The sequence below is a fragment of the Stylophora pistillata genome, chromosome 6, assembly GCF_964205215.1.
Source record: "Stylophora pistillata chromosome 6, jaStyPist1.2, whole genome shotgun sequence".
NCBI classification, from domain to species: Eukaryota; Metazoa; Cnidaria; class Anthozoa; order Scleractinia; family Pocilloporidae; genus Stylophora; species Stylophora pistillata.
Genome location: NC_142524.1, coordinates 9,580,085 through 9,820,666, shown reverse-complemented (window position 1 = coordinate 9,820,666; position 240,582 = coordinate 9,580,085). Strand labels below are relative to the sequence as shown.

General features: G+C 38.8%; 11 protein-coding genes, 5 long non-coding RNA genes and 6 pseudogenes across 36 annotated transcripts; 14 read left to right on the top strand and 8 right to left on the bottom strand.

Annotated features, from left to right (window-relative positions):
- Positions 1-5,329: 5,329 nt before the first annotated feature.
- On the top strand, positions 5,330-10,119 carry LOC148728157 (uncharacterized). Its single transcript, XM_088725854.1, has one exon. The coding sequence runs from the start codon at positions 5,469-5,471 to the stop codon at positions 9,249-9,251; it is 3,783 nt and encodes a 1,260-aa protein (XP_088581980.1). The 5' UTR covers positions 5,330-5,468; the 3' UTR covers positions 9,252-10,119.
- Positions 10,120-11,223: 1,104 nt separating this feature from the next.
- LOC148728156 (uncharacterized) lies at positions 11,224-14,966 on the bottom strand. Its single transcript, XR_015988996.1, has 4 exons — positions 14,780-14,966; positions 13,877-13,925; positions 12,869-13,005; positions 11,224-12,218 (listed from the first exon to the last, which is right to left on the bottom strand). It is a non-coding gene; the product is annotated as an uncharacterized LOC148728156 (long non-coding RNA).
- A 66-nt stretch (positions 14,967-15,032) lies between these two features.
- Positions 15,033-42,428, top strand: LOC148728154 (sec1 family domain-containing protein 1-like; annotated as a pseudogene). The gene is made up of 35 exons (XR_015988989.1): positions 15,033-15,068; positions 15,322-15,392; positions 16,449-16,537; positions 17,679-17,769; positions 18,715-18,837; positions 19,262-19,349; positions 19,638-19,727; positions 19,919-19,974; positions 20,429-20,511; positions 20,747-20,846; positions 21,850-22,001; positions 22,545-22,631; positions 23,283-23,359; positions 23,548-23,627; positions 23,777-23,838; positions 24,042-24,078; positions 24,213-24,280; positions 25,278-25,358; positions 32,189-32,362; positions 32,843-32,931; positions 34,033-34,123; positions 35,111-35,233; positions 35,655-35,742; positions 36,032-36,121; positions 36,313-36,368; positions 36,771-36,892; positions 37,102-37,201; positions 37,863-38,014; positions 38,441-38,531; positions 39,238-39,302; positions 39,479-39,562; positions 39,697-39,759; positions 39,952-40,552; positions 41,589-41,654; positions 42,385-42,428. The product of XR_015988989.1 is annotated as a sec1 family domain-containing protein 1-like (transcript).
- LOC148728155 (uncharacterized) lies at positions 26,633-32,189 on the bottom strand. The gene is made up of 2 exons (XR_015988994.1): positions 31,535-32,189; positions 26,633-28,681 (listed from the first exon to the last, which is right to left on the bottom strand). It is a non-coding gene; the product is annotated as an uncharacterized LOC148728155 (long non-coding RNA).
- Positions 42,429-42,650: 222 nt separating the features above from the next.
- LOC148728153 (cleavage and polyadenylation specificity factor subunit 1-like) lies at positions 42,651-50,571 on the top strand. Of its 8 annotated transcripts, XM_088725862.1 has the most exons (5): positions 42,651-42,661; positions 42,988-43,118; positions 44,047-44,185; positions 48,372-48,510; positions 50,238-50,571. In XM_088725862.1, exons 3-5 carry the CDS (start codon positions 44,100-44,102, stop codon positions 50,283-50,285), a joined length of 273 nt encoding a protein of 90 aa, XP_088581988.1. In that variant the 5' UTR covers positions 42,651-42,661; positions 42,988-43,118; positions 44,047-44,099; the 3' UTR covers positions 50,286-50,571. The 8 variants fall into 8 exon arrangements, 7 of the variants coding, with proteins under 7 accessions (XP_088581988.1, XP_088581987.1, XP_088581986.1 ...); XR_015988982.1 differs by lacking the exon at positions 42,651-42,661; XM_088725863.1 differs by lacking the exon at positions 42,651-42,661 and having other exon boundaries at positions 42,993-43,118; positions 44,089-44,185.
- Positions 50,572-53,279: 2,708 nt separating this feature from the next.
- LOC148728152 (uncharacterized) lies at positions 53,280-58,052 on the top strand. The gene has a single exon (XM_088725855.1). It carries the CDS (start codon positions 53,560-53,562, stop codon positions 57,181-57,183), a length of 3,624 nt encoding a protein of 1,207 aa, XP_088581981.1. The 5' UTR covers positions 53,280-53,559; the 3' UTR covers positions 57,184-58,052.
- A 1,102-nt stretch (positions 58,053-59,154) lies between these two features.
- LOC148728148 (uncharacterized) lies at positions 59,155-111,940 on the bottom strand. Of its 4 annotated transcripts, none has more exons than XR_015988985.1 (4): positions 111,728-111,940; positions 62,851-62,899; positions 61,774-61,979; positions 59,155-60,741 (listed from the first exon to the last, which is right to left on the bottom strand). It is a non-coding gene; the product is annotated as an uncharacterized LOC148728148 (long non-coding RNA). The 4 variants fall into 4 exon arrangements; XR_015988984.1 differs by lacking the exon at positions 111,728-111,940 and adding an exon at positions 63,751-63,969; XR_015988983.1 differs by lacking the exon at positions 111,728-111,940 and having other exon boundaries at positions 62,851-63,744.
- On the top strand, positions 63,997-77,903 carry LOC148728151 (sec1 family domain-containing protein 1-like; annotated as a pseudogene). The gene is made up of 19 exons (XR_015988988.1): positions 63,997-64,039; positions 64,293-64,363; positions 65,037-65,125; positions 66,266-66,356; positions 67,302-67,424; positions 67,841-67,928; positions 68,217-68,306; positions 68,498-68,553; positions 69,009-69,091; positions 69,328-69,427; positions 70,570-70,721; positions 71,845-71,935; positions 72,856-72,932; positions 73,121-73,200; positions 73,349-73,410; positions 73,614-73,650; positions 73,785-73,852; positions 74,857-74,937; positions 75,279-77,903. The product of XR_015988988.1 is annotated as a sec1 family domain-containing protein 1-like (transcript).
- Positions 97,877-105,248, top strand: LOC148728150 (uncharacterized; annotated as a pseudogene). Its single transcript, XR_015988980.1, has 2 exons — positions 97,877-103,302; positions 104,035-105,248. The product of XR_015988980.1 is annotated as an uncharacterized LOC148728150 (transcript).
- LOC148728149 (uncharacterized) lies at positions 105,369-111,197 on the top strand (annotated as a pseudogene). The gene is made up of 2 exons (XR_015988981.1): positions 105,369-109,252; positions 109,985-111,197. The product of XR_015988981.1 is annotated as an uncharacterized LOC148728149 (transcript).
- A 38-nt stretch (positions 111,941-111,978) lies between the features above and the next one.
- LOC148728147 (sec1 family domain-containing protein 1-like) lies at positions 111,979-120,828 on the top strand (annotated as a pseudogene). Its single transcript, XR_015988647.1, has 14 exons — positions 111,979-112,015; positions 112,269-112,339; positions 112,997-113,085; positions 114,206-114,296; positions 114,904-115,026; positions 115,448-115,535; positions 115,831-115,920; positions 116,112-116,167; positions 116,623-116,705; positions 116,947-117,046; positions 118,189-118,340; positions 119,525-119,615; positions 120,532-120,612; positions 120,801-120,828. The product of XR_015988647.1 is annotated as a sec1 family domain-containing protein 1-like (transcript).
- A 3,060-nt stretch (positions 120,829-123,888) lies between these two features.
- LOC148728146 (uncharacterized) lies at positions 123,889-128,223 on the bottom strand. The gene is made up of 3 exons (XM_088724925.1): positions 128,179-128,223; positions 127,869-128,103; positions 123,889-125,010 (listed from the first exon to the last, which is right to left on the bottom strand). Exons 1-3 carry the CDS (start codon positions 128,221-128,223, stop codon positions 124,904-124,906), a joined length of 387 nt encoding a protein of 128 aa, XP_088581051.1. The 3' UTR covers positions 123,889-124,903.
- On the top strand, positions 128,103-141,462 carry LOC148728145 (sec1 family domain-containing protein 1-like; annotated as a pseudogene). Its single transcript, XR_015988991.1, has 22 exons — positions 128,103-128,424; positions 128,523-128,696; positions 129,176-129,264; positions 130,372-130,462; positions 131,443-131,565; positions 131,987-132,074; positions 132,364-132,453; positions 132,645-132,700; positions 133,103-133,174; positions 133,424-133,533; positions 134,195-134,346; positions 134,773-134,863; positions 135,512-135,588; positions 135,765-135,848; positions 135,983-136,045; positions 136,238-136,322; positions 136,694-136,835; positions 138,046-138,111; positions 138,281-138,414; positions 138,741-138,870; positions 139,791-139,929; positions 140,812-141,462. The product of XR_015988991.1 is annotated as a sec1 family domain-containing protein 1-like (transcript).
- Positions 141,463-143,551: 2,089 nt separating this feature from the next.
- Positions 143,552-148,526, top strand: LOC148728144 (uncharacterized). Its single transcript, XM_088725852.1, has one exon. The coding sequence runs from the start codon at positions 143,807-143,809 to the stop codon at positions 147,662-147,664; it is 3,858 nt and encodes a 1,285-aa protein (XP_088581978.1). The 5' UTR covers positions 143,552-143,806; the 3' UTR covers positions 147,665-148,526.
- LOC148728143 (uncharacterized) lies at positions 147,672-155,003 on the bottom strand. The gene is made up of 4 exons (XR_015988987.1): positions 154,111-155,003; positions 153,436-153,543; positions 151,263-151,399; positions 147,672-150,617 (listed from the first exon to the last, which is right to left on the bottom strand). It is a non-coding gene; the product is annotated as an uncharacterized LOC148728143 (long non-coding RNA).
- Positions 155,004-155,220: 217 nt separating this feature from the next.
- Positions 155,221-172,647, top strand: LOC111327954 (sec1 family domain-containing protein 1). 3 transcript variants are annotated; one of them, XM_088725856.1, is made up of 26 exons: positions 155,222-155,301; positions 155,555-155,625; positions 156,316-156,404; positions 157,511-157,601; positions 158,576-158,698; positions 159,121-159,208; positions 159,498-159,587; positions 159,786-159,841; positions 160,303-160,385; positions 160,622-160,721; positions 162,487-162,638; positions 163,184-163,274; positions 164,845-164,921; positions 165,102-165,183; positions 165,318-165,377; positions 165,577-165,613; positions 165,749-165,816; positions 166,107-166,186; positions 166,660-166,722; positions 167,919-167,997; positions 168,190-168,243; positions 169,024-169,076; positions 170,018-170,054; positions 170,413-170,478; positions 171,155-171,226; positions 171,513-172,647. In XM_088725856.1, exons 1-26 carry the CDS (start codon positions 155,271-155,273, stop codon positions 171,540-171,542), a joined length of 1,923 nt encoding a protein of 640 aa, XP_088581982.1. In that variant the 5' UTR covers positions 155,222-155,270; the 3' UTR covers positions 171,543-172,647. The 3 variants fall into 3 exon arrangements, with proteins under 3 accessions (XP_088581983.1, XP_088581982.1, XP_088581984.1); XM_088725857.1 differs by lacking the exon at positions 160,622-160,721 and having other exon boundaries at positions 155,221-155,301; positions 160,303-160,413; XM_088725858.1 differs by lacking the exon at positions 159,498-159,587.
- Positions 172,648-173,201: 554 nt separating this feature from the next.
- Positions 173,202-201,274, bottom strand: LOC111327966 (rab3 GTPase-activating protein non-catalytic subunit). The gene is made up of 38 exons (XM_088725851.1): positions 201,112-201,274; positions 200,830-200,867; positions 200,258-200,381; positions 199,970-200,051; positions 199,041-199,088; positions 198,567-198,642; positions 197,707-197,808; positions 196,858-196,957; positions 196,340-196,441; positions 195,510-195,658; positions 193,995-194,083; positions 192,072-192,170; positions 191,479-191,618; positions 189,533-189,663; positions 188,706-188,764; positions 188,166-188,312; positions 187,328-187,410; positions 187,084-187,169; positions 186,163-186,253; positions 184,637-184,803; positions 183,770-184,049; positions 183,453-183,469; positions 183,181-183,261; positions 182,312-182,417; positions 181,171-181,346; positions 180,621-180,825; positions 180,134-180,325; positions 179,152-179,255; positions 178,694-178,760; positions 178,243-178,313; positions 178,095-178,130; positions 177,513-177,587; positions 176,733-176,797; positions 176,503-176,653; positions 175,850-175,939; positions 175,356-175,595; positions 174,834-174,995; positions 173,202-174,202 (listed from the first exon to the last, which is right to left on the bottom strand). The coding sequence occupies exons 1-38, from the start codon at positions 201,224-201,226 to the stop codon at positions 174,059-174,061; spliced, it is 4,290 nt and encodes a 1,429-aa protein (XP_088581977.1). The 5' UTR covers positions 201,227-201,274; the 3' UTR covers positions 173,202-174,058.
- Positions 201,275-205,777: 4,503 nt separating this feature from the next.
- On the bottom strand, positions 205,778-207,088 carry LOC148728142 (uncharacterized). The gene is made up of 2 exons (XR_016002250.1): positions 206,950-207,088; positions 205,778-205,896 (listed from the first exon to the last, which is right to left on the bottom strand). It is a non-coding gene; the product is annotated as an uncharacterized LOC148728142 (long non-coding RNA).
- Positions 207,089-207,661: 573 nt separating this feature from the next.
- On the bottom strand, positions 207,662-220,748 carry LOC111327998 (uncharacterized). 2 transcript variants are annotated; one of them, XM_022932335.2, is made up of 12 exons: positions 220,583-220,748; positions 220,266-220,452; positions 220,122-220,162; positions 217,773-218,084; positions 217,564-217,615; positions 216,870-217,190; positions 215,753-215,858; positions 215,037-215,229; positions 214,104-214,253; positions 213,113-213,305; positions 211,258-211,404; positions 207,662-210,084 (listed from the first exon to the last, which is right to left on the bottom strand). In XM_022932335.2, exons 1-12 carry the CDS (start codon positions 220,721-220,723, stop codon positions 208,103-208,105), a joined length of 3,825 nt encoding a protein of 1,274 aa, XP_022788070.2. In that variant the 5' UTR covers positions 220,724-220,748; the 3' UTR covers positions 207,662-208,102. The 2 variants fall into 2 exon arrangements, with proteins under 2 accessions (XP_022788070.2, XP_088618655.1); XM_088762529.1 differs by lacking the exon at positions 216,870-217,190 and having other exon boundaries at positions 207,959-210,084.
- Positions 220,749-220,822: 74 nt separating this feature from the next.
- LOC111327967 (protein phosphatase 1 regulatory subunit 36) lies at positions 220,823-233,398 on the top strand. Of its 2 annotated transcripts, none has more exons than XM_088762530.1 (16): positions 220,823-220,977; positions 221,131-221,201; positions 221,796-221,912; positions 222,754-222,993; positions 223,867-223,965; positions 225,685-225,825; positions 227,743-227,785; positions 228,072-228,154; positions 228,747-228,799; positions 228,894-228,969; positions 229,385-229,414; positions 229,930-230,025; positions 230,641-230,688; positions 232,001-232,108; positions 232,554-232,591; positions 233,220-233,398. In XM_088762530.1, exons 1-16 carry the CDS (start codon positions 220,957-220,959, stop codon positions 233,267-233,269), a joined length of 1,314 nt encoding a protein of 437 aa, XP_088618656.1. In that variant the 5' UTR covers positions 220,823-220,956; the 3' UTR covers positions 233,270-233,398. The 2 variants fall into 2 exon arrangements, with proteins under 2 accessions (XP_088618656.1, XP_088618657.1); XM_088762531.1 differs by having other exon boundaries at positions 220,867-220,977; positions 221,134-221,201.
- A 1,100-nt stretch (positions 233,399-234,498) lies between these two features.
- LOC111328000 (adenosine receptor A2a-like) lies at positions 234,499-235,683 on the top strand. Its single transcript, XM_022932337.2, has one exon. It carries the CDS (start codon positions 234,635-234,637, stop codon positions 235,571-235,573), a length of 939 nt encoding a protein of 312 aa, XP_022788072.2. The 5' UTR covers positions 234,499-234,634; the 3' UTR covers positions 235,574-235,683.
- A 1,222-nt stretch (positions 235,684-236,905) lies between these two features.
- Positions 236,906-238,191, top strand: LOC111327999 (beta-1 adrenergic receptor-like). The gene has a single exon (XM_022932336.2). The coding sequence runs from the start codon at positions 237,037-237,039 to the stop codon at positions 238,054-238,056; it is 1,020 nt and encodes a 339-aa protein (XP_022788071.2). The 5' UTR covers positions 236,906-237,036; the 3' UTR covers positions 238,057-238,191.
- Positions 238,192-240,582: the final 2,391 nt, after the last annotated feature.

Here is a 240,582-nt window from a genome sequence, read left to right as displayed (position 1 = left end):
AAGTTTTCTATCTATCTATCTGTCTGTCTGTCGGTCTGTCTGTCTATCTACCTATCTATCCATCTATCTATCTATCTATCTATCTATCTATCTATCTATCTGTCTATCTATTATCAGATTAGAACCACGCACTCAACTGAACTCTTCGCTTCAGGAAAATGGTGAATCATCCTGCTTAATGCTTGGGGTTAATTTCAACTTACCGGATTTCGATTGGCCAGAAGACATGTCAGCCCCTATAAACAACGGGTGTCGAGCGGACCACAACGTTTTCTGTGATTTAATGGGGGATAAATTTTTCCATCAGTTTATCTCTGGTCCCACTCATATCTCGGGCAATAAACTTGACCTATTGCTGTCCAAATGGCCCGAGGTTATTGCGAATGTTTCAACTTTTCACCCTCGAGATGGCCGTTTTCACTCGGACCATTACGTTATAACATTCACAGTTAAATTAAGATTCAAGAGATCTAAGGGATCCACACGGCAAGTGTTCGATTTAAAAAAACGAAACCTCGACGCTTTGCGGGAATCCCTGTCAAGAACACCTTCCCAAATTGTTGGTCTAATTGGAAGGATTTGTTTCTCTCAGCCGTAAATAATCATGTCCCAACAAAAACAGTTCGCCTGGTATAAACTTTCCGCCCTGGATTGATGGAGAAGTGCTGCACCTAATTAGAAAAAAGTACGCTGCTTTGAGGAAATTTCGCTAGCATAAGACGGAAGGACGCAAACAAAAACTACGCGCTCTCAGTAAAAACCTCATGTACGTTATAAGATGTAATCACCACCAATACCCAGCTAAAATTGAAATGTCATTTAAGGACAATCCTAAGATCTTTTGGAGCTATCATAAAGCTTTTCTCGGCAGCCAATAAGGCGCGAACTCAGTAATCTCTTACAATGGTGTAGCTACCGAAAAACCAGAACAGAAAGCGGAGCGGATATTACACCTCTTCGCAAGAAAGACTCAAAAGAACCCGCCGAAAACTACCGGCCCATATCACTCCTTACTATTACCAGCAAGATCTTGGAACGTTGTGTGGGCACCCGTTTTTATGATCATGTGAAACACTTAATCAACCATTTACAACACGGGTTATGAAGAACCGCTCGTGTGTCACCCAGCTACTGTCGGTGTTGCATGCCATTGGCGACGCTCTGGACAAGAACATTCAGTCAGACTTAATCTATCTGGATTTCGCCACTGCGTTCGACTCCGTAGATCACTTAATCCTCCTGGCCAAGGTGAAGGCGTACTGTTTTTTGGGACCACTTTTTGCATGGTTCACGGACTACTTAACTGGCCGCGCCCAAAGGGTGCTTGTGGAAGGTGCTGCATCAAAGTGGGCGCCGGTTACTTCCGCCGTCCCACAAAGGAGTCTGTTAGGGCCGCTACTGTTCACAATCTTTATTAATGATCTACCGGATGAAGTCGTAGGCGGGGTCAGGGCAGCGTTGTACGCTGACGACACCAAGCTGTACAAAGGCGTCACTTCTATTTGTGATTGTCAGTCTCTGCAAACTACTGTAGGCAACCTAAACAACTGATCGAGGCGTAATTGCATTAAATTTAACACCTCTAAATGTAAATCACTTACTGTCACCCGTAAAAAAATCCCCCCTGGTTCACGAGTACACCCTGGACAGTGCTCAACTTGAGCGCGTCTCCACCGAAAAAGATCTGGGTGTTCACATCACAAGTTCACTCTCTTGGAAACCCCACAACCACGCTAGTACTGCGAAAGCCAACAAGCTCCTTGAGCTTTTAAAGCGAACATGCCCCCTAATAATTTGAATTTATCAACAAAGTTGAAATGGTAAATTGGCCACCGTTACGATTATAAAAGCTGACGTTTTGAGCGTTAGCCCTTCGTCGAAGCGAATAGGGGAATTGTGGGTTGTGTGTGCTTTTAAAGGCAGAAAAAGGAGCCACGTGATTGGTGGGAGAAGTCTCTTACAAGGACAGATTAATCAAGCTTGACCTGCTCCCTTTATCCTATGACAGAGAACTGAAAGACTTGTTAATTTTTTACAAATGTCTATACAACTATATTGACTTTAATACTTTTAATGTGCACTGTTTTGTTGACTTTATCTCCCACGGCCGTACCAGACTTTGTAATTCTTTCAACCTAAAAAGACCTATTTTTAGAAACAGTACTTTTCAGGCCTCATACTCTAATCGCATTGTTAAACTCTGGAACCTTACTTGGTCTGTCTTACCATCCATCAGCTTTGACAACCCAGGTTCGTACCAGAAATCTGTCCGCAATGTAATGCTAGACCGCCTAAAAACTATATATGATATTGATTGGCCCTGCACGTGGACACCAGCCAGTAGGTGCTCGTGCCACTAAGTTGAAATTATTTATTTATTCTGTATTTTTGTAATTTTCTATTTTATAGTGTTTTTTAATTCATAATGGGCGGTGCCTCGCATGGGACTTTACGTCCCCTTCGCGCCTTCTCTTTTCGGTGCAGTTTTATCACAGTTTTTCTTCTGTTTTCTATTTGTTATTGTATTATTGTACTTTTGCCTTGTTCAAATATTTATCTGATATGCCCAATAAAGTCGTTTAACTGAAAAAAAAAAAAAAAAAAAAAAAAAAAAGATCTTCGAACGAGTAGGGCCAGATAGAAGAGAAACCGAAACCCAAATAGGAAAAACGAATAACGATATCGGATACCAAATCCGTTAACTTGTTGGTGTTTTTCACCGAAAAGCTGAAGAGTTTTGGCCCAAAAACCGATCTAAAAATAGTGAAAACCGAAAATCTCGACGGCCCCCTCTTATAAGATTTTTTTTTATAAGAAAGTTCAGACTGAGATTAACCGAAATTTTATGAACAAACTAAGAACACATAATCAGGCTGGGGGTTAGTTAAGAACGTCTTTATCTTTCTTATTTCATTTTTGTGAGAAGTATAAATAATGATAACAGAAACGTGCCACTGTGATTTAAGACAATGAACTCGCGTCCCCAATTATTTATTGGAATTGTATTCTATCGAGAACATCATAATAGTACTTGCACTAATGTTTGTGATATTACTGTAAGATTACTGAATGATTTGAAAGTACTGTTTTCAAGTAAGACTTTTGTACCAGCTTATAAGATACTTGATCAATGAATAAAGACAATATTGTAAGCAAACACTGCATGCAGCCCAAATGTAACAGAAAAAATGTACCCCAAAATAGGAAAAAAATATCCTACACAGCAGATTGCTTGAAAAAAAATTCTTGATCACCAGAAATCACCCACACCCTCCCCCCTGAAAAGTTAAATGGCTGGCCCCTAAACTGGCCTCATCACCAATGTCTCCCGGCGTTTCGCGTAAAAAACAGAGCACTTATGGTGGTACTTTTTCGGGATGGTTTTATTTTCTCGCGCAATAAAATCTATTGTTTAAGGAGATTTTTTTAAGTGGCCTCATTGCAAAAAATCGCCCCCTTTTACAATTACAAGCATAAAAGTTTCGTTTTGAGGGAGAAAGGCGGCAAATAGACATATGATCCTTATTTAACGGTGTTTACGGTCATGCGGTATTTCTTTTTGTTGACATTTCTGACACACCCATCTCACATCCATTTGATAATGAAATACGAAGCGCTTTCTGAACTTCCATTTTAACTGTTCGGTTTCGGTCTTTACTTAAATTTCGAACCGGGGAAGTCGTTTTCATAGGTTAAACCAGAAAATATTGAAGCGAAGTGCCTTTCATTGGTATACTTTTCTTTTATCACACTTATGACCGCTCACAGAATCGGAGGATGTTTGTCCGAGTCATGAGGGTCTGAATTTCAAGGTCATAAGCATCTCAATATTTGTCCTAAAGCTTTTTTTTCATCCTGCCAAGCATCGATCTGGTGCGATCTGGTGCCACATCTATCAGATATCACAATGTCCTCTTAACCTGTCGAACAACTGATCACGTTCAGTCCAAAGGGTTTGGCGCCCCGTGCTTCTCAAATGTCACGGAATTTTCGGCAACACCAAGTGAAGTGTGCTTGAGAGCTACAACAAAATAACACCACACAAATTCTAAATAGTTCGTTTTCTTCTTTATAGCAATCTAAGCAAATGAAAAACAAAGCAAACCAGTTTTCCGGGCTCATTCCTGAGGCAGGAATTTAACGATTCAAAGATCAGCCTAATATGGAAGTTCTTGCCATATCATCTTGTCATCAAACCTTAAATCTTTCTTTCATTTATTAGTCTGGCGTCAAAAGACGAAATACTTGACCTGCATCACACCCTGGTGTCTTAGCGTCTAAAAGTAAGATATAGAAATCTCTTTCGAAGTAGTTGCCACAGAAAAATGTTGAAAACTAGTGGCTTAGAATTTAACAGGCTTCAAGCGGCAAAATAACCTACATTAGCACTCGAGGCTTGACAGCTGAAGTTTAAGTCTACAGTACTCTACATACTCAGGGTGCCAGATGGTTTATTTTGTTAGCAGCGAAACCACTAACATTGTCGTCAACGATCGCGGCTTTGCCAGTTACTGTCAGTCGTTTCGCTGCTAAAAATAAAAAACCCTTTGGCACCCAGGGAACACTCTTCACGGGTTCTGCGGTGAATTTTAAAGAGAAAGGAGAAGGGTAATATGGTGTGGAAATGAACACGGAGGCGGGTGGAGAAAAAGAGGTCAAGTGTATTTTCTGAAACAACACAAATCTGTATCCGTTTTATTTATATGTCTGTTATATGTTTCTTATGCAAACAGGTAAACGATACTATTCTTAAGCCATGATCTTTTTGACAGTTCTTGAAAGTGAAACAAAAGTTCTGATCGAATTAGCAGTTGTGGCATGCGTGCAAACAAATAAAACTATCATGGTGAAAGCAATTATCCAAAGATAGTCAGCATACACACTCTTAAACTTATGAGTATCTGCCCGTTCCAGGTTATTTTTTTAGGCCGAGAGGAACTCAAGTTGTTACTCTATGGGGGAAGAAATCGCTTCCAGCAATTTAAAAGCTCGAGCAAGAGTATTATTAGTGTACTGCATTGTTTACAAATGAACTTTTACCTTAGTCAACTTTCTATTGTCTTGAGCGGTGTTTATCAGGGTATCAGTTGGCGTTTACACACGAGAAATATTTACCTAGGTAAGTTAACTCCAATACCTCGGTAGCACGCTCAAGTCTAAACACGGCCTTAACTGAGCCGCTTTGAGATTGGCTATGAAAACTCACGCTACTCGAATCAGCCAAGGGTTGCAATTTCCTTTCTAAACAATTACCCCCCAGATAGAATGTCCACACCTTAGTAACTCACAAATCAGTAATAGCAATCACAAATAATCCATTGTCTCTTTGACAGTTAAAAGTTTCCGAAAAGCCAATCAAATGAAAGTTCTATCATTCTGTGATAATATACACTAAGGTCGTATCGGCTGTTCATTCGAGCTCAAAAACTGCTCAGCATTCCTACGAAGAGAATAAGAAAACAGTTTCAATGGAAAAGGTCTTGGAATTGTTAGCGCCAAAGACTTTCGGAAAACTCCATTATGTGGTAGTGGTGTTTTGGATACTTATCGGTGGATCCTTCGTCGCCATATTCGCCACAAGCAGCGAGTCCAGGTTCGATTTTCGCTGTCACGGAGAGAAGAGTAAAGACACCGAACTCGTCCGAGAAAGATGTTTTGACCAATACCAAAAGCAACACAACAAATACGGTTTTCCTATCTATTGGTTTGTACTCATTAATTTCGTCGTTATTCTAGTTGTTTGTGCTATTTACTCCCAATTAGTGAGACATACAGTCAATCAACTGCCTCGAAGAAACCGGCAGAACGCTGATCCAGAGAGACAGCCGCTTGACCAAGAGAACCCATCACCAACTGGATACAAGCTATACATCGCTTATTGTTTTCAATTATCCTCGAGAATTATTTTAGGAGTTCTTTTCACCATCCTACAAACCCAATTGTTTTATCCTCTCAAGTTTTCTTCTAATTTTAACTGTTATTTAACCGGTGGAACCAATCAGCCAAAGAGTTCATTGGACGCCCCATCAAACTTTACTTTACACGAATGTCACGATCAACGAGCGACAAAGAAAAGATCCAGGATGGACGCTCTCCTTTGGGTGAATATAATTTTTGTTGCTGTTATGGTGATTGAAACAGTCTACCTTTTGTCACGGGCATGCATAGAAAGGGATTTCATGCAAAATTCAAAGTTTCGAAGAACTCATCTAAATGCTCCCCAGGATGAGTCGCCACAATCAGTCGGAAGGAACGGACAAGAAAATGTTCCTCTAGTGGAAAGCCAGCCTCAACAGCTCAACCAAGAATCAAAGTTTGAACTGTTCATTGCAGAAACAAAGAAAATAATCATAAAACACAAACCTCAACTGTTTGAACTCCAACCATTTAATGCACCTAATCCAGGCGAAGAAACAGCACTGAAACATTTAACTCTAGATCAGATTTACACAAACCTTCTGTTGATTCAGGACAGAGGTAAGCTCGAATCTCTTAAAAACCGAGAGGAGCAACTGAAAGTCTATCCAACTTCGCGCAAGGACACTTCACACCCAAAAAGCCTGGAAGACCTCCTGAATGAAGAAAATAAGAAAGTTTTAATCGTCGGTCGACCCGGAATCGGTAAGACATTCTATTGTACCAAAGTTCTCAGAGACTGGGCATCTGGTGCCATAATCCATTTTGATGCAGCTTTCTTCGTCAAATTCAGAAGTTTCAATGATTCGGCCGCCGACCTAAGCCTCAGAGAACTTCTGACGCAGTCCGAGCACTTTCCTAGTGGACAGCACCTGGATGACGAGATCTGGAATCACCTACTGGAAAACTCTGAAAAAGTTCTCATACTTTTTGACGGACTGGATGAGTTCAGATATAAGGAAAAGATGGCCGTGCCGCTCCATCCTTGCAGAGGCAATGAAGAGAAGAAGCCACTTCAAACTCTTTATCAGTGGCTTGTGACCGGCGAACTTCTTGAAAATGCCTCAGTGTTAACCACTACAAGACCTACGGCTGTGTCGAGCATCAAGCACCTTCCCTTTGACAAAACCTTTGAGGTTTTGGGCTTCTCATCGGAACAAATCAATGAATACGTCTATAAATTTGCCGGAGATGACAAGAAAGCAGGCGACATACTATGGCAACACATCAGCAGCAACATGAATTTGCTTTCGCTCTGTTATGTCCCGGTAAACAGCTTCATTGTGTGCTCAAGTCTGTTACAATCATTGCCAGCAGACAGAACCGCTGTTGTTACCCTGCCTTCCAAATTAACAACCATTTACGAGATCGCAGTGTCAGAGTTTTATTGGAAACACACGAGAGAAATCCGCGAGAAATATTTGACCCCCGAACACAATGGATCAGATGATTTGCCGGATGAAGTGGTGGACAATTTCAAGAAACTGGAAAGAGTGGCGTTTGATGGAATCAAAGAAGGAAAACTAATCCTTGGAGGAAAGGAAGTACAGGGAATTGAAGACAGCGCTTTATTTCATCGCTTACCCGACCGACAGGTTAAAGACGAACGGCCTAAACGCGAAAAACAATTCTGTTTCATACATCTCACGATGCAGGAGTTTTACGCCGCAAAGTATTTGATAAACAACATGAGTGAAACGAAATTAAGGAACTTTGTTTCCGAAAACATTAAAGACGGCAAGTGGCAGCTTGTGTTTCAATTCCTGGCAGGATTAATGAATGATAAAGAAAACCTACCGAGTGATATATTTACTGACCTTCTTCCCGTGAAAACTGAAGAGACACAAAGCAAACTCTACAACGAAGACTGGCAAGAGGATGAAAATGAAGAGAAAAGGAAAGTGACCTGCTGGCCGACTGGCGACGAACGAGAATTAGCAGTGACACTGTTAAAATGCATAAACGAAACCAGTAAAATGACCACAGTAGTGCAGAGTAAACTACAACAAAGTAACTTTAATTGTGTAAATTTTAATCGTTGTCACCTCACAGCTGTTGATTGTTCTTCGTTAGTAAATGTAATGGAGAATGTGCGAGGAATTTCACATATAGATTTGAGTGAAAATAACACAGAGCCATTAGGAGGCTTTGAGATTTGTAAATTGTTAAAATGTAGGAATTCTCAACTGAGCTGGTTAAACCTCACAAGAAATCAATTGAAAGATGAAGGAGCAAAGTATTTAGCTGACGCCATCACAAGCAACAACTCTCAGCTACGCTGGTTAAACCTCAGAAACAATAGCATCACAGCCACAGGAGCACAGCACTTGGCTAATGCCATTACAAACAACAACTGTCAGCTACGCACGTTAAACCTCACACGCAATAACATCACAGACACAGGAGCACAGCACTTGGCTAATGCCATTACAAACAACAACTGTCAGCTACGCACGTTAAACCTCACACGCAATAACATCACAGACACAGGAGCACAGCACTTGGCTAATGCCATTACAAACAACAACTGTCAGCTACGCACGTTAGACCTTGACAGCAATAACATCACAGGCACAGGAGCACAGCACTTGGCTAATGCCATTACAAACAACAACTGTCAGCTACGCACGTTAGAACTCACAAACAATAACATCACAGACACAGGAGCACAGCACTTGGCTAATGCCATTACAAACAACAACTGTCAGCTACGCACGTTAAACCTCACACACAATAACATCACAGGCACAGGAGCACAGCACTTGGCTAATGCAATTACAAACAACAACTGTCAGCTACGCACGTTATACCTCTCAGTCAATAACATCACAGAAACAGGAGTACAGCACTTGGCTAAAGCCATCACAAACAACAACTGTCAGCTACGCACGTTACACCTCACACGCAATAACATCACAGCCACAGGAGCACAGCACTTGGCTAATGCCATTACAAACAACAACTGTCAGCTACGCACGTTAGACCTTGACAGCAATAAGATCACAGACACAGGAGCACAGCACTTGGCTAATGCCATTACAAACAACAACTGTCAGCTACGCACGTTATACCTCACAGACAATAACATCACAGACACTGGAGCACAGCACTTGGCTAATGCCATTTCAAACAACAACTGTCAGCTACGCACGTTAAACCTCAACAACAATAACATCAGAGACACAGGAGCACAGCACTTGGCTAAAGCCATTACAAACAACAACTGTCAGCTACACACGTTAGACCTCTCATACAATAACATCACAGAAGCAGGTAAACAACAAGCATTAAATTTAGCGAGCAATAGTCAGCCTAAGTGTCAGCTCTATTTTTAAGCCTCAGCAATTCCAATTGTAAATTGTAAAAAAAAATTACGTCAGCCACTTACTATTCAAATAACTGTGAGGTAACCAGCTCAGTGACAAATTACGGCCCAACAACTCAAAGCATAAATGGAAGCAAACTATGTAAGCTGAGAAAACGCTAGCACCAGCAAGAACAGGATCGAAATGATAAAAAAAATGAACCAATGTACATGTTTATTGACAGCAAAGGATGTCAATCTTGTTTTTTTTGAGAAATGGACCAATAACATTAAAGTAAAAACACAAAGCTTACGGCAGAGAGAACAGACAAGTCTCGGACCTTTCATGATTGGTTAGTTTCGATCCTAAATTCATTGCATGCTCGTGTATGTTTTGATCACTTCTGTTTGTTGCGAGGAGTACTTTTCTGTTTAAGTTATTAAAGTTCTTTTGAAAATTATAAGCGGATCAGATGAGTTAATACGGTAGAGATTACATTGTACAATACCAAGATTTTCTTTTCATCCTCTTTTTTTTGATTGAAGCGAACCGGTTGAAGTTGTTTCACTCGCGTTGCAAAAACTAAGAAAAAATATGTAACGAGATTGTAAATCAGTATCTCGCATTGAAAGACAAAAGGCTTTTTTTGTAGGGTAGTGGTAGTAGTAATTGCAACAGTTTTTTGGAGGTTTCTATTTTGGTTGTAAATATTGTCCTTTTTTTACGCATTTATAGTGTGTCACTTGTATGATATAATAAAATAACAATTAGCTTTACTGCAAAATCAGAAGATGATGCATCAGACTTTATCAGAGCTAAAGTTTAACCTGCCAGTGCTTGTAAATAAAACCAGTCCCACATTTATCATTGTTGAATAAATATTGTAAAGTGAGTTAAACTTTGTGTTGTGATATATTTAGCCCCGATATTTAGACACAGCTTGAAAGCTATGGGAGATGGGTATGGCCTTTTCAAAATCAATCAAATTTATCAATTTAACAGAGAAACTGTCTCAAGGTGAGGGTATGAAGCCCCTCTTAAAAAAACCATTTCTCTATTTTAAATCAAAAATCCCTTCAGTAGGTTCCTGGCCACTTTAAGAAAACCTATTTGCATTTTTAAAGCAAGGTTTATGAGACCAATCGACCTCAGCACACACAAATTAAATAACAGAAAAATCAAAGAAAAGAGATGAGTCCCTATGACAAAAAGATGGGAGGTGGAGGCACCGGGGCCTCACAAAGATTTCCACTTATTGCGGCTTTGGAAAAACATAATCCTCGAGATCTCTTCTAATTTTGTTAAACACCTTTATTCCGTCTTCATGATTTTTACAGGACTTTAGTATTTAAATGTAACTTTCCAAATTTTTGAAAGAATACTAAACTCTCTATACAATTTGACTGAAGAAGGAAGTGAGTGCAATTTCTGTGTTCAAACATCTTTATCCTAATAATCTTTCAATCTGATCCAAAAGTATGTTACAGCATAGAATCAGGTGTGTTCTTTGAAGCTGGACATCATAGATTAATTCAGCTTCATTTTCTCCTCAGAATATTAACACTTTCACTCCCACAAATCATCGATGGGTAATTTCTCCTTGCAATACAATATTCTCAAAATCAGAAAGGTGACAAGAAGGAAGTGGATCAGCTATGGTATATTTGTTTTTGATTAGTTGTTAGATGCTTCTTGTTCAAGAAAAGCATCATCGTGAAAGTCAGGATACAAAAAGCAAAACACGTCAAATCCATTGTTTACAAAAAAAGGCCAACATGAACCTAAAAGCTGTGGCAAGGTTAAAGTGGTTAAATTTAAATTGAATTTTACTTATGTGTAAATTTTGATCTCATTTCAGTATTATCCCTCCCTGTATGGTTTTTACTCTGCTAGGACTGCTTTATATGTTTATCGGCTCAAAAGGATAAAACACAAACTCTATTCATCTATTTACTGCTGTACATATCTCTTTACAAAACAGTCAACATATTTAAAGACAAAATTATCAAAGAGAAGAGGCATGGAGATTTTTTTAATTTGTTTTTTAGCATCAATAAGATGTTTCTTCAGAACAGATTGCCTATATTTTCATGGCTATCAATGCATCAATAGGGACAAAAATGTGTTAAGAGGTATGAAGACATTTCTTTACCAACCTCCTTCACAAGAATGCCTGCATCTTCTAATTACTACATATACAACAAGAATTTTCCATTTACTTCAGTAAAACTTCATTTACCAGAATATTCATTTTCTGAATTATTTACATTATCAACCATTAGCAAATATATTTTGTTTCTTGAATCTGATATTTATAAAATCCGCTGAGTGTTGCAAACCAGTTTTCTTTTTTAAACAAAACTGTAGGATCATCCAAAGAAAAAATAAGTTATATTTTTCATTTTCAGTAAGATTTATTATTAAAAGCTACAGCTGTAAGTATTCAAAATATTTTCCACTAAATACAAAAAAATTCTCTTTTGGGGAAACAAGCAGAGTGTTAACATAGGAGGGTAAGCAGTTTCTTGGTTAATTTTCTTCTTAGCTGCAAGCTCATGGATTTTGAATCAAATCTCTTTTTTGACTGAGACTGATCATTTGTTAAAAATAGTCCACTTATAAAAAGGAGAAACCTCTATTCTTAGCACGACTAATGCCATGTGTTAGGTGGTAACAGTAAGGTATCAAGCCATCACCATTCATTGTATACCACTCTATATTAACCCTTAAAACCCTTAAAGTGACTATGCTGAATCATTCATTAACATCATGGGAATAAAGGAAACGATTGCCAACCTAGGAAACTTTGATTTTAAAACAAGTTCTCATTGTCATTCTCAAGGAATGCATGGAAAAGAGAATGGAAAATATGGATATCGATATTAGGTTGCAAAGAGTTAACTCTTCTCTGAATACACATGAACATCTGTTATTCTATTAATAGACTCAAGCTGTTGTGATATGAACTTCAGTGTATCCACTCCATTAAGCAGTTGCCTAAAAGCAAACAAATTAGCAGACATAAATGATTCACTGAAAGATAAATTAAACACTGGTCTACTCTACAAGTTTATAGAGATAGACTGTTCTTTCTCTGAACAGAAATGTTAGCACTTTATGTATGGTTTTAAATATGCTAACAGAGTTAAATATTGCAGTTGTTTTAAACAAATATGAAGAGGAACAACTTGGTAAAATTTCATGTCAGTATGAATTTTTAAACCACATTAATCCCTCTTTAAACATGAGGACATTTTTATTTACTATTTCAAATGTAAAGCTTGATGAATACAGAATGTGTTTAAATCGAAGTATTTTAACTCCTGCCACCAACATTACAAAACTGAATACAACTAGATGAATAAGAAAGACATAATTTGATAAAGAAGATGATGATTAATAAGTCACAAATATAATTAATTAATACTGAGAAAGGTGTTGTGGTATAAATTTATGACAAAAGGATTCATTACCAAGACCTGTTCAAAAACAAAGGGCCCTGATATCAAGATTGAAAACAAGTAATATTTTGCCACAACTATACAAGCTTGATTATACAAAATAAACACACATCTTACATCAAGATTGAAAGCAAGTAATGTCTTGTCACTAGTAGACAAGCTTCATTGTACAAGATAAGCACACACCTTACTGCTTGCTTGGCATCTTTTGCTGCTATGTTCATTTGATTAGCAGCAGCTTCCTATTTATCTTTGACAGCTGTCATTCTCTAATGATTGGCATGTAGCAGCTGGTTCTATGTTGCTATGGGAACAGACTCTGTCTGACAAAGGATAACAGAAAAGTGATTGTAAACTTTATGTGAAGGTAAATCAAACATAGTCTGACCGTTAGAGATTTTGATCCATATCTGACTGCTGACAATGCAGACATTGGCTCTTTTCAGTGCATTCTTACATTTGCTAATATTATATTCAAGGTAACATGCTGTTTTGGGTAATTAGCAATGATATTGGGTAACAGAAGGTTGCAAATGTTAAAAAATGACAGAGAAAACTTTTCAAGATTCCAAATCAATAATAGAAATGGCTTATTCCTTAATTTTAAGTACAATTTGAAATAACCGAGCACAAGTGGGTGTTCCAAAGACCAAAAAACAATTTCATGAGGTTAAAAGACATGTAATTACTAGTGGTCTAGTGATAGCTTAGTTTTATAACTGCATTTCCTCAAATAAGTGCTTAGCATTTATTAAAAAGTTTTAGCTGAAAGGTGTTGCGTTTAATGGAGAAGGGCGCTTAATTGAAGGGGGAGCTTATTATTCTGCTGTACCGATTCAGCTGTAGTTGAAACTTAAATAGCTATAAAGTGGTAATAGAAACAGGTTTTCATTGCATCCCTAAAAAAGTGAAAAGAGGAGGAGGGCTTATTTTAGGGGGGGGGGGTGGTTGTTTGACATTATGGTCTAGGGGGTGGGCATTTATTCAGAGGAGGACACTTCGTAGTACATGGGCACTCATTCAAGGAAATGCTGAGTGAAAAAATACCATGAAAAAATATCATGAAAAAATATCATGAAAAAAATTAATACCAGGGAAAAATATGTGATAGCAGTTAATAATTATGTATAAACAATGTGAATTGCCATCACTAGCTAGTGTAAAGCGCCAAAGTTAAGAAATCTTTAACCATACCTTTAATACATTCACTTCTTCTTTCCATTTTGCAACTGTAGCTTCAGCTCTGAGAGTTTTTTTGTCATAAAATAAAAATAAATAACGAGATTCAGTGAATTTTGAACTCAAACATGTTCATTAGGACTCCCTTGTTTAATATTGTTAAATGACAAGTGTAATATTCCTTGTCAATAATTAACAGAAACTTTTTTATGGTGTCTTTTTAACATTTATTAATTGGCAATTGTATTTTTTTTATCCTGAAGGTTGATATTAGGCTTTATCCACTTTATATAATTATCAATATGACTTTTAGCTATCTTCAGAATAGTAGGTGACTAAGTTTACAGATTTGCATCAAATGCCTTGGAAGCCTAGATGCTGTAATAGACTTGTTTCAAATCAATATCACTGCTATCAAAATATTCATAGCCTACACGCCTTTAAAAAACTATTCATTCTGACACAATCTGAGTCACCAAAGCACCCAAACCACCCCTGGATCCACTCCAGACCATTTGCACACTATTTTCTAAACATACTACAGAAAGGTAAGTGTCCTGCTTGGGGACAGAAATGCTCCGGATGTGGTAGCCGGAACCACTTCAGGAGCGTCTGCAAGAAGTCTTTACATTTAGTCATTATGAAATAAATGCATAATTAATGTATGGGGTTATATGGAAGTCTTTCCGAAAATTTAGGGGGGTTCGACCGATGCACCCCTGGATCTGCTCCAGAGCATTTGCAGAATATTTCCTAAAGCGACAGTTTCATCTGCCTCTCTTTTCTCAATCTTTGCAAGCTTTTTTCGCAATCTTTATTGATTCTGGTAAAGATAATAAACAGTACAAATGCGAATTTCACTCTCGGTTAAGTATAGATACATCATTGCACATCTTTATTTTAAGATAAAGATCTTACCAGATTTGAGTAAGTAACGGTAACTTTGCCACCATCTATCCGTCATCTTGATTTTGTGAACCAGTTCCAACGTTGGATGGCTTCCCTTTTTGGCTCATTTTCTAAGATCTTGGGTTTGCAAAAGGCACACAAAGCTGAACCATTTAGCTTTAACAAACACACTTTATGCGTGTCGCTACAACCTTCCTCGACATTACTGGGGAGAGTAGACGCGGAGGCATTCACGCTGCGCATGCGTTAAATTAAAGAAAATCCAAAATGGCGGTCGGCTTACAAGCGAGACAGATAGGTAATACCGAGTCTCATTTGGTTCTTTTTGTCGTTGACAGATCATTAAGCTGAACATATTTGTAACTAGCTGCCATATCTATAATCTCACTTTTGACGTTTAAATTGAAAAATGTAAGTTTTTCCGTTGAGAAGAAATCTTCTATAAACGACCCTCTTTCTGTCCTGGTAACAGGAAGACATTCCTTCCTCTTTACTGTCAAGTTTTTCTTTATGAAAAAGCAATGGCCACATATTTGTGCGTTTAATTTCAGAATTCTTGAAGCGGATTCTTAACTTAAATCAGCCGATAACGAATACAACTGCTGTTGAACCCTTCTGGAAGGTATCAATTTAACGCAATAAATGACCCTACCACCGTGGGGGCTCCAATAAGCCTGCGAGGAAGTTATCGTTTCCCTTGGCTTCCCGTCGGGGGCTTAGAGAGGGAGGCATATGAGAAAGGGGCTCTCTAGAGTGGGAGGGGATGCTCAGAATCATTTTCAGCCAATTTTGTACTGAAGTATTATCTAGCCCAAAGAATGACAGTAACTTAAAACTAGAAACGTATATAAGAACGATCCTTCGCAGTAAAGCACTATTTGAGCAATAGTGGAAATCAGACCTGAAAAAAAAAAAATTTCAGGCCTGTACGGGATTCGAACCACTGACCTCTGCGATACTAGTGCAGCGCTCTACCAATTGAGCTAACAAGCCAACTGGGAGCAGGCCATCAAATTAATTTGATGGCCTGCTCCCAGTTGGCTTGTTAGCTCAATTGGTAGAGCGCTGCACTAGTATCGCAGAGGTCAGTGGTTCGAATCCCGTACAGGCCTGAAATTTTTTTCAGGTCTGATTTCCACTATTGCTCAAATAGTGCTTTACTGCGAAGGATCGTTCTTATATACGTCTCATAACCGCAGTTCACTCATATGTTTCATATTAAAACTAGAAAGTTTCCTTTCTTCTCAGGTGGGAATGAGCGGGGGGAGGAGTAAGGAGAGAGGAGGAAAAAGGAGAGAGATAAAGGGGCTTCTTGGAGACGGAGGCCCCATAGAGGGGAGGGGCAATATTCAAAATGGATAGGTATAGAAACTCTCTTTCTGATAATTTTGTTGTGAAGCAATTCCTAGCCCTTAAAAAAATGATAAGAAAGGAACAAAGTCTTGTTGTCTTAGAGAGGAGAGGTAAGGACGGGGAGGGAAGAATGGAGAGAAAAGAGGGAGCCTGGGAGATAGGGGGTGTATTGGAAACCGTCCCATGTAAGGTAAGAAAAGCAAACATGTTTCTTTGGCAAAGGTAATCACTTAGTTATTTTGTATCTCACTCGGAGATGCAGGCAGACATGAATAATAATTATTTTTATTATTATATATTTTTTTTATTTATTTTTTTTATGCAGGTCCTTGTATATAACGGATATGGTCAGGACATCATATCTCCTCTTTTAAATGTAAAAGAGTTACATGAAATGGGCATAACATTGCATCTGTGAGTTGAAATCCAATCATTTTAGTTATTTACCTTGTAGACTAAGATGCTGTTCAGGGACAATTTGCAAGATAAAATTTTTGCTTTAAATATACTTCATTAATTATTATACACAATAGTTGAAGCCATTGCTGTTTGAGGCTACTTTTGAGGGCAGGAGCTGATGACCCTGGCCTTTTGTTGTAAGGGGAGGTTACCAAATTCCTTCAGTTTTTTTTTTTGTTTTTGTTTTTTTTTTTTTTAAGATGTGGCTGAGAATTGAGTGGAGACTGAATGTAAAACTTAAAACCCATTGCCTCTACTTTTCAAAAAGAATTGTCTGCTTAATAAAATATTAAGTCTTTCTCTTAACTTTTTGAAGTGAAGTGAATACATTATTAATGTGTCAAGAGATTTAGCTACCAAGCTAATTGGGGACACTCCTATCTACAATATTTTTAAATGATATTCATGTAAATATATACAAGAAAATATAATATCGAAGGAGATAAACAGACAATCATACACAGCAAAATGTATCAATCACATGCATATAAAATTTAGTTAATAAGAAGCTATTATGTAATACAGGCATTGCATTTGCATGACCCATCTAAAAGGTTTGTAATATTAATTCTCCTGATGGCTTTCTTGAAGGCTTGAAGACTTTTTTTTCTTTGAATATCTTGACTTACTTTCCCCCCCATAATTGTGGTTGAGAATTGAGTGGAGACTGAATGTAAAACTGAAAACCCATTGCCTCTACTTTTCAAAAAGAATTGTCTGCTTAATAAAATATTAAGTCTTTCTCTTAACTTTTTGAAGTGAAGTGAATACTTTATTAATGTGTCAAGAGATTTAGCTACCAAGCCAAGGAGTTTTGGACCTTATACATTAATATCAAAATGTCTTGAAGATGCCTAAACTGTAAATTGGCCACCGTAATGAGTTAAAAAGCTGACATTTCGAGCATTAGCCCTTCGTCAGATTGAATGATAAGTTTGAGTAATCTCATTTCCTCGTTGCTGGATAATGAGCAGATATTGTAGGGAGGGGTTTTATGGGAATCACTTCTGGGAGTTAAAGGGTTAAGTTCTGACCAACTTTATGTAACACTACCCTGCTCATTTTGATGTTGCAAGTTCTTTATTTCTATTTATAGTCTTTTACATTCTGACAGAGATGCTATCCCAGAAGTTCCTGCTATTTATTTTGTTTTCCCTAGTGAGGAAAATGTGAAGAGAATATGCCAGGTTTGAAACATTTTTAGTATTTGAATAAAGGATGTCTTTCTACAGTTTTTCATTTTTCCTTCATGACTAAAGGTGAATAAAGAATAAAGCTGTAGGTGATTTTTAAGGCAATTGTAGATTCTCCTTGACTTTCATAAGTAAATATGAGGAAATTGAGAAGGTAATTAAAGTAAATTCTACGTATGATGCATGATCCTCATGGTAGAGAGCGCTATTTATGCAATAGCAAAAATCAGACCTGAAAAAAATGAGGCCTGTAGAGCTAACAAGCCAACTGGGAGCAGGCCGTTAAGTTGATTCGGAATAAACCCGTGATGATAAATCAGATACAATGAATATATGAAGTTCAGATAGTTTGAACTGCGGTATTAGATACGCATGATGCACGATCCTCGCAGTAGAGAGCGCTATTACTACTGCGCTCTCTACTGCGAGGATTGTGCATCATACGTATGTAATACCGCACTTCAAAATATATGAACTTCATATATTCATTGTAACCAAAAGTAAATTCTGTTCACAAACCAAGTGGCCCATCAGGCCGGCCCTAAACTCTTGTTTCCATAGCAGGAAGTGACTAGGAGATTTCTACTCCCACCCTGGATGGGATGCTAGTCCGTCACATGGTTATCCCCCAGCATTGAATTTGCCAGTACCCATTTAAACACCTGAGTGAAGAGAGGCACTGTGAGGGTAAAGTGTCTTGCCAAAGAACACAATGCAATGTCCCTGGCCAGGGCTTGAACCAAGATCACTTGATGTGGAGTTGAGCGTACTAACCATGAAGCCGCTGTGCCTCGTGCTAAGAAGGAGTTTCTTAAAGCTTTTTTCCACACAATTCTCCACTATAATCTATGTGAATGTGGTTATTTATTCTTACTCCTGATTTCTGTGGTGTTAGTATCCATCAAAGGTCATTCTGTTAATTTTGTTAATTTTTTTTAGGATTGCAGAAACCAACTTTATAAGTCATATTACTTGAATTTCATTTCTGCGATATCAAGACATCGTTTAGAAGATCTTGCCACAGCAGCTCTACAGTCAAATAGTGTCACTCAAATCACTAAGGTACATGGAGCTGCAATTTGCAATTTGTTGAAATTGTTTCCTAGGTTCTAGAAATGCTCAGTTTTGTCACTTTTTTAGTCAGACATACACAAGCTTAAAAGTTGGCAGAGGTTTGGCAAACCTGCCCTGAATTACATGCTTCAGGGCTCTTGAGCAGTGTCCATCAGGGAGAAACAGAAAGAGTGATTAAAAATGACTAGGATAGTGTAATCTGAAGCCAAAGTTTTAGGTCATGGAAAATAGAAAGGAGACCTGCAAACGGTTTTCAAAAGTTAAAAATGATTTTTGTGAGTTTGAATGGGAACAAACCTCAATTAGATTAGTATTTGTCTATTACTTCTTAATGGAGAGAATAAGTACAGATATCAGATTACTGATAAATTCTGAAATCTTGTTTACATTTTGGTTTTTTTTTCTTTGATAGATGTTTGATCAGTACTTAAATTTTATTTCTTTGGAAGATGAAATGTTTACAGTGAGAAATCAAGACAGAGATTCAATATCATACTATGGTAAGAACATTCTAGTTGAAAGTCTGCCAGAAGTGGTGTCTAAGAACTTACAACCTGTTTATAGAAAGGTGGTGGAAAGGTACACATAATTATCAGGATTTTTGTTTTCCCTTTGATATCTAAGAGTGACCAGCACCTGATTTCTCCTACATTAAGGTCAAAAAAACAATTGAAATGATCATCAACTGGAGAATCTTTTGATTGTTTCCCAAATTCTCTTTCTCAGCACCTTAGAAATTGTTGGAGAAGAGTATGGAGAACATTTATACTGATATCTTTATTTTCCAGCACTTGACAGACTAGATGCGAAAGATTCAGACATTGAAATGCTAAGAGATGTTTTAGTGGACAGTCTCTTTAGTGTATTGGTGTCTTTAGGTAAGTTCACTTTCATAAAGAGAAGAAAGTGTTCACACTTAAAACCTTCCATGATCTCTATTGAGTTTCAAATTGAAATGTTATGGAATATGCTTATTACACTTTTCTGTGGGAAAGGCGTAAATTAAAGTTTCTGCAGTTGTCTTTATCCAGGAAAGGACAATATACATTTAGTTTCTTTATTTCTTCAGGGACTGTCCCAATAATTAGATGTGCAAAGGGCAATGCTGCTGAAATGGTAGCAGAGGTAATCAGTAGCTTGATATCATTTTTCTTTTCATTTGCCTTCTCAAACAAAACAAATAGTTTTGGAAATCCTTGAATTTTCACTCCCCTCCGAAAAAGGTACTCCTCCAACTGGCCATAATTTCAAAAAAGCATCCCCACTTTGCCCCCCCTTGAATTAGGGCCTTTTGTTGTTCCCCTGTTTTCCTGGAGGTGCACTGGGATTTTGAGTAGTGGTCTTGTTTAATCATTCTCATTTGGCCTTGCAAATTAATACTGTTCTCATCCAGTTTTTCATTCAGTTTGGAAAGTTCACGGCAGGTGCCAATTGTACTGCTTTTAATCTGAAGGGCCTGATTATTTAACCAAAGTTTAGCTTTTGTTTGACAAAACTGCGTCCTTTGTTGTTTTAAAAGTAAAATAAAGGCTTTAGTCACTTGTGGGACTTATTTTACAATGTTATGACTCTTTTATAGGGACTGGATAAAAAGTTGAGAGAAAACCTGAGAGATTCTGGAAACAGTCTGTTTACAACAGATATTCCATCTGGCCAGTTCAGGTTTGTGGAGATGTACACAGCATCAATGGTATGTTTTTAAAAGTTGGGACACCTGTGGCCATAGGCCGTGCAACACATTACGTGAACTCAGTCTGGTTTGAATTTTACAAGGATCACTATGGGATTGATTAAATGAGTTGCATTGACTTGATTTTGAAAGCTGCACTCACAAAGCAGTTTTTTTTTATGAGGACAATCTGTGGTGGTCAAGACCAACATATCTTTGCAACATCAGTTTTCAGCGACCAGTGCTAGTAATTTTGGATCGTAACATGGATCTTTGTACCCCTTTACATCACACCTGGACATACCAAGCTCTTGTGCATGATGTCCTCGTAAGTGAGGGAGAAAGCTTTATTTGTAGAGGATAGCACTAAATAGCTAGAAGCCCTCAGAACACCCACCCATCACACCCTAGGGGAGGACATCCATCACACAGCAATGTCGTGCGTGGGAAAGTAACTTCTCCTGCCCCTAACCCTGCTGGAGATGGGTCCTACGGTTTATTTGTCCTTATCTGAGAAGACAAGAATATCTATCCATTTCGTGATATTATAGAAAGTTTGCAAATTCTCCTGAGTTATTTTAAAACCATGAGTGTTGGTGCAGTCGGGGCTTGAACCCTCGACCTTCCACTCAACAGTCCAGCGCTCTACCAATTGAGCTAACGAGGAGATGGTTACAGTATTATTCAGCTCTGAACTCTCCTTTACACTCAAGATTGACTAGAAGCTAATTTCTCCTTACAATATCACCCCTGAATCACACATTACTTTAACAGTAACAGTAATAATGGAAGTGATCACCAACTAAAGAAGCTCGTTATTATTAAAGAAATTCTCCTTGTCAGCACCTTAGGAAATGTGTAGAGAACAGTAACTCAATGGATAGAGGACTGGACTGTTGTGCGGGAGGTAGAGGGTGCGAGCCTCGGCAGGAACAACACTCAGTGTCTTAAAATAATTGAGAAGAATTTGCTACCTTTCTATAACATCAAGAAATGGTTAGATAGTCTAGTCTCCTCAGATAGGGATGAATAAATGGAGGTCCTGTCTCCTGCAGGGTTGGGTTAGGAGACATTAATTTCCCAGAAAGGAGATTACTGCGTGGTGGATGTCCTTCCCTGGGGTGGGATGGGTGGGATATTGGGTGCACTTAATTCGGACCCTCGCTCTGTTGTGTGACCCTCACCACACTCTGGTGAAAGTGATTAAATAAATAAATAAATAAATAAATACTGATGTTTGGGTGCAAAGTTTTAATGCCATCATTTGTAATAATAAATAATTGGTGAGCTATGATGTCATCAGTAGCTTGTTTAATTTATAATTTCTCCAGGATTTACATCTGAACAGAGTTGTTGTCAAAGAGTCAGCAACGTCAAACACCGCAGAACCTGTAGATCCTCACCACAGAGATCCCAAACAAATGAAAGTTAAATCATATGACCTCAGTGCCACAGATAAGTTCTGGGGTTTGCATAAAGGAAGGTGAGTCAGACATGTGCCATCTATGTATCATTTTTTGAACCTTCTAACTTCCAGACATGATTAATATCTAACTTCTCCCTTTTTTATCCATAATTATACTCATACATTATTCAGGAAAAAGGTAATGAGAATACTTAAAGTTATCAGGTTGAAGTTGTTATCTTAATCTAACACCAAATTCTTGTAACAAATTTCCAAGGAAATGTCCAGCAGCTAAAGGGAGAATTACCAATCAGATAATGTGGGTTAGAGGGTTTTAAAACATCTTTCTTATTTCCCCTTTACTACTTTCAGGTGCTTTTGTTGAATCAGGTGAATATTTTAGTTGTGAAATGAGCACCAAAGAATTTCAAGCACTATCATCCATAACTGAAATTAAAGCAGCTAATCACTAAGTTTTTTTTCAGCAAGCAGGCCATGTTCATGTAGTAATTTTTTTCTTTTCAAATTGTGAGCCCTTGTTCAAGTAAATTTCAAAGATTCAATGCCATAACCTGCAATTTATGCTGATTTATGTTCTTCTATCTGGGTGTGTTTTTGTAGTCCTTTCCCAACAATGGCAGCGTCAATTTACAAAGAACTTGATGAATACAGAGCTTCTGAAGAGGAAGTAAAAAAAAAAATGTCATGGTAGGACATAGAGTTTGTATATCAACAGATAATTTGTGCTTCTATGAGACTGTACTTGAAATATAATGTCAGGTGAAGTCAGCAACACAGCCAAATGGCTCATCTGTCAGGAGCTCATTGTGGGAAGGTAACCCACCACAAGTTATCCAACCATCCCTTCTGCCCCCCTCCCGCCCGCCGCGACATTTTGTCAGGCTTCCTTGAAAATTCGCTGATGCTCATTTATACCCCTGGGCACTGTGGGTGTAAACACAAGGACCAATCCAGCTCTTAACACTTCAACTGGGAGTCTAGTGCAATAACTTATAAGTGGTCAAGACACCTGAAAGTCATCTCACCCTAAGTCATGTCGCTCAAAACCAGAGTCATGTCACCTGAAACTTTCAGTCATGTCACCCAAAAATCCTGAGTCATGTTATTCAAAAGAAGCAATCACTTGAAAGATTAGACTTCCCTTGCTAACTTGAAGCTACTACTAACTGTTAGGCCACTGTGTCTCACACATGTAAGCAAGGAAGAAATTCATTGGTGTCCTTCTCAGTGTTGAATTGGTGTTGATTACAAGTTCTGAATAACTGATCGCTTATAGGACTATGACAATCAGTTGTTTGTGAATTGTAATATATTGTTTCATTTCTCTTGCTTTCTTAGGGAATTGATGAGGGAAATGAGGAGGCAATTGGTAAATTTATGGCTGATAGTACAGCTAAACTTACCTCTGCTGTTAGGTAAAGTCATTTCTCTCTAATTTCAACAAGAAGCAAGTTGTATCTACAAGTATTTCCTTTTGCAAGTGTAAATCTTCCCTCTTCGATGTTAAAAGGAACTCACATGAGAAGGTTTACCCCACTGTATCATTTCTTCAAAGAATTAAGATGACACTACTGCATAATTATGTTCTTGTCACATTTTACAGTTCACTTCCAGAATTGCTTGAGAATTAGAGAATTATAGACGTGCACACAACTATTGCCACAGCGCTTTTGGAACACATCAAGGGGAGAACCAGTTCCAAAGGGGCAAATAACAACGTGATCATTTGCATCACTTGATTTCACTTTCTCACTTATTAAATTGTTTGAAAATATTGAATTTTTCCTCAACAAGTTATAATTGTGGTTTTTCTTTTTTTTTTTTTTTTTTTCAATCCGGAATGGTTGAGATATACTTTGAGATGGAAAAGAAAATAATGAGTAAAGCTACATTGGTAAGTCAGAAAAATGTCTCAAAAGTTTTGCATGAAAAATATACAGAAAATAAGTGAAACAGGCTGGATAACCCCAGTATGGTAGAAAGGGTTACAATATGTTTAGAACCTGCTTGAGTGTCTAAGATGAGCTCATTGCCAAACAAGATTGTCTTTCTGATTGCATCTACTACCCTTTGAAAAATTGGTATCTACTATTTCAGGACAAATTAATCCTGGAAATCATTCAGGATCCTGAGGGTTAGTTATGGAATTTTTACATGTGGAATTGTATGGTAGGGAGGTGATAATGAAAGTTTGTAGGATACAGTGAAATTCTACTTTTTCCATAACTCGAGTCCTCTTATTATTCATTTTTTCCACTCTATTTTCAGCTGAAACTTCTCAGGATAAACTTTGGTTATTTATAATCTACTATGTTTCTGGACCAACCATGTCACTGGTGAGTAACCATCAAGTGTTCGTCGACAGATAATCGAGGATAACATCAGTGTTACTTCATTGTCACAGTGTGCTAGTCATTGATTAAGAAAATTCACAAAAACCTTTCAACCAATCAGATGCTTAGCTGAAACGTCACGATTTGTTACTCACCTTTTTTTGTGTTATGGGCAGTTGTCTTTATCTTACTTTGAGCTCTTAAAGATTTTTTCGACTTTCTGCTGACTCAAAGCTTTATTCCGCTCTAAAAATCACCCTGAACATTTGGTTTAATGTTACTTTGTTGTTTGTCATTCTCAGTTTTCTAATATCCAAGTTGGTTTAAAATTGGGTTTTACTTTTTCTATTTCGGGTTTACTCTAAAATCCAAACTTGGTAAAAATGTAACATTTTCAATTTCAATTTAGAAGGTGGACTTTTTTTATTAACTAAACTGGAAAACGAGAGAAAACTTTGATTGGTAAAGGGATTATCCAAATAATTATAATTATATTTAATTTGGATTTTTGCAAATCCAGATATGGATTCAGCTCATCACACGATAAACATAACTTTGTCAACTCAGTAATCCTGGTTTGCATTACCAGACAACAAACTTGGAATTGCACTATCACAGTATCAACCAAAACTGGAAAAACTAAGAGAAACCCATCACTAGAAAATTGCCTAGGTCTAAGTTTTTTTAAATAAATCTGAGTTATGGATAATGACATATCCAGTGTGATGAATGATCAAAATCAAATGTAGCTGTAGGGCTTTGTGTGATAGCCAACTTCAGTAACTGTAAAAAGCACATTCACCATAAAATGTCCTAGTAGCCACACTCTACATGTAGTAGCTTTCAATAGATCAGTCATCACAGCCATGATGCTTCCAAAAACAGCACACATCTTGTCCTTCCCTTCTTAAGAAGTTTCAGTTTACATTTAGTGCCAATTGGATTAAGTTCCTTGACTAGCTAAACATACCACTGATGATTGACCACCTTGTCTATCCAGACCAAGGTGATGAAGTCAATTGATGCAGTTGCCATTGGCTTGTCGGGAAAAATCAATCATGGATGCATCAAGGATGTACCGGTAAGTGTTCTTTTACAGACAAGTGTACCGGGATAACACAAGTTACCACATTTTTTTTTTTGGTTTAGACCTCGAAGACATCCTCTTTTTTGTGAAGAGATATGAAGACATTCCTTTAAACAACATCTCTCACAGTTAACAAATTATCCTCCATTTACCTCATCACAACTTTATTTGCCAGAATTTTGATTTCCCTAATTACATATTAATCAACTCTAAAAAATATAGTTTGTTCCTGTAATTTGATATTTGTAAAATCAAAGAGTGTTACAAACCATTTTTTTTCTTAACAATACTTGGAGTTTTCAAGGAAAAGAATGACAAGTTCTTCTTCTTTTCATAGAGATTTCCCCTTGATGCCAAGTATCAAAAATATTTTTCATTGACTAATATCAATTTTCTTGAGAGAAAAAGAGCACAGTGTTAACATGAAAGGTGTTTCTTTTCCACAGCAAGCTGCACGTTCAGAATTATTGAATCAAAGCTGTTTTCACTGAGACCAATCATAAGATGACCCTCTAACTCTCATTAGTGAACAAGACTGAATTTACGTATGATGCATGATCCTCGCAGTAGATAGCGCTATTAATGCAATAGCGAAAATCAGACCTGAAAAAAATCAGGCCTGTACGGGATTCGAACCACTGACCTTTGCGATACTAGTGCAGCGCTCTACCAATTGAGCTAACAAGCCAACTGGGAGCAGGCCGTTAAGTTGATTCATAATAAACCCGTGAAAGTGATAAATCAGATGCAATGGATATATGAAGTTCATATATTTTGAACTGCGGTATTAGATACGTATGATGCATGATCCTCGCAGTAGATAGCGCTATTTATGCAATAGCGAAAATCAGACCTGAAAAAAATCAGGCCTGTACGGGATTCGAACCACTGACCTCTGCGATACTAGTGCAGCGCTCTACCAATTGAGCTAACAAGCCAACCGGGAGCAGGCCGTTAAGTTGATTCGTAATAAACCCATGAAAGTGATAAATCAGATGCAATGGATATATGAAGTTCATATATTTTGAACTGCGGTATTAGATACGTATGATGCATGATCCTCGCAGTAGATAGCGCTATTTGTATGATGCATGATCCTCGCAGTAGATAGCGCTATTTATAAATAGCGCTATCTACTGCGAGGATCATGCATCATACTTATCTAATACCGCAGTTGAAATTATATGAACTTCATATATCCATTGCATCTGAAGACTGAATTTCTTCATGCAATTTCAATACAATATCAACCCAACGAGCCATGAGAGTGAAGAAAAATGTCATTTAAGGGAATGTTATTTGATCCAATGCCAAATTCTCTGAGCTAACATCATAAGAATTTTATGGAAGACAGTCAGGAGAATTACCCCTTTAACTCCCAAGCTACTACACATTTCCTTGTAAATTGGTAACGAGAATTTGGTGTTAGATCAAGATATCAACTTCTACCTGATAAGTTTGAGTATTGTCATTACCTGTTTGCTGGATAATGTATGGATTTTATAGGGAGAAGTTACAGGTTCATCACTTCTGTGAGTTAAAGGGTTACTGATGAGATCAAGAGAGCAAAAGGGTAAAAACAGTCATCTCATGAAAAGAGACACCTCTGTCCTGAGCAGGGCTTCTACCAATATTCACTGAATTTCTGCACAAAACCTCATTCAAACCCATCCACGAAAATTCTCAGTTTGTTTAAAAAAAGGAAGTGGTGCCAGAAATTATTTTGGTTTTGTAGAGGGCAAAATTTTATTTTGCAAGCGTGTGTATTATACACAATTTTTTTCCAAGAATCGAAAACCTAACAATTGTATGAAGACAGAAGGCAAAAATTCAGTGAATGTTTTGATAGAGTTTCATCGAAAAATCTGTAGTTATTCTTGCAATCATAAATTTCAGGGTTTTCCTTTTCAAAGAAAGTTGAAGTCGGATGAAAGGGAAGCAGGCGGAGACAATTTGGGCGAGTAGCGCCCAACCTGAGTGGCGAAGGCGCGAACAACTAGGGGGGTCCGGGGCATGCCCCCCCCCCGGGAAATTTTAAACATTTGAGCGCTCTGAGATGCAATCTGGTGCATTTTGGGTGCTTAAATTAAGGAAATGAACAGGCTTAACAACACAAGAAATGACAATGTATTTGATAAAATCCAGCCCTTTTCTAGCACGTTGATTGGCAATACCGGGCACATTGCTTATAAATATTAATGTAAAACAACACTCGAATCGACCTGGAAGAATTTCACATAAAGATATACTGACACAGAAATCAAAGGTAAACAAAAATACGAACACCACAGAAAATATTTTGCAATTAATTGCATCCCACACGATCGCCTGAGACTTACTTTACTTCGGACTTGGTCCAAGATAATATTTGTGATGCTTTGGCTTAGTGAGAATAAGTAGTTCCTAGTTAAATTATATCTGTTCTAACTAAAACAGTTAAAAGCGGATAAATCAAGAAGATAATCGACCTTTCAAATAGTAATTTATTTAAATGCAAAAATTGAATAATTTACGTATCTTTAAGCTTGAAGGGATGCCAGTGATACATGACTTGACCGCGCAAACTTGTACTGAATGTCACGTACCAGTACACGCGCAAAAATTCTACTTCGTTTTTTGCTGAAATATGTACTTTTTATCGATTTCCGTTTCTTATACGTCATTGTCAGACAACATACAAAGTGTTTATTATTTATCTAAAATATTTTAAATTATATAACAGCAAGGACTCTTTTAGTCGCCGGCGACGGAGCCGTTCGCAGGCAGCGAAAATTGCCAGTCGCCGGCCGAAAAGGAAAACCCTGAAATTTGAAAACAAGGAAAATCAGCACTTAGTCTATTTTGGTACATGTAAGTAACTTTGCAATTTTAATACAGTAATAAATAATAATGGGAATTTATCCCCAAAATAACTTGTTTGAAAGTACAATTTAAAAAAAATGACACCAAATTACATTTACAACTGAGTTGAAAAGTTTCCTTGTGCAATAAGATCACTGCTTTCCAGAATTTCCTTTGGAGAAATGACTGGAGGTAGCAGATTTTTTACCTCCGTTATCTTTCTCCTGACTAACATTGGCGTGTTTGTACTTGAATTCTGAAGAATCATGCATTTCTACCATTTTATGACTGATTAAAGTGTGTTAATTGTAACAGCAGCCTTTTAAGCAATAACATTAGCCACAATTGTGGCTAAATCCCCTCTACTAACTATGCTGCCACTGACAAGTTTTTTGATGAGGATTCAACCTTCAAAAACTGTTGCTCCAGTTGCTGGACAGCTTGTTGGATTTCATTTTCATGATATGTTCTTCTTTCTTAAATAGAAAAGAGAACAATGTCAGTGTCAAGTAACAATGACTGATGAAGAAAAAGCTATTAACACATACAGTCAAACCTGTATCAAGCAGTTACCCATGGGGAAAGGCGGGATGACGGCTTTGTACAGGTTTCACAGAATATGAGTCCAATGCAATATATAACACAGTTTTTGCCATAATTGATCTCTTAATTTAAAGGTTATTCAAAAGCTTGCTCAAAAATGCACTGACTCTTTGTGAATAAACAGCATCAAAATATGGTGGGGTAGCTAAAACAAAAAACAAAACAAAACAAGAAAGCAGAATTACTGTAGACTGCTATTCATCAGCTGGACCTCTGGGTCATAACCATAACAATTGACTTGTTTTATGTCCATGCATAATATTTATCCTGACAGTTCTTGGAAGAGAGAGAATTTTCAATGTGTTGAGGACACTGATTTGAACTCAAAGTACTAAAATTTGTATGAGGAGATAAACGTGGAATAAATTTTACCTGAGAAATTATTCTTAGTCTTATTTTAGAGGTTCCACTTTAATTGACCCTTCTATCCAGGTAGACAACAATAAAAACAGGCCATTGGCACTTAGTCAAGGATGACCATGACCACTTTAATTACAGAGGTGAAAATTACAGTTACTGTAATTAAAGAGAGAGAAACACAGAGGTGAAAATTACAGTTACTGTAATTAAAGAGAGAGAAACACAGAGGTGAAAATTACAGTTACTGAAATTAAAGAGAGACAAACTTGGGATTTTGACAACTGACTGCTTTACTACAAGGTGATTAGTTGATATGGTGCCGCTTAGTACAGGTTCAACTATATGCTGATAACCCATTTCAAAACAAAATACCTAGTTGAGCTTACAATGTTTTGCTGTCCTGCACTCATAACTCAACTAAAGAGTAACATTTCAGGAAATAATGTAGATAACTGTGTCTTCTTTAGATATAAGCTTTAAAGTTGACACAATTTTTACACTAGTCACTGGCTAGTCAGGTTGGCCAAGTCTAGGTTTTAGTTTATTATCTATTTAGCTATCGACAATGTTGAAAGTGTGTAAGTCTGCATTGCTTGATGGTCTGCAGTATTCCTCTACGAGCATGAAAGCATCCAAGCAACAATTTGGATGCCATATTGGAATCTTTCAAGATTAATGTGTTAACAGAATCAAGAAGCCCTGGACTTGTGTCAGTGACAGTAAGGATTTTAGTTTCTTATTTCTTGTATTGTTTTTCTTAATGATGTTTCATCCTAATAAAAAGTCACAGTGAATAGAGGAATGCAGATCTTGTTATGCTAAATTTTGTACTCATCACTATATTGATCACAAGCCTCTGTGTTATTTAGCGTGATCAAGAACCAAGCAGAGTCCCAGCCAAACAACTTGCACATCTTTTGCACAAAAGCAGAAAAAGAGGGAGAAAGGTTCCTGAGTAATTTGTCATAAAAAAAATGTCCCTATCTCATCTACATTGCATTGCTTTGTCAATAAGTGTGATTTTGCTCACAAAGAAGTAAAGTATTGCAAAAGTTATCATTGAAAGTGTAAGAGAAACCTAGCCTCTGGTATTTCTTTACCTAGACCAAGAAATCTACAGTCTAGAAATTTACTTTTTATATTTCATAAAAGGGCCATGAATGCCAAGCTTATTCATTATCCTCCACTGTTGACAAATCCAAGTTCACAAAAAATGCTGCCTGCAGCTTATCCCACATTTACAAGACTCTAAATCACACAATCATTCACAATAATTTTATCACAAGTAGAGATGTAGAAATAAATCCTCTGTACTCTACAAAGCACAGTTGAATAATAATGAAATATTATTGTATTCTTCCGGTCTTATCCTATCAAATTTACAAGAAAGGAATGATTTTGTCTGTTCATTTTGAGACAGGAAACTGCTGCTTTTGTTAAGTTCTTATAAAATAAATTGTCCTGGCTTCTAAATACAATTTCTCCTTGTTACCTGCATAAGTTGGCTTCAAAGACTTCTCAGCAGTGGAAATCCTCTCTCACATTAAAAGAATGCACTTCTCAGCTACTTTGTTTTTCACAATTTTTCTGAGGAACATGCCACAATACTCTCTCCCCTCTCCCCCCTCCCCCACTTGATGGGTGATGCCAGAAGCTGCTTGACTCCAAGCAGCTTCTGGAAGCTGCTTGACTCATTGTAATCAATTTCTACAACTAATGTATCTCCAAATAATTTCTCATGAAAAAGGAAAGCCCCTTATAATCATTCAACAGCAAAACGACAAACTGCAGTGGAACACAAGTCAGAACACTAAAGTTTCTAGAAATTTTGCATAAAGGTTTTTAATTAATCTGTAACTTTTGTATTAAGTCTTGGTATAAAAGGGAGATTTGTGTCCACCACTGCTCTGAATGAAATGCATAAATGAGTTTACAAAGACTGAAATGAGGTCCAAGGAAAAATTAATAAAATGTACCACCTTTGAGTCCAAGTATGTATATTGATTAAATCTCCAAGCAAAACAGCAGGCGTTTGGAGAAGCACTTATGTTGTAAAAGACCTTTGCTTTCTGTTTTCTGAAGCATCCAACTACATGACTTTTTCAGCCATGAGATTTTGGTTGAACGTTAAATTTTGTACATGTCAAAGATATTGAACAGTGTGTGAATTTGGACAGATTGGGATAATTATAGACAAAGTCAATCACGATCGATAAGAGGAAGGCTGATATATGGCTAAGGTAACGGTGTTTGTACCTAACACCAGCATCTTGTAGTGATTACATGGGTTTAGGTATCTTCTTAACGGCTCCTTTCACTGAGTATGTATGTACATTGATCTACATGCAATCTGGATATTGGCTTACCTTGCACTTTGTTTAATAAATTTTGAAAAACCTCCCATAGCAGAGACACTTCTCCCCACGGATATCCATTGTCAGAATGAAATCAAGAAGTGTCCCAGACCTCAAATCATCTTCTTCGTTAAATTCTGGAATTTGTAGAATCTTGGCCAACAATTTCTTTCTTCCTTTTGCTTCGATAACACAAAAGACATTTTGAAAATCTTTACGTCGTCTCCCCGGACCCGGTGGCCATGTCTACACCGGTCAGCATTGGATTCCATCCACCAAAACCACCTCGGTCGAGAGGGACTGAGGTGGAATACTTAACAACTTGCAAATCGTAACCGAAGATTCTCGGAAATCCGGGCGGAGACATAACCGAACACCCGAAGAACAAACAGAAACAATATGCGGGAGTTTTAAAGCGTGAACAATTTGCCAGATGGTAGAGATGAGGATAATTTTGGATACATAACTTCTGTTGATGAGGGGTGTAAACTCATTGCGGAATTCGAAACAGGATCGACGACGACGAAGTTTTCTTGCTTTAAGGCTGACAAAGGTTTCGGAAACACAGGTATGCCCACATATATTTGAAAGCGTTACGTCGTGCTAGCTTGTATCACTCTCGTCCTTGCTCTACTGATCCTATCTTCCATCACAATTTAAAAACAGATCACTCGAACAGAAGTCACAAAATACTCTGGGAAGATCCACGAGACATTAAAAGTACAAAAAATTCCTTTTAATGGTGTGCCTTTCATAATTTTGGGAAGGAAAGTGTTCGATTGTCAGCACGGCAAAGATAGAAAAGCTGGAGAGAAAAGGAAACGAAATGACGCAGAAGAAGTAAATAAAATATTGCACTGTACATACACATATATTTCTCATCCGCGACATTAGTGTTACTACTGTCAGCTATGGCTTGTGAACCCGAAAGGTCAGATGCACATCGATCACTGGGTCATATGACTTTGATCTCAGAATACTTTTATGACAAACGCGATAACACAAAATTGACAGGTATAGAAACTCTTTTTCCGATAATTTTGTTCTGAAGCAGTTCCTAGCCCTTAAAAAAATGATAAGAAACGAACAAAGTCTTGTTGTATTAGGGAGGAGACATGAGGAGGGGGAGGGAAGAATAGAGAGAAAAGAGGGAGCCTGGGAGAGAGGGGGGTCTATTGGAAACCGTCCCATGTAAGGTAAGGAAAGCAAACATATTTCTTTGGCAAAGGTAATCACTTAGTTATTTTGTACCTGATTCGGAGATACAGGCAGACACGAATTATTATTATTGTTATTATTATTGTTTTTTTTTTTATGCAGGTCCTTGTATATGACAGATATCGTCAGGACATCATATCTCCTCTTTTAAATGTAAAAGAGTTACGTGAAATGGGCATAACATTGCATCTGTGAGTTGAAATCCAATCATTTTAGTTATTTACCTTGTAGACTAAGATACTGTTCAGGGACAACTTGCAAGATAAAATTTTTGCTTCAAATGTGCTTCGTTAATTATTATACACAATAGTTGAAGCCATTGCTCTTCAAGGTTACTTTTGAGGGGCAAGAGCTGATGACCCTGGCCTTTTGTTGTAAGGGGAGGTTACCAAATTCCTTCAGTTTTGTTTTTTTTTTCTTCAAGATGTGGTTGAGAATTGAGTGGAGATTGAATGTAAAACTTGAAACCCATTGCCTCTGCTTTTCAAAAAGAATTGTGTGCTTAATAAAATATGAAGTCTTTCTCTTAACTTTTTGAAGTGAAGTGAATACTTTATTAATGTGTCAAGAGATTTAGCTACCAAGCTAATTGGGGACACTCCCATCTACAATATTTTTAAATGATATTCATATAAATATATACAATAAAATATAAAATCGGAGGAGATAAACAGACAATCATACACAGCAAAATGTATCAATCACATGCATCTAAAATTTAGTTAACAAGAAGCTATTATGTAATACAGGCATTGCATTTGCATGACCCATCGAGAAGGTTTGTAATATTAATTCGCCTGATGGCTTTCTTGAAGGCTTAAAGACTATTTTTCTTTGAATATCTTGACTTATTTTTCCCCCCCCCATAAATAGGGGCCTAGATATTTAACACTATGTTTCCCATTCTTCACCGTCCTGAATCTAGGAATGGGGAATTCTCGACATCTTAGATTATAGCGTTTATCTTGCTTATAGAAAATTTCACAAATGGGCTCAGGTGCCAAGGAGTTTTGGACCTTATACATTAGTATCAAAATGTCTTGAAGACGCCTAAATTGTAAATTGGCCACCATAACGAGTTAAAAAGCTGACATTTCGAGCCTTAGCTCTTCGTCAGAGTGAATGATAAGTTTGAGTAATCTCATTTCCTCGTTGCTGGATAATGAGCAGATATTCTAGGGAGGGGTTTTATGGTAATCACATCTGGGAGTTAAAGGGTTAAGTTCTGACCAACTTTATGTAACACTACCCTGGTGAGTTTGATGTTGGAAGTTCTTTATTTCTATTTATAGTCTTCTACATTCTGACAGAGATGCTATCCCAGAAGTTCCTGCTATTTATTTTGTTTTCCCTAGTGAGGAAAATGTGAAGAGAATATGCCAGGTTTGAAACATTTTTAGTATTTAAATGAAGTATGTCTTTCTACAGTTTTTCATATTTCTTTCATGACTAAAGGTGAATAAAGAGTAAAGCTGTAGGACACTGGTGATTTTTAAGGCAATTGTAGATTCTCCTTGACTTTCATAAGTAAATATGAGGAAACTGAGAAGATAATAAAAGTAAACTCTACGTATGATGCACGATCCTCGCAGTATAGAGCGCTATTTATGCAATAGCAAAAATCAGACCGGAAAAAAATCAGGACAGTACGGGATTTGAATCACTGACCTCTGCAATACTAGTGCAGCACTCTACCAATTGAGCTAACAGGCAGTTAAGTTGATTCGGAATAAACCGGTGATGATAAATCAGATACAATGAATATATGAACTTCATATATTTTGAACTGCGGTATTAGATATGTATGATGTACGATTCTCGCAGTAGAAAGCGCTATTACTACTGCGCTCTCTACTGCGAGGATTGTGCATCATATGTATCTAATACCGCACTTCAAAATGTATGAACTTCATATATTCATTGTAACCAAAAGTAAATTCTGTTCACAAACCAAATGGCCCATCAGGCCGGCCCTAAACTCTTGTTTCCATAGCATGAAGTGACTAGGAGATTTCTACTCCCACCCTGGATGGGATGCTAGTCTGTCACATTGTTATCCCCCAGCATTGAATTCGCCAGTACCCATTTACACACGTGAGTGAAGAGAGGCACTGTGAGGGTAAAGTGTCTCGCCAAAGAACACAATGCAATGTTCCTGGCCAGGGCTTGAACCAAGATCACTGGATGTGGAGTTGAGTGTACTAACCATGAAGCCGCTGTGCCTCGTGCTTGGAAGGAGTTTCTTAAAGCTTTTTTCCACACAATTCTCCAATATAATCTATGTGAATGTGGTTATTTATTCCTACTCCTGATTACTGTGGTGTTAGTATCCATCAAAGGCCATTCTGTTGATTTTTTTAATTTTTTTAGGATTGCAGAAACCAACTTTATGAGTCATATTACTTGAATTTCATTTCTGCGATATCAAGACATCGTTTAGAAGATCTTACCACAGCAGCTCTACAATCAAATAGTGTCACTCAAATCACTAAGGTACATTGAGCTGCAATTTGAAATTTGTTGAAATTGCTTGCTAGGTTCTAGAAATGCTCAGTATTGTCATTTTTTTAGTCAGACATACACAAGCTTAAAAGTTGGCAGAGGTTTGGCAAACCTGCCCTGAATTACATGTTTCAGGGCTCTTGAGCAGTGTCCATCAGGGAGAAACAGAAAGAGTGATTAAAAATGACTAGGATAGTGTAATCTGAAGCCAAATTTTTAGGTCATAGAAAATAGAAAGGAGACCTGCAAAAGGTTTTCAAAAGTTAATGATTTTTTTGAGTTTGAATGGGAACAAACCTCAATTAGATTAGTATTTGTCTATTACTTCTTAATGGAGAGAATAAGTACAGATATCAGATTACTGATAAATTCAGAAATCTTGGTTACATTTCAGTTTTTTTTTCTTCGATAGGTGTTTGATCAGTACTTAAATTTTATTTCTTTGGAAGATGAAATGTTTACAGTGAGAAATCAAGACAGAGATTCAATATCATACTATGGTAAGAACATTCTAGTTGAAAGTCTGCCAGAAGTGGTGTGTAAGAACTTACAACCTGTTTATAGAAAGGTGGTGGAAAGGTAGAGATAATTATCAGGATTTTTGTTTTCCCTTTGATATCTAAGAGTGAGCAGTGCCTGATTTCTCCTACATTAAGTTCAAAAGAACAATTGAAATGATCATCAATTGGAGAATCTTTTGATTGTTTCACAAATTCTCTTTCTCGGCACCTTAGAAAATGTATGGAGAAGAGTATTGAGAACATTCATACTGATGTCTTTATTTTCCAGCACTTAACAGACCAGATGCCAAAGATACAGACATCGAAATGCTAAGAGATGTTTTAGTGGACAGTCTCTTTAGTGTACTGGTGTCTTTAGGTAAGTTGATTTTCATAAAGAGAAGAAAGTGTTCATACTTTAAAACTTCTATGATCTCTGTTGAGTTTCAAATTGAAATGTTATGGAATATGCTTATCACATTTCTCTGTGGAAAAGGCGTAAATTAAAGTTTCTGCAGTTGTCTTTATCTAGGAAAGGACAATATACATTTAGTTTCTTTATTTCTTCAGGGACTGTCTCAATAATAAGATGTCCAAAGGGCAATGCTGCTGAAATGGTAGCAGAGGTAATCAGTAGCTTGCGTTCATTTTTCTTTTTACTTGCCTTCTCAAACGCAACAAATAGTTTTGTAAATCCAAGCATCCCCACTCCACCCCCTCCTTCTTGGATTAGTGCCTTCTCTTGTTCCCCTGTTTTCAAGGAGGTGCACTGGGATTTCGAGTAGTGGTCTTGTTTAATCATTCTCATTTGGCCTTGCAAATTAAGACTGTTCCCATCCAGTTTTTCATTCAGTTTGGAAAGTTTATGAAAAGTGCCAATTGTACTGCTTTTAAAACTGAAGGGCCTGATTATTTAACCAAAGTTTAGCTTTTGTTTGACAAAACTGCGTCCTATGTTATTTTCAAAGTAAAATAAAGGCTTTAGTTACTTGTGGGACTTATTTTACAATGTTATGACTCTCTTAAAGGGACTGGATAAAAGTTGAGAGAAAACCTGAGAGATTGTAGAAACAGTCTGTTTACAGCAGATATTCTATCTGCTGTAAACAGATGGAATATCTGTTTGTGAAGATGTGCAGAGCATCAAATGGTATGTTTTTAAAAATTGTGACACCTTTGGCCATAGGCCTTGCAACAAATCACATGAACTCAGTCTGGTTTGAATTCTTACAAGGATCACTGTAGGATTGATTAAATGAGTTGCAGTGACTTGATTTTGTAAGCAGCACTCACAAAGCAGTTTCTTTTTTATAAGGCCAATCCGTGGTGGTCCAGACTAACATATCTTTGCAACATCAGTTTTCAGCGACCAGTGCTAGTAATTTTGGATCATAACATGGATCTGTGTACCCCTTCACATCACACATGGACATACCGAGCTCTTGTGCATGATGTCCTTGTAAGTGAGAGAGAAAGCTTTATTTATAGAGGGTAGCACTAAATAGCTAGAAGCCCTCAGAAGACCCACCCATCCCACCCTAGGGGAGGACAACCATCACACAGTAATCTCATGCGTGGGAAATTAACGTCTTCCACCTCTAACCCTGCAGGTGACAGGGCCTACGGTTTATTTGTCGTTATCCATGAAGACAAGAATATCTATCCATTTCTTGATATTATAGAAAGGTTGCAAATTCTCCCCAGTTATTTTTAGACCACGAGTGTTGGTCCAGCCGGGGCTTGAACCCTCGACCTCCCGCACAACAGTCTGCCGCACTACCAATTGAGCTAATTAGGAGGTGGTTACAAAATTATTCAGCTTTGAACTCTCCTTTTACACCCAAGAGTGACTAGAAGCTAATTTCTCCTTACAATATCACTCCTGAATCACACATTACTTTAACAGTAACAGTAATAATAGAAGTGATCACCAGCTAAAGAAGCTTGTTATTAAACAAATTCTCCTTGTCAGCACCTTAGGAAATGTGTAGAGAACAGTAGGGAGAATATGCATACTGATGTTTGGGTGCAAAGTGTTAATGCCATCATTTGTAATAATAAAGAATTGGTGAGCTGTGATGTTGTCAGTAGGTTGTTTACTTTATAATTTAATTCTCCAGGATTTACATCTGAACAGAGTTGTTGTCAAAGAGTCAGCAATGTCAAACACCCCAGAACCTGTAGATCCTCACCACAGACATCCCAAACAAACAAAAGTTAAGTCATATGACCTCAGTGCCACAGATAAGTTCTGTGGTTTGCACAAAGGAAGGTGAGTCAGACATGTGCCATATGTGTATCATTTGTTGAACCCTCTAACTTCCAGACATGATTAAGATGTAACTTGTGCATTTAATATCCATATACTCATACACTATCCAGGAAAAAGGTAATGAGAATACTTAAAGTTATCAGGATGAAGTTGTTATCTTAATCTAACACCAAATTGTTGTAACAAATTTCCAAGGAAATGTGCAGCAGCTAAAGGGAAAATTAACAATCAGATGTTGGGAGTTAGAGCTGAGGGTTTTTAAAACATCTTTCATATTTCTCAGCAAGCAGGCCATGTTTTAAATCATGTAGTGATTTTTTTTTTTTTCGATTTGTGAGCCCTCATTCAAGTAAATTTCAAAGATTTGATGCCATAGCCTGCAACTTATGCTGATTCATATTCTTCTAATTGGGTGTGTTTTTGTAGTCCTTTCCCAACAGTGGCAGAGTGAATTCAGAAAGAACTTGATGAATACAGAGCTTCTGAAGAAGAAGTAAAGAGACTGAAAAATATCATGGTAGGACATATAGTTCATATATCACGAGATAATTTGTGCTTCTGTGAGACTGTACTTGAAATATAATGTCAGGTGAAGTCAGCAACAGAGCCAAATGGCTCATCTGTGAGGAGCTCATCATGGTTTCCATAGCACGAAGTGACCAGGACTAATTTACTTCTCCCCCTCTATGAGAAGATAACCCACCACAACCCCCCCCCCCCAACAACCCCCCTCACAATCCCCCCTCCCCCAGCATTTTGTCAGGCTTGCCTGGAAATTTGCTGATACCCATCTATACTTCTGGGCATTGTGGGTGTAAACACAAGGACCAAACCAGGTCCTAGACCAAGACCCCTCCCTCAACTGGGAGTCTAGTGCACTAACCTGTAACTGGTCAAGACACCCAAAAGTCCTCTCACCCTAAGTCATGTCACTCAAAGCGGAGTCATGTCACCTGAAACTTTTAGTCATGTGACCCAAAAGCCCAAGTCATGTTATACGAAAGAAGCAATCACTTAAAAGATCAGACTTACCTTGCTAACTTAAAGCTACTACTATTTGTTAGGCCACTGTGTCTCACTCATGTAAACAAGGAAGAAATTCATTGAATTGATGTTGATTACAAGTTCTGAATATCTGGTCGCTTATAGGACTTTAACAATCTGCTGTTTTTAAATTGTAATAAATTGGTTAATTTCTCTTACTTTCCTGGGGAATTGATGAGGGAAATGAGGAGGTAATGGATGAATTTATGGCTGATAGTACAGCTTAACATACCTCTGCTGTTAGGTAAAGTCATTTCTGTCTAATTTCAATTAGAAGCAAGTTGTATCTAAGTATTTTTTTTGTGATTGTAAATCTTCCCTCTTCGGTGTTAAAAGGAACTTACATGAGAATGTTTACCCCACTGTCTCAGTTCTTCAAAGAGTTAAGAGGACACTACAAATGATCTTCTCATGTTTTAGAGTTCACTTCCAGAATTGCTTGAGAAGAAGAGAATTATAGACATACACACAACTATTGCCACAGGGCTTTTGGAACACATCAAGGTGAGGGCTAATTTCGTAGGAGCAAACAATAACGTGATCGTTTGCATCACTTGATTTCACTTTCTCACTTTTTAAATTGTTTGAATATGAAGACCGTTTCCTCAAGAAGTTATAAATATCATTATTTTTTTCAGTCCACATAGCTTGATATCTACTTTGAGGCTGAAGAGAAAATAATGAGCAAAGCTACTTTCTTGGTAAGTCAGAAAAATGTACCACAAGCTTTGCAGGAAAAATAACCCCAGTGTAGTGAAAAGGGTTTTGATATGCTTACAGCCAGCTTAGTGCAAATATTACATTATGATTCTTTGATTATACTTCTCAAGCAAAAAAACTTGAATAATAGAACCTGTCTTAATACAAAACTAATTTTTCCCTTTTCATTGTAGATTGAAGATTTGTAAACTCAGTTATTGACTGATTCAGCTGACAGCTTATCTCACCAGTTAGTTGGGAGATCATGTCAAGCACACAGTTAGTGAGAAAGGAAGATCTCTTTCCAGTCCCGTTTTTTTTTTTTCCTTTTTTTTCTCTCTATTGCATAACTATTGGGTGACTTAAACATTTTCTATATGATTCAAAATTAATTGCAGGCCTCAAACCTACAGTGTTCATTGACTTCATTACTAAAATTCTCACATTAACATTCAAGTACTAACCATATGTTGGATTGTTGGCATGATCTAAAAAATTAGAATTCAACCTTGTCCAAAACTTCATTTTGATTGTACATAAGAGCAGCTGGTAACCAATTAATCTTCTAACAATATTTTGATTCAGGAGCTAAAAACATTTCATTTTCGTATAGTCATCCTCTTTCTTATTCAACACAATTGTCCTTGTTTCAGAATTGAGATGGAGGACTGGGAACATGCTACCACCTGGAAGAACCTTGTGCTTTTGAGTCAGGAGACTGGTACACACGACAACAGTTTTATTTGTGTTGGCACAACTCATGTGTACAGTGAAGATATCACCCGCAGGGAACGGGTAGGTGAACATGATCATGTTGACATATTGTGAAGAAAGAAAGAATAAGATTGAATAGGAATAAATTAGCAGTTTAAATTACACTTTGGCATATGCATGGTGTCCAAGCAATTTTTAAAAACCTCCATTCAAGAATTCTTTGAAACTTCTTGTGAATGTCAGATGTCTTCTAAGAATAGGCCAGTAACTTACATAACTGTCTTTGCTTTCTAGTTGACTAATTATCTGAGGTTGAGCATAATTTCTTCTTGACACGCATTTAACATATTTTGGTCAGAATTTTCCCCATTACCACTCTCTGAGAGATTGGAACAACCTAGATAAAGCCATTACTAATGCACTTGACATTAAGGTAAATAGAGAGGGTGTTACCATTCTCTGAGAGATTGGAACAACCTAGATAAAGCCATTACAAATTTACCTGACATTGGGGTAAATAGAGAGGGTGTTGCCACTCTCTGAGAGATTGGATCAACCTACATAAAGCCATTACAAATGCACCTGACATTGGGGAAAACAGAGAGGGTGTTGCCACTCTCTGAGAGATTGGATCAACCTAGATAAAGCCATTACAAATGCACCTGACATTGGGGTAAATAGAGAGGGTGTTGCCACTCTCTGAGAGATTAGAACAACCTAGATAAAGCCATTACAATTGCACCTGACATTGGGGTAAATAGAGAGGGTGTTACCACTCTCTGAGAAATTGGATCAATCTAGATAAAGCAATTAGAAATGTGCCTGATATTGTAAATTATAAGAGCAGCATTTTTGGTAGGGCTTTATGTAATTCTTCTTTTGTTTCAATTGTAGCTTTTTATAAATTTTGAATTTAGTTTTATTTCATCTTACTGTACAAAGTCCTATTGGCTACCTTTAATGTAAGTTGTGACCTTTCTGAAAACCACAATGATGAGATGAAAGTTTGCTAATGAAAGATTATAGTTATCATATACTATTTTTTTCTTCCATTTCTCTTTCTGTTATTTGGCACATGTCGTGGGCGTGAAACTTGTTGGATTGATCGGAAAAATAGTTGTGAAAATAAACGACAACACGAAGATGGGTTGTGGAGAAGAAAGCAGACTTTTTTCCGTGTAAGGTAAAGAAACTACCAATTCGTGTAAACTGAGTAACCTGTCGGGAACCTGTTTTTTGGAAAAATATTCAAGAAAATGGCTGGGTAATAGCCTCGTTCTTTTTTTTTTTTTTGCGTGTTTATGGACCTCAACATTGTCACGGTCATCGTCGCTCTTATTCGTAACAAAATCCTACCCAAAGAAATGGAAATTCCAAAAGCAATTATGAAGACGAAAGTTCATTAAGTTAAATTTATCATACGGAAGATCTGATCACTTCCGATGAAGAAACTCAACAACAAGTACACTAAAGTCGGAACGCTATGTCTGAAAGAAACATGGTACTAACAGAATTGAAAAGAAGGCTGCGGATATGAACTCTCTTCTCTGCTCTATGAAAGCTAGTGATTTGATAACTAAAAGATTTGAAAGTTTACCTGCATGCGAGCATTTTAACTGCTGCCAATTTTTTTCTGTTTTGTTTTGATTATATGCTAACTAATCGACGATAACTTTTTGTGAATAAATGTTAATACTTTTTGTGAAATATTGTTTCAAATACATGAGATCGTTCAACAAGTGCATGCTAATAAAATTGAACGTGGTTTCTTTGAATTCAGTTTTCTTCAATGTCGCGGCGGCATGTTCCATTACGGGGGAAGCCATCTGAATTCAAGTGACTGTCAATGACTGTTGTATTATTTCTTGGTTTTTGTGTCTTTGTCAACCTAACGATCGTTATTTCTTTTACAGCATCAGATGGTGATCAAAACTTGCTTCTACTCACTTATCAACCAGGATGTAAGGGAATAACGTTGCTGTTCTATATTGATGTTTTATGCTTCCGAGTGAACTTCTTTGAAAGATCTCGGGCTGTGTCCTCTTTTATGTTTTAGCTGTTGAAAGCTTTGGTGGTCAGCGACTTCTTCAACGAGCAGATATCGGCATAGGAAGCCACATTACCTCATTCTTCAGGATCCGTGCAAGAATAACAGGAAAAGTTGGCGGTAAAGACAGCCGACTTGTTTCCGTGAGTTTACGTTCCAATCCTACTTAGCTGGGCTGATTTGTCGGTTCAAAGCAAGATTCGTGCTAAAGCAGATTTAACTACCATACCAGTGTAGACTGTTCTTACGCAGCTAGTGAAAGATTAGATTTAATCAGAACTCAAGATCCGCGACCTAGAACAATGAGTGCTGGAGTAAATTCTGTTGTTTTTCTTGAAAAGATGCTCATGCAGAAATGTCTGTTTACTCGCAGTGGTAAATTTTCATGGTATTATCATACTAACCATCAGAAACGCTTTTAATGAAAAAAATGAGTATTCAGTGCTTATGATTGATTGCTGTTCATCAGGCACACTGGATGGCGGGCTTGGACTGTTTTTAACCAATGACCAAGAAAACTTACAGACGACTGCACATACTGCAAACTACACTCGTCGAATGCATTCCACACGTAGCTGGTCTTAATCAAAAGGCTTTCAGGTGGGTTGACATTTAAGGTTGATACCTAGTGTTACTGTGTTTGTTACCTTGTTTAAGGGCTGTAATCGTGCACCTGAACGCTTTGTTGACATTTAAGGTTGACACCTAGTGTTACTGTGTTTGTTACCTTGTTTAAGGGCTGTAATCGTGCACCTGAACGCTTTGTTGACGTTTAAGGTTGACACCTAGTGTTACTGTGTTTGTTACCTTGTTTAAGGGCTGTAATCGTGCGCCTGAACGCTTTGTTGACATTTAAGGTTGACACCTAGTGTTACTGTGTTTGTTACCTTGTTTAAGGGCTGTAATCGTGCACCTGAACGCTTTGTTGACATTTAAGGTTGACAACCTAGTGTTACTGTGTTTGTTACCTTGTTTAAGGGCTGTAATCGTGCGCCTGAACGCTTTGTTCGTTGAACTCAGTTAAAGAACAGTTCATGCTTTGATTATACAACAGTCATTACTGGTGAAAGGCTTTCTTCAAAGTTTTTCCTGAAGAAGTAGGACTCAAGCAGTGTCAACCTTTTGTTCTAAATCGAATGAGGCACTCCGCCGGTGTACTATGCTGCTTACGTGTAACTAACAAAAATGAAAATGGTTTATTTTCAGCTTTAAACGTCAGTTGAGGCAGCCTTTTGCATGTTCTCTGACACAATTGTTAGCGGGCGTGTATTGTATTGGCCGACAATATTTTACAATTATTTTTTAGGAAATTTTTTGCAAGTTATTCAGTTTAAATTTGGAACTTAACCCCGCTCACATATGTGATGTTGAAGTTGAGGTGTGGCGCCGCAAGAAAAAGTAAACACATCCAGCTATTCACGAAATTCTGACAATATATTTAAATTCATTTTTCAATCGACGTCTTCTTCGCCGTTGCCGTCCTGACCGCTTAAGGTCCCTAATAAGTCGTTTTATGGTTCTTGTTTAGACTTGTTCGAGATAAGAAACGAAGTCTGAACAATCCTTACAGAAACATTTTGGATGGAGAGTTACTCAGCAAGTTTCTGCAGTTTGGCACTATGGAAAAACTTGAAGTTGCAAAGAAAGTTGGGACCACGCCAACCCAGGTACATCAAGCATCAGCTATAAAATCGAGAGTGTAACAAAGATAACACACGCACATACGCGAGGTTTGATTATGGCAAATAAACAAGCAAATTTAAAAAAAATAGTTGTAGTGAAAAAACTCGTCACAAAAAGTCAAGTCTTTACGAGGTTAACAAAGTAAAGGTTGGTTTGTTCAGTGTGGCCATTTTGTTGTCCGCTCACCGTATTTTTCCCGTGCGTTTTACTGTGTAACACTGCCGCGTAGTTTGTGCGTTCTGTAGCCCTCACGTGGTCAAAGAGTGAAATAGTGTAATGATGCCAGATATTATAAATTTGTAACTGGGGCGTATGTGGAAGGAACTTCGTGGAAAATGTGCTTGGACATCATCATCCTTGCAGAATAAGTGTCGTTGGGGGCTAGTCACTAAACTTCAAAGCGAAGCCGGCTTGAACTCACTGACATTTTCAGTGCGAACGGAGATTATGAACTGGCTTCTGTATTTTACTCATCTCAAAAACTGGAATCTAATATTTCTTTCGTTTTTTGAGTAGTATTTTTTTACTTGTTTTGAAGTAAAGTGTTCAAATGAGCAATATAAACCAAATGTTTCTCAGGCCAATTTTGAAGGCGTCCTTTTTTTCTGCATGTGTGTGCAACAGTGGTGGGATGGCGTTCCCTCCAGTTCATTCATACATTACAGGTGAAATGTCTTCGTTCGCGTTGATGATTGGACCAACTATTCTTTCTTCACAGTGAAATTTTATCCTTCTTACTGCTATTGGTTACTTTGGTACTCTGTATGGGATAATTCACGGTACCTTATGAAATAGATGGTCACTTGGCCCGTTTACACAAATTGCACATGAGCGCAAAGTGTAACATCTCCTTTTGTAACTTCCAGATTCTTGATGACTTGATGAATGTTGAAAGATCGTGTTCGCATTTCTGAGGGCAACCGCTGACAGGTGCTGAAATGCTACTGAAAGATCATGGTTGCATCAAGAACGTAACTGTCCCTGTACGGACAAGTGTACCGGGATGACTTTGCGTTACTAATAAAATTGTTCTTTTTTTCGTTTAGACCTCGGAGAAGTTGTAGAACTTTACTTATCAGGGGTGACAGAATTAAAAATGAACCACTATCATCTAGATTGCCATCCTTTTACACTTCTCTTACACGTCCTCGTTGTGTTAAATCTGGAAATAAAAAAATATTTTAAGTTTCCAGACCCTCCACCTAAATAGAATGCTCCACTAGTTTTGTCGCTGATGCGAATTATTATCTGAGAAACAACCCATTGTGTCTCTTGGCTTGATTATGAGTTATTTGTTTCAAATGGTTCTGCTAGCAACATTTCGCAAAAACTTGTTGATATTGGTTTCAAATTCTGTGATGAGCACTTGTAATTTGTTTAATCGAAGCATTCCCGTCAAGTAACCACTTTTCATTGATTTGATCATGACGTGATGACTCGCCAGTTTCGGCTTCACAACAATTAACGTGCCTCATTGTCATTAAATCACTCGCAAAAGCTATTTGATTTGTCAATAAAGGCGTCTGTGACCGGTGGAGTGGAAACACAACCTTTATTCCGAGCATAATTTATGACTCGAATATGGTTAGCCAACGTCATACGAGTTTACAACTAAGTCTCTAGGACCCACTGCAAGACTATATGTTGAATGACGAATATAGCAAGAGCGTTCTGGTACAAACCCTAAGGGGCCTGTTAGAGAGTTATCCATCATTTGTCACTGTAATTATCTCAACGGATGACCTAGCTGTGAGTCAATCAGACTGATTGACATAATATCCTTGAGGCTAGATTAAGCAGTCCAAGATTTGGGCGAATGAAAGAAGTCCATTAAAATCTGGAGGTTTTTTTCGATCTCACTTCATAAGCAAAAATGATCTAGTTGGTTTTCCACCAAAATAGTCAAGAGTTTTAAGGCAGAAAGACCGCATCAAAGCTGCACAAATATGTTTTTAGTGAGTTGACCAATTGGTTGCGCGCGATAGAACATTTTTGAGGCATGCTTACAAATAGACAAAACCATCATAATGAAAGAAAATATCCAAAAATAGCCAGCGTACACAAACTTGTACTCAGGAGTATTTACCAGTTCCAGGTTATGTTTTAGGCCAAAAGGAACCCGAGGTATTATTTTTTGGGGAGAGAAATCGCTAACAGTAATTTGAAAGAATAATAGGGCTAAGTTTCAAAAGAAACTGTGGTGTTGCGTCGGTGTGGGTAACAAGATAATTTGGTTTTATCGGTTCAGTTGAAATTATTAATTGGCCACCGTAAAGAGTATAAAAGCTGAGGTTTCGAGCGTTAGCCCTTCGTCAGAGCGAATGACGAACACAAGAAGAAGCAAAAGAGCCTTTCCGACCGGCTACCCGAGGCGAGGTTGGATGGGCCCATCTTGCCCGCCTTGATCCTACACAAGGGAAAGGTTGCGTAGAGCGGAATTACAAAGTTCATCATTTTTAGTGATGACACCGATGGCGTCACAGAAAAACGAAGAACAATTAAAACATGAAACAACTCTCATGGGTTTATTGCGCTACAAACTTTCGGCTCTCGAAATAAACTTTGATAAAAGTCATCCTTGATTCTTATCATACCATACATTTTTTCCATGTAATAAATTCTTTATTGACGAGGCCTGTTCGGTCAAGATAGCCAGATACTAGCTTCTTTCTTGTTTGCGTTTAACTCGGCCAATATCCAGCTATCATGACCTCACGGTTAGTCGGTAACGCATGGCTATTTTGCGTTGTGAGCGTAACGCAGAAGTCAACTGACTCCAAGGCTCAGTCCGTAGTCCCTTCTTTTCGAGGACCTTACTCCAAGAGCTCCCCGCGGCGCGTTAACATCATTTTTTTCCAATTATTTTTTTTTTACTCGCATAATGGACTTCGGCGAAAAGGAGGGACTGCTTAAGAAGGGAGTCGTCAAAAAGCGAAGAACAAAGAGCACATCAAACGATTCTTGGGTTTATTCAGCTACAAACTTCGAAATAAACAAGTCATTCTTATTACATCGAAGTATTTCTTGCCACAGGATGAACCTGTTACTGACCAAGGCTGTTCGATCGAATTTAGCCTGAGTATCAGGCGTTTCTGGGAGCGTTTCTGGGGGAAAGGTAAGAGAGAAGCGAGAAAGGGAGAGAGCGAAAGGAAGAAACTTACTTTCTCTTCTCCCCCTCCCCTAGCCCCTTAGGAAGCCCTGACACTCATCAGAGATCGAATTACTGGATATTAGCATCCATCTTTTTTCCGTTTTTACTGGGGCCTCGTCTCGGTCCATTTAACCTTTAAAACGCTACTCGCGTGACGGATTTAGCCGAAAACATATGAGAGAGACATCTAAATCCATATGCGTAATAACAATGGAATTAGGATAATCACAAATCTTCAGTCGATGAAGGACGTGATAGAGCAGTTCTATTCAGTCACTGATACCTACCGTGGTGAGATGAGGACATAAATCGAAACAGGAAATTATTTTCATGATGGAAGTGAATTGGTTTGATTTGCAATTAAGAGTTTTGCTTCACTAAGCCACGTTGGGATCAACTAAGAAACCTCACGCCACACTCGAAACTAATCACATGCAAAATCTTAGCCAATCGTTACTTGAATCAGACAAGGGTTACAATCATTTCTTTTCCAAAAAATTACCACCCAGATAAGATGTCCACGCCTTGGTATGTAGAAAGAATCTATGGTCTTTTTGAATATTAAAAAAATTCTGAAAAGCCGATCAAATGAAAGTTCTCTAATTCTGTAATAATTATACCCAAGGTCCGTATTAGCTGTTCATTGAAGCTCAGAAAACTGATCAGCATTGCAACGAAGAGAATAAGAATATCAACAGTTTCAATGGAAAAAACTCTTGGTGGTGTTACAGCCCCCCACTTCAGGCATCGAAAATATGTATTTCTTTCAATTTTTTATGGCATTTCCAAACGCAAGTCCCCCCACTTTTCTATCTGCCCCACAATAACATTGTGACATTTTAGCATTGATATTTTATAGGATCATAATATTTTAGTTCACAATTGTAACATTTCTTTGTTTTTCAAGGCTATTTGCACTAGCCACATGCAGTCTTAGACTGCGTATTTTTTGTCAATGAAGCTGCTCAGTGGTGCAGTCCTAGCGTGTTTAACAAGTCGTTTCATGGTTCTTTTTTTAGACTTGTTCGAGGTAAGAAACGAAGCCTGGACAATCCTCACAGAAACATTTCGAATGGAGAGTTACTCAGCAAGTTTCTGCAACTTGGCACTATGGAAAAACTTAAAGTTACGAAGAAAATTGGCACCACTCCAGCCCAGGTACGTGGAGGGTGTCCGGTCTTTTCGTCCGAGATTCTTTTCGTCCAAGTCTTTTCGTCCAAAAGTATTTTCACCTAAGTCTGTTCGTTTACTTGTGAAGTCTTTTCTGGAAGCAAAAAAATAACTTTTAAAAGGCTAGATAAGGCTATAGAAAGACCTTCTTGCGAGCTGCCGCCATTTTGGTACCGATACATTTAGTCACCAATCTTCGCTTACGAATTCAACGTCATGAATTTTACGATAAATACACAGAGAATGAATAAAGTTGTAAAGCAATATACTTTATCAAGTAGTGGCAAAAGTAAAGACTTGCTTGCCGTTTAATTATTTCACGCGAAAGAAATGGGAATATTAGGCTTGTTGTTAAGCGTCTATTGAGCGTAAAAGAGCAACAAAGTGTAACATCACAACGTGAATGGCTCGCAACAAGTTCTTTCTATAGCCTTATCTACCCTTCTAAAAGTTATTTATTTGCTTCGAGAAAAGACTTAACAAGTAAACGAACAGACTTAGTGAAAATACTTTTGGACGAAAAGACTTTTGGACTAAAAGACTTCTGGACGAAAAGACCGTAATTTACGTTAAGCATCACCTATAAAATCGAGAGTGAAACAAAGATATCGCACATACGCGAGGTTTGACGAAAAACAAGTAAACAAAAGACTGTTTCAGTTAAAAAGTCGTCACAAAAGTCAAGCCTTGAGGACGTTAACAAATAAAAGGTTGGTTTGTTCATTGTGGCCAATTTGTTGTTCTGCTCATCGTATTTTTCCCTCGCTTTTTACTGCGTATTATTAGACAATTCGGGCAGTCAGAGGGCCAATAACTAAAATCAACTAATCAAAATGTTCTATTGCCGGTCAATATTCTCTTAGTATTGGACCGGGCACTGTCCCTAATGGTCCCGAATGATACCGCACTCGTGTCTCTTTGAACTTCAGTCGCATTAACCAAACTTGCTCGGGACCGTACTGGAAGAATATCGGCCCTCGGTCTTTTATGTACGGACCTCGCTGCGCTCGGTCCGTACTGTCAAGACCTCGGATCGATATTCTCCAAGTACGGCCCTCGCACTTGGTTAATAAGATATATATACTGCCGCGTAGTTAGCGCGTTCTGTAGCCCTACTGTGGTTAAATAGTGAAATAGTGTAGTGATGCCAGATGCTTTAAATTTGTCTCTGGGGCGTATGTGGAAATAACCTCATGGAAAATGTGCGCGGACATCATCATCCTTGCAGAATAGCTTTAGTGTTGTTCAAGGCTGGCCACTAAGCTTCAAAGCGAAGACGGCTTTAACTCACCGACATTTTTAGTGCGAACGGAGATTATGAACTGGCTTACGTAATCAATCACCTCAACCACTGGAATCTAATATCTCTGGTTTATTGAGTAGTAATTTTTTACTTGTTTTAAAATAAAGTGTTCAAATAAGCAATAAAAACCAAATGTTTCTCTGCGTGTGCAACAGCAGTGGGATGACGTTTCCTCCGGTTCGTTCATACATTGCAGGTGAAATGTCTTCGTTCGCGTTGATGATTGGATGAACGATTTTTTTTTTACTGTGAAATTTTATCGTTCGTACTCCTATCGGTTACTTGTGTACTCAGTAGGGAATAATTCTCCGTACCTTTGAAATAGAATGGTCACTTGACGCGTTAATGCAAATCGCACATGAGCGCAAAGATATGACGGTCTCAGTGTAACATCTCCTTTTGTAACTTCCAGATTCTTGATGATTTGATGGATGTTGAAAGATCATGTTCACATTTCTGAGGGCAACCGCTGACAGGTGCTGAAATGCTACTGAAAGATCATGGTTGCATCAAGAACGTAACTGCGTAACTGTTCCTGTACGGACAAGTGTATCGGATGACAGAGTGTTACTACATTTTTCTTTTATCGTTTAAACCTCGAAGAAGTTTGAGAACTTTACTTATCAGGGAGTGACAGAATTAATAATGAACCACTGTCATCTAGATTCCCATCCTCTTACACTTCTCTTACGAGTCCTCAGTGTGTTAAATGTCGAAATAAATTAAATATATTTTTTAAGTTTCCAGAGCCGCCATCTAAATAGAATGCTCCACTAGTTTTGTCGCTGATGCGAATTATTATCTGAGAAACCACCCATCGTGTCTCTTGGCTTAATTATGAGTTATTTGTTTCAAATGGTTCTGCTAGAAACATCTCGCAAAAACTTGTTGATATTGGTTTCAAATTCTGTGATGAGCACTTGTAATTTATTTAATCGAAGCATTCCCGTCAAGTAATCACTTTTCAATGATTTGATCAGGACGTTGGTGACTCGCCAGTTTCGGCTTCACGACAATTAACGTGCCTCATTGTCATTAAATCACTCGCAAAATCTCTTTGAACTGTCAATAAAGGCGTCAGTGACCGGTGGAGTGGAAACACAACCTTCATTCCGAGCATAATTTAAGACTCGAATATGGTTAGCCAATTTTATACGAGTTTACAACTAAGTCTCTAGAACCCACTGCAAGACTATATGTTGATTTTTGCATGAGGTCGTAGTAGTAGCAAGTATGATAAATATTGTAAGAAATGGACAACTTTTTTGAGAGACATGTTTCGGCATGCTTATGCCATCTTCAATCATTGAGTTACAGAACGTGAGTAATTAGACAAGTAGATGAATAAAATATTTATATTTACAACATACTGTAAATATTTCAGTGATCTACTTGTCTGTTATATAATTACTCACGTTCTGTTACTCACTGATTGAAGATGGCATAAGCATGCCGAAACATGTCTCTCAAAAAAGTTGTCTATTTCTTATACTCTATGTTGAATCACGAATACAGCAAGAACGTTCTGGTACAAACCCTAAGGGGCCTGTTAGAGAGTTATCCATCATTTATCACTGTCATTATCTCAAGGGATGACCTAGCTGTCAGTCAATCAGACTGATTGACTTAACTTCCTTGAGGCTAGATTAAGCAGTCCATGATTTGGGCGACTGAAAGAAGTCCATTAAAATCTGGAGGTTTTTTTCGATCTCGCTTCATAACCAAAAATGATCTAGTTGGTTTTTCCACCAAAATAGTCAGAGTTTTAAGGCAGAAAGACCGCATCAAAGCTGCACAAATATGGTTTTACCGAGTTGACCAGTTGGTTGCGCGCGATAGAACATTTTTGTGGCATGCTTACAAATAGAAAAAACCATCATAATGAAAGGAATATCCAAAAATAGCCAGCGTACACAAACTTGGACTCAGGAGTATTTACCAGTTTCAGGTTATGTTTTAGGCCAAAAGGAACCCGAGGTATTATTTTTTGGGGAGAGAAATCGCTAACAGTAATTTGAAAGAATAATAGAGCTAAGTTTCAAAAGAAATTGTGGTGTTGCGTCGGTGTGGGTAACAAGATAATTTGGTTTTATCGGCTCAGTTGAAATTGTTAATTGGCCACCGTAAAGAGTATAAAAGCTGACGTTTCGAGCGGTAGCCCTTCGTCAGAGCGAATGACGAACACAAGAATAAGCAAAAGAGCCTTTCCGACCGGCTACCCGAGGCGCGGTTGGATGGGCCCATCTTGCCCGCCTGGAATCGCCCGCCTTGATCCTACACAAGGGAAAGGTTGCGTAGAGCGAAATTACAAAGTTCATCATTTTTTAGTGATGATACCGATGGCGCCGCAGAAAAACGAAGAACAAATAAAACATGAAACAACTCTCATGGGTTTATTGCGCTACAAACCTTCGGCTCTCGAAATAAACTTTGATAAAAGTCATCCTTGATTCTTATCATACCATACATTTTTTTCCATGTCATAAATTCTTTATTGACGAGGCCTGTTCGATCAAGATAGCCAGATATTAGCTTCTTTCTTGTTTGCGTTTAACTCGGCCAATATCCAGCTATCATGACCTCACGGTTAGTCGGTAACGCATGGCTATTTTGCGTTGTGAGCGTAACGCAGAAGTCAACTGACTCCAAGGCTCAGTCCGTAGTCCCTACTTTTCGAGGACTTCACTCCAAGAGCTCCCTGCGGCGCGTTATCATCATTTTTTCCAATTATTTATTTTTACTCGCATAATGGACTTCGACGAAAAGGAGGGACTGCTTTTAGTTCTAGTCAGTGGCTGACACCTAACCTGATCGGGATGAGATAAGGACGTTGATCAAAACAGGGTAGTGTAATTTGCATTAGATTTACTTACACCGTGTTTACACTCAAGGGTTTACCAAGGTAAACATTAACTGACTAAACCTTGGTACATTTGTACAGTGTTTATACTGGCTCAAATAAGTCTGTCATTAATCACAATATAATCAAATTGGCGGCAAATTCTAAATCCAGGCATAAAATGATCGCGTTTATAAGAGAAGCTGTGGCTCTTGAAGTCCTCGCGTTTTATTTTCTTGTTCTTGATCAGCAAACCCAGGAACTTTAGAATATCAAGACGTACGTTTTTTTGCCATAACTTCCTTGTAGACCGAAATCAAACATGAAAACCTGGTCTCGAAAACGTGATCGAATGAGACTGGCAATCCCGACACCGCAGGATGTAAAATTCTATGCGACCGCAAGCGGTTGTATCTGTCATCCAAACCTTGGTTACCGACCTAAACCATGCCTGCCCGCAAGGTAAACCGAACTTTTACCGTAGTTAACTTTCAATTGTCTTGAGCGGTGTTTACCAGGGTATCAGTTGGCGTTTACACACGAGAAATATTTACCTAGGTAAGCTAACTCCAATACCTCGGTAGCACGCTGAAGTCTAAACACGGCCTTAACTGAGCCGCTTTGAGATTGGCTATGAAAACTCACGCTACTCGAATCAGTCAAGGGTTGCAATTTCCTTTCTAAACAATTACCCCCCAAGATAGAATGTCCACACCTTAGTAGCTCACAAATCAGTAATAGCATGTACAAAGAATCCATTGTCTCTTTGACAGCTAAAAGTTTCCGAAAAGCCAATCAAATGAAAGTTCTATCATTCTGTGATAAATATACCAAGATCGTACCGGCTGTTCATTCGAGCTGAAAAACTGATCAGCATTCCTACGAAGAGAATAAGATGACATTTTCAATGGAAACGATCTTGGAATATTTAGCGCCAAAGACTTTCGGAAAACTCCATTATGTGGCAGTGGTGTTTTGGATACTTATAGGTCTATCCTTCCTCGCCATCTTCGCCCCAACCAACGAGTCCAGGTTCGATTTTCGCTGTCGCGGAGAGAAGAGTAAAGACACCGAACTCGTCCGAGAAAGATGTTTTGACCAATACGAAAAGCAACACAACAAATTCGGTTTTCCTATCTTTTGGTTTGTACTCATTAATTTCGTCGTTATTCTATTTGTTTGTGCTATTTACTCCCAATTAGTGAGACATACAGTCAGTCAACTGCCTCAAAGAAACCGGCAAAACACTGATCCAGAGAAACAGCCGCTCGACCAAGAGAGCCCATCACCAACTGGATACAAGCTATACATCGCTTATTGTTTTCAATTATCCACGAGAATTCTTTTAGGAGCTCTTTTCATCATCCTACAAACCCAACTGCTTTATCCTCTGAAGTTTTCTTCTAATTTTAATTGTTATTTAACTGATGGAAGCAATCAGCCATGGAATTCATTGGACGCCACACCAAACTCTACTCTACACGAATGTCGCAATCAACGAGCCACAAGGAAAAGATTCGAGATGGACGCTCTCCTTTGGGTGAATATAATTTTTGTCGCTGGTATTGTGATTGAAACAATCTACATTTTGTCACGGGCATGCATAGAGAGGGATTTTATGGAAAATTCAAAGTTTCGAAGAACTCATCTAAATCCTCCCCAGGATGAGTCGCCACAATCAGTCGGAAGGAACGGACAAGAAAATGTTCCTCTAGTGGAAAGCCAGCCTCAACAGCTCAACCAAGAATCAGTCGGAAGGAACGGACAAGAAAATGTTCCTCTAGTGGAAAGCCAGCCTCAACAGCTCAACCAAGAATCAGTCGGAAGGAACGGACAAGAAAATGTTCCTCTAGTGGAAAGCCAGCCTCAACAGCTCAACCAAGAATCAGTCGGAAGGAACGGACAAGAAAATGTTCCTCTAGTGGAAAGCCAGCCTCAACAGCTCAACCAAGAATCAGTCGGAAGGAACGGACAAGAAAATTTTCCTCTAGTGGAAAGCCAGCCTCAACAGCTCAACCAAGAATCAAAGTTTGAACTGTTTATTGCAGAAACAAAGGAAAAAATCAAAAAACACAAACCTCAACTGTTTGAACTCCAACCATTTAATGCACCTAATCCAGGCGAAGAAACAGCACTGAAACATTTAACTCTAGATCAGATTTACACAAACCTTCTGTTGATTCAGGACAGAGGTAAGCTCGAATCTCTTAAAAACCGAGAGGAGCAACTGAAAGTCTATCCAACTTCACGCAAGGACACTTCACACCCAAAAAGCCTGGAAGACCTCCTGAATGAAGAAAATAAGAAAGTTTTAATCGTCGGTCGACCCGGAATCGGTAAGACATTCTATTGTACCAAAGTTCTCAGAGACTGGGCATCTGGTGCCATAATCCATTTTGATGCAGCTTTCTTCGTCAAATTCAGAAGTTTCAATGATTCGGCCGACGACCTAAGCCTCAGAGAACTTCTGACGCAGTCCGAGCACTTTCCTAGAGAGCACCTGGATGACGAGATCTGGAATCACCTACTGAAAAACTCTGAAAAAGTTCTCATACTTTTTGACGGACTGGATGAGTTCAAACATAAGGAAAAGATGGCCGTGCCGCTCCATCCTTGCAGACGCAATGAAGAGAAGAAGCCACTTCAAACTCTTTATCAGTGGCTTGTGACCGGTGAACTTCTTGAAAATGCCTCAGTGTTAACCACTACAAGACCTACGGCTGTGTCGAGCATCAAGCACCTTCTCTTTGACAAAACCTTTGAGGTTTTGGGCTTCTCATCGGAACAAATTAAAGAATACGTCTATAAATTTGCCGGAAATGACGAGGAAGCAGGCGAAATATTATGGCGACACATCAGTAGCAACATGAATTTGCTTTCGCTCTGTTATGTCCCGGTAAACAGCTTCATTGTGTGCTCAAGTCTGTTACAATCATTGCCAGCAGACAGAAACGCTGTTGTTACCCTGCCTTCCAGATTAACAACCATTTACGAGATCGCAGTGTCAGAGTTTTATTGGAAACACACGAGAGAAATCCGCGAGAAATATTTGACCCCCGAACACAATGGATCAGATGATTTGCCGGATGAAGTGGTGGACAATTTCAAGAAACTGGAAAGAGTGGCGTTTGATGGAATCAAAGAAGGAAAACTAATCCTTGGAGGAAAGGAAGTACAGGGAATTGAGGACAGCGCTTTATTTCATCGCTTACCCGACCGACAGGTTAAAGACGAACGGCCTAAACGCGAAAAACAATTCTGTTTCATACATCTCACGATGCAGGAGTTTTTCGCCGCAAAGTATTTGATAAACAACATGAATGAAACGGAATTCAGGAACTTTGTTTCCGAAAACATTAAAGACGGCAAGTGGCAGCTTGTGTTTCAATTCCTGGCAGGATTAATGAATGATAAAGAAAACCTACCGAGTGATATATTTACTGACCTTCTTCCCGTAAAAACTGAAGAGAAACAAAGCGCATTCTACAACGAAGACTGGCCAGAGATTAAAGAGCAAAGGAAAGTGACCTGCTGGCCGACTGGCGACGAACGAGAATTCGCAGTGACACTGTTAAAATGCATAAACGAAACCAGTAAAATGACCACAGTAGTGCAGAGTAAACTACAACAAAGTAACTTTAATTGTGTAAATTTTAATCGTTGTCACCTCACAGCTGTTGATTGTTCTTCGTTAGTAAATGTAATGGAGAATGTGCGACGAATTTCACATATACATTTGAGTTTCAATAACACGGGGCCATTAGGAGGCTTTGAGATTTGTAAATTGTTAAAATGTAGGAATTCTCAACTGAGCTGGTTAAACCTCGAAGGAAATCAATTGAAAGATGAAGGAGCAAAGTATTTAGCTGACGCCATCACAAACAACAACTGTCAGCTACGCAAGTTAAACCTCACAAGCAATAACATCACAGCCACAGGAGCACAGCACTTGGCTAATGCCATTACAAACAACAACTGTCAGCTACGCACGTTAAACCTCAAATACAATAACATCACAGAAACAGGAGCACAGCACTTGGCTAATGCCATTACAAACAACAACTGTCAGCTACGCACGTTAAACCTCAGAGGCAATAACATCACAGCCACAGGAGCACAGCACTTGGCTAATGCCATTACAAACAACAACTGTCAGCTACACACGTTATACCTCTCATACAATAACATCACAGAGACAGGAGCACAGCACTTGGCTAATGCCATTACAAACAACAACTGTCAGCTACGCACGTTAAACCTCAGAGACAATAACATCACAGAAACAGGAGCACAGCACTTGGCTAATGCCATTACAAACAACAACTGTCAGCTACGCACGTTAAACCTCAGATACAATAACATCACAGAGACAGGAGCACAGCACTTGGCTAATGCCATTACAAACAACAACTGTCAGCTACGCAAGTTAAACCTCAAATACAATAACATCACAGAAGCAGGTAAACAAGCATTAAATTTAGCGAGCAATAGTCAGTCTAAGTGTCAGCTCTATTTTTAAGCCTCAGCAATTCCAGTTGTAAATTGTAAAAAAAATTACGTCAGCCACTTACTATTCAAATAACTGTGAGGTAACCAGCTCAGTGACAAATTACGGCCCAACAACTCAAAGCATAAATGGAAGCAAACTATGTAAGCTGAGAAGACGCTAGCACCAGCAAGAGCAGGATCGAAATGAAAAACAAAAAGAACCAATGAACATGTTTATTGACAGCAAAGGATGTCAATCTTGTTTTTTTTGAGAAATGAACCAATGACATTAAAGTAAAAACACAAAGCTTACGGCAGAGAGAACAGACAAGTCTCGGACCTTTCATGATTGGTTAGTTTCGATCCTAAATTCATTGCATGCTTGTGTATGTTTTGATCACTTCTGTTTGTTGCGAGGAGTACTTTTCTGTTTAAGTTATTAAAGTTCTTTTGAAAATTATAAGCGGATCAGATGAGTTAATACGGTAGAGATTACATTGTACAATACCAAGATTTTCTTTTCAACCCTTTTTTTTTTTGATTGAAGCGAACCGGTTGAAGTTGTTTCACTCGCGTTGCAAAAACTAAGAAAAAATATATAACGAGATTGTAAATCAGTATCTCGCATTGAAAGACAAAAGGCTTTTTTTGTAGGGTAGTGGTAGTAGTAATTGCAACAGTTTTTTGGAGGTTTCTACTTTTGCTGTAAATATTGTCATTTTTTTACGCATTTATAGTGTGTCGCTTGTATTATATAATAAAATAACAATTAGCTTTACTGCAAAATCAGAAGATGATGCATCAGACTTTATCAGAGCTTAAGCTTAACCTGCCAGTACTTGTAAATGGAACCAGTCCCACATTTATCATTGTTCAATAAATATTGTTAAGTGATTTAAACTTTGTGTTGTGATATATTTAGCCCTGATATTTAGACACAGCTTGGAAGCTATGGGAGATGGGTATGGCCTTTTCAAAATCAATCAAATTTATAAATTTACCAGAGAAACTGTCTCAAGGTGAGGGTATGAAGCCCCTCTTAAAAAAACCATTTCTCTATTTTAAATCAAAAATCCCTTCAGTAGGTTCCTGGCCACTTTGAGAAAACCTATTTAAATCTTTTAAAGCAAGGTTTATGAGACCAATTGACCTCAGCACACACAAATTAAATAACAGAAAAATCAAAGAAAAGAGATGAGTCCCTAAGACAAAAAAATGGGAAGTGGAGGCAGCGGGGCTCACAAAGATTTCCACTTATTGCAGCTTTGGAAAAACATAATCCTCGAGATTTCTTCTAATTTTTTTAAACACCTTTATTCCATCTTCATGATTTTTACAGGACTTTAGAATTTAAATGTAACTTTCCAAATTTTTGTAAAAATACTAAACTCTCTATAGAATTTGATTGAAGAAGGAAGTGATTGCAATTTCTGTTCAAATATCTTTATCCTAATAATCTTTCAATCTGATCCAAAAGTATGTCACAGCATAGAATCAGGTGTGTTCTTTGAAGCTGGACATCATAGATTAATTTAGCTTCATTTTCTCCTCAGAATATTAACCCTTTCACTCCCACAAATCTTCGATGGGTAATTTCTCCTTCCAATACAATATTCTGAAAATCAGAAAGGTGACAAGAAGGAAGTGGATCAGCTATGGTACATTTGTTTTTGATTAGTTGTTAGATGCTTCTTGTTCAAGAAAAGCATCATCGTGAAAGTCAGGATACAAACAGCAAAACACGTCAAATCCATTGTTTACAAAAATAGGCCAACATGAATCTAAAAGCTGTGGCAAGGTTAGAGTGGTTAAATTTAAATTGAATTTTACTAATGTGTAAATTTTGATCTCATTTCAGTATTATTCCTCCCTGTATGATTTTTACTCTCCTAGGACTGCTTTGTATGTTTATCGGCTCAAAAGGATAAAACACAAACTCTATTCATGCATTTACTGCTGTACATATCTCTTTACAAAACAGTCAACATATTTAAAGACAAAATTATCAAAGAGAAGAGGCATGGAGATTTTTTTAATTTGTTTTTTAGCATCAATAAGATGTTTCTTCAGAACAGATTGCCTATATTTTCATGGCTATCAATGCATCAATAGGGGTAAAAATGTGTTAAGAGGTATGAAGACATTTCTTTACCAACCTCTTTCACAAGAATGCCTGCATCTTCTAATTACTACATATACAACAAGAATTTTCCATTTACTTCAGTCAAACTTCATTTACCAGAATATTGATTTTCTGAATTATTTACATTATCAACCATTAGCAAATATATTTTGTTTCTTGAATCTGATATTTATAAAATCCACTGAGTGTTGCAAACCAGTTTTCTTTTTTAAACAAAACTGTAGGATCATCCAAAGAAAAAATAAGTTATATTTTTCATTTTCAGTAAGATTTATTATTAAAAGCTACAGCTGTAAGTATTCAAAATATTTTCCACTAAATACAAAAAAATTTTCTCTTGGGGAAACAAGCAGAGTGTTAACATAGGAGGTAAGCAGTTTCTTGGTTAATTTTCTCCTTAGCTGGAAGCTCATGGATTTTGAATCAAATCTGTTTTTTGACTGAGACTGATCATTTGTTAAAAATAGTCCACTCATAAAAAGGAGAAACCTCTATTCTGAGCAGGACTAATGCCATGTGTTAGGTGGTAACAGTGTTACGGTAACTGATTACCGGCAGAAAGATAATAACCTCGCTATTTCCACGAAACACAATTTATTCAACTGTAAACAACGGGAGATAAACTAACACGAGCTAGCGACTACTCTTGGAACAATTCAACTAAGATCAACTATGTATTTATCTACGCTTATCTGACCACAAGCAAAGTACTGTCCTTCTCTTTGGTGAAATCTCCTGAAGACTTCCTTCGACGTATCGCACTCGACGGTAAACAACTCTGGACTTGACAGCAGAATGTCAATATCACATCCGAACGGGAAAATCCCTTCACTTGTCACTTGTCACACAATATCACTTGTATATCACAAACAGGGAATGAAGTCCCAAATCACCACCACAACCTGACTAGCGAGCTGCTTATATAAGCATCCGAAGAGAGTCTAGAAGTTTCCAAAAGTAACTATTTATAACCATTACAATAGTAACTATTTATAACTATTACAGTAGATTCTATTCTTAAACTGATGAGTCACAGTTCTAGAAAATTCTCAAAACAACAGATTGCGTGACATTGACCTTCGCGAACTTTCTGGACAATTCTGATCCTTGTAACAACAGTAAGGTATCAAGCCATCACCATTCATTGTATACCACTCTATATTAACCCTTAAAACCAAAACCCGAAAAGTGACTATGCTGAATCATTCATTAAAATCATGGGAATAAAGGAAACGATTGCCAACCTAGCAAACTTTGATTTTAAAACATGTTCTCATTGTCATTCTCAAAGAAATGCATGGAAAAGAGAATGGAAAATATGGATATCGATGTTAGGTTGCAAAAGGTTAACTCTTCTGTGAATACACATGAACATCTCTCATTCTATCAATAGCCTCAAGCTGTTGTGATATGAACTTCAGTGTATCCAGTCCAGTAAGCAGTTGCCTAAAAGCAAACAAATTAGCAGACATGATTCACTGAAAGATAAATTACACACTGCTCTACACTACAGGTTTATAGAGATAGACTGTTCTTTCTCTGAACAGAAATGTTAGCACTTTATGTATGGTTTTAAATATGCTAACAGAGTTAAATATTGCAGTTGTTTTAAACAAATATGAAAAGGAACAACTTGGTAAAATTTCATGTCAGTATGAATTTTTAACAACACTAATCCCTCTGAGATAGAATAAATATATGAAAATCATATATTTTGAACTGCGGTATTTGATACGTATGATGGACGATCCTCGCAGTAGATAGCGCTATTTGAGCAATAGCGAAATTCAGACCTGAAAAAAATCAGGCCTGTACGGGACTCGAACCACTGACCTCTGCGATACTAGTGCAGCGCTCTAACCAATTGAGCTAACAAGCCAACTGAGAGCAGGCCGTTAAGTTGATTCGTAATGAATCCGTGAAAGTGATAAGTGCTTTCACGGGTTCATTACGAATCAACTTAACGGCCTGCTCTCAGTTGGCTTGTTAGCTCAATTGGTTAGAGCGCTGCACTAGTATCGCAGAGGTCAGTGGTTCGAGTCCCGTACAGGCCTGATTTTTTTCAGGTCTGAATTTCGCTATTGCTCAAATAGCGCTATCTACTGCGAGGATCGTCCATCATACGTACTAATCCCTCTTTAAACATGAGGACATTTTTATCTACTATTTCAAATGTACAGCTTGATGAATACAGAATGTGTTTAAATTGAAGTATTTTAACTCCTGCCACCAACATTACAAACCTGAATACAACTAGATGAATAAGAAAGACATAATTTGATAAAGAAAATGATGATTATTAAATCACAAATATAATTAATTAATACTGAGAAAGGTGTTGTGGAATAGATTTATGACAAAAGGATTCATTACCAAGACCTGTTCAAAAACAAAGGGCCCTGACATCAAGATTGAAAACAAGTAATATTTTGCCACAATTATACAAGCTTGATTATACAAAATAAACAGACATCTTACATCAAGATTGAAAGCAAGTAATGTCTTGTCACCAGCAGACAAGCTTCATTGTACAAGATAAGCCCACACCTTACTGCTTGCTTGGCATCTTTTGCTGCTATGTTCATTTGATCAGCTGCAGCTTCCTATTTATCTTTGACAGCTGTCATTCTCTAATGATTGGCATCTAGCAGCTGGTTCTATGTTGCTATGGGAACAGACTCTGTCTGACAAAGGATAACAGAAAAGTTATTGTAAACTTTATGTTAAGGTAAATCAAACATAGTCTAACCCTTAGAGATTTTGACCCATATCTGACTAATGACCATGCAGACGTTGGCTCTTTTCAGTGCATTCTTACATTTTTAAAGACTATATTCAAGGTAACATGGTGTTTTGGGTAATTGGCAATGATATTGGGTAACAGAAAGTTGCAAATGTTAAAAAATGACAGAGAAAACTTTTCATGATTCCAAATCAATAATTGAAATGGCTTATTCCTTTATTTTAAGTACAATTTGGAATAACCAAGCACAAGTGGGGTGTTCCAAAGACCAAAAAAAAATTTCATGAGCCTAAAAGACATGTAATTACTAGTGCTCTTGTGATAGCTTATATTTATAACTGCATTTCCTCAAATAACTGCTTAGTATTTATTTAAAAGTTTTAGCTGAAAGGTGATGCATTTAATGGAGAAGGGCGCTCAATTGAATGGGGAGCTTATTATTCTGCTGTACTGATTCAGCTGTAGTTGAAACTTAAATAGCTATAAATAAGTGGTAATAGAAACAGGTTTTCATTGCATCCCTAAAAAAGTGAAAAGAGGAGGAGGGCTTATTTTAGGGGGGGTGGTTGTTTGACATTATGGTCTAGGGGGTGGGCATTTATTCAGAGGAGGACACTTCGTAGTACATGGGCACTCATTCAAGGAAATGCTCAGTGAAAAAATACCATGAAAAAATATCATGAAAAAATATCATGAAAAAAATTAATACCAGGGAAAAATATGTGATAGCAGTTAAAAATTATGTATAAACAATGTGAATTGCCATCACTAGCTAGTGTAAAGCACCAAAGTTAAGAAATCTTTAACCATACCTTTAATACATTCACTTCTTCTTTCCATTTTGCAACTGTAGCTTCAGCTCTGAGAGTTTTTTGTCATAAAATAAAAATAAATAACGAGATTCAGTGAATTTTGAACTCAAACATGTTCATTAGGACTCCCTTGTTTAATATTGTTAAATGACAAGTGTAATATTCCTTGCCAATAATTAACACAAACTTTTTATGCTGTCTTTTTAACATTTATTAATTTGCAATTGTATTTTTTTTATCCTGAAGGTTGATATTAGGCTTTATCCACTTTATATAATTATCAATATGACTTTTAGCTATCTTCAGAATAGTAGGTGACTAAGTTAACAGATTTGCATCAAATGCTTTGGAAGCCTAGATGCTGTAATAGACTTGTTTCAAATCAATATCACTGCTATCAAAATATTCATAGCCTACACTCCTTTAAAAAACTATTCATTCTGACACAATTTGAGTCACCAAAGCACCCAAACCACCCCTGGATCCACTCCAGACCATTTGCACACTATTTTCTAACCATACTACAGAAAGATAAGTGTCCTGCTTGGGGACAGAAATGCTCCGGATGTGGTAGCCGGAACCACTTCAGGAGTGTCTGCAAGAAGTCTTTACATTTAGTCATTATGAAATAAATGCATAATTAATGTATGGGGTTATATGGAAGTCTTTCCGAAAATTTAGGGGGTTCGACCGATGCACCCCTGGATCTGCTCCAGAGCATTTGCAGAATATTTCCTAAAGCGGCAGTTTCATCTGCCTCTCTTTTCTCAATCTTTGCAAGCTTTTTTCGCAATCTTTATTGATTCTGGTAAAGATAATAAACAGTACAAATGCGAATTTCACTCTCGGTTAAGTATAGATACATCATTGCACATCTTTATTTTAAGATAAAGATCTTACCAGATTTGAGTAAGTAACGGTAACTTTGCCACCATCTGTCCGTCATCTTGATTTTGTGAACCAGTTCCAACGTTGGATGGCTTCCCTTTTTGGCTCATTTTCTAAGATCTTGGGTTTGCAAAAGGCACACAAAGCTGAACCATATAGCTTTAACAAACACACTTTATGCGTGTGGCTACAACCTTCCTCGACAATACTGGGGAGAGTAGACGCGGAGGCATTCACGCTGCGCATGCGTTAAATTAAAGAAAATCCAAAATGGCGGCCGGCTTACATGCGAGACAGATAGGTAATACCGAGTCTCATTTGGTTCTTTTTGTCGTTGACAGATCATTAAGCTGAACATATTTGTAACTAGCTGCCATATCTATAATCTCACTTTTGACGTTTAAATTGAAAAATGTCAGTTTTTCCGTTGAGAAGAAATCTTCTATAAACGACCCTCTTTCTGTCCTGGTAACAGGAAGACATTCCTTCCTCTTTACTGTCAAGTTTTTCTTTATGAAAAAGCAATGCCCACATATTTGTGCGTTTAATTTCAGAATCCTTGAAGCGGATTCTTAACTTAAATCAGCCGATAACGAATACAACTGCTGTCGAACCCTTCTGGAAGGTATCAATTTAACGCAATAAATGACCCTACCACCGTTGGGGCTCCAATAAGCTTGCGAGGAAGTTATCGTTTCCCTTGGCTTCCCGTCGGGGGCTTAGAGAGGGAGGCATATGAGAAAGGGGCTCTCTAGAGTGGGAGGGGATGCTCAGAATCATTTTCAGCCAATTTTGTACTGAAGTATTATCTAGCCCAAAGAATGACAGTAACTTAAAATTAGAAAGTTTCCTTTCTTCTCAGGTGGGAATGAGCGGGGGGAGGAGTAAGGAGAGAGGAGGAAAAAGGAGAGAGATAAAGGGGCTTCTTGGAGACGGAGGCCCCATAGAGGGGAGGGGCAATATTCAAACTGGATAGGTATAGAAACTCTCTTTCTGATAATTTTGTTGTGAAGCAATTCCTAGCCCTTAAAAAAATGATAAGAAAGGAACAAAGTCTTGTTGTCTTAGAGAGGAGAGGTAAGGACGGGAAGGGAAGAATGGAGAGAAAAGAGGGAGCCTGGGAGAGAGGGGGTCCATTGGAAACCGTCCCATGTAAGGTAAGAAAAGCAAACATGTTTCTTTGGCAAAGGTAATCACTTAGTTATTTTGTATCTCACTCGGAGATGCAGGAAGACATGAATAATTACTATTATTATTATTATTATTATACATTTTTTTTATTTATTTTTTTTATGCAGGTCCTTGTATATAACGGATATGGTCAGGACATCATATCTCCTCTTTTAAATGTAAAAGAGATACGTGAAATGGGCATAACATTGCATCTGTGAGTTGAAATCCAATCAGTTTAGTTATTTACCTTGTAGACTAAGATGCTGTTCAGGGACAATTTGCAAGATAAAATTTTTGCTTTATATATACTTCATTAATTATTATACACAATAGTTGAAGCCATTGCTGTTCGAGGCTACTTTTGAGGGCAAGAGCTGATGACCCTGGCCTTTTGTTGTAAGGGGAGGTTACCAAATTCCTTCAGTTTTTTTTTTTTTTTTGTTTTTTTTTTTTTCAAGATGTGGTTGAGAATTGAGTGGAGACTGAATGTAAAACTTAAAACCCATTGCCTCTACTTTTCAAAAAGAATTTTCTGCTTAATAAAATATTAAGTCTTTCTCTTAACTTTTTGAAGTGAAGTGAATACTTTATTAATGTGTCAAGAGATTTAGCTACCAAGCTAATTGGGGACACTCCTATCTACAACATTTTTAAATGATATTCATGTAAATATATACAATAAAATATAATATCGAAGGAGATAAACAGACAATCATACACAGCAAAATGTATCAATCACATGCATATAAAATTTAGTTAATAAGAAGGTATTATGTAATACAGGCATTGCATTTGCATGACCCATCTAAAAGGTTTGTAATATTAATTCTCCTGATGGCTTTCTTGAAGGCTTGAAGACTTTTTTTTCTTTGAATATCTTGACTTACTTTCCCCCCCATAATTGTGGTTGAGAATTGAGTGGAGACTGAATGTAAAACTTAAAACCCATTGCCTCTACTTTTCAAAAACAATTGTCTGCTTAATAAAATATTAAGTCTTTCTCTTAACTTTTTGAAGTGAAGTGAATACTTTATTAATGTGTCAAGAGATTTAGCTACCAAGCCAAGGAGTTTTGGACCTTACACATTAGTATCAAAATGTCTTGAAGATGCCTAAGCTGTAAATTGGCCACCGTAATGAGTTAAAAAGCTGACATTTCGAGCATTAGCCCTTCGTCAGATTGAATGATAAGTTTGAGTAATCTCATTTCCTCGTTGCTGGATAATGAGCAGATATTGTAGGGAGGGGTTCTATGGTAATCACTTCTGGGAGTTAAAGGGTTAAGTTCTGACCAACTTTATGTAACACTACCCTGCTCATTTTGATGTTGCAAGTTCTTTATTTCTATTTATAGTCTTCTACATTCTGACAGAGATGCTATCCCAGAAGTTCCTGCTATTTATTTTGTTTTCCCTAGTGAGGAAAATGTGAAGAGAATATGCCAGGTTTGAAACATTTTTAGTATTTGAATAAAGGATGTCTTTCTACAGTTTTTCATTTTTCTTTCATGACTAAAGGTGAATAAAGAATAAAGCTGTAGGTGATTTTTAAGGCAATTGTAGATTCTCCTTGACTTTCGTAAGTAAATATAAGGAAATTGAGAAGGTAATTAAAGTAAATTCTACGTATGATGCACGATCCTCATGGTAGAGAGCGCTATTTATGCAATAGCGAAAATCAGACCTGAAAAAAATCAGGCCTGTAGAGCTAACAAGCCAACTGGGAGCAGGCCGTTAAGTTGATTCGGAATAAACCCGTGATGATAAATCAGATACAATGAATATATGAAGTTCATATAGTTTGAACTGCGGTATTAGATACGTATGATGCATGATCCTCGCAGTAGAGAGCGCTATTACTACTGCGCTCTCTACTGCGAGGATTGTGCATCATACGTATGTAATACCGCACTTCAAAATATATGAACTTCATATATTCATTGTAACCAAAAGTAAATTCTGTTCACAAACCAAGTGGCCCATCAGGCCGGCCCTAAACTCTTGTTTCCATAGCAGGAAGTGACTAGGAGATTTCTACTCCCACCCTGGATGGGATGCTAGTCCATCACATGGTTATCCCCCAGCATTGAATTCGCCAGTACCCATTTAAACACCTGAGTGAAGAGAGGCACTGTGAGGGTAAAGTGTCTCGCCAAAGAACACAATGCAATGTCCCTGGCCAGGGCTTGAACCAAGATCACTTGATGTGGAGTTGAGCGTACTAACCATGAAGCCACTGTGCCTCGTGCTAAGAAGGAGTTTCTTAAAGCTTTTTTCCACACAATTCTCCAATATAATCTATGTGAAAGTGGTTATTTATTCTTACTCCTGATTACTGTGGTGTTAGTATCCATCAAAGGTCATTCTGTTAATTTTGTTAATTTTTTTTAGGATTGCAGAAACCAACTTTATAAGTCATATTACTTGAATTTCATTTCTGCGATATCAAGACATCGTTTAGAAGATCTTGCCACAGCAGCTCTACAGTCAAATAGTGTCACTCAAATCACTAAGGTACATGGAGCTGCAATTTGCAATTTGTTGAAATTGTTTCCTAGGTTCTAGAAATGCTCAGTTTTGTCACTTTTTTAGTCAGACATACACAAGCTTAAAAGTTGGCAGAGGTTTGGCAAACCTGCCCTAAATTACATGTTTCAGGGCTCTTGAGCAGTGTCCATCAGGGAGAAACAGAAAGAGTGATTAAAAATGACTAGGATAGTGTAATCTGAAGCCAAAGTTTTAGGTCATAGAAAATAGGAGACCTGCAAACGGTTTTCAAAAGTTAATGATTTTTGTGAGTTTGAAAGGGAACAAACCTCAATTAGATTAGTATTTGTCTATTACTTCTTAATGGAGAGAATAAGTACAGATATCAGATTACTGATAAATTCTGAAATCTTGTTTATATTTTGGTTTTTTTTCTTTGATAGATGTTTGATCAGTACTTAAATTTTATTTCTTTGGAAGATGAAATGTTTACAGTGAGAAATCAAGACAGAGATTCAATATCATACTATGGTAAGAACATTCTAGTTGAAAGTCTGCCAGAAGTGGTGTCTAAGAATTTACAACCTGTTTATAGAAAGGTGGTGGAAAGGTACACATAATTATCAGGATTTTTGTTTTCCCTTTGATATCTAAGAGTGACCAGCACCTGATTTCTCCTACATTAAGGTCAAAAAAACAATTGAAATGATCATCAACTGGAGAATCTTTTGATTGTTTCACAAATTCTCTTTCTCAGCACCTTCGAAATTTTTGGAGAAGAGTATGGAGAACATTTATACTGATATCTTTATTTTCCAGCACTTGACAGACTAGATGCGAAAGATTCAGACATTGAAATGCTAAGAGATGTTTTAGTGGACAGTCTCTTTAGTGTATTGGTGTCTTTAGGTAAGTTCACGTTCATAAAGACAAGAAAGTGTTCATACTTCAAACCTTCCATGATCTCTATTGAGTTTCAAATTGAAATGTTATGGAATATGCTTATTACACTTTTCTGTGGGAAAGGCGTAAATTAAAGTTTCTGCAGTTGTCTTTATCCAGGAAAGGACAATGTACATTTAGTTTCTTTATTTCTTCAGGGACTGTCCCAATAATTAGATGTGCAAAGGGCAATGCTGCTGAAATGGTAGCAGAGGTAATCAGTAGCTTGATATCATTTTTCTTTTCATTTGCCTTCTCAAACAAAACAAATAGTTTTGGAAATCCTTGAATTTTCACTCCCCTCCGAAAAAGGTACTCCTCCAACTGGCCATAATTTCAAACAAGCATCCCCACTCCAACCCTCCTTGAATTAGGGCCTTTTCTTGTTCCCCTGTTTTCAAGGAGGTGCACTGGGATTTTGAGTAGTGGTCTTGTTTAATCATTCTCATTTGGCCTTGCAAATTAATACTGTTCTCATCCAGTTTTTCATTCAGTTTGGAAAGTTCACGGCAGGTGCCAATTGTACTGCCTTTAAATCTGAAGGGCCTGATGATTTAACCAAAATTTAGCTTTTGTTTGACAAAACTGCATCCTTTGTTGTTTTAAAAGTAAAATAAAGGCTTTAGTCACTTGTGGGACTTATTTTACAATGTTATGACTCTTTTATAGGGACTGGATAAAAAGTTGAGAGAAAACCTGAGAGATTCTAGAAACAGTCTGTTTACAACAGATATTCCATCTGGCCAGTTCAGGTTTGTGGAGATGTACACAGCATCAATGGTATTTTTTTAAAAGTTGGGACACCTGTGGCCATAGGCCTTGCAACACATCACGTGAACTCAGTCTGGTTTGAATTTTACAAGGATCACTATGGGATTGATTAAATGAGTTGCATTGACTTGATTTTGTAAGCTGCACTCACAAAGCAGTTTTTTTTTTATGAGGACAATCTGTGGTGGTCAAGACCAACATATCTTTGCAACATCAGTTTTCAGCGACCAGTGCTAGTAATTTTGGATCGTAACATGGATCTTTGTACCCCTTTACATCACACCTGGACATACCAAGCTCTTGTGCATGATGTCCTCGTAAGTGAGAGAGAAAGCTTTATTTGTAGAGGATAGTACTAAATAGCTAGAAGCCCTCAGAACACCCACTCATCCCACCCTAGGAGAGGACATCCATCACACAGCAATGTCGTGCATGGGAAATTAACTTTTCCTGCCCCTAACCTTGCAGGAGATGGGTCCTATGGTTTATTTGTCCTTATCTGAGAAGACAAGAATATCTATTCATTTTTTGATATTATAGAAAGGTTGCAAATTCTCCTCAGTTATTTTAAAACCATGAGTGTTGGTGCAGTCGGGGCTTGAACCCTCGACCTTCCACTCAACAGTCCAGCGCTCTACCAATTGAGCTAACCATGAGGTGGTTACAGTATTATTCAGCTCTGAACTCTCCTTTACACTCAAGATTGACTAGAAGCTAATTTCTCCTTACAATATCACTCCTGAATCACACATTACTTTAACAGTAACAGTAATAATGGAAGTGATTACCAACTAAAGAAACTCTTTATTATTAAACAAATTCAATTCTCCTTGTCAGCACCTTAGGAAATGTGTAGAGAACAGTAGCTCAATGGATAGAGGGCTGGACTGTTGTGTGGGAGGTAGAGGGTTCAAGCCCCAGCAGGAAGTGATCACCAACTAAAGAAGCTCTTTATTATTAAACAAATTCTCCTCGTCAGCACCTTAGGAAATGTGTAGAGAACAGTAGCTGAATGGATAGAGGGCTGGACTGTTGTGCGGGAGGTAGAGGGTTCGAACCCCAGCAGGACCAACACTCAGGGTCTTAAAATAATTGAGAAGAATTTGCTACCTTTCTATAACATCAAGAAATGGTTAGATAATCTAGTCTTCTCAGATAGGGATGAATAAATGGAGGTCCTGTCTCCTGCAGGGTTGGGTTAGGAGACATTCATTTCCCAGACAGGAGATTACTGCATGATGGATGTCCTCCCCTGGGGTGGGATGGGTGGGATATTGGGTGCACTTAATTTGGACCCTTGCTCTGTTTTGTGACCCTCACCACACTCTGGTGAAAGTGATTGAATAAATAAATAAATACTGATGTTTGGGTGCAAAGTTTTAATGCCGTCATTTGTAATAATAAATAATTGGTGAGCTATGATGTCATCGGTAGCTTGTTTATTTTATAATTTCTCCAGGATTTATATCTGAACAGAGTTGTTGTCAAAGAGTCAGCAACGTCAAACACTGCAGAACCTGTAGATCCTCACCACAGACATCCCAAACAAATGAAAGTTAAATCATATGACCTCAGTGCCAGAGATAAGTTCTGGGGTTTGCATAAAGGAAGGTGAGTCAGACATGTGCCATCTATGTATCATTTTTGAACCTTCTAAATTCCAGACATGATTAGAACATTGCTAGCAGAACCGCGCAATGAAATTCAATATTTGTAAGTGTGCTCAAAATCCCGATAGTGCACGCTGACAGCATCAGCAAATCGCTTTGCCAGAAATTTTTTTTTCGCGCGAGCGGCTGATTGTTAGCACGGGAAAAATAATATATTTCGCGACAATAATGGATACAAACAGAAACTCGGCCTACTAGTCCGAAAACGAAGACAATGTTTCGACCTTTTCCCTTGGGCTAGAGTTCTTAAATGAGGAAGAAAAAGAGAACAACAAAGGAAAAGGAGACTCGGCATCAGCTCCGTCACAATTCACTTCAACTGATATTGTTGTCCATTTTTCCCATCGAATTTGATGCAGAATTCTACCGGCTATGTTCTAAAACAATTGGTTCATGCTTTCAGCTGTGCACTATCGAGTTATGGAGTATGTGGGAAGTTTGGAGAGCACTCAAGAAGCTAGAGTTGCCCTCGGCTATCGCCTTGGGCAACTCTTACGCTTTTTTCATGCTCTCCAAACTTCCCGCGTGCTCCATAACTCGATAGTGCACGCTAAAGCATGAACCAATTGTTAATTAATATCTAACTTCTCCCTTTATTATCCATAATTATACTCATACACTATTCAGGAAAAAGGTAATGAGAATACTTAAAGTTATCAGGTTGAAGTTGTTATCTTAATCTAACACCAAAATCTTGTAACAAATTTCCAAGGAAATGTCCAGCAGCTAAAGGGAGAATTACCAATCAGATAATGGGGGTTAGAGGGTTTTAAAACATCTTTCTTATTTCCCCTTTACTACTTTCAGGTGCTTTTGTTGAATCAGGTGAATATTTTAGTTGTGAAATGAGCACCAAAGAATTTCAAGCACTATCATCCATAACTGAAATTAAAGCAGCTAATCACTAAGTTTTTTTTTTCAGCAAGCAGGCCATGTTTTAAATCATGTAGTAATTTTTTTCTTTTCAAATTGTGAGCCCTTGTTCAAGTAAATTTCAAAGATTCAATGCCATAACCTGCAATTTATGCTGATATATGTTCTTCTATTTGGGTGTGTTTTTGTAGTCCTCTCCCAACAATGGCAGCGTCAATTTAGAAAGAACTTGATGAATACAGAGCTTCTGAAGAGGAAGTAAAGAGACTAAAAAATGTCATGGTAGGACATAGAGTTTGCATATCAAAAGATGATTTGTGCTTCTATGAGACTGTACTTGAAATATAATGTCAGGTGAAGTCAGCAACAGAGCCAAATGGCTCATCTGTCAGGAGCTCATTGTGGGAAGGTAACCCACCACAAGTTATCCAACCCCCCCTTCTGCCCCCCTCCCGCCCGCCGCAACATTTTGTCAGGCTTCCTTGAAAATTCGCTGATGCCCATTTAGTACAAACTCTATGGTAGTCCATAGAGTTTGTATATCAAGAGATAATTTGTGCTTCTATGAGACTGTGCTTGAGAGGTAATGTTAGGTGGAGTCAGCAAAAGAGCCAAATGGCTCATCTGTCAGGAGCTCATCATGGTTTTCATAGCATGAAGTGACCAAGGAGTATCGCTACTTCCCCCCTGTTTGGGAAGATAACCCATCACAGGTTACCCAATCCCCTCTTTCCCCCTCCCCCTTTCCACCGCAACATTTTGTCAGGCTTCCCTGAAAATTCACTGATGCCTATTTATACCCCAGGGCACTGTGGGTGTAAATGCAAGGACCAAACCAGCTCTTAAAACTTCAAGTGGGAATTTAGTGCACTAACCTATAACTGGTCAAGACACCTGAAAGTCATCTCGCCCTAAGTCATGTCACTCAAAACCAGAGTTATGTCACTCGAAACTTTCAGTCATGTCACCCAAAATCCTGAGTCTTAATTGTTACACAAAAGAAGCAATCACTTGAAAGATTAGACTTCCCTTGCTAACTTGAAGCTACTACTAACTGTTAGGCCACTGTGTCTCACACATGTAAGCAAGGAAGAAATTCATTGGCGTCCTTCTCAGTGTTGAATAACTGATCGCTAATAGGACTGTGACAATCAGTTGTTTTTGAATTGTAATATATTGTTTCATTTCTCTTGCTTTCTTAGGGAATTGATGAGGGAAATGAGGAGGCAATCGGTGAATTTATGGCTGATAGTACAGCTAAACTTACCTCTGCTATTAGGTAAAGTCATTTCTCTCTAATGTCAACAAGAAGCAAGTTGTATCTATAAGTATTTCTTTTTGCGAGTGTAAATCTTCACTCTTCGATGTTAAAAGGAACTCACATGAGAAGGTTTACCCCACTGTATCATTTCTTCAAAGAATTAAGATGACACTACTGCATAATTATGTTCTTGTCACATTTTACAGTTCACTTCCAGAATTGCTTGAGAAGTAGAGAATTATAGACATGCACACAACTATTGCCACAGCGCTTTTGGAACACATCAAGGAGAGAGCCAGTTCCAAAGGGGCAAATAACAACGTGATCATTTGCATCACTTGATTTCACTTTCTCACTTATTAGGTTGTTTGAAAATATTGAATTTTTCCTCATCAAGTTATAATTGTGGTTTTTCTTTTTTTTTTTTTTTTTTCAATCCGGAATGGTTGAGATATACTTTGAGATGGAAAAGAAAATAATGAGTAAAGCTACATTGGTAAGTCAGAAAAATGTCTCAAAAGTTTTGCATGAAAAATATAGGGAAAATAAGTGAAACAGGCTGGATAACCCCAGTATGGTAGAAAGGGTTACAATATGTTTAGAACCTGCTTGAGTGTCTAAGATGAGCTCATTGCCAAACAAGATTGTCTTTCTGATTGCATCTACTACCCTTTGAAAAATTAGTATCTATTATTTCAGGACAAATTAATCCTGGAAATCATTCAGGATCCTGAGGGTTAGTTATAGAATTTTTACATGTGGAATTGTATGGTAGGGAGGTGATAATGAAAGTTTGTAGGATACAGTGAAATTCTACTTTTTCCATAACTCGAGTCCTCGTATCATTCATTTTTTCCACTCTATTTTCAGCTGAAACTTCTCAGGATAAACTTTGGTTATTTATAATCTACTATGTTTCTGGACCAACCATGTCACCGGTGAGTAACCATCACGTGTTCTTCGACAGATAATCGAGGATAAGATCAGTGTTACTTCATTGTCACAGTGTGCTAGTCATTGACTAAGAAAATTCACAAACACCTTTCAACCAATCAGATGCTTAGGTGAAACATCACGATTTGTTACTCACCTTTTTTTGTGCTATCGGCAGTTGTCTTTATCTTACTTTGAGCTCTTAAAGATTTTTTCGACTTTCTGCTGACTCGAAGCTTTATTCCGCTCTAAACTCACCCTGAACATTTGGTTTAACGTCACTTTGTTGTTTGTCATTCTCAGTTTTCTAATATCCAAATTGGTTTAAAATTGGGTTTTACTTTTTCTATTTTGGGTTTACTTTAAAATCCAAACTTGGTAAAAATGTAACATTTTCAATTTCAATTTAGAAGGTGGACTTTTTTATTAACTAAACTGGAAAACGAGAGAAAACTATGATTGGCAATGGGATTATCCAAATAATTATAATTATATTTAATTTGGATTTTTGCAAATCCAGATATGGATTCAGCTCATCAAATATTTGTATTTTATCGATAACCATAACTTTGTCAACTCAGTAATTCTGGTTTGCATTACCAGACAACAAACTTGGAATTGCACTATCACAATATCAATCAAAACTGGCAAAAATAAGAGAAAGCCATCACTAGAAAATTGACTAGGTACAAGTTTTTTTTCAATAAATCTGAGTCATGGATAATGACATATCCAGTGTGATGAATGATCAAAATCAAATGTAGCTGTAGGGCTTTGTATGATAACCAACTTCAGTAACTGTAAAAAGCACATTCACCACCAAATGTCCTAGTAGCCACACCCTACATGTAGTAGCTTTCAAAAGATCAGTCATCACAGCCATGATGCTTTAAAAAACAGCACACATTTTGTCCTTCCCATCTTAAACAGTTTCAGTTTACATTTAGTCGGATTAAGTTCCTTGATTAGCTGAACATAGTACTGAGAACTGACCACCTTGTCTATCCAGACCAAGGTGATGAAGTCAATTGATGCAGTTGCCATTGGCTTGTCGGGAAAGATCAATCATGGATGCATCAAGGATGTACCGGTAAGTGTTCTTTTATGGACAAGTGTTCCGGGATAACACAATTTACCACATTTTTTTTTGGTTTAGACCTCGAAGGCATCCTCTTTTTGGTGAAGAGATATGAAGAAATTCCTTCGACCAACATCTCTCACAGTTTACAAATTATCTTCCATTTACCTCATCACAACTTTACTTGCCAGAATTTTGATTTCCCTATTTACATATTAATCAACTCTAAAAAATATAGTTTGTTCCTGTAATTTGATATTTGTAAAATCAAAGAGTGTTACGAACCATTTTTTTTCTTAACAATACTTGGAGTTTTCAAGGAAAAGAATGACAAGTTCTTTTTCTTTTCATAGAGATTTCCCCTTGATGCCAAGTATCCAAAATATTTTTCATTGACTAGTATCAATTTTCTTGAGAGAAAAAGAGCAGAGTGTTAACATGAAAGGTGTTTCTTTTCCACAGCAAGCTCCACGTTCAGAATTATTGAATCAAAGCTGTTTTCACTGAGACCAATCATAAGTTGACTCTCAAACTCTCATTAGTGAGCAAGACTGAATTTCTTCATGCAATTTCAATACAATATCAACCCAAAGAGCCATGAGAATGAAGAAAAATGTCATTTAAGGGAATGTTATTTGATCCAATGCCAAATTCTCTGAGCTAACATCATAAGAATTTTATGGAAGACAGTCAGGAGAATTACCCCTTTAACTCCCAAGCTACTACACATTTCCTTGTAAATTGGTAACGAGAATTTGGTGTTAGATCAAGATAACAACTTCTACCTGATAAGTTTGAGTATTGTCATTACCTGTTTGCTGGATAATGTATGGATTTTATAGGGAGAAGTTACAGGTTCATCACTTCTGTGAGTTAAAGGGTTACTGATGAGATCAAGAGAGCGAAAGGGTAAAAACAGTCATCTCATGAAAAGAAACACCTCTGTCCTGAGCAGGGCTTCTACCAATATTCACTGAATTTCTGTACAAAACCTCATTCAAACCCATCCATGAAAATTCTCAGTTTTTTTCAAAAAGGGAAGTGGTGCCAGAAATTATTTTGGTTTTGTAGAGGGCAAAATTTTATTTTCCAAGCTTGTGTATTATACACAATTTTTTTCCAAGAATCAACAACCTAACAATTGTATGAGGACAGAAGGCAAAAATTCAGTGAATGTTTTGATAGAGTTTCATTGAAAAATCTGTAGTACTTGCAATCATAAATTTGAAAACAAGGAAAATCAGCACTGAGTCTATTTTGGTACATGTAAGTAACTTTGCAATTTCAATACAGAAATAAATAATAATGGGAATTTATCCCCAAAATAACTTGTTTGAAAGTACAATTAAAAAAATGACACCAAATTACATTTACAACTGAGTTGAAAAGTTTCCTTGTGCAATAAGATCACTGCTTTCCAGAATTTCCTTTGGAGAAATGACTGGAGGTAGCAGATTTTTTACCTCTGCTATCTTTCTCCTGACTAACATTGGCCTGTTTGTACTTGAATTCTAAAGAATCATGCATTTCTACCATTTTATGACTGATTAAAGTGTGGTAATTGTAACAGGAACCTTTTAAGCAATAACATTAGCCACAATTGTGGCTAAATCCCCTCTACTAACTATGCTGCCACTGAGAAGTTTACTCATGAGGATTCAAACTTCAAAAACTGTTGCTCCAGTTGCTGGACAGCTTGTTGGATTTCATTTTCATGATATGTTGTTCTTTCCTAAATAGAAAAGAGAACAATGTCAGTGTCAAGTGACAATCATGACTGATGAATAAAAAGCTATTAACACACACAGTCACACCTGTATCAAGCAGTTACCCATGGGGAAAGGCAGGGTGACGGCTTTTTACAGGTTTCACAGAATATGAGTCCAATGCAATTAATAACAGTTTTTGCCATAATTGTTCTCTTAATTTAAAGGTTATTCAAAAGCTTGCTCAAAAATGCAATGACTCTTTGTGAATAAACAGCATCAAAATATGGTGGGGTAGCGTAAAAAATAAAAATAAAAAAAAAAACAAGAAAGCAGAATTACTGTAGACTGTTATTCATCAGTTGGACCTCTGGGTCAAAACCATGACAATTCACTTGTTTTATGTCCATGCATAATATTTATCCTGACAGTTCTTGAAAGAGAGAGAGTGTTCAATGTGTTGAGAACACTGATTTGAACTCAAAGTACTAAAATTTGTATGAGGAGATAAACATGGATAAATTTTACCTGAGAAATTTTTAGTATTATTTGAGAGGTTCCACTTTAATCGACTATTCTATCCAGGCAGACAACGATAAAAACAGGCCATTGGCATTTAGTCAAGGATGCATGACCACTTTAATTACAGAGGTGAAAATTACAGTAACCGTAAATAAAGAGAAAGAAACATAGAGGTGAAAATTACAGTTACTGTAATTAAAGAGAGACAAACTTGGGATTTTTACAACTGACTGCTTTACTACAGGGTGATTACTTGACATGGTGCCGCTTAGTACAGGTTCAACTATATGCTGATAACCCATTTCAAAACAAAATACCTAGTTGTGCTTACAATGTTTTGTTGTGCTGCACTCATAACTCAACTAAAGAGTAACATTTCAGGAAATAATGGAGATAAATGAGTCTTCATTAGATAGCTTTAAAGTTGACAAACAATTTTTACTCTAGTCACTGGCTAGTTAGGTAGGCCAAGTCTAGGTTTCAGTTTATTATCTATTTAGCTATCGACAATATTGAAAATGTGTAAGCCTGCATTGCTTGATGGTCAGCAGTATTCCTCTACAAGCATGAAAGCATCCAAGCAACATGGATGCCATATTGGAATCTTTCAAGATGACAATTAAATGTGTTAACAGAATCAACAAGCCATGGACTTGTGTCAGTGACAGTAAGGATTTTAGTTTCTTATTTCTTGTATTGTTTTTCTTAATGATGTTTCATCCTAATAAAAAGTGACAGTGATTAGAGGAATGCAGATCTTGTTATGCTAAATTTTGTACTCATCACTATGTTGATTACAAGCCTCGTGTTATTTTGCGTGGTCAAGAACCAAGCAGAGTCCCAGCCAAACAACTTGCACATCTTTTACACTAAAGCAGAAAAACACGGAGAAAGGTTCCTGAGTAAATTGTCATGAAAAAAATGTCCCTATGTCATCTGCATTGCATTGCTTTGTCATTAAGTGGGATTTTGCTCACAAAGAAGTAAAGTATTGGAAAAGTTATCATTGAAAGTTTAAGAGAAACCTAGCCTCTGGTATTGCTTTACCTAGACCAAGAAATCTACAGTCTAGAAATTTACTTTTTATATTTCATCAGAGGGCCATGAATGCCAAGCTTATTTATTATCCTCCACTGTTGAAAAATCCAAGTTCACAAAAAATGTTGCCTGCAGCTTATCCCACGTTTACAACACTCAATCACACAATCATTCACAGTAATTTTATCACAAGGAGAGATGTAGAAATAAATCCCCTGTACTCTACAAAGCATAGTTGAATAATAATGAAATATTATTGTTTTCTTCCATCCCTTATCCTATCAAATTTACAATACATGTACCATAATGAATAAATGGAGTGATTTAGTTTGTTCATTTAGAGAGAGCAAACTGGTGCTTTTGTTAAGTTCTTATAAAATAAATTGTCCTGGCTTCTAAATACAATTTCTCATTGTGCCCTGCATAAGTTGGCTTCAAAGACTTCTCAGCAGTGCAAATCCTCTCTCACATTAAAATAATGCACTTCTCAGCGACTTCGTTTTTCACAATTTTTCTGGTGAACATGCCCCAATACCCTCTCCCCTCCCCCCCACTTGATGGGTGATGCCCATGGCATCTCATTCTTCACCAGAAGCTGCTTGACTCATTGTAATCAATTTCTACAACCAATGTATCTCCAAATAATTTCTCATCAAAAAAGAGAGCCCCTTATAATCATTCAACAGCAAAAAGACAAACTGCTGTGGAACACAAGTCAGAACACTGTAAACTTTCTAGAAACTTTTGCACAAAGGTTTTTAATTAATCTGTAACTCTTGTATTAAGTCTTGGTATAAGAGGGAGATTTGTGTCCACCACTGCTCTGAATGAAATGCATAAATGAGTTTACAAAGACTGAAATGAGGTCCCAGGAAAAATTTAAAAAATGTACCACATTCGAGTCCAGTATGTATATTGATTAAATCTCCAAGCAAAACAGCAGGCGTTTGAACAAGCTCTTATGTTGTAAAAGACCTTTGCATTCTGTTTTCTGAAGCATCCAACCACATGACTTTTTCAGCCATGAGATTTGGGTTGGATATTTTTTGCATCGTACCATTGTACGTTAAATTTTGTACATGTCAAAGATATTGAACAGTGTGTGAATCTGAACAGATTGGGATAATTATAGACAAAGTCAATCACGATCGATAAGAGAAAGTTTGATCTATGGCTAAGGTAACGGTGTATATTAACTCAAATAGACTAGCCATTGTTTGTACATAACACCAGCATCTTGTATTGATTACATGGGTTTATGTATCTTCTTAATGGCTCCTTTCATTGAGTATGTATGTACATTGATCTACATGCAATCTGGATATTGGTTTACCTTGCACTTTGTTTCATAAATTTTGAAAAACCTGCCACAGCAGAGACACTTCTCGCCACGGATATCCATTGTTTGGAAAAAAGTCATAACATGTCATAACGAATATCAAGAAGTATCCCAGACCTCAAATCATCTTCTTCGTTAAATTCTGGAATTTGTAGGATCTTGGCCAACAGTTTCTTTCTTCCTTTTGCGTCGATAACACAAAAGACATTTTGAAAATCTCTACGTCGTTCCCCAGGACCCGGTAGCCATGTCTACACCTCACAAGTGGGCATTCGTCGCAGGCAAACCACAGGAAGCCCATACAATTAGTTTGTGTAGCCGATTGTTGCTTTATAGTGAATGTACCAGATTTACCGTTTGCCTCACCTTATAGTGCCTTATAGTGATATATTGCTGACTGTTTATATAAATCAATGATAAACAAACGTTGAATTACTTTACCCGTGGTGTAGAGTCGTCCTTTTACCTCAAAAATGTTATTTTGGAAAGTACCCACAGGCCGCTCAACAAATCCATCCTTTTTTTCCCTTCTAGTCCTCCTACAGTCTTTCTTTTTTTATAAGAGGAGTGCACTTCGGGTTTATTAGAAACCGTAACACCTTTGAAAAAATCATCCAATACCGCAAACTAGACTAGATCATGGAGGGTCGTGGGTTCCAATCCCATCTGGAAACTCGATTTTTAAATACCGCAAAACCGCAAAAAAAAAAAACAAAAAAACAAAAAAACTCGATTAAAACCGAAAACCGAATGCAAAACCGTCAAAACCGATAAATTTGGACATCCCAGTTATCGGGTAGTCCCTCGTATACCGGGTTCTCAGATATCTAATAACCAACATGTAGATGTAGCAAAAGCGCAAAGTTTATCAAAAGCCCAATAGTCCGATACAGTGGTGAAAAGTGGACGGTTCGTGGCTAATTTCGTCTCCCTCGCACCCTTTTTTTTTGGATGTCACGCAACGCTCCCCAAAAAGAAAGTTCTTTTAAGGGAGCGTTGCGTGACATCCAAACAAAACGGCTGCGAGGGAGACTGCGGCTATTTGGGATCGGTGGAGGCGCATAAGTGCCTCTTAGAACCTAGTTGTATCGAGAGCGGCCAGTCCAATGAATAACCATCGGATGAGTGATAGCAAAATATATCGCGTTATCCACCGAATAGAGATTTATCCAGTAGATAGCGTCATCTCTTAGATCTAATTTTAATGTTAATTTTTTTTAGACTTGTACTAGATACTAGTTAAATAGATTTTACTTTACTTTACTTTATATTTTAGTCCCCCAATTGGTAGAGCACTTTGGTGCTCGGCTGTAAACGACCTGAGACTTAAATAAAGTTTATCTATCTATCTATCTATCTATCTATCTATCTATCTATCTATCTATCTATCTATCTATCTATCTATCTATTATCAGATTAGAACCACTCACTCAACTCAACTCTTCGCCTCAGGAAAATGGTGAATCATCCTGTTTAATGTTCGGGGGTGATTTCAACTTGCCGGAGTTGGATTGGTCAGAAGACATGTCAGCCCCTTTAAACAACGGTTGCCGAGCGGACCCCAACGTTTTCTGTGATTTAATGGGGGACAACTTTTTCCATCAGTTTATCTCTGGTCCCACTCATACCTCCGGCAATAAACTTGACCTACTGCTGTCCAACTGGCCCAAGGTTATTGCGAATGTTTCAACTTTCACCCCCGAGATGGCCGTTTTCCCTCGGAACATTACGTTATAACATTCACAGTTAAATTAAGATTCAAGAGATCTAAGGGATCCACACGGTTAGTGTTCGATTTTGAAAAACGAAACCTCGACGCTTTGCGGGAATCCCTGCCAAGAACACCAGCCGTAAATCATCATGTCCCAACAAAAACAGTTCGTGACATAAACTTTCCGCCCTGGATCGATGGCGAAGTGCGGCACCCAATTAGAAAAAAGTACGCTGCTTTGAGGAAATATCGCCAGCATAAGACGGAAGGACGCAAACAAAAACTACGCGCTCTCAGTAAAAATTGAAATGTCATTCAAGGACAATCCTAAGATCTTTTGGAGCTATCATAAAGCTTTTCTCGGCGGCCGATCAGGCGCGAACTCACGGTAATCTCTTACAATAGTGTAGCTGCCGAAAAAACCAGAACAGAAAGCGGAGCTTCTCAACAACTTCTTTTGCTCCGTATTTCTCTCGGCTACTCCTGTTGTAAACATCACGCCATTTAACTCACTGACCCATATGGAAATTTCTCTTATAGAGGTGTCGGTTGATGAAATCCAGGAATGCTTGAGTAATTTAGACACCTCAAAAGCGTGCGGCCCCGATAGCATCCCGGCGCGCCTTTTGAAAGAATGCATGCTTTGCATGCTTTTCAAGTTTTCTTTGAGTCGGGGTAAGCTACCCTATGAGTGGAAAACTGCGGATATTACACCTCTTCACAAGAAAGACTCAAAAGAACCCGCCGAAAACTACCGGTTCATATCACTCCTTACTATTACCAGGTAGGTCTTGGAACGTTGTGTGGGCACCCGTTTTTACGATTATGTGAAACACTTAATCAACCCGATTTACAACACAGGTTTGTGAAGATCCGCTCGTGTGTCACCCAGCTACTGTCGGCGTTGCATGCCATTGGCGAAGGTCTGGACAAGAACAGGCAGTCAGACTTAATGTATCTGGATTTCGCCAAAGCGTTCGACTCCGTAGATCACTTAATCCTCCTGGACAGGTTGAAGGCGTACGGTGTTTCGGGACCACTTTTTGCATGGTTCACGGACTACTTAACTGGTCGCGCCAAAAGGGTGCTTGAGGAAGGTGCTGCATCAAAGTGGGCGCCGGTTACTTCCGGCGGCCCACAAGGGAGTCTGTTAGGGCCGCTACTGTTCACAATCTTTATTAAGGATCTACCGGATGAAATCCTAGGCGGGGTCAGGGCAGCGTTGTACGCTGACGACACCAAACTGTACGAAAGCGTCACCTCTATTTGTGATTGTCAGTCTCTGCAAACTACTCTAGGCAACCTAATGATGATAATGATGATGAAATTTATTCATATGTCAATCATAAAATAGCAGTAATAAAACCACTAAGTAAGGACACAACAAGATAATTTAAATAAAATAATAAATAACTAAGTATTAATATACGATTAAATAGCATAATATATACGAATAAATAGCATAAAATTTGTGGTCAGCAGAATTAGGCTAGGGGACCTGACGACGTGGTAAAGGGGGGAGGGAGGAATAGTCTAAGCCTAACTAAGATATAACTAAGAGTCATGCACTGCAAACCAAGCGGCCCACACAGCCACCATCGTCCATTAACATTTCCAAATCTATTTCTCTGAACTGCCCTCTTAAAACCCGCTAGTGAATTCAACGTCCTAATACGGGAAGGTAGCTTAGCCCATAGCACAGGTCCTAAATACTTAAGGGAATGTCTGCCATAATTAATAGAGTTAAATCTTGGAATAGTAAATTCTTTAACTCTTAAGTTATACACTGTGTGATTTGCTGGAAATAAATCTTCTATATAGCTTGGTGCCTGCTTAAATTTTACTTTATACATGATGGTCGCTATATCTTGCAATCTACGGTTCACTAGGGTGGGCAATTTAGCCTATTCTAATAACTGCCTATAGTTAGCGTTCCAGTCAGAGAAAACTGCCCTAAGACCCCTCTCCTGGACATGCTCCACTTTTCTTGCATCACTTCCCCTACAAAAGTGCCATACAGTACTGCAGTAAGTCAAATAGGGCAAGACTGCAGCCTTATACAGTTGCAGCTTAGCTGTGGTTGGTATCAAGTTGCGCAACATTGTCATTACTCCCACTCTCTGACTAGCTTTTTTTGCAAATCTCACTTATATGGACATTAAAAGTCAATTGAGAATCAATGCGTACACCTAATAATTTAATGTTCTGATAGTGGGAAACTCTCTTACCGTCTATGTCAATATTGATATTGGCATCTTTTTGCTTGCTAATGAGCATGCTACCATATTTGGTAAAGTTTCCCTGTAAACAGTTCTCTTTACACCAACTTGTTGCTGCAACTTCACTCTCCTGTAATCGTGTTTGGATTAAATAGACATCTTTACTTGCTTCGAAAAACTGGTGATCATCCGCATACATGGAGATATTCGACTTCGTTACATAAGTCAGATCATTCTCATAAAGATTCCACATCAAAGGCCCAAGAGAAGAGCCTTGAGGGCTCCCTCTTACCACCTTCCTCCATCCGCTTGTTGTGTTCCCTAGCTTCACTCTTGCTTGGCGATTTTCAAAACATGATGCCATTAGTTTGAGGCTGACATCATCAAAACTGTATGCTTTTAGTTTAGCCAGCATGAGTGGTGGGAACAGACAATCAAACGCCTTACTCATATCTGTTGACAACACACCAACACACTTCCCATTGTCCAATGAGTGCCTCCAGCTCTCAGTCAGGTATAACAAGGCAGTCTCGCAACTGTTCCTCTTTCTATATGCAGTCAGATGGTCGCACAGGCGATTATTATAGTTACCAGTGATTTGGGAAGAAAGGAGTTGCTCAAAGATTTTGTTAATAACAATTTGCACAGTCAAAGGACGATAGTTTTCTTTTTGCAGTTGATCATCTTTCTTGTGAACTGCGGTCCATTCTCCCTTCTTCCAGTCAGTTGGCCAATGCCCCTGCTCAATGCAGATGTTTAACAGATTGGCAAGTGGTACAGCCAATTCACTAGCCCCAGATATAAGTGCCCTCGGGGGGGATTAGGTCCCAGCTCATAGCCTTGCCTAGCTTCAGCTTTTTAAGCCTGTCCCCTACCTCACAAGATTTAACGCTTTGGAAAGAGAAGAACTGACTATTATCGTGATTAGCCGCCCTTGTGGCCATCACACTGCTGTGATTGTCAAAATCACCCAGAGAGCACTTATTTATATCCAGTTGGCCAATACCATCAGCAATTGTTGCAAAATACTCCCCAAAAGCCTCGGAGATGTCAACCTTATTACTACTAGCCTGCCCATTAATATTAAGCTTAATGTCTGAGACCTGCCTGCAGTTTGACTTTGATGACAAGAAGGGCATAAAAGTTTTATAAAAGTCTTGTGGTTTGTTCTTAAGATCCTCGGCTTACATTTTCCGATAGCTCTTTATTGCTTTCCAACGCAGTCTAGTCGCCTCATTTCGAAACTTTTTAAGATTGATCAAATCCTCTGGAGCATTTGTCCTCCTGTATCGCCTAGCAGCCCTGCGTCTTGCCCGTATTGCCTCCTTCCACTCTGAGTTCATATATGGTACATCCTGATCTCTAACACGCATTTGTTTAAATGGCATATGGTCATTGACAATCTCCGTCAGTAGTGTACTTACTTACTGGTCAAAGCGTAATCGCATTAAATTTAACACCTCGAAATGTAAATCGCTTACCATCACCCGCAAAAAATCCCCCCCTGGTTCACGAGTACACCCTGGATAGTGCTCAACTTGAGCGCGTCTCCACCGAAAAAGATCTGGGTGTTCACTTGATCACAAGTTCGCTCTCTTGGAAACTCCACATCCACGCTAGTACTGCGAAAGTCAACAAGTTCTTTGGGCTTTTAAAGCGAACATGCCCCCTAATAACCGACGTGACTGTTCGGCGCACGCTATGCCTGTCGCTGGTCAAGTCTCAGCTGTGCTACGCCATACAAGTCTGGTCGCTCGCTCAAGTCACCCTAAAGGCCCAAGTCGAGCGAGTACAACGCCGCGCCACCCGCTGGATTTTACAAACTCGAGTGGGAGAAGTCTCTTACAAGGACATATTAATCAACCTTGAGCTGCTCCCTTTATCCTATGACAGAGAACTGAAAGACTTGTTATTTTTTTACAAATGGCTATACAACTATATTGACTTAAATACTTTCAATGTACACTGTTTTGTTGGCTTTACAGCGCTCTAAGCTCAAGTTTTGTAAAATTCGCCGTTTGGCGACCTTCAATTGTAAAATGTCGCCCTAAAAAAAAATTCAGTCGCCCCCCTTTCCCCCCCCCCCCTAAAAAACAAATAAGGGTAGGACACTTCATGATATTTTACTCGATTAGCTAATGCACCGAACGGCACGTATTATCACTTAGGTTTGCTGTTGTAAGAGAAAGAAAAGGAAGAGACTGTTTAGAAGCAAAAAAAATTATTTCAACATTACAAAGCTGCTGAGACCGTGCAACATTGCCAATTGCCCCTTCAAATCGATCGAATTTGCCATTTTTTTACGCAGTCGAGTTTCTGAACGACGAGAGGCGAAAAGAGAAACGCGGGTGATGCCCCCGCTTGTACTATTGATTGAATTCGTCCTATTTGTTGATAATTTTTCGAGTAAGTTTCTCTTTTAATCTGTTGGTCGTCAATTGGCGACTTTCGCCAGAATTTTAGTCGCCAAATATTTTTTTCACTCGCCATGGCGATCAAAATGGTCGCAGCTTAGAGCGCTGCTTTATCTCCCACGGCCGTACCAGACTTTGTAATTCTTTCAATCGTAAAAACACCTATTTGTAGAACCAGTACTTTTCAGGCCTCATCCTTTAATCGAATTGTTAAACTCTGGAACCTTACTTGCTCCGTCTTACCATCCATCAGCTTTGACAACCCAGGTTCATACCAGAAATCTGTCCGCAATGTAATGCTAGACCGCCTAAAAACTATATATGACATTGATTGGCCTTGCACATGGACACTAGCCAGTACGTGCTTGTACCACTAAGTTGAAATTATTTATCTAATTATTCTGTATTTTTGTGATTTTCTACTTTATAGTGTTTTTTAATTCATGATGGGCGGCGCCTCGCATGGGACTTTATGTCCCGTTCGCGCCTTACCTTTTGGGTGCAGTTTTATCACAGTTTCTCTTCTGTTTTCTATTTGTTATTGCATTATTGTACTTTTGCCTTGTTCAAATATTTATCTGATATGCCCAATAAAGTCGTTTAACTGAAAGAAAAAAAAAAAAGATCCTCGAACGAGTAGGGCCAGATAGAAGAGAAACCGAAACCCAAATAGGAAAAACGAAAAACGATATCGGATACCAAATCCGTTAACTTGTTGGTGTTTTTCACCGAAAAGCTGAAGAGTTTTGGCCCAAAAACCGATCTAAAAATAGTGAAAACCGAAAATCTCGACGGCCCCCTCTTATATGAATTTTTTTTTATAAGAAAGTTCAGACTGAGATTAACCGAAATTTTATGAACAAACTAAGAACACATAATCAGGCTGAGGGTTAGTTAACAACGTCTTTATCTTTCTTATTTCATTTTTATGAGAAGTATAAATAATGGTAACAGAAACGTGCCACTGTGATTTAAGACAATGAACTCGCGTCCCCAATTATTTATTGGAATTGTATTCTATTGAGAACATAATAAAAGTACTTGTACTAATGTTTGTGATATTACTGTAAGATTACTGAATGATTTGAAAGTACTGTTATCAAGTAAGACTTTTGTACCAGCTTATAAGATACTTGATCAATGAATAAAGACAGAATATAGTAAGCAAACATTGCATGCAGCCCAAATGTAACAGAAAAAATGTACCCCCAAATCGGAAAAAAATATCCTACACAGCAGATTGCTTGAAAAAAAATTCTTCATCACCAGAAATCACCCACACCCTCCCCCCTGAAAAGTTAAATGGCTGGCCCCTAAACTGGACTCATCACCAATGTCTCCCGGCGTTTCGTGTAAAAAACAGAGCACTTATGGTGGTACTTTTTCGGGATGGTTTTATTTTCTCGCGCAATAAAATCTATTGTTTAAGGAGATTTTTTTAAGTGGCCTCATTGCAAAAAATCGTCCCCTTTTACAATTACAAGCATAAAAGTTTCGTTTTGAAGGAGAAAGGCGGCAAATAGACATATGATCCTTATTTAACGGTGTTTACGGTCATGCGGTATTTCTTTTTGTTGACATTTCTGACACACCCAACTCACATCCATTTGATAATGAAATACGAAGCGCTTTCTGAACTTCCATTTTAACTGTTCGGTTTGGTCTTTACTTAAATTTCGAACCGAGGAAGTCGTTTTCATAGGTTAAACCAGAAAATATTGAAGCGAAGTGCACTTCATTGGCATACTTTTCTTTTATCACACTTATGACCGCTCACAGAATCGGAGGATGTTTGTCCGAGTCATGAGGGTCTGAATTTCAAGGTCACAAGCATCTCAATATTTGTCCTAAAGCTCTTTTTTTCGTCCTGCCAAGCATCAATCTGGTGCGATCTGGTGCCACATCTATCAGATATCACAATGTCCTCTTAACCCGTCGAACAACTGATCACGTGCAGTCCAAAGGGTTTGGCGCCCCGTGCTTCTCAAATGTCACGGAATTTTCGGCAACACCAAGTGAAGTGTGCTTGAGAGCTACAACAAAATAACACCACACAAATTCTAAATAGTTCGTTTTCTTCATTCTAGCAATCTAACCAAATGAAAAACAAAGCAAACCAGTTTTCCGGGCTCATTCCTGAGGCAGGAATTTAACAATTCAAAGATCAGCCTAATATGGAAATTCTTGCCATATCATCTTGTCATCAAACCTTAAATCTTTCTTTCATTTATTAGTCTGGCGTCAAAAGACGAAATACTTGACCTGCATCACACCCTGGTGTCTTAGCGTCTAAAAGTAAGATATAGAAATCTCTTTCGAAGTAGTTGCCACAGAAAAATGTTGAAAACTAGTGGCTTAGAATTTAACAGGCTTCAAGCGGCAAAATAACCTACATTAGCACTCGACGCTTGACAGCTGAAGTTTAAGTCTACAGTACTCTACATACCCAGGGTGCCAGATGGTTTATTTTGCTAGCAGCGAAACCACTAACATTGTCGTCAACGATCGCGGCTTTGCCAGTTACTGTCAGTCGTTTCGCTGCTAAAAATAAAAAACCCTTTGGCACCAAGGGAACACTCTTCACGGCTTCTGCGGTGAATTTTAAAGAGAAAGGAGAAGGGAAATATGGTGTGGAAATAAACACAGGGAGGCGGGTGGAGAAAAAGATGTCAAGTCTAAATTCTGAAACAACACAAATCTGTATCCGTTTTATTTATATGTCTGTTATATGTTTCTTATGCAAACAGGTAAACGATACTATTCTTAAGCCACGATCTTTTTGACAGTTCTTGAAAGTGAAACAAAAGTTCTAATCGAATTAGCAGTTGTGGCGTGCGTGCAAACAAATAAAACTATCATGGTGAAAGCAATTATCCAAAGATAGTCCGCATACATACACTTACACTTATGAGTATCTGCCCGTTCCAGGTTATTTTTTTGGGCCGAGAGGAACTCAAGTTGTTACTTCTGGGGGAAGAAATCGCTTCCAGCAATTTAAAAGCTCGAGCAAGAGTATTATTAGTGTACTGCATTGTTTACAAATGAACTTTTACCTTAGTTAACTTTCTATTACCAGGGTATCAGTTGGCGTTTACACACGAGAAATATTTACCTAGGTAAGTTAACTCCAATACCTCGGTAGGATGCTCAAGTCTAAACACGGCCTTAACTGAGCCGCCTTGAGATTGGCTATGAAAACTCACGCTACTCGAATAAGCTAAGGGTTGCGATTTCCTTTCTAAACAATTACCCCCCAGATAGAATGTCCACACGTAAGAAACTCACAAATCAGTAATAGCATGTACAAATAATCCATTGTCTCTCTGACAGTTAAAAGTTTCCGAAAAGCCAATCAAATGAAAGTTCTATCATTCTGTGATAAATATACCAAGGTCGTAGCGGCTGTTCATTCGAGCTCAAAAACTGATCAGCATTCCTACGAAGAGAATAAGAATATCAACAGTTTCAATGGAAAAGGTCTTGGAATTTTTAGCGCCAAAGACTTTCGGCAAACTACATTATGTGGCAGTGGTGTTTTGGATACTTATCGGTGGATCCTTCTTCGCCATATTCGCCGAAAGCAGCGAGTCCAGCTTCGATTTTCGCTGTAGCGGAGAGAAGAGTAAAGACATCGAACTGGTCCGAGAAAGATGTTTTGACCAATACCAAAAGCAATACAACAAATTCGGTTTTCCTATCTATTGGTTTGTACTCATTAATTTCGTCGTTATTCTAGTTGTTTGTGCTATTTACTCCCAATTAGTGAGACATACAGTCAATCAACTGCCTCGAAGAAACCGGCAGAACGCTGATCCAGAGAGACAGCCGCTCGACCAAGAGAACCCATCACCAACTGGATACAAGCTATACATCGCTTATTGTTTTCAATTATTCACGAGAATTCTCTTAGGAGTTCTTTTCATCATCCTACAAACCCAACTGCTTTATCCTCTGAAGTTTTCTTCTAATTTTAATTGTTATTTAACTGATGGAAGCAATCAGCCATGGAATTCATTGGACGCCACACCAAACTCTACTCTACACGAATGTCTCAATCAACAAGCGACAACGAAAAGATTCGGGATGGACGCTCTCCTTTCGGTGAATATAATTTTTGTCGCTGGTATTGTGATTGAAACAGTCTACATTTTGTTACGGGCATGCATAGAAAGGGATTTCATGGAAAATTCAAAGTTTCGAAGAACTCATCTAAATGCTCCCCAGGATGAGTCGCCACAATCAGTCGGAAGGAACGGACAAGAAAATGTTGCTCTAGCGGAAAGCCAGCCTCAACAGCTCAACCAAGATTCAAAGTTTGAACTGTTCATTGCAGAAACAAAGAAAATAATCATGAAACACAAACCTCAACTGTTTGAACTCCAACCATTTAATGCACCTAATCCAGGCGAAGAAACAGCACAGAAACATTTAACTCTAGATCAGATTTACACAAACCTTCTGTTGATTCAGAACAGAGGTAAGCTCGAATCTCTTAAAAACCGAGAGGAGCAACTGAAAGTTTATCCGACTTCGCGCAAGGACACTTCACACCCAAAAAACCTGGAAGACCTCTTGAATGAAGAAAATAAGAAAGTTTTAATCGTCGGTCGACCCGGAATCGGTAAGACATTCTTTTGTACCAAACTTATCAGAGACTGGGCATCTGGTGCCATAATCCATTTTGATGCAGCTTTCTTCGTCAAATTCAGAAGTTTCAATGATTCAGCCGCCGACCTAAGCCTCAGAGAACTTCTGACGCAGTCCGAGCACTTTCCTAGTGGACAGCACCTGGATGACGAGATCTGGAATCACCTACTGGAAAACTCTGAAAAAGTTCTCATACTTTTTGACGGACTGGATGAGTTCAAATATAAGGAAAAGATGGCCGTGCCGCTCCCTCCTTGCAGAGGCAATGAAGAGAAGAAGCCACTTCAAACTCTTTATCAGTGGCTTGTGACCGGGGAACTTCTTGAAAATGCCTCAGTGTTAACCACTACAAGACCTACGGCTGTGTCGAGCATCAAGCACCTTCTCTTTGACAAAACCTTTGAGGTTTTGGGCTTCTCATCGGAACAAATTAAAGAATACGTCTATAAATTTGCCGGAGATGACGAGGAAGCAGGCGAAATATTATGGCGACACATCAGCAGCAACATGAATTTGCTTTCGCTCTGTTATGTCCCGGTAAACAGCTTCATTGTGTGCTCAAGTCTGTTACAATCATTGCCAGCAGACAGAACCGCTGTTGTTACCCTGCCTTCCAGATTAACAAACATTTATGAGATCGCAGTGCCAGAGTTTTATTGGAAACACACGAGAGAAATCCGCGAGAAATATTTGACTCACGAACACAATGGATCAGATGATTTGCCGGATGAAGTGGTGGACAATTTCAAGAAGCTGGAAAGAGTGGCGTTTGATGGAATCAAAGAAGGAAAACTTATCCTTGGAGGAAAGGAAGTACAGGGAATTGAAGACAGCGCTTTATTTCATCGCTTACCCGACCGACCGCTTAAAGTCGCACGGCCTAAACGCGAAAAACAATTCTGTTTCATACATCTCACGATGCAGGAGTTTTTCGCCGCAAGGTATTTGATAAACAACATGAGTGAAACGGAATTAAGGAACTTTGTTTCCGAAAACATTGAAGACGGCAAGTGGCAGCTTGTGTTTCAATTCCTGGCAGGATTAATGAATGATAAAGAAAACCTACCGAGTGATATATTTACTGACCTTCTTCCCGTGAAAACTGAAGAGAAACATAGCGCACGCTACAACGAAGACTGGCCAGAGAATAAGGAGGAAACGAAAGTGACCTGCTGGCCGACTGGCGACGAACGAGAATTAGCAGTGACACTGTTAAAATGCATAAACGAAACCAGTAAAATGACCACAGTAGTGCAGAGTAAACTACAACAAAGTAACTTTAATTGTGTAAATTTTATTGCTTGTCACCTCACAGCTGTTGATTGTTCTTCGTTAGTAAATGTAATGGAGAATGTGCGAGGAATTTCACATATAGATTTGAGTGAAAATAACACGGGGCCATTAGGAGGCTTTGAGATTTGTAAATTGTTAAAATGTAGGAATTCTCAACTGAGCTGGTTAAACCTCCAAGAAAATCAATTGAATGGTGAAGGAGCAAAGTATTTAGCTGATGCCATCACAAACAACAACTGTCAGCTACGCACGTTAAACCTCACAGGCAATAACATTAGACACACAGGAGCACAGCACTTGGCTGAAGCCATCACAAACAACAACTGTCAGCTACGCACGTTAAACCTCCAGAGCAATAGCAGCTCAGACACAGGAGCACTGCACTTGGCTAAAGCCATCACAAACAACAACTGTCAGCTACGCACGTTAAACCTCAGATACAATAACATCACAGCCAGAGGAGCACAGCACTTGGCTAACGCCATCACAAACAACAACTGTCAGCTAAGCACGTTAAACCTCTGGGGCAATTACATCACAGACACAGGAGCACAGCACTTGGCTGAAGCCATCACAATGAACTGTCAGCTACGCACGTTAGACCTCACAGACAATAAGATCACAGCCACAGGAGCACAGCACTTGGCTAAAGCCATCACAAACCCCTACTGTCGACAGCTACGAACGTTAATCCTCCGGCACAATAACATCACAGAAGCAGGTAAACAAGATGCATTAAATTTAGCGAGAAAAGGTCAGTTTACGTGTCAGCTCCACTTTTTTTAAGCCTCAGCAATTCCAATTGTAAATTGTGAAAAAATTATCTCAGCCACTTACTATTCAAATAACTGTGAGGTAACCAGCTCAGTGACAAATTACGGCCCAACAACTGAAAGCACAAATGGAAGCAAACTATGTAAGCTGAGGAACGATACCACCAGCAAAAACCGGATCGAAATGAAAAAAAATGAACCAATGAACATGTTTATTAACAGCAAAGGATGTCAATCTTGTTTTTTTTGAGAAATGAACCAATAACATTAAAGTAAAAACACAAAGCTTACGGCAGAAAGAACAGTCAAGTCTCGGACCTTTCATGATTGGTTAGTTTCGATCCTAAATTCAATCATGCTCGTGTATGTTTTGATCACTTCTGTTTGTTACGAGGAGTAGTTTTCTGTTTAAGTTATCGAAGTTCCTTTGAAAATTATAAGCGGATCACATAAGTTTATACAGCAGAGATTACATGGTACAATACCAAGATTTTCTTTTCACCAATTTTTTTTTTTTTTTTTTGATTGAAGGGAACCGGTTCAACTTGTTTCACTCCTTGCAAAAAACTAGGGAAAAAATATATAACCAGATTGTAAATCAGTGTCCCGCATTCAAAGATAAAAGGCTAGGGTAGTGGCAGTAGTAATTGAAACAATTTTTTGGAGATTTCTACTTTTGTTGTAAATATTGTCAATTTTTTACGCATTTATAGCGTGTTACTTATATGATATAATGAAATGACAATTAGCTTTACTGCTAAATCAGATGATGGATGCATCAGACTTTATCAGAGCTAAAGTTTAACCTGCCAGTACTTGTAAATAGAACCAGTCCCACATTTATCATTGTAGAATAAACATTGTAAAGTGAGTTGAACTTTGTGTTGTGATATATTTAGCCCTGATATTTAGAAACAGCTTGGAAGCTATGGGAGACGGGTATGGCCTTTTCAAAATCAATCAAATTTATCAATTTACCAGAGAAACTGTCTCAAGGTGAGGGTATGAAGCCCCTCTCAAAAAAAACCATTTCCCTATTTTAAATCAAAAATCCCTTCAGTAGGTTCCTGGCCACTTTAAGAAAACTTATTTACATTTTTTAAAGCAAGGTTTATGAGACCAATCGACCTCAGCACACACAAATTAAATAACAGAAAAATCAGAGAAAAGAGACGAGTCCCCAAGACAAAAAAATTGGGAAGTGGGGGCAGCGGGGCCTCACAAAGATTTCCACTTATTGGGGCTTTGGAAAAACATAATCCTCGAGATTTCTTCCAATTTTTTTTAATGCGTTTATTCCCAGTTTTCATGAGTTTTACAGGACTTTAGAATTTAAATGTAACTTTCCAAATTTTTGAAAGAATACTAAACTCTCTATACAATTTGACTGAAGAAGGAAGTGATTGCAATATCTGTGTTCAAACATCTTTATCCTAATAATCTTTCAATCTGATCCAAAAGTATTTTGGAGCATAGAATCAGGTGTGTTCTTTGAAGCTGGACATCATAGATTAATTTAGCTTCATTTTCTTCCCAGAATATTAACCCTTTCACTCCCACAAATCAACGATGGGTAATTTCTCCTTGCAATACAATATTCTGAAAATCAGAAAGGTGACAAGAAGGAAGTAGATCAGCTATGGTACATTTGTTTTTGACTAGTTGTTAGAGGCTTCTATTTCAAGAAAAGCATTATAGTGTAAGTCAGTATACAAAAGGCAAAACACGTCAAATCCATTGTTTACAAAAAAAGGCCAAAACGAATCTCAAAGCTGTGGCAGTTAGAGTGGTTAAATTTAAATTGAATTTTACTATTGTGTAAATTTTGATCTCATTTCAGTATTATCCCTCCCTGTATGATTTTTATTCCTAGGACTGCTTTATATGTTCATTGGCCCAAAAGGATAAAACACAAACTCTATTCATCCCTTTACTGCTGTACATATCATTTTACAAAACAGTCGACATATTTAAAGACAGAATTATCAAAGAGAAGAGGCATGGGGATTTTTTTAATTTGGTTTTTAGCATCAATAAGATGTTTCTTCAGAACAGATTGCCTATATTTTAGTGGCTATCAATGCATCAATAGGGATAAAAATGTGTTAAGAGGTATGAAGACATTTCTTTACCAACCTATTTCACAAGAATGCCTGCATCTTCTAATTACTTCAAATACAACAAGCATTCTCCATTTAACTCATTAAAACTTCATTTACAAGAAAATTGATTTTCTTAATTCTTAACATTATCAACCATTAGCAAATATATTTAATTTGTTTCTTGAATCTGATATTTATAAAATCCAATGAGTGTTGCAAACCAGTGTTGCAAACCACTGTAGGATCATCCAAAGAAAAAATAAACAATAGACTCAAGTTTTTGTGATATGAACTTCAGTGTATCCACTCCAGTAAGCAGTTACCTAAAAGCAAAAAAATTAGCAGACATAAATGATTCACTGGAATATAAATTACACACTGCTCTACACTACAAGTTTATAGAGATAGATTGTTCTCCCTCTGAACAGAAATGTTAGCACTTTATGTATGGTTTTAAATATGCTAACAGAGTTAAATATTGCAGTTGTTTTGAACAAATATGAAAAGGAACAACTTGGTAAAATTTCATGTCAGTATCAATTTTTAAACAACAATAATCCCTCTTTAAACATGAGGACATTTTTATTTACTATTTAAAATGTAAAGCTTGATGAATACAGAATGTGTTTAAATCAAAGTATTTTAACTCCTGCCACCAACATTACAAACCTGAATACAACTAGATGAATAAGAAAGACATAATTTGATAAAGAAAATCATGATTATTAACTCACAAATATAATTAATTAATACTGAGAAAGGTGCTGTGGAATAAATTTATGACAAAAGGATTCATTACCAAGACATGTTCAAATACAAAGGGCCCTGACATCAAGATTGAAAACAAGCAATATTTTGCCACAATTAGACAAGCTTGATTATACAAAATAAACAAACACCTTACATCAAGATTGAAAACAAGTAATATTTTGCCACAATTAGACAAGCTTGATTATATAAAATAAACACACACCTTACATCAAGATTGAAAACAAGTAATATTTTGCCACAGTTATACAAGCTTGATTATACAAAATAAACACTTCGTTGTACAAGATAAGCACACACCTTAGTGCTTGCTTGGCATTTTTTTCTGCTATGTTCATGTTTGATCAGCAGCAGCTTCCTACCTATCTTTGACAGCAGTCATTTTCTAATGATTGGCATCTAGCAGCTGGTTCTATGTTGTTATGGGAACAGACTCTGTCTGACAAAGGATAAGAGAAAAGTTATTGTAAACTTTATGTCAAGGTAAATCAAACATAGTCTAACCCTTAGAGATTTTGATCCATATCTGACTACTGACCATGCAGACATTGGCTCTTTTCAGTGCATTCTTACATTTTTTAATATTATATTCAAGGTAACATGCTCTTTTGGGTAATTAGCAATGATATTGGGTAACAGAAGGTTGCAAATGTTAAAAAATGACAGAGAAAACTTTTCAAGATTCCAAATCAATAATTGAAATGGCTTATTCCTTTATTTTAAGTACAATTTGGAATAACGAAGCACAAGTGAGTGTTCCAAAGACCGAAAAAAAATTTCATGAGCATAAAAGACATGTAATTACTAGTGCTCTTGTGATAGCTTAGTTTTATAACTGCATTTCCTCAAATAAGTGCTTAGCGTTTATTTAAAAGTTTCAGCTGAAAGGTGATGCGTTTAATGGAGAAGGGCGCTTAACTGAAGGGGGAGCTTATTATTCTGCTGTACTGATTCAGCTGTAGTTGAAACTTAGATAGACATAAATAAGTGGCAATAGAAACAGGTTTTCATTGCATCCCTAAAAAAGTGAAAAGAGGAGGAGGGGGGCTTATTTTAGGGGGTAGGGGTGGTGGTTGTTTGGCATTATGGTCTAGGGGGTGGGCATTTATTCAGAGGAGGACACTTTGTAGTACATGGGCACTCATTCAAGGAAAATTTGCTGAGTGAAAAAATACCATGAAAAAATATCACGAAAAAAATTAATACCAGGGAAAAGTATGTGATAGCAGTTAATAATTATGTATAAACAATGTGAATTGCTATCACTAGCTAGACAGTGTAAAGCACTAAAGTTAAGAAATATTTAACCATACCTTTAATACATTCACTTCTGCTTTCAATTTTGTAACTGTACCCTCAGCTCTGAGAGCTCTTTGTCATAAAATAAAAAAAAATAACGACATTCAGTGAATTTTTAACTCAAACATGTTCATTAGGACTCCCTTGTTTAATATTGTTAAATGATAAGTGTAATATTCCTTATCAATAATTAACAGAAACTTTTTTATGGTGCCTTTTTAACATTTATTAATTGGCAATTGTATTCTTTTATCTTGAAGGTTGATATTAGGCTTTATCTACTTTATATAATTATCAATATGACTTTTAGCTATCTTCAGAATAGTAGGTGTCTAAGTTACCAGATTTGCATCAAATGCCTTGGAAGCCTAGATGCTGTAATAGACTTGTTTCAAATCAATATCACTGCTATCAAAATATTCATAGCCTACACTCCTTTAAAAAACTATTCATTCTGACACAATCTGAATCACCAAAGCACCCGAACCACCACTGGATCTGCTCCAGACCATTTGCAGACTATTTTCTAAACGTACTACAGAAAGATAAGTGTCCTGCTTGGGGACAGAAATGCTCCGGATGTGGTAGCTGGAACCACTTCAGGAGTGTCTGCAAGAAATCCAAATCACGCAAAGTTCACAGGATCTCTGAAATGGCAGAGGAACCCTCATCAGAAGAAAGCCACATCGCATTTCTCACTGGAGTTGCTCTAGATTCTCAGGAAACTGATGTCCATGCTGTCCAGTTCGCCAAAGAAATTTATGCCGAGATGTTAATTGATAAGAAAAAGGTCAACTTTTAGATTGGCTGTGGATCATAAATCAACATCATCCTGGCGAAACACGCAGATCACACGTCAAACCCATCGGGACGGCACGAATCACCATGGGATCACCATGTGCAATCCCAAAACATGAAAGAAGTACTCTGTGGAGTTTGTTGTCATCAAGAATGATCTAACACCCTTTATCGGAGTAAGAGCCACACAACGAATGGAACTTATAACTGTTAATGATGAAAACTTCATTATGACCACGCCCCCCGCCTTGAAGAAATGAATTGGCAGATAACTGCTGAAGAGCTGATAAAGTGATATTCAGATGTATTTCACTGACCATTAGGAACATTACCTGGAGAAGTCCACTTAGAAGTTGACAACAGCATTAAACCTGTCACCACTTCAACCCAAAGAGTTCCTAAACCACTCAAAGATGACCTGAGAGAAGAGCTAAATCGATCAGTTGAGAAACAAATCCTAGCACCGGTAGAAGAGCCAACACCATGGGTGAACAGCTTAGCAGTCACTACTAAGAAGTGGGGGGCCCTGAGAGTATGCATTGATCCACGACCACTGAACGAGGCGTGGAAAAGAGAAACCTATCAGATACCAATACTGAAATTCTCCCAGGATTATCTCATGGAAAAGTATTCTCCACAGTTGACCTGCATTCAGGTTATAGGCACTGCGTTCTAGACCAAGAGTCCAGCCTGCTCACTATGTTCTCAACACCGTTTGGAAGATATCATTGGCACTGACTGCCCTTCCGTTTGTCAGTCTCCTCAGAAATTTTCCAGAAAAGAGTTAACCAAGCGCTAGAAGGCTTGAGTGGAGTGCTCGCTATTGCAGACGACATCTAAGTGTACGGCATTGGGAACAATGAACAAGAAACCACTGCCAACCACAACAGAAATCTTGAAACCCTACTACAAAGATGCAGTGAGCGTAGCATTGCACTCAACAGGGACAAATTGAAGTTGAAACGAAAAGAAGTTCCCTTCATGGGACAAGTACTCACTCCACATGGTGTTAAAATAGATCCAGGAAAAGCAAAAGCTGTAACCAACTGCTCTTCAGGAGTCACACTATAGCTTTATTTATAGATGTCACGAAGGGGCATGTCTAGAGAGGACATTAGGACCTCAATACACTAACTGAAGAATCATGTAATCATTGTATGACAATCAAGAGTCACATGACTTCTGAAATAAACGAGCTATTGATAACATAATTATTGTAACAGCCTACACTCCTTTATCATAACTATTCATTCTTACACAATGTGAATCATCAAAAGAAGAAGGAAGAAAATCAAGATAAAACCAACAGTATTTTCTGAACTACAACTATTGATAACTATTAATAAGTCTCACATTTCTTCCACCGTAGTCAATTCAAAATTTCCTCCACCCTCAGGGGTGAATCTAAGGTTAAGTCAAGGGGTGTCCGATAATAATAGTTTATTTTAATCTTTGTATTACGCAACGTTAATTCTCTCGGACAATGTCACATATTGCGCGTGACATTTGCATGTAGCACATATGGGCTAAAAGTAGATCACGTACTTGATTATAACAAACAAAGAAAGCTTGTAACTAGTTAAGACTAAGTTTAGCGGTTACAACCGCAACATTCTTGTATTTCCTTGTGTATATAAGACATTGTTGTAAGAGGTTAAGGCAGAACGAATTAGAACGTATCAGAACGGAACGGAATTGTAAAGAACTGTGAATCTACGAATAAACGCATTTTATAGCTTGGAAATATACAGTCCTCATTTGATTGTGAACCAGCATCGGGAGTAATCTCGGACATTTGGTCCTTCGAGCCGGATACTGTGAGTTGATTGAAACGATCGCCTTTGAAAGACAAAAAAGGATTGGACATGGCAGAAGCCGCGGTGAAGACCAAACGAAAGACACGAGGTGGACACAAGGCTTATGTGAGTCAAGTCTTACCAGAAGCTAAGGGCTACCTCGAGGCCCAGCCTACTGCAGAATCAAGACTACGAATCGCGCAACTCAAAGCAGCGCTTGAAGAGCAGCTCGAGAACTTAAGAAAGCTAGACGAAGAAATTTTGAGAAACCTTGTGGAAGTGGAGGGCGTCACCGACGAAGATATCGCTGAAGAAGTTCAAATTGCTGGAAATTTGAAGGGTGAAATCAAGGCCATAACTTCGAGTCTGACCGAGCTTCTAACGCGGAAACCTGAAAGCCCATTGAGCCCTCAGCAAAGCCCACCAGATGCGAGCGGTGATGCAGCCACAACTCAGAACGTGCGAGTGAAGCTTCCCAAACTAGAAGCTAAGCGGTTTAACGGAAAGGTAGAAGAATGGCAGGAGTTTTGGGACAGCTACGAGAGCTCTATTCACAAAAACCAGAGCCTTTCAAATGTCGACAAATTTGCGTATCTGCGTGGTCTTGTCGGGGGAGCTGCGAAAACGACCATTGCTGGACTTGCGCTCACAACACCCAACTACGAAGTTGCCGTTGATTTGTTGAAAAGCAGATTTGGAAAGCCTGTTGTAATCGAGAGAGCGCATGTCAATGAATTGTTGAACGTCGCGGCAGTTTTCAGCGGCAGGGACACGGCAGGCCTTCGTAGACTTTACGACCAAATCGAAATTCACCATCGCGGCCTGAAAGCATTGGGCATCGATGCCAGCACGTACGAAGGAATTGCTGTGCCATCCATTGTTGGCAAATTGCCGGAAGTGGTGAGACTTCAAATCACCAGAGGAAAGAACCACACAGAATGGAAAATGGACGACTTGTTAAAGGAACTGATAAGCGAACTGGAACTTAGAGAGGAACATTGTGCGATGAACAAGCAGGAAAGGAACCAGAACACACGAAGGGACAAGGAAAAAGAACTGAACACTGCTAGCGCTCTGCTAGCAAAAATGAACGATTTTTGTGCGTATTGTAAGGGCGGACATGCCCACCAGGATTGCGACAATGTTACATCAGTAGAGGACAGGAGGCTTTTGTTACGTAAGTACGGTAGATGTTTTATTTGTGCGCGAAAGGGCCATATTTCTCGTGATTGTAATTCTAAGATAATTTGTAGTATTTGTAAGGGGAAACATCACGTTTCTATTTGTTATAAGGGCGGTAGCGCGAATAGGGATCAATTCAGTCGCACCCACAATGGTGATTGTAATGACTCACTGAATTCCAACAATGCCGGTAATGCTTTGCTCGCCCACACTATGGGAACCGGGGGGAGCGATGCGCTACAGAATAAGCAAGCGGGCACCAGCCCCACTCTTCACGTGGGAACCGTGGGATGGGTCGCCCTACAAACCGCGCAAGCGGTTATTAAGGGTGACAAAAGGAATTTGAGAGTACGAGTGTTGTTTGACGCTGGCAGCCATCGATCGTTCATAACAACTAAAGCGGTTCAATCAGCGGGGTTATCAGAAAAGGGAAAGGAATGGATCGAAATTAGCACGTTTGGACAGCAAACGAAGGATAGCGGATTGAAGGGAGTTTATGATCTACAAGTGTTTCCTTTCCGGGGGGGGAATGGAATTAAAATCGAGGCGTATGAGGTCCCCACCATTGCGCAAATCAGCAACGAGCACATCGAGATTAGGAAAACTGAATACCCACATTTGCAAGGGCTTTGGTTTTCGGATGTCAATCGTGACGAGGAGATTCTTGGGGTCGATGTACTGATCGGGGCAGATTATCTGTGGTGTTTCCAAAGGGGGAGAACCATAAGGGGGGAGGTTGATCAACCCGTGGCCGTGGAAACCTGCTTGGGATGGGTGTTGTCGGGTCCACTAAAGGGATTTCGCGATGACACGCAAATTAGCGTTAATCTCGTTGGTCACGTTTTGAATCAAGAATTACAGGATAGCGCTCGGAAATTGTGGGATTTCGAAACCCTAGGAATAAGGGAGGAAAACGAGGTCCACGAAGCGTTGAAAGATGCCATTTCGTTTAACGGGAAAAGATACGAAGTTGGCCTTCCATGGAAAGAGGGACATGGGCCTTTACCTAACAACTACCGAAACAGTGTGAAGCGTCTAAAGGGCCAGATCGAAAGGTTGAAAAACGTACCGGAGAATTTGAAAGCATATGACGAAATTATCAAAGAACAAGCGGAAGTTGGTATTATTGAAAGGGTACCGGAATTAGAAGCGCCTGACAAAGTCCATTATCTGCCACACCACGCAGTTATTCGGAATGAAGCCAAAACAACAAAGGTTCGCGTGGTTTATGACGCATCTTCAAAGGAAGGCAAAGGGGGTGTGTCGTTGAATGATTGTTTACATGTGGGACCCACTTGATTAGATTCAGGGAAAAGCGCGTTGCGTTAGTCGGCGACATTGAAAAGGCCTTTCTAAATGTTGAGGTCAAATTGCGTGACCGGGATTGCTTAAGATTTCTTTGGGTAAACAATGTCGAAAGTGAACAAGTAGACCCGGTGGTTTACAGGTTCTGTCGGGTTGTTTTCGGGGTAAATTGTTCACCCTTCTTGCTGAATGCTACCCTCCAGTACCATTTGGACGCATTTACCGAAATCGACCCAGAGTTCGTGCTTGTAATGAAGAGGAGCTTTACGTTGATGATCTCGTTACCGGTGACAAGACCACCCAAGACGCCAGTGAATTGCATGACAAGGCGAAGACAAGGCTCGCGCTTGGTGGTTTCAAACTGAGGAAGTGGTTGACAAATAGCGAAGAATTGAGAGAGAAAATACGACAGTGCGAATTGCGTGACGAGTCCAATGTAAACAATGAAATTAAGAGCGCCGACGAAAGTTATGCAAAGGAAATGCTGGGGAGAAAAGAGGGAACGACAAACGAAAAGGTTCTCGGGTTATCGTGGAATTGTAACGAGGATTTGTTTAATTTTGAATTATTTGCGCTGGCAAAAAAGGCAGACGGGTTGGCTATTACGAAAAGAAGCATTCTGAAAATTGCAGCAGGTATGTATGACCCCCTTGGCATCATAAGTCCCATACTTGTCAGTGTGAAGGTCTTGTTCCAAGAGTTGTGTTCAAACAAGGTTGAGTGGGATGAAGAGTTGAAGGACGAGGAGAAAAAACGCTGGGTTAGCTGGATCGACGACCTCAAGGGCGTAAACGAAATCTCCGTGCCTAGATGTGTTTATAGAGTCCCCCAGGGCCAGATTAATTGTTCCTTGCATGGATTTGCTGACGCTAGCAAAAAGGCTTATTGTGCCGTGGTTTACTTCGTGTGTGAGGCATATGGGGCTTTCACCGTAACGTTGCTGACTTCCAAGACCAGAGTTGCTCCACTAAAAACGCAAACGATACCGAGACTAGAATTGATGTCAGGGAGAGTGTTGGCGAAGCTCATGGAGACTGTACAGAATGCTCTGAAAGAAGAAGTAGAGATCAAGGGTTCGCGAATGTGGCTAGATAGTAAGACAGCGCTCTGGTGGATCAACAACAGGGGTGAGTGGAAGCAGTTTGTGCGCCAGCGAGTAAACGAGATCCTGAGGATAACGCGAAAGGAAGACTGGGCGCATTGTCCAGGAGAGCAGAATCCTGTTGACGTTGGCTCAAGGGGTGAACTGGCGTCCAGGCTGAAGGAAAATAAGTTGTGGTGGAGAGGTCCAGCCTGGTTGTCCGGACCAAAGGAAGAATGGCCAGTGGCACAGATCTGCGAAACTCCACAGAGCATTGATGAAGAAAAGAAGATGACCGTGACAGTGACTGGCGTGACAAGCAAGTTCGGAATCTCGAATGTTATTGAAATCAATGCGTTTAGCCGACTCGGGAGGTTGTTAATGGTAACCGCATGGGTAAAGCGTTTTCTTTTTAATTTGCAATGCATTAGAAATGATACCGAGAAGAGAGAGGGTATGCTGTGTGGGAGTGAGATAGCAGAGGCAGAGCGAATTTGGATAAAGTCCTCCCAAGATGAACTTAAGAGTAACAGAAACTACGAGGATTTAGCCACAAAGCTGAAATTGATGGACCATGGTGGACTCTTGAGATGCAAGGGCAGATTGGAAAATTCGGATTTGGAGCCAGAGTCACAACAACCCATTATCATTCCAAGGGACCACAAGCTGACGAAACTAATGATCGAGGAATGTCATCGAAGGACGCAGCACAGTGGAATACGGGCAACACTTGGAGAGCTGAGGTCGCGGTTTTGGGTGCCGAAGGGTAGGCAGGCTGTAAAGAAGGTTTTGAAGGAGTGCGTGACTTGCAAGAAGGCGCAGGGAAAACCCTTTAAATCCCCACCTGTAGCAGCACTGCCAGACTTCAGAGTTAGAGAGTCCACACCGTTTTCGAAGGTAGGTATAGATTTTGCTGGTCCGTTGTTCGTCAAGTCCCAGACAGGAGAAATGGCGAAGTGTTATTTAGCATTGTTCACTTGCTGTGTAACGAGAGCGGTTCATTTAGACTCGGTTGCTGACCTTACGGCGACTACGTTTGTACGTTGCTTACGAAAATTTGTCGCGAGGAGAGGGGTTCCATCTTTAATCATTTCAGATAATGCCAAGACTTTCAAGGCATCCGCGAAGGTGATAAAGCGATTGTATGACAACGAAGAGGTGAGGGCACACTTAGAGAGCAATCGAATAGACTGGAAATTTATTTTGGAACGGGCTCCTTGGTGGGGCGGATTCTACGAACGAATGGTTGGAACAGCGAAACGTTGCCTCAGAAAGGTTCTTGGAAATGCGAAGCTGAATGCAGACGAATTATTGACTGTCTTGACCGAAGTAGAAGCAACCTTGAATTCACGTCCCCTGACGTATGAATATGACGAAGTTGGAGCTGAAATGCTCACACCATCTCACCTGATATATGGACGTCGGTTGCTAAGTTTGCCGGAGGAGGCGAGAAACGATGAAGAGGAGAGTGAGACAGGCATTCTCAGAAGGTTCAGGTACCTCGCAAGGTTGAGGATTCATTTTTGGAATTGGTGGAGAAAGGAATATCTCACAGATTTGAGAGAGCATCACCGTGGTAAAAAGGAAGGTCGAAGCGATGTAAGTGAAGGTGAAGTGGTCTTAGTGCACGAAGACAATGTGAAGAGGAGTAACTGGAAAATGGGGAAGGTTTTAGAGCTGATTGCAGGCAAAGATGGCGAGGTAAGAGGTGCTAAATTGAAACTAATCACTAAGGGAAAACCCATCTTTGTCAACAGAGCCGTGCAGAAATTGTATCCTTTAGAGGTGTGTAGTGTGACGAGAGAATCTGATGAGGGTAACATAAACCCGGTGGGAAATGCAGTCAAACAAACCCTTTCGGGGAGGGAAGTCCCACGGCGGGCAGCTGCACTGGATTCGCGTTGGAGAACACGAGTCATGCTCGATCACTAATCGGCTATATTTTCATTAGTGCGACTGACTGTGATTACCAAATTGTGCTTGACCCTGACAGGTCAAGGGGGGGAGTGTGTCCGATAATAATAGTTTATTTTAATCTTTGTATTACGCAACGTTAATTCTCTCGGACAATGTCACATATTGCGCGTGACATTTGCATGTAGCACATATGGGCTAAAAGTAGATCACGTACTTGATTATAACAAACAAAGAAAGCTTGTAACTAGTTAAGACTAAGTTTAGCGGTTACAACCGCAACATTCTTGTATTTCCTTGTGTATATAAGACATTGTTGTAAGAGGTTAAGGCAGAACGAATTAGAACGTATCAGAACGGAACGGAATTGTAAAGAACTGTGAATCTACGAATAAACGCATTTTATAGCTTGGAAATATACAGTCCTCATTTGATTGTGAACCAGCATCGGGAGTAATCTCGGACATTTGGTCCTTCGAGCCGGATACTGTGAGTTGATTGAAACGATCGCCTTTGAAAGACAAAAAAGGATTGGACATGGCAGAAGCCGCGGTGAAGACCAAACGAAAGACACGAGGTGGACACAAGGCTTATGTGAGTCAAGTCTTACCAGAAGCTAAGGGCTACCTCGAGGCCCAGCCTACTGCAGAATCAAGACTACGAATCGCGCAACTCAAAGCAGCGCTTGAAGAGCAGCTCGAGAACTTAAGAAAGCTAGACGAAGAAATTTTGAGAAACCTTGTGGAAGTGGAGGGCGTCACCGACGAAGATATCGCTGAAGAAGTTCAAATTGCTGGAAATTTGAAGGGTGAAATCAAGGCCATAACTTCGAGTCTGACCGAGCTTCTAACGCGGAAACCTGAAAGCCCATTGAGCCCTCAGCAAAGCCCACCAGATGCGAGCGGTGATGCAGCCACAACTCAGAACGTGCGAGTGAAGCTTCCCAAACTAGAAGCTAAGCGGTTTAACGGAAAGGTAGAAGAATGGCAGGAGTTTTGGGACAGCTACGAGAGCTCTATTCACAAAAACCAGAGCCTTTCAAATGTCGACAAATTTGCGTATCTGCGTGGTCTTGTCGGGGGAGCTGCGAAAACGACCATTGCTGGACTTGCGCTCACAACACCCAACTACGAAGTTGCCGTTGATTTGTTGAAAAGCAGATTTGGAAAGCCTGTTGTAATCGAGAGAGCGCATGTCAATGAATTGTTGAACGTCGCGGCAGTTTTCAGCGGCAGGGACACGGCAGGCCTTCGTAGACTTTACGACCAAATCGAAATTCACCATCGCGGCCTGAAAGCATTGGGCATCGATGCCAGCACGTACGAAGGAATTGCTGTGCCATCCATTGTTGGCAAATTGCCGGAAGTGGTGAGACTTCAAATCACCAGAGGAAAGAACCACACAGAATGGAAAATGGACGACTTGTTAAAGGAACTGATAAGCGAACTGGAACTTAGAGAGGAACATTGTGCGATGAACAAGCAGGAAAGGAACCAGAACACACGAAGGGACAAGGAAAAAGAACTGAACACTGCTAGCGCTCTGCTAGCAAAAATGAACGATTTTTGTGCGTATTGTAAGGGCGGACATGCCCACCAGGATTGCGACAATGTTACATCAGTAGAGGACAGGAGGCTTTTGTTACGTAAGTACGGTAGATGTTTTATTTGTGCGCGAAAGGGCCATATTTCTCGTGATTGTAATTCTAAGATAATTTGTAGTATTTGTAAGGGGAAACATCACGTTTCTATTTGTTATAAGGGCGGTAGCGCGAATAGGGATCAATTCAGTCGCACCCACAATGGTGATTGTAATGACTCACTGAATTCCAACAATGCCGGTAATGCTTTGCTCGCCCACACTATGGGAACCGGGGGGAGCGATGCGCTACAGAATAAGCAAGCGGGCACCAGCCCCACTCTTCACGTGGGAACCGTGGGATGGGTCGCCCTACAAACCGCGCAAGCGGTTATTAAGGGTGACAAAAGGAATTTGAGAGTACGAGTGTTGTTTGACGCTGGCAGCCATCGATCGTTCATAACAACTAAAGCGGTTCAATCAGCGGGGTTATCAGAAAAGGGAAAGGAATGGATCGAAATTAGCACGTTTGGACAGCAAACGAAGGATAGCGGATTGAAGGGAGTTTATGATCTACAAGTGTTTCCTTTCCGGGGGGGGAATGGAATTAAAATCGAGGCGTATGAGGTCCCCACCATTGCGCAAATCAGCAACGAGCACATCGAGATTAGGAAAACTGAATACCCACATTTGCAAGGGCTTTGGTTTTCGGATGTCAATCGTGACGAGGAGATTCTTGGGGTCGATGTACTGATCGGGGCAGATTATCTGTGGTGTTTCCAAAGGGGGAGAACCATAAGGGGGGAGGTTGATCAACCCGTGGCCGTGGAAACCTGCTTGGGATGGGTGTTGTCGGGTCCACTAAAGGGATTTCGCGATGACACGCAAATTAGCGTTAATCTCGTTGGTCACGTTTTGAATCAAGAATTACAGGATAGCGCTCGGAAATTGTGGGATTTCGAAACCCTAGGAATAAGGGAGGAAAACGAGGTCCACGAAGCGTTGAAAGATGCCATTTCGTTTAACGGGAAAAGATACGAAGTTGGCCTTCCATGGAAAGAGGGACATGGGCCTTTACCTAACAACTACCGAAACAGTGTGAAGCGTCTAAAGGGCCAGATCGAAAGGTTGAAAAACGTACCGGAGAATTTGAAAGCATATGACGAAATTATCAAAGAACAAGCGGAAGTTGGTATTATTGAAAGGGTACCGGAATTAGAAGCGCCTGACAAAGTCCATTATCTGCCACACCACGCAGTTATTCGGAATGAAGCCAAAACAACAAAGGTTCGCGTGGTTTATGACGCATCTTCAAAGGAAGGCAAAGGGGGTGTGTCGTTGAATGATTGTTTACATGTGGGACCCACTTGATTAGATTCAGGGAAAAGCGCGTTGCGTTAGTCGGCGACATTGAAAAGGCCTTTCTAAATGTTGAGGTCAAATTGCGTGACCGGGATTGCTTAAGATTTCTTTGGGTAAACAATGTCGAAAGTGAACAAGTAGACCCGGTGGTTTACAGGTTCTGTCGGGTTGTTTTCGGGGTAAATTGTTCACCCTTCTTGCTGAATGCTACCCTCCAGTACCATTTGGACGCATTTACCGAAATCGACCCAGAGTTCGTGCTTGTAATGAAGAGGAGCTTTACGTTGATGATCTCGTTACCGGTGACAAGACCACCCAAGACGCCAGTGAATTGCATGACAAGGCGAAGACAAGGCTCGCGCTTGGTGGTTTCAAACTGAGGAAGTGGTTGACAAATAGCGAAGAATTGAGAGAGAAAATACGACAGTGCGAATTGCGTGACGAGTCCAATGTAAACAATGAAATTAAGAGCGCCGACGAAAGTTATGCAAAGGAAATGCTGGGGAGAAAAGAGGGAACGACAAACGAAAAGGTTCTCGGGTTATCGTGGAATTGTAACGAGGATTTGTTTAATTTTGAATTATTTGCGCTGGCAAAAAAGGCAGACGGGTTGGCTATTACGAAAAGAAGCATTCTGAAAATTGCAGCAGGTATGTATGACCCCCTTGGCATCATAAGTCCCATACTTGTCAGTGTGAAGGTCTTGTTCCAAGAGTTGTGTTCAAACAAGGTTGAGTGGGATGAAGAGTTGAAGGACGAGGAGAAAAAACGCTGGGTTAGCTGGATCGACGACCTCAAGGGCGTAAACGAAATCTCCGTGCCTAGATGTGTTTATAGAGTCCCCCAGGGCCAGATTAATTGTTCCTTGCATGGATTTGCTGACGCTAGCAAAAAGGCTTATTGTGCCGTGGTTTACTTCGTGTGTGAGGCATATGGGGCTTTCACCGTAACGTTGCTGACTTCCAAGACCAGAGTTGCTCCACTAAAAACGCAAACGATACCGAGACTAGAATTGATGTCAGGGAGAGTGTTGGCGAAGCTCATGGAGACTGTACAGAATGCTCTGAAAGAAGAAGTAGAGATCAAGGGTTCGCGAATGTGGCTAGATAGTAAGACAGCGCTCTGGTGGATCAACAACAGGGGTGAGTGGAAGCAGTTTGTGCGCCAGCGAGTAAACGAGATCCTGAGGATAACGCGAAAGGAAGACTGGGCGCATTGTCCAGGAGAGCAGAATCCTGTTGACGTTGGCTCAAGGGGTGAACTGGCGTCCAGGCTGAAGGAAAATAAGTTGTGGTGGAGAGGTCCAGCCTGGTTGTCCGGACCAAAGGAAGAATGGCCAGTGGCACAGATCTGCGAAACTCCACAGAGCATTGATGAAGAAAAGAAGATGACCGTGACAGTGACTGGCGTGACAAGCAAGTTCGGAATCTCGAATGTTATTGAAATCAATGCGTTTAGCCGACTCGGGAGGTTGTTAATGGTAACCGCATGGGTAAAGCGTTTTCTTTTTAATTTGCAATGCATTAGAAATGATACCGAGAAGAGAGAGGGTATGCTGTGTGGGAGTGAGATAGCAGAGGCAGAGCGAATTTGGATAAAGTCCTCCCAAGATGAACTTAAGAGTAACAGAAACTACGAGGATTTAGCCACAAAGCTGAAATTGATGGACCATGGTGGACTCTTGAGATGCAAGGGCAGATTGGAAAATTCGGATTTGGAGCCAGAGTCACAACAACCCATTATCATTCCAAGGGACCACAAGCTGACGAAACTAATGATCGAGGAATGTCATCGAAGGACGCAGCACAGTGGAATACGGGCAACACTTGGAGAGCTGAGGTCGCGGTTTTGGGTGCCGAAGGGTAGGCAGGCTGTAAAGAAGGTTTTGAAGGAGTGCGTGACTTGCAAGAAGGCGCAGGGAAAACCCTTTAAATCCCCACCTGTAGCAGCACTGCCAGACTTCAGAGTTAGAGAGTCCACACCGTTTTCGAAGGTAGGTATAGATTTTGCTGGTCCGTTGTTCGTCAAGTCCCAGACAGGAGAAATGGCGAAGTGTTATTTAGCATTGTTCACTTGCTGTGTAACGAGAGCGGTTCATTTAGACTCGGTTGCTGACCTTACGGCGACTACGTTTGTACGTTGCTTACGAAAATTTGTCGCGAGGAGAGGGGTTCCATCTTTAATCATTTCAGATAATGCCAAGACTTTCAAGGCATCCGCGAAGGTGATAAAGCGATTGTATGACAACGAAGAGGTGAGGGCACACTTAGAGAGCAATCGAATAGACTGGAAATTTATTTTGGAACGGGCTCCTTGGTGGGGCGGATTCTACGAACGAATGGTTGGAACAGCGAAACGTTGCCTCAGAAAGGTTCTTGGAAATGCGAAGCTGAATGCAGACGAATTATTGACTGTCTTGACCGAAGTAGAAGCAACCTTGAATTCACGTCCCCTGACGTATGAATATGACGAAGTTGGAGCTGAAATGCTCACACCATCTCACCTGATATATGGACGTCGGTTGCTAAGTTTGCCGGAGGAGGCGAGAAACGATGAAGAGGAGAGTGAGACAGGCATTCTCAGAAGGTTCAGGTACCTCGCAAGGTTGAGGATTCATTTTTGGAATTGGTGGAGAAAGGAATATCTCACAGATTTGAGAGAGCATCACCGTGGTAAAAAGGAAGGTCGAAGCGATGTAAGTGAAGGTGAAGTGGTCTTAGTGCACGAAGACAATGTGAAGAGGAGTAACTGGAAAATGGGGAAGGTTTTAGAGCTGATTGCAGGCAAAGATGGCGAGGTAAGAGGTGCTAAATTGAAACTAATCACTAAGGGAAAACCCATCTTTGTCAACAGAGCCGTGCAGAAATTGTATCCTTTAGAGGTGTGTAGTGTGACGAGAGAATCTGATGAGGGTAACATAAACCCGGTGGGAAATGCAGTCAAACAAACCCTTTCGGGGAGGGAAGTCCCACGGCGGGCAGCTGCACTGGATTCGCGTTGGAGAACACGAGTCATGCTCGATCACTAATCGGCTATATTTTCATTAGTGCGACTGACTGTGATTACCAAATTGTGCTTGACCCTGACAGGTCAAGGGGGGAGTGTGTCCGATAATAATAGTTTATTTTAATCTTTGTATTACGCAACGTTAATTCTCTCGGACAATGTCACATATTGCGCGTGACATTTGCATGTAGCACATATGGGCTAAAAGTAGATCACGTACTTGATTATAACAAACAAAGAAAGCTTGTAACTAGTTAAGACTAAGTTTAGCGGTTACAACCGCAACATTCTTGTATTTCCTTGTGTATATAAGACATTGTTGTAAGAGGTTAAGGCAGAACGAATTAGAACGTATCAGAACGGAACGGAATTGTAAAGAACTGTGAATCTACGAATAAACGCATTTTATAGCTTGGAAATATACAGTCCTCATTTGATTGTGAACCAGCATCGGGAGTAATCTCGGACAAGGGGGGCCCGGAGAAGTGTCCGAGGGCATGCTCCCCTGAGAGATTTTGAAAATTAGGTCTTCGGAAACATGATTTCCAGCATTTTGAGCGAAAATTTGGCAAGAGTTCCATATAACCCCACACATTAATTATGCATAGAGTGTCGCAAAGAAACTTTACATTTAGTCATTATGAAATGAATGCATAATTAATGTATGGGGTTATATGGAAGTCTTTCCGAAAATTTAGGGGGGTTCGACCGATGCACCCCTGGATGCGCTCCAGACCATTTGCAGAATATTTCCTAAAGCGGCAGTTTCATCTGCCTCTCTTCTCAATCTTTGTAAGCTTTTTTCACAATCTTTATTGATTCTGGTAAAGATAATTAACAGTACAAATGCGAATTTCACACTCGGTTAAGTATAGATACATCACTGCACACTTGAGTAAAAAATTATTAATTTACTGTGTACATCTTTATTTTAAGATAAAGATCTTACCAGATTGAGTAAGTAACGGTAACTTCGCCACCATCTATCCGTTATCTTGATTTTGTGAACCAGTTCCAACGTTGGATGGCTTCCCTTTTTGGCTCATTTTCTAAGATCTTGGGTTTGCAAAAGGCACACAAAGCTGAACCATATAGCTTTAACAAACACACTTTATGCGTGTGGCTACAACCTTCCTCAACGATACTGGGGAGAGTAGACACGGAGGCATTCACGCTGCGCATGCGTTCAATTAAAGAAAATCCAAAATGGCGGCCGGCATACGAGTGAGACAGATAGGTAATACTGAGTCTCATTTGGTTCTTTTTGTCGTTGACAGATCATTAAGCTGAAAAAATTACTAACTAGCTGCGATATCTATAATCTCACTTTTGACGTTTAAATTGAAAAATATCAGTTTTTCCGTTGAGAAGAAATCTTCTATAAACGACCCTCTTTCTGTGCTGGTAACAGGAAGACATTCCTTCCTCTTTACTGTCAAGTTTTTCTTTATGAAAAAACAATCCCCACATAATTGTGCGTTTAATTTCAGAATCTTTGAAGCGGATGCTTACCTTAAATCAGCCGATAACGAATTCAACTGCTGTCGAACCCGTCTGGAAGGTATCAATTAAACACATTAAATGACCCTACTACCGTGGGGGCTCCAATAAGCCTGCGAGGAAGTTATCGTTTCCCTTGGCTTCCCGTCGGGGGTTTAGAGAGGGAGGCGTATCAGAAGGGGCTTTCTAGAGTGGGAGGGGATACTCAGAATAATTTTCAGCTAATTTTGTACAGAAGTATTATCTAGCCCAAAGAATGACAGTAACTTAAAACTAGAAAGTTTCTTTTCTTCTCAGATGGGAATGAAGGGGAGGGGGGAGTAAGGAGAGAGAGGAGGAAAAAGGAGAGAGATGAAGGGGCTTCTTGGAGAGGGAGGCCCCATAGACGGGAGGGGCAATATTCAAAATGGACAGGTATAGAAACTCTCTTTCCGATAATTTTGTTCTGAAGCAGTTCCTAGCCCTTAAAAAAATGACAAGAAAGGAACAAAGTCTTGTTGTATTAGAGAGGAGAGGGAGGGAAGAATAGAGAGAAAAGAGGGAGCCTGGGAGAGAAGGGGTCTATTGAAAACCGTCCCATGTAAGGTAAGAAAAGCAAACATATTTCTTTGGCAAAGGTAATTACTTAGTTATTTTGTATCTGATTCAGAGATTCAGGCAGACATGAATTATTATTATTGTCATTATTATTATTATTATTTTATTTTTTTTTATGCAGGTCCTTGTATATGACAGATATGGTCAGGACATCATATCTCCTCTTTTAAATGTAAAAGAGTTCCGTGAAATGGGCATAACATTGCATCTGTGAGTTAAAATCCAATCATTTTAGTTATTTACCTTGTAGACTAAGATGCTGTTCAGGGACAACTAGCAAGATAAAATTTTTGCTTCAAATATACTTCATTAATTATTATACACAATAGTTGAAGCCATTGCTCTTCAAGGCTACTTTTGAGGGGCAAGAGCTGATGACCCTGACCTTTTGTTGTAAGGGGAGGTTACCAAATTCCTTCAGTTTTTTTTATTTTTTTTTATTTTTTATTATTTTTTATTCAAGATGTGGTTGAGAATTGAGTGGAGACTGAATGTAAAACTTAAAACCTATTGCCCCTACTTTTCAAAAAGAATTGTTTGCTTAATAAAATATTAAGTCTTTCTCTTAACTTTTTGAAGTGAAGTGAATACTTTATTAATCTGTCAAGAGATTTAGCTACCAAGCTAATTGGGGAGACTCCTATCTACAATATTTTAAAATGATATTCATAGAAATATATAAAATAAAATATAAAATCGGAGGAGATAAACAAACAACCATACACAACAAAATGTATCAATCACATGCATATAAAATTTAGTTAATAAGAAGCTATTATGTAATACAGGCATTGCATTTGCATGACCCATCTAAAAGGTTTGTAATATTAATTCTCCTGATGGCTTTCTTGAAGGCTTGAAGACTATTTTTCTTCGAATATCTTGACTTATTTTCCCCCCATAAATAGGGGCCTAGATATTTAACACTATGTTTCCCATACTTCACCGTCCTGAATCTAGGAATGGGGAATTCTCCACGTCTTAGATTATAGTGTTGATCTTGCTTATAGAAAATTTCACAAATGGGCTCAGGTGCCAAGGAGTTTTGGACCTTATACATTAGTATCAAAACATCTTGAAGATGCCTAAACTGTAAATTGGCCACCATAACGAGTTAAAAAGCTGAAATTTCGAGCATTAGCCCTTCATCAGAGTGAATGATAAGTTTGAGTAATCTCATTTCTCGTTGCTGGATAATGAGCAGATATTGTAGGGAGGGCTTGAATTTATGGTAATCACTTCTGGGAGTTAAAGGGTTAAGTTCTGACCTACTTTATGTAACACTACCCTGCTCATTTTGATGTTGCAAGTTCTTTATTTCTAATTATAGTCTTCTACATTCTGACAGAGATGCTATCCCAGAAGTTCCTCTTATTTATTTTGTTTTCCCTAGTGAGGAAAATGTGAAGAGAATATGCCAGGTTTGAAAAATTTTTAGTATTTGAATAAAGGATGTCTTTCTACAGTTTTTCATATTTCTTTCATGACTAAAGGTGAATAAAGAAGAAAGCTGTAGGTGATTTTTAAGATAATTGTAGATTCTCCTTGACTTTCATGAGTAAATATGAGGAAAATGAGAAGGTAATAAAAGTAAGTTTTGTTCACAAACCAAGTGGCCCATCAGGCCGGCCCTAAACTCTTGTTTCCATAGCATGAAGTGACTAGGAGTATTTCTACTCCCACCCTGGATGGGATGCTAGTCCGTCACATGGTTATCCCCCAGCATTGAATTTGCCAGTACCCATTTAAACACCTGAGTGAATAGAGGCATTGTGAGAGTAAAGTGTCTTGCCAAAGAACACAATGGAATGTCCCTGGCCAAGGCTTGAACCAGGATCACTCGATGTGGAGCGGAGCGTACTAACCACAATGCTGCTGTGCCTCGTGCCGAGAATGAGTTTCTTAAAGCTTTTTTCCACACAATTCTCCAATATAATCAATGTGAATGTGGTTATTTATTCCTTCTCCTGATTACGCTGGTGTTAGTATCCATCAAAGGTGATTCTGTTAATTTTGTCACTTTTTTAGGATTGCAGAAACCAACTCTATGAGTCGTATTACTTGTATTTCCTTTCTGCGATATCAAGACATCATTTAGAAGATCTTGCCACAGCAGCTCTACAGTCAAATAGTGTCACTCAAATCACTAAGGTACATGGAGCTGCAATTTGGAATTTGTTGAATTGCTTCTTAGGTTCTAGAAATGCTCAGTATTGTCATTTTTTTAGTCAGACATACACAAGCTTAAAAGTTGGCGGAGGTTTTGCAAACCTGCCCTGAATTACATGTTTCAGGGCTCTTGAGCAGTGACCATCAGGGAGAAACAGAAAGAGTGATTGAAAATGACTAGGATAGTGTAATCTGAAGCCAAATGTTTAGGTCATGGAAAATAGAAAGGAGACCTGCAGAAGGTTTTCAAAAGTTAATGATTTTTGTTGGTTTGAAAGGGAACAAACCTCAATTAGATTAGTATTTGTCTATTACTTCTTAATGGAGAGAATAGGTACAGATATCAGATTACTGATAAATTCTGAAATCTTGTTTACATTTTGGTTTTTTTCTTCTTCGATAGATGTTTCATCAGTACTTAAATTTTATTTCTTTGGAAGATGAAATGTTTACAGTGAGAAATCAAGACAGAGATTCAATATCATACTATGGTAAGAACATTCTATTTGAAAGTCTGTCAGAAGTGGTGTCTAAGAACATACAACCTGTTTATAGAAAGGTGGTGGAAAGCTACAGATAATTATTACGATTTTTGTTTTCCCTTTGATATGTAAGAGTGACCAGCACCTGATTTCTCCTACATTTAGGTCAAAACAACAATTGAAATGATCATCAACTGGAGAATCTTTTGATTGTTTCACAAACTTTAATTCTCTTGCTCAGCACCTTAGAAAATGTATGGAGAAGAGTATGGAGAACATTTATACTGATATCTTTATTTTCCAGCACTTAACAGACTAGATGCGAAAGATTCAGACATTGAAATGCTAAGAGATGTTTTAGTGGACAGTCTCTTTAGTGTACTGGTGTCTTTAGGTAAGTTGATTTTCATAAAGAGAAGAAAGTGTTCATACTTTAAAACTTCCATGATCTCTATTGAGTTTCAAATTGAAATGTTATGGAATATGCTTATTACACTTTTCTGTGGGAAAGGCGTAAATTAAAGTTTCTGCAGTTGTCTTTATCCAGGAAAGGACCATATACATTTAGTTTCTTTATTTCTTCAGGGACTGTCCCAATAATTAGGTGTGCAAAGGGCAATGCTGCTGAAATGGTAGCAGAGGTAATCAGTAGCTTGATATCATTTTTCTTTTCATTTGCCTTCTCAAACAAAACAAATAGTTTTGGAAATCCTTGAATTTTCACTCCCCTCTGAAAAAGGTACTCCTCCAACTGGCCATAATTTCAAACAAGCATCCCCACTCTGCCCCCCCTTGAATTAGGGCCTTTTGTTGTTCCCCTGTTTTCAACGAGGTGCACTGGGATTTTGAGTAGTGGTCTTGTTTAATCATTCTCATTTGGCCTTGCAAATTAATACTGTTCTCATCCAGTTTTTCATTCAGTTTGGAAAGTTCATGGCAGGTGCCAATTGTACTGCTTTTAAATCTGAAGGGCCTGATTATTTAACCAAAGGTTAGCTTTTGTTTGACAAAACTGCGTCCTTTGTTATTTTAAAAGTAAAATAAAGGCTTTAGTCACTTGTGGGACTTATTTTACAATGTTATGACTCTTTTATAGGGACTGGATAAAAAGTTGAGAGAAAACCTGAGAGATTCTAGAAACAGTCTGTTTACAACAGATATTCCATCTGGCCAGTTCAGGTTTGTGAAGATGTACACAGTATCAATGGTATGTTTTTAAAAGTTGTGACACCTGTGGCCATAGGCCTTGCAACACATCACGTGAACTCAGTCTGGTTTGATTTTTTACAAGGATCGCTATAGGATTGACTAAATGAGTTGCAGTGACTTGATTTTGTAAGCTGCAATCACAAAACAGTTTTTTTTTTTTTTATGAGGACAATCTGTGGTGGTCAAGACTAACATATCTTTGCAACATCAGTTTTCAGCGACCAGTGCCAGTAATTTTGGATCATAACATGGATCTTTGTACCTCTTTACATCACACCTGGACATACCAAGCTCTTGTGCATGATGTCCTCGTAAGTGAGGGAGAAAGCTTTATTTGTAGAGGATAGCACTAAATAGCTAGAAGCCCTCAGAACACCCACTCATCCCACCCTAGGGGAGGACATCCATCACACAGCAATGTCGTGTGTGGGAAATTAACTTCTCCTGCCCCTAACCCTGCAGGAGATGGGTCCTACGGTTTATTTGTCCTTATCTGAGAAGACAAGAATATCTATCCATTTCTTGATATTATAGAAAGGTTGCAAATTCTCCTCAGCTATTTTAAAACCATGAGTGTTGGTGCAGTCGGGGCTTGAACCCTCGACCTTCCACTCAACAGTCCAGCGCTCTACCAATTGAGCTAACCATGAGGTGGTTACAGTATTATTCAGCTCTGAACTCTCCTTTACACTCAAGATTGACTAGAAGCCAATTTCTCCTTACAATATCACCCCTGAATCACACATTACTTTAACAGTAACAGTAATAATGGAAGTGATTACCAACTATAGAAACTCTTTATTATTAAACAAATTCAATTCTCCTTGTCAGCACCTTAGGAAATGTGTAGAGAACAGTAGCTCAATGGATAGAGGGCTGGACTGTTGTGTGGGAGGTAGAGGGTTGAAGCCCCAGCAGGAAGTGATCACCAACTAAAGAAGCTCTTTATTATTAAACAAATTCTCCTCGTCAGCACCTTAGGAAATGTGTAGAGAACAGTAGCTGAATGGATAGAGGGCTGGACTGTTGTGCGGGAGGTAGAGGGTTCGAACCCCAGCAGGACCAACACTCAGGGTCTTAAAATAATTGAGAAGAATTTGCTACCTTTCTATAACATCAAGAAATGGTTAGATAATCTAGTCTTCTCAGATAGGGATGAATAAATGGAGGTCCTGTCTCCTGCAGGGTTGGGTTAGGAGACATTCATTTCCCAGACAGGAGATTACTGCATGATGGATGTCCTCCCCTGGGGTGGGATGGGTGGGATATTGGGTGCACTTAATTTGGACCCTTGCTCTGTTGTGTGACCCTCACCACACTCTGGTGAAAGTGATTGAATAAATAAATAAATACTGATGTTTGGGTGCAAAGTTTTAATGCCATCATTTGTAATAATAAATAATTGGTGAGCTATGATGTCATCGGTAGCTTGTTTATTTTATAATTTCTCCAGGATTTATATCTGAACAGAGTTGTTGTCAAAGAGTCAGCAACGTCAAACACTGCAGAACCTGTAGATCCTCACCACAGACATCCCAAACAAATGAAAGTTAAATCATATGATCTCAGTGCCACAGATAAGTTCTGGGGTTTGCATAAAGGAAGGTGAGTCAGACATGTGCCATCTATGTATCATTTTTGAACCTTCTAATTTCCAGACATGATTAGAACATTGCTAGCAGAACCACGCAATGAAATTCAATATTTGTAAGTGCGCTCAAAATCCCGATAGTGCACGCTGACAGCATCAGCAAATCGCTTTGCCAGAAATTTTTTTTTCGCGGAGCGGCTGATTGTTAGCACGGGAAAAATAATATATTTCGCGACAATAATGGATACAAACAGAAACTCGGCCTACTAGTCCGAAAACGAAGACAATGTTTCGACCTTTTCCCTTGGGCTAGAGTTCTTAAATGAGGAAGAAAAAGAGAAAAACAAAGGAAAAGGAGACTCGGCATCAGCTCTGTCACAATTCACTTCAACTGATATTGTTGTCCATTTTTCCCATCGAATTTGATGCACAATTCTACCGGCTATGTTCTAAAACAATTGGTTCATGCTTTCAGCTGTGCACTATCGAGTTATGGAGTATGTGGGAAGTTTGGAGAGCACTCAAGAAGCTAGAGTTGCCCTCGGCTATCGCCTTGGGCAACTCTTATGCTTTTTTCATGCTCTCCAAACTTCCCGCGTGCTCCATAACTCGATAGTGCACGCTAGAGCATGAACCAATTGTTAATTAATATCTAACTTCTCCCTTTATTATCCATAATTATACTCATATACTATTCAGGAAAAAGGTAATGAGAATACTTAAAGTTATCAGGTTGAAGTTGTTATCTTAATCTAACACCAAAATCTTGTAACAAATTTCCAAGGAAATGTCCAGCAGCTAAAGGGAGAATTACCAATCAGATAATGGGGGTTAGAGGGTTTTAAAACATCTTTCTTATTTCCCCTTTACTACTTTCAGGTGCTTTTGTTGAATCAGGTGAATATTTTAGTTGTGAAATGAGCACCGAAGAATTTCAAGCACTATCATCCATAACTGAAATTAAAGCAGCTAATCACTAAGTTTTTTTTTTCTGCAAAAGCACTATCATCCATACCTGAAATTAAAGCAGCTAATCACTAAGTTTTTTTTTTTCTGCAAGCAGGCCATGTTTTAAATCATGTAGTAATTTTTTTCTTTTCAAATTGTGAGCCCTTGTTCAAGTAAATTTCAAAGATTCAATGCCATAACCTGCAATTTATGCTGATATATGTTCTTCTATTTGGGTGTGTTTTTGTAGTCCTCTCCCAACAATGGCAGAGTCAATTTAGAAAGAACTTGATGAATACAGAGCTTCTGAAGAGGAAGTAAAGAGACTAAAAAATGTCATGGTAGGACATAGAGTTTGTGTATCAAAAGATGATTTGTGCTTCTATGAGACTGGACTTGAAATATAATGTCAGGTGAAGTCAGCAACAGAGCCAAATGGCTCATCTGTCAGGAGCTCATTGTGGGAAGGTAACCCACCACAAGTTATCCAACCCCCCCTTCTGCCCCCCTCCCGCCCGCCGCAACATTTTGTCAGGCTTCCTTGAAAATTCGCTGATGCCCATTTAGTACAAACTCTATGGTAGTCCATAAAGTTTGTATATCAAGAGATAATTTGTGCTTCTATGAGACTGTGCTTGAGAGGTACTGTTAGGTGGAGTCAGCAAAAGAGCCAAATGGCTCATCTGTCAGGAGCTCATCATGGTTTTCATAGCATGAAGTGACCAAGGAGTATTGCTACTTCCCCCCTGTTTGGGAAGATAACCCACCACAGGTTACCCAACCCTCTCCCCCCCCCCCTTTGCACCGCAACATTTTGTCAGGCTTCCCTGAAAATTCACTGATGCCTATTTATACCCCAGGGCACTGTGGGTGTAAATGCAAGGACCAAACCAGCTCTTAAAACTTCAAGTGGGAATTTAGTGCACTAACCTATAACTGGTCAAGACACCTGAAAGTCATCTCGCCCTAAGTCATGTCACTCAAAACCAGAGTTATGTCACTCAAAACTTTCAGTCATGTCACCCAAAATCCTGAGTCTTAATTGTTACACAAAAGAAGCAATCACTTGAAAGATTAGACTTCCCTTGCTAACTTGAAGCTACTACTAACTGTTAGGCCACTGTGTCTCACACATGTAAGCAAGGAAGAAATTCATTGGCGTCCTTCTCAGTGTTGAATAACTGATCGCTAATAGGACTATGACAATCAGTTGTTTGTGAATTGTAATATATTGTTTCATTTCTCTTGCTTTCTTAGGGAATTGATGAGGGAAATGAGGAGGCAATCGGTGAATTTATGGCTGATAGTATGTACAGCTAAACTTACCTCTGCTATTAGGTAAAGTCATTTCTCTCTAATGTCAACAAGAAGCAAGTTGTATCTATAAGTATTTCTTTTTGCGAGTGTAAATCTTCCCTCTTCGATGTTAAAAGGAACTCACATGAGAAGGTTTACCCCACTGTATCATTTCTTCAAAGAATTAAGATGACACTACTGCATAATTATGTTCTTGTCACATTTTACAGTTCACTTCCAGAATTGCTTGAGAAGTAGAGAATTATAGACATGCACACAACTATTGCCACAGCGCTTTTGGAACACATCAAGGAGAGAGCCAGTTCCAAAGGGGCAAATAACAACGTGATCATTTGCATCACTTGATTTCACTTTCTCACTTATTAAATTGTTTGAAAATATTGAATTTTTCCTCATCAAGTTATAATTGTGTATCTTTTTTTTTTTTTTTTTTTTTCAATCGGGATTGGTTGAGATATACTTCGAGATGGAAAAGAAAATAATGAGTAAAGCTACATTAGTAAGTCAGAAAAATGTCTCAAAAGGTTTGCATGAAAAATGTACGGAAAATAAGTGAAACAGGCTGGATAACCCCAGTATGGTAGAAAGGGTTACAATATGTTTAGAACCTGCTTGAGTGTCTAAGATGAGCTCATTGCCAAACAAGATTGTCTTTCTGATTGCATCTACTACCCTTTGAAAAATTAGTATCCACTATTTCAGGACAAATTAATCCTGGAAATCATTCAGGATCCTGAGGGTTAGTTATAGAATTTTTACATGTGGAATTGTATGGTGGGGAGGTGATAGTGAAAGTTTGTAGGATACAGTGAAATTCTACTTTTTCCATAACTCGAGTCCTCGTATTATTCAGTTTTTCCACTCTATTTTCAGCTGAAACTTCTCAGGATAAACTTTGGTTATTTATAATCTACTATGTTTCTGGACCAACCATGTCACTGGTGAGTAACCATCAAGTGTTCATCGACAGATAATCGAGGATAAGATCAGTGTTACTTCATTGTCACAGTGTGCTAGTCATTGACTAAGAAAATTCACAAAAACCTTTCAACCAATCAGATGCTTAGCTGAAACATCACGATTTGTTACTCACCTTTCTTGTGTTATGGGCAGTTGTCTTTATCTTACTTTGAGCTCTTAAAGATTTTTTCGACTTTCTGCTGACTCAAAGCTTTATTCCGCTCTAAACATTACCCTGAACATTTGGTTTAATGTTACTTTGTTGTTTGTCATTCTCAGTTTTCTAATATCCAAGTTGATTTAAAATTGGGTTTTACTTTTTCTATTTTGGGTTTACTCTAAAATCCAAACTTGGTAAAAATGTAACATTTTCAATTTCAATTTAGAAGGTGGACTTTTTTTATTAACTAAACTGGAAAACGAGAGAAAACTTTGATTGGTAAAGGGATTATCCAAATAATTATAATTATATTTAATTTGGATTTTTGCAAATCCAGATATGGATTCAGCTCATCACACGATAAACATAACTTTGTCAACTCAGTAATCCTGGTTTGCATTACCAGACAACAAACTTGGAATTGCACTATCACAGTATCAACCAAACCTGGAAAAACTAAGAGAAACCCATCACTAGAAAATTGCCTAGGTCCAAGATTTTTTAAATAAATCTGAGTTATGGATAATGACATATCCAGTGTGATGAATGATCAAAATCAAATGTAGCTGTAGGGCTTTGTGTGATAGCCAACTTCAGTAACTGTAAAAAGCACATTCACCACAAAATGTCCTAGTAGCCACACTCTACATGTAGTAGCTTTCAATAGATCAGTCATCACAGCAATGTGCTTCCAAAAACAGCACACATCTTGTCCTTCCCTTCTTAAGAAGTTTCAGTTTATATTTAGTGCCAATCGGATTAAGTTCCTTGACTAGCTAAACATACCACTGATGATTGACCACCTTGTCTATCCAGACCAAGGTGATGAAGTCAATTGATGCAGTTGCCATTGGCTTGTCGGGAAACATCAATCATGGATGCATCAAGGATGTACCGGTAAGTGTTCTTTTACAGACAAGTGTACCGGGATAACACAAGTTACCACATTTTTTTTTTTGGTTTAGACCTCGAAGACATCCTCTTTTTTGTGAAGAGATATGAGGACATTCCTTTAAACAACATCTCTCACAGTTAACAAATTATCCTCCATTTACCTCATCACAACTTTACTTGCCAGAATTTTGATTTCCCTAATTACATATTAATCAACTCTAAAAAATATAGTTTGTTCCTGTAATTTGATATTTCTAAAATCAAAGAGTGTTACAAACCATTTTTTTCTTAACAATACTTGGAGTTTTCAAGGAAAAGAATGACAAGTTCTTCTTCTTTTCATAGAGATTTCCCCTTGATGCCAAGTATCAAAAATATTTTTCATTGACTAATATCAATTTTCTTGAGAGAAAAAGAGCACAGTGTTAACATGAAAGGTGTTTCTTTTCCACAGCAAGCTGCATGTTCAGAATTATTGAATCAAAGCTGTTTTCACTGAGACCAATCATAAGTTGACCCTCTAACTCTCATTAGTGAACAAGACTGAAGTTACGTATGATGCATGATCCTCGCAGTAGCTAGCGCTATTTATGCAATGGCGAAAATCAGACCTGAAAAAAATCAGGCCTGTACGGGATTCGAACCTCTGACCTTTGCGATACTAGTGCAGCGCTCTACCAATTGAGCTAACAAGCCAACTGGGAGCAGGCCGTTAAGTTGATTCGTAATAAACCCGTGAAAGTGATAAATCAGATGCAATGGATATATGTTCATATATTTTGAACTGCGGTATTAGATACGTATGATGCATGATCCTCGCAGTAGATAGCGCTATTTATGCAATAGCGAAAATCAGACCTGAAAAAAATCAGGCCTGTACGGGATTCGAACCACTGACCTCTGCGATACTAGTGCAGCGCTCTACCAATTGAGCTAACAAGCCAACCGGGAGCAGGCCGTTAAGTTGATTCGTAATAAACCCGTGAAAGTGATAAATCAGATGCAATGGATATATGAAGTTCATATATTTTGAACTGCGGTATTAGATACGTATGATGCATGATCCTCGCAGTAGATAGCGCTATTTGTATGATGCATGATCCTCGCAGTAGATAGCGCTATTTATAAATAGCGCTATCTACTGCGAGGATCATGCATCATACGTATCTAATACCGCAGTTCAAAATATATGAACTTCATATATCCATTGCATCTGAAGACTGAATTTCTTCATGCAATTTCAATACAATATCAACCCAACGAGCCATGAGAATGAAGAGAAATGTCATTTAAGGGAATGTTATTTGATCCAATGCCAAATTCTCTGAGCTAACATCATAAGAATTTTATGGAAGACAGTCAGGAGAATTACCCCTTTAACTCCCAAGCTACAACACATTTCCTTGTAAATTGGTAACGAGAATTTGGGGTTAGATCAAGATAACAACTTCTACCTGATAAGTTTGAGTATTGTCATTACCTGTTTGCTGGATAATGTATGGATTTTATAGGGAGAAGTTACAGTTTCATCACTTCTGTGAGTTAAAGGGTTACTGATGAGATCAAGAGAGCGAAAGGGTAAAAACAGTCATCTCATGAAAAGCAACACCTCTGTCCTGAGCAGGGCTTCTACCAATATTCACTGAATTTCTGCGCAAAATCTCATTCAAACCCATCCACAAAAATTCTCAGTTTGTTTAAAAAAAGGAAGTGGTGCCAGAAATTATTTTGGTTTTGTAGAGGGCAAAATTTTATTTTCCAAGCGTGTGTATTATACACAATTTTTTTCCAAGAATCGACAACCTAACAATTGTATGAAGACAGAAGGCAAAAATTCAGTGAATGTTTTGATAGAGTTTCATCGAAAAATCTGTAGTTATACTTGCAATCATAAATTTGAAAACAAGGAAAATCAGCACTTAGTCTATTTTGGTACATGTAAGTAACTTTGCAATTTTAATACAGTAATAAATAATAATGGAAATTTATCCCCAAAATAACTTGTTTGAAAGTACAATTAAAAAAAAATGACACCAAATTACATTTACAACTGAGTTGAAAAGTTTCCTTGTGCAATAAGATCACTGCTTTCCAGAATTTCCTTTGGAGAAATGACTGGAGGTAGCAGATTTTTTACCTCCGTTATCTTTCTCCTGACTAACATTGGCGTGTTTGTACTTGAATTCTAAAGAATCATGCATTTCTACCATTTTATGACTGATTAAAGTGTGGTAATTGTAACAGCAGCCTTTTAAGCAATAACATTAGCCACAATTGTGGCTAAATCCCCTCTACTAACTATGCTGCCACTGACAAGTTTTCTGATGAGGATTCAAACCTCAAAAACTGTTGCTCCAGTTGCTGGACAGCTTGTTGGATTTCATTTTCATGATATGTTGTTCTTTCTTAAATAGAAAAGAGAACAATGTCAGTGTCAAGTAACAATGACTGATGAAGAAAAAGCTATTAACACATACAGTCAAACCTGTGTCAAGCAGTTACCCATGGGGAAAGGCGGGGTGACGGCTTTGTACAGGTTTCACAGAATATGAGTCCAATGCAATATATAACACAGTTTTTGCCATAATTGATCTCTTAATTTAAAGGTTATTCACAAGCTTGCTCAAAAATGCACTGACTCTTTGTGAATAAACAGCATCAAAATATGGTGGGGTAGCTAAAACAAAAAACAAAACAAAACAAAACAAGAAAGCAGAATTACTGTAGACTGCTATTCATCAGCTGGACCTCTGGGTCATAACCATAACAATTGACTTGTTTTATGTCCATGCATAATATTTATCCTGACAGTTCTTGGAAGAGAGAGAATTTTCAATGTGTTGAGGACACTGATTTGAACTCAAAGTACTAAAATTTGTAAGAGGAGATAAACGTGGAATAAATTTTACCTGAGAAATTATTCTTAGTCTTATTTTAGAGGTTCCACTTTAATTGACCCTTCTATCCAGGTAGACAACAATAAAAACAGGCCATTGGCACTTAGTCAAGGATGACCATGACCACTTTAATTACAGAGGTGAAAATTACAGTTACTGTAATTAAAGAGAGAGAAACACAGAGGTGAAAATTACAGTTACTGTAATTAAAGAGAGAGAAACACAGAGGTGAAAATTACAGTTACTGAAATTAAAGAGAGACAAACTTGGGATTTTGACAACTGACTGCTTTACTACAAGGTGATTAGTTGATATGGTGCCGCTTAGTACAGGTTCAACTATATGCTGATAACCCATTTCAAAACAAAATACCTAGTTGTGCTTACAATGTTTTGCTGTCCTGCACTCATAACTCAACTAAAGCGTAACATTTCAGGAAATAATGTAGATAACTGTGTCTTCTTTAGATATAAGCTTTAAAGTTGACACAATTTTTACACTAGTCACTGGCTAGTCAGGTTGGCCAAGTCTAGGTTTTAGTTTATTATCTATTTAGCTATCGACAATGTTGAAAGTGTGTAAGTCTGCATTGCTTGATGGTCTGCAGTATTTCTCTACAAGCATGCAAGCGTCCAAGCAACAATTTGGATGCCATATTGGAATCTTTCAAGATTAATGTGTTAACAGAATCAAGAAGCCCTGGACTTGTGTCAGTGACAGTAAGGATTTTAGTTTCTTATTTCTTGTATTGTTTTTCTTAATGATGTTTCATCCTAATAAAAAGTCACAGTGAATAGAGGAATGCAGATCTTGTTATGCTAAATTTTGTACTCATCACTATATTGATCACAAGCCTTGGTGTTATTTAGCGTGATCAAGAACCAAGCAGAGTCCCAGCCAAACAACTTGCACATCTTTTGCACAAAAGCAGAAAAAGAGGGAGAAAGGTTCCTGAGTAATTTGTCATTAAAAAAATGTCCCTATCTCATCTACATTGCATTGCTTTGTCAATAAGTGTGATTTTGCTCACAAAGAAGTAAAGTATTGCGAAAGTTATCATTGAAAGTGTAAGAGAAACCTAGCCTCTGGTATTTCTTTACCTAGACCAAGAAATCTACAGTCTAGAAATTTACTTTTTATATTTCATAAAAGGGCCATGAATGCCAAGCTTATTCATTATCCTCCACTGTTGACAAATCCAAGTTCACAAAAAATGCTGCCTGTAGCTTATCCCACATTTACAAGACTCTAAATCACACAAGCATTCACAATAATTTTATCACAAGTAGAGATGTAGAAATAAATCCTCTGTACTCTACAAAGCACAGTTGAATAATAATGAAATATTATTGTATTCTTCCGGTCTTATCCTATCAAATTTACAAGAAAGGAATGATTTTGTCTGTTCATTTTGATACAGGAAACTGCTGCTTTTGTTAAGTTCTTATAAAATAAATTGTCCTGGCTTCTAAATACAATTTCTCCTTGTTATCTGCATAAGTTGGCTTCAAAGACTTCTCAGCAGTGGAAATCCTCTCTCACATTAAAAGAATGCACTTCTCAGCTACTTCGTTTTTCACAATTTTTCTGAGGAACATGCCACAATACTCTCTCCCCTCTCCCCCCTCCCCCACTTGATGGGTGATTCCAGAAGCTGCTTGACTCGAAGCAGCTTCTGGAAGCTGCTTGACTCATTGTAATCAATTTCTACAACTAATGTATCTCCAAAAAATTTCTCATCAAAAAGGAAAGCCCCTTATAATCATTCAACAGCAGTACGATAAACTGCAGTGGAACACAAGTCAGAACACTGTAAAGTTTCTAGAAATTTTGCATAAAGGTTTTTAATTAATCTGTAACTTTTGTATTAAGTCTTGGTATAAAAGGGAGATTTGTGTCCACCACTGCTCTGAATGAAATGCATAAATGAGTTTACAAAGACTGAAATGAGGTCCAAGGAAAAATTAAAAAAATGTACCACCTTTGAGTCCAAGTATGTATATTGATTAAATCTCCAAGCAAAACAGCAGGCGTTTGGACAAGCTCTTATCTTGTAAAAGACCTTTGCTTTCTGTTTTCTGAAGCATCCAACTATATCACATTTTCAGGTAGCCATGAGATTTTGGTTGTACGTTAAATTTTGTACATGTCAAAGATATTGAACAGTGTGTGAATTTGGACAGATTGGAATAATTATAGACAAAGTCAATCACGATCGATAAGAGGAAGGCTGATATATGGCTAAGGTAACGGTGTTTGTACCTAACACCAGCATCTTGTAGTAATCTTGTAGGTATCTTCTTAATGGCTCCTTTCACTGAGTATGTATGTACATTGATCTACATGCAATCTGGATATTGGCTTACCTTGCACTTTGTTTAATAAATTTTGAAAAACCTCCCATAGCAGAGACACTTCTCCCCGCGGATATCCATTGTCAGAATGAATATCAAGAAGTGTCCCAGACCTCAAATCATCTTCTTCGTTAAATTCTGGAATTTGTAGAATCTTGGCCAACAATTTCTTTCTTCCTTTTGCTTCGATAACACAAAAGACATTTTGAAAATCTTTACGTCGTCCCCCCGGACCCGGTAGCCATGTCTACACCGGTCAGCATTGGATTCATCCACCAAAACCACCTCGGTCGAGAGGGACCGAGGTTGAATACTTAACAACTCGCAAATCGTAACCGAAGATTCTCGGAAATCCGCGCGGAGACATAACCGAACACCCGAAGAACAAACAGAAACAATATGCGGGAGTTTTAAAGCGTGAACAATTTGCCTGATGGTAGAGATGAGGATAATTTTGGATACATAACTTCTGTTGATGAGGGGTGTAAACTCATTGCGGAATTCGAAACAGGATCGACGACGACGAAGTTTTCTTGCTTTAAGGCTGACAAAGGTTTCGGAAACACAGGTATGCCCACATATATTTGAAAGGGTTACGTCGTGCTAGCTTGTATCACTCTCGTCCTTGCTCTACTGATCCTATCTTCCATCACAATTTAAAAACAGATCACTCGAACAGAAGTCACAAAATACTCTGGGAAGATCCACGAGACATTAAAAGTACAAAAAATTCCTTTTAATGGTGTGCCTTTCATAATTTTGGGAAGGAAAGTGTTCGATTGTCAGCACGGCAAAGATAGAAAAGCTGGAGAGAAAAGGAAACGAAATGACGCAGAAGAAGTAAATAAAATATTGCACTGTACATACACATATATTTCTCATCCGAGACATTAGTGTTACTACTGTCACCTATGGCTTGTGAACCCGAAAGGTCAGATACACATCGATCACTGGGTCATATGACTTTGATCTCAGAATACTTTTATGACAAACGCGATAACACAAAATGGACAGGTATTGAAACTCTTTTTCCGATAATTTTGTTCTGAAGCAGTTCCTAGCCCTTAAAAAAATGATAAGAAAGGAACAAAGTCTTGTTGTATTAGGGAGGAGACATGAGGAGGGGGAGGGAAGAATAGAGAGAAAAGAGGGAGCCTGGGAGAGAGGGGGTCTATTGGAAACCGTCCCATGTAAGGTAAGGAAAGCAAACATATTTCTTTGGCAAAGGTAATCACTTAGTTATTTTGTACCTGATTCGGAGATACAGGCAGACACGAATTATTATTATTGTTATTATTATTGTTTTTTTTTTTATGCAGGTCCTTGTATATGACAGATATGGTCAGGACATCATATCTCCTCTTTTAAATGTAAAAGAGTTACGTGAAATGGGCATAACATTGCATCTGTGAGTTGAAATCCAATCATTTTAGTTATTTACCTTGTAGACTAAGATACTGTTCAGGGACAACTTGCAAGATAAAATTTTTGCTTCAAATGTGCTTCGTTAATTATTATACACAATAGTTGAAGCCATTGCTCTTCGAGGTTACTTTTGAGGGGCAAGAGCTGATGACCCTGGCCTTTTGTTGTAAGGGGAGGTTACCAAATTCCTTCAGTTTTGTTTTTTTTTTCTTCAAGATGTGGTTGAGAATTGAGTGGAGATTGAATGTAAAACTTGAAACCCATTGCCTCTGCTTTTCAAAAAGAATTGTGTGCTTAATAAAATATGAAGTCTTTCTCTTAACTTTTTGAAGTGAAGTGAATACTTTATTAATGTGTCAAGAGATTTAGCTACCAAGCTAATTGGGGACACTCCCATCTACAATATTTTTAAATGATATTCATATAAATATATACAATAAAATATAAAATCGGAGGAGATAAACAGACAATCATACACAGCAAAATGTATCAATCACATGCATCTAAAATTTAGTTAACAAGAAGCTATTATGTAATACAGGCATTGCATTTGCATGACCCATCGAGAAGGTTTGTAATATTAATTCTCCTGATGACTTTCTTGAAGGCTTAAAGACTATTTTTCTTTGAATATCTTGACTTATTTTCCCCCCCCCCCCCCCCATGAATAGGGGCCTAGATATTTAACACTATGTTTCCCATTCTTCACCGTCCTGAATCTAGGAATGGGGAATTCTCGACATCTTAGATTATAGCGTTTATCTTGCTTATAGAAAATTTCACAAATGGGCTCAGGTGCCAAGGAGTTTTGGACCTTATACATTAGTATCAAAATGTCTTGAAGACGCCTAAATTGTAAATTGGCCACCATAACGAGTTAAAAAGCTGACATTTCGAGCATTAGCTCTTCGTCAGAGTGAATGATAAGTTTGAGTAATCTCATTTCCTCGTTGCTGGATAATGAGCAGATATTCTAGGGAGGGGTTTTATGATAATCACATCTGGGAGTTAAAGGGTTAAGTTCTGACCAACTTTATGTAACACTACCCTGGTGAGTTTGATGTTGGAAGTTCTTTATTTCTATTTATAGTCTTCTACATTCTGACAGAGATGCTATCCCAGAAGTTCCTGCTATTTATTTTGTTTTCCCTAGTGAGGAAAATGTGAAGAGAATATGCCAGGTTTGAAACATTTTTAGTATTTAAATGAAGTATGTCTTTCTACAGTTTTTCACATTTCTTTCATGACTAAAGGTGAATAAAGCTGTAGGACACTGGTGATTTTTAAGGCAATTGTAGATTCTCCTTGACTTTCATAAGTAAATATGAGGAAACTGAGAAGATAATAAAAGTAAACTCTACGTATGATGCACGATCCTCGCAGTATAGAGCGCTATTTATGCAATAGCAAAAATCAGACCGGAAAAAAATCAGGACAGTACGGGATTTGAATCATTGACCTCTGCGATACTAGTGCAGCGCTGTACCAATTGAGCTAACAGGCAGTTAAGTTGATTCGGAATAAACCGGTGATGATAAATCAGATACAATGAATATATGAACTTCATATATTTTGTACTGCGGTATTAGATATGTATGATGTACGATTCTCGCAGTAGAAAGCGCTATTACTACTGCGCTCTCTACTGCGAGGATTGTGCATCATACGTATCTAATACCGCACTTCAAAATATATGAACTTCATATATTCATTGTAACCAAAAGTAAATTCTGTTCACAAACCAAATGGCCCATCAGGCCGGCCCTAAACTCTTGTTTCCATAGCATGAAGTGACTAGGAGATTTCTACTCCCACCCTGGATGGGATGCTAGTCTGTCACATTGTTATCCCCCAGCATTGAATTCGCCAGTACTCATTTAAACACCTGAGTGAAGAGAGGCACTGTGAGGGTAAAGTGTCTCGCCAAAGAACACAATGCAATGTTCCTGGCCAGGGCTTGAACCAAGATCACTGGATGTGGAGTTGAGTGTACTAACCATGAAGCCGCTGTGCCTCGTGCTTGGAAGGAGTTTCTTAAAGCTTTTTTCCACACAATTCTCCAATATAATCTATGTGAATGTGGTTATTTATTCCTACTCCTGATTACTGTGGTGTTAGTATCCATCAAAGGCCATTCTGTTGATTTTTTTAATTTTTTTAGGATTGCAGAAACCAACTTTATGAGTCATATTACTTGAATTTCATTTCTGCGATATCAAGACATCGTTTAGAAGATCTTGCCACAGCAGCTCTACAATCAAATAGTGTCACTCAAATCACTAAGGTACATTGAGCTGCAATTTGAAATTTGTTGAAATTGCTTGCTAGGTTCTAGAAATGCTCAGTATTGTCATTTTTTTAGTCAGACATACACAAGCTTAAAAGTTGGCAGAGGTTTGGCAAACCTGCCCTGAATTACATGTTTCAGGGCTCTTGAGCAGTGTCCATCAGGGAGAAACAGAAAGAGTGATTAAAAATGACTAGGATAGTGTAATCTGAAGCCAAAGTTTTAGGTCATAGAAAATAGAAAGGAGACCTGCAAAAGGTTTTCAAAAGTTAATGATTTTTGTGAGTTTGAATGGGAACAAACCTCGATTAGATTAGTATTTCTCTATTACTTCTTAATGGAGAGAATAAGTACAGATATCAGATTACTGATAAATTCAGAAATCTTGGTTACATTTCAGTTTTTTTTTCTTCGATAGGTGTTTGATCAGTACTTAAATTTTATTTCTTTGGAAGATGAAATGTTTACAGTGAGAAATCAAGACAGAGATTCAATATCATACTATGGTAAGAACATTCTAGTTGAAAGTCTGCCAGAAGTGGTGTCTAAGAACTTACAACCTGTTTATAGAAAGGTGGTGGAAAGGTAGAGATAATTATCAGGATTTTTGTTTTCCCTTTGATATCTAAGAGTGAGCAGTGCCTGATTTCTCCTACTTTAAGTTCAAAAGAACAATTGAAATGATCATCAATTGGAGAATCTTTTGATTGTTTCACAAATTCTCTTTCTCGGCACCTTAGAAAATGTATGGAGAAGAGTATTGAGAACATTCATACTGATGTCTTTATTTTCCAGCACTTAACAGACCAGATGCCAAAGATACAGACATCAAAATGCTAAGAGATGTTTTAGTGGACAGTCTCTTTAGTGTACTGGTGTCTTTAGGTAAGTTGATTTTCATAAAGAGAAGAAAGTGTTCATACTTTAAAACTTCCATGATCTCTGTTGAGTTTCAAATTGAAATGTTATGGAATATGCTTATCACATTTCTCTGTGGAAAAGGCGTAAATTAAAGTTTCTGCAGTTGTCTTTATCTAGGAAAGGACAATGTACATTTAGTTTCTTTATTTCTTCAGGGACTGTCTCAATAATAAGATGTCAAAAGGGCAATGCTGCTGAAATGGTAGCAGAGGTAATCAGTAGCTTGTGTTCATTTTTCTTTTTATTTGCCTTCTCAAACGCAACAAATAGTTTTGTAAATCCAAGCATCTCCACTCCACCCCCTCCTTCTTGGATTAGTGCCTTCTCTTGTTCCCCTGTTTTCAAGGAGGTGCACTGGGATTTCGAGTAGTGGTCTTGTTTAATCATTCTCATTTGGCCTTGCAAATTAATACTGTTCCCATCCAGTTTTTCATTCAGTTTGGAAAGTTTATGAAAAGTGCCAATTGTACTGCTTTTAAAACTGAAGGGCCTGATTATTTAACCAAAGTTTAGCTTTTGTTTGACAAAACTGCGTCCTATGTTATTTTCAAAGTAAAATAAAGGCTTTAGTTACTTGTGGGACTTATTTTACAATGTTATGACTCTCTTAAAGGGACTGGATAAAAGTTGAGAGAAAACCTGAGAGATTGTAGAAACAGTCTGTTTACAGCAGATATTCTATCTGCTGTAAACAGATGGAATATCTGTTTGTGAAGATGTGCAGAGCATCAAATGGTATGTTTTTAAAAATTGTGACACCTTTGGCCATAGGCCTTGCAACAAATCACATGAACTCAGTCTGGTTTGAATTCTTACAAGGATCACTGTAGGATTGATTAAATGAGTTGCAGTGACTTGATTTTGTAAGCAGCACTCACAAAGCAGTTTCTTTTTTATAAGGCCAATCTGTGGTGGTCAAGACTAACATATCTTTGCAACATCAGTTTTCAGCGACCAGTGCTAGTAATTTTGGATCATAACATGGATCTGTGTACCCCTTCACATCACACATGGACATACCGAGCTCATGTGCATGATGTCCTTGTAAGTGAGAGAGAAAGCTTTATTTATAGAGGGTAGCACTAAATAGCTAGAAGCCCTCAGAAGACCCACCCATCCCACCCTAGGGGATGACAACCATCACACAGTAATCTCATGCGTGGGAAATTAACGTCTTCCACCCCTAACCCTGCAGGTGACAGGGCCTACCGTTTATTTGTCGTTATCCATGAAGACAAGAATATCTATCCATTTCTTGATATTATAGAAAGGTTGCAAATTCTCCCCAGTTATTTTTAGACCACGAGTGTTGGTCCAGCCGGGGCTTGAACCCTCGACCTCCCGCACAACAGTCTGCCGCACTAGCAATTGAGCTAATTAGGAGGTGGTTACAAAATTATTCAGCTTTGAACTCTCCTTTTACACCCAAGAGTGACTAGAAGCTAATTTCTCCTTACAATATCACTCCTGAATCACACATTACTTTAACAGTAACAGTAATAATAGAAGTGATCACCAGCTAAAGAAGCTTGTTATTAAACAAATTCTCCTTGTCAGCACCTTAGGAAATGTGTAGAGAACAGTAGGGAGAATATGCATACTGATGTTTGGGTGCAAAGTGTTAATGCCATCATTTGTAATAATAAAGAATTGGTGAGCTGTGATGTTGTCAGTAGGTTGTTTACTTTATAATTTAATTCTCCAGGATTTACATCTGAACAGAGTTGTTGTCAAAGAGTCAGCAATGTCAAACACCCCAGAACCTGTAGATCCTCACCACAGACATCCCAAACAAACAAAAGTTAAGTCATATGACCTCAGTGCCACAGATAAGTTCTGTGGTTTGCACAAAGGAAGGTGAGTCAGACATGTGCCATATATGTATCATTTGTTGAACCCTCTAACTTCCAGACATGATTAAGATTTAACTTCTGCATTTGATATCCATATACTCATACACTATCCAGGAAAAAGGTAATGAGAATACTTAAAGTTATCAGGATGAAGTTGTTATCTTAATCTAACACCAAATTGTTGTAACAAATTTCCAAGGAAATGTGCAGCAGCTAAAGGGAGAATTAACAATCAGATGTTGGGAGTTAGAGCTGAGGGTTTTTAAAACATCTTTCATATTTCTCAGCAAGCAGGCTATGTTTTAAATCATGTAGTGATTTTTTTTTTTTTCGATTTGTGAGCCCTCATTCAAGTAAATTTCAAAGATTTGATGCCATAACCTGCAACTTATGCTGATTCATATTCTTCTAATTGGGTGTGTTTTTGTAGTCCTTTCCCAACAGTGGCAGAGTGAATTCAGAAAGAACTTGATGAATACAGAGCTTCTGAAGAAGAAGGAAAGAGACTGAAAAATATCATGGTAGCACATATAGTTCATATATCAGGAGATAATTTGTGCTTCTGTGAGACTGTACTTGAAATATAATGTCAGGTGAAGTCAGCAACAGAGCCAAATGGCTCATCTGTGAGGAGCTCATCATGGTTTCCATAGCACGAAGTGACCAGGACTAATTTACCAGGACTAATTTACCAATCCCCCCTCCCCCAGCATTTTGTCAGGCTTGCCTGGAAATTTGCTGATGCCCATCTATACTTCTGGGCATTGTTGGTGTAAACACAAGGACCAAACCAGGTCCTAGACCCAGACCCCTCCCTATACTGGGAGTCTAGTGCACTAACCTGTAACTGGTCAAGACACCCAAAAGTCCTCTCACCCTAAGTCATGTCACTCAAAGCGGAGTCATGTCACCTGAAACTTTTAGTCATGTGACCCAAAAGCCCAAGTCATGTTATACGAAAGAAGCAATCACTTAAAAGATCAGACTTACCTTGCTAACTTAAAGCTACTACCATTTGTTAGGCCACTGTGTCTCACTCATGTAAACAAGGAAGAACTTCATTGAATTGATGTTGATTACAAGTTCTGAATATCTGGTCGCTTATAGGACTTTAACAATCTGCTGTTTTTAAATTGTAATAAATTGGTTAATTTCTCTTACTTTCCTAGGGAATTGATGAGGGAAATGAGGAGGTAATGGATGAATTTATGGCTGATAGTACAGCTTAACATACCTCTGCTGTTAGGTAAAGTCATTTCTGTCTAATTTCAATTAGAAGCAAGTTGTATCTAAGTATTTTTTTTGTGATTGTAAATCTTCCCTCTTCGGTGTTAAAAGGAACTTACATGAGAATGTTTACCCCACTGTCTCATTTCTTCAAAGAGTGAAGAGGACACTACAAATGTTCTTCTCATGTTTTAGAGTTCACTTCCAGAATTGCTTGAGAAGAAGAGAATTATAGACATACACACAACTATTGCCACAGGGCTTTTGGAACACATCAAGGTGAGGGCTAATTTCGTAGGAGCAAACAATAACGTGATCGTTTGCATCACTTGATTTCACTTTCTCACTTTTTAAATTGTTTGAATATGAAGACCGTTTCCTCAAGAAGTTATAAATATCATTATTTTTTTCAGTCCACATAGCTTGATATCTACTTTGAGGCTGAAGAGAAAATAATGAGCAAAGCTACTTTCTTGGTAAGTCAGAAAAATGTACCACAAGCTTTGCAGGAAAAATAACCCCAGTGTAGTGAAAAGGGTTTCAATATGCTTTCAGCCAGCTTAGTGCAAATATTACATTATGATTCTTTGATTATACTTATCAAGCAAAAAAACTTGAATAATAGAACCTGTCTTAATACAAAACTAATTTTTCCCTTTTCATTGTAGATTGAAGATTTGTAAACTCAGTTATTGACTGATTCAGCTGACAGCTTATCTCACCAGTTAGTTGGGAGATCATGTCAAGCACACAGTTAGTGAGAAAGGAAGATCTCTTTCCAGTCCCATTTTGTTTTTTTCCTTTTTTTTCTCTCTATTGCATAACTATTGGGTGACTTAAAAATTTTCTATATGATTCAAAATTAATTGCAGGCCTCAAACCTACAGTCTTCATTGACTTCATTACTAAAATTCTCACATTAACGTTCAAGTACTAACCATATGTTGGATTGTTGGCATGATCTAAAAAATTAGAATTCAACCTCGTCCAAAACTTCATTTTGATTGTACGTAAGAGCAGCTGGTAACCAATTAATCTAATAATATTTTGATTCAGGAGCTAAAAACATTTCATTTTCGTATAGTCATCCTCTTTCTTATTCAACACAATTGTCCTTGTTTCAGAATTGAGATGGAGGACTGGGAACATGCTACCACCTGGAAGAACCTTGTGCTTTTGAGTCAGGAGACTGGTACACACGACAACAGTTTTATTTGTGTTGGCACAACGCATGTGTACAGTGAGGATATCACCCGCAGGGAACGGGTAGGTGAACTTGATCATGTTGACATATTGTGAAGAAAGAAAGAATGAGATTGAATTGGAATAAATTAGCAGTTTAAATTACACTTTGGCATATGCATGGTGTCCAAGCAATTTTTAAAAACCTCCATTCAAGAATTCTTTGAAACTTCTAGTGAATGTCAGATGTCTTCTAAGAATAGGCCAGTAACTTACATAACTGTCTTTGCTTTCTAGTTGACTAATTATCTGAGGTTGAGCATAATTTCTTCTTGACACGCATTTAACATTTTTTGGTCAGAATTTTCCCCATTACCACTCTCTGAGAGATTGGAACAACCTAGATAAAGCCATTACTATTGCACCTGACATTAAGGTAAATAGAGAGGGTGTTACCATTCTCTGAGATATTGGAACAACCTAGATAAAGCCATTACAAATTTACCTGACATTGGGGTAAATAGAGAGGGTGTTGCCACTCTCTGAGAGATTGGATCAACATACATAAAGCCATTACAAATGCACCTGACATTGGGGTAAACAGAGAGAGTGTTAACACTCTGTGAGAGATTGGTACAACCTAGATAAAGCCATTACAAATGCACCTGACATTGGGGTAAACAGAGAGGGTGTTGCCACTCTCTGAGAGATTGGATCAACCTAGATAAAGCCATTACAAATGCACCTGACGTTGGGGTAAATAGAGAGGGTGTTGCCACTCTCTGAGAGGTTGGATCAACCTAGATAAAGCCATTGCAAATGCACCTGACATTGGGGTAAATAGAGAGGGTGTTACCACTCTCTGAGAGATTAGAACAACCTAGATAAAGCCATTACAATTGCACCTGACATTGGGGTAAATAGAGAGGGTGTTACCACTCTCTGAGAAATTGGATCAACCTAGATAAAGCCATTAGAAATGTGCCTGATATTGTAAATTATAAGAGTAGCATTTTTGGTAGGGCTTTATGTAATTCTTCTTTTGTTTCAATTGTAGCTTTTTATAAATTTTGAATTTAGTTTTATATTTATTTTTTATTTCATCTTACTGTACAAAGTCCTATTGGCTACCTTAAATGTAAGTTGTGACTTTTCTGAAAACCACAATGATGAGATGAAAGTTTGCTAATGAAAGATTATAGTTATAATATACAATTTTTTTTCTTCCATTTCTCTTTCTGTTATTTGGCACATGTCGTGGGCGTAAAACTTGTTGGATTGATCGGAAAAATAGTTGTGAAAATAAACAACAACACGATGATGGGCTGTGGAGAAGAAAGCAGACTTTTTTCCATGTAAGGTAAAGGAACTACCAATTCGTGTAAACTGAGTAACCTGTCAGGAACCTGTTTTTTGGAAAAATATTCAAGAAAATGGCTCGGTAATAGCCTCGTTCTTTTTTTTTTTTTTTTTTTTGCGTTTTTATGGACCTCAACATTGTCACGTCATCATCCTCTTTTATGTTTTAGCTGTTGAAAGCTTTGGTGGTCAGCGACTTCTTCAACGAGCAGATATCAGCATAGGAAGCCACATTACCTCATTCTTCAGGATCCGTGCAAGAATAACAGGAAAAGTTGGCGGTAAAGACAGCTGACTTGTTTCCGTGAGTTTACGTTCCAATTCTACTCGGCTGGGCTGATTTGTCGGTTGAAAGCAAGATTCGTGCTAAAGCAGATTTAACTACCATACCAGTGTAGACTGTTCTTACGCAGCTAGTGAAAATTTAGATTTAATCAGATCTCAAGATCCTCGACCTAGAACAATGAGTGCTGGAGTAAATTCTGTTGTTTTTCTTGAAAAGATGCTCATGCAGAAATGTCTGTTTACTCGCAGTGGTAAATTGTCATGGTAGTATCATACTAACTATCAGAAACGCTCTTAATTAAAAAAATGAGTATTCAGTGCTTATGATTGATTGCTGTTCATCAGACAGACTGGATGGCGGGCTTGGACTGTTTTTACCAATGACCAAGAAAACTTACAGACGACTGCACATACTGCAAACTACACTCGTCGAATGCATTCCACACGTAGCTGGTCTTAATCAAAAGGCTTTCAGGTCGGTTGACATTTAAGGTTCAAACCTAGTGTTACTGTGTTTGTTACCTTGTTTAAGGGCTGTAATCGTGCGCCTGAACGCTTTGTTGACATTTAAGGTTGACACCTAGTGTTACTGTGTTTGTTACCTTGTTTAAGGGCTGTAATCGTGCGCCTGAACGCTTTGTTGACATTTAAGGTTGACACCTTGTGTTACTGTGTTTGTTACCTTGTTTAAGGGCTGTAATCGTGCGCCTGAACGCTTTGTTGACATTTAAGGTTGACACCTAGTGTTACTGTGTTTGTTACCTTGTTTAAGGGCTGTAATCGTGCGCCTGAACGCTTTGTTGACATTTAAGGTTGACACCTTGTGTTACTGTGTTTGTTACCTTGTTTAAGGGCTGTAATCGTGCGCCTGAACGCTTTGTTCGTTGAACTCAGTTGAAGAACAGTTCATGCTTTGATTATACAACAGTCATTACTGGTGAAACGCTTTCTTCAAAGTTTTTCCTGAAGAAGTAGGACTCAAGCAGTGTCAACCTTCTGTTCTAGATAGACTGAGGCACTCCGCCGGAGTACTATGCTGCTTACGTGTAACTAACAAAAATGGTTTATTTTCAGCTTTAAACGTCGGTTGAGGCAGCCTTTTGCATGTTCTCTGACACAATTGTTAGCGGGCGTGTATTGTATTGGCCGACAATATTTTACAATTATTGTTTTGGAAATTTTTTGGAAATTATTAAGTTAAATTTGGAACTTAACCCCGCTCACATACGTGATGTTGAAGTTGAGGTGTGGTGCAGCAAGAAAAAGTAAACACATCCAGCTATTCACGAAATTCTGACAATATATTTAAATTCATTTTTCAATCGACGTCTTCTTCGCCGTTGCCGTCCTGACCGCTTAAGGTCCCTAATAAGTCGTTTTATGATTCTTGTTTAGACTTGTTCGAGATAAGAAACGAAGTCTGAACAATCCTTACAGAAACATTTTGGATGGAGAGTTACTCAGCAAGTTTCTGCAGTTTGGCACTATGGAAAAACTTGAAGTTGCAAAGAAAGTTGGGACCACGCCAGCCCAGGTACATCAAGCATCAGCTATGAAATCGAGAGTGTAACAAAGATAACACACGCACATACGCGAGGTTTGATGATGGCAAATAAACAAGCAAATTTAAAAAAAATAGTTGTAGTTAAAAAACTCGTCACAAAAAGTCAAGTCTTTACGAGGTTAACAAAGTAAAGGTTGGTTTGTTCAGGGTGGCCATTTTGTTGTCCGCTCACCGTATTTTTCCCGTGCGTTTTACTGTGTAACACTGCCGCGTAGTTTGTGCGTTCTGTAACCCTCACGTGGTCAAAGAGTGAAATAGTGTAATGATGCCAGATATTATAAATTTGTAACTGGGGCGTATGTTGAAGGAACTTCGTGGAAAATGTGCTTGGACATCATCATCCATGCAGAATAAGTGTCGTTGGGGGCTAGTCACTAAACTTCAAAGCGAAGCCGGTTTGAACTCACTGACATTTTCAGTGCAAACGGAGATTATGAACTGGCTTCTGTATTTTACTCATCTCAAAAACTGGAATCTAATATCTCTTTCGTTTTTTGAGTAGTATTGTTTTACTTGTTTTGAAGTAAAGCGTTCAAATTAGCGATATAAACCAAATGTTTCTCAGGCCAATTTTGAAGGCGTCCTTTTTTTCTGCATGTGTGTGCAACAGTGGTGGGATGGCGTTCCCTCCAGTTCATTCATACATTACAGGTGAAATGTCTTCGTTCGCGTTGATGATTGGACGAACTATTCTTTCTTCACAGTGAAATTTTATCCTTCTTACTGCTATTGGTTACTTTGGTACTTTGTATGGGATAATTCACGGTACCTTATGAAATAGATGGTCACTTGGCCCGTTTACACAAATCGCACATCAGCGCAAAGTGTAACACCTCCTTTTGTAACTTCCAGATTCTTGATGACTTGATGGATGTTGAAAGATCGTGTTCACATTTCTTAAGGCAACCGCTGACAGGTGCTGAAATGCTACTGAAAGATCATGGTTGCATCAAGAACGTAACTGTCCCTGTACGGACAAGTTTACCGGGATGACTTTGCGTTACTAATAAAATTGTTCTTTTTTTCGGTTAGACCTCGAAGAAGTTGTAGAACTTTACTTATCAGGGGTGACATCTAGATTGCCATCCTCTTACACTTCTCTTACACGTCCTCGTTGTGTTAAATCTGGAAATAAAAAAATATGTTTTTTTAAGTTTCCAGAGCCGCCACCTAAATAGAATGCTCCACTAGTTTTGTCGCTGATGCGAATTATTATCTGAGAAACAACCCATTGTGTCTCTTGGCTTGATTACGAGTTATTTGTTTCAAATGGTTCTGCTAGCAACATTTCGCAAAAACTTGTTGATATTGGTTTCAAATTCTGTGATGAGCACTTGTAATTTGTTTAATCGAAGCATTCCCGTCAAGTAACCACTTTTCATTGATTTGATCATGACGTGATGACTCGCCAGTTTCGGCTTCACAACAATTAACGTGCCTCATTGTCATTAAATCACTCGCAAAAGCTATTTGATTTGTCAATAAAGGCGTCAGTGACCGGTGGAGTGGAAACAACCTTTATTCCGAGCATAATTTATGACTCGAATATGGTTAGCCAACGTCATACGAGTTTACAACTAAGTCTCTAGAACCCACTGCAAGACTATATGTTGAATGACGAATATAGCAAGAGCGTTCTGGTACAAACCCTAAGGGGCCTGTTAGAGAGTTATCCATCATTTGTCACTGTAATTATCACAACGGATGACCTAGCTGTGAGTCAATCAGACTGATTGACATAATATTCTTGAGGCTAGATTAAGCAGTCCAAGATTTGGGCGACTGAAAGAAGTCCATTGAAGTCTGGAGGTTTTTTTCGATCTCACTTCATAAGCAAAAATGATCTAGTTGGTTTTCCACTAAAATAGTCAGAGTTTTAAGGCAGAAAGACCGCATCAAAGCTGCACAAATATGTTTTTAGTGAGTTGACCAATTGGTTACGCGCGATAGAACATTTTTGAGGCATGCTTACAAATAGACAAAACCATCATAATGAAAGAAAATATCCAAAAATAGCCAGCGTACACAAACTTGGACTCAGGAGTATTTACCAGTTTCAGGTTATGTTTTAGGCCAAAAGGAACCCGAGGTATTATTTTTTGGGGAGAGAAATCGCTAACAGTAATTTGAAAGAATAATAGGGCTAAGTTTCAAAAGAAACTGTGGTGTTGCGTCGGTGTGGGTAACAAGATAATTTGGTTTTATCGGTTCAGTTGAAATTATTAATTGGCCACCGTAAAGAGTATAAAAGCTGACGTTTCGAGCGTTAGCCCTTCGTCAGAGCGAATGACGAACACAAGAATAAGCAAAAGAGCCTTTAAAACCGGCTACCCGAGGCGCGGTTGGATGGGCCCATCTTGCCCGCCTGGAATCGCCCGCCTTGATCCTACACAAGGGAAAGGTTGCGTAGAGCGGAATTACAAAGTTCATCAGTTTTTAGTGATGACACCGATGGCGTCGCAGAAAAACGAAGAACAAATAAAACATGAAACAACTCTCATGGGTTTATTGCGCTACAAACTTTCGGCTGTCGAAATAAACTTTGATAAAAGTCATCCTTGATGCTTATCATACCATACATTTTTTCCATGTAATAAATTCTTTATTGACGAGGCCTGTTCGGTCAAGATAGCCAAATACTAGCTTCTTTCTTGTTTGCGTTTAACTCGGCCAATATCCAGTTATCATGACCTCACGGTTAGTAGGTAACGCATGGCTATTTTGCGTTGTGAGCGTAACGCAGAAGTCAACTGACTCCAAGGCTCAGTCCGTAGTCCCTACTTTTCGAGGACCTCACTCCAAGAGCTCCCCGCGGCGCGTTATCATCATTTTTTCCAATTATTTTTTTTTACTCGCATAATGGACTTCGGCGAAAAGGAGGGACTGCTTTTAGTTCTAGTCAGTGGCTGACACCTAACCTGATCGGGATGAGATAAGGACGTTGATCAAAACAGGGTAGTGTAATTTGCATTAGATTTACTTACACCGTGTTTACACTCAAGCGTTTACCAAGGTAAACATTAACTGACTAAACCTTGGTACATTTGTACAGTGTTTATACTGGCTCAAATAAGTCTGTCATTAATCACAATATAATCAAATTGGCGGCAAATTCTAAATCCAGGCATAAAATGATCGCGTTTATAAGAGAAGCTGTGGCTCTTGTAGTCCTCGCGTTTTATTTTCTTGTTCTTGATCAGCAAACCCAGGAACTTTAGAATATCAAGACGTACGTTTTTTTGCCATAACTTCCTCGTAGACCGAAATCAAACATGAAAACCTGGTCTCGAAAACGTGATCGAATGAGACTGGCGCAATCCCGACACCGCAGGATGTAAAATTCTATGCGACCGCAAGCGGTTGTATCTGACATCCAAACCTTGGTTACCGACCTAAACCATGCCTGCCCGCAAGGTAAACCGAACTTTTACCGTAGTTAACTTTTAATTGTCTTGAGCGGTGTTTACCAGGGTATCAGTTGGCGTTTACACACGAGAAATATTTACCTAGGTAAGCGAACTCCAATACCTCGGTAGCACGCTGAAGTCTAAACACGGCCTTAACTGAGCCGCTTTGAGATTGGCTATGAAAACTCACGCTACTCGAATCAGTCAAGGGTTGCAATTTCCTTTCTAAACAATTACCCCCCAAGATAGAATGTCCACACCTTAGTAGCTCACAAATCAGTAATAGCATGTACAAAGAATCCATTGTCTCTTTGACAGCTAAAAGTTTCCGAAAAGCCAATCAAATGAAAGTTCTATCATTCTGTGATAAATATACCAAGATCGTACCGGCTGTTCATTCGAGCTGAAAAACTGATCAGCATTCCTACGAAGAGAATAAGATGACAGCTTCAATGGAAAAGGTCTTGGAATTTTTAGCGCCAAAGACTTTCGGAAAACTCCATTATGTGGCAGTGGTGTTTTGGATACTTATAGGTGGATCCTTCCTCGCCATATTCGCCACAAGCAGCGAGTCCAGGTTCGATTTTCGCTGTCGCGGAGAGAAGAGTAAAGACACCGAACTCGTCCGAGAAAGATGTTTTGACCAATACGAAAAGCAACACAACAAATTCGGTTTTCCTATCGTTTGGTTTGTACTCATTAATTTCGTCGTTATTCTATTTGTTTGTGCTATTTACTCCCAATTAGTGAGACATACAGTCAGTCAACTGCCTCAAAGAAACCGCCAGAACACTGATCCAGAGAGACAGCCGCTCGACCAAGAGAGCCCATCACCAACTGGATACAAGCTATACATCGCTTATTGTTTTCAATTATCCACGAGAATTCTTTTAGGAGCTCTTTTCATCATCCTACAAACCCAACTGCTTTACCCTCTGAAGTTTTCTTCTAATTTTAATTGTTATTTAACTGATGGAACCGATCAGCCGTGGAATTCATTGGACGCCACACCAAACTCTACTCTACACGAATGTCGCAATCAACGAGCGACAAGGAAAAGATTCGGGATGGACGCTCTCCTTTGGGTGAATATAATTTTTGTCGCTGGTATTGTGATTGAAATAATCTACATTTTGTCACGGGCATGCATAGAAAGGGATTTTATGGAAAATTCAAAGTTTCGAAGAACTCATCTAAATCCTCCCCAGGATGAGTCGCCACAATCAGTCGGAAGGAACGGACAAGAAAATGTTCCTCTAGTGGAAAGCCAGCCTCAACAGCTCAACCAAGAATCAGTCGGAAGGAACGGACAAGAAAATGTTCCTCTAGTGGAAAGCCAGCCTCAACAGCTCAACCAAGAATCAAAGTTTGAACTGTTCATTGCAGAAACAAAGAAAATAATCATAAAACACAAACCTCAACTGTTTGAACTCCAACCATTTAATGCACCTAATCCAGGCGAAGAAACAGCACTGAAACATTTAACTCTAGATCAGATTTACACAAACCTTCTGTTGATTCAGGACAGAGGTAAGCTCGAATCTCTTAAAAACCGAGAGGAGCAACTGAAAGTCTATCCAACTTCGCGCAAGGACACTTCACACCCAAAAAGCCTGGAAGACCTCCTGAATGAAGAAAATAAGAAAGTTTTAATCGTCGGTCGACCCGGAATCGGTAAGACATTCTATTGTACCAAAGTTCTCAGAGACTGGGCATCTGGTGCCATAATCCATTTTGATGCAGCTTTCTTCGTCAAATTCAGAAGTTTCAATGATTCGGCCGCCGACCTAAGCCTCAGAGAACTTCTGACGCAGTCCGAGCACTTTCCTAGTGGACAGCACCTGGATGACGAGATCTGGAATCACCTACTGGAAAACTCTGAAAAAGTTCTCATACTTTTTGACGGACTGGATGAGTTCAAATATAAGGAAAAGATGGCCGTGCCGCTCCATCCTTGCAGAGGCAATGAAGAGAAGAAGCCACTTCAAACTCTTTATCAGTGGCTTGTGACCGGCGAACTTCTTGAAAATGCCTCAGTGTTAACCACTACAAGACCTACGGCTGTGTCGAGCATCAAGCACCTTCTCTTTGACAAAACCTTTGAGGTTTTGGGCTTCTCATCGGAACAAATTAAAGAATACGTCAATAAATTTGCCGGAGATGACAAGGAAGCAGGCAAAATATTATGGCGTAACATCAGCAGCAACATGAATTTGCTTTCGCTCTGTTATGTCCCGGTAAACAGCTTCATTGTGTGCTCAAGTCTGTTACAATCATTGCCAGCCGACAGAACCGCTGTTGTTACCCTACCTTCCAGATTAACAACCATTTATGAGATCGCAGTGCCAGAGTTTTATTGGAAACACACGAGAGAAATCCGCGAGAAATATTTGACCCGCGAACACAATGGATCAGATGATTTGCCGGATGAAGTGGTGGACACTTTCAAGAAACTGGAAAGAGTGGCGTTTGATGGAATCAAAGAAGGAAAACTAATCCTTGGAGGAAAGGAAGTACAGGGAATTGAAGACAGCGCTTTATTTCATCGCTTACCCGACCGACAGGTTAAAGACGAACGGCCTAAACGCGAAAAACAATTCTGTTTCATACATCTCACGATGCAGGAGTTTTTCGCCGCAAAGTATTTGATAAACAACATGAGTGAAACGGAATTAAGGAACTTTGTTTCCGAAAACATTGAAGACGGGAAGTGGCAGCTTGTGTTTCAATTCCTGGCAGGATTAATGAATGATAAAGAAAACCTTCCGAGTGATATATTTACTGACCTTCTTCCCGTGAAAACTGAAGAGAAACAAAGGGCACTCTACAACGAAGACTGGCCAGAGAATAAAGACAAAACGAAAGTGACCCGCTGGCCGACTAAACACGAACAAGAATTAGCAGTGACACTGTTAAAATGCATAAACGAAACCAGTAAAATGACCACAGTAGTACAGAGTAAACTACAACAAAGTAACTTTAATTGTGTAAATTTTATTCGTTGTCACCTCACAGCTATTGATTGTTCTTCGTTAGTAAATGTAATGGAGAATGTGCGAGGAATTTCACATATAGATTTGAGTGGAAATAACACGGGGCCATTAGGTGGCTTTGAGATTTGTAAATTGTTAAAATGTAGGAATTCTCAACTGAGCTGGTTAAACCTCGAAGAAAATCAATTGAAAGATGAAGGAGCAAAGTATTTAGCTGACGCCATCACAAGCAACAACTGTCAGCTACGCACGTTATACCTCTACAACAATAACATCAGAGACACAGGAGCACAGCACTTGGCTGACGCCATTACAAACCACAACTGTCAGCTACGCACGTTAGACCTCTCAGACAATAACATCACAGAAACAGGAGCACAGCACTTGGCTACTGCCATTACAAACAACAACTGTCAGCTACGCACGTTAGCCCTCTCAGACAATAACATCACAGAAACAGGAGCACAGCACTTGGCTAATGCCATTACAAACAACAACTGTCAGCTACGCACGTTACACCTCTTACTAAATAACATCACAGACACAGGAGCACAGCACTTGGCTACAGGCATTACAAACAACAACTGTCAGCTACACACGTTAGACCTCTCAAACAATAACATCACAGACACAGGAGCACAGCACTTAGCTGACGCTATCACAAACAACAACTGTCAGCTACGCACGTTAAACCTCTCATACAATAACATCACAGCCACAGGAGCACAGCACTTGGCTAATGCCATTACAAACAACAACTGTCAGCTACGCTCGTTAAACCTCAAATACAATAACATCACAGACACAGGAGCACAGCACTTGGCTAAAGCCATTACAAACAACAACTGTCAGCTACACACGTTAAACCTCTACAGGAATAACATCACAGACACAGGTGCACAGCACTTGGCTAAAGCCATTACAAACAACAACTGTCAGCTACGCACGTTAAACCTCTACAGCAATAACATCACAGACACAGGTGCACAGCACTTGGCTAATGCCATTACAAACAACAACTGTCAGCTACACACGTTAAACCTCTCATACAATAACATCACAGACACAGGAGCACAGCACTTGGCTAAAGCCATTACAAACAACAACTGTCAGCTACGCATGTTAAACCTCTCATACAATAACATCACAAAAACAGGAGCACAGCACTTGGCTAATGCCATTACAAACAACAACTGTCAGCTACGCACGTTAGACCTAACAGACAATAACATCACAGAAGAAGGTAAACAACAAGCATTAAAATTAGCGAGCAATAGTCAGTCTAAGTGTCGCCTCTATTTTTAAGCCTCAGCAATTCCAATTGTAAATTGTAAAAAAAATTACGTCAGCCACTTACTATTCAAATAACTGTGAGGTAACCAGCTCAGTGACAAATTACGGCCCAACAGCTCAAAGCATAAATGGAAGCAAACTATGTAAGCTGAGAAACGCTAGCACAAGCAAGAACAGGATCGAAATGAAAAAAACTTAACCAATGAACATATTTATTGACAGCAAAGGATGTCAATCTTGTTTCTTTTGAGAAATGAACCAATAACATTAAAGTAAAAACACAAAGCTTACGGCAGAGAGAACAGACAAGTCTCGGACCTTTCATTGTGGGTTACTTTCGATCCTAAATTCATTGCATGCTTGTGTATGTTTTGATCACTTCTGTTTGTTGCGAGGAGTACTTTTCTGTTTAAGTTATTAAAGTTCTTTTAAAATTATAAGCGGATCAGATGAGTTAATACGGTAGAGATTACATTGTGCAATACAAAGATTTTCTTTTCACCCTTTTTTTTTTGATTGAAACGAACCGGTTGAAGTTGTTTCACTCGTGTTGCAAAAACTAAGAAAAAATATATAACCAGATTGTAAACGACTATCTCGCATTGAAAGACAAAAGGCTTTTTTTGTAGGGTAGTGGTAGTAGTAATTGCAACAGTTTTTTGGAGGTTTCTACTTTTGTTGTAAATATTGTCATTTTTTTACGCATTTAGTGTGTCACTTGTATGATATAATGAAATAACAATTAGCTTTACTGCAAAATCAGAAGATGATGCATCAGACTTTATCAGAGCTAAAGTTTAAACCTGCCAGTGCTTGTAAATAAAACCAGTCCCACATTTATCATTGTTGAATAAATATTGTAAAGTGAGTTAAACTTTGTGTTGTGATATATTTAGCCCCGATATTTAGACACAGCTTGGAAGCTATGGGAGATGAGTTTGGCCTTTTCAAAATCAATCAAATTTTTCAATTTACCAGAAAAACTGTCTCAAGGTGAGGGTATGAAGCCCTTCTTAAAAAAACCATTTCTCTATTTTAAATCAAAAATCCCTTCAGTAGGTTCCTGGCCACTTTAAGAAAACCTATTTACATTTTCTAAAGCAAGGTTTCTGAGACCAATCGACCTCAGCACACACAAATTAAATAACAGAAAAATCAAAGAAAAGAGATGAGTCCCTAAGACAAAAAAATGGAAAGTAGAGGCAGCGGGGCCTCACAAAGATTTCCACTTATTGCGGCTTTGGAAAAACATAATCCTCGAGATTTCTTCTAATTTTGTTAAACACCTTTATTCCGTCTTCATGATTTTTACAGGACTTTAGTATTTAAATGTAACTTTCCAAATTTTTGAAAGAAAACTAAACTCTCTATACAATTTGACTGAAGAAGGAAGTGATTGCAATTTCTGTGTTCAAACATCTTTATCCTAATAATCTTTCAATCTTATCCAAAAGTATGTTACAGCATAGAATCAGGTGTGTTCTTTGAAGCTGGACATCATAGATTAATTTAGCTTCATTTTCTCCTCGGAATATTAACCCTTTCACTCCCACAAATCATCGATGGCTAATTTCTCCTTGCAATACAATATTCTGAAAATCAGAAAGGTGACAAGAAGGAAGTGGATCAGTTATGGTACATTTGTTTTTGATTAGTTGTTACATGCTTCTTGTTCAAGAAAAGCATCATCGTGAAAGTCAGGATACAAAAAGCAAAACACGTCAAATCCATTGTTTACAAAAATAGGCCAACATGAATCTAAAAGCTGTGGCAAGGTTAAAGTGGTTAAATTTAAATTGAATTTTACTAATGTGTAAATTTTGATCTCATTTCAGTATTATCCCTCCCTGTATGGTTTTTACTCTCCTAGGACTGCTTTAAATATTTATTGGCTCAAAAGGATAAAACACAAACTCTATTCATGCAGTTACTGCTGTACATATCTCGTTACAAAACAGTCAACATATTTAAAGACAGAATTATCAAAGAGAAGAGGCATGGTGATTTTTTTAAATTTGTTTTTTAGCATCAGTAAGACGTTTCTTCAGAACAGACTACCTATATTTTCATGGCTGTCAATGCATCAATAGAGATAAAAATGTGTTAAGAGGTATGAAGACATTTCTTTACCAACCTCTTTCACAAGAATGCCTGCATCTTCTAATTACTTCATATACGACAAGCATTCTCCATTTAACTCATTAAAACTTCATTTACCAGAATATTGATTTTCTTAATTCTTAACATTATCAAACATTAGCAAATATATTTAATTTGTTTCTTGAGTCTGATATTTATAAAATCCACTGAGTGTTGTAAACCAGTTTATTTCCTTAAACAAAACTGTAGGATCATCCAAAGAAAAAATAAGTTATATTTTTCATTTTCAGTAAGACTTATTATTAAAAGCTAGAGCTGTAAGTATTTACAGCTGTAAAAAATTTTCTCTTGGGGAAACAAGCAGAGTGTTAACATAGGAGGTAAGCAATTTCTTGGTTAATTTTCTTCTTAGCTGCAAGCTCATGGATTTTGAATGAAATCTGTTCTTTGACTGAGACTGATCATTTGTTAAAAATAGTCCACTCATAAAAAGGAGAAACCTCTATTCTGAGCAGGACTAATGCCATGTGTTAGGTGGTAACAGTAAGGTATCAAGCCATCACCATTCATTGTATACCACTCTATATTAACCCTTAAAACCCTAAAAGTGACTATGCTAAATCATTCATTAAAATCATGAGAAAAAAGGAAACGATTGCCAACCTAGGAAACTTTAATTTTAAAACAAGTTTTCATTATCATTCTCAACGAAATGCATGGAAAAGAGAATGGAAAATATGGATATCGATGTTAGGTTGCAAAGGGGTAACTCTTCTCTAAATACACAAGAACATCTGTTGTTCTATCAATAGACTCAAGCTGTTGTGATATGAACTTCAGTGTATCCAGTCCAGTAAGCAGTTGCCTAAAAGCAAACAAATTAGCGGACATAAATGATTCACTGAAATATAAATTACACACTCCTCTACACTACAAGTTTATAGAGATAGACTGTTCTTTCTCTGAACAGAAATGTTAGCCCTTTATGTATGGTTTTAAATATGCTAACAGAGTTAAATTCTGCAGTTGTTTTGAATAAATATGAAAAGGACCAACTTGGTAAAATTTCATGTTAGTATGAATTTTTAAACAACAATAATCCCTCTTTAAACATGAGGACCTAATTTACTATTTAAAATGTAAAGCTTGATGAATACAGAATGTGTTTAAATCAAAGTATTTTAACTCCTGCCACCAACATTACAAACCTGAATACAACTAGATGACTAAGAAAGACATAATTTGATAAAGAAGATGATTATTAACTCACTATATATAATTAATTAATACTGAGAAAGGTGTTGTGGAATAAATTTATGACAAAAGGATTCATTACCAAGACCTGTTCAAAAACAAAGGGCCCTGACATCAAGATTGAAAACAAGTAATATTTTGCCACAATTAGACAAGCTTGATTATACAAAATAAACACACACCTTACATTAAGATTGAAAACAAGTAATGTCTTGTCACTAGTAGACAAGCTTCATTGTACAAGATAAGCACACACCTTACTGCTTGCTTGGCATCTTTTGCTGCTATGTTCATTTGATCAGCAGCAGCTTCCTATTTATCTTTGACAGCTGTCATTGTCTAATGATTGGCATCCAGCAGCTGGTTCAATGTTGCTATGGGAACAGACTCTGCCTGACAAAGGATAGCAGAAAAGTTATTGTAAACTTTATGTTAAGGTAAATCAAACATAGTCTAACCCTTGGAGATTTTGATCCATATCTGACTGCTGACCATGCAGACATTGGCTCTTGTCAGTGCATTCTCACATTTTTAAATTAGTATTATATTCAAGGTAACATGCTCTTTTGGGAAATTAGCAATGATATTGGGTAACAGAAGGTTGCAAATGTTAAAAAATGACAAAGAAAAGTTTTCAAGATTTCAAATCAATAATTGAAATGGCTTATTCCTTTATTTTAAGTACAATTTGGAATAACCAAGCACACGTGAGTGTTCCAAAGACTAAAAAAAAATTCATAAGCCTAAAAGATGTGTAATTACTAGTGCTCTTGTGATAGCTTAGTTTGATAACTGCATTTCCTCAAATAAGTGCTTAACGTTTATTTAAAAGTTTCAGCTGAAAGGTGATGCGTTTAATGCAGAAGGGCGCTTAATTGAAGGGCTGATTGAAGTGCTGATTCAGCTGTGGTTGAAACTTAAATAGCTATAAATAGGGGGCAATAGAAACAGGTTTTCATTGCATCCCTAAAAAAGTGAAAAGAGGAGGAGGGGCTTATTTTAGGGGGGGGGAGGGGTGGTGGTTGTTTGACATTATGGTTTAGGGGAGTGGGCATTTATTCAGAGGAGGACACTTTCTAGTACATGGGCACTCATTCAAGGAAATGCTGAGCGAAAAAGTACTATGAAAAAATATCATGAAAAAATACCGAGGAAAAATATGTGAGAGCAGTTAATAATTATGTATAAACAATGTGAATTGCCATCACTAGCTAGTGTAAAGCACCAAAGTTAAGAAATATTTAACCTCACTTTTAATACATTCACTTCTTCTTTCAATTTTGCAACTGTAGCTTCAGCTCTGAGAGCTCTTCGTCAAAAAATTAAAATAAATAAAGAGATTCAGTGAATTTTGAACTCAAACATGTTCATTAGGACTCCCTTGTTTAATATTGTTAAATGATAAGTGGAATATTCCTTGTCAATAATGAACAGAAACTTTTTTATGGTGTCTTTTCAACATTTATTAATTGGCAATTGTATTTTTTTTCTCTTGAAGGTTGATATTAGGCTTTATCAACTTTATATAATTATCAATATGACTTTTAGCTATCTTCAGAAGAGTAGGGAACTAAGTTAACAGATTTGCATCAAATGCCTTGGAAGCCTAGATGCTGTAATAGACTTGTTTCAAATCAATATCACTGCTATCAAAATATTCATAGCCTACACTCCTTTAAAAAACTATTCATTCTGACACAGCCTGAATCACCAAAGCACCCGAACCACCCCTGGATCTTCTCCAGACCATTTGCAGACTATTTTCTAAACATACTACAGAAAGATAAGTGTCCTGCTTGCGGACAGAAATCCTCCGGATGTGGTAGCCGGAACCACTTCAGGAGTGTCTGCAAGAAATCCAAATCACGCGAAGTTCACAGGATCTCTGAAACGGCAGAGGATCCCTCATCAGAAGAAAGCCACATCGCATTTCTCGCTGAAGTTGCTCCAGATTCTCAGGAAACTGATGTCCATGCTGTCCACTTCGCCAAAGAAATTTATGCCGAGATGTTAATTGATAAGAAAGAGGTCAACTTTTAGATTGGCTGTAGAGCATGAATCAACATCATCCCAACAAAACACGCAGAAGGTCAAGAAATCAATTCGACAATGAAAACAGTAATTGCGAATGTGGAATGGATCACACGTCAAACCCATTGGGACGGCATGAATCGCCATTGAATCGCCATGTGCAGTCCCAAAACATGAAAGAAGTACTGTGTGGAGTTTGTTGCTGTCATGAATTATCTAACACCCTTTATCGGAGCAAGAGCTGCACAATGAATGGAACTTATAACTGTTAATGATGAAAACTTCATTATGACCATGCCCCCTGCCCCTAAGAAATGAACTGCAGGTTAAGCAGATAATTGCTAAAGAGCTGATATAGTGATATTCAGATGTATTTGAGCGACCATTGGGAACATTACCTGGAGAAGTCCATTTAGAAGTTGACAACAGCATTAAACCTGTCACCACTTCAACCCAAAGAGTTCCTACAGCACTCAAAGATGACCTGAGAGAAGAGCTAAATCGATCTGTTGAGAAAGAAATCCTAAAACCGGTAGAAGAGCCAACACCATGGGTGAAGAGCTTGCAGTCACTACTAAGAGATCGGGGGCCCCGAGAGTATGCATTGATCTCCGACCACTGAACAAGGTATGGAAAAGAGAAACCTATCAGATATCGATACTGGATAAAATTCTCCCAGAATTATCTCAAGGAAAAGTCTTCTCCACACTTGACATGCATTCAGGTCATAGGCAATGCGTTCTAGACCATGAGTCCAGCCTGCTCACTATGTTCTCAACACCATTTGGGAGATATCATTGGCACTGACACTGACTGCCCTTCCATTCGTCAGTCTCGTCAGAAATTTTCCAGAAAAGAGTTAACCAAGCACTAGAAGGCTTGAGTGGAGTGCTCGTTATTGCAGACGACATCTAAGTGTGCAGCATTGGGAAATATGAACAAGAGGCCACTGCCAACCACAACAGAAATCTTGAAACCCCACTACAAAGATGCACTGAGCGTAGCATTGCACTCAACAGGGACAAATTGAAGTTGAAACGAAAAGAAGTTCCCTTCATGGGACAAGTACTCACTCCACATGGTGGTAAAATAGATCCAGAAAAAGCAAAAGCTGTAACCAACTGCTCTTCAGGAGTCACACCATAGCTTTATTTATAGATGTCATGAAGGGGCACGTCTAGAGAGGACATTAGGACCTCAATACACTAACTGAAGAATCATGTAATCATTGTATTACAATCAAGAGTCACATGACTTCTGAAATAAACGAGGTATTGATAACATTTTGTAACAGCCTACACTCCTTTATCATAACTATTCATTCTCACACAATCTGAATCATCAAAAGAAGAAGGAAGAAAATCAAGGTAAAACCAACAGTATTTTCTGAACTACAAGCTAATGCCTCTATTGATAAGTCTCACATTCCTTCCACCGTAGTCAATTGGAAAATTTCCTTCACCCTCAGGGGCGAATCTAAAGTTAAGTCAAGGGGGGCCCGGAGAAGTGTCCAAGGGCATGCTCCCCTGAGAGATTTTGAAAATTAGGTCTTCGGAAACATCAAAGATTTCTAGCATTTCGAGCGAAAATTTGGCCAGAGTTCCGTATAACCTCACACATTAATTATGCATAGAGTGTCGCAAAGAAACTTTACATTTAGTCATTATTAAATGAATGCATAATTAATGTATGGGGTTATATGGAAGTCTTTCCGAAAATTTAGTGGGGTTCGACCGGAGAACCCCTGGATCCGCTCCAGACCATTTGCAGAATATTTCCTAAAGCGGCAGTTTCATCTGCCTCTCTTTTCTCAATCTTTGCAAGCTTTTTTCGAAATCTTTATTGATTCTGGTAAAGATAATAAACAGTACAAATGCGAATTTCACACTCGATTGAGCATAGCTACATCATTGCACACTTGAGTAAAAATTAATTTATCTGTGTACATCTTTATTTTAAGAGAAAATTCTTACCAGATTGAGTAAGTAACGGTAACTTTGCCACCATCTATCCGTCATCTTGATTTCGTGAACCAGTTCCAACGTTGGATGGCTTCCCTTTTTGGCTCATTTTGTAAGATCTTGGGTTTGCAAAAGGCACACAAAGCTGAACCATATAGCTTTAACAAACACACTTTATGCGTGTGGCTACAACCTTCCTCAACGATTAGACTGGGGAGAGTAGACACGTAGGCATTCACGCTGCGCATGCGTTCAATTAAAGAAAATCCAAAATGGCGGCCGGCATACGAGCGAGACAGATAGGTAATACTGAGTCTCATTTGGTTCTTTTTGTCGTTGACAGATCATTAAGCTGAAAATATTACTAACCAGCTGCGATATCTATAATCTCACTTTTGACGTTTTAATTGAAAAATGTCAGTTTTTCCGTTGAGAAGAAATCTTCTATAAACGACCCTCTTTCTGTCCTAGTAACAGAAAGACATTCCTTCCTCTTTACTGTCAAGTTTTTCTTTATGAATAAACAATGCATACATATTTGTGCGTTTAATTTCAGAATCCTTGAAGCGGATGCTTAACCTGAATCAGCCGATAACGAAATCAACTGCTGTCGAACCCGTCTGGAAGGTATCAATTAAACGCATTAAATGACCCTTCTACCGTGGGGGCTCCAATAAGCCAGCGAGGAAGTTACCGTTTCCTTTGGCTTCCCGTCGGGGGTTTAGAGAGGGAGGCGTATCAGAAAGGGGCTTTCTAGAGTGGGAGGGGATGCTAAGAATCATTTTGAGCCAATTTTGTACTAAAGTATTATCTAGCCTAAAGAATGACAGTAACTTAAAACTACAAAGTTTCTATTCTTCTCATGTGGGAATGAGGGGGGGGGGGGGGGGAGGAGTAAGGAGAGAGGAGGAAAAAGGAGAGAGATGAAGGGGCTTCTTGGAGAGGGAGGCCCCGGTAGAGGGGAGGGGCAATATTCAAAATGGACAGGTATAGAAACTCTCTTTCCGATAATTTTGTTCTGAAGCAGTTCCTAGCCCTTAAAAAAAGGACAAGAAAGGAACAAAGTCTTGTTGTATTAGAGAGGAGAGGGAGGGAAGAATAGAGAGATAAGAGGGAGCCTGGGAGAGAGGGGGTCTATCGGAAACCATCCCATGTAAGGTAAGAAAAGCAAACATATTTCTTTGGCAAAGGTAATCACTTAGTTATTTTGTATCTCATTCAGATATGCAGGCAGACATGAAATATTATTATTATTATTATTATTATTATTATTATTATTATTATTATTATTTTATTTTATTTTTTTTTTCTATGCAGGTCCTTGTATATGACAGATATGGTCAGGACATCATATCTCCTCTTTTAAATGTAAAAGAGTTACGTGAAATGGGCATAACATTGCATCTGTGAGTTGAAATCCAATCATTTTAGTTATTTACCTTGTAGACTAAGATGCTGTTCAGGGACAACTTGCAAATAAAATTTTTGCTTGAAATGTGCTTCATTAATTATTATACACAATAGTTGAAGCCATCGCTCTTCAAGGTTACTTTGGAGGGGCAAGAGCTGATGACCCTGGCATTTTGTTGTAAGGGGAGGTTACCAAATTCCTTCAGTTTTGTTTTTTTTTTCTTCAAGATGTGGTTGAGAATTGAGTGGAGATTGAATGTAAAATTTAAAACCCATTGCCTCTACTTTTCAAAAAGAATTGTCTGCTTAATAAAATTTGAAGTCTTTCTCTTAACTTTTTGAAGTGAAGTGAATACTTTATTAATGTGTCAAGAGATTTAGCCACCAAGCTAATTGGGGACACTCCTATCTACAATATTTTTAAATTATATTTGTATAAATATATACAATAAAATATAAAATCGGAGGAGATAAATAGACAATCATACACAGCAAAATGTATCAATCACATGCATCTAAAATTTAGTTAATAAGAAGCTATTATGTAATACAGGCATTGCATTTCCATGACCCATCGAGAAGGTTTATAATATTAATTCTCGTGATGGCTTTCTTGAAGGCTTCAAGACTGTTTTTCTTTGAATATCTTCACTTATTTCCCCCCCCCCCCCCCCCCATAAATAGGGGCCTAGATATTTAACACTATGTTTCCCATTCTTCACCGTCCTGAATCTAGGAATGGGGAATTCTCGACATCTTAGATTATAGTGTTTATCTTGCTTATAGAAAATTTCACAAATGGGCTCAGGTGCCAAAGAGTTTTGGACCTTATACATTAGTATCAAAATGTCTTGAAGATGCCTAAATTGTAAATTAGCCACCGTAATGAGTTAAAAAGCTGACATTTCGAGCATTAACCCTTCGTCAGAGTGAATGATAAGTTTGAGCAATCTCAATCCTCATTGCTGGATAATGAGGAGATATTCTTGGGAGGGGTTTTATGGTAATCACTTCTGGGAGTTAAAGGGTTAAGTTCTGACCAAGTTTATGTAACACTACCCTGCTCAGTTTGATGTTGCAAGTTCTTTATTTCTATTTATAGTCTTCTACATTCTGACAGAGATGCTATCCCAGAAGTTCCTGCTATTTATTTTGTTTTCCCTAGTGAGGAAAATGTGAAGAGAATATGCCAGGTTTGAAACATTTTTAGTATTTGAGTAAAGTATGTCTTTCTACAGTTTTTCATATTTCTTTCATGACTAAAGTTGAATAAAGATTAAAGCTGTAGGTGATTTTTAAGGCAATTGTAGATTCTCCTTGACTTTCATAAGTAAATATGAGGAAACTGAGAAGGTAATAAAAGTCTATGTATGATGCACGATCCTCGCAGTAGAGAGCGCTATTTATGCAATAGTGAAAATCAGGCCTGTACGGGAATTGAATCACTGACCTCTGCGATACTTGTGCAACGCTCTACCAATTGAGCTAACAAGCCAACTGGGAGCAGGCCCTTAAGTTAATTCAGAATAAACCCATGATGATAAATCAGATACAATGAATATATGAAGTTCATGTATTTTGAACTGCGGTATAAGATACGTATGATGCACGATCCTCGCAGTAGAGAGCGCTATTACTACTGCGCTCTCTACTGCGCGGATCGGGCATCATACGTATCTAATACTGCACTTCAAAATATATGAACTTCATATATTCATTGTAACCAAAAGTAAATTCTGTTCACAAACCAAGTGGCCCATCAGGCCGGCCCTAAACTCTTGTTTCCATAGCATGAAGTGAATAGGAGTATTTCTACTCCCACCCTGGATGGGATGCTAGTCCGTCACATGGTTATCCCCCAGCATTGAATTTGCCAGTACCCATTTAAACACCTGAGTGAAGAGAGGCACTGTGAGGGTAAAGTGTCTTGCCAAAGAACACAATGCAATGTCCCTGGCCAGGGCTTGAACCAGGATCACTTGATGTGGAGTTGCGCGTACTAACCATGAAGCTGCTGTGCCTCGTACTAAGAAGGAGTTTCTTGAAGCTTTTTTCCACACAATTCTCTAATATAATCAATGTGAATGTGGTTATTTATTCCTACTCCCGATTACTTTGGGGTTAGTATCCATGAAAGGTCATTCTGTTAATTTTGTCACTTTTTTAGGATTGCAGAAACCAACTTTATGAGTCCTATTACTTGAATTTCATTTCTGCAATATCAAGACATCGTTTAGAAGATCTTGCCACAGCAGCTCTACAGTCAAATAGTGTCACTCAAATCACTAAGGTACATGGAGCTGCAATTTGAAGTTTGTTGAAATTGCTTCCTAGTTTCTGGAAATGCTCAGTATTGTGATTTTTTTAGTCAGACATACAGAAGCTTAAAAGTTGGGAGAGGTTTGGCAAACCTGCCCTGAAATACATGATTAAGGGCTCTTGAGCAGTGTCCATCAGGGAGAAACAGAAAGAGTGATTAAAAATGACTAGGATAGTGTAATCTGAAGCCAGATTTTTAGGTCATGGAAAATAGAAAGGAGACCTGCAAAAGGTTTTCAAAAGTTAATGATTTTTGTGAGTTTGAAAGGGAACAAACCTCAATTAGATTAGTATTTGTCTATTACTTCTTAATGGAGAGAATAAGTACAGATATCAGATTACTGATAAATTCTGAAATCTTGTTTACATTTTGGTTTTTGTTTTCTTCGATAGGTGTTTGATCAGTACTTAAATTTTATTTCTTTGGAAGATGAAATGTTTACAGTGAGAAATCAAGACAGAGATTCAATATCATACTATGGTAAGAACATTCTAGTTGAAAGTCTGCCAGAAGTGGTGTCTAAGAACTTACAACCTGTTTATAGAAAGGTGGTGGAAAGGTACACATACTTATCAGGATTTTTGTTTTCCCTTTGATATCTAAGAGTGACCAGCACCTGATTTCTCCTACATTAAGGTCAAAAGAACAATTGAAATGTACATCAACTGGAGAATCTCTTGATTTTTTCACAAATTCTCAGTCTCATTACTTTAGAAAATGTGTGGAGAAGAGTATGGAGAATATTCATTCTGATGTCTTTATTTTCCAGCACTTAACAGACCAGATGCCAAAGATACAGACATTGAAATGCTAAGAGATGTTTTAGTGGACAGTCTCTTTAGTGTACTGGTGTCTTTAGGTAAGTTGATTTTCATAAAGAGAAGAAAGTGTTCATATCGAATACTTTAAAACTTCCATGATCTCTATTGAGTTTCAAATTGAAATGTTATGGAATATGCTTATCTCATTTTTCTGTGGGAAAGGCGTAAATTAAAGTTTCTGCAGTTGTCTTTATCCAGGAAAGGACAATATACATTTAGTTTCTTTATTTCTACAGGGACTGTCCCAATAATCAGATGTCCAAAGGGCAATGCTGCTGAAATGGTAGCAGAGGTAATCAGTAGCTTGTGTTCATTTTTCTTTTCATTTGCCTTCTCAAACAAAACAAATAGTTTTGGAAATCCTTGAATTTTTACTCCCCTCCCAAAAGGGTACTCCTCCAACTGGCCATAATTTCAAACAAGCATCCCCACTCAACCCCCCCCCCCCCCTTGAATTAGTGCCTCTCTTGTTCCCCTGTTTTGAAGGAGGTGCACTGGGATTTTCAGTAGTGGTCTTGTTTAATGATTCTCATTTGGCCTTGCAAATTAATACTGTTCTCATCCAGTTTTTCATTCAGTTTGGAAAGTTCACGACAAGTGCCAATTTTACTACTTTTAAAACTGAAGGGCCTGATTATTTAACCAAAGTTTAGTTGCTGTTTGACAAAACCGCATCCTATGTTATTTTCAAAGTAAAATAAAGGCTTTAGTCACTTGTGGGACTTATTTTACAATGTTATGACTCTTTTATAGGGACTGGATAAAAAGTTGAGAGAAAACCTGAGAGATTCTAGAAACAGTCTGTTTACAGCAGATATTCCATCTGGCCAGTTCAGGTTTGTGAAGATGTGTACAGCATCAATGGTATGTTTTTAAAAGTTGTGACACCTTTGGCCGTAGGCCTTGCAACAAATCACGTGAACTCAGGCTGGTTTGAATTTTTACAAGGATCACAGTAAGATTGATTAAATGAGTTGCAGTGACTGGATTTTGTAAGCTGCACTCATAAAGCAGTTTTTTTTTATGAGGCCAATCTGTGGTGGTCAAGACTAACATGTCTTTGCAACATCAGTTTTCAGCGTCCAGTGCTAGTAATTTTGGATCGTAACATGGATCTTTGTACCCCTTTACATCACACCTGGACATACCAAGCTCTTGTGCATGATGTCCTCGTAAGTGAGGGAGAAAGCTTTATTTATAGAGAGTAGCACTAAATGCCGATGATTCCAATATTCTTTCGCCTATCACTAGGAATAGTGACCCGTCTGCCGACTTAGTAGGACAGTTCTTAACATGGTGTAAAGACAATAGAATGGTCTGCAACCATTGCAAATGTAAAGAGCTGGTTGTTAGAAAGAAAAATCATAATGTACTCTACTCTTCAATTAATAATATTCCCCAATGTAATAGCTTCGTTTTACTAGGAGTAACTTTACAGAGTGATGGAAAATTTGATGAGCATGTAAGAACTAAGCTTGTCAAAGCAAACAAGTGTTCACACGTCCTACGAACATTGAGAAAGGAACATTACTCTCAGGCAGAGATAGATCATCTTTTTATATCTATTGTTTTGGCTAATTTTAGCTATGCACTTTCAGTCTATGGGGCATCAGAGTCCAATCTTACGGTTGTACAAAATTTTTTAGACCGATGTCATAAACATGGTTTTATCTCATTTCCAGTTTTTATCAAGAACCTTTTAAACAAACAAGACCGAAACATTTTGAAGAAACTAAAATCAACGGATTGCCACCCCCTGAAAGACATCATTCCTGTCCAAAAGACATATGTACACAATCTTAGGAAAAAAGGCTACGCACGCCCAAAAATTAATACACAGGGCTTTATGAACACCTTTGTAAATAGGTTGATATTTAAGCTCCATTTATTGTAATGACATACTTTCATAATATGTATGTAGATTTCTGTTGTAGTTTTTCCAAATTCATTGTAACATAAGATATGTAGTTTTATCTTATAATGGAATAAAGACTTTATTATTATTATTATTATTATTATTATTAGCTAATAGCCCTCAGAACACCCACCCATCCCACCTTAGGGGAGGACATCCATCACACAGCAATCTTGTTTGTGGGAAATTAACGTCTCCTGCCCCTAACCCTGCAGGAGATGGAGCCTACATTTTATTTGTCCTTATCTGAGAAGACAAAAATATCTATCCATTTCTTGATATTATAGAAAGGTTGCAAATTCTCCTCAGTTATTTTAAGTGTTGGTCCAGCCGGGGCTTGAACCCTCGACCTCCCGCACAACAGTCCAGTGCTCTACCAATTGAGCTAACCAGGAGGTGGTTACAGTATTATTCAGCTCTGATCTCTCCTTTACACCCAAGAGTGACTAGAAGCTAATTTCTCCTTACAATATCACCCCTGAATGACACATTACTTTAACAGTAACAGTAATAATGGAAGTGATCATCAACTAAAGAAGCTCGTTATTATTAAACAAATTCCCCTTGCCAGCACCTTAGGAAATGTGTAGAGAACAGTAGCTCAATGGATAGAGCACTGGACTGTTGTGTGGGAGGTAAAGGGTTCGAGCTCCAGCAAGACCAACACTCAGGGTCTTAAAATAATTGAGAAGAATTTGCTACTTTTCTATAGCATCAAGAAAGGTTAGATAATCTAGTCTTCTCAGATAGGGATGAATAAATGGAGGTGCCGTCTCCTGCAGGGTTGGGTTAGGAGATATTAATTTCCCACATACTGCGTGATGGATGTCCTCCCGTGGGGTGGGATATTGGAGCCTCACTCTGTTGTGCGACCCTAACCACACTCTGGTGAAAGTGGTTAAATAAATAAATAAATAGATACTGATGTTTGGGTGCAAAGTTTTAATGCCATCATATGTAATAATAAATAATTGGTGGGCTATGATGTCATCAGTAGCTTGTTTATTTTATAATTTCTCCAGGATTTACATCTGAACAGAGTTGTTGTCAAAGAGTCAGCAACGTCAAACACCCCAGAACCTGTAGATCCTCACCACAGACATCCCAAACAAACAAAAGTTAAGTCATATGATCTCAGTGCGACAGATAAGTTCTGGGGTTTGCATAAAGGAAGGTGAGTCAGACATGTGCCATCTATGTATCATTTTTTGAACCTTCTAACTTCCAGACATGATTAATATCTAACTTCTCTCTTTATTATCTATAATTCTCATACACTATCCAGGAAAAAGGTAATGAGAATACTTAAAGTTATCAGGTTGAAGTTGTTATCTTAATCTAACACCAAATTGTTGTAACAAATTTCCAAGGAAATGTCCAGCAGCTAAAGGGAGAATTACCAATCAGATGTTGGGGGTTAAAGGGTTTTAAAACATCTTTCTTATTCCCCCTTTACTACTTTCAGGTGCTTTTGTTGAATCAGGTGAATATTTTAGTTGTGAAATGAGCACCAAAGAATTTCAAGCATTATCATCCATAATTGAAATTAAAGCAGCTAATCACTAATTTTTTTTTTCAACAAGCAGGCTATGTTTTAAGTGATGTAGTGATTTTATTTTTCGATTTGTGAGCCCTTTTTCAAGTAAATTTCAATTATTTGATGCCATAACCTACAATTTATGCTGATTCATGTTCTTCTATTTGTGTTTGTTTTTGTAGTCCTTTCCCGACAGTGGCAGAGTCAATTCAGAAAGAACTTGATGAATACAGAGCTTCTGAAGAGGAAGTAAAGAGACTGAAAAATGTCATGGTAGGACATAGAGTTTGTATATCAAAAGATAATTTGTGCTTCTATGTGATGACTGTACTTGAAATATAATGTCAGGTGAAGTCAGCAACAGAGCCAAATGGCTCATCTGCAAGGAGCTCATCATGGTTTCCATAGCATGAAGTGACCAAGGAGTATTGCTACTGCCCCCGTGTTTGAGAAGATAACCAACCACAAGTTATGCAACCCTCCCTTCCCGCCTCCCCCCACCCTCGTCGCAACATTTTGTTGGACTTCCTTGAAAATTCGCTGATACCCATTTGGGCACTGTCGGTGTAAACGCAAGGACCAAACCAGCTCTTAAAACGTGAACTGGGAGTCTAGTGCACTAACTTATAACTGGTCAAGACACCTGAAAGTCATCTCGCCCTAAGTCATGTCACTCAAAACCAGAGTCATGTCACCTGAAACTTTCAGTCATGTCACCCAAAAATCCTGAGTCATGTTACACGAAAGAAGCAATCACTTGAAAGATCAGACTTCCCTTGCTAACTTAAAGCTACTACTTAACAATTGGTTCATACTTTCAGCTGTGCACTATCGAGTTATGGAGCAAGCGGGAAGTTTGGAGAGCACAAAAAAAGCGTAAGAATTACCCGAAGTAATAGCCTCGGGCAACTGTAGCTTCTTGAGTGCTCTCCAAACTTCCCACGTGCTCCATAACTCGATAGTGCACAGCTGAAAGCATGAACCAATTGTTTTAGAACATAGCCGGTGGAATTGTGCATCAAATCCGACGCGAAAAACGGACAACAATATCAATTGAAGCGAATCGTGACGGCGCTGATGCCGAGTCTCCTTTTCCGTTGTTTTTCTCTCTTTCTGCCTCATTTAAGAACTCTAGCCTAAGGGAAAAGGTCGAAAACTTGTCTTCGTTTTGGGACTAGTAGGCCGAGTCTCTGTTTGTATCCATTATTGTCGCGAAATATAGTATTTTTCCCCGCGCTAACAATGGCCGCTCGCGCGAAAAAAAAATTTCTGGCGGAGCGATTTGCTCACGCTATTCGCGTGCACTATCAGGATTTTGAGCACGCTTACGTATACTGAATTTGGTTGCGCGGCTCTGCTAGCTATGTTCTCATTAACAATTATTCCACGAGCGCGCGTTGGATATGAGATGATAGATAGCCAACGAGGCGCGTAGCGCCGAGTTGGCTATAATCATCTCATATCCAACAAGCGCGAGTGGAATAATTGTTTTATTAAAAACGCCCCCAAGAAATTATTATTTTGTAAGAAGAAACTGGATTTTTTTAGCTCCCTTTTGATTTTAAGCTGATGCGTACGCTTACCATATTTGTAGATTATGGTATATTGGCTGATATACCATAATGGCTAAGCCAATAAAAAGTCTTGAATTGCATTATCCAATGATCCAGTTTTTAATAATAACTATTAGGCCACTGTGAAGCGAGGAAGAAATTCATTGGCGTCCTTCTCAGTATTGAAGGGATGTTGATTACAAGTTATGAATAACTGGTCTCTTATGGAACTATGACAATCAGTTGTTTATGAATTGTGATAAATTGTTTCATTTCTCTTGCTTTCCAAGGGAATTGATGAGGGAAATGAGGAGGCAATGGGTGAATTTATGGCTGATAGTACAGCTAAACTTACCTCTGCTGTTAGGTAAAGTCATTTCTCTCAAATTTCAATAAGGAGCAAGTTGTATACAATTTTTTTTTGTATTACCAGTGTAAATCTTCCTTCTTCAGTGTTGAAAGGAACTCATACGAGAACGTTTATCCACTGTCTCATCTCTTTAGTGAGCTACGATGACACTGCAAATGTTCTTGTCACATTTTACAGTTCACTTCCGGAATTGCTTGAGAAGAAGAGAATTATAGACATGCACACAACTATTGCCACAGCACTTTTGGAACACATCAAGGTGAGGGCTGATTCCGAAGGGGCAAATAACAACGTGATCATATGCACCAATTGATTTCACTCTCTCACTTTTTAAATTGTTTGAAAATGTAGATCGTTTCCTCAACAAGTTTTAAATATCGTTATTTTTTTCAGTCCGGAAAGCTTGATATTTACTTCGAGACTGAAGAGAAAATAATGAGTAAAGCTACTTTGGTAAGTCAGAAACATAACCTTTGCATGAAAAATATACGGAAGATAAGTGAAACAGGCTGGAAAATCCTAGTATAGTAGAAAGGGTTCCGATATGCTTGTAGCCAGCTCAGGTGTCCAAGACGAGCTCATTGCCAAAGCGAGATTGTCTTTCAGATTGCATCTACTGCGCTTTTAAAACTTGGCATCTATTTTATTTCAGGACAAATCAATCCTGGAAATCATTCAGGATCCTGAAGGTCAGTTTTTAGAATTTTACATGTGGCATTGTATAGGATGGAGATGATAATGAAAGTTTGTAGAATACAGTCGAATTTCAATTTTTCCATGACTCGAGTTTTTGTATCATTTATTTTTTACATTCCAATTTTCAGCCGGAACTCCCCAGGATAAACTTCGGTTATTTATAATCTACTATGTTTCTGGACCAACCATGTCACCGGTGAGTAACCATTGAGTGTTCTTCGATGGATAATCGAGGATAAGATCGATGTTACTTCATTGTCACAGCCCGCTAGTCGTTGACTAAGAAAATTCATAAAAACCTTTCAACCAATCGGATACCTAGCTGAAAGCATCACGATTTGTTACACACGTTTTTTCGCGCTCTGTGCAGTTGCCACAGCAACTGCATAGATCTCTTATCGACATTTTTTCCACTTTCTGTTTACTTAAAGCTCTATTCTGCTCTAAAATCACTCTGAACGTTATTTTGTCGTTTGTCGTTCTCAGGCGGAGCTGGATCAGTTTTCGTCTGCTTTACTGGAGGCTGGAGCCGACCTTGCTCCACTAGAGTTTATCAAGAAGTGGAAGTAAGTGTTGGTAGGGGGAGGATTTTGGGGATTACACAGTTTTCAGGGGGAGCGGGGTAGGGGATCAGCCGTCGTCAACAGGGTATAAGGAGCGACTTTAGAAAATTGACTGCCAATTAATTACCATTGAGTGAGATCATAAGCTGATAGCCGAGCCTTAGGGGGGGGGGGGAAATCGGGTAAATTGTAGCAAGATGCAACCAAAATCACCCGACTCCACCCCCTAGGCGATAAAAAATGATCAAGGAATCCCCAATACTAAGGAATCTTGATACTCCATTAGACAGAACAGGTGTCTGTTCATTGTACCGTTATAAGACTCGGGAAATCGTACATTCTACTGCGTTGAGTCTCGCTTCCTCACTGAAATGATTCTTCTTTTGAGAAAAATCTTTCATTGAGCCAGGCAAGATGAACTAAACTGAAGAGGAACTCCAAACTGACGATATTTCCCCTTGCTGTGTTGTTCTCAGAGCATTTACCAAGATGACTTTTGGACCTCTCCAGTCCGGGGGGGGAGGACAAAACACATACAGGTAAGAAATGAACCCTTTGATCGCTAACAGAGACTAGCATCTAATTTCTCCTTACAATATCACTTCTGAGTCACACATTAAGGTCACGAGAGTAAATATGATATGATCACCAACTAAAGAAGCTCTTGATTGTTGAACAAATTCTCCATGTCAGCGTCTTAGGAAATGTATAGAAAACAGTATGGAGAAAATGCATACTGATGTTGGGGTGTAGAAGGTTAACGCTGAACTGAGAGGTTTTCCTCTCATTACCCGCTTATTCACAGTCCGCTTTTGACATGGCTCTGTCACTGAAATCTCCCTTTTGCGTTGTGAGGTGCAGTAGGGACAGTTAAGGGCGAGAATTACTTTTCACCCTGGTTATCATAACAATAGAGAGATATAACACGGCGTTTACGTCAAACGTAACGGCAAGAGTGACCTCGTGACCACATTTTTCCCGCCTTTTTTCACGTTTGCCGGTTGCGCTTCGCCATTTCTACGCGAAAGTAACCTGTTTCGCGTTTCCCATGTACGAAAGATTTTCTTCACTTTTCTTTCAAAGAGAAGAAGTAAATTGCCGAAAAAAGGGCACTAAAACTATTTCTTGCGAGTCATACAAGGTCGCCTTCAAATCCACTATGATGTGAGCTTACGCGAATTGATTCCACCTGATTTCGTTGGCTTTTGTTTTACTTCACTGACTTGAAACCACTCCAATGGCTGTGTCCTTACTATTGTGGAGTTTAAGAAACGACGACGGCGACGCCATGGACAACGTCGGTTAAAAAAATGAACTTACATTTTACCTACGAATCTCGCGACACTCGAAAGTCACTCAGTTTGTTTCTCACTGTCAAAACTTTCTCGAAACTGAATATGGAACATAACGTTAAATTAGAAATAGAATTTAATATATAGATATAGCCAAGCCCATGGGTATGGGGCTCTGCCCCACGCGTGCGAAGCGCGCGTGGGAGCCCCGCTAAAAAAAAGCCGTCGTCTTTCACGTTCTCCAGACCAGGGCGGAGAGAGGTTGGTAACCTGCTCCAGACAGCGCACAGTTTTTGTTTTGCAATGGACGCTAAGAAATTTACAAAGATTCATAAAGTACGCGACGTTCAGTGACGTTCCCGTTGCCGTTGCCTTCGTAGTTTTCTTAAACTTCTTATTATATCTTTAGTATAAAACGGTTCGGTTGTCTTTTTTTTTTCCAGCGCAATGTTTTCACGGTTCATGAATACCGGATCACAATTCGTTATGGAAGGTGTAAAGAACCTTGTGGTCGGAAATAAGGTAAGTAGGGGATCGATGCTAGGAACATTTTTGAAAAGTATAGAAATGACATGAACGATCTCCTGGAAACGGAGATATTTCGGACTTAATTTTTTTTTTGGATGGGGTATGGAGACTCTTCAGATGGAATGATAACCTGTGACTTAAAAGAAAAAAGAGAAGATATGCCATTCGTTCAATTTTCCTCTACAGAATTTACCAGTGACACGGATTGTCGACGCGTTAATGGACAACAAGTCGAATCCGGTAAGAAAAGGGGCTCGTCAGACTAATAATTTACCGTACTGTTTTCAGCTATTTTCAAAGCACTTCGTTAAACAGACCTGGTGCTGTGTAACTCTTTCCTCTACCGGTATCGTGTGTTTTGTTCGCTTATCTTACTCTTACCTTTGCCTCGTGAAGAAGAGGAATTTTGATTAGAAATTAAATGAACTTAACGTTTATCTAACAGATTATTGCAAACAATGTTGTTGTCATTGCTTCCTAATATCTTTCATCTGATTGGCCACAAAATTACATCTAAAAGATAGAACAACTTTTACTATAACATAACCAAAGTAAAGCGCGCGCACTGATTGGTCAATTTAGCATCCCCCATTTGCCCATGGGTGTACGCTGCTGACGTGAGCAAATGTAAAGACTTTTTTTCCGCGCGCGCTTGTTTTTTCTGGTCACGCAAGATTTGTTAAATAAAAGGGAACTCTTTAGGTATAATGTATCAATGTTATGTTATAAAACAAATGGTAAACACCACAGCGTACACTATTGAGTTATGGATGCACTTGGGAGGTTTTGCTAAGCACTCAAGAAGCTAGAGTCGCTCTCGGCTATCGCCTCGCGCGACTCTTACGCTTTTTTTCGTGCTTAGCAACCTCCCGCGTGCATCCATAACTCAATAGTGTACGCTGCGGTGTTTACCATTTTTTAACGTAAGTAAGGCTTTTAAAATTGAACCCTTTTAGGTACTGCGAAATCGGAGGAAACTTTCTTGACCGTTAATTTTTTTATCCAATACTCTTTTTGAAGGAAACTGATGAGTACAGATATTTTGATCCAAAGATGTTACGGGTCACAGACAGGTTAGAACCATTAAACAAGTAAAACTGTACAGTGTCTTCACGACATTCATAGAAAAAAAAGAGAGAGAAAAAATAACTGTCATGCGAGAGAGTTCCCTGTATCTAATGTCTGTACCTCAGTGTTTGGTTGAGCTGATGTGACTCCAAAACCCTTACCTTTAAGATTTACTGCCGTCTATTTTCTCCTCACCATATCACCTTTTATTATCCAACTACACCTAGACGAGTACGAATAACGCCATAGGCGACTACAAATATCACGCAGTATTTGTACTCGTCTATTGTAGTACCGGTTAAACTGGTTTTCTCGCATCGTGCAAGCGAAGAATTGGATTATAGTTACGGAAAAAAAAAAGTGGCGGACAATTTGAATCATATTTCCGACGACGAAGAGTCAGTATGGCTGGCAAATATAGATCCAAGTTCATGTGATGAATCGAACGAAGAAATACAGCTTGACGACCAGAAAATTTCTTCATTTAATGAAGAAAATAGAAACAGCAACACAACAACGCGCCAATTCCGTTCCGCTTCGCATACTTCTGTCACGCACTCCCTGTCAATAAATATCCGCGAAATTCACCCGCAGAAACAACAGTTTGGCGTGTTGGATAATAAATAACTTATTAGACGTTTTGTTGTGTAGTATCGCTGAATATTTTTACTCGTTATTTGTATTTCGACTCGCCCTACGGGCTCGTCAAAATACGACACAACTCGTAAAAATACTCAGCGATGCTACACAACAAAACGTCTAATAAGATATATGTATCCAACATTAAGAGGAGGAGAATAAAGGAAATGGTCAACAACTGAAAAAGCTGTTGATTGTTAAACAAATTCTCCTTGTCAGCACCTAATGGAATGTATGAAGAACAGTATGGAGAATATGCATACTGATGTTAGGGTAGACAGGGCTAATTTTTCTTTTCTTTCCGCAGTTTGTCCATTCCTCGAAATAAAACACCTTTTAGTGAGGTAAGAAATACATTGAAGAACATTTTTGCAGTAATTATGGGGTCATTCGTGAATAATTTAAGTTACTGGTTCTAATTTATGCTTTTAGCAATTATTATCTTGCGGTCGTTATTTACATTTGGAAGTAATAATGTTGCGCCTAAAGCGCGGGAAAACGCGTGTTACCAAGTCGTGAATGGTTTTAGTTTTGCATTTGATTCGTTAAAAATGTGGCGCGAATTTTCGGGACCAATCACAGAACGAAGTAGAGCAAACCAAGGCGATACCGGATTACTTTCGACACTGGATTGATAAGTGCTCTATTGTAATATTAATCATCCTGTTGCTCCATGTTAAAATTTCTGTGCATGTCCAACAGGCAATAGTGTTTATCGTTGGTGGTGGAAATTACATCGAGTATCAGAACCTGATGGATTACAGTAAGGTAAGTGGCCTGATGTTCTTGCAGAATTTAATGCAAATGGTTTTACCGTTGTATCATTATTTATTTAGGATTGTTGGCATTTGTGTGTACAGTCGGACCTGCATTAAGCGTACGGTATGAAGCGGACAGTTCTTAAAGTCCCGAATTTGTTTTCTCTTGATTTCCCTTCTCACTCCAATTTTCATACTGAGTCCTAGCGGGCTGTTTTTATTGTCCTCCACCTGTATTAAAACTGAGATAATGTTTTAAAAATACCAATCCATGTTTCTCTACCAGGTAGTATTTTCGAGCGAGATTATATAAGAGGCGTTTATCTTTTTTCCTACTTATTTAATCTGTGGAACCTGTATTTAATGGTCAACCTGTCTTTAGTGCTTAGTACAGGTCCTACGGTATTGAAAGGGCTCTATTGCTTTCGTTTGAAATGATGAAGGTTTTTCAAATGCTTGTTGTATGCAGTGTTCATAAAAGCGAAGCAACAGCTCAGAAGATAGTCTTTCATGCTAGTTCTCGATGTGTTTTCGACGAGGTTTCCCCCCCCCCCTCTCATAGCTTCTCTTTCGAAAACTGGGTGAATTAATAAGCCCCCTCAAACCCCTCTCCCGCTAGGGAGGGGGGGGGGGGGTAGGCCGGTTATAGCAAAGACTCTATCAAATGCCCTTCTCCTACATTTCAGAGGCATTCTGGCGCCAAAAAGTTGTTGTATGGTGCTAGCGAAGTCATGAACGCTTCTCAGTTTCTTAAACAGGTTGGTCCTCATTTATGATAATTTCTTCTTTGCCAATTAGTGGTTTTCTTTTCAAACTTGTACTGTGCGATGAAACTTGACAGACTGACAAGTATGTCTCCCTTCGACTTTGCTGAGGACGCTCGGGTTGTCTTAATATCAGTCGTTGCAACTGACAACAATTCTTCCCAGGACCACCATCGGCCCCCCCACCCCCCCCCCCTCCGACGATCAGACGTTACGATCAATTGATAAAACAGACAGATGAGTTGTTTACTGAGTTTTTGCGATACTTTTATTTCTGCAGTTGTCACATCTCGGTCAAGAAGCTGTTTAACGAGGAGAGAAGTGATGCAGTTAAAAATAAAACATAAATAACCAAATTGTAGATATTCTCGCGCAGTCAATCATCTTTGGAAAGGCGAAGGAATGTTAATTCCTACCTTTGGGCGCCAACCAAAAAATGAATTTTTCCTCTTCTATGGTAACTGTATTTGTTGTAGACTTTTGGTTATCATGGAAACAAAAAGAATTTAGTCAATTCTTGAAAGGTGCCTTTTTAGATTTCCCAAGAAAGTTCATTTCTTTGGTGTACCACGCCTCTGTTTCAAAACGAGGCTAGGTGCTAAGTCTCTGATTTCCAAAATGTTTGTTGCTCTTGCATATATTTAACTCCTTTTCACAACAAAGGTTTTGCATCAAGTCTCTTGAAAGTGAGGCAAACTCGGAAGTGGTTAATTTTGTCTCGAATTTTTCCACGACAAGGCGCGTGACATCGTAAAAGAAAAAAAAAAAACCTTCGGTTGGAAACTGATGAAAGGATGGATATTTTAGGCATGTTCGTTTCTTTATGCACATCATGTTCAACTATAGAGTAAAGTAGCTTTAATTTAGAAATTTTAATCAGAGATCGTTTCGTCAAAGAACAAAGTATTTATAACTATCATTTCCTGGGTTATTTTTCAAATTTTTTTTTGGATTTCTTCTAAAATCCTCTTAACGATTTCACAAAGACAGGTTATGAGAAAGTAAGAGCTCATCATAATTAAGAATAATGAATTTAACCCCAGATGACTGAAAAAAAGGATATGAAAAACAATGTTTTCTTTCTGGAGAGTTTCAGAAGAACGATAAAGTTTACGGATAGTGATATGACTAGTTGCCGAAAAGGTGGATTGTATTTTTTCAAACCTTGTAAATTTGAAAGGACTTGTTGAATCTGAATCGCATCATCTTTGCTGGTAATAAATCTGATGCAGAGATAATGATGATGCAAAGTTCTTTTGCTTCCTCGTTCTCTGTTTCGTGAAGGTGTTGTCCTGTAACGATATTCAAATGGTCGCAATATCGCCGCGAAATAACTCGTGTAAGGACAACGTCAGAGGGTGTCCTTTATCAAAGTTCCTTTAGAAATATATTAAAAAATTAGTTTCCGAATTATATTACTTGACTGTAATCTTGCTGTCTCGCTAATTTGGACAGAGAAAAGAGGGATTTGGCCAATTAGTCGCGCATGCGACTTTTTAAGGCGTTGACCAGTGCTGGTGTCACGAGACCTCTTTTACAGCTTGTATGTTTTGTTTACCCACTTCAGGTCTGCATACATATTCCCGTGAATAAGGAACAATTTGAAAGGAACAACTCTTTAACCTAGAACCTGAAATGGGCAAATACAAGATACAAAACAAAGAGGTCTACTGTAAGTAACCTCACTTCCTACTAAAACCTGGGAAGACCTTAAATATTAATTTTCCGAGACGCTGCAAACACCACGATCGAAAAACATAGTTTCTTTAAAATCCAATGGAAACATTGGTTGCGAACCATAAATATCTTACTAGAACCTAACTTGGCACATTCTTCTACTTACATGTAAAAAAACAAATAGTTAACCTATGGATATTGAAAGGCTCCACGAAAATGCCCCACCTTGACAGATATTGAAGAGTCTTTCGACAAGGCCGAAGCCTTACTTCATTCTATTTATTACTACGTATTAATATAAAGAAATAAATTTTAATCACGTTTATACACTTCCTTAATTCCATTTCGTTTTTGTTTTTCATCTTCAGTCGTCACGATTTAACATAATCTCTCATACTTCGCTGAAATAATTCTTTTCTAATTAAGTACGCTTTTTAAAATTGGCTGTCTACCTAAATTCGTATGCCGCTACAAAGAGAACGTGATATAATTTTTTAAATAATTTTTTTCAAAAAAAAAAAACTACGTTCACAATAGAAAGAAATTTCAGAACAGGTCGGTAAATTAGCGTCTGCGCACCCACCCCTCCCCTAACCTGACCACAATCAAGTGATAACAGTTAAGGTTAACGTTAGGTTTGGGGAGGGGTGGGTTCCCATTGCCCTGACACTAACATTGATCTGGGATACAAACCATTCATTCCTCCCGCGGAGTATCATTTTGCTAATGAATAAAATGATATTTGATGCATAGGAGGCTGATGATCTTTCGCGTTCACAAATGAGCTTTCCTAACCTTAGCCAGTGATAAAATAATTCAACGAACCCTATGAACGTGTTGTTTTTTTTTTTTCTCGGTTGACTTTGAATGGCAGTTCACGGTTTGATTGCTCTATTTCACAAACTCAACAGCGAGGTAACCACAGCGACTGCCTTCCCATTAGAACCTTTTATCCCATTAGAATGACTAGAAATGTAATTCTCATTACAGCATCACTCCAGAATCACACATCAAGATCATGAGAATAAAGGAAATGATCACCAGTCAAAGAAGCTCTTGATTGATTATCAAATTCTCCTCATCAGCACGTTAGGAAATGAATGGAGAGCACTGTGGAGAATATGAATACTGCTGTTCGGGAGTAAAGAGTTAAAGGAGGAATTTGATCGTTTCGGTTAGACCGGAAGTGAGTGAGTAATCGGGGGATTCCTCTGGTGTTAGACTGAGCACCATACGCAGAAGGTCCACAGTGTGTGACAGGGGAACCATACGACGGGACAACCTTGAAGGATCCTGCAGAGGAAAGAAAAATGAACAGCAGTGAATCACCTTTGATATATATGAGGGCGCGCGCCAGAAGAACTAAGGGCTCAATGGTAAGCTTCCCCATTGCTAACTACAAATTGGGCTAAAAAAGTTTTCTTCTGTGATTCGGTTCACCTTCCCCATGAAATGGACAAAAATTAGCAAAAATGTTTCTATACCGCCAAGCTCCTACCAAAAAAGTTTTTAAGTTGTGCAATAGGACTTCGATTCTGTGGTTTAACTACATTTCTTCAGGGAAGTCTCAGTGTCGGCCTCGTATACGTGCACTCCACAAATTCCTCCTGGCTCGCACTCAAAACCAATGAACGAGAACCAAGGAAAGAATCAGAACTTGGAATCATACACGAGGGAAAAGGGAAAATGTTAGAGGCCAGAGGGCTAAGGTCAGCGTCAAGCTACAAAGCAAAACTCAAACTAAGAAAGGTCGAAGTGATACAGGTCATCGGAAAAATGGTCGGGCCGGGTAAAGAGCAAAGGTCAGAATAGGAAGTACAAGATATATTCGACTGCAAAAATTGAAGGTCTAGGTGGAAAATATCACGAGAAAGTAACAACGTTTAAGTTAAAACACGAGAGACAAAACATGTTTTAACAGTACCTGTGATCTGATCCAGCTGCTTATCTGAGTTGGTAGGCGAGACAATCGATTCGCGCGTTCAGTTGACTCCGAGGCATCTAAGATGATGTATGCAAGTCGCTGTCCGACAATTCTTAAGAGGTGAGAAGCCAATGCCCGCTGGTCATGAACTGAGAACATGGTCTGTCGAAAAAAATAAAAAGTTTTCAGAATTGTGGCATGTTTAGCCTCAGTAAGAACAGAGATGCACGTTTTTTCAGAGGTAGAACATTTTAGCTTCTTGAATCTGCCACGGGTGAGCGCTCCACAGTTTTTCCAGAGTGAACAAAGCGTGCACGTCTTTTTTACACGCAAATGACTCCATGTGCATAGAATTTCTTCAGTACCAATCAGACGCGAATATCAGCATTCTTCTTTAAAACAAGAAGACAAGCTTGCCAGGGAAAAACCTGTCCAGGAGACCCTGAAGAGTTTACGGAAAAACTGCCTTGACATTTTTTCCTGGAGCATCCTTGACAAGTTCTCTTTGCAGGAGGTCCTTACCTGTTTGGCGATCTCATCAAAACCAGCAGAGTACAATTCCCGCACATAATGACGCTTAAATGGATCACTTTCCATCCCAAACTGCTCTGCGAGCTTGTAAATCACGGCCGGCCAATCACAGCTAGTTGTGTCAAGTATTGCTCCCTTGTTGTCAGTATCACTGTCCTCTCGCCTGAGTATCGGGTTGGGAGACTGGGCCGACATAGCGCTGACCGTGAAGGACAGGGCTCGAGTGAAGAACTACGGCCAAAAAGCACACAATGTTGATTTTTTTTTTCTACAGACTACAAAAAAAAAAAACTGATGTGAAAGGCCTGGCTAATTAGTACGATTTTAAATTCAACTGTCACAAGCATGGATAGAGAAAAACCGACTCCCGATCAGGATTCCAACTAAAAGAAATCCGATTGCCAATCATATGGTTCGAAAACGAAGAGGCCAAAGTACATGACATCAATACTGCAAACAAATAAAATCGCACGATAACCATTTACCTTTTCTCTTGTTTCGACGATGGCTTTGTCGACTTCATTTGACGATAGTGGACGACTGGAGCTGAGATCCCTCATGAAAGAATCCTTACTCTGCACACAGATACAAAAAAGGAAATTAAATAAAAACATTTTCGTGTATCTTTTTCCTGAATGTGCTCCATCGGCAAATCCAAGCACAGTTTTAGTGTGGTTTTCTTGGCAGGTTGAGTGAAATCTTGCACACAAATCAAGGCCCCCAGCCCCACCCCTCCCACCGACCAACAAGTATTATTGCTACCTCCCCTGGATAAGACGCCAGTCTATCGTAAGGTTACCCAACCCTTCCCCCCTTCCTCTTAGCTTTTTGCCAGGTAAGGTTACCCAGATAGTTGCCCAATACCCATTTTAGACTCTTAAAGGAAGAGAAGCACTTTGAGAATAAACTGCCTTGCCAAAACAAACCCAATCAATGTAAAACTTGAACTGTGGGTTGGACCTATGCTCTCAAATCTAAAATTTATTATAAAGAGGAAACTGCCTCGTAAATTCAAAGCATATTCAAACACAGAAAAAAACATTTTACAGGCTATCAGACAATATATCTGACGACAGTATCGCAAAATGACAACTGTAACAGGATCGTTACATAAAATAATTAAAAAGTACATTATCACCTTTGTATCGAAGAGAGTCATCGGTTTGACACTCTTCATGTCCAATCCCATCACAATCCACAAAACAGTGACCAGCTTGGCATGAAGCTTGACCAGAGGTCCATTACTCTCTGGCTTCTCCTGTGCCCCTTCAATGAGGGACTCTGTACCCCTGTAAACAAAACAAGGCCCAAATTGACAATGGACAAAGTTTTCTAACTGGAATATCAAATCATAAGATCTTCGCTTACGTTTCACCAGTGTGCCAGAAATCCTCCGTTTCCAAAGCTAGTCGTCGAGATTCAGTCCATTCCACCTGGAAGCAAAAAACCCAAGTGTTTCCCTAGTCGCCTTTTATTTTCGATACGCGGCATCTATGCTGCATGGGCTAAAGAGACACCTAGGGACGAGTCAGAACACTCCCCTTTCCATTGGTTTTAAGTTGTCTCTTGGCGTGTCACGCAATGCACCCTTAGCATTACATGACTTCCCCGAAAGACGGCGGCGAACAGGAGTATGATATCAGGAGCAGCTATATTAACAAAAACACAAGGACAGTTTTCAAGAAGCAGTTAAGGGGTACCAGCCCACAAAATACGAGACGGATCAGGACTTTGTATCATGACTAAGATCCATTGTATACCGGTATACGCTAGGTGCTAGACTCCCCAACCAATAAAATCTATGGATACTAACAACCTCGTTCCCGAGCTCTCTCATCTTCCCGCCCCCCTGGAGCGAGAGAAGAGAAGGCAAGAAGATGAGAGACCCTGGGAACGAGGTTGGGATACCAACTACTTTCTAGTGCTATTTGGGAAACTGGACCAATGTCAGTATCTGAGTAACTACGCACCTACCCCTCCCCTATCAACAGCAGTCAGCTGATGACTAGCTAGGGTTAATGATGTGTTAGGGAAGGGGTAGGTGGGCAGTTCCTCAGAAGCTGACCTTGACCTTGGAGAGAAATGGATTGTCCAGCGATGGTTTGCCTGCGATAAATTTTGCTTTTATATTTAACTATTATCTCCTACCTCAGCTATAACATCCAAGAGAAGTACAGTGGCTTTAAGGAACTGCTTCAACGCACCAAAACTTAACTCCACAGTCTGAAAAAAAAAAAAAAAATGTTAACATATTTAACATCTGAAAGATGATGTTATTCAGTAAATGAAACAGGCATACTCGGAGAAAAAGAACCCCGAGTGCTCTCAATAGGGGTCCAACCTACGACCTTGGACGTTGTACCACTGAGCTATAATAGGAGACTCAGCAATCTCCGTCGTTCAACCAGGTCCATGGTGACAAACTTCCTGCATAATGTTAGGATAGGAGTGTCCATAGGATGTGCCTCTGTGCCATGATTATGATGTACATGAAGATGGCAAAGTTTAAGCCAAGAGATTTTCAAGTGAAAGATGATGTTATTCAGCAAATGATACAGGTATAGCGTTAAGCATAAGAACTCCGAGTGCTCTCTGTTTTCTCGGCTGCCCAGCCACATAATGGACAGAGAAAAAAATGCAATTACAACTTAGATTTCCCGTAAGCTCAATATAAAAACACTACAATGTCAGGAAAATAACGGGTCGAAAAGTGCAAAAAAAAAAAAATACCTTCCGACAGAGTCTATCTTTGGGTGCTTTTCCAACCTGAAAGTAAAGCGCAGTGCGGTCAAATACCTGTTAAGTTAAGAAACTCCAAAAGTAAAAAAAAAAAAAGTCATGAAATAACGCCAGTCAAAGATGAAAGTAATTCACAAACCTTCTCCATCAGCATAACGGTGGCGGATATCGTTTCTTTGAAGAATCTTTTCCAAACCGTGACTGCTAAGCCTGATAATAAGAAAAAATAAATTTAACAGATAAAAGGATAATCCTGGAATAAATATATTTTCTATATTGTGACCGCCAAGCCCGACTCCCAAAAATATAAATTGAAACAGAATAAAAAAGTCTGACTATGGCAAAAATAAACGAACATATGCAGAAAAAATTTGTTAATAAAAATTGTGATAACCCATCCGATTTCAGTGACGTAATCGATTCCACTCAATGACGTCATCCTAAAGCCAAACACCAACTATCGCTTCTCTGTCACCACGACATCCCCCCACCCTTTCCCTTTAGGTCTCTCTTTCTCTCTTTTGACAAACAACTACCGTGACCTAACCTTTCGTGACCTAACGGAACTAGCGTGACCTGGCGTGACATACCATGTTGCAATCCAGGAACGTGTATACATCTCAAATGCTCCAAAGCTAAGAATAACTTGCTAGTTTCCTGAAAAATAGTAATCAGCACTGCTGTGTGAGCTGGGTATACTAAACGAACAAGTGCAACAAAGAAAAATGCGTCAAAATTCCAGCTAGGAGGTTGGAGGCCGATGGACATCTACGAAGGCTTTAGAGGCTGAATCTGGTCCTCCATAAAATCTCGAACCTCTACTCCTCTACCCATCAACCTCTCACCCCCTTCCCAACGTTAGATGGGTGCGGGAACCTAGAACCAACCACTAGGGCACTAAATGCAATACATAGTTATGCGAACAGTAACAAGCGGTCTAAATGTCATATATTTGAGATGAGCCGATCATTGGTAATGACCCCGTTCTCTGAAGCGCTGACCTACTAAGAATACCCGTTAAAGAAGATCTTTCTTTTAGCTCACATACCTCTTTGTTGCTTTGCCAGTAAGTTACACACTCCATAACACAGTGAGCCCATAGTATATCTTGCTCTAGACTATGCGGAAACCTCAGACGCAACTCGCTAAGACCTGAAAAAGATGTTCAGACTCTGGTATACTAAGACAAAAACAATGAGTGATACCACAAACGTATAACGCGCATCGCTAAGTTCATACTCTGTACAAGGCACTTCAAAACGGCACTGTTAAAGGTGATTCCTCAGAAAAAAGAAAGTCATCGAACATTTTTTCTAAACTTTCCTTCAATGTTCCCAACCAATGTCTGTTTCGAAAAATACAATTAAAAAGATAGGTCACCGAGCTTGCTTATGAAATATGATGGGCCAATATTACCCCATTCATGTCTTTACTGGCACCAATCACGCACGTCAACTCATCAATTCTCAGTACCTTTCGAAGTAGCTGGAAGCAAGGGTTCGTAAAGCTTAGTAGGTAGAAATTCTCGAGCGTATGGAACAATTTGATATATAACTTGTGGAAAAATCACGCTTTTTGAAACGACATTAACTCAAAACGTTCCTCGAGTCGATGCTTTCAAGGTCATGATTTGCATCATCGAGTGACGGGCTTCGTGCACGCTTTCAGCCATATCTTTTTTTCCCTTCGTTGAATTTTTTTTTTCAATTTCTCCAATTCTAAGGGGACAATTTGTACACCAAAACTACGAAATAAAAAATATGGGTCACGGTGCTCGTTCATGAGCTAAAGACCATCATACCTCTTTACCTAGTCCATTTATTGAAAAACAATACCATGTTCTCAGAATGCGCGCCCACTTGTTCGCCTGATTACGTGATTTTTATGTGCAGTACAGGATGCGTAGCGCAATACTGAGGAATCACCTTTACGGCACTACATAGTGAAAGACCTAAGAGCCCAAAACCATGTCATGATTGGCAGCGTTCACCCGTTCGAACCAAATTAAGACACGTCCCGCAGAAACAAACCTTCGAGTTCGACTTGGATTACAGGTTCAGAGTCTATTTCAGGCTTGTCCTCGTCCTCAGCCTCGCTCAGATTTTGAGTCTCTGTCTTCCTTGGTAGGTGGGGAGTTCCCAGATGACTTGCAGGGATGTGACATTGTACGATGTACTTCGATATTACTTTGGAAGCTGCGCCAGGGCCGCTACTCAAGAACCCTGAAGAGACAAGATACGCAAATAGGTTTTTTGTTTTTTTAAAGGGTAGGTACTCAAGGGTTCAGTTAACTGCCGAACAAGCCACTTTTCGTTTCATATCACGAATCGGCCAAAAAAATTGTCTTTGATGACATCTCTGTCCTCTAAAAGGAAACCTGGCAGGCGTCAAGTATAATCTAAATTGCGTTCGAGGTTTGTTCAACATAATTTCTAACACGGTGAAGATGGAGATGGTGACGGAGAAGCATCGGTACCCACACGTCGAATACAAAGAATGGACGTCATTGACACTTACCGACCACTGAAAGCTCAGCTGACCCACTGTTATCAACAGCTTGCTTGGTTCTCTGACTATTAGCTGCCAATCGGTTGATGAAGCCTGAAAGAGCTTGCAAATCGGTCAGCTGAAATACAAGTAAGTTCCAGCGCTCTATCTCAACTGACACTGAAATCCAGTCTCCAGCGGCCAGTTCCTCTCTTTCGGCTGCGTCCCCTTCGTCCTGCGGTAAGAATACAACATTCAGTGGCCAATACCTCATTAAAAAAATTCTCCCCTTTTGCCGCGGCTTCAATGCATTTCCTTGAAACTAAGTTATGAGAATTTGATTTGAAATCAAGAAAACACCTTAAAGCAGATAATCGCATCCATTCTCATCACCTGTTCGCAGGATAAAGAATCGAAATTATTAAGAGAAATTATCTTTTCATACGTTCTAGGGGTTACAGGATTAAGAGCATGACCAACTTTAATTTGGTTTTTTCAGTTTAACTATGGCATTCATCCCTAAGATGAGCCTCGAATTATCAAAAAAAAAAAAAAAAAATTAATCTTTCTCGGTGCGCACCTCAACTTTCTTTGAGGCTGTACTGATTTCCAAGGCAACAGAACGGCAAACTGCAGCAAGAGACAGTGCTCTGTTGGTTGAGGTGGACTGAGCTAGAGTGTGTCGCACATTCTCCCACCAAGGTGAAATATCGTTGTCATGCGACTGTGATGAAGAATTCTCACTCGGTAAGCCTCCTGGGAAAGATAAATTAAAACGGCCACAGTTATGGCATGGAAAATTGTAATGTGACACGTGACTAAACTTAAAAAACCCTTAAACAAGCCTCTTCATGAGCAGCAAGTAAACAAAAACGATGAGACCCAAACCTCGTCCCCAGGCCCTTTTCCCTCACCTTGGCCACCAAAGTAAGGGAGAAGGCCCTGAGAACGAGTTTGGATGAAATCCTTTTCAGGTTGAAAGCTTAATGCTCAAGCATTATGGAACGTGGTTACCATCATATATCTTTTCACCCTTCCACTCTCAAGATCGTAACAATTATTTTCCTTACTGTCTGCCATACAATTCTTATGATGTTAGCTCTGAGAATTTGGTCTTAGATCAACCATTTTTCTTTATTCTGATCACTTGTCTGCTTGACATTAGGATTGTAATGAGAAATTCTGGTTTGGTTGTTTGCCTCATAGTTAAATCAGGTAGTATCTTCGATTGAAATTCAGTCAAACATATTTGACATTTCGTAAATGGATACGAATTACATGGTAGTGCCCTGAAAATTGTTTTGCACCGTTTAAATGTATCAGTTCGGCGGAAATGCGATGTAAAGTTATCATAACATTTTCTACTGCTGTCGAGATTAGTTGTTTCACAATTTTTTCATGAAATAAAATTCATTTGGCCTGGGGATGAAAATCAAGAAAACAAATGATCCTTGCAGGAGGACTGCAATTTAAAATCAATTGCAGAAAAGAAGCTTGGAAAAAATTCTGGTTTCAACGGGGTCGAAACCCAGGCTTCCCAGATACTACGCGGGCACTACTACCAACTGAGCTACGAAGCCACACGCAGGGGGAGAGGCCAAGCAAATTTTACAGGGCTACTGTGTGTGTGTGTGTGTGTGTGTGTGTGTGTAGGTATGTTGGCTTGGTGCAAGAACAAGGCCGCAACGAAGGTTAGTAATACTCAGTTAAGTGAGAATTACCTGATAGAGAACTCGTTGTTGAAACCAGTGAGTGAAGGTGAAACATGGATTCTTCCTTGTTATAGCGCTGATCCGGGTCTAACAGCCACCCAGACACCAACAGGTCCTGTATAGAACAAAGAGTATCATAGGTTTTGTTTTAGGCCACCTTGATCTCCAAAAGAAAAAGCGCATTTACCTTGTAGTGTCTTAAAATCGTTTTTAAAACTTAAACAAGCTTTTCCAATTCTTCTGTTACACTTTGCACCCTTACATCAGAATGCATATTTTCCAAATTCTAACGGAAGTTATCTATCAATCAAGAACTTCTTTAACTGGTGAACAACTTCTTTGTTCTTGCGACTGTAGAGTTGCGATGACGATAAAATGACAGAGCTACGGATTAAAACTGCAACAAAACGTTTTAATTTGGTTATATCAACTAAGTTGAAATTGTAAATTGACCACCGTAACGAATGAAAAAGCTGACGTTTCAAGTGTTAGCCCTTCCCATTCGCTCTGACGAAGGGCTAACGCTCGAAACGTCAGCTTTTTCATTCGTTACGGTGCCCAATTTACAATTTCAACATAGCTGATATAAACAAATTACCTTGTTACCCCCACCGACGCAGCACCACAGTTTCTTTACAAACTTTCAGCCCTTAAAACTTTTTAATGTTCAGTTCAGGTTTTTTTTTTGTTTTTATGACGACTCGCGTGCCACAAGGCACGACGGTTCACATGACTTGTTGATCACATGACTGCAGTCACGCGTGTCACGCCACAGCGACATTTCTTAGGTGCTAATCACTGTTAGAGGTCCAAGGGTTAAATTTACTGTACTGGAAGAAGATAAGCACCACTGTAAGCAACCGTTTTTAAAAGCTTACCATTAAATGCTGAGGTTTAATGCCGGATGACTCAAGAGGAATGGCTAATCTGCTTGACGAACAATCCCCTAAAAGGCAGTTCTAAAGAAGAATTGTCAACAAAGAAAAAAAGAGTAAGAACTGTTCAGATCTTAAAGTATTAGGACCAAAAAACAATGGACCTTTTCGGCTGCTTAATATAAACAGATGGAAAAATAAATCCAAAAAATCCAAAAATCAAAACATAGCCATACAACACACATCTCCTAGTGACTTTGATCATTTCAACCTACCTTGAAAAGAAAGCTTGCTATAGACAGAGAACGAAAAAAAAAAAAAAATTAAAGATAAAACTTGTTAGTGAACTAGAAGTTGGATAAAGAGACAATTTTAGCTGCTACACATTTCCTCCTAAATTGGTTACAAAAATTTGGTGTTAGATCAAGATAACTACCTCTAACCTCTACTTGATATTAGTCTGAGTATTCTCATAAACTGTCTGCTGTATATTTGTATGGATATTATAGGGAGAAGTTACATGTTGATCAATTCTGGGAGTTGAGGGGTAGAAAAAAAAAAAAGATACCGGTACAATGTAAATACAACTTACCTAGTTGAATTGTAATATCATTGGACAAGCCTTTCCTGACACCAACTGTATTGGGTAATACAACTCTTGATGGCCCAGCTGTGTTCTCTGGGGTTTTAGCCTTTGTTTCAAGGCCTTGTTGGTGAGCTGAAGTGTACTCAAAACAACCAAGGAAAGATGATACAGCCAGCTGGGGAAATGAGTGGTTTGTACCCTTGGGCATAGTTGTCTGAGTTGGACTGAGAGCAGACAGTAGCTCTGATGCTTCAGATTTTGTAACTCCAAGGAGATTTGCTATGGACTAAAATCACAAATAAAAATGTACTTAAAACAACCAAGGAAAAATGACAGAGCCAGTGGAGAACTGCTTGCTCTGATGCTTCGCATTTTGTGACACCAAAGAGATTGGCCTTAAGCTAAAGTTGTATTCTACCCTAATAACCAAAGAAGAGAAGAGAGGGTGTGCATATATAGTACATTGCCAAAGTTACAAGGAGGCCACTAGTGTGTTTTATCCTCCACTAGCATTGTGCTACCACGAAAATTAAAATTTTGTCCACAACAACATAACACTGAGCTGCTGAGTTTAATCTGTGGCATGAAGAATATTGCAAACTCCTCTTGAACAAAATGCCAATCCATCACAGGGTTACCCCTCCTACCCCACCCCCCCACCCCCTGCTCTCCAAAAAAAAAAAAAGAAATGTTGTGGTTTCCCTAATGATTGATTTGAACTCATTTACACTCCTGAGAGGCCTTGTGAGAGTAAAGTGTCTCACTCAAAACCACAACAGAATGACCTGGCCAAGGGAACAAATCTAAACTCTAATCCTGTTACACTTTGAAAAACAAACATTATTAGACTACTTCCTCAAACCCATCACATACCATTTCTTTACTCTTTCCTTTCCATGGTTTCCCCTCAGAACCTGGTTGCTCTTTGTCAAGTTTCTGGATTGAATCATGTGTTTCTATCAATTGCCTCTGAACATCACAAAAGTCCACAAGTGATTTAGTGTCTTCTCTTTCATCTTCATGATCATCTGAGGTGTGACCTTAAGTGGGAAATAAATAGAGAGAGACTTTGTAAGAGAGAAGTGTTTTATACCAGACCATCCAACCGTAGCCTGATCCCCCAAACAGGGCTTGTGTGTTAGCCTCTTTTAATGAAATCCAGCAGGCCAGTCATTAGGCTGCCACATCTCCCACTCCTGATGAGTCACCTGAGTGAAGTGGCCCATCCAGCCAGAGCTTTTATCAATATCCTAGTTTCTGTAGCATGAAGCAACTGGAAGTACCCGGTATCATCACTCTCCTTGAGGCTACCTGACAGCATACAGTCAATTCCATTCAATTTATTTCAATTCTTCAACATTACTAGGCTTCAATGGCCTATGGTCCGCATTAAATGGTTTAAGCATTAGGGAAAAAAAGAAATATATGCTAAAAACAGATAGACTATATACATTAATTTAACATAATTAAGAATTTATACTTAAGAATTAATACTTTCATGTATAGTTTTTATTACAATTTAGTCAGTCATTATAAATTAGTTTTAATATTAAATTTTAGTATCATAGGCCTTCACAGATGAAGAGCCACACCTTTTTATGTGGATATACTGTGAATAAACCATTATTATTATTATTATTATTATTATTATTATTATTATTATTATTAAGACACACTAAGCAATCACTTAACCCTTTCACTCCCAGATGTGATTAACATGAACCTTCACCCTATCATGTCCATATGTTATCCAGTAAACAGGAAATGAGAGTACTCAAACTTATCAGGTAGAAGTTGTTATCTTGATCTAACACTTAATTTTCATGTACCTACTTTACCAACGAAATGTGTAGCAGCTAGAGGGGAGAGGTAACAATCAGATCTTGAGAGTTAAAGAGTTAACTGATTTACAGTATTAGGCAAAAACAAACGTATGTTAAAAACACACAAAGGCTATTTGAATGTATTAATCAAAAACATATCCTCAAGTTGGCCTAAAAGTTAGCTGATATCAATTTACTGTATACTGGGTGGAGGGTGGCACTGCCAGAGCTAACCCTTTCACTCCAGGATCTCACTGGTAATTCTCCTTACCATTCGCCAAACAATTCTTATGATTTTAGTTTAGAAAATTTGGTTTTGAATCGCCCTAAAATCCCTTAATTGATCTTTTTCTCGATACTCCTCACCTGACTGCTTAATATTGTATTGATGTTGTAAGGAGAAATCCTGTCTTGGTCACTCAAGGGAGTTAAACAGTTAACAGTTGGGTGCAGGTTTTGCACCTGGACCTCCCCTCAGTGTCAAGTTGGCTAAATTTCACACCATCCTACCCCTCCCACCAGGGAGACTCATCAGTCATGATAGGAACAAGTTGCAATAACAAATACAACACTCACTTTGCTTTTGTGCTGTGTCCTTCACAGTTGTCACAGCTTTAAGGAGGACAGAGGATGGAATTCCCACAGTGGACAAAACACACTGAAGACCCTATCATGAAAGACACAAGAACAGCTCAAATGGTGACATCTCATACTTGAGCCATGTGGCCCATCCAGCTGGAGCTAATCCCATTCTCTAAAGCATGAACTAGGAGTGCTACTACTTCCCTGTCCCCTTGAATGGGAAGCCAGTCCATTGCAAGGTTACCTCCATAATTTCACTAGGCTTTCCTGACAATTAACCGCCACCCATTTTTACTCCTGGGTGGAAAAAGGCAGCAAGAGTAAAGTGTTTTGCCTAAGAACACAACCCAACCCAGTTAGGTCTCAAACCCTGACTTCTTTCCCTGGGCAGAGTTCTGCACAGTACTCATTAGGTCACCTCCTCTACCATTAATGACAGCTCATATGGAGCGAAAGGTAATCATAATTACATTTTGTTCTGTTTCAATGAAACTGAACAAAATGTAATGTGTGTCGGGGCTCTTGGCTGTAAAGACATTCACCTTGACTTTGATATAGGAAGGGTGAAACATAAGATGAAACTATCCATGCTTGTTGGAGAAAGTTGTGGACATTTCATAAAATACTGTAAGTAAGTCCTAATAAAAGAATACTTCTCCTTTCCAAGTGAACTCATGATGGAGCCAAAAATGAGAGAAAATCAAAACCAATCCTGGGTTCTCTCTCAAAGCCTGGCAATGATGTCATTGTTTTTCCCTAGCTACAGGGTGGCCACACTAGTGTCACATGATGATTAGGTTTCCTGTTTTCACTTGTCCCCCTCCCCCTTAGTGAAAATTATCTCATTCAATCAATCTCATTCCTATGTCAAATACATTGATTACACTGCTAATGTCTTTAGAAAACATATATCACCTGCTGATGTAGTTGTGGAGTTTGTATATCACTGAGAATGTTTAACAAATCCTTTTCCAGTTTGTTCATGTTCTCTGCCTTGGACTCTGGATAAGTCAGAAATGAAATTAAGGAGAAATGTTTCTGAAAAATTCTTCCAACAATTAAATGGCAGGGGTAGTGCAGTGTTGCAACCCTCTACTTTCTATTAATTTGTCTTTGATGAATAATTTACCTTACAGCCACTTTATGCAGCCTACATTACCTTGGTCAGACTTGGTTGAATCCAGAAGAACTGACAGTTTTTTTAAAAGGTGTAAATCCCTGACTCTTTTACTATGCTTGTCACTGGGAGAAAAAAATTGGGAAAAGATATTTTTTTTTCTTTTTGTTACTGATTTTAAGAGTTTGGACATTCCCAAAGTAAAAACTTCTAACTGCTATTTGTGGGAGACTAAAACAGTTTCCATTGTCTGAGTATCACCGTAAAATCAATTAAGAGGCCCAGGTCATGGCCCGGCAAACCAACGAGTTGTGGCATGCACAGTTGAAAGGTCATCATCTTAACACCAAGTCAGACCTGGTAGAGGTTTCGATTCCTACTAGAAATTCAATCTTACAGTGTCCTGGGCTAAGGAAAGAAATCAAACATCTGTCTTCAGTTGATAAATTTACCCTCACCACCAAAAATTGCCATGCAAAATTCAATAGGCTAATCCCATCTACAAAATGGAAGTTTAAGGAAACTGTTTTTATACTTCTAACAAGGGGGAGAAGAAATTGACTACATAGACCACTTTCATAAATGGCTGCCGTATAAATATTCTTTTGTTTAAATTTAAATTAGCCCTTCTGGCCTCGCTTGAGATAATGTATTCTTTTCAATTTTGTATTGGAGAACGAGGCCAGTAGGGCTAATTTAAATTTAAACAAAAGAATAATAATCCGACAGCCATTTATGAAAGTGGTCTATTAACAATATCTTACAGTACTTTAATATTTATATGTACACAGACTGCACATGCAATCTTAAACTCACAGTGTACAGTAACAAAGAAAATATTCAGTTAGGAAATCTCCTCAAGACATGTAAGAACACTCACCTCAGGGCACAGTGAAATGGTACAGAGAAAGTTTTCAATGTACCATCCCCTTGGATAAGAGTACAATTCAGTGTGTGCTGTGGGGGAGCCTGCCCCTGCCTGATCACATGACCTAATCCCATGATTCCATGTCCAGCATACAAGAGCCTGATAAAAAGCAGAATTCAAAAATACAGTTTGAATGAAATTGAATGCCTGTCAAAGAAGGGAGCCTCAATCAAAATTCACTTGACACAAGCAAAATAAACTTTGAAATAATAGTTAGAGGGACAGAGGTTAAAACTATATTTAGTAAATTGTGACAAGAAAAAAAAAACACAGATGAAAACCAACTTTAGTTTAAACAATCAGACATTGATTTTAAGTGTAAAACAAAAAGTAGATTAATGTTTAATTAGGAATCAAAGCAATTGCTCCAGACAACACTGAGTGCCACCAAGTGCTTTGTCAACAGTAAATCAATGCACATGTGACAACATGTTCAAAAATATGATGCATGCTTATGTGTAAGTGAACCACTATGATGTGTATAAAGCTTACCTACAATCCTTTCCAATATTGAAGGCAGCCACACGTGGCCCTTGCTCTGTTCTCCAGATCTAAATAAAAATACAGTTAACTGACTAACGAAATTCAGGTTCAAGACATCAAGTCACTGATAAAATTTTGTTCAGTATAGTGAGTAGCGATGGATATCACACAGAAAAGGGTTTTATCTCAAAAGTCTTGTGTATGTAGCTAATTATCCTTAACCATGCTTAAAGGAATGACTAATTACAAAAATCTTCCATAAAAAATAACCTTATCCTATTTTACTTTAGAAATTGACTGAGGCAAACCACAGTAGGAATTTCTGTTGAGTTTTTCATCAATAATTTTGTAGTATCAAATGTATGGATCAATGTTAGAATCTGAGCAATTAAGCACCCACCCCCCCTCATCCAACAAAAGTCAACTGAAAACAAGTTAGTGTTAGTGTTGGGTCAGGGGAGGGGTGGGTGGGCAGTTCCTCAGATACTGGCATTGATTTAAATGTTAACTATCACTACAGACTGGCTTCTGAAAATATCATGCCCAATTTTTTTCTTTAATATTTTTAATAATTTAGCAATGGACATTCCACTGGGTGGCTCTTCTTGTCCACTGTTTCCAGATCCAACTGAAATTCGGAATGATGGATTTTTGCAGAGGGAGGAGAACCAACAACAAACTCAACCCACATGGGGTGCCAGGTCCGGGAATTGAACCCGGGCCACAGCAGTGGGAGGTGAGTGCTCCCAGCACTGTGCCATCCCTGCTCCCCAAATTCAAAAAATGCCCCCCCCCCCCCCCAAAAAAAAAAAAAAAAAACAACTTAAAATACATACCTCAAGGATTCCTCTCTTTGTTGCATAGATGACAAGAAACAGAGCTGTTCTCAGTGAGCTCTTGGGTGGTTCTTCTTCTTGATGATCCTCCTCGCTAACCATTACCCAGCCACATTCAGCATCACGGTAGCCTGCCATGCAGAGATGGAAAGATTACCTCTACACTAGGATCAACTCTTACAACAGCACAAATAATCATGATTTCTGCAGTGTTAAGCACAAACAGCTTCTAAAGGATATATGGTGTGAGTTCCTCAAGAAACTGTCATGCTGCCCCAGTGGGGGATATTTAACAACTATTCACCAAAGTGGAGGTGGTTAGTGGTGGATATTTACTGAGCCGCGAAGCGGCGAGGTAAATATCCATGGCTAACCACCGACACCAAGGTGAATAGTTGTTTTAGTATATACTAAAACAGTGAGACAATATACACTGCTTCGTCGTTAATTTGAGTGATTTCTTTGCTTGTCACTGATGCAAACCAGGATGCCATTTTTTCCCGAGTTGCTTGGAGGTAAATAGCAAAGGATATTCGGAGTTTGACTAGCCAATCAGAGTGCGCCTTCAACGCTATCCACTGTTTTAATATATACTAATTAAAAACAAGTTAATTTTGTTTTTAAATTATCAACTGATTTGAGAATGTACATTGGCCACCAAGAGTTTCTAGAGAGTTTCTGATTAAGACTCTTAACAGTGGCCAATCTACATTATCAACTCAGTTGATAAAAATAAGTTTTTAAGGGAGTTCTGCTATGAGCTCTGTAAGCAGGTTACTTGTCTCGCAAAATTCTTAAGTCAGAAATTCCCTTAAAAAAATATTACATATAGTTCTGAAACAGGGACCCTCAAGACACAAGAATTCTAAAAGAAACACCCCCAAATAATAAAGTTTAAACATTTTGTATTTCAATCAAGACTCAAGAAAGCAGTCACTTTGAGCTTTTCTGAAAAAAGGAAAAATCTTCCAAGCTTTGTAGATGGTTAACAATTAATTGTTACAAGTTGAGCTTGGCTCTTGAAGTCTTCAGAGGTGTACTGTGAAAGAAATACCTAAGGGCTTGCACTGAATTGAGAACACAGCTTCTTATGGAATATTGCCTGCATTAGCCCTGGTTGAATACATGCTTATTACTACCTTAATTTTTAGCAGAGAAGCTGTATTAATAATCATCTTTATTGAGGAAACTTTTTCATAACAGATATGGTTTTTAAAAAGGACCTCGAAACTAGATATGTATAGTATAGAAACAAAAAAGCAATAAAATTGCAAAGGGATTGAAAGGATACAAAAAATGCATAAAAAATTAAAAATAAGTATAAATAAAAATTAAACCTAAGTAGCTATATTAAAAACTTAAAAACAGTACGTTTAAAACTATTGACATTCTTTGAGCCTTTGACCGTCTGACTGAGGGAGTTAAAATCGGAAACGGCATGAAATTGTGTTCTTTGCTTCCCCCAATTTCTTTTGACATGTGGTAATCTAAAATTGCCTTTGTTACGTGTATTATGCCTATGAAGTACATCTTGTCTAATCAAGTCCATATTGTGATTAATTAGGCCATTGATGCATTTGTATACGTGTACACACCTTCTTTGAAATCGCCTTTTCTCCAGAGGCAGCTACTTGAGAATGGCTAATGCCTCAGAGGAGGATGAGTACAATGGTCTCTTTAAAATAACTTTAGCGGCCTTATTTTGCAAAACTTGCAAACTAGACATAAGGGTAATATTATGTTTATCGCCCTATACTAGATTAGCATATTCAATGAGGGGCATAACAAGACCTTTATAGAAAAGTAAACGCGCTCAAAATGAACACATCATCAAGCATGAAATGAAACAGAGATATTTTAATCTTATTCTTTGGGGCCTTTATTTTTAAGGTTTTGTTGTCCTGATCGAATAGCAACCAAAGTGTCAAGAGTTTGAAATAATCTACCTTTCCATATTCTGACCACAATAGTCTTCTTAACATCCAGTAACATGACTCGGCCAAAATCATCAGTTGTGACGGCCAAACGTCCATTAGGAGCTAATGTGATGCTTGTTCCACGGCGACGTGTATCAGGCAACCCAAATCTACAAACAAGAGCCAAAGACTCAGTTTTACAAGGACGTCTTCCTAGTAATAGGCTAGAGGAAATTTGCTGCTGAATGGGGTTGCATTTTCAAGACTGGATTGACTTAAATGGGGACTGCATATTCAATACAGTTACCAGAATGGGGCTGCACATGTCTGACAGCATTTCAGGGGTAACAATTAACATTCTGGCAAGTGGTGTTTAAAAATAGTAAGATTTGTTGTAAAAAAGTTGTTACCATATTTACAAAGTGACTAAGATTTGGGTCTATAATCGGAAACAGAATAGACTACTATGGAGTGGGGGGTCTATGAAGCCAGCCGCACATACCCAATACAAATTAATCAAAGTGCCCTCAGGCCCCACAGGGTCCTCCTAGTATTTTCCCACTTTCTCTGTGCTAAATGGCTGCATGCAAAACTAAACACAACCCTTAGCTGCCTCTGATTACCTGACTGGTAAAGAAGTTCCTTTTTCCACCTGGGGCTTTGCAGGTTTTGATGTCTCTGTTGACTGACTGGCTGGGTTGCTACCCCATCCTAGCCAACCACTGGAAAAAAAGACAAAAAAAAAAAAGGTAAAGGGTTGAGTGTGTACTCAAGGTAAGTACACCCACCCCCCCCCCCCCAGCCAGAGCTTTTCCCTGTTTCCTTAGAATGAAGCAACTAGGAGTATTATTACTGCCCCCTGGCTGGGTTTCTACCCCACCCAAGCCAACCACTGGAAATAAATACAAAAAACAGTGAAAGGTAAAGTCTGCACTTAAGCTAAGTGGCCCACCCTGCCAGAACTTAACCGAGTTGCATTAGCACAAAGTGTCTAGGAGTATCACTACTCCCCCCTCCCTAGCATTTTATCAGACTTCTCTAACAATTTGCCAGCTTCTGTGCAGATCAGCCACAACATTAGCTAGTTTCAAAAACTGCATACGTAAGCGTGACCTCAGCTCCCTATTAGATGATGGCTGCAGGGGCTGTGCTCTATGTAATTCTTAATTCATTTACTTTTTTTTTTTCATACATGATATGACTTAATTTTATTCTTAAGTAGGTAATATTCTTAGTAAATAATTTTTATCCATTTTATTTGTGTCCCCACATTAGTATGGGATAATCTAGCAAACTAGAAGGTTCTTTGACACATTAATAGTTTCTATCTATCTATACTCCTGGGTTGAGAGAGGCAGAGTGATAATTATTGATACTTGATAATTAATTATTTTTTATTGATAATTAATAATTATTATTAATTATTAATAAGTGTTTAGCCCAACACAACACATAAGACCCAGCCAGGTCTTGAAACCAGACCTCTCAACCCAGAGTCCAGTGTACTGACCATGACACAGGGCTGTCATTAGTAGCTGGCAGCCCACGATTATAGCCGGCTAATCTGACGTTAAATTGCCGGCTACTTCACTCACGAAATAACATCGAAAGTTTAGATACTGAGCAAGTCTGACCAGCATATTCATATCCTTGGTAGAATTATCAAAAGTAAAGTACCGAATTTATTCATCTATAAGCTGAACTCGGCTTTAAGCCGAGACCCTAAACTTTGGTCTGTTTTAATTGGGAAGGTTCTTAAAACATGTAAATTGAAAATACCTGGCTCTAAGCCGAGACCATATTCAGAGAATTCCATTCTTGAACAAATGGAAATGAACGCAAAAGTTTCGAAACAGAAAAGTGTTTCAATGCGGTATTGCCGTCAAAAACAATTCCGAGATAACCGGAGGGTGGCCCTCATAGCATTTGTTAGCAGAAACTTCTCTTATTTTTTATTTTCTCTAAATAAGATCACAGAGATAAGAGAGACTGCCTTAAATTGTCTCCAGGAAAAGGCTTAAAATGGTATTTGGGCTTGTGTAACCCTGCAGGCACAGGAAGAGCTTTCTCCAAATTTAGATTTAATAAATGTTTTTTGTTCTCAATTGTGATTGTCTTTCTGGTGGAAAACACCCCTTGAAAATGCTGGAAATGGCATTTGCTTGACATTTTTATCAGCCATCTCAACTGACTAGTCATCAATAGTACTGTTCTTTTCAAGAAGTGAGACTTACTGGAATTTCTCTGAGGAAAGGCAATTTTTGGTAATGTCAAAATGTTTAACTCATTTTGCTTCCGGGGGCTTTGCCCCCTGACCCCCAACAGGGCTCTGCCCCTGTACCCTGCTGGGGACCTGGGGAGCCCCAAACCCCTCACCTGTGGGGGGGCCTCTGGCTACTTTCAAAATATCTCCACCTACTTCAAATCTTATTGACATGCATCTGCATCTCCCAGAGACAACAAAGCAAATGAAAATTGTTCTTACTATTGACACAATCCTGTTCCTTATAACATTGACAAACTCAAAATGTGATCACTCCACTGACCTGGCTGCTGAAAGCTTTGACAGTACTGCAGTTGTTAATTTACTAGCTACTTCTAATGCAACGTCTGAAAGTAGAGAAGGTGAACTACCCTAGGAAAGAGAAAAAACAAGTCATGGAAGAGAGAGAGAGAGAGATTGAGAGTTACAAATCACTGAAGGCAGAAAGCATAACATGACTTGTACATCTGTTTATCAAATATCTTGATTATTAAGTTGAGGGTGACCATGAAAAAAAAAAACCCTTAAGTTGTCTAAAAATCAGCCTATTCATTACAACTTTGGTTAGAATTTTGAAGCAAAAAGGGGCTAGCTGTTACATGCCCTGCTACGGATAATTCTCTTCCCAACATCTCTACTTGGCTTCCTGTCTGGAACTTAAAGTTTCTATGGAGCCTGCTCTCTATTAACCCCTTAACTCCCAGAATTGATTAACATGTAACTTCTCCAAATGATATCCATACAATATCCAGCAAACAGATGATGAGAATATTCAAACTTATCAGGTAGAAGTTGTTATCTTGATCCAACACCAAATTCTCAAAACTAAATTAAAAGGAAATGCGTGGCAGCTAGAGGGGAGAATCCATGATCAGATGCTGGGAGCTAAATGGTTAAGCCACTCCCTTGCCCCTGCTCTGCCGTCCCCAAAATCTCTGCGATAATAGTTTCACTGTCCATCATGTTGGCTAGGTAATGCTTTTATTAGTATCAAGTACTCTTGTTTTAAAAAGCCTACTTTTATTACATGACTCGGACAGTCAGAGGGCCAATAACTAAAATCAACCAGTCAAAATGCTCTATTGCCGGTCAATATTCTCTAAGTATTGGACCGGGCACTGTCCTGAATGGTCCTGAATGACACCGCACTTGTGTCCCTTTGAACTTCAGTCATATAATAAATCTCTTATTAACCAAGCTTGCTCAGGACCGTACTGGAAGAATATCGGCCCTCGGTCTTTTTTGTACGGACCTCGCTGCGCTCGGTCCATACTGTCAAGACCTCTGGGCCAATATTCTCCCAGTACAGCCCTCGGGCTTGGTTAATAAGATATGTATAATTTAGTTTTGGGGCTTCATATTGCAGGTCTTTAATCAAAGAAATACATACCAAATAGGACATTCAGTAAGTCTGTTGACAAGTAATGAGTGAAATACTGACACACACTCTAACCCTAAACAAGTCTATCAACAGGAACTCTTTCTAATAAGCTACTTGCCTAGAGGTCATCCCGAGGAAGTTTCTTTCAAAGGTAACGCCTCCCCCAGGGCTCGACACTAACATAGCCCACTAGCCACTGACTAGTGGAAATTCAGTTTTGGCTGATGGTTTTCGATTTCCATTTCCATTAGCCAGTTTGGTTAGTAAATAAACTGAAGTTTTCATAACATCTAAGATGTCACTAGCCACTGGGCTAGTAAGTTGAAAAGTTAGTGTCGAGCCCTGTCCCCCATTCCATCATTTTGTCAGAATTCCCTTAACAAACAAAACCCCAGTTTTCTGTTCCGCATTTCCTACCTCCAAGGAAGTGTACACTGCAACAAATGGCTCCTTCCCTGTGCTGATGTAATGAGATATGGCTGGCATGCTACTTCTGATGCTTGCCTGGAAACCTCCGATGAATGAGGCTGTTTGCAACTGATCAAACATGTTGGGAGGTACAACACCTAAAATTAGGAATAGCAACAGACAGATTATAAATTTTACATAAAACTTTTTTTTTCTTAAAACTCTCTGTTAAGAAGTTTATACAACACTATAACCAGTTTAACCTATAGAATTTAGGGTTCTCATTGGAAAATGTAATAGGAGTATAATCTGAACTGAGTAGGCAGCTGAACTGAATTATGCTTGCATAGAAAGCATGATGTGTTGTAAAACCAGATGTTGATGTTAAAATCAGCAATCAGAAATACTTATTTTCTGTCTCTGGTCACAATTTACACAGTAGCCACAGCAAAATAGTCCAACAGCGTGTGGGTTTTCACTGCCTACCAGTGCCTAACTTTGGTTAGGGACGAGCATCAACTAAAAAGATGTCAGGGTACTGGTACTGGTAATTCTAGATGACAATTTTGTTATAATCACAATGAAGCTTAGAAACATATTTTCATCAAATTAAACTTAAGAAACATATTTCCATCTTTCTTGACTCTGGCAACTGCATTCCAATAGCAATGAACAACTGTCTAGTGCTGTTGATTGTCTAGAAAAGTTCATTGTCTTAAAAAAAATGATTAATAGGTTTTTCCAAAACATGCTTACTTAACAAAACATTGACTTCAAACCTAGACACAGATATGATCAATCATTGCTAATATGCAATTACTATAAAGCACAAATCTTACCACAACTAGCAATGTCTGTGATGTGCCCCTGACCATCGAATCTCCATTTTTTGTAAGCAAGAGGAGGTGGACCAATGAGTCCAGATAAGCCACTGGCTTGAGCTAGTTAAAGATAAAAATTAACATCAAGAATATGATGGAGGATGGGAACATGCTCCCCCAAAATGAATTATTGAGAAAAAATGAAGCAGCTAAGACATGCATTCCTTTAGTCTGAGCGAGAATTTCCACTGTTGGTAAGAGTTTAAAGCGAGTACAAAGAAGAATACAAACTTTTTCAAATATAGAACAATAATAAATTTAATTTATAGGTACTTATTAACTAAAGCTGCAGCAATTTGGTATCTCAAAATCTACAGTTGAAATCAGAAACCTTAAATTCATGAAAAAATACAGTCTGAGTGTGAGAACATAAGACTGAATGTGTTTATGTGAGTCTTGTACTTGATACATCTGAGACTCCAAAAGAACTCTGCAAGGTTAAAGAAATCGACCTCCTGAGCAGCAGCTAGCCTCACCTCTCGCTAGTTGGTTTCTACAAGCTCTCAGTGACTGATACAGACTAAAACCATCAATAATAACCATAGCAGTTGGGTACAGGATGGCGAGTTCCTCAACCTAAACACGTTATAAAACACAGAGACAGAAATAAGCAACACTGGGCATTCTTCCAGTTCTAAAACAGCTTGGTCAAGAGCAATACAGAGGACGAGGAAATTTTTCAATGATAAAATTGTATAATGATAGTAATGATAGTAATTATTAATAATATATTAGTAATTATTAATAACAAATATATATTTACATTTCAAATGAATTTCAACTTATCTCGCCAATAATTCTTCTTACTTTCTGCCATACAAAACTTATAATGGAAGACTAGAGAACTTGGTATTAGATCCACTAATAATTTCCTAATATTGGTATTATTCTTCATTCTCATATCAATTGTTGTTTGATATTGCATTGATATTGTAAGGAGAAATTCTGTCTTGGTCAATCATGGAAGTCAAATGTTTAACCCTTTACCTCCTATGATCTGATTGCAAGTTCTCCTCTGAAGCTGCTACACATTTTCTTGTAAATTGGTTATGAGAATCTGATGTTTGATCAAGATAACGACTCCTTCCTGATAAGTTTGAGTATTCTCATTACCTTTTTCTGGATAATGTATGGATATTACAGGGAGAAGTTACATGTTGATCACTTCTGGGGGTTATAAGGTTAAGGAAAAAGTGTAAAATAATCTCAAATTGGTGATTTTTTTTTTTGTAAAGGTATGTCTTCTAAGTTGGTAGCAATTTTATGTTCTGTTTTACCACAGTGACTGTGATTTTGTTCCCACTTGTTTAACAAATGTTCCCCACCTGCTCAGCAGTGCCATAATTCTTATGTGGCTGCCAAGTTCTGCATTTAAGTCTTAAAACGGAGTCATTATGCAGAAACTGAGACAGCAACAGAAATCCATTCTTAAAAAAAAAAAAAAGAAGAGAAAATTTATGGTCTGCTGCTTGGAAATAAAATTGAAATAAAATTAGTTCCCAGCTCAAATTTCAGTCATTATTCATTGAAAAAATTTATTGACACAAAACAGGACCAATTGCCCATCTGGAAATATCTCATTCTTACAAAGTTTCAATGCTACATAGTAATGATATTTTCATGTACTGAGAAGAGAACCTCAAAAACATCCAAAAATCATGGTCAGTGGTAACTCAAGCATGTCTCTTACTTTTATTTACTTTATGCATACGCATGTGATTATTGTAAATGGTAACTGCACAGGGAGACTGCAAAAAATAATGTCCTTTCAAGGACTAGATTATTCAGTCACCTAGTTCAATGCAAAAATAAAATGTTTGAATGTGAATGTTAACTATAGAATCACATAATTGAATAAAATCTCCCATTCTTATTGGTTAACAAAGCAAGGTATTTAGTGTGGAATTGTGAGTTAAAAACGAGGCTAAGTGATATTGTCACACATCTACATATACATAACAAGTAATGCTGCTTTCTTTTTTTCTTAATTTTATTCAATTATGCGATTCAAAGAAAATCCATTACTTAACTCATAAATTTTGCATCAAATTGCACTCAATGCTTCATGATTTGTGCAATTTCAGTATTTGCATGTAATTTAATGCAGAATTCCCTTGTCAAGTAATGAATTTTCCTATAAAATTGTTCAATCCATGTTCCATTGTGCAAAATAAATGTACGATACCTGTAAATAGATCCTCATGTATCCAGATGTAAATCCAGCCACAATGCAAGTCCAGTCTGGTGATCCTTGAGAGCTTCTGCAGATTTCAACATTGATGGTTAAGAAGAATTTTTTTAATGATCAAGGAGCTTCTTTACTGAGTGATCATTTCTTTTATTCTTGTGACCTTAATGTGTGATTCAAGAATGGAAAATTGCAAGGAGAAATTAGATACTTATTACTCCTAGAGGTCAAAGTGTTAATATACATATCATGCAAGTCTATGAAAATTTGTCGCGTTGGTAGTGTGTCAGCTGACATGTTGGCCAATGCATAGGTCGATCTTACCAATGCGTTGATAGTGTGTCAGCCAAAGCATTGGTAATGTGTCAGGGGTGTGTCGGCTGACACGTTAGCCAACGCGTCAGTAGGATCGGACTCTTTACCTTTACCAAAAATTGCATTTACCAATACAGCAAGGGGCAAACAACTTACTTGTGTTGAGAAGCCAATGGTATGCACAATATATCTGTAACACATTCCCTGAAAATGAAGAAGTAAAAATGAAAAAAAGTATGGAAAATATTGATGATAATATCTAACATCAAAAGCACTCACATGCTTATGAGGCAAAATAAAATCTTGCATTGGATAGAACCACTAGACATGGCTATTCCCTTCTATCAGAAATGACCAATATACACCATTAAAAATGTCCTAAAGCTTTGGGCTTAGAAAGTAGAAATAAAAGACACTTCTTTGATCAGATGCTTCTTGAATTCACTGTATCTGTTGCTACTTAACACAAAGATTCCATGTTGCCATGCGTCTGTTCAGTAACAGATCACTAATGACATAGAAGAGAGTGGCACATCTTCTGTGATCTATTTAACAAATTGACAGTGGTTTAGCATGGTCCATTCTCTTATGAACAATAATATTTGTCATCACAGTGGTCAAAATGTTGTGGACTCATGAGCCAAGTGAGTCCACAACAAATTTTGACCACGGTGATGACAAACATCACTGGCAATAAGAATACATACCTCACTTAACCATTATGAATTTGTTTTTTACCACGATATGGACATCAAATAAATGATTATTTAAGTGTGACAAGTTGCGTTACACATTGCGTGATATGTTGATGCAAGCAGTATTGTCTGTACTCTTATTGACAAAGGCAAATTGGCATATCAGATTGTGACATTACAGCCAATTGTGGTAAAATATTATATAGATCCATGGCTATATAGAGTCTACTTGTTTTACATGATACAAAGCAGAATGTTGTTAATGGTGACATCCACTATACCTAGTATGTTTGTCCTCTGAAATATCATGGGTAAGAACCAATCAAAATGCATGTACAATACAGCTTATCCTAAAAAAATCATAATACAACAGCAGTATTTATTTTTTACCTTTCTTCTGTGGCAAGACTACCACTCCACACTATTTCATATTTTGTGCTTGGCTGGCTATCCGATGGCTTAATCCATCTGCCTGATAACAAATGATATATGTTTCAAAAAGCAATATCCAATACAGAATAAGATCTTTCTTAAATCATATGAAGTCACATGCAGAGTAGGGTTGATAAAATGCCTCCCTTGATTCATTGTTCTACATTTTTAACAGTTGTACTGTAACTTACAACCTCTGTAAGGAATATCAACTAATATTTACACTTAAAAGAAGCATTTACATACTGGTCAGGAAAACAGCTTTGTCATTTTTTGCTATAGCCAAAGTATCATTTGATGGTGACAAGGAGATGGAACACTCTTGTAGCCATGAAGTGGATGCTACTTCAGGCTCACTTTCAACCGCTTCCTGTTAACACAAAAGGCAAATTATCAAACTCTGATTTATTTAAAATGCATTGATTCCAAGCTGATCTGGACATAAATCTTATTTAACATAAAGTAACTTAAGAAGTGTGGCTACTTCTCCTTAGTGGTCCTTAAAGGTTCCCGCCCCCTCTCCCCCTGCTAAAGAGCTTATCCTACTTTTAGATCATAGTGATAGCAGTATGGTTTCTTCCTCTTGGTGGAAATCTATTTTATCATAGGTTCCTGACTGCTACTAATGACATTTGACCAGTCCCCATTTAAACTCCTCGGTGGAGAGAGCGCCATTACGAGAGTTCAGTGTCCAGCCCAAGAACACAACAAAACGACTCCAGGTCATGACCCAGGGTCCCTCATTTTTTTAACTATATCAGGCCTTCAACTCTATAATTAAACCATACTTAAAATTTACAAATCAGTGGAACTCTTACCGTCCAGCCCCACTCTTCACTATCATCATCCCACCCTTCTAAAAATAGAAACATTTATTACAAATTAAAGGGTCGAAACTGTTGATTGTAATTTTCTCGGTTGACTAAAAGAGACGCCACAAAAACAAATCAGGGATAAAATAAATGAATAAAGAATACAAAATAAAATATATGATTCTAAATTTAGCTTGAGCGCTTTAGGTATATATGTTCTTCCCATACTAATTAAACCACAATGTTTATAATCGGTAATCAGTCGTTCCTCAGAATCATCTTACTTACCTACATTATCCTTTACGTTTTGTTCTCCTGATACAGGAGCATCATTCAAAATTGAAATTACCCTATTTACATCTTGTATCAAAGCAAATACAGGAACAGTACAAGACATTTTCATCAATCACATCACGTTACGCTAGGTAGAGAACACGTCGGCCATGTTGGTTTGTTTATGTCAGCTGACTAGAGAATCGCAGTCTCATCAGCGCGAGATCCGAAATGATCGCAAAGGATGAAGGGAACACACGCTTAGGCGAAATGAGTCTAAAATTTGACGGTACCTTCTGAAGTTGGACGAAGACGTCTGAAGTCAGACGGAACTGACCCAAATTCAGTAGAGCTCTTTGAAATCGAAAGAAAGCGTCCAAGACTAAACGGAAACGAACTGATCGAGACGGAAGTCGTCCTAAATGAGACGGAACCGATTCCCGGTTTACTTGGAGAATATTTTGCTTCTTTCATTGACGCAGCAACAAACGCAAACAAAAGCCTACTTCTTACCCTTGCTTATTCCAGGAGCTTCTCTAGTGATCTGAATTTAAGAAACTGTTACCGGTATCATCATCATCTCCTTTAAATTTTGCTTCTATGAAGTCGTTCAGAATCTGATTGACACCAATCCTAAGTTAGTTCACCGAACACAGGAACTAGACATATATGCGTTATTAATTGAGCGTGAGGTCAAGATGGCTTGATATTGGCCGTGTTTTGATTTTGTATTTTTATGTACCAAGACGAAGTCGAGGTCCACAAAAATCCGAAGAAAGAACGAGGCTAATATCCAGCCATCTTGACCGAACAAGCTTGGTAAATAAAGGATTTATCATATTGCAAAAATATTTCGCTTTAGTTAGAATTAAGGATGACATGTTCACTTCAAGAGCTGGGAAAGAAAGCGAACCGTTTCTAGAAGAACAAACTCACCAGAGTCGTTTTGTTTTCTTTGTTTTGACTCTCCCCTGCCGCTTTCGGCCGAAATTGTCCAGGGATCATGAAGCTAGTTAATTTTATTCTTTTTTTTGTTTTTGTTTTTGTTTTTTTAATACGTGGGATCAATGCGGGCAAGATACGCTCATCTTGCCCGCTTGGGTAGCCAATCAGAACACAGGATTCGCTTCATCTTAGTGCTGCGAGCGATGTAATAAAATACAATGGTGGGAATAGAGAATATTCAGAACATTTGATTTTCTTTTTAGCACTACCAAATTCTGCATTACGAAGACTTACCAGTTTTTCCCTTATCCTCGTGAATAAATTGCATGGGCTCGTTTCTTTCTTGCTCCCCGCGGCTTTCCGAGATCTTGTTCACTCTACGTCCGTTACTCTACGTATTGAACATTGTGGGGAGCTGAGCCGGCAAAGGGTCTGGTAACGATACATAATCAGGCAGTCCTAAAATCAAATCCCACAACGCTCTACATCGCCAAGCAAAAAATTAAAGAAAATATCACGAGACCAAGGCTGTAGCCAGACTTCAGGACTACACGAGGCAATTTTCGAGCGCCGAAGGCGCGACCCGCTAGGGGGGTCTGGGGGTATGCCCCCCAGAAAATTTTGAAATCTAGAATTTCAGAAATGCTCTTTTAAGGATTTTTCGCGGCATTTTTCTTCAGAAAAGTCAATCTTCAAGAAAAAAATTTAAAAAAAGGCCAAAATCAAGACGAGGCAATTGCCTCGTCTTGCCTCATGCTAGCTACGGCCCTGGAGACTGAATTATATTTAAGACAAGTTGGTTGTGTCAACCGTAATGAAAATTAGCCACCGTAAAGAGTTTCAAAGCTGAGGTCTTCCTACAATCGTGCTAAAGACGTGTGCAAGGGAATTAACACCTTCTCTTTGCGCCCTTTTTAATTTATCTCTTGCGGAGGGTAAACTACCCATTGCATGGAAAAACGCACTTGTCGTTCCTGTTTATAAGAAAGGAAAAAAGGAGGACGTTACTAACTACAGACCTATCTCTCTAATGTGCGTTGTGTCCAAAGTATTAGAACGATGTATACTCAAGCACTTTAATGATTTTCTTTGTCCTTTGTTTGACAATGCACAGCACGGTTTCCTTCAGGGTCGATCGACAGTCACCCAGCTTCTAACGTTCTATCACGAGATTGGCCAGTCTCTTGATTAGGGCCTGCAGTCGGACATAGTGTATCTGGATCTCGCAAAGGCTTTCGACAGTGTTTCCCACCAAGAGTTACTTCTGAAACTCTCCCAATACGGTGTCAGTGGGAAACTTCTGCAGTGGTTTGAGAGTTATCTAGATGGACGTGGTCAGCAGTGCTTGGTCCACGGTTTCACCTCTAGTCGTTCCCCTGTTCCATCAGGAGTTCCTCAAGGCAGTATCCTTGGTCCTCTGCTGTTCTTAGTTTATGTGAACGACCTCCCGCCGGTGATACAGAATCATATCGCACTCTTCGCCGACGACTCAAAGTGTTCCAGTGTCATTGATAGTCTACAGGACTGTGAGTCACTCCAAAAAGACCTGGACAGTCTGCAGGGCTGGAGTGATAATTGACACCTAAAGTTTAACACCACTAAATGTGAGGTACTAACCGTCACACGTAAGCGCTACTCACTTCGCTACGATTACAAGTTGTACAACATCTCACTTAATCACGTCACTGAAGTAAAAGACCTGGACAGTCTGCAGGGCTGGAGTGATAATTGGCACCTAAAGTTTAACACCACTAAATGTGAGGTACTAACCGTCACACGTAAGCGCTACTCACTTCGCTACGATTACAAGTTGTACAACATCTCACTTAATCACGTCACTGAAGTAAAAGACCTGGACAGTCTGCAGGGCTGGAGTGATAATTGGCACCTAAAGTTTAACACCACTAAATGTGAGGTACTAACCGTCACACGTAAGCGCTACTCACTTCGCTACGATTACAAGTTGTACAACATCTCACTTAATCACGTCACTGAAGTAAAAGACCTGGACAGTCTGCAGGGCTGGAGTGATAATTGGCACCTAAAGTTTAACACCACTAAATGTGAGGTACTAACCGTCACACGTAAGCGCTACTCACTTCGCTACGATTACAAGTTGAACAACATCTCACTTAATCACGTCACTCAAATAAAAGACCTGGACAGTCTGCAGGGCTGGAGTGATAATGGGCACCTAAAGTTTAACACCTCTAAATGTGAGGTACTAACCGTCACACGTAGGCGCTACTCACTTCGCTACGATTACAAGTTGAACAACATCTCACTTAATCACGTCACTCAAGTAAAAGACCTCGGAGTGTCTATCTCTTCGGACCTCGCATGGGACACTCACACCAACACTATATTAGCTAAGGCCAATAGGATGCTTGCATTCTTGCGACGCAACAGTCTTTCGTCATTCACTACAGATCATAAGAAATTACCACGTTTGTAAGATCACATATTGGCTATGCTAGCGAGATATGGGCTCCCAGTTCGATCGGTGGCATAAAAAAACAGAAAGTCTTCAACGCAGGGCAACAAAATTCATCTTAAACACGCACTGGCAAGAGGATATTTCTTATCATGAGCGCCTTTCTCGCCTCAACGTGTTACCGTTAACATACTGGCACGAAGTCAGACTTAATTTTCTATTTCCAGTGTGGCGCTCGCCACTACACCTTACCCATAGCTGATTATGCCAGGCCCAAAGGCGCACGTCTTACTCGTCATAGCTCTGATCAAGACGTACTAATTCCTAAGTGCCGTACAAAGCTTTTTCAATTTAGTTACTTTAATCGTGTCGCTAACTCTGGAATACCTTACCTGTATCCACTCGTATTATTAGTTCTCTCAATCAGTTTAAATCTCACGTACTCCAACGCTAATCGGCTGCTTTTAGTACAAACTATGACGTCACTAACTTCAACACCTGGAAATCGATCTGCTGCAAATGCAGTAGGTCACGTGATCTTCTATTAGTTGGTAACTGTTGCTATTGGGACTTTCTATCGGCCGCATGAGGGATTTATTCCTATCGTTTTCGTTTTTGCTTTTATTTTATATACTTTTTTATATACTTTTTACTGTCTATTGTTTACATAGTTAGTATTTTTGTATTTCTCGTAAGGGCACACTTAATTTGGAGCCTCGCCCTGTTGTGTGTCCCGCACCCTTCTCCTCCGTTCTCTTGTGTCTTGTTCATATGTATATTTTAGTCCTTTCAGTATTGTATGGTGAAAGCGATTAAACAAGTTTCGGGCGCTAGCGAATAACGACAGGCTAACGCTCACAAACTCAGCTTTGAAACTCTTTACAGCGGCCAATTAACATCATTAACTCAGTTGATAAAACAAAATTGTCTAGTTATACTCCCCCGCAGATGCTGCACTACAGTTTCATTAGAAACTTACACCCTTTAAACATTTGAATTATATTCAAGCCAATTTTGTGAAACTTTAAAACTCTTTAGAGAGGCAAATTTACATTACATTACAAAATCACGTTGTTATACTCCCCCATCGACGCAGCATCACAGTTTCTTTAGAAATTGACCCCCTTTATTCAATCATATTTTGGCTTAATAAACAGCCGCTGTTCAGGAAATGAGCCCGCGCTCCTCCCAGCACCGTCAGCACAAAAAAGATAAAACAGCGAGCAATTAGGGAGCAACGAAAATAAACATGATGTGATGTTAAATGCCAACACTGGATACGTCAGTCAATACATAACCATATCATGGCCAAAACTGAATTTTATTATAAATAGCAAATAGCAAAGTACAAAAATGATGACAAGGGACTCTCCACAAGACGTCAATCGATGCCTCAAGGAAAACGAAAAATCCATACATACCTGCAAGAGAAAGACAAAATGAAAATTTTCTCACATTACTTTTTCGAACGAATCGCTCAGTCATTTCTTGGAAATTCTGAGAAGACCACATCTCTTTATCGACCCCCCGCCCCTCCCCCATAACCCAGGATCGATAGGCAAAGGCAATTATCGTGACTAAGTACTTAACGTGACGTCAGCTGAAGATCGTGACATAACATTTATCTAACTATAGTGGCAAAGGAATTGAAAATTATGAAAATATTACGCATTTAACGAAAGAGGAAATAAAAAGCACTTTAGTCATCCTTATTAACCACATAGATCCGAATTTTAAAACTTAAATAGTAGTCGCCTCTATTTTAATTATTCTGGTTCACATCCTACAGGGAAGAAGTATTGAAAAACTAGGCCAATAAAAATTAGTAAAAACAAAGATAAAGGAAAAACATTTTGCTTCATAATATACTCCAGAATGAAGGGTCTTAATTGAATTATAAAAAAGGAAAAAGTATAGAGAATTCAAGTTCTTTAGCTTTCATTCAAACAACCACAGTAGATTTGCAGCATTCTTAGGACTATCGCCAGAATTTGCCCTGGTAAAGTTCGTTTGGTGACAAACCTTGACCAATTTTCAAGCGAGTGTCGAAAGTAATCCGTAAATTATTTTGGTTTTGATTATTTCGCGCTGTGATTGGTCCAGAAAACTCGCACTACTCTCTGAACCAATCAGATGCAGAACTAAAACCAATCATGACTTGGTCGCCCACGTTTTCGGCAGTTTGGTTGTTTTCCCGCGCTTTAGACAGTTTGGTTGTTTTTCCGCGCTTTAGGCAGTTTGGTTGTTTTCCCGCGCTTTAGACAGTTTGGTTGTTTTCCCGCGCTTTAGGCAGTTTAGTTGTTTTTACTTTGTTTTTTTTTAATGGCTCTTGCAGATATTTTCCATTTGTTTTCTTATTGGCCGTTGTCATTACTTTCGTTTTTGTTTTTGTTTTACAACACTCAATCGAAAAACGATCTATAAAATGCCACAAGCTTACTGTGGAATTAGTTTTGCAGAAGCTTGTAACTCACCTTATATCTTCCCACAGCCGTGCTGCCTGTACTGGGACACAATTGTTAACAAAACAAGTTACCCGCATCAACTTACCAAACCAAGATACAAAGCACTCAGTTTCCAGTGGTGAAACAAACACAAGCTGAACAACGCATATGACCATCGCGTGATCAAGCATCGACACGTGACCACGCAATACAGCTTTGACGCGAAAAGAGATGAGGGGGGCACTGAAGGAAGGGGGGAGGGGTGAAGCGGCAGCGGGGTAAAGTGTATCTACTTAGATACAATAGGATAAACAACCTGGAGACCCGTGCGATATAATTTGTTTGCTGCACCACTGCAACTAGGCAGTACATTAATAAGCGAAAGAGATAACAAACCAACACAATTTTGTGAGGGTTTGCCTTATAAACTTCTACGTCCAAAACTATTTAAGCATGTTTGTGGTTCCTTCATTGTCTTACTGCAGCACGCAGATAAGGTTGGTATAATCGGCAAGAATAAACGACTTTTCCTCTCTACCTTACATTCGATAACATCATTTCCTTTCACTATGTCATCCACGGTATTTGGCGCAGAAACAATTTTTGCATTTGAGACGTTACAGAATGCTTCGCAAGCTTCATTCATCCATGGTTACGATTCACCTCTTCGGATTGCCTCGTCCTTACTTTCACGATCTTGGGCGTAGTCCAATACAATTTTCACGCATAACGAGACTCCAACAACTTTTAATCCATGCCATTTATTCGAACTAAAAGATCTTGGAAGCCACAAGATCAACAGCTTCATTCAAAGGTAAGAAGAAAGGACACGACGACAACCTGTCGAGATTTCTAAACCACGATGTTGAACTTTAATTGTACGTACAACAACAAGCGATCATCTACCATAAAGGCGCAATTGTTGTTTAAAACTTCGTATTGGATGATTACTTCGGAATACGCGACAGCTAAATCAAAATCAACAAGTGTTAATTCTAACCTACAAGTGGGAATTTCATAGACCCTTAAAAACCAAAATGTTTCACCAAGTTAGCAAGTTTCAAACTTGGTTTAAAAAATTTGCATTAGTATAAGAATCATAGAGGACTAATTCACTACTAAAATTTGAAGTTAACCTAACGTTGTCCAACAAATGAAAGAAACGTCAACAGTTACTAATGTTTCAGTATCGCCGCATCATGCCCACACGAGGAGCGGCCTTGTAAGGCTCATATCTAACATCGGTTGAGGCAGGGTGGCGCCTCTCAACACCGGGAACTGCACTTCCAGTATAGGCACCTCGGGCAACAGGAGCCGCTAGGGAACCTCCGGGCTGGTTCCAAGGAGTTGGCGCACTGTCACGGGCAGTGACTGCAGCACGTGATCTGTCGTCAACAGCGGCGCGGCCTGCAGTTGACAAGCTAAGAGAAGGGTTGGCAACTTGGCGCGAGTCCATTCCATTTCCCCACGCACCTCTAGGCGGTATGGAGTCGCGACTGATCGGCGTACGAGTATCCCGAGCATCATACATACTTCCTGGACGAGGAATGCTCTGCTTGACCTCCGCACCACGATCTCGTGGACGCTCTCTTTCCCTAGCAGCTAGTGCATCACGGTCTCTAGAAGTCAGGCTACTACCATGTGTGTCTCTCCAGTCACGCGCAGGTGGCTTGCTAGATTCCACTCCTCCAGTCATGCCAGCAGAGCGATGACCTGTGTCCATGGACAGCGAACCGAAGCGTGCATCAACATGGACATTTCTGATATCTGCGAGTCCCGAGGACCCCTGCGAAAAGTTCGCCCCTCTCTCAGTTTGAGGGATAGGTGGTCTGCTATCCCGGGGGTCGGGGGCACGCCAGTTGGGTTCTTCCATAGATTTACTTAAATCACCTCGCACGTTATGTCCTTGGGCTGGCGTACCAGAGCCCAGGATACCCCTGACGCCAGCACGCTCCAATAGGATGGACAAGGTCTTCTGTGGATTTATTCCAGCTCCAAGAACCCCAACACCGGCCCCAGACAAGTCACCTCCGGTTGTCCAGGCCTTGCTCTCGTGGTTGCCTCGGCTATCACGCAAGTCACGATCCCGTGCTCCTCTGGAATGCTCGTGAGGTTTGTCCCGCCCGCGGTGTCCTTCCTCATTGCGTCGCTCTCTCTCGTCTTTCTTAAGACGCCTTTCGTCTGCTCGACTCCACTCCTCGGTTCTACGTTCTCGGCCAGCACCAGCTGGTTGGCGACCGTCTTCACGGTGGCCTCCTCGAGAGTCACGCCTGTCTGAGGAGACTTCAGGACGGTCACGTCTGCTGTCACGCTCACCCACTGAACCGCTGAAGAAGTCACGCGGTCTTTCATCACTCAAAGCAGCACGTTTGGGTTCTTCCCAAAAACCAACTGGTTTCTGAGCATGTGCTGGATCTCCACGTTCAAAGGGCGCACCGTGGCGCTTCAAATTGCGACGATCACGTTCCAATCGTTCACGTTCTAAACGTTGACGATCCAAACGCTCACGCTCAAGGCGTTCACGTTCCAAACGTTCCAATCGTTCGCGTTCAATGCGTTGTAAGCGGTCACGTTCAATTCGTTCACGCTCAAGTCTTTCGCGTTCAAGTCTCTCACGCCTTTCCCGTTCCAGGCGTTCACGTTCCTCGCGTTCACGGCGCTCACGTTCCCTTTGGCGTTCCAGTTCTCTTTGCCGTTCGATTTCACGCTGCAGGCGTATTCGTTCACGTTCTTGTCTTTCGCGAATCTCTCGTTCTCGTATAACCTGAAGCCTTCTCCTTTCACGTTCTCTTTCTCGTTCACGTTCACGTTGCCGTTCGGCCATTTTCTCTCGTTCAAGCCTTTCACGCTCTCGTCGAAGTCGATCTTGTCGCTCTCGTTCACGCTGCTCACGGATCTCTTTAGCTCTCTCCAGCCTCTGTCGCTCCTGCCTGTCGCGTCGAATCTCGTCAATTGACTTGATTGGGCTTTTGCTAGGCTTTTTATCGTCCTTTTCTTTACTTTTATCTTTCTCAGTGCTTTTTTCCGGCTTGTCTTTGTCCTTATCTTTGTCTTTGTCCTTCTCCTGGTCTTTGTCTTTCTCCTTTTCTTTTTCCTTGTCAGAGGATTTATTCGACACGACCGGTTTCGAACCTTCGTCTTTTTTGCCAGTTGAAGAAGTACTTCCTGTGATTAGTATTAATCGTAAAACAAAACAGAACATTTTATACTAAATATAAGATAATCTGCACGACACATAGCACTTCTCTAGTAAAAAATGCAGTCAGAAGAATACGAGGAACACAAAAACCGAATGTGCCGGGATGAAACCTCAACAGTCTCAAAGGCAAAAGTCATCTGCATGCAACTATTCGAAAGGACTCTCAATAGTTGGCAATACGTTCGTCCCAAAATTCCAAAGTGTTTTATGACAGATCAAGATAGGAAGCCCCTAAAAAGAGCCTTGACGAATGATGACAAGATCACAATAGTCAATCAGCTTCAAGAAAACCCGTGCAGCTCTAATCAACACAACTCGAGAATCATTTTGAATAACAGTACCACGCTGGACTAACTCAACTAAGAGATCATTAAACAAGATTTAGAGTTACAAGTTGAATTGACTCTCCTAAGATATGATTAAAATTCTCCTTCACGCTCTAGAATGGCATTCCACGACGAGCGTTAGAAGAAGTTGGAATTATGTCAGAAAAGTCGTTCTTCTGTCATTAAGTTCTTCACTTTCATCGAATGCTTCCTTGATTTACGAGTGATTTGTTGACCATGACAGAGAAGGAATGAGTGAGAGGAAATGTGACGTAACAGGACACTGATTCATTAGCTTCGAAAGAAGAAATACTGTGTGAGGAAGCTATGTAAACTGAACCTAAAAAATTATGGCATGTGACTGGTTGGACTTAATTGGACTTGGTTGGATAGACAGAGTCTCAAAGTAACACAACCGAAATAGCCCAGAAGAATGATTCATGACGGGAAGACATTCACCAAGAATTGCAACAACAACACTGTACTAAAGATAACACTAACAGCCCATACAAATTGTGTTATTACCACAATGCTTAAAGCTTACTGAGTCAGCACTCCATACTAATGTAGTTTACAAAAATATGCCAGTCTAAAAGAAAACTAGTAGCATATCGAAAAACCCTCTTTAGGGAGTGTCAATAAAGTTTGTATTGTAATACATATCCTTAACCAGATTACAGGGAAAAGAAAAAGAATCCAACAAATTTTCAAAGGAACTCACTTACACAAAACAAACCAAGTATAAGAAGGTGCAGTTGTCTAAGCCATGCTGTTAAAATAACGTCCACAATATTCTATTAATATGAGACTAACCTGACTTCTGTTGTTTTGGAGTATTCTTAGTAGATGACTTAGCTGGTGTTTTAGTGGCTGTTGATTTCCCCGGAGTCTTTTCCGCAGGTTTCTTTGCCGGCGCCTTCTTGTCATCAGTTTTAGCTTTGGATTTATCTGAGGAGTCAGCTGTCAACAGATCAAATTGTAAATCTTTAACATCAGTTTTCAATTTGAATGACAACCCATTGGAGCTTCATTGACAAACTTCCCCTAGTTTGAAGAAGTGAGTGCAAATCAATCAGTCCTACCATGAGTGGCAAAAGTCTTAGGGCCTGATTACATGAGCCGGGCTGGCCCGGTTAGCCGGGCTGATTTCTTTTGTTTTGGTGTCGCCAAAGCGTGAAAACAAAAGAATTCAGCCCGGCTAACCGGGCCAGCTCGGCTCATGTAATCAGGCCCTTAGTGTGCTCTGCTATCATTTGATTTGTTCTATAACTCTCACTATCAAGGCTGCGCTCTACGAAAAATTGAAGAGAGCCCAGTGCGAAGAAACTGAAATCCAGGGTGCCCAGCATATGTTTTTTTATGAAAAGACTAAGATTCCTGGGTCATCCAAGAACAAATGTAAGGTGCCAGGGGCCACCAGGTGCTGCTAGACCACAACCATGCACTACCGTTCCCTTTCGCCCATTTCGTTGGGTTGGGTTGGGGGGGGGGGAAGGGGGGAGACTTTTATGTATCTTGATAGGCATGAATAATGAGCTATCTGCTCTTTACGCGGAGTGGAGGATTGTCGAACGCCTACTAAGGAGAGGCATGCCAACTACTTTTGCCACTCACTGTAGGTTACCAAACATCAGCCACCATTACCAACAACTGTCCTTTTCATCACTTCCTGCACTCAAACAAACAAACAAACAGAAACAACTTTTACCAATATGTCTAATTTATAAAGGTTTAAATGGCAGATATTACATCTGAGCCCGTGCAAAAGCAGTTTTGTTTAAAGATGCACGGAATCGAGGCACTTGGGCCAAAGGCTTTGTAAATTCTCAAAGGTATCACTGTATGTTTCAAAACAACTTGCATTTTACGCTATTTTTTTACTTTTATCAACAATCTGAAGCATTCAAAAGGCAAAGATAGCAATGGCTAGACATTGTATTGCATTTGGATGCAACAACCGGAGTGATAAACCACATTGCAAGCATCTTTCATGGCATTCACTGCCACTAAACAACAAGAAACTTCTGGCAACTTGGCTAGTCAAGATCAAATGGGAAAAAACACACCCGTAAGTAAAAATTCCTTTTATGCAGTGAACATTTTGAAAAGGAAGGCTTTTCTAAGTCATATGCTGGCCGGAAAGTAAGTCTTAAGTCAAACTCTGTTCCGACAATATTCAGTTTCTCCCAACAGAAAACCAAAAGGAAGGCTCCAAAGGAAAGACGCTCTATTGATGATGACTTTCTGACCGGTATATGACTTGGAAAAGCATTCCTTTTCAAAATGTTCACTGCAGAAAAAGGAATTTTTACTCACGAGCATGTTTTCCCGTTTGATCTTGACTAGCCAAGTCACCAGAAGTTTCTTGTTGTTCAGTGGCAGTGAATGCCACTTTATCCTGCATTGAGCACAATAATCATGAGGCCAGTGTGCCTCCTGTAGTAACTTGGCAAAGGGTAATTGCTTGCCACGTCCTCTTTCCACAGGTACTGTGAGCCTGTATTCCTCATCAAGAAAGCGTGAAGCTTGGTAGCCTCGCTGTGAAGGGGTTACAAAAGAATGGGAGCCAAAGTTTGTTACCACATTTCTTGTAGGGCCCCTCTTAACCTGCAGAGCATTTCCTTAATTATAACCCAGGGAATTTACAACTTTGCATAACCACACATACCTGGCTTGTCCTTCTTCTCCACTTGTTTCTTTTCTGTTGGTTTCTTCTCTGCTGGCTTCTTTTCTGCAGGCTTTTTGACAGCTGGCTTTCTATCAGCTTGTTTCTTATCAACTTGTTTCTTATCGAGTTGTTTCTTATCTGCTGGCTTCTTGGCAGAGCCAGATTGAGTTGTAGGAATGCGATCGCCTTTAGCCTACGAAAGACAAATAAAAAACATCGATCACTTCTTGACATGAGCCATGAACCACTACATTTGCTTGATTAACCTTTTAAATGCAAAAATTTGTTATTGCCAAACTAAAAAATTTTAACTCCCAGAAGTGATTAACATTAAACTTCTTCCCATAATATCCATATATTACCAAAGAAACTTATCAGATACAGGCTGTCATCCTGTTCTAACATCAAATTCTTAGAGCTATTTTACGAGAAAATGTACAGCAGCTAAAGGGGGTATTAACAAGCAGACCTTGGGAGTTCAAGGGTAAATGCCACGCCTGTCCCATGCCCAATACAGCGCCATCTAGATTTTCTATTTTCCCATTTTCTCTTCAATCAACCAATCAACCAATCAATCAATCAAAATTATTGTCTTTACATGAGGTATGATTACCCAGATTGCCCGAGCCAGAGGCTCATGTATGAAACGCAAGACAGCAACCCACCCAACACACCTCAGGGGAGGACATCCACCACTCAGTGTTCTCGTGCGTGGGAAATTAATGTCTCCTACCCCTAACCCTGCAGGAGACAGGGCCTACGGTTTATTCGTCCGTATTTGAGAAGACTAGAATATCTATCCATTTCTTGATATTATAGAAAAGTAGCAAATTCTCCTCAGTTATTTTAAGATCATGAGTATTGGTCCGGCCGGGGCTCGAACCCTTGACCTCCCGCACAACACAATCCGCCGCTCTAACCAATTGAGCTAACCGGGTAGCAGCTCTTTTTTCTTTTATACCACCAGACTCACCAAGGAAGTTACACTTACCCTATCGACTGTGATAGTTCTTCCATGCAGTTCTGTTCGATGAAGGTGTGAAATACACTTGGCTGCCTCCTCACTGGTTGACATGGTAACAAGTCCAAAGCACTGGGCACCAGGGGCCTTAGAGTTTGTTACTATCTTTGCACCAACCACCTGAAAATCAGGAACAGTTTTGAAAATCCCCCCTTAGCATTTGAGCATCTCAACCAGGGGTTTCATTGACATTTTCAGCAGGAGGGCAACTGGGCTTCAAGGACGGGCAAAACTTTTTGAACTGAACTTCTTTATAACATAAACTTTCCTCCAAATGGTCAAACCAGGTGGGCAAAACTGTCCCACAAACTGTCAATTTGCCCAGTGCCTGGCCCTTAACGAAACCCCTGCTCAACATAACTTTTCATATCGCTTCTATGAGGCATCTTTTATATGAAAAATGCTATATGCTAGTAGGTATACAGTGGCTAATTCTACTTGGCTTGGAAACTGCTCTAGGAGGCTCAGAACTTTACAGGGGGAATACAAAGCTAAATTATCACAGTTTACCAAACTATTCAAAAACTAGAGAGAATCACCACATTCACTGATGTTTTGTGCCAAGTTACTCTCTTTGAATGTTTCACTAATTTCTCCTTACAATATTGATATAATATCAAGCAGACAGGTGAAGAGAAAAACCAAAACACTGAATAGGGAATTATCATTTGATCCAATAATGAATTCCCAGAACTAACATCTAAAGAATTGTAACCCATGAAATTATGCGCTTGAAGTACTTCTTAATACTGCCAAAAACTGCTTGAAAATTCTTGAAAATTCTTGAAAATTCAACTGGAAAAGGATCACTCTACTAGTTTGAAAATTTATTTTACCTGTCATACTTAAAATAAGGGGGAACACAGAGAAACTCTTTAAAATGATGATAAAGTCAATTCTCACCTTTCCATATTGACTGAACCTTGTTTTCAGATCTGCAGCTCGTGTTACAGATGACAGATTGCTAACCCACAGACTCTTTCCAGTTTCCTTTTTGTCCTTTGCAGAGGAAGCACCCTTTCCTGGTGTTTTGGTTGTCTTGCTGTCAGCAGCTTTTGAGTCTTTACTCTTAGCTTCACCTGTTTTCCCTTTCTCACTGGAACCAAAGTGAAAGAGAATTGAGAGCATTTTTTTTAAAGTGCCCCTCAGTTTTTAAAGGATTAAACTGAGATGTGGCAAGTTAACTGCTTTATCATTGCAGATCTTGAAAGTTCAAGGAACACCCAAAATGGTGATGTTAGACCAGGAAAAAAATGCTTCAAGTCAGCAAGGGTTAACCCTTTACATGTAACTTCTCCCTATAATATCCCTACATTATCTAGCAAACAGGTAATGAGAATACTCAAAATTATCAGGTAAAAGTTGTTTTCTTGATCTAATACCAAATTCTTGTACTTAATTTACAAATAGATTTTGGGAGTTTGGGGGTTAAAGACATGCAAAATACAGTGATAACACCTGGAGATGTGGCCTACTCATCCTGTGTGAAGGATGAAATATGCAGGGTCTAAAACAACTGTTTCATCAGCTACAAACCAATAAGTACAACTAAAAGTTACAAAATTTTATAGAAATCATCTTCAATTTTTCATTTAACACCAAGAATTGTTTTATCCTACCTCTGTGAAGAAGAACTTCCTCCATCTTTAGACTTCTCTTCTTTTGCTTTATCTGCTGCCTTGGTGTCTTCTTTCCCAACATGATTTTCAGCATCCTTGGTCTTTCCTGGCAAAAATAAGTTGGCTTAGAATCAAACCCTGACTTCAAACAAAAGAGTACATAACAGAGAGAACAGTCCTCAAGAGGTGTTTTCTCTGGTTTAGGGTCAGATTATTAGATGTAGTCCACAGCAAGACAGAATTCTGCACATGCATTGGCAGCATGCAAAAAAAAAAGAAAGGAAAAAGAAAAAAGAAAAAAGAAAAACAGAGTTTGAAAGCATCTCTCCTCTCAAGGATTAGATCATACACAACTAGACAATAAAATTGCTGATAATTAAACATTCCCACAGAGAAGCTCCAAAAACTTCACAAAATGGAAAAAGATTTCTTAGCTCACCATTTCCTTTATGCTACATGAATGACACCAATGATAATCAAATCATCACGATATTTCATGGCACACCCTATATAATTCCTCATTTAAATGGAAATTGTTTCAAAAGGGACATAGAAATAGCTGCAACAAAATATTTTACTCCTTATTTCCAACTTGGCCCTAAGTAGACTATGCACTTTACAAACAGACGATTCTGATGATTAGAAAGTTCCACTCTTGAGTATTTTCTTTGTTGACCTGGACAAGTTTGTTTTCCAAGATGATGAGATCTTAACAGATGTTGTCTTCCTCATCAGATGGCACCAGCTTTGGTGATTTTCTCGCTTTCTTGCTGACATTGCCGATTCTTGAAAATAATTTTTCAGTGCACACTAAGACTCCAGCTATCTCATCTGGAAGCAGTTGAGTGAGTTCTGATTTTCTACCATCATTTTCCCAAAGAGAAACCATGAATAAAGTATCAGCAGCATCATGAGAGCTCCTTGGTCGCAGACAATCTTTTGTCAACTGATTACACCTTTTACGGTTTTGAATCTCGGCTTTCAACAAGGAGGGCGACTCTCTGAACCTTTAATTTGAGGCCAACAACATGCTTGGGCCAAATTAATCTCACATGATCCGCTAATCTAAAAAATCACAACGATAAAGATACACATTCTAAACAAACAGCTTTGGCACCTTTGTCAGATTTTTCTTCTCCCTTTTCTTGACTCTTAGCAGCAGCTTCAGCAGCAGCAGCCTCTTTTGCTGCAGCCTCTGCAGCAGCTGCTTCTTTCAAATCATCATCCAGATCATCTTGTACATCATCAGCATGGACAAATAACGAAACTGACAAGCTGTTCTCTTTGGAGGCATCCAGCTCTGACATGTCCATGGCTGCAGCACTATCATCTTTCATTTGTTCACCTGTGTCTTCTACGCTTATTTCAGCTGGTCCTGATGTCTCCATTTGCTCTTCAACATCAGCTGATTCTTCTGTAACTTCCATTTTGGGGGTGTCTGATTTAAATAAACATTTTTCACCTTTTTCAAACTAAGCAACCACAAACTTCAAGGTGGTGATTTTAGTTCTCTTCAAAAATAGCTTATGAAAGGATTTAATATAAACAACCATATACTCTGATCTGTATTCCTCAAAAGGAAATGTGATTTCTTGTATTTCTAATTTTTGAGGAAAAACATAAATTCGATGGCATAAAATCAAACAAAAAATCCTTTGGAAATATTTTCAGAATGCTGTTGGTAACAAGCGATGCCATCAAGTAAAAACAAACCAACTCTTCAATCAGTTGATAAGATAGAGCCCCCGCTTATAACAAGGATTGCAATTTAAAATAAATCAAAGATAGAAAGAAGACAGAAAGAATTGTACCTTCCTCTGCTTCCTCTATTTTTTCTTCTTCAATCAGAGGTTGGTCATCAACCTGGAAGATACCAAAGACTGTGGTTATTTATGACTCTTATTGAACACTTTAACAATAATGCAACTTAAGTTTACATTTTCTCAGGAGTTCTTTGTCACAGTTTTGTGATGAGAAATGTAAAAGTGATATATAGACTTTTTGGTCTTATAATGCCTACCTCTTTGGTGTCTTCCAAGTCATTTTGCTCCTCCAGATCTTCCACTTTAATATCTCCCTCATTCAATAACAAGTTTCCATCATCTTCTTCAACATCCTTTCCACTGTCCTTTTTCTCATCAGCAGCAGCAGCATCATTATCATCATCAACATCATTTTCATCATCACCAACTTCAGATTTCACCGTCAGTGAGGTGTCAATTATGTTGTCAAGCTTATTGCTGTCTAAATCATCAGCATCCAAAGGTTCCTCTTTCGTTTCTTCGTCCCCTTTTAAATCAACATCCAATTCAATAACACCTTTGTCCTCGACCTATTAAAAACAATTGAATAAAGTGGGTGAGTTTTGATAGAAACCATAGCGCTGCATCAGTAGGGGTATTACAAGATAATTTGGGTCGTCAACTGATTTGAAAAGTGTAAATTGACTACTTTGAAGAAGTTTTAAAGCTGATCTTTCTAGCATTAGCCTTTTGTCTTTCACTCTGACAAAAGGGCTAACCCTTGAAACTAAGTCAATAAAACCAAATTATCCTACTGACCACAAAAATGCTATGAACTTACTACTTGGAAGAAAATAAACATTTTAGAATATGGTAAACTTAATATTTTTAGTTAATATTGTAGTCCCACAGTTAAATTTAGCCGCAACTCCTAACTCAGAAGTATATAGACAGTTTCAGGCTGACAAAATTTTTACTTCTGAGTAAAAATCTGACTGATGGTTTTCCCTGCTTTCCTAACATCCTTGCACAAGTATCAAATAAGTTTCAAATTCCACAATTTCTCATCATGACATTTCCACCTTGTGTAACTGATGAAAACAAATCCTAGAGAGATTTTAAATGTGCTTTTGATGAGAGATGCAACACAAAACTTGGCCTTCTCATAACATTTACTGTATTTATTCTTGTACAAGTCGACCCTGTGTATAAGTCGACCCCCCATTCTCAAGGTCAAAAATCGGATTTTTCATAATTTCTAGCAAAGAAAAATTCAGACTGATGGAAATTTCTCGAATGACCAATCTCTTATCTCTGAGAATGTATTGAACACACTGTGAATTGAAAAAAAGCTGCAGAGCAAAAGGTAACCGTGTGCTGTGAAGTTTGGTAGCACTTGTTTACATCACCACGATTCATGATTTAAGCATATACCAGCATTTCCATTTACTGGAGAAGTAATTTACCATATTTTGTATATCGCCTTAAAAATGAATTCTTCATTCATTTAAATAACCTTTTGAAAGGAGATTTAGTGGACGGAAAGAACACCGAAGAGCTTCGAAGGATCGCTTAATGAAAACACTGCCGTCTTGGGAAACTACACAATAACATTATTGGTTCACACATGTAACATACAAGATTACGTGAGAAAACAGCATTTGCCATGTCACTAAGCTACTGTAATCATTCAATGAAAATCAGAATTCAGCACCAAAAACAGCAGCGAAGCTGTAAGGAAAAATATCTGCTCTACAGATCAGAAGATACAATAGAAATCAACCCCACTAGGTTTCTGTTTAAGCCTCATAATATTTGTTATTTCAAATTTGTTTGTTGATGAAAAACGTGCTGAAAACTGATGAAACTCGAACACAATTAGAACTACTTTTGTGAACTCAGTTTTCCTAACAGACTTCAAGCAATTGTTATGCTAATTTCTTGGATTGCTTGGGTCAGGTCATTGCCTATGATTCGTATACAAGTCAAGGATGATTTTTTGGGCTGATTTTTTGGTACCAAAGCGTCAACTTATACACGGATAAATATGGTAGCTCACTCACTTTAAGGAACTGAATACTATGATAAATGTATGGAAGGTCATTAAAATGCTGTTCAAAGCTCTCTAATCAGTGAACCAAACATGCTTCCCCCTTGGACAGTAATTCTGGAAAGTAACATACTTGTCAATTAAACCAACAGTGATCCAGTAACATTTGAGACTGTCCACACCACAAGTGAGGGAACAACAATTATTATCACAGAAGCAAAATATTGTGTATACATATGGAAAACAATGAGTTGAAAAAAGCAGTCTGTAAAAATGTTTCCATAGACAATGAAACAGAAAAGAAATGTTTGTCTTGGAAAAATGTTACCTCCTCTACTTTCCCATCCAAAAATAAAATATTTGTGCTCGTAAAGATAAGAGATGCTATAAGATGTGGAGTTTTATTCCACTAATTTTTTTTGTATTCTTAAGGCTGCAGAATTACTTCATTTGACAGCAAGCAACCCAGCGGCACGATAACCTTTTCAAAATTTTCGAAATTGGTATGGTCAACTATCACACCGTTAAGCATTAACAGTAAATTGCACAATGTTTGTATTATCAAGCTCACACTGACCGACTCCTCAATTTCTTCCACTTTCGGTGCAGCTTTCCTCTCTGTAGAGGGAAAAAAAAAAAAAAACAAAGTAAGAATTCGCAATTCTACCTGGGATCGATAAATTAAGAATAAAGGGACACAGCTGACAACATATGCGCTTACTCAAGTCTGGGGTGATCGAAGTTTTCTTCGGCTGTCTCTGCCTCAGAGGGGAAGTAAACGGACTCGTTGAGGGCTGTTCTTCGTCTTCATCGTCTTCACCGGTGAGACCCACGCTATCAATTGGGATAAAATCGGAGGTTTCCTCTTCATAGTTTTCCTCTTCATAGTTCTTTTCTTCCTCCAAGGCCTACAGAAAATACAGAAATTACAAACGCTTCGATCGCTTTCGGAGTGAGCTTGTTTACTGTTGTCTAATTCCAGCCATCATCTGCTCAAGCTGTATCATATATTTTTCGAGAAATAACAGTGGAAGTTACCTTCTGTAGTCGTTCCACCAACACTGCCTTTACTCCACTTTTCTCCAAGCCTCTATTTTCGAGCTCTTGACGGAGATCTACAACTCGTAAATCGGACAGTTTTCTTCCGCCCAACAAGACAGTCTCCATTTTGTTAGACATGTGCGAAGAGCAAATATTAGGTCAATCTCCCGGATGAAGTAGCTAGAGTCGCAAAGCCTCATGGACAAGAGACTGCACGATTGCAAAGTACCACGGAAATTACCGAACATTGCCTGCCTCGGCAACGACTGCTTATCTATCTCCGATCGTTACACGATCGTCATAGAAACATAAACAAGATGGCGACTACTTTGACTATTTTGTGATGCGAAACAATTTTGCTCCGAAACATAATGGCTCAAACGGAAGACCTGGTAAATATTTTCAATAACAAAATTTCCTCCAAACATTTTCTTAAGATTAAAAAGAAGAAATATTATTGGATTGTCTATAAATGATGAAACAACTCGACTTCTAAGAGCTTTTGCAAAGTAATAATTTTGTTGTTGAATTTGTTACATGCACAGCAGTGTAAGCCTACCCAGCTCAGTAGAAGATGGATTTGGAAAGACGACACAAACACACTGGAACCAATAAGGTAACACAGTAGAAGGTAGCAAGATATACAACTGTTGTTAGCTGCAAAATACACTTTTTACCTGCAGTTTCGAAAGAACGTTAATGACGGTGATCTGACTGACAAACTACATCTACAATGATAATGTTAAGTCCTACCATGGGGATACCCATCACTGCAAGACGATCACAGAGGTTGCAAATAAGTCAACGAGAAGGGGAATGGCACAGAATATAGATCATGAATCCTTTATTATACAAGTTTAAAATCCGCACTCCCCCCCCCCCCCCATTGAAGGCTTTCCTGTAACACCCCTCCAGAAAAGAAATTTTTTAACCCCCTTCAGAATTTTATTTAGTTATCAAGCACACCAATTGAACCCCCTTTAGAAACTACACGTGAGAATTTCTGTCAAGGGTACTTTATGGCGACCCCTCTCAGAAATATGGTTCAACCCCCCTAAGAAAAAATATAGCATTGACCCCCCCTCTCCCTAAGAAATCCCAGGTCTTCAATAGGGGAGTGCAGATATTAAATGGAATGGTCCAATGTCCCAAATAAAACCATACTCCTTGTGGCATGGGGACATTTGCATGCTGTATGTTGTGTCAACAGCACTGTTCCTGGAAGCATTGATAAAGGTGCAAACTTTCATCTTGCTGCTAACAAATCAAAAAGAAGCAAAGGAGGCTTAGGAATACACTTTCAGGACCTGAACAAAAAAAATGATAGGTAAGGTTACATGAAACAACAATACTTAAATTATACGGTTGTCAACAAATTATTTTGTAAAAGCAAGTTGTCTTCTTCCTTGTGTGACTCCTTAAGTACCAGAAGTGATTAGCATATAACTTCTCTCTGATACATCAACTGTATTTTCTTGAATAGGTGCCCCCATTTAAGTAAGCACTCTCCTCCAAAGAAGTGTCCACCCCTTATGCCGTGGTATCAAACATTAGCACCGGCCCCTCTCATATCTGCCTCAACTCCTTCCTCACTTTCTTATATAATAGGGATACAAGGAAAACCTGTTACGTCAGCAGAATCAGTACAGGTTAATGATTTCTTTTAAGTATCCCTCTTGATTAATCCCTCTTAATTAAGCACCCTCCTTAATTCCCATAAGTGCCCTCCCCCCTTTCCAGCTGAATAAACGCCTGCACACTTATTCAAGAAAATACAGTGTATGTTATCAAGCAAACAGCCAGGAAATGACCTGTGATACTTGATCAGTGTTCTTTTTGAGTGAGTTTGACTCCAAAGACTGACTGGTATCTAATTGCTCCTAATAATATCACTACTGAATCAAATGCAAAAGTGACGAGAATGAAGGATGTTGTCATCCACTTAAGAAGCACTTGATTGTCAAACAAATTCTCCTTGTCATTACCATAGGAAATGTCACGAGAACAGTATGGAGAATATATATACTGATATTAGGGTGTAAAGTGGGAGCTGGTCATGTGAGTTTGTAATATACCTAAGGAAGAACAACACATTAAAATAATATAGTACTGTACAGAAATCGTAACTTCTTAGTTACAACCCTCCTCTTTGTTTGTTGCTCATACAGGGGTACACCATCTGTCATGTCCAAAAACTATGGGGCTACAGGAGCAACATCTCGTCGTGGCCAAGCATACCTGATGGTACAAAGAGCTGGTAACATGAAAGGTTCCTCTCCACGACCCAGTGTCAAGGCAGCTGCAGCCAATGAACATGCAACTGTAACATTGGATGATGTAAAGAGTGTTGCATTAGATTCCATGCCAGATGTTGACCTCCTTCCTCCTGCATTTCAGGAATGTTACAGGTGAAAGTTGTAAGAAATGCAGTAGTCCTGCAAATAGTTGGCTAGAATATGGATTGAATAAGTCAGGGTTGGAGCTCTGGCTGTGTTATTGTGCTGAATTCTTGGGCCAAAAGAGCATCTAACCACCCAAGAGTTTACCTGTAATTTTAAGGGGTACCAGCAAACTGTTGGGAAGCTGAAAAAATCCTAGGGTGGGGGAAGTGGCCTATTAATTACCAAAGGAATGGTATGCTCCTAGTCTGTTCAAACTGTAGAATCCAGGATCAGTTTGGCAGCAGTAACTTAGACCTAGCTAATGCCTGAGTCAGTAGCTTTGTAGGACTTGAGTGGAAGTCTGGCATGTGTTTTAAGCACAGTCTAGAAGCTCTAGGTCATGGTGAGGAGTCCTTGGCTTGAGTAAAAGTCATTGCCCCACAAAAAGGTTGATGGAGTTTGAGACTTGATGAGGCAACAATATATAGAAACCCAAATGGAAAATCAACTTTTTAAATGACATACACAATATTTTTTTGAGGGTGCAATGTCAGTATTGTATCTAAACTTCATAGCTATAACATGCTTGGTACCATACCTAATTAAGCAATAGAACACTTTTTTCTGGACTCTATAACCTAGCCTTTTAGGTTGTGATTTATAAGCTTTCCAAGAGTTCTTCCAACATCCCAAGTGGCTTTATCATGTTATAGAGCCCAGAAAAAATGTGTTCTATTGCTTTTATGATATACCTAGTTATGTGCAGGCTCTATAATCCTGATAAAGTATCCATTTGGAAACTGAATTGACCAATCAGAGAATGCGTACTATGTTCATTATGTTATGAGGCATTATAAACTTGAAACATTTGGTAGCTGATTAAATCCTTTTTTCTTTCAGCTCTGAACAATTTGATGAATTTCAACTGGCCATTTTGAATTACTTTGATGCATTCTTTGAGAGGATGGCTATTGAAAATAAACCGAAACCAATGGCAGTGTAAGTAATGTTGATATTAGGAGACAAAGAGCTATACTTTCACATGAAAGTAATGGACTTAGTCTTGGTAAAAGCGAAGAACAGTTCCTTAAAGATATTTTCAGCCAACAGTTGACCAACAGTCAGTCGACAGTGACAGTCAGCTGTCTGTTGACTGGCAATATTTTGGGAACTGTTCTTCACTTTAACCAAGTATCAATTTTACAGAATCAAGTAGATAGGTGGAATGGTGCGATCAACAAATATCTATCTACTGTTTTCAACTGGAAAAGTTTTGACTCTGTTTTCAGTCAATTTTTGGTCTACCTAACTCTTTTGGCCAACTGTCGTTAATGTGTCGGTAACCTGTCAGCCAAAAGGTTACTGACAGCTGAGAATGGGAACCATTGTTCACTTTTTCCTTAACCTACAGCTCTAAAAGTTTAAATTACACCTTTCTCAATGAGTCCATAATGCAGGCATGCCTGAAAGATGCAAATGTATGTTAACAAATGGTGAATGCCACAGCGTGTACTATTGAGATATGGATGCATGCGGGAGGTTGCTAAGCACAAAAAAGTGTAAGAGTCATGTGAGGCGATAGCTGAGAGCGACTCTAGCTTCTTGAGTGCTTAGCAAACCTCCCAAGTGCATCCATAACTCAATAGTACACGCTATGGTGTTCACCATTTGTTTTATAGCATAACATTGATACATTGGAACAAGAGTTCCCTTTTATTTAACAATTCTTATGTGATCAGGAAAACAAGCGCGCGCGGAAAATAGTCTTAGCATTTGCTCACGTCAGCAGCATGCACCCATGGGCAAATAGTAGATGCCAAATTAACCAATCAGAGCGTGCGTGTGCTTTGCTTTAGTTATTTTATAATGTTAAATCTCTCATTGATGAGTGTTTTATTAATACAGATGAAGCCAAATTTATCCTAGCTTGGCAAAGAATTAAACTTTTAAATCTTAGTCCACATGTTTCTGCTGAGTGACTTCTGTGCTGCAGAGAGGAGTAACCTGAAAATGACTCATCAAAGTGTCATTATAATCAGTAAGACAGACATGTCATTATAACATCAGTTGTTTAGAGTTTACATGTAACTATACGCATAATACAAAGGTAAGAAAAAGTAATAATTTGAATATATCAACAAAGTTGGAATGGTAAATTGGCCACCGTTACGATTATAAAAGCTGATGTTTCGAGCGTTAGTCCTTCATCAGAGCGAATGGGGGAATTGTGGGTTGTGTGTGCTTTTAAAGACAGAAAAAGGAGCTACGTGATTGGTGGAAACATGGCAATGAGAAAAACACAAATAAATTAGTGGAATGAAAAGCGTTCATTGATACTTGTGGGATTTAGACTGCCGGTTTGAAAGATGAGCTTTGAAAGATCCCACAGGTATCAACAAATGCTTTTCATTCCACTAATTTATTCATGTTTTTCTCATTGCCATGTTCCCACCAATCACGTAGCTCCTTTTTCTGCCTTTAAAAGCACACACAACCCACAATTCCCCTAGTCGCTCCGATGAAGGGTTAACGCTTGAAACGTCAGCTTTTATAATCGTAACAGTGGCCAATTTACCATTTCAACTTTGTTGATATATTCAAATTATTTCGTCACCCCCACCGACGCAGCCCCAAACAGTTTCTTTAGAAACTATCAGCCTTTATTCATAAGAAAAAGTAAACAAAGCAATTGCTAGCTAGTATTATTTTCCTGCACAGTGAACCAAGTCTAGCTGAGAGAAAAGCTCTGGCAACAGCTGTTGCCAAACAAGAATCAGCACAGAGACTTCTAGGGCAATGTTACTGTACACTTGTGCTTGGGCTTGGACTGGAAGATAAACATCACATGGGCTGTGGCAGGTGATTCTTTTGAGAGTAAAAGATAAAAAGTACTATGTAGCATGAAACTTTATTTGCAGAATGTCTTCTTTTGGATTTGGTGATATTTTTGGGGTTTGGCAGGACCAAATTTTCAGCTTAAGATCACTTAAAACCTTTGCTGGGAAGTCAAATTTTTGTGATTTTCTGAACATAAAGAGAGGAAAGATACTTGGTATTTTCTAATTTTGAGAGGTGAAATATAGATGAATTCTTTGAGTGAGTCTGAATTCGTTGAGAAAAATTGACACTTGATTCACATGCGGAATTTTCCATTTGATCAGTAGAAATAAATTGTTTTTTTCCATTCTATCTTGAAAATTTTTTTTTTCTGTGAGAGAAATATTTTATGGGATCAAGAATACCTCATAATTAAAACGTGCTTTTAATGAACCGTTATGAAGTTTTCATGGGACACAATCATTTTAATACATTGTATATTTGAATCAGGAGAGCTTAAACCCTAGTGTCAGTTTACGAGTTCTCCTTACTTCCCTCTATACCTTACTTATTATATAGTTCTTATACAAAGACAATTCTCTGAATAATCAAGAGCTTCATGATCTTGTGATCACGATTTCCTGTATTCTCATGACCTTGCTGTTTGATCCAGGGGTGATACTGTAGGGAGAAATTAGATGTTTATCACTCTCAGGGGTGATCAACATGTAACTTCTCACAATGATATTCTTACATTATGCAGCAAATGGGTAATGAGAACATCCAAGTTGTTATTTGATCTAACACCAACTTCCCATAACCAAATTACAAGGGAATGTGTAGCAACTAGAGGGAAGAATTCAGAATCAGATCTCGGGAGTGAAAGGGTTGAGGGAGCTCTTTAAATGATTATTTACAGTCTTCCTTTCTACCTCTTCTTAGTTCTTGTTAACTGAACGGGAGGTCTGTATGGGAGAATCTTGACCGAGGTCGCGAGTACAAAGCAAACACAGTGAGGTCTGTACCAGCGACCGAGGTCAAGATTCTCCCATACAGACCGATGTAGCTCAGTTAATAAAATGTTTATTATATAGCTGTGTAGGATATGCCAATTTTTTATATTCTTTGTACCTTTTTTTTCTAGACCAGTCTAGATGCCGGTCTAGATGGGAAAAATCTAGACTGCATTCAATATTGATTTCAGCCAATCAAATTCATAAATTCGGTAGTTCCCAGTCCTTGTGAGACACACCCATATAATAATTATTATTGTTAAAAGCTGGATCATTGGATAATGCAATTCAAGACTTTTGATTGGCTTAGCCATTATGGTATATGAGCCAATATACCATAATCTACAAATATGGTAAGCTTACGTGTCAGCTTAAAATTAAAAGGGAGCCTAAAAAATTTAATAAAATTTAATAAATTAATTTAACGTTTTTAATAAAACAATTATTCCACTACGCTACGCGCCTCGTTGGCTATCTATCATCTCATATCCAATGCGCGCTCATGGAATAATTGTTAATTATTAGTGGAGGTGGAAAGAAGGACAGGAAATTTTAATTTCCTTTAGGTGATATATAATGGAAAACCAGTTCATGCATTAACTACCCTGCTTTATTAGAGTCAACGAAAGATACATGACTTGTATATCAGTCTGGGCCCAGTTGTTCAAAAGCAGGATAATGTTATATGAAAGATAAATCACTGTTAAACAGAGAAATTGCCATCCAATGGCTGAATTGCCATACAGCAGATTAACTCGCTACCCGGTGAATAAATTACTGTACAGCAGATTAACTTGCTACCCAGAGGATAAATTGCTATCCAAAGGATAAACTGCTGTACAGCTTAATTTTAGACAACGCAGCCTTTGAACAGCCAGGGCCTGGTCTGGCAAAAATTTCCTTAGCTATAGTAGCTGTCTTCAATTGGCTGTTTGCTTAATTTTAGACAACGCAGCTCAGACACAAGCAGAGACAGGGAACTGTATGAGGTAAGTTTAATGTTAAATGCACTCTTTGATAAAAGGGATTGTATTTAAATTTCGTTCCTGGACTCAGTTGTTAATAGGCTGGATATATAGCACTATTCACCCGTGATGAACTACAATCCAGCAGATGAGTGTGTACAAAACATGCTAAGGTATCTGTTAGATAGCAATTTGTGTAGTAGGTAACATTATCCAGCCTTTGAACAATGAGGGCTTTGTAATTAAAGATTGACTAGACTATTAATGCACTTGTCCACATTTTTTATTTCATATTTTTCTTACTCCAAAGGCTTTTTATCCATTTTCTGCATTTGTGACCTACATTGCATTTAGACGACAACATTTGGATTTAATACAAAAAGAACTGGGAAGGTATATGTGTTTCATTTTAACACAAGAAATACGGAAAAAAAAACATCATCAGTTTCTAAGTGAGCATTATTATCTCTTGCATTACCATAATCATTATCTTGATCACTACCACTCACATCATCGTCATCATCATCATTACTGTCTTTCGCTGCCGATATCATTGTCATCGCCATTATTTTATTTTATTACACGACTCGGGCATTCAGAGGGCCAATTACTAAAATCAACCAATCAAAATGCTCTATTGTCGGTCCAATATTCTCTAAGTATTGGACCGGGCACTGTCCCGAATGGTCCCGAATGATACTGCACTTGCGTCCCTTTGAACTTCAGTCGTATAATAAATCTCTTATTGTCCAAGCTTGCTCGGGACTGTACTGGAAGAATATCGGCCCTCGGTCTTTTTTGTACGGACCTCGCTGCGTTCGGTCCGTACTGTCAAGACCTTGGGCCGATATTCTCCCAGTACAGCCCTCGCGCTTGGTTAATAAGATATATATCATGATCATGAGCAGAATCATTATCAATCTTAGTTTGCCATTTTTGTTTACTCCAGTAGATATTTTACTTAGTTTTGCCTTTTTCTCCTCAGACTGTTTCGTTCAGAGACATTTAACCCAGCAGGAAGGCCCCAAGCAGTCGAAGGTAGTCACACAAACGTAACAAAACGTAACGTTAAACACTGGGACACATTACCGAGAGAAACATAACGTAACATCTCATGCCTTTTTATTGTCAGAGGTGTATGCAATGGATCGACTCAAAGACAACACAAAGCAGCCGCTAACACCTGCTGAATATCGCAGGCTCAAACCGTAAGTGTTTTACATCCTTTAATTTAAACCACAGTGTATCAATTGATTTTAAGAAAAGAACTTTGCTGGACTTCGGGTCGAGAGGCCTGGGCCCAAGTCCTGGCAAGATAACCAGTCCCAACCCTGCTCTTCCCCCCCCCCCCCCAACTTCCTCCCTTTGGCACGGCGATTGCTTAGTTACTGCAAAAGAACTCGTGGCAGCCCCTCTCGTTTTCCTAGAGACATTTGGAAGGCTGCTCCACCTGAAACCCTAGTGTCTTGGACCCGTGGATAGAAATTATTTCCACACTAATGTAGTTCAAATGAGTGACAAAGTTTCAGAGCCTTAGAGCTTTATCTTCTTGAATTAAATAAGATTGCAAATGTTCTTTTTGTACCTCCTCTGACTATCGCCATTGTCTTGATTACATTGCAGAAAGCGACCTCCTATCAAGTCGATTATCAAGTAAGTACATTTATGGTCAAATTTTATATATCTTTTTATATCACTGATTTTCTCTCTTTGATCATGTATTATTGGACTTCAAGGAGGGGGGCATTGGGGCCCCTGGGAAGCCGCAAAACCGGAGAAAAAACCCTCCAACACCAACAAACCGACGAAAAAAGGCAGCAAAACCGAAACCGCATGCAAACCTGACAAAATCGCTACATTTTCACCTTTAAAGGGATCAAAAAGGAAAAACCGAAAACCGCATCAGAGTTTTCGTGAAAACCGAAAACCGAATGCAAAAACACGTAAAATCCGCAAACCGCTCTGAACATCAAAACCGAAAAACCGAACCCTTTTTGGCCCAAAAACCGAAAAAACCGATCCAAAAAAAAACAGTCAAAACCGCAAAACCGAAAATCCCAAGCCCCCCTCTTCAAGATTGAAATTTAAAACAAAAACGGCCGTTATGTCTGCAAAAGATGATGTGACAAGGGTTGTTCTTACGAAGGAAAATAATTTCTTTCTCACAGTCAACGATCGCCTGTGCTGGTGTCTCTGTTACCGACCTCACAGGAAGCAAGTCCATGGTTTCTTGATCGCACCAAAGCTCTTCCCTTGTCGGAAAAGTAAGATTGTGTTCTTGAAATATTTACTACTATAGAGGTTTTGCACAGCAGCCATGTTGCATGGCAGGAACAGTAGATTATTTTTCCCATGGGAAAAAAGTTTTCTTCTTATGCAAAATATTTTCATTGTTCCTGCCATGCAACATGGCTGCCATGCAACATGGCTGCCATACAACATGGCTGCCATGCAGAATAAGTCCTGAAGGCTACTAAGTTGAAATGTGATAGCGGGTGTTATTTGTGTTAAAATGGCGAGAACTGATTATCAAGAAGCTACAACTTGGCTTCCACCCACGCACGCACGCACGCACGTGGGAACTCCCTGCTTTCTCACGCTGTTCATGTAAACGCATGCGCGCTGTGAAATCACGGTTTATGTGTCATTTTCTATTACGTTGTTAGAATCTTTTTTAATAGTATCCATTCTTTTTCCTCCTTTGTTTAGTGTCATCTCTTGTTCGTATTTCTGTCTCACAGAACAAATATTTTTAGTCTCCTTCGGTAAAGTTTAAAATGGTTTTGAACTGCATCTGAAACTGTATCAAGTGCCACGACGATGCTGCTTCTCACTCACTAGTAATGTACAAAATTTTCATGAAATTATCTTTCTTTCAGTGAGATACCACATGAGGAAGAAAAGCTGGGCCTTGTCCTCCAACCCAAGTAAGTAAATTAGTGGTAAAGGGGGTAAGTTTCTGAAGAAACGATGGTGCTGCGTCGGTGGGGGAGCATAACAATGTAATTTTGGTTTTATCAACTGAGTTGATAATGTGAAAGTGTGGTGTGATCGTCCGAGTGAGTGTATTCCCGAGAAGGACTGTTGTCGATGGTGGTAAATGACGTTTCGACAACTGGTGCAGAAGTCATCATCAGTGATGACTTCCGCACAGGTTGTCGAAACGTCAGTGACCACCACCGACAACAGTCCTTCTCAGGACTACACTCACCCGGACGATCACACTACACTTTTACATGTTACCAGGGCTGTAGCCAGATTTCAGGACAAGACGAGGCAAGTTTCAAGCGCCGAAGGCGCGAGCCGCTAGAGGGGTCTGGGGGCATGCCCCCCCAGAAAACTTTGAAATCTAGAGGTTTAGAAATGCTCTTTTAAGGATTTTCCGTGGCATTTTTCTTCAGAAAAGTCAATCTTTAAGAAAAAAATTAAAAAAGGTCAAAATTAAGACAAGGCAATTGCCTCGTCTTGCCTCATGCTAGCTACGGCCCTGGTTACCCCCGGATTCAAACCATGAGTTCATAATGTAAATAAGCCACCGCAAAAAGTTTCAAAGCTGACGTTTCGAGCGTTAGCCCTTCGACAGTGCGATTCGCCATTCGCCACTCGCTCTGACGAAAGACTAAGGCTTGAAACGTCAGCCTTGGAACTCTCTACGGTGCCCAATTTACGTCATTAACTCATTTGATGATTGCTAAATTAATTGTTATTGATGATGTACATGTAAGTAGAAAATATCAGTTCTTTGTTTTCTCAAATGTTTGCTCTGACACTGGAGAAAAGATTAACTGAAGCTTTTCCAGATTTCCTCCTCTTCAAATTAGATGGTTTGGCTATCGCTTCCTGAGCTTGTACCATTCTATTTTGCTGCTATTTAAAATCTTCCAAACCTACCTTACAAATTCAAGCCCATAGACCACTTTCATAAATGGCTGCCGGATTAATATTCTTTTGTTTAAATTTAAATTAGCCCTTCTGGCCTCGCTTGAGATAATGTATTCTTTTGAATTTTGTATTGGAGAACGAGGCCAGAAGGGCTAATTTAAATTTAGACAAAAGAATATTAATCCGGCAGCCATTTATGAAAGTGGTCTATTGCACCCAAAAAGGTCTCCTCTATCCAAAGCAGATTTTCTTACAAAGACACCCGGATAAGTCTTCTTGAGATTTTGAAATATATGGGAATAATACACTCTTTAGATGGAATGCTGACAGAAACTGACAAAGGTTTTTTCCCTGCAGAGTTGGTATCATCGGAGAACCCATGTCCGGTTTTAATCCGTTGACCTTGGCACCGTTTGGTGAGGAACATGAGGAGGAGACTGGAGACGAGGCGGCATCAAGAAGAAGGTTAAAATAGAGAGCATTTTCATAGGATGTCGTTGAACCTGTAGCAGAGTTATCTTAGCAGCCAATTAGAACAAAAGGAAATATCCGAGGGAACCACTGAGAATTCAAAGTAAAGACAGGCAAACTGCTTTAAGCGCGGGAAAAACGCGGCTGGCTAAGTCGCGACTGCTTCTAGTTTTGAATCTGATTGGTTGATTAAATGGTGCAAGCTTTCTGAACCAATCGGAGAGTGACTTAAGGCAAAACCTAACTAATCACGGATTACTTTCGATACTTAATTAGCATTGCTGTTGAATTCTGTCTGGTCTGATTTAAAATTCAAAGCCTTGGTTCTAGTGCTCCTCTAAGAGCCTACGTCAACTACAAGGGACTTATATCTCACTTGCTTTTAGGGCGAAACTCAGTTACAGCCAAACTAAGCTCCATTTCTTTTATACCCTTTCAGTTCCATACCAAGTGAAGCACCAGTCACCCCCAATCAGGGTAAGTCAACACTTATAACCACCGTTTAGGAGTGCCGCTCTGCAACGTTATTTGACATTTTTAATTTTAAAAAAATCCTATGAATTGTGAATAAAACGTTTGGCCGCTTTCCCTATGTGAGAACTGGACGTTTAGACCCTTATTGGGCCGTAATTTGAAACAGTTCTTGCTGAGACGTGGCGGAAATTGTTCAGGCCAAACCCGCTGGGCACTGGTCACTTTTCATTCTCCAATGTTGACAACTCAATTTGAGCGTTGCATTTTTAGGAATACCTCCATGAGCCAAAATAGTTTAGTTTCCGAACAAGTCACAACTTACAATTTTTAAATACAATCGATATTATCGTGTCTAAATAAAGGTGTTGTTATTATTATTATTATTATTATTATTATTATATATTCCCACACTTCTGTACAAAACTCACGATGATAAGGGATACGCTTGGTTGCACCTGTCAATCAAAAATCTTAACTATATTTTGCCCGAGTCTCCAACAGAATATTGAGAATAATTTTAAAATTTTTCCGGTTCGGACAGACTTGATGAATGGAGAACGCCTAATGTATTATTTGTTCGTAATCCAATTTTCTCCATTGATTTTTTCCGTTTTGATTCCAATTAAAACAGGAACAACCAGCGTCGTAGAAGAAGGAGAATCCGCTGAACAGGAGGAATGACACAAACATCAACAAGTCAGATTGTCATACAAAAAAGTGCACACGTTTTGTCAGACACATCATTGTATATAAATTGTACAGATTACCAATTTTGCAATGTATTTGATAAAAGGTATGAATTCTCCTAAATGACTTAAGTCGCTCTTCCCATTCCGCCGGCCGAGTCAAGGAGTCCACCCTCTTCCCTCCCCTGGGGAGTAAAAGTTATGACACCTTGTTTATTGAACATGACTTGACTTTTTTTCGTCGTTGTTGTTGCCCCAAACGCAGGTGCTTCCAATTACAACAAACCAATAATTTTGCAATTCATTGCCTGCTTGATTCTCGGCATCACGTTGTGAGTTGAAGATTTTTTTTTCTTTTTGCAATTAAAATGAATCATTTCTAACCAGCAGCCTTTCAGAAAGTCTGTTTGAACAGATGTCGAGCTGTTCATTGTCTCTCTTTCTTCTACTGATAAATCTCAACAAACTTATTTGTTGTAGCGAATTTATTATTAGCGCGAGATCGGTAGTTATTTGTGGATCAAAGCGAACATAAAAGACGCAGAGAATTTACAATAACAGATTGAAACTAAAGAGAAAAAAAAAAACTTACTTGGGAATGGAATGGCTTCCTTTTGCAGCAAAACAGAAAAGTCGGCATCCAAAATGTGTACGAATTTAGCCGTTGATGTCTCGAAACAAATTTTCTTTGATCTCTATTGTAATAGTTTCCACAGGACATTACTTACACAAGTCTATCGAGAAAAGATATTTATTACAGTTTTTATATATTGTTCTTTCCGTTGGCACTTGAGCTTCCTGTTGATTCTGGGGCTGATTGAAACAAAAAATGAATGTAAGATCGAAACGAAAACTATCATGCACTTGAGTTTCCAAAGCTTATTGGCTAGGTTGGAGTCAAACAAGACAACTAGAAATTAGTTATTTTCTGCAAGAGGAAGAAGATCAACTTATTTTAATATAAGGATTATAAATGTTTGAAAATTTTTGAAAAAAGTTGTCAAGTGTAGTGCTTGTTAGTAAGTTATCCCTCCTTGAAGTTTCCTACAGAGTTCACAAGATGTGAGTTAAAGAATAAAGCATACTAGAGCTGCAGAGAAACAGGTGTTTCTTTTTGTCAAACTTGAAGACTGTTGTAACCAAGATTTTTTAGAAGCATACTACGAAGCATTTTCTTTGTTCCGACAAGAAAATACTGGCTTGTGAACAAAACATTTATTAAGGTGACCCTTCGGATATCTACGGAGGCGAATTACATAATAGCTGAAAAAAAAAATCAGCTGGGCTTGGTTCCCTTTTCCGTAACAGTTAAAAATGGAGATCGCTAGAGGGTGACACCCAGAACTAACTCGAACACAACATGACGACTTCAGATGAGGAATTTCGCTGCAAACTGCCAGTCGGATATGCAGGCGAAATCGTGGCAATGGTTTCATACACCACGTTAGCTATCATCGGATCGCTGGGGAACATCTTTGTGATTCTTGCCATCCAGCGGACACGAACTTTGAGGAACGTGTGTGGAATCTTGATAGCAAATGTGGCAGTAGCTGATCTGATAGTGACAGCAGTAGTAATGCCTTTAATAGTCTTCATCTTAGTTCAGGGGTTTTTGGATAAGTGCATATATCATACTCCACTTTTTGTGGCCTTGATAATAGCACTTTTCTCTGCCAGTTCCTCGCTACTGACTCTAACCAACCTGAGTGTGGATCGCTGCTTTGCCATCTGTCGTCCGATGAAACACAAAACAATCGTAACTGTAACAAAAGTGAAGATAGTCATCGCAAAATCGTGGATCGAGTCGCTGATCCTTCCTCTTCTAGAGACATTCTATCCCGGATCAACCTTCGCAAAATTCCTTCAGACCATTGGAGTGGTCTGCTGTTATTCCACCATAGTCGTAAGCGGTATTTTAACGATCAGGAATGTGCGCGCGAATTCACGACAAATAGGATCACTACACCAGGATCAAGGGACTTCTCGCCTCGCTGCAGATTTGAACCAGAGGAACAAACAAGTCGCCAAGACGATTGCACTCGTCGTGTTCCTCTTCACCTTGTGTTGGATCCCAATCGCGTTTATTATAAGTATCGAGATCGATGCAGATAAAAATGGTGTAATCTATTTCTGGTTCGCTACAGTTGGACTCGCCAACTCAACAGTAAACCCGTGGATTTATTTTTATCGACAGCCAAACTACCGTAAAGCGCTCAAATCTTTACTCGGATGCAAACGAGACACCTCTAACGTTGTCGTGCAAGTGCAAAATCGCAGTACAACCCAGAGGAATAAGTGAGTACGTGAAAGAAAATGGAGCACCTTCAACTTCTACGATCGTGTTAGCGCTTCTCCCCCCTGGCTTCGAGACATTTTGTTGTAAATAAGTTCAGAGAGTGATAGTTACCTTTAGGTAACTCCTCCTTAGAAAAGATAAGTTTCGGGACTCTCGAGCGCGTCACCTTTTTGTAAGATAACATTTTGAAAGTGTTTGTAGAAGTTATAAGTTATTCAATTTTAATAATTTAGAGCCAACAGAAACTGTGACCTGAGGAGACTAATTCCTAAATATTAATCCAACTGCTGATACGAATCAACTTTTGAAAGCTACCTAGAAACTCAGTGGTAATATTTGGATCTAGACGGATTTGTTTAAACACGGTTTCAATGACAATTCAAAAGTTTTAATATTTGATATTGCCTTAAGAAAATAAAGCAATCAGTCTTGCGGATGTATTAAACTTCTAACGAAAATGTGTTTGAGGAGGTGAAAACTTCATTGGCCGTAGAGAGATTTCTGTTAAAGATTGTAAATAATTCATTACCGTTTTTGGGTCACTATGACTCCTCCACAATAACCAAAGCCATAGAGATCCGAAAATAATTGCCTGAAAAAGCTCGCAGAAGATTGAATAAAATTATTTGAAAAGTAACGTATCAGTGTTGTAAAGACGAAACCAAGCGTGAAGGGATCATCCGGCCGCGACAGTGAGGTAAACGAGAAAGGTGTGAGATAGGAAAATGTAATGACCAAACCCCCTGACCGTGTCCTTGTGAGAGTCTTCTCTGTTACGTGCAAGACACCGGTATGAGACTAATTGAATTCAACTGCGCAGTTTCATATTGAGAACGGAAACACCAACAACAGAAAATCTTCCACGTCTCAATATTTCGCGCAATTCGACTGAATGTTGCCTTCAAAAGTTCAAAGAAGGAGAGCTTTGACTACACATTGAAAATTCATATATTCTTACATCGTATGTTCTGAAACCCTCGGAGTGATTAGTAGCTAAACTTTCCTTACAATATCACACCTGAATCACACCAGTTAAGGCCACGAGATTATAGAAAATGATCACCAACTAAATTCTCCTCGTCAACACCTCAAGAAATGTATTGAGAACAGTATGGAGAATATGCATACTGATGTTACGTTGTTAAGTGTTAAGGAAAATATTACTGGATTTTTAATTAGAACTTTTGCGTTTTTAAACGCAAGTAGATTAAATTGTTAGCGATAGTTAACAGACTGTTAGCATAGTAGACGATTGACTGACGTCTCTGTTTTATCTAAACGTCATTATTTCAAATCTTAAAGCTATTAGAAATAGTTTTCAAGGATAGTTTTTAATATGGAGGTGAATTTTTCTGGTTGGGTAAGGCAGTAAAATAGATTGAATTAACTTGCGATGTCTAGTTCTAAAACGTTCAGGAAGAACCACAAAATGTTGTCACATCAGAATTTCATCTTAGTTATTTGACATGTGCCAGGGAGAAAAACAAATTGGTAAAACTTCCCGTACGTGTCATTTTAGCAGATGTCTCGAACACAACATGGCAACCTCAGATGAAGAATCTCACTGCAAACTGCCACTCGGATTCCCTGGTGAAATCGTGGCAATGGTTTTGTACACTTCGCTTATCATCGTCGGATCGTCGGGAAACATGTTCGTGATTCTTGCTATCAACCGGACACCAACTCTGAGGAACGTGTGTGGAATCCTGATAGCAAACATGGCAGTAGCTGATCTGATGGTGACAGCAATAGTAATGCCTGTAATAGTCTATGTCCTAATTCAGGGATTTTTGGATGAGTGTACCTACCATACTCCACTTTTTGTTAGCTGGATAATAGCACTTTTCTCTGCTGGTTCCTCGCTAAAGACGCTAACTACCCTCAGTGTGGATCGCTGCTTTGCCATCTGTCGCCCAATAAAACACAAAACAATCGTAACTGTAACAAAAGCAAAGATAGTCATCGCAATGACATGGGTGGGATCTTTAATCCTTCCCCTCTTAGAGACATTCTATCCTGGATCAACACCCTCCAAATTTTTTCAGACCATTGGAGTGGTCTGCTATTATTCTATCATGGTCATGAGCGGTATTTTCACAATCAGGCATGTGCGCGCAAACTCACGACAAATAGGTTCACTACACCAGGGTCAAGGAACTTCTCGTCTCGCTGCAGATTTGAACCAGAGGAACAAACAGGTCGCTAAGACGATTGGACTCGTTGTGTTCGTCTTCACTCTTTGTTGGATCCCACTTGCGTATCTTATTGGTATTGAGATCAATAAAGACAGGAATAATAGACTCTATTTCTGGTTCGCTTCACTAGGACTCGCTAACTCAGCAGTAAACCCGTGGATTTACTTCTATCGACAGCCAAACTATCGTAAAGCGCTCAAATCTTTACTCGGATGCAAACGAGGTACACCTAACGTCGTTGTGCAAGTGCAAAATCGCACTACAACACAGGGGACTAAAGTGAACACGTGAAAAAAAAAAAGGCGGCGCCTTCTTTGAACCGTTTAACTTCTAAGATCGTCCTTGTAATTCTTCCCCCTTGCTGCAATACATTTGGTTTTAAATATGTCCAGACAGTGAGAGTTGCCTAAGATAACATTTGTTTAGAAATAATGAGACTACCGTAACTTTAAGCGGGATAGCGTTTTAAAAGTGTTCCAAGAAGTTAGAAATCATGATATATTCACATAATAGGTACGATTTATAGCAGCGGCGACTCGAGAAGACTTTCCAATTTTTAATTGTCACCTAATACCTTAGTTCTAATTACTAATAAAAATCAATTTTTGAAAGGTACCTAAAAATATATTGGATATAATTGAATCTAGACTGATATTTTTGGTAAGGTTGCAGCGAAAATTTCGAAAGTTTTCGATAGCACTTCATGAAAGTGGAACGATCCTGCGAATGTTTTAAAATCTTGATGAAAATGACTTTGAAAAGAAGACAGCTTCTTCGAGACGGTTTTTTAAAACGTTCTTAGTCTTTACATGAAGTTTCCGCTACAGAATGTAACTATTTCTTTGACCTTTAGTCCGCAGACGATTGTGTTAAATGATTTGAAAAGCAACGTTTCAGTGTCGTTAAGACGCCGCGCAGAACCAACTACAACAACCATGTCAACGAGAAAAGGGTAAAAATAGGGAAAATGAAATAACCAAACCATCGGCCGGGCTCGTGTCAAAGGCTTTCCTGTTGTCTGCGAAACACAAATATGAACCTATTTCAATTTGATAGGTTGATTCAAATTGAGAACGGAAGCACCTACGACAGAAAAGTTTTCACGGTTCGATATTTTGCTGAATTCGACTCAATGTTGCCTTCTCAAGTCCAAAAAAGGGAGAGTTTCCATCCCTTTGTTTGGCATTTGAACATATTTATTTATTCTTACATTATAATTTCTGAAGGAAAACATTTGTTGACTTTTTAATCAGTACTTTCGTTTGCATTTTTAAAAATGATTTCATTAAATTTTCAGCGATAGTTCGCAGAGCATTAGCATAAATTTACTTTTCTGTATTATACATCTTGACGCTATAATTAATCTCACAAAAACATTTTCAGGGAATCGTTGAAATACAGGTATATTATTGTGTAAGAGTGAGAGCGTAAAATTAATTGCTTTAAATAACGATGTCTAGTATTCCAATGTTTAAGAGAAACCCAAAATGTTATCGCATGAGGATATAATCAAGTAACAGACTGTGCCAGCTTAGTAGATAGTTGATCGATGGATAAAGACAGAATGTAGAAGGCAAGCAGGGAGTGTGTCTCCACCCGAAAATGAATACCTAAATGAATAACAACACTCGGTGTGGATCGCTGCTTTGCCATCTACCCTCTAAATTAAATTTCTTCAGACCATTAGAATGGTCTGCTGTTATTGCATCATAGTCTTCTGCGGTATTTTTAACAATCAGTAATGTGCGTCAGCCAAACTATTGCAAGGCGCTCAAATCTTTGCTCGGATGCAAACGAGGCGAAACGAGGCCCATCTAGCATCTGACGTTGTCGAGGAAGTGCAAAATCGCAGCATGTGAAAGAAAAGGTGGTGACTTGTTTGTGTTGCATAATTAGCAATTCACGCCGCCATTTACGTTTTATCAAAATAGAATCGTTGCTAATTAGTGTACATTGTAGTGCGACCGTAATATATGCAAAATCCTAGCAGGTATAAAACACGTGAATTTTGGCTCTACATTTTTATAACTTGGATTAGTGTGTGCGCGAATAAAGAGCTTTTCACAGAACCGAGTAGTTAACAGTTTGAGTCCTTAAACTCCGAAGATCATCTCCGCAATTCTCCCCTCTAGCCGCGGTACATTTTGTTGTAAAGGAGTACAGAGAATTGAGAGTTACATTGTGAAGCAAACGAGCATTCTCGATGATGATCAGTTTATTAATCTCAACGATGAACGAGTCCTAACACACAAGAATACGGCAATAATACAATAAGATGGAGAAAACTAACGGGCTAATGCATAGAAACGAAAATAAACTTACGTAATATAGTGATGAACAAGGCAACAAGTTGGATATAGATTGCTAAAGGCTGTCATAGCTAGCATTCGTAAATAAACTGAAACAACATGTCCGACCAGTGAATACTCGACTTCAGTGAACTGGTCAGCGGTTGTACTGGGATTGTTCTTCCAGTTAGCAGTATCTCTGCACATTGTGGTAACACAACTAAATTGATAAGTTTAACGACTCCCGGCATCCTTTTGTGGGACTGATATAATTGCGAAAATGTCAGGAAAGGTTAATAGTTATTCACTTTATAGAAGCGGTTACATGAGTAGACTATGAACCAGTTTCTAATTCCTAAATCTAAATGCAAAATATCGATTAACTCTTGAAAGCCACCTGAAAACGCGCCGGCAATATTTGGATATAGACTGAATTGTTAACGCGGTTGCAGAGACAAACTTATTCTTAATCAAATGACTTTGAAATGATAATGACATCTTCGAAAAGGCTTTTAGAAACGATTTCTCT

Bases quoted from the DNA above. Each gene is read 5' to 3' on its own strand.
- LOC148728157 (XM_088725854.1), top strand. From the start codon at position 5,469: ATGGAAAAGGTCTTGGAATTGTTAGCGCCAAAGACTTTCGGAAAACTC.
- LOC148728153 (XM_088725861.1), top strand. From the start codon at position 43,024: ATGACCAAGAAAACTTACAGACGACTGCACATACTGCAAACTACACTC. The intron at 43,119-44,046 runs GTGGGTTGACAT...GTTCTTGTTTAG, and splicing joins CTTAATCAAAAGGCTTTCAG to ACTTGTTCGAGATAAGAAAC. The intron at 44,186-50,237 runs GTACATCAAGCA...TGTAACTTCCAG, and splicing joins TTGGGACCACGCCAACCCAG to ATTCTTGATGATTTGATGGA.
- LOC148728152 (XM_088725855.1), top strand. From the start codon at position 53,560: ATGACATTTTCAATGGAAACGATCTTGGAATATTTAGCGCCAAAGACT.
- LOC148728146 (XM_088724925.1), bottom strand. From the start codon at position 128,223: ATGTCTCCGCGCGGATTTCCGAGAATCTTCGGTTACGATTTGCGA. The intron at 128,104-128,178 runs GTTGTTAAGTAT...TGACCGGTGTAG, and splicing joins TCTTCGGTTACGATTTGCGA to ACATGGCTACCGGGTCCGGG. The intron at 125,011-127,868 runs GTAAGCCAATAT...TTTCTATTTAAG, and splicing joins TTTATTAAACAAAGTGCAAG to AAAGAACAACATATCATGAA.
- LOC148728144 (XM_088725852.1), top strand. From the start codon at position 143,807: ATGACAGCTTCAATGGAAAAGGTCTTGGAATTTTTAGCGCCAAAGACT.
- LOC111327954 (XM_088725856.1), top strand. From the start codon at position 155,271: ATGGCGGCCGGCATACGAGCGAGACAGATAG. The intron at 158,699-159,120 runs GTACATGGAGCT...TTTCTTCGATAG, and splicing joins GTGTCACTCAAATCACTAAG to GTGTTTGATCAGTACTTAAA. The intron at 165,817-166,106 runs GTGAGTAACCAT...TGTCGTTCTCAG, and splicing joins CTGGACCAACCATGTCACCG to GCGGAGCTGGATCAGTTTTC.
- LOC111327966 (XM_088725851.1), bottom strand. From the start codon at position 201,226: ATGAAAATGTCTTGTACTGTTCCTGTATTTGCTTTGATACAAGATGTA. The intron at 176,798-177,512 runs GTAGGAGATAAT...TTTTGCTTCCAG, and splicing joins TCTTGGATGTTATAGCTGAG to GTGGAATGGACTGAATCTCG. The intron at 175,940-176,502 runs GTGATAATGTAC...ATCTGTGTGCAG, and splicing joins TGACTCTCTTCGATACAAAG to AGTAAGGATTCTTTCATGAG.
- LOC111327998 (XM_022932335.2), bottom strand. From the start codon at position 220,723: ATGTCTAACAAAATGGAGACTGTCTTGTTGGGCGGAAGAAAACTGTCC. The intron at 217,191-217,563 runs GTACAATTCTTT...TATTTAAATCAG, and splicing joins AATAGAGGAAGCAGAGGAAG to ACACCCCCAAAATGGAAGTT. The intron at 214,254-215,036 runs GTGAGAATTGAC...CCTGATTTTCAG, and splicing joins GGTTCAGTCAATATGGAAAG to GTGGTTGGTGCAAAGATAGT.
- LOC111327967 (XM_088762530.1), top strand. From the start codon at position 220,957: ATGGCTCAAACGGAAGACCTG. The intron at 229,415-229,929 runs GTAAGTACATTT...TCTTTCTCACAG, and splicing joins CCTATCAAGTCGATTATCAA to TCAACGATCGCCTGTGCTGG. The intron at 230,689-232,000 runs GTAAGTAAATTA...TTTTCCCTGCAG, and splicing joins GGCCTTGTCCTCCAACCCAA to AGTTGGTATCATCGGAGAAC.
- LOC111328000 (XM_022932337.2), top strand. From the start codon at position 234,635: ATGACGACTTCAGATGAGGAATTTCGCTGCAAACTGCCAGTCGGATAT.
- LOC111327999 (XM_022932336.2), top strand. From the start codon at position 237,037: ATGTGCCAGGGAGAAAAACAAATTGGTAAAACTTCCCGTACGTGTCAT.